Genomic DNA, 288,358 nt, shown 5'->3' with positions numbered 1-288,358 from the left:
CCAACCAGTCCCAAAACACATTACGGACTCGCTCGAGGCCTCAAATCATATCAAGCAACACTAAAACCACGAATCAACCTCCAATCCAAGCTTTATGAACTTTAGAACTTCAAACTTCTACTCTCGATGTTTAAACCTATCAAATCACGTCCGATTGACCCTAAATTTTGCACACAAGTCACATTTGGCATTACGAACCTACTCCAACTTCCGGAATCGGATTCCGAACCCGATATCAAAAAGTCCACTTCCAGTCAAACTTCTCAAAACCTTCAAATTTCTATCTTTAGCCAAACGACTTCAAAATGACCTACGGACCTCCAAATTCACTTCCGATCACGCTCCCAACTCCAGAATCACCATAAGGAGCTACTCCCAGACTCGGAATCCCAAACAGACATCGATAATGCTGAAATGCACTTCAAGCCAAATATGAAATTTCTTCCAAATTTCTAACTTCCACGATATGCGCCAAAATGCTTCCAGGTCATCCAAAATCCGAGCATACGCCTAAGTCTGAAATCATCACACAAACCTGCTGGAACCTTCAGATCCCGATTCTGAGGTCGTTTACTCAAAAATTCAATCTTAGTCAATTCTTCTAACTTAAAGCTTCCGAAATGAGAATTCTCTTTCCAATTCAACCCCGAACTTCCCGAAATTCAATTCCGACCATGCACACAAGTCATAATACCTGAAGTGAAGTTGCTCATGGCCTCAAACCACTGAACGGCGCACTAGAACTCAAAATTACCGGTCGGGTCGTTACAAAGGGCGTGATCGGAATGAGTTTTGAAGGTTCGGAGTAGATTTAGGCTTGAATTGGCGAAATTTAGATTTTTGGCGATTTCTGGTTGGTAGATGAAATTTTGATATAGGGGTCGGAATGGAATTTCGAAAGTTGCAGTAGTTCTGTTGTGTCATTTAGGACCTGTGTACAAAATTTCAGGTCATTCGGACGTGGTTTGGTCGGATTTTTGATAAAAACGGAATTTAGAAGTTTTTGGAAACTTAGGCTTGAATCCGATGTGTTTTGGTCGATTTGATGTTTTTGAGGTGTTTTGAAGATTGATACAAGTTTGAATAAGGTTTGGGATATGTTGGTGCCTTTGGTTGAGGTCTCGGGGGCCTCGGGTGAGTTTCGAAGGGTTGAACGGATCATTTTGAGTTGAAGAAAATTGCAGATTTTGGTTTTAGCTGTTGCAGGTATTTTACTCTTCGCGTTCGCAAGTGGACCCTCGCGTTCGCGAAGAGTCAGCTGAGGAAGGTGGAATTTAAGTCTTTGCATTCGCGAGGAAGGCTACGCGTTTGCGAAGGGCTAAGGGTTTGTGCATCACGTTCGCGGGGGAGGAGTCGCGTTCGCATAGAGCAAAAAGGGCAGCTGAGCTTCAGGGGGAATTTGTTCATCGCATTCACGATAGGGGGAACGTGATCGCGAAGGTCTATCTGAGTGAAGCATCACGTTTGCGATGGGGTTATCGCTATCTCGTAAGAGGAATGTTGGTCAAGATTATTTTGTGCATTGCGAACACGAGGTTTTGACCGCGTTTGCGAAGAAGGATTTCAAGCCTGGGCAAACGGTTTAAAAAGTTGTCTTGTCCGCGAATGTGGGGTTTATTTCTTCCATTGTTGGTAGTTTTTGGAGATTTTTTAAGGGGATTTAATAGGTATTCAAGGGTAATTACTTGGAGGTAAGAATTTGAACTTCAAACTCGATTCTAATGTGAAATCTACCTAATAAATCATAGAATCTAAGCCTAAAATTGAGGAATTAGGACTTGAGATTAAGAGACTTTAAAATGTGAATTTGAGGGGTCATTTGGACTCCGATTTCAGTGTTCTTGGTATGTATAGACACGTGGGAGTATAAGGATTCCGTTGATGTGATTTTTATCGAGTTTTGAGACGTGGGCCCGGGGGTCGAGTTTGGCCAATTTCGGGATTTTTGGTATAATTTGATTATTTTCGTTTGGGCTTCGTTCCCTTAGCATATTTTGACGCAGTGATTCTTATTTTGGATAGATTCGACATGAGTAGAGACTGATTTGAGGGGCAAAGGCATCACGAAGTAGTATTTTCACCGGTTTGAGGTAAGTAACCATTGTAAATCTGGAACTGAGGGTACAAACCCCGGTATTTGACTTGTTTTGATAAATGCGGTGAGGCACATGCAAGGTGACGAGCGTGTGGGCGTGCACCGGTAGGGATTGTGACTTGGTCCGTCTTGTAGCAACTATTAAGCCGCGTATTTGATTTGGAACCTTATGATATCCCGTAATTTAGCTATTTATACTATATTATGGGTTGTATGCCATGTTTGGGACCTTGTGCCGACCTGTTGAGACCCTTAGGGGTATTTTTACTGTTTTTCCTCACTCTACTTGTTGAAAGCATATCCTCAGTCATGTTTTACCTGTTTAAATGTTTAAAACTGGTTTTATCACCCTACATCTAATTGTGAGGACTGTTTGGGATGAGTTCCCTAATTCCTATTGTTGTGCCCAAGAGGCTGTGAGGTTAATGACTGAGAGAGGTTGAGAACCTAATATTGAGGATATATATATATATATATATATTATGGATTAGGCTGCACGCCGTAGTGATACTGATATGGATTCAGCTGCACGCCGCAGTGATATATATATTGGATCGGGCTGCACGCCGCAACAATATATGTATTGGATTGGGTTGCGCGCCGCAGCAATATGACGTTTGGGCTGTAGGAGCCCTTTCAGAGTCTGTACACCCCTAGTGAGCGTAGTCGACTATAAATTACGGATCGGACTGCACGCCATAGCGATTACTATGATTTCTATTATTTTGAGATATTAATGAGCCTGAGTGCTGAGAGTGAGTACTGAGTGATGAGAATGAGTCACGAGTGACTGAGACGCTGCCCGAGAGGCTATATTCTGAGTGATACCTTGCCCGAGGGACCCAGTTATGATATTTTCAATTATTTCACTCTTCTTTTAAAAACAAATCTTTGTTGGAAAAATTGCTAAGTATATGATATCAAGTGTTTAAACTGATGTTAAAAAATTTATGACGAAACTGGTTTTAAACTGTGAAATGGATTTGCTATCCTGTTGTTTATTCAGTTATATGATTTTTAACTGCTCGTCACTGGTTTCAGACCTTATTTACTTTAGTTACTTACTGAGTTGGCATACTCACTTACTCCCTACACCTTGTGTGCAGATCCAGGTACCCGAGTGGCAGAGTGAGGGTCCTCAGCTGATCCAGAGGTTGCTGGAGATTTCAAGGTAGTTGCATAGCGTCTGCAGCCCTATTCTCTCCTTCTTATCTTGTTCTTTTCCGCATTTTTCTAGACTTTTGTTGTATCAGACATTCAATTATGTAGTAGAGGCTCTAGACTCATGACACCAGATATTTGGGGCTGTGTAGTTCATGTTTATTTGACTTTCGCTTATATTTTGTTGTTTTTAAACACTTATTATGGAAATTTGGTATTCAAACTAGTGTTAGAAAATGGTTTTATAAAAGGAATTTGTTGTAGTTAATGGTTTGGGTTGGCTTGCCTTGTAATATGATAGGCCCCATCACGATCGGGTATTTGGGGTTGTGACAAGTTGGTATCAGAGCCTAGGTTACATAGGTCTCGCGAGTCATGAGCTGATTTAGTAGAGTCTTGCGGATCGGTACAGAGACATCTGTATTTATCCTCAAGAAGCTGCAGAACCTTTAGCAAAATCTTCATATTCTTGAAATTCTTGTCGTGCGAATCTGTTGATCCGAATACTAAACTTTTGTCATTCCATTCTCTCACAGATGGTGAGGATACGTGCTATCGGGCAGGGTGGACGACTACCAGTACCACTAGTTGGGCCCACCAGCAGTCGAGGTTGTGGTAGGGGCAGAGCAGCTTGGGGAACACCTACAGATCCACCAGCTACCCCAGTTCAAGATCGAGTCCCAGTTGTGGATGCTACAGTAGCACCAGCTCAGGCACCAGCTGTGCCCATTGTGATTCTAGGCCTTCAGGAGGCTTTAGCTCAGATCTTATTAGTGTGTACCGGTTTGGCTCAGGCGGTTTCAGTTACTACGGCCGCAGCTACTTCTCAGGCTGGGGGAGGCACCCAGACTCCCATTGCTCGCACACCTGAGAAGGTTGTTCAGTGACTCCAGACACCGGGGGTACCTCCAGCCCAGCCGGTTGCACCAGCTTAGGCATTTGTGGTACCAGTTATGTCGAACGACGAGTAGCATCGACTAGAGAGGTTTGGAAGACTCAAGCTTCCGACTTTTAACGGTGTAGAGGGTGAGGATTCCCAGGGGTTCTTGGATAAGTGCCAAAATATGCTTCGTATAACGGGTATTCTAGAGACTAGTGGTGTGGCTTTTACCACCTTTTAGTTTTTTGGGGCTGCCTTCACTTGGTGGGAGGCGTATGAGAGGTGTAGACCTATTGGTGCAGCGCCCCTTACCTGGCAGCAGTTCTTTGTTCTCTTTCTGGAGAAGTATGTGCCACAGTCTTGCCAAGAGGAGCTGTGCAGGCAATTCGAGTAGTTGCATTAAGGAGAGATGACTGTGACACAGTATGAGATGCAGTTCTCTGAGTTAGCTCATCATGCGGTCTGGTTAGTTCCGATAGATAAAGAGAGGATTATGAGGTTTCTTGATGGTCTCACATATCAGCTTTGGGTTCTCATTACTAGGGAGAGGGTGACATGTGCTACTTTCGAGGAGGTTGTTGACATCGCCCGTGAGATTGAGTCGGTTCGCCACTAGGAGCGAGAGGAGAGGGAGGCCAAAAGGCCTCGGGGATCTGGTAGCTTTAGTAGTGCTCCTTCGAGGGGTCAGTTCCATCAGGGCAGAGGCCGTCCATTTAGGCATACTCATTCATCTCACCCAGGTTATCGTGCGTCATCATCGGGTCATGGTTCTCACATTTCTTATCAGGTTCACTCATAACCCAGTGCCCTCCCAGCCCAGAGTTCGTCCCCAGCTCCATCAGTGCAGGGTTCTTCCATGCTAGGTTCTTCTACTGGCCATTTCGGTGCTAGGGGTTCCCTTCAGTCTCCATCTCCAGCACCGGGAAGTTGTTATGAGTGTGGAGAGTTTGGGCATATGAGGAGGCAGTGTCCTCGTCTTCATGATGGACAGTCTCAGCAGAGGGGTCAGCCCTCGACTTCTGCTCCAGTTACTTCACCACCCGCCCAGCCAGCTAGAGGTGGAGGTCAGTCAGCTAGGGGTCGCCCTAGAGGGGGAGGTCGATCAGGTGGTGGTCAGGCTCGTTTCTATGCCCTCAGGTAGACAAGATACTGCTGCTTCAGATGTCGTGATTTCAGGTGTTGTTTCAGTCTACCATAGAGATGTCTTTGTATTATTTGATCCCAGTTCCACCTTTTCTTATGTGTCATCATACTTTACACGTTATCTGGATACACCCCGTGAGTTTCTTGTTTCACATGTTCATGTATCTACTCCAGTGGGCGATACTGTTGTTGTAGACCATGTGTACTAGTCGTGTGTGGTGACTATTAGAGGTCTGGAGACCTGAGTGGATCTTTTATTATTGTGTATAGTGGATTTCGATATCATTTTGGGCATGGACTGGTTATCTCCGTGTCGTGCTATTCTGGACTGTCATGCCAAGACAGTCACATTGGCTATACCGGGTGTGCCACAGATTGAGTGGCGAGGTTTGACTGATTATGTTCCCAGTAGAGCAATCTCATTCTTGAAGGCCCAGCGTTTGGTTGGTAAGGGATGTCTTTTGTATCTAGCCTTTGTGAGGGATGTTGGAGCTGAGACTCCCAGTATTGATTTTGTTCCAAATGTGAGGGATTTTCCCGATGTGTTTCCTGCATACCTGCCGGGCATTCTACCAGGCACGGATATTGATTTTGGTATTGACCTGGTGTCGGGCACTCAGCCTATTTCTATTCCACCGCATTGTATGGCACTAATGGAGTTGAAGGAGAAGTTTCAGTAACTCCTTGATAAAGGGTTCATTCGGCCTAGTGTATCACCTTGGGGTGCGCCGGTTCTATTTGTGAAGAAGAAGGATGGCACTATGAGAATGTGCATTGATTATAGGCAATTGAACAAGGTAACAATTAAGAACAAGTATCATTTGCCTCGCATTGATGATTTATTCGACTAACTTCAAGGAGCGAGAATGTTTTCCAAGATTGATCTTTGTTCAGGTTATCACTAGTTGAAGATTAGGGACTCGGATATTCTTAAGACAGCTTTCAGGACCCGATATGGTCATTATGAGTTCTTGGTGATGTCTTTTGGACTGACCAATTCCCCAGCAACGTTCATGCATTTGATGAACAACGTGTTCCGGCCTTATCTCGATTCGTTTGTCATAGTCTTCATTGATGATATTTTGGTGTATTCGCGAGTCAGGAGGAGCACGCAGAGCATTTAAGAGTTGTGTTGTAGAGATTGAGGGAGGAGAAGCTTTATGCAAAATTCTGTAAGTATGAGTTTTGGCTCAGTTTAGTGGCTTTCTTGGGGCACGTTATGTCCAGCAAGGGTATTCAGGTTGACCCGAAGAAGATAAAGGCGGTTCAGAGTTGGCCCAGATCGTCTTCAGCCACAAATATTCACAACTTTCTTAGTTTGGCGGGTTATTATCGCCGATTTGTTCAGGGATTCTCATCTATCGCATCGCCTTTGACCAAGTTGACTTAGAATGGTGCTTCATTTGTATGGTCAGACGAGTGTGAGGAGAGCTTTCAAAAGCTCAAGACAGTTTTGACCACAGCTCTAGTGTTAGTCTTGCCATCAGCTTCAGGTTCATATATCGTGTATTGTGATGCTTCGAGAGTGGGTATTGGCTGTGTTTTGATGCATGAAGGTAGAGTTATTGCTTATGCTTCTCGTCAGTTGAAGACCCATGAGAATAACTACCCCGTTTATGATTTGGAGTTGGCTGCCATAGTTCACACGTTGAAGATTTGGAGGCATTACTTGTATGATGTGTCTTGTAAGGTATTTACTGATCATCGTAGCCTCCGGCACTTGTTCAAGTAGAAGGATCTCAATTTGAGGCAACGGAGGTGGTTGGAGTTGCTTAAGGATTATGATATCACTATATTTTACCATCCGGGGAAGGCCAACGTAGTGGCCGAAGCTTTGAGCTGAAAGGTGGTGAGTATGGGGAGTTTGGCATATGTTCCAGTTGGGGAGAGACCTCTTGCGGCTGATGTTCAGGCCTTGGTCAATCGGTTCGTGAGTTTATATGTTTAGGAGCCTAGTCGGGTATTAGCTTACGTGGTTTCTCGGTCTTCCTTATATGATCGCATCAGAGAGCGCCAGTATGATATACCGTGTATTGTGATGCTTCGAGAGTTGGTATTGGGTGTGTATTGATGTAGAAGGGTAGAGTTATTGTTTATGCTTCTCGTCAGTTGAAGCCCCATGAGAAGAACTACCCTGTTCATGATTTGGAGTTGGCTGCCATTGTGCACGCATTGAAGATTTGGAGGCATTACTTGTATAGTATGTCTTGTGAGGTGTTTACTGATTATCATAGCCTCCAGCACTTGTTCAAGCAGAAGGATCTCAATTTGAGGCAGCGGAGGTGGTTGGAGTTGCTAAAGGATTATGATATTACTATCTTGTACCATCCGAGGAAGGCCAATGTGGTGGCCGATGCTTTGAGCCGAAAGGCAGTGAGTATGGGGAATTTGGCATATATTCCAGTTAGGGATAGACCTCCTGCAGTTGATGTTTAGGCCTTGGCCAATCGGTTCGTGAGGTTAGATATTTCGGAGCCCAGTCGGGTATAAGCTTGTATGGTTTCTCGGTCTTCCTTATATGATCGCATCAGAGAGCGCTAGTATCATGATCCTCATATGCTTGTCCTTACGGACAGAGTTCAGCATGATGATGCCAGAGATGTAACCATTGGTGATGATGGGGTGTTGAGGATGCAGGGCCGGATATGTGTGCTCAATATGGATGGGCTTCGGGAGTTGATTTTGGAGGAGGCCCATAGCTCGCGGTATTCCATTCATCCAGGTGTCGCGAAGATGTATCATGATCTGACACAGCATTATTGGTGGAGGAGAATGAAGAAAGACATTGTGGGATTTGTAGCTCGGTTTCTCAATTATCAGCAGGTGAAATATGAGCATTAGAGACCGGGTGGCTTGCTTCAGCGGATGGATATTCCAGAGTGGAAGTGGGAGCAGATCACCATGGACTTTGTAGTTGGGCTCCCAAGGACTTTGAAGAAGTTCGATGCTATTTGGGTGATTGTGGATCCACTGACCAAGTCTGTGCACTTCATTCCTGTGTACTACCTATTCTTCAGAGCGGTTGGTAGAGATCTATATCCGGGAGATTGTTCGTTTGCATGGTGACCCAGTTTCCATCATTTCAGATAGGGTCACTCAGTTTACTTCATAGTTTTGGAGGTCTGTGCAGCAAGAGTTGGGTACTCAGGTTGAGTTGAGCACAGCTTTTCAACCTCATACGGACGGGCAGTCCAAGCGCACTATCCAGATATTGGAGGACATGTTGTGTGCTTGTGTCATTGATTTCGGAGGGTCATGGGATCCGTTTCTACCGCTTGTAGAGTTTTCTTATAACAACAGCTACCAGTTGAGTATTCAGATGGCTCCATATGAGGCTTTGTATGGGAGGCGGTGTAAATCTCCAGTTGGTTGGCTTGAGTCGGGTGAGGCTAGGCTATTGGGGACGGACTTGGTGCAGGATGCTTTAGAAAAGGTGAAGGTGATTCAGGAGAGGCTTCGTACAGCGCAGTCGAGACAAAAGAGTTATGCTAACAGGAAGGTTCGGGATATGTCCTACATGGTTGGTGAGAAGGTTTTGTTGAAGGTTTCACCCATGAAGGGTGTTATGAGATTTGGGAAGAAGGGGAAGTTGAGTCCTCGGTTTGTTGGGCATTTTGAGGTGCTTCGGAGGATTGGGGAGGTGGCTTATGAGCTTGCTTTGCCACCCAGCTTGTCGAATGTGCATATGGTATTTCATGTTTCTATGCTTCGGAAGTATATTGGGGATCCGTCTCATGTTTTGGATTTCAGCACGGTTCATTTGGATGATGATTTGACTTATGATGTGGACTAGTAGCTATTTTGGGTCGTCAGGTTCGAAAGTTGAGGTCAAAGGATATAGCTTCAGTGAAAGTGCAGTGGAGAGGTCAGCCAGTGGAAGAGACTACCTGGGAGACCGAGCGGGAGATGTGGAGCAGATATCCTTACCTGTTTGAGGCTTCAGGTATGTTTCTTGACTCGTTCGAGGACGAACATTTGTTTAAGTTGGGGAGGATATGACAACCAGGCCAGTCGTCTTATGAATTACCACTATGTTTCCCCCATTTCTGCTTCTTTATGCTTTGTTTATCCATGTTATGTGGTATCGGGTCGGTCGTATCGAGTTCGGAAAGGATTTGGTAATGGTTTGAGACATTTAGTCTCTTTAGAGTGAGTTTAAGTTGGAAAAGTCAACTAGATGTTGACTTGTGTGTTAGAGGTATCGGATGTGAGTTCCAATGGTTCGGTTAGCTTCGGGAGGTGATTTGGAACTTAGGGGCGTGATAGGAATGAGTTTTGGAGGTTCAGAGTAGATTTAGGCTTAAATTGGCGAAATTTGGATTTTTGGCGATTTCCGGTTGGTAGGTGAGATTTTGATATAGGGGTCGGAATGGAATTCTGAGAGTTGCAGTAGTTCCATTGTGTCATTTGGGACGTGTGTGCAAAATTTCAGGTCATTCGGACGTGGTTTGGTCGGGTTTTTGATCAAAAGCAGAATTTAGAAGTTTTTGGAAACTTAGGCTTGAATCTGATATGTTTTGGTCGATTTGATGTTCTTGAGGTGTTTTGATGATTGGTACAAGTTTGAATAAGGTTTTGGGATATGTTGGTGCCTTTGGTTGAGGTCCTGAGGGCCTCGGGTGCATTTCGAAGGGTTGAACGGATCATTTTGAGTTGAAGAAAATTGCAGATTTTGGTTTCAGCTGTTGCAGGTATTTTACTCTTCGCATTCGCGAGTGGACCCTCGCATTCGTGAAGAGTTAGTTGAGGAAGGGGGAATTTAAGCCTTCACCTTCGTGAGGATGGCTACGCGTTCGTGAAGGGCTAAGGGTTTGTGCATCGCGTTCGTGAAGGGAGGAGTCGCGTTCGCATAGAGCAAAAAGGGCAGCTGAGCTTCAGGGGGAATTTGTTCATCGTGTTCGCGATAGGGGGAACGCGATCGCGAAGGTCTATCTAAGTGAAGCATTGCATTAGCGATGGGGTTGTTGCAATCATGTAAGAGGAATGTTGGTCAGTGTTATTTTGTGCTTCGCAAACGCGAGGCTTTGACCGCGTTCGCGAAGAAGAATTTCAGGCCTGGGCAAAAGGTTTAAAAGGTCGTCTTGTCCGCGAATGTATGGTTATTTCTTCCATTGTTGATCGTTTTTGGAGCTTTTTGAAGGGGATTGAAGAGGGATTCAAGGGGAATCACTTGGAGGTAAGAATTTTGGACTTAAAACTCGATTCTAATGTGAAATCTACCTAATAAATCATAAAATCTAAGCCTAAAATTGAGGAATTAGGGCTTGAGATTAAGAGACTTTAAAATGTGACTTTGAGGGGTCATTTGGATTCCGATTTCAGTGTTCTTGGTATGTATAGACTCGTGGGAGGATAAGAATTCCGTTGATGTGATTTTTATCAAGTTTCGAGATGTAGGACCGGGGGTCGGGTTTGGCCAATTTCGGAATTTTTGGTATAATTTGATTATTTTTGTTTGGGCTTCGTTCCCTTAGCATATTTTGACATCGTGATTCTAATTTTGGATAGATTTGATGCGAGTAGAGGCCAATTCGAGGGGCAAAGGCATTGCGAAGTAGTATTTTCACCGGTTTGAGGTAAGTAACCACTGTAAATCTGGAATTGAGGGTACAAACCCCGGTGTTTGACTTATTTTGATAAATACGGTGAGGCACATGTAAGGTGATGAGCGTGTGGGCGTGCACCGGTAGGGATTGTGACTTGGTCCATCCCGTAGCGACTATTAAGCCGCGTATTTGATTTGGAACCTTATGATATTCCGTACTTTAGCTATTTGTACTATATTATGGGTTGTATGCCATGTTTAGGGCCTTGTGTCGACCTGTTGAGACCCTTAGGGGCATTTTTACTGTTTTTCCTCACTCTACTTGTTGAAAGCATATCCTCAGTCATGTTTTACCTGTTTAAATATTTAAAACTGGTTTTATCACCCTACTTCTAATTGTGAGGACTGTTTGGGCTGAGTTCCCTAATTTCTATTATTGTGCCCGAGAGGCTGTGAGGTTAATGACTGAGAGAGATTGAGAACCTAATATTGAGGATATTATATGTATATATTATGAATCGGGCTGCACGCAGCAGCGATACTTATATGGATCAGGTTGCATACTGCAACGATATATATTGGATCGGGCTGCAGACCGCAGCGATATATGTATTGGATCGGGCTGCGCGCTGCAATGATATGATGTTTGGGTTGTAGGAGCCCCTCCATAGTCTGTACACCCCCAGTGAGCATAATCGACTATAAATTACGGATTGGGATGCACGTCGCAGCTGTCACTATAATTTATATTATTATGAGATATTAATAAGCTTGAGTGCTGAAGGTGAGTACTGAGTGACGAGAGTGAGCCACGAGTGACTTAGAGGCTGTCGGGGAGGCTATATTCTGAGTGATACCTTGCCTGAGGGGTCCAGTTATGATATTTTCACTTATTTCACTCTTATTTTAGAAACAAGCCTCTATTTGAAAAATTGCTAATTATATGATTTCAAGTGTTTAAACTGAAGTTGAAAATTTTACGACGAAACTGGTTTTAAACTATGAAATGGATTTGCTATCCTGTTGTTTATTCAGTTATATGATTTTTAACTACTCGTCACTGCTTTCAAACCTTATTTATTTTAGTTACTTACTGAGTTGGCGTACTCACGTTACTCCCTGCACTTTGTGTGCAGATCTAGGTGCCCGAGTGGCAGAGTGAGGGTCCTCAGCTAATCCAGAGGTTGCCGGAGATTTCAAGGTAGCTGCATGGCGTCCGCAGCCCTGTTCTCTCCTTCTTATCTTATTCTTTTCTGCATTACTTTTGGTGTATCAGGCGGTCAGTTATGTAGTAGAGGCTCTAGACTCGTGACACCGGATATTTGGGGCTGTGTAGTTCATGTTTATTTGACTTCCGCTTATATTTTGTTGTTTTTAAACACTTATTATGGAAATTTGGTATTTAAAGCAGTGTTAGAAAATGGTTTTATAAAAGGAATTTGTTGCAGTTAATGGTTTGGGTTGGCTTGCCTAGTAATGTGATAGGCACCATCACGACCGGGTACTTGGGGTCGTGACACTTTTGCTCGAGGGGCCGATTATGGTTTTCATCTCTTTTATTATAAATGGTATTAAACCCCTACTGAAACTGTTTGAAAGCATTTTCTAATGATTTTTACCAAAAGCTGGATTTTAAATGAGATGATTGACTCGTATTCTGATTTAAAAGCTTGTTGTGCTTATTGAGTTTATCATAAATGTGGATTCATTGTTTCCTACTGATCAGTCTTTATTTACTCTTATTACTTACTGGGTTGGAGTACTCACATTACTCCCTGCACCTCGTGTGCAGATTCAGGTATTTCGGAATCCGGTAGCGGGTGTTGATTGCTCAGAGGCGGAGTCGTCGGAGTTAGCAAGGTGACTGCACGACATTCGCAGCACTGCTTTCCTTCCTCTCATTTTCATTACAATATTTAGTACATTATTTAGACTCTTGTTGTATTCGGACCTTGGTAAATGCTCATGACTAGTGACACCCTAATGCCGGGCATGTGTGATTATTCCGCACTTTTCTTTTAAATTTCATTATGAGAATTATTGTTTATAAATGGTTAATTCGAGAGTCGTGTCGGCTGGCCTAGTTTCACAATAGGCGCCATCACGATCGGGTCGGTTTTGGGTCGTGATAGCTAAGCAATAGATGTCAGTGCGGTCACTATACGCCAACTAAGGTACCCTCTGTACGCTAGATGAGATTGCCAGTGTCATACGGGAAAACCAATGTCGGGGGGAGAGACACCACTACAAAAAATTGTTTGCTTGCTATAAAGTTTGATTGCTTGATTCCCCTTCCTCTATAATTGACAGAAAATAGCCCTAGTTATAGATATTGGCATCAAATAGCCAATAAATGTATATCACAATAATAATATGTATATCACAACTTTTTTTCTTCTTTGTCTATACCAACATGTATTATTAAAAATTTATTTTCATTCTTTGTATATAAATAATATTATTCTTTGTATATCAATAATATAAAATGTAACGACCCGACCAGTCGTTTTGAGCTCTAGTGCATTGCACATCAGTTTGAGGCCATGAACAGCTTCACTCCAGGCATTATTACTTGTACACATGGTCGGGATTGAATTCCGGGAGGTTCAGGGTTAATTTGGAAAGAGAATTCTCATTTCGGAAGCCTTAAGTTGGAAGAATTGACTAAGATTGGATTTTTGAGTAAACGACCTCAGAATTAGGATTTGAAGTTTACAATAGGTTTGTATGATGATTTCGGACTTGGGCATATATCCGGATGAGGTTTTGGAAGATCCGGGAACGTTTCGGCACCTATTGTGGAAGTTGGCATTTTTGAAATAATTTTATAAGTTTGGGTTGAAGTGCATTTCACTGTTATCGATGTCCGCTTGGGATTTCGGGTCTGGGAATAGCTCCGTATGGTGATTCTTGTGTTGGGAGCTCGATCGGAAGTGAATTCGGAGGTCCGTGGGTCATTTTGGAGTCATTTGGCTAAAGAAAGAAATTTGAAGGTTTTTGACGAGTTTGACCGGAAGTGGACTTTTTGATATCGGGGTCGGATTCTGATTCCGAAAGTTGGAGTAGGTTTGTAATGTCGAATATGACTTGTGTGCAAAATTTGAGGTCAATCGGACGTGATTTGATAGGTTTCGGCATCGAATATAGAAGTTTGAAATTCTAAAGTTTATTAAGCTTGGATTGGAGTATGATTCTTGGTTTTAGCGTTGTTTGATGTGATTTGAGGTCTCGAACAGGTCCGTGTTATGTTATGGGACTTGTTCGTATGTTCGGATGGGGCCCCAGGGGCCTCAGGTGTGTATAAGTGTAAAGAAATGGGTTTGGATCATTTCATCCATGGGAGCCGACCTAGGAGCGATTTTGGAGCTCCATCTTCATCATCTATGTCAACGTAAGTGATTCCCACCTATTGCAAGTTAATTACTTGGTTTATATCTAGATTTTAACATGGAAAATCATGTAAATTAGTAAAATTTTTGGGATTTTGAAGAAAACCTAGGAAATTTGTATTCTTGGATTTTGACCATGAATTTGGGCATGTAATTGAGAACAAATTGTATATTCGAGTTTGCGAGGTTATGGGTAAAGTTTATCTTCGAAAATTTTCGGAATCTGGGCACGTGGGCCTGAGGGCAATTTTTTTAACTTTTCTAGCGGAGTTGATAATTTATATAAATTTAATTTTTTGCCCGTTATTTGGCTAGTTTTGGAGCATTGGGGCATCGACTTGAGTCGTCGGAAGGGCTTGGAGGCCAGTTTTGGAACTTCAGAGCGAGGTAAATCTCCTTTCTAACCTTGTATGAGGGAATTATCCCCATAGGTAAAATAATTAAATATGTGCTAATAGTTGTGGGGGCTATGCACGCTCAAGGTGACGAGAGTCCGTGCATAGCTACTATCATGCTTATGTCCGGGTAGTTTTAGGCTTACATCATTCCTTGTTGATCTTGTTGTTAATTTATGTTATTGTTTGCCTTGAGAAGAAACAAGATTAGGGTTGCGTAATAATTGTGTTGAAAGGAATTTGAATTGAGGAATTTAAGATTTTTTTCGGGTTTTCATGAAACTTCGTATTTTCGAAAGAATTGAGAAAAATTATAATGACTTAAGGAATATTTGTGTAACCGCATCACATGTGCATTTTGCGAGCGGGGAAAATCTCTTTAAAAGGTTCCTGTTGAATTGTTTTTATTTTGAAGGAATCAAGAAAAGGATTTTGATTTATTAACAAATTATATTTGACCGCGTCGCACGTATGATTGGCGGGCTGGGTGTTTCCTTCTACTATTCTTATAGGATCGGGTCGTTCACCTCGGCAGGATTTATGTACTACACTCTCATGAGAGTGTGTCGTTCGCCTCAGCATGTTAATAGATGCATCTATGGTTCACGTCGTTCGACCCTCAGCAGTGCACAGTTTGCTTTTATGTTGGATCAGGCCGTATACCTCGGGCATTTCCTATATATATATATATATATATATATATATATACATACATCATTCTTATGGAATTCATGCGTAATATTTGGCTAGAAGCCGGTGTATCTTAGGTTTATTTTCCCCTGATTTAATTTATGACAACCTCTTGATAATATCCACTATATCTTTATATATATGCTACAGTTACGGAAGGAACTTGCTAGTTGAGAGCTTGAGCAAAAATTATAAAGAAGGGAATTGTACCACGTATTTAATACATGTTTATGCCATATATTTACTTTGTTTCATATTTATTTACTTCTCTAATGTATTTGATATTATTGGACCACTAGAAGTCGACCTCTCGTCACTACTTTTCGAGGTTAGACGGGATACTTACTGGGTACACATTGTTTTTGTACTCATACTATACTTGATGTGCATTTTTGTTGCACAGGCACATGTATGTCTAGTGGCCTCGTTAGGCGCAGCGGCATGGTTGATACGGAGACTTAGGTGAGCTGCATCTCTCGGGACAACCCGCAGCCAAAGTGTTTCCTTCAGAGTATTGTATTTTCCTTTCTGTCAAATTTGTATTCCGGATAGTTATTATTACATTTTAAATTCCTAGAAATTGCTCATGCACTTGTGATACCGGGTTCTGGGATGACTATGGGATTTTTCAGTATTTATTTTGTTAAAGACATCATTATTGACTCAGTGAAGTTTATTATATATTGTTTAATGTAAGGAAAAGAAATGATTTTAAAAATACTTAAATTGAGAATTTAATTAACTTCTTGGTGTTGGCTTGTCTGACAGTGGTGTCCGGCGCCATCACGATCTTAAATGGATTTTGGTTCATGACAATATGGTATCAGAGCACTAGGTTCCCTTAGGTCTCATGAGTCATGAGCGAGTCTAGTAGAGTCTTGCGGATCGGTACGGAGACGTCTGTACTTATCTTCGAGAGGCTACAAGTCTATTAGGAGCACTTCACTTCCTGATTCCTCATCGTGCGGTTTGATTCCCTTGAGCCTTATTCCTTCATTTCCTTCTCATTCAATCTTATGTGACGTGTAGCGATGGTTCTAAATCGGGAATCGAGGAATTGTAATGGTACCACAGATATGGTGTGTGATGTTTCCTCTTGCGTATTTGACTGGGCAGCGAAGGATGAGGAAGGGCATGTGGGATGTCTTGTGGTGATTAAACTCCCAAAAGGCCAAGTGTGGGAAATAGGAGTCAAGTAGTTGCTTAAGGAGTGAGTTTGACCAAAGTGGGAGAGTGGCAGAGTAGCATATGGGTTCAATGGCAGGAGGCAAGATTTGATATAGGGGTCGGTATGGAATTCTGAGAGTTGCAATAGTTCCGTTGTGTCATTTGGGATGTGTGTGCAAAACTTCAGGTCATTCAGAGGTGGTTTGGTTGGATTTTTTATCAAAAGCGTAAATAAGAAGATTTTGGAATTCTTAAGCTTGAATCCGATGCGAATTTGGTGTTTCGATGTTGTTTTGAGCGTTCCAAAGGTTGGAACAAGTTCGAATGAGGTTATGGGATATGTTGGCATGTTTGGTTGAGGTACCGGGGGCCTCGGGTGAGTTTCGGGTGGTCAATCGGACCATTTCATGATGTTTAAAATTGCAGAAAACTGCTGTGTGTTGCGGAAGATTTAGACCTTCGCGTTCGCGAGTGGGTCCTCGCGTTCACGAAGGGTCAGTTGATGAAGGCTGGGATTTAAGCATTTGTGTTCGCGAGGAAGGCTACGCATTCGCGAAGGGCTGGATGTTTGTGCTTTGCATTCTCGAGAAGGGGAGCGCGTTCGCGTAGAGGAAATTGGTCACCTGGGTTAGAGGTCGAGTTATTCATCGCGTTCGCGAGAAAGGGAGTGCGTTCGCGAAGAGTAAGTCTAGGAACCATCGTGTTCGCGATTGGCATGGTGCGTTCGCGTAGAGGATTTTTGGTCAAAGTCATTTTTGTTTCGCGAACGCGAGGCGTTGGCCGCGTTTGCGAAGAAGGATTTTAGGCCTGGGTAGAAGGTTTAAAAGGTCGTCTTGTTCGCAATTTTGGGGTTTATTTCTTCCATTGTTCGTCGTTTTTGGAGCTTTTTGAAGGGGAGTGAAGAGGGATTCAAGGGAAATCACTTGGAGGTAAGATTCTTGGACTAAAAACTTGATTCTAATGTGAATTCCACCTAAATAATCATGGAAATTAAGCCAAAAATTGAAGAACTAGGGCTTGGAAATTTAGACCTTTGATTGAGGATTTGAAAGACCATTTGAGGTCGGATTTCAGAACTTTTGATATGTATGATATCGTGGGGAGATAAGGAATCTATTGATGTAAGAATTATCGGATTTTGAGACATGGGCCCAGGGGTCGGGTTTTGGTAATTTCGAGATTTGTGTCGTATTTTGATTATTTTTGCATTGGCTTCATTCCCTTAAAATATTTTGACGTCCTTGTTCTGATTTTGGATAGATTCGATGTGAGTGGAGGCCGATTCGAGGGGTAAAGGCGTCGCGAGCTAGAGATTTGACCGGCTCGAGGTGAGTAATGATTGTAAATGATGTTCTAAGGGTATGAAACCCCCAACGTGCACATCGTTGTGCTATATTGAGGTGATGCACACGCTTGATAACGAGTGTGGGGTCGTGCACTGTTTGGGATTGTGACTTAGTCCATCCCGAATGACTATTTTACCGCGTATTTGACTAAAATCCATATTGTGAAGAGATCTTTCAGAAGCTCAAGACAGCCTTGACCACAGCTCTAGTGTTAGTTTTGTCATCAGCTTTAAGTTCATATATCGTGTATTCTGATGCTTTGAGAGTTGGTATTGGGTGTGTATTGATGTAGGAGGGTAGAGTTATTATTTATGCTTCTCGTCAGTTGAAGCCCCATGAGAAGAACTACCCTGTTCATGATTTGGAGTTGGCTGTCATTGTGCACGCATTGAAGATTTGGAGGCATTATTTGTATAGTATGTCTTGTGAGGTGTTTACTGATTATCATAGCCTCCAGCACTTGTTCAAGCAGAAGGATCTCAATTTGAGGCAGCGGAGGTGGTTGGAGTTGCTAAAGGATTATGATATTACTATCTTGTACCATCCGAGGAAGGCCAATGTGGTGGCTGATGCTTTGAGCCGAAAGGCAGTGAGTATGGGAGTTTGGCATATATTCCAGTTGGGGATAGACCTCCTGCAGTTGATGTTTAGGCCTTGGCCAATCGGTTCGTGAGGTTAGATATTTCGGAGCCCAGTCGGGTATTGGCTTGTATGGTTTCTCGGTCTTCCTTATATGATCGCATCAGAGAGCGCTAGTATCATGATCCTCATTTGCTTGTCCTTACGGACAGAGTTCAGCATGATGATGCCAGAGATGTAACCATTGGTGATGATGGGGTGTTGAGGATGCAGGGCCGGATATGTGTGCTCAATATGGATGGGCTTCGGGAGTTGATTTTGGAGGAGGCCCATAGCTCGCGGTATTCCATTCATCCAGGTGTCGCGAAGATGTATCAGGATCTGACACAACATTATTGGTGGAGGAGAATGAAGAAAGACATTGTGGGATTTGTAGCTCGGTTTCTCAATTATCAGCAGGTGAAATATGAGCATTAGAGACCGGGTGGCTTGCTTCAGCGGATGGATATTCCAGAGTGGAAGTGGGAGCAGATCACCATGGACTTTGTAGTTGGGCTCCCAAGGACTTTGAAGAAGTTCGATGCTATTTGGGTGATTGTGGATCCACTGACCAAGTCCGTGCACTTCATTCCTGTGTGTACTACCTATTCTTCAGAGCGGTTGGCAGAGATCTATATCCGGGAGATTGTTCGTTTGCATGGTGACCTAGTTTCCATCATTTCAAATAGGGTCACTCAGTTTACTTCACAGTTTTGGAGGTCTGTGCAGCGAGAGTTGGGTACTCAGGTTGAGTTGAGCACAGCTTTTCAACCTCATACGGACGGGCAGTCCAAGCGCACTATCCAGATATTGGAGGACATGTTGCGTGCTTGTGTCATTGATTTCGGAGGGCCATGGGATCCGTTTCTACCATTTGTAGAGTTTGCTTATAACAACAGCTACCAGTTGAGTATTCAGATGGCTCCATATGAGGCTTTGTATGGGAGGCGATGTAGATCTCCAGTTGGTTGGCTTGAGTCGGGTGAGGCTAGGCTATTGGGGACGGACTTGGTGCAGGATGCTTTAGAAAAGGTGAAGGTGATTCGGGAGAGGCTTCGTACAGCGCAGTTGAGACAAAAGAGTTATGCTAACAGGAAGGTTCGGGATGTGTCCTACATGGTTGTTGAGAAGGTTTTGTTGAAGGTTTCACCCATGAAGTGTGTTATGAGGTTTGGGAAAAAGGGTAAATTGAGTCCTCGGTTCATTGGGCCTTTTGAGGTGCTTCAGAGGATTGGGGAGGTGGCTTATGATCTTGTTTTGCCACCCAGCTTGTCAAGTGTGCATCCGGTATTTCATGTTTCTATGCTCCGGAAGTATATTGGGGATCCGTCTCATGTTCTGGATTTCATCACGGTTCAGTTGGATGGTGATTTGACTTATGATGTGGAGCTAGCAGCTATTTTGGAGTGTCAGGTTCGAAAGTTGAGATCAAAGGATATAGCATCAGTGAAAGTGCAGTGGAGAGGTCGGCCCCTGGAGGAGGCTACTTGGTAGACCGAGCGGGAGATGCAGAGCAGATATCCTCACCTGCTTGAGGCTTCAGGTATGTTTCTTAACTCGTTTGAGGATGAACATTTGTTTAAGAGGGGGAGGATGTGACTATCCGGCTAGTCGTCTCATGAATTACCGCTCTGTTTCCCCCATTTTTGCTTCTTATTGCTTTGTTTATCAGTTCTATGCATGATAGGGTTGGTTGGCTCGGGTTCGGAAATGTTTTGAGAAGGTTTGAGACACTTAGTCTCTTTTGAGGAAACATAAGTTGGAAAAGTCAACCGGATATTGACTTATGTGTTAGAGGGCTCGGATATGCGTTTTGATGGTTTGGATAGCTTTGAGAGGTGATTTGGGACTTAGGAACGTGATCAGAATGAGCTTTGGAGGTCCGGAGTAGATTTAGGCATGAATTGGCGAAATTGGATTTTTGGCATTTTCCGGTTGATAGGTGAGGTTTTGATTCAAGGGTCAGAATGGAATTCTGGAAGTTACAGTAGCTCCGTTGTGTCATTTGGGATGTGTGTGCAAAATTTCAGGTCATTCGGACGTGGTTTGGTATGCTTTTTGATCAAAAGCATAATTCGGAAGATTTTGGAAACTTAGGCTTGAATCCGAAGTGTTTTGGTTGATTCGATGTTGTTTGAGGTGTTTTGAAGATTGGTGTAAGTTTGGATGGTGCTATATGATGTGTTTGTGCTTTTGGTTGAGGTCCCGGGGGCCTCGGGGTGATTTCGGATGGTTGGCAGAAAGATTTGGAGTTGGTTGTGACAGTTGAAGTTTCCCGTTGCTGTCATAACAGAGCCGCAGGTGCGGTCTCGCAGAAGCGAGATTTGAATCGCAAAAGCGGACAGGGCCTAGGAAGGCATAAACCGCAGAAGCGGTTGAAGAACCGCACCTAAGATGGCGCAGGTGCGGGTTGGGCATCGCAGATGCGAAAGTGGAGGATTTAAGTGATGACCGCAGAAGCGGTCCATTGACCGCAAAAGTGGTACCACAGAAGTGGTAGAAGGGGCCGCAGATGCGAAATGTCTAGGCCAGAAGGTATAAATTATTTCCTTCGCGATTTTTGAGCTATTCCACCATTTCTAAGTCGGCTTTGGAGCTTTTGGGCGATTTGAAGAAGGAATTCAAGAGGATTTCATTGAGATAAGGAATTCGGACCTAAAACTCATTCCTATGGTATTATTTCATGGATTAGATATGTAATTAATGGAATTTAAGGGTTAAAAATTGGGGAAACTAGGGCTTGGTATTGGAGACCCAGACTAGAGGATTTGAGGGACCGTTTATGGTCGGATTTTGGTACTTTTGATATGTATGAACTCGTAGGGAGATAAGTAATCTGTTGATAAAAAATTTATCGAATTTCGAGGCATAGGACCGGGGGTCGAGTTTTTGTAATTTCGGAATTTATGATGAAATTTGATTATTTTCGCATGGGCTTCGTTCTCTTAGCATATTTTGACGTCGTGATTCTGATTTGGGATAGATTCGACGTGAGTGGAAGCCAATTCGAGGGGCAAAGGCGTCGCGGGCTAGAGTTCGGACCGGATTGAGGTGAGTAATGATTGTAAATGTTGTCCTGAGGGTATAAAACCCTGGATTGCACATCGTTGTGCTATATTGAGGTGACGCACACGCTAGATGATGAGCGTGGGGTCGTGCACTGTTGGAGATTGTGACTTAGTCCATCCCAAATGATTGTTTTACCACGCATTTGATGGAAAACTGTTTGTTATCATCATGTTTTGGGTTGAATGCCATATTTGGACCTCGTGCCAACTATTTGAACCCTTAGGGGATTTTTACTGATATTTGTTTACTGTTTTGACTTTATACTTGAACTCAGTCATGGTATATTCTACTATTTTCATAACTTAGCCATGTTTACTCTGCTTTAACATTTAAATGATATTCTGGGCTGAGCACCATGTTTTACTGTTGCCCGAGTGCCTTGTGAGATTCTGATTGAGTAAGACTGAGGGCCTATGTTGTGAGGAAACATTGATTATGATTATGAGGCCGATGGCCTGAGATTTGTACGCCACGAGGTGGCTCATTGATATGAGGCCGAGAGCCTATGTGATTATGCCACGAGATGGCTTGATATTGCGCTCGGGCCGTAAGGGGACCCTCTAGGAGTCTACACACTCCCAGTGAGTGCGGGTACCTATTGTGATATGAGATATAGCCCGAGGGGCTGGTATTGTTCCATGTGTTGCCCGAGGGGCTGATTCTGTTGGTTTGTGCCCGAAGGGTGGTTCTTTATGTGTTTACCTTTCCTAGTTGCCTGCCATTTACTTGCTTAAATTGTTAAAAAGGTATTACTAGATGTTTAAACTGAACTTAAGAGACTTTACTTATTTTCACTGTTTTATTGCTTTTACTGGCTTATACTGCTTCTTTATAACCTGTTGATGTGCCTTTACGTGATTTCTTATTACTCAGTATGCATTTATTATTATTACTCACTGAGTTGGAGTACTCACTTTACTCCCTGCACCCCATGTGCAGAATTAGGCACAACAGGTCCTACTTGCGAGGGTTGAGAGAGCTTGCAGCAGATTCCGGAGATTCACTAGGTAGCTGCCCGGCGATTCGCAACCCAGTTCTTCTCCCTCTATCTTATTTTCTTCTGTTAGCTGTGTAATAGTTATGTCGACTCTTTTCAGACTTGTAGTTTTTATGACAGATGTTCATGACTGGTGACACCCCGATGTCGTGCTATGTCTATTTCGCAGCTGTGTTATTCCGCTTTATTTAGGGATCATTATTATGACTAAGACTTAATTTGTATTATTTAATTGCTTAAAAATGAATTGAGAAAGTGTCGGCTAGCCTTGTCTTCACTAGAGCCGCCATCACGACCAGGTTCGGGTTTAGGGTCGTGACACGCGCTATGGTATCAATACCTGGATCTGCACGGTCAACTCACGTGCTACGTAGACAACTCACGCGCTGTGGTATCAATACCTTATCATATCAAATATCTCACAATAGGCCCTCGACCTCACTCAGTCATGAACTTCTCTAGCCTCACCATCATAAATAAATAAGGGGACGCAGCCCACATCAAATATCACAACATATCAGCAAAATAACAGAAATTGAGGTAAACATGTACAATAATTCTATGATTGAGTACAAATCTCTAACGTGAAGGCAGAGAAGTTCACCAACAATAAATGCATAAACACAGATAATGGTTATTAGGCCTCACAGCCTCACGGGACAGACCAAGTCTTAATCCCTCGAGGTATACACCCGCACGCCCATCACCTAGCGTGGGTATCATCTCCAAACAATCGCATGATATCAAATTCTCCGGGTTTATATCCTCAAGCTCAGAGTTAAAACTGTTACTTATCTTAACCACGTAAAAATTCTACTCTGGGATGCCCTCGTCTCTGGACTCGGTCTCCAAAAGCTTTGAATCCCAATCTATATGGTGAAAATCGCCTCTAAAATTGTCCAAATCCGAAATCCCCAACTCAAAATATGACTGAATGAACAAACCCTTGTTTTATATATTTTCTGCCAGTTATTCTGCATCGTTTCTCATGCCAAACGATCATGAAATTTGCTTTTATACCCCCAATAAATTCCTTGTGAAATTTTAGTCAAGTTAGCCTTTTGAATCACTCAATTTGACCTTATAATTAAGAAGATATATTAGTTTCAATATTTGCAAATAGTGCAGATTTTTAAATATGCCGTTAGTGGCAATTTCGTAATTAATCTGACAAAATCTGGTAACCTAATTCTTAGTAAAATGATCCTAAAATCCTCATACGATGTTCAAATTCAACGATTCTTTTTGTTACGGGTCCATAATTACGATAAAAATCTAATGCTTCAATCAAAAAAGAAACTGGAGCTCATTTGTTCAATATGATATCATTTATGCTTGAAGAAATGACGTCAAAACATAAGAAAAAAGAGCGCAACATAACCCAAACCTATCCGAAACTCACACGAGGCACTCGGGGCCTCAATCAATATTTCCAACAATTCATATATCACTACCCAAACTTAGTCGAACCTTCGAAACACCCAAAACAGAACCAAAACACCAAATCAACCTCAGATTCAAGACTAAGAACTTCTAAATTTCCAAAACTCGCCAACGACTTCGAAACCTATCAAACCAGGTCCGAATGACCTCAAGTTTTGCACACATATCACAAATGATACTACGAATCTATTCCAACTTTCAGAATTCCATTCTGATACCGACACCTAATTTTTCGTTGCCAACCAAAATCGCTGAATTTTTAACTTTCGCCAATTCAAGCCAAATTTACCACGGACCTCCAAATTATATTCCAAACACACTCCTAAGTCTTAAATCATCCAACGAAGCAAACTGGATCATAAAATCCCAAATTTGAATTCGTTTACTCATAAGTCAACTTCCGCTTGATTTTTCTAACTTAGCTTTTTAACTAAGAGACTAGGTGTTCATTTCACTCCAAAAATACTCCGAATCCAAACCTACCAACTCGATACAACTCAACACAGCTGAACAACACATAAATAAGCATAGATAGGGAAATGGGACTATAACTCTCAGAACGAACGATCGGATCGTTACATTTGTTATAGGATGCCAATTTTTCACTAACAACGTACTCATATAATCGGCATGGTATAACAACATACCATATAATTGGCAGAAAATAGCCCTAGTTATAGATATTGGCATCAAATAGCCAATAAATGTATATCACAATAATAATATGTATATCACAATTTTTTTCTTCGTTGTCTATATCAACATGTATAATAAAATTTTGTTTTCATTCTTTGTATATAAATAATATAAAATTATATATATTTATTGTTGCCTTTACATCAATGAATATTACCATAAAAATATTGTATTATTTGTATATCACAGTGTATAGCACATCGGACATGTGTATACCAAGATAGATATCATAAGTTTATTTTTCTTCTCTGTGTATATCAAAAAATAATTTTCTTTGTATATCAAAATATTATTTAATCCCACAATTATATTTATTAGTTTTATATTTTAGAAATTGCTTAAACATTACATATCAAAAATTTATTTTTCTTTTTTGATCAATAATTAATAATTATATTATTTGTATATCACAGTGTATAACATAATAATAATGTGTATATCAAAGAAAATTATTAAAATTTTATTTTCCTTCTTTGTATAACACATTTCAGATTGAAAACTCAAGTTCAAGACGACTCCACATGTGTATCCCCTATTGTAACCCATGTATGTCTCTATGTACATCAGTGATATATCATGTATATTATGTGTATCTGTGTATATCCATGAAAATTTGTGTTATATATATAATATACAATGTGATATACACGGGCGTCCATAAAGAAATTATGTTGTATACATGATATACACAGACGTCCTTAAAAACTTGTGTGTGATATACACTGATGTACACGATATACAACGTGATATGGTCTAATTATTTTACCTAAAACCAGTCTAAATCACTTCTAATCTTGCTCAAATTTTGTATATATCATTGTTTAAGTATTTTCAACCAATTTGAATCACACTCACTCATTCAATCCAACCAAAAAAAAGGAAGAGAAAAGAAAACAAAGTTGAAATATATTTTTTCTCTCTTAGTTTTTGCTAATCTTGCTCAAATTTTATATATAGCCTCGTTTAGGTATTTTCAACCAATTTCAATCACACCCACTCATTCAATCCAACCAAAAAAAAGAGAGAGAAGAAAAACAAAATTAAAATATATTTTTTCTCTCTTAGTTTTTGCTTCTCATTTCTGTGATATGAGATCAACCTTACCTTTTCATCCCACTGATTTTTTTTTTGCATAATTTGCAAGAATTTTTGCTAAACTATGAGAGCAAAAGAGACGAAATAAAAGAAGAAATACAAGGAGAGAAAGGGGTAGGGACGCCAAAATAAGCGTGTAGTTTTTTTTGAGAGAGAATATAAAAGAGAGTAGTTTTTTTAAGATTTGGCTATATACTGCCAATTGTTTGGGGCTATCTTTGCCAAACCTAATATAAGGCTAAAAAAAATTCAATTTCTGTTATGTGTTGTTATAGTATGTTTAATGTCATCGGTGGCTTTCCAGCCATGCCCCATGACCCTTTGGGAGCGCCTCATGGCGTCCTAGCAAGCCTCCCAACGCCTAGAGTCACGGACGGCCCCGTGGTCTTGGCTGTGCCAAGTGAACATACCTTGCCAGCGCCCAGCCATAGGCAGATGCCAATAGCATCGCGCGCACAGACAATGCCGCGCGCGTAGATCGTGATGCCAAAGACAATGTTGCTGACAACGAACCTGTTTCTGCTTTGTAGAAAACTAAGTCCTTTTCATTGTAAATTTAGAGTAGTTTTATTTCATGTACTTCCATTATGTTTCTCTAGCTTAGTTAGGTCTAGTCTTGTAACTTTTGTTTATTTATTTTAAAGCATTATTAGGGGGGATCAAGCATTCAAAACTTTCTAGCAAGCAAACAATTCTCTGTACTGGTGTCTCCCCCCCCGCCTGACACTGCGTTGCCTTTCTGTAATAGCTTTCATTAGTGCAATCAAGCTTTCTTTCATTCTCAATTCTCATTTATGTTCTTTTAATTGCTCTTGACAATGGTTTTCCCGTACGGCACTTACAATCTCGTCTAGTGTACGGAGGGGACCTCAATTGGCGGACAGTAACTGCACTGACATTAGTTGCTTAACCTTACGTCGCCCTTCCAAAGAATCTCAAGAAAGCACCGCGTAACAGTTGGTATTAGAGCTTAGGCTCTACATCGGACGGGGGTTGCCATTACCACCATTTCTGACCACGGTGAATTATGGGGACCGCATTGTGGCCCTCGAAGAAGTGGTTGATGTATTACGACCCATTGTGGATACGGTGCCTGGAATAAGAACAAGCCTAGTACAAAGGTTGGACGACCTGGACCGCAGAATGCTCCAGGCCGAAGTTGACATATAAAACATCAGTCGCGACTCTGAAGGAGACTGGCAAACGGCAACCACAGAGGCAGTCGAAATTTTTGGCAAATTTGAGAGCCTCTAATAGGAGAGTACCGAAGATTTAGCCCACAGGGTACAAGAGGAAGACAAGGTGACTGCCATGCAACAAACTATTGACAACTTGACAATGCTGCTTTACAAGGCCTGCTTCGAGGAGACGGAAACCAAATTGGGGGTGCTGTGAACCTTGCCCCCGCAACACAAAAATTGAAAATTCCTAAGCCAAAGCCATACAGTAGAGCTTGGAATGCCAAAGAAGTGGAAAACTTCATCTGCAACATTGAACAATACTTCGATGCCATGGGGGGCCTAGAAGAAGATAAGAAGGTAGCAACTACTGCCATGTATCTTCAGGGTGATACTAAACTATGGTGGCGGGTGAAATACGAAACCATTAGGGTCGGTGAAGATGCTCTCGAGACATAGGCATAACTGAAGGTTGTCATACGCCTACAGTTCTTCTCCAAAAATGTTGAATACAATACAAGGAGAAAGCTATGGGAGCTCCGCCACACCAAATCAGTGCGGGACTATGTGCGGGAATTCTCCATGCTCATGCTAAACATATGCGACATGGAGGACAAAGACAAGCTATTTACTTTCTTAGAAGGGTTGAAACCTTATGCACATATGGAGCTGCAAAGACAAATGGTGGATACCCTTGTAACGACCTGACTGGTCGTTTTGCTTTTTAGAACCATGTTCCTTTAAATAAAACTTCCTGTACTTGCTTTTACTGAATTATGACTTATGGGAATAGTTGGTTCGGGATTTGGAATAGTTTGGGTTGAAATCAAAACACTTGGTTCCTTAAGGTTGGCTTAAAAGGCCAAGTTTGACTTTGATCAACGTTTTGAGTAAACGACCTCAGAATCCGGATTTGAAGGTTCCAACAAGTTTTTATGATAATTTCGGATTTGGGCGTATGTCCGGATCGGGTTTTGCATGACCCGGGATCGTCTTGGCGCCTAATAGTGAAAGTTGATTCTTTAAGGATTTTGAAGTTCTTAAATATATGGTTTGAAGGGGGGTTTTGTGTTATCGAGGTCCGAACAGAGTTTCGAGACCGGAAATAGTTTTGTATTGTCATTTAAGACTTGCAATTTGGTGTCAATCTGAATAGTATAAGTCTGTATCGTCGCATGGGATGTAAATTGAAGAACTTGAAGTTCATAAATTTGGATCAATTGGTTTTAGGGGTAATTCTTAGATTTAACGTTGTTTCAGGCATTCCGAGGGTTAAAGCGAGTCTGTTTTATGAGTTCTAAAATATAAAAATAATAAATATAATTATGAAAGTAAATAAAATTTTGGTATACAAAGAAAATTAATTGTTAATATACACAAAAAAGAAAAATAAATTTATGATATCTATTTTGGTATACACATGTCCGATGTCCTATACACTGGGATATACAAATAATATAATATTTTTATTATGATATACATTGATATAAAGGCAGCAATAACTATATATATAATTTTATATTATTGATATACAAAGAATAATATTATTTATATACAAAGAATGTAAATAAAATTTTAATATACATGTTGATATAGACAGAAGAAAAAAAAGGTTGTGATATATAAATTATTATTGTGATATATATTTATTGGCTATTTGATGCCAATATGTATAACTAGAGATATTTTATACCAATTATATGGGTACGTTGTTATACCATGCCAAACCCCTTATTTATTTAGAGCTTAAAACAAAGTTTGCTGCTCGGCAAAACTATAAACAGTTGCCTAGCCACAATTGCACATTAGAACTTGTAGCCCAAAATAAATAAATTATGTTAACCAACATATCTGTGCCGCCCCTCCCTCCCTAGTCGCCAAAGTCTAAAATTTGACGATGGATCACCACATCTCTAGTATTCATTTATTGATTCTCCTTCTTGCATTAAGCAATTTCTTCTATCGGATTATTGTGTCTGTTGGAAAGTTTTAATTGTACTTTTTTGTGAAATTGAAGAAATCATGAGTTTCGCAAAGAAAGAGTATGAGTTTCTGAAGGAGATCGGAATTGGCCCTAAAACTCTAGGTTGTTATGTCTGGCACCTAGAAAGCTACTGGCTCCATCATCTCCACTGTTAATCCCGCCAACAATTAGGTTCTTAATTTTTAACGATTTTAAGGTTTTTTTAATATTTAAATTGTACTGGTTAATTTAAAGTTATTTTTGTGGATACAGACTATTGATGAAGTTGTAGAAGCTTCAGTCCAAGATTACGAGGAAGGCATGCAAGCTTGCTCTGAATCGGAAAAGGTAATTTGGTTCAAAATTCACTTGCTAAAGTAACGTTTGTGATCTTGATGAGGAAGGTTTTAGGCCTCATTTGTTTTATTTAAGATTAAGACGTCTGAATCTAAATATACATCTGAATATCAAGATGTGTATTAAGATTAAGTGTAACGACCCGGCCGGTCGTTTCATGAGTTACCACTCTGTTTTTTCCATTTCTGCTTATTATTATCTTTTCCAGCCGTATTATGTGATATTGGGTTGGTTGAATCGGGTTCGGAGAGATTTTGGAAAGGAATGAGACACTTAGTCTCTTTTGAGTAAGCTTAGTTGGAAAAGTCAACCGGATGTTGACTTATGTGAAAAAGGGTTCGAGTGAGAATTCCGATGGTTCGGATAGCTTCGGGAGGTAATTTGGGACTTAGGAGCGTGATCGGAATGTATTTTGGAGGTCCGGAGTAGATTTAGGCTTGAATTGGTGAAATTGAAATTTTGGCATTTTTTGGTAGATAGGTGAAATTTTGATATAGGGGTCGGAATGGAATTCTGAAAGTTGGAGTAAGTCCGTTGTGTCATTTGTGACATGTGTGCAAAATTTCAGGTCATTCGGACGAGGTTTAATAGAATTTTTGATCGAAAGTAGAATTTGGAAGTTTTGGAATTCTTAGGCTTGAAACTGATGATGATTTGGTGTTTTGATGTTGTTTTGAGCATTCCAAGGGTTGGAACAAGTTTAAATGATATTAAGGGATATGTTGGCATGTTTAGTTGAGGTCCCGAGGGCCTCGGGTGAGTTTTGGGTGGTTAAACCGATCAAATCTTGTTGAGGGAAGTTGCAAATTTCTGGTGTTGATGTTGCAGACATTTGGCCTTCGCATTCGCGAGAGGGCTTTTGCGTGTTCGCGAAGGGATGTGGTGTGAGGCAGGAAATTTGGCCTTCGCGTTCGCGATGTTGGTCCCGTATTTGCGAAGGGTTAGGTTCTGTGTTCATCGCGAACGCGATGAGGTTCCCGCGTTCGCGTAGAGTAATGGGAGCAGCTGGGGTCCAGGTTCATTTGTGCTTCGCGTTCGCAAGCTAGAGGTCGCGCTCGCGATGGGTTGAGGAGCTGAAGCTTCGCGTTCGCGTTCAGGATTTCGCATTTGCAAAGAAGTATTAAGTGATCAACGGATTTTGTTCTTCGCGAACACGAGGCGTTGACCGCGTTTGCGATGAATGAATTTTAAATCACTGGGCAGAATGTTTAAAAGGTCATTTTCGCGATTTTTGGCCAAAGTTCACCATTTTTAAGTCGGTTTTGGAGCTTCTTGAGGGAGATTGAAGAGGGAATCAAAGAGAACTTCTTGGAGGTAAGATTTATGGACTTAATACTCAATCCTATTGTGATTTCTACCTAATTAAACATGAAATTTGGGGGATTTAAAGCCTAAAATTGGGGAGTTAGGACTTGGAAATTGGAGACCTTAATCTAGGAATTTGAGGGGCCATTTGTGGTCGGATTTTGGTATTCTTGGTATGTATGAACTCGTGGGAGGATAAGTATTCCAGTGATGTGGCTTATATTAAATTTCGAGACGTGGGCTCGGGGGTCGGGTTGGACCAATTTCGGGATTTTTGATATAATTTGATTATTTTCGCATGGGCTTCGTTCTCTTAGCATGTATTGATGTTGTAATTCTGATTTTGGATAGATTCGACGCAAGTTGAGGCCGAGTCGAGAGGCAAGGGCATCGCGAAGTAGTATTTCATCCAGTTTGAGGTAAGTAACCATTGTAAATCTGGACCTGAGGGTATGAAACCCTGGTATTTCGTATTGCTTTGATAAATGAGATGACGCACATGTTAGGTGACGAGCGTGTGGGCATGCACCGGTAGGAATTGTGACTTGGTCTGTCACGTAGCGACTATTAAGCCGTGTATTTGATTTCAAATCTTATGATATCCCGTATTTTAGAGATTGATACTATATTTTGTGTTGTACACCATGTTTGGGGCCTTGTGCCGACCTGTTTAAACCCTTAGGGATATTTTTACTACTTTTCTCACTCTATTTGTTTTGAAAGCATATCCTCTATCATGTTTTATCTGTTTATTGTTTAAATCCGGTTTCATCACTCTACTTCTTAATATATGAAAATTGTTTGGGCTGAGTTCCCTGATTTCCATTGACATGCCCGAGTGGCTTTGAGGTTAATGACTGAGAGAGGTTAGGACCTAATGGCGAGGATTATATATTTATTACGGATCGGGCTGCATGCCGCAGCGATATACATATGGATCGGGCTGCACGCCGCAGCGATATATATATTGGATCGGGTTGCGCGCCGCAGCGATATGAGGTTTGGGTTGTAGGAGCCCCTCCGAAGTCTGTACACCCCCAGTAAGCGTAGTCGACTATAAACTATGGATCGGGCTACACGCCGCAGCAGTTATTATGATTATTGCTATTATGAGATATTATTGAGCCGGAGTGCTGAGTGTGAGTACTGTTTGACGAGAGCTGAGCAACGAATGACTGAGAGGCTTGTCCGAGAGGCTATACTTATGAGTGATACCTTGCCCGAGGGGTCCGTTTGTGACATTCTGTTGTTTTCACTCTTCTTTTTATACTGAGCCTCTGTTGAAAAATATTGAATAAATGATTTCAATGTATTTTAATTGAAACTGAAGTTTTTACAAGATAACTGACTATGGCACTGTTGGTTTTGACTTGATATTTCTGTTGAAAACTCTTATATGGTTTTAAATTGCTCATCGCTGCACTCAGAGCTTATTTACTTTAGTTACTTACTGAGTTGGCGTACTCACGTTACTCCCTGCACCTTATGTGCAAATCCAGATGCCCGAGAAACAGAGTGAGAGCTTCCAACACTCTCAGAGCTTTACTGGAGACTGCAAGGTAGCAGCACAACGGTCGCAGCCCTGCTTTCCTCCTTCCTATCTTAGTATTCTGCTATTTCAGACTTATGATGTATTATTTAGTCAGTTTGAGTTGTATTTAGAGGCTCTTGACTAGTGACACCGGATTATTGGGCTGTGTTGGTATTCTGTACTAGTTTTTCTGCATATTTTGTTTTACTCATCTATTTCATATGACGAATTTGAGACTTATTCGATACTAGAAAATGATTTTTATAAAAGATTTCATTGTGGTAAATATTTGGTTGGCTTGCCTAGTACTGTGATAGGCGACATCACGACCGGGGGCATTTGGGGTCGTGACAAGTTGGTATCAGATCTAGTTACATAGGTCTCGCGAGTCATGAGCCGGTTTAGTAGAGTCCCGCGGATCGGTACGGAGACGTCTGTATTTATCCTCGAGAGACTGTAAAACCTTTAGGAAAACTTCACATTCTTGAATTCCTGTTGTGCGAATCTGTTGATTCTAGTACTAAATTTCTGTTATTCTACTCTCTCACAGATGGTGAGGCCACGTGCTACCGGTTAGGACGGACGACCACTAGTACCACCAGTTGGGGCCACTAGAGGCCGACTACGCGGTTGAGGCCATAGTAGGGGCAGGGGTATAGCCCGTACAACAGCTAAGGTAGCACCTGCAGATCCACCAGCCGCCCCAACTCAGGATCAGGTCCCAGTTACGGATGCTCTAGCAGCACCAGCTTAGTCACCGGCTGTGCCTATTGTGATTCCAGGCCTTTAGGAGGCTTTAGCTTAGATTCTATCAGTATGCACTGGCCTAGCTAAGGCAGTCTCAGTTACTACGGCCGCAACTACTTCTCAGGCCGGGGGAGGTAATCAGACTCCCGTTGCTCGCACACCTGAGCAGGTTGTGTAGGGACTTCAGACACCGGGGGTACCTCCAGCCCAGTTGGTTGCACTAGCTCAGGAGTATGTGGTACCAGTTAGTCCTGACGACGAGCAGCGTCGATTGGAGAGGTTTGGTAGACTTCATCCTCCGACTTTCAGTAGTATAGAGGGCGGGGATACCCAGGGTTTCTTGGACAAGTGTCAGAGGATTCTTCGTACAACGGATATTCTGGAGACCAGTGGTGTAACATTTACTACTTTTCAGTTTTCTGGAGCTGCCTTTGCTTGGTGGGAGGCTTATGAGAGGCATAGGCATGTTGATACAGCGCCCCTTACCTGGCAGCAGTTCTTCGTTCTCTTTTTGGAGAAGTATGTACCACAGTCTCGCAGGGAGGAGCTGCGCAGGCAGGGATTTAGGTGGCGTTGTTGTTCTATGCTTGGCTTGTGCCCTTCCTCCATGAGAATTTTATGCATGCAAAAAGCTGGACTAATACCTCTTATGTCGGACATTGTCCACCCAATTGCTCTTTTATGCTCACATAGTACTCTTACTAATTTCTCCTCCTGCAATTCAGACAAGTCAGCAGAAATAATAACAGGTAACGTTTCAGAACTACCCAAATAAGCATAATGAAGGTGAGAAGGTAAAGGCTTTAATTCCAATTTGGGAGCTTCTTCAACTGAGGGCTTCAGAGGAGGACCATCTGGCCTGTTCAAAGGTTCAAAGGGATTAAAACCTTTTATATATTCACATGTTGCATTCAAAGTATGTTTCATCTCCTCAACCTCATCATTAATCTCCAAACTTTCGAACAACACAATTGCTTTTTCTAAAGAATCCTGCAACTATACACTTGGGGTGATAAGTTGTTCATCAATCTCCATGACAGATATCATAGACAATTCTTCATACTGCCGAGGAAGTTGAATTGCTTTATATACATTAAAAACAGCTTCCTCGTTGTCAACTCTCATGATCATTTTTCCTTCTCTTACTTTAATTATAGCATCACCTGTAGCCAAGAGAGGTCTTCCCAATATAATAGGAACTTTTTCATCGGCCTGAAAATCCAAGATAATGAAATCGGCCGGGAAAATAAATTTCCCAATTTTCAGTAGCACATCTTCTATCACCCCTTCCGGGTAAGCTATGGACCTGTCTGCTAGTTGCAACATCACTGTGGTGGGTTTTGGAGCTCCCAAACCCAATTGTTTGTACAAAGACAATGGCATCAAATTTATGTTTGCTCCCAAATCACAAAGTGCATGGCCTACATCAACATTGCCTATTCTCACATGGATAGTAAAGCTGCCAGGGTCCTTAAGCTTTTGAGGAAGCTTATTTTGGACCCTTGAAGTGCACTCTTCAGTAAGTGCAACTGTTTCAAATTCAGTTAGTCTCCTCTTGTTAGCCACAATGTCTTTTATGTATTTGGCATATTTTGGAATATCACGAATCGCATCTACCAACGGAATATTCAATTGAATCTGACTCAACATAGAGAGAAATTTGTTGAACATGCGATCGTCATTCTTTTTCTGCAATCTTTGTGGAAAAGGTGGTGGTGGCCTTGGAACATTCACAGGTGCTGAAATTGTATCATCTTTCCTTACTTCCTGTGTTGCTTTGGGAATCAATTCACCCTCAGGTACAGGCTTGTCTTTTCTTTTCTTTGGAACTTCTTCTAATTCCCTTCCAGTTCTAAGTGTAATTGCACTAACTTGCGGATTTTTCTCTGTATCACTTGGAAGAGCACCTGCAGGCCTAGTATTTTGATTTGCAGCTAGTTGTCCCAATTGTCTTTCAAGATTTCTAAAGTCCGTTCTGAGTTGTTGATTGTCTTGCAACAATTTTTTTAACAAATCATTTGTACTTTCTTCTTCTTGTTGTGGCGGCCTTTGAGGTTGATTAAAATTTCCTTGGGGTCTATATTGATTCTGAATTGATTGATTTCCACCCCAAGAGAAATTAGGATGATTCCTCCAATTTGCATTGTAAGTGTTCCCATATTGTGCATGTTGGTTCATCGGCCCTCTGCTTTGTTGCCCCACATAATAAATAGATTCAGGATTCGTTGGGCACATGTCACTTGTGTGATTATCGCCACACATTTCACAACAAACTGACATTTGTTGAACCTGCTGCATTGGTTATGATGGTCCCATTGTCATTCTGGTCATTTGATTTGCCAATTTTGCTAAATCTGCTCTCATGGCGGAAATGTCATCCAGTTCAAGTAACCCTGCTTTCTGTTTCATTTCTCTCCTTGGTTCTCCTTCACCTTGCCAATTATGATCATTAGCAGTAAAGTTATTCAGCAGAAGTTGTATTTCACTGTATGGTTTTGCCATGCAACTACCTCCACAAGCTGAATCAAGATTCATTTTGGAAGTTTCGTCTAATCCATCAACAAAAGTATGGCCCAATACTTCATCAGTTTGACAATGATGAGGACAATCCCGAAGTAGTTTCTTGTATCTTTCCCAAGCTTGGCGAAGAGTTTCACCATCCCGTTGTTGAAACCCAAGAATCTGACTCCGCAAAAACTTTGTCTTTTTGGTGGGGAAAAACTTGATTAGGAATTTCTTTGCTAAATCATCCCAATTGTGGATTGAATTAGCTGGCTCTTTTTGCAACCATTCTCTAGCATCCCCCAATAATGAAAAGGGAAATAAGGTCAGCCTGACATAATCCTTGGAAACATTTGGATAATTGTAAGTATCCGTTATTTCCAAAAAAAATTGAATGTGCCTTTGTGGGTCTTCATGAGATAGACCAACATATTGCCCAGTGGACTGTATCAGCTGCACCATGTACTGTTTAAGCTCAAAGTGACCGGTGATTTCAGGCTTCACAATGGCCTGAGTCATATTAGCAAGGTTTGGCCTTGCTGCTTCTATCACCGCACGTTCTTGATTACCTGCCATCATTGTTGGCTGTGGTTGAACTTGAATGTCCAATTCTCTTTCTATTCTGTTTTTAGCTTCCCACTCCTTCCTTGTTCTATGAATTGTTCGTTCAATTTCAGGATCAAAAGGGAAGAGGTTGTTTGTTCTTCTACTCCTCCGCATTCAAGAGAAGAGCCTACACAACACAAACAAAGTAGATGGAAAATTTAGGTTTTTATTAACAGCTAATAAAATCTTAAAACAGTCAAGTAGCTAATCTCAATTCCCCGGCAATGGTGCCAAAAACTTGTTGCGACCAAAACACTCACGCAAGTGTACGCGATCGATAAGTAATATAGTAGTAAGTAAAGTATCGTTCCCACGAGGAATTGTGATCAACTTATCGACTTATGTAGACTCAAACAATTATCAATTCAAGCTAAATTATCACAAAATATATAAAGAACCAATTTACAATTTACCTAGTAATTAAACAATAATTCAATACAAAATTTCTACACCAATTACACAACATTTTGATAACAATTTGGGTAAAGATATTTCAGGGTCATGGACTTGCTAGAGATCATGCTACTATTTTAGCTTAAGATTGATTTATTGAATTATCCGGGTTATTGATTATAAGGCTAATAATATTCATAAGAATCTTTCGAGTTCTTATGCATCTATTCAAGTTAAACTAATACTTATATGTCTATGGTATTAATATTAGCAAGAATGCATTTACAACTCCTATTTTTCAACCAAACAAGGCAATTAAGTATATGTCTATCTTAATTGCGAATCTTTCACCCGATGCCCAGGATCCGGATCTTGCTCTATTTGATTCTATATGCAATCAAGAATTTCCTTTTTCAAGTTTAACTCAAGATTCGTAAATAATATTTCACTGTTAGATATGCAGTGAAATAATTAGAAGCAGAATCAAATATACAACCCATAACAATAAATTCAATATCTTCAATCTAAGCTTCAAATAACATAATTATCTAACATCCATGACCCAAGAATACTAGAGTTTTTAGCTACTCATAATCATACAAAAATCAACAATAAAAGTTTTAAACATAATATTAACAAACAAATAGAAGAAAGTTTAGAAGAACTCTTTGAATCCTTGCTTCAAGATTGTAATCCCCTTCTTTTCTTCACTTCAAGATTGAGTCTTCTCTTCACTTTCTCTCTCTAAAATTATTTCTTCCTCTAAAAACTGATCTACCTAATAATGGAGCTCTTGCTTTATGTAAGTTGAGTGGGATTAAGAAGGAATTCCAATTTTACCCCTAAATAAAGTCTCTCCGGATAGGACACGCGCGAACTATCGCGCGAAGTTTGAAAGTTTGCGCGATAGTTCGCGCGCTTCTCTTGGATTCCAGGCAGAAACACTCGCGAACTATTGTGCGAAGTTTAGAACTTCGCACAGTAGTTTGCGCGCTTCAGTAGCTCGATTTTGTCCATTTTTCCGTCTCGTCCTTGCACACCCTCGACTCCTAGGGGTTGTTCTTGCTCATAAATCATTCCAATCCCCTCTTGAAAGCATCATTTAGGCTCATCGTCCTGCAATATATACAGATCACAATTAGAGCCTATTTTTCATCAATTAACCATAATATGCCATCGGAATATAATCAAGCGGAAGCATAAACAATAGCTAAATCACCTAGATTTCGCCTATTATCAAGGGTTATTTTATTTCTGAAGGCCCAGCGAGTGGTTGGAAAGGGTTGTATTTCATACTTAGCCTTTGTGAGGGATGTCGGTGCAGAGTCTCCTAGTATTTATTTTGTTCCTGTTGTGAGGGATTTTCCCGATGTTTTTCCTGCAGACCTGTCGGGTATGCCACCGGACAGGGATATTGATTTTGGTATTGATCTGGTGCCAGGCACTCAACCCATTTCTATTCCATCGTATCGTATGGCAGCAGCGGAGTTGAAAGAGTTAAAGGAGCAGCTTCAGAAACTCCTTGATAAGGGGTTTATTCGGCCTAGTGTGTCGTCGTGGGGTGCGCTTGTTCTATTTGTGAAGAAGAAAGATGGCACGATGAGAATGTACATTGATTACAAGCAGTTGAACAAAGTTATAATCAAGAACAAGTACTCATTGCCTCGCAGTGATGATTTAGTTGACCAACTTCAGGGAGCGAGGGTGTTCTCCAAGATTGATCTCCGTTCAGGGTATCACCAATTGAATATCAGGTACTCAGATATTCTTAAGACAGCTTTCAGGATCCGATACGGTCATTATGAGTTCCTTGTGATGTCTTTTGGGCTGACCAATGCCCCAACAACGTTCATGCATTTGATGAACATCGTGTTTCGGCCTTATCTCGATTCGTTCGTGATTTTTTAATTGATGATATTCTGGTATACTCATATAGCCAGGAGGAGCACACAGAGCATTTGAGAGTTGTGTTGTAGAGGTTAAGGGAGGAGAATCTTTATACAAAGTTCTCCAAGTTGATTTTTGGCTCAGTTCAATGGCTTTCTTGGGGCACATGGTGTCCAGTGAGGGTATTCAGGTTGATCCGAAGAAGATAGAGGCGGTTCAGAGTTGGCCCAAAGCATCCTCAGCTACAGAGATTCTCAGTTTTCTTAGGTTGGTGGGTTATTACCATCGATTCGTTTAGGGATTTTCATTTATTGCATCATCCTTGACCAAATTAACTCTGAAGGGTGCTTTATTCAGGTGGTCGGATGAGTGTGAGGTGAGCTTCCAAAAACTCAAGACTGCCTTGACCACAGCTCTAGTATTGGTTTTGCCATCAGCTTCAGGTTCATATACAGTGTATTGTGATACTTCGAGAGTGGGCATTGGGTGTGTGTTGATGCAGAAGGGTAGAGTTATTGTTTATGCTTCTCGTCAGTTGAAGCCCCATGAGAAGAACTACCTCGTTCATGATCTAGAGTTGGCTGCCATTGTTCACACGTTGAAGATTTGGAGGCTTTATTTGTATGGTGTGTTTTGTGAGGTGTTTACTGATCATCGTAGCCTCCAGCACTTGTTCAAACAGAAGGATCTCAAAGAGATGGTTGGAGCTGCTACAGGATTATGATATTACTATCTTGTACCATTCAGGAAAGGCCAATATGGTGGTCGATGCCTTGAGTAGGAAAGCAGTGAGTATGGGGAGTTTGGCGTATATTCCTGATGGGAGAGACCTCTTGTAGTTGATATTCAGGCCTTGGCCAATCGATTCGTGAGGTTGGATATTCCGGAGCCCAGTCGGGTATTGGCTTGTGTTATTTCTCGGTCTTCCTTATTTGATCGCATCAGAGAGTGCCAATATGAAGATCCTCATTTGCTTGTCCTAAAGAACAGAGTTCAGCATGATGATGCTAGAAATATGACTATTGATGATGACGGGGTATTAAGGATGCAGGGCCGGATATGTGTGCCCAATGTAGATGGGCTTCGGGAGTTGATTCTAAAGGAGGCTCATAGCTCGCGGTATTCCATTCATTCGGGTGCCGCAAAGATGTATCAGGATCTGAGACAGCATTATTGGTGGAGGATGATGAAGAAGGATATTGTGGGATATGTAGCTAGGTGTCTCAATTGTCAACAGGTGAAATGTGAGCATCAAAGACTGGGTGGCTTGCTTCAGCGGATGGATATCCCATAGTAGAAGTGGGAGCGGATCACCATGGACTTTGTAGTTGGGCTCCTATGGACTTTGAAGAAGTTTGATGCTATTTAGGTGATTGTGGATCGGCTGACCAAGTTCGCCCACTTCATTCCTGTGTGTACTACCTATTCTTCAGAGCAGTTGCCAGAGATCTATATCCGAGAGATTGTTCGTTTGCATGGCGTCCCGGTTTCTATCATTTCAGATAGAGATACTCAGTTTACTTTGCAGTTTTGGAGAGTCGTGCAGAGAGAGTTGGGTACTCAGGTTGAGTTGAGCACAGGTTTTCACCCTCAGACGGACGGGCAGTCCGAGCACACTATTCATATATTGGAGGACATGTTGCGCTCTTGTGTCATTGATTTTGGAGGGTCATGGGATCAGTTTCTACTGCTTATGGAGTTTGCTTATAAAAACAGTTATCAGTCGAGTATTCAGATGGCTCCATATGAGGCTTAGTATGGGAGACGGTGTAGATCTCCAGTTGGTTGGTTTGATCCGGGTGAGGCTAGGCTTTTGGGTACAGACTTGGTGCAGGATGTTGATACCCAAGTTTTCCCTAGGTAATTTTATACCCAAAATATTTCCAAATAGCATATACATGCATATGTAAGCACACCCAACAGTTTTGGTATTTTTAATGATTTTTAAACCTACCTACTACCTATTTTTACACCACAAAAATGCAATAATTATTCCCAAAATTATCATTTTGGTGAATATTCACGTTTACGCCAAAATATAATTAAGGTAATTTTTGCATATTTTACAAATATATTTGGCATTTTTAAAGCTAAATTGTATGTAATTACAATTATAGCATATTTTATGATTTACAACATTTTATAATTATAAAATTACTTCCAGCGTTTTTAATTTAATATTTGTATATTATTTATTAATTTAGTACCTTCAATTGGTTTCAGAAAAACCTTTTACTATTTTTTATAAAATAAAATGGGAAAAATGGCTATTTAAAATTTAGTCCCAATTACATTTCAATTACAGCCCAATTTGAATCCCAATTCAACCCTATCCCAACCCCCAAATCAATTTTAACCCAATTACCTGATCCAATTGCCCAAACCCGCCCGTTTCTTTTTTAAAAAAATCTGAGTCGTTGATCATTTTTTATCAACGGCCCAGATCTCTTCTTTCCTTTTTAATTCCAAACGACCCCTAAACCCTGCCCCATTCTTTCAGAAGATCCGCCTCTAACTTCTCTCTTCTCTCAAACGCTCTCGATCTCTCTCAAAACCCTAATCGCTCTCTGCCACCTCCAACCCCAAATCCACCGGAATCCATGGTTGTTCTGACCATGGATGACCTATACTCACCCCCTACTACTCTCACGTGCTTGATACCTGAAGTTTCAAGGCCAGACTTCAAGGGTCTTTGCCCAGACCTTCGTCGATTCGAGGTTTTCAGCCATCTCTGGCCTTGCTCCGGCATGTCTTAGCCTCCTAAGCCTGATTCTGACCTTATCGACTCCAGATATGACCTTGTTTCTTCCAAGCCTTTCTCATTTCTAGGTTCTCAGAAACCCTAGCCTATTCGAGGTTCTTTTTCTTTTATTTGTTTGGATCTGTGCTTGATCTTTGCCGTATTTGATGTTTTATGTGTTTTCCCCAAAATTCCTTTTCCAAATCTTTTGATTTCAAACTAGGGTTTCTGAGTCTGTTTGTAATGTTTTGTTCGATTCATCTGCTTATCATCTCTAAGTTCGACTGGTGTTGAAAACCTATTTTTTGGAGATTTATTTGAGTTTCTAAGTCTATCTGTTTGATTTACTTTGTTTACACCAGATTAGTATTGAAAACCCTAATTTTTTGGGGTTTTATTTGAGATTCTGAGACTGTTTATTTGTTTCACTTGCTTATCGCCTCTAAACTCTACTGATTTAGAAAACTCTAGTTCTTTGGGGTCTGTTCGAGTTCTTGAGTTTGTTTGTGCAACTCGCCTGTTTGAAATCGCTCCGTCTAATTCCTTTACTTCAGCATCTCGTTTTCTTTATATGATTCCTTTGTTCTAAGTTCTTGCTATTTGTCAAACTCAACTATGTTTTCAGAAAGGTTTTCACCTAACTTTTGCATGCTTCTGATCTTTTCTCTATTACTAAGCCAATGAAATTTGACCTACGTGACTATCACGCTATTACTGTATGTTGTTTCTTCTTGCCATAGCTTGGCATCACATGTCTATTACTTGTGCACTTCATTTATATACTGAGTCCCTTCTGTGATTGATTTTCAAAACTTTTCCTTATGAAATTCTGATTTTTTACTCGCCCGTTAAGGGTTAATTGATTCTCTCTCTTTGTTTGGCCTTACCAGATCATTTCCAAAAATTAAGTACACTCTTGTATTTAGACTTAATCCCTTACTATATGGTTTTACTACTCCTTTTATGGTAACAATTATTCTGCTTACAAATTGATCTTCTTTCCTTATATTAATCCTGTTAGTGTCCGTTTGAGCAGTAATCCCTTGATTAAAGGGGAATACCTGTGTTAATTGATTCTGACTGTGTTTATTTCCATGTTTGTGTTGAAACCTTATTTGTTACCTTATTCTCTACTCGTTTTCAAAACTATAAATACATGTACCTCTTCTCTTTCAAAAAACAAGTTCGAACACACAGCATAAGTCACCACTTCTTCTCTCAAATACACTTAGGTTTTCTAAAAAAGCATTCGAGTTTTCTCTGAACTCATAAGCTCTCTTCTCTGTTGTGTTTTGGCTGCAGGTATCCTGCATTTCTTTGTGCTTACTTTTCTGCAACTGGTATGTCTCTTCTCGTTTAAATTCTGCCCCCTCTCTTATGTATTTATGCTTCAATCTTTTCTTTATTTTACTGCTTTTTGCAAGCTTGTTATTCCTGCTCCTATATGAATCCCCATCCCTGAACCCTTTGTCTGCTGAGTTATGGTTCAGAAAACATGACAACCCTTGACATTGTTGTTCATGTATATGGACTGGACTCCCTGAGTCCTAAACTCTTTCAATTCCCATTCCTTTTCCCCCTTATATGTATTCTGAGATTGAGACCTTGGTCTGGCAGTGTCCTAATCACTGCCCAGACCATAGTCTGACCTTCAATAGGTCTGTGCTCTTATTTGTTGGCTGAACAGGCTTGGTCAGGGGTGTGCTAGCCTACCTTGTGGCTAGGCATGACCACCAGCCTGCCATGGCATTCCCCAACCCCCTCTCTTGCACTTATACTCATTCTTAGAACCTAAGTTCTGCCCCTCTCTTGTGAGCCTTGCTTTGGGATCCATGAGCTCCCTCTGAACTTGGACACCTGAGGGCTGGCTCTTCCACACTACACTATAACTCTTTCTAATTAATATCTTGGGTGTAAGCACAGCCTGGAGTTCCTGAAACTCCTTGGATCTCTGAAACACCCTAGATAAGAGAAGGCTTTGGAAATCTGGATCTCGGAAGTGGTTCAATCTCATATTGTTAGATACTAAGTCTGAATTAGGCTGCTCGGATGTAGCTATAATTTCTGATGTATTTTTATTTCTGTCTTATTTTTTACTAGTCTATAATAATTTGTATAAACTCATGGGATTTTAATGAAAAGGAGAGGGGGTTACTTTTCATGCACAAAAGGGTAGAAATCATGTCTATAGGTTTAATTTCTACACTGCGCAATTTTACACGTATAGACCATGCCTATAGGATTTAACTTCTAAACTTTTTGCAACTATGCATATAGATATCGTGCTCATAAGGGTTTACATTTCTGCACATAATAATACCATTAGGCAAACTGTAGGCTTAATTATAAAGTTGCATATAGATATCATGTTTATAAGACTCCTGCTAAAAAGTGTTAAAATCAGTTAACGTATAGAAAGCATGCCTATAGGAACTTCGAGTCGGAACTGTCTCATTTGTTCAAAACAGCACCAACCGTTTAAATTAATATATACTTTGGTAAAACGGGCAGTCTTCTGTGATTTTCTGAACCTCGTAAGTTAACAAACATTTTCTAAACCAAACTGGCATTTTCTGAAACTCACTTTTTCTGATAAGGTTCGTGAAACTCTTTTTTTTCAACTAGTCTGCATGTCTTCTGAAGCTCCTTTCTTTTCTTTTAAATCTTTTTCAAAACAGTACATTCTTTTTCTGAAACTCGTTTCACTCTGATAAAAAACTGGTAACTCTTCATAACCAGTTCGCTTTTCGAAATCGTTAGTTCTATCCAACACGTAGCCAAAAGTAGACTAGTCCTTAAGAACTGCATTCGAGCGAGCCTAATGCAGACTTCCTGTCTAAAAGTATGTGTTGAACCAGTCCGCTTATCGTTTTTAATTTTAAAGACCAAACCAGTACATGCAAGACATGCTAAACTCTATGGCTTATCTGACTTAAGGAGGTTTACTTGAGCCTTACTTGCTTATCTGCTTCCCCTTTTACTTGCATTATGTGTTTTGATTGACGCCTAGTGTTTTGTCCTTTGAAAGCTCTCAAAAGGCCCCAAATCCCTTTTCCTTTAGGATTAGTAGTCCTAAATGCCTCCGGGACTGATAGGATTGGGACGGGTACTAGCATGCAATAAGTAACGAAACTTTCCGCGCTTTAATACCTTAACGGGGTGGGATGGGTAGAATATGGATATGATGATCGGTGCGCTAATATCACGTGTGACCCCTCTTCTGAGGACTGATTTCTGGATATTGCATTGATGTGATCCATATTATTTGTAAACCTAGGGCCCCTCTCCCCTTTACTTGTTAATTTTTAAGTTTTCTTTTAAATTAATTTTCCAAACTCTCTACTCCTTCAACTCTTAAACTTGTTTGAAAAACTATGTGAAAAATCCTTTTCTTTTCTACTTGTCTGCTTAAAGTCACAATTGTAGCATAGCCGGAAACCACACCAGTGGATCTTGAGGGGTGTCTAACACCTTCCCCTCGAGATAATTTCTAGCCCTTACCCAACCTCTGGTTCTTCATCTCAATTCTTTCTTAAAGTGTCCTAATGCACTATAATCATTAGGTGGCGACTCTTAAAAATTCCAAAACCCAATTCTCGAAAGGGAATAGAGTTGTCCTCCCAATGTCGTATACCCGATTTTGACTCTTAGAAAAAGGGGGCGTCGACAGCATGGCGACTCTGCTGGGGATTCTTTAGGATTTTACCACTGCATGCTGCTTGTGACTCTATTATCTCATCAATTGCTTTATTTACTGTGTTTTATTCTTTCACTATGAAACTGACTTGGCTCTTCATGTCTTTTCTTTCCTTTAACTGCTTTCCTTTACTGCTTTATTTCAATACTGTTGTGATTACTGCAATTATTGTAATCATTTATCTTATGAACGTGGAAATACATGTCAATTTGTTTCATTCTTGTAAACTGCATCTTCAACATCATATTCCACTCGTGCCAAACAAATACCATAGCAACGCTTATAATGAGTGGTTGCGCTCTTCCAATATTATCACCCTTTAAATTCGACAAAGGCGTATTTTCGGTAAAACCAGTCGATCAGCGGTGCAGTCGACGGTTCCGTGCCTTTTCCTCTTGAGTTGTCCGCTCAAGGGTACCTGTCTAATACCCCAATAGAAACCTTACTTTGTTAAATTGTACATGCATCATGGTCAAACCTAGCCGAGTCAATTATGTTGTCCGCATAATGACTCATTAAGATAGCCTTGTCCAAAGTCCATCGGGTTTCCCTGAAACCCAAACGGACACCTACATGTTCTGTGCATTTATTTGGAGAACTAAATGCTTGCTATGCTAATTATTGGTTTAAATAGTCGAGTCTGGTGGGGTAAGGGCCTAACACTCTGTTTTGCAGAAAATGAGGCACGAAGTCCCCAGATTTGGCATGGTAACCAACATTCATCCAAGGCAGCTAAATTTGTGGAAAGACCTCCACTCCAGTGATCAGACGCTCGTCCGCAAATACTTAGGGAATCTGCCTTCTCTTCTAGAAATCCAGCCTGACAACAAAATCATAGAGGTTGCGACACTGTTCTGGGATAGTGACAGGTCCGTGTTCTGCTTCGGTGAAGGGAATGCAGGCGGACATTTGGCCCGAGCTTATCTGCTACTAGGACTACGCGAGTTGGTGAAACTGTTCGAGGAGATAAAGATGTCGAATCTGGGGAAGGTCCTTCTGGGACCAAGTAGTTAGGAGTCTTTCATTTTGCTTTAATGATGTAATAAGGCCAATGGCCACTAGTGACATTTTACTTTCCGTTATTTAGTGTCGTTTTGGATTCATCTTATTTTTATCAATAAAATGAGGCATTTAGCATTATAAGTTCTCCAAATTAATTTGTCGCTAGGCCTACCTCGGGCACAACGAGGCTCCAAAATTAGGACACGATTTACATTCTTGCACTATGTGTTTAAATATCGCAACATTTTTTCTTATAATTCGCGCTGACTTGTTACCTTTTTGTTTTTACTTTTGTTTTATTTATTCCCCTCCCCAAAAGTTAGTTCGTGCACTCTAGCATCGTCATCATATTCCACAAGATCAAAAGGACCTTCTATACAGGCCGTAAGCCAAGGAGCATGCCTTAATAACTGGACCATCAGAACCACCAGAGCCCGGAAAGCTTCGGGGTAGCAAGGCTAAACAAAAGCACCATCACATTTTTACCTTTTACTAGCTGATTTTATTTCCGCATTTTCTTTTAATTTTGAAAAGAGCTTTGATATTCAAAAATATTATGAATTCAATCGAAGCATTTCAGTTTATTATATATCTCGCTCTTATTATTTTTTCTATCATTCACTTTATTTTACACAGCATTACTATTACTTGCCTTGACGATGAACCAACGATTGTGACTTGCAACGAGACAACGCAACAAACGGATATGGATTCAGAAGAGGATGATATACCAGAAGAGGTCGTCAGAGAGGTTGAGAATTTTGAGAATAGGCCTAAGTCTAACTTGGACGAAACTGAGGTCGTTAATCTGGGAGATACAGAGAATGTCAAAGAAACGCGCATCAGTGTTCACCTGTCACCATCAGAAAATAAAGAGTACACGAAATTCCTAAAGGAATATGAAGACATATTCGCCTAGTCGTATGATGATATGACTGGTCTCAGTACATCCATTGTAGCTCACAAACTGCCAACAGATCCAACATGTACGCCGGTAAAGCAGAAGCTCAGGAAATTCAAACCCGACATGAGTTTGAAAATCAAAGAAGAGGTTACCAAGCAAGTCAAAGCCAAGGTTCTCAGGGTAGTAGAGTATCCGACATGGTTAGACAACATCGTGCCAGTGCCAAAAAAGGATGGGAAAGTTAGAGTTTGTGTTGACTATCGGGATCTTAATCGGGCCAGTCCCAAAGACGACTTCCCCTTGCCTAACATACACATTCTTATCGACAACTGCGCCAAGCATGAGTTGCAATCTTTTGTTGATTGTTTCGATGGGTATCATCAGATATGAATGGATGAGGAAGATGCAGAGAAAACGGCTTTCATCACGCCATGGGGAATGTACTGTTACAAAATGATGCCATTCGGTTTGAAGAATGTTGGTGCCACCTACATGAGAGACATGACTACCATCTTTCGTGGCATGATACACAAGGAGATCGAGGTATATGTGGATGACGTCATCATCAAATCCAAGAAAGCCAGGGATCACATGGAAGACCTAAGAAATTCTTCAACAGACTGAGGAGGTACAATCTGAAACTGAATCCCGCCAAGTGTGCATTCTGGGTTCCTGCTGGAAAATTATTGGGTTTCATCGTGAGTCGTCGAGGAATAGAATTGGATCCATCAAAGGTCAAAGCTATCCAAGAATTGCCTCCGCCAAAGAACAAGAAGGACGTGATGAGTTTCCTGGGGAAACTCAACTATATCAGCCGGTTCATAGTTCAGTCCACTGTCATTTGTGAACCTATCTTCAAAATGTTGAAAAAGGATGCTGCTACCAAGTGGACTGATGATTGTCAGAAAGCCTTCGATAGAATCAAGGAATACCTATCAACACCACCAGTCTTGGTTCCGCCTGAGCCAGGAAGACCCCTATTGCTTTACCTTGCAGTATTGGATGGAGCATTTGGTTGTGTTCTGGGACAACATGATGAAACAGGGAGAAAGGAGCAGTCCATCAACTATCTCAGTAAGAAGTTCACACCGTACGAGGCCCGGTATTCTCTTTTAGAACGCACTTGTTGTGCTCTGACTTAGGTCGCGCAGAAGTTGAGGCATTACTTCTGTGCTTACACTACTTATCTCATATCCAGAATGAACCCTTTTAAGTATATCTTCCAGAAACCCATGCCCACTGGCAAGCTCGCCAAGTGGCAAATCCTGCTAAATGAATTCGACATTGTTTATGTGATCCAGAAAGAAATCAAAGGGAAATCCTTGGCGGATCATCTCACCGAGAATCCCGTGGATGGAGAATACGAGCCCCTAAAAATGTATTTTCCTGATGAAGAAGTATCTTTCATAAGAGAAGATATTGCAGATCCTATGATGGTTGGAGGTTGTTTTTCGACGGAGCTGCGAATTTTAAAGAAGTTGGCATAGGAGCAGTCCTAGTATCAAAAACCGTCCAGCACTACCCGGTATCCGCCAAGCTCAGGTTCCCTTGCACCAATAATATGGCCAAATATGAAGCCTGCATCTTGGGGCTCAAAATGTCCATTGACATGAACGTTCAGGAGTTGCTAGTGATCGGGGACTCAGACTTGCTCATACATCAGGTTCGAGAAGAGTGGGCAACCAAGAACTCTAAGATACTTCCCTACTTGCATCACATACAGGAGTTGAGGAAAAGGTTCACAAAGACAGAATTTCAGCACGTCCCCAGAGTCCAGAACGAGTTTGTTGATGCATTAGCTACTTTATCATCCATGATCCAGCATCCAGATACAAATTTCTTTGATCCCATCCCAGTAGAGATTCATGATCAGCCAGCTTATTGCGCCCACGTTGAGGACGAAGCGGATGGAAAGCCATGGTTCCATGACATCAAGGAGTACTTGACAATAGGGGAATATCCAGAACTTGCCAATGCTACACAGAAGCGCACACTTCGTAGGTTATCCAGCAACTTCTTTCACAATGGAGGAATCCTGTACAAGAGGACTCCCGATTTGGGTTTACTAAGGTGTGTCGAAGCAAAAAAAGCATCCAGGCTATTAGACGAAGTGCATGCAGGGACCTGCGGGCCGCACATAAATGGTTTTGTATTAGCAAAGAAGATACTCCGAGCAGGGTATTTTTGGATGACTATGGAAACAGACTGTATCCAGTATGTTTGCAAATGCCATCGCTGTCAGATACATGCAAATATGATAAAGATGCCTCCAAACGAGCTTACTATAACAAGCTCACCATGGCCATTCGCCGCTTGGGGAATGGATGTTATCGGACCTATCGAGCCTGCCGCATCAAATGGGCACAGGTTCATCTTAGTGGCAATTGATTATTTTACCAAATGGGTCGAAGCAGCATCATACAAGGCGGTTACTAAGAAGGTTGTGGCAGATTTCGTCCGCGGCCGCATTGTTTGTCGGTTCGGAATTTCGGAATCAATCATCACCGATAATGGTTCCAATCTCAACAGTGACTTGATGAAAGCAATGTGTGAAACATTCAAGATCAAACACAAGAACTATACAGCCTACAGGCCTCAGATGAATGGAGCTGTGGAGGAAGCCAACAAGAATATCAAGAAGATACTAAGGAAGATGGTCGAAAGGCACAAACAATGGCATGAGAAATTATCATTCACCTTATTGGGATACCGCACCACAGTCCGCACATCGATCGGAGCAACTCCCTACATACTGGTTTATGGTACAGAGGCGGTCATCCCCGCCGAGGTAGAAATTCCCTCCTTAAGGATCATACAAGAAGTAGAGTTGGATGATGCAGAATGGGTAAAAGGACGCTACGAGCAGTTATCCCTTATAGATGGGAAAAGGATGAATGCAGTTTTCCACGGTCAGTTGTATCAGAACAGAATGTCCAGGGCCTTCAACAAAAAAGTTAAACCAAGGAAGTTTACACCGGGGCAGCTGGTGTTGAAGAAAATATTCCCAAATCAAGATGAAGCCAAGGAAAAGTTCTCTCCCAATTGGCAGGGTCCGTACATGGTTCACCGGGTTCTAACTGGAGGAGCCCTTATTCTTGCAGAAACGGATGGAGAAGTCTGGCCGAAGCCAATCAATTTAGATGTAGTGAAACGATACTATGTGTAACCACTGGGGCAGAATTTTGAGGACCCTCAAAATTCCGGAGCGAAAGAGGTTGCAATGTCTGGAACCACATCGCAGACGTTGGTTCATCTAAATAAAACTATTTTCGATTATATACTTACATTATATTTACTAAATCATGCATAACTATTATCCGGATTGCTGTTGTTTAGCGACGCTACCCCAATGACATGCAACGTCAAGAGCCCGGGGAAGACGAACTAACCTTTTCCCCTTACAGAACTCACGATTTTTCTTTGGATGCAGGCACTCAATTCGCAATATCATTAGATATATTTATGCACTCACACTTTCCCAAGAATTCAACTTCTCAGAACCATTACGTGCCCGCAATTTCTATCCGTACACAATCTCCCCAATAGTCATATTGTCATAATCGGCTATCAGCTAAGAGATCTTACTACTAATCATCCTTTTACATTCTTGCACTGCATAAGGCTACTTTTCTGCCTTCCGAGGTTAAGCTCTACCTCCATCTGCATATCTTTGCACTGCATAAGGCTACCTTTCTGCCTTCCGAGACTAAGCATTGTCTCCATCCTGCATTTCTCATCATTTGCATAAAGCTACCTTTCTGCCTTCCGAGACTAAGCATTGTCTCCATCCTGCATTTCTCTGCATTGCATAAGGCTACCTTTCTGCCTTCCGAGACTAAGCATTGTCTCCATCCTGCATTTCTCTGCATTGCATAAGGCTACCTTTCTGCCTTCCGAGACTAAGCATTGTCTCCATCTTGCATTTCCTTGCATTGCATAAGGCTACCTTATCTGCCTTTCGAGACTAAGCCCTGTCTCCATCTACATTTTGCACAAGGCTACTTTTCTGCCTTCCGAGGTTAAGCTCTACCTCCATCATCATCTGCATAAGGCTATTTTCTGCCTTTCGAGACTCAGCTCTGTCTCCATCTGCATTTTGTATAAGGCTACCTTTCTGCCTTCCGAGGTTAAGCTCTACCTCCATCTGCATTTCCTGCATTGCATAAGGCTACCTTTCTACCTTCCGAGACTAAACTTTGTCTCTATCCTGCATGGCTGAAATATCGCCATTTTATTTTCTTGCATCGACTGAAAGATCGCCACCTTATCTCTCTCGCATGGCTGAAATATCGCCACATTTTGTTTACGTCTTGCATCGGTTAAAATATCGCCAAATCCTATATTTCATGAGCTGAAAGATCGCCACCTTCTGCATTTCATGGGCTGAAAGATCGCCAAATTGTCCAAAGGCGTCATTGTTTAGAGGCACCATTTGCATAGCCCGAGAACGCCATGCCATGGCCTGAGGATCCCATTTTATCTTTTGCATATCATTATTCAAAGGCATCATAGTTAGGAGGCATCATCTACATGGCCTGAGAACATTATTTCATGGCCTGTGAATTTTTATTTACACTCTTCATAGCCCGGGACGTCATGGTCCAAGGACGTCATCCTAACCGTCCAAAGACAGCATTCATGGTCCAATGGGAATTTGCATCACGTTTAAATTTATGCACAATATATGTTCGTATTGCTCATTTGCAGGTAAACCGGCTAGCAACGGCCATCTCATCAGGAGCGATCTCGCTCCGGTTCCCGCAGCCTATCGATTTTCAGAAACCTCTCTCAATCTAAACATCGCGTTCGTCCGTTTCAAATCTCCATCGGCATATTCTGTCAATGGTTCCTGAACTACATATGGCCTGATTCCTATAAGACCAGGGATATGTAGGCAGCTCAAAAACCAGAGTTCGGTCAAAATTCCTTTCAAAACGCCACTTCCGGTCAAAATTAGTCATCTTGTCTTTACCCGACAACTCTTTCATGCTCCTCGGGTAAAGAGGGGCAGCCGTTGATACCCAATTTTTCCCTAGGTAATTTTATACCCAAAATATTTCTAAATAGCATATACGTGCATATGTAAGCACACCCAACAGTTTTGGTATTTTTAATGATTTTTAAACCTACCTACTGCCTATTTTTACACCACAAAAATGCAATAATTATTCCCAAATTTATCATTTTGGTGAATAACTCATTTCATTCTCACGTTTACGCCAAAATATAATTAAGGTAATTTTTGCATATTTTACAAATTTATTTGGCATTTTTAAAGCTAAATTATATGTAATTGCAATTATAGCCTATTTTATGATTTATAACATTTTATAATTATAAAATTACTTCCAGTATTTTTAATTTAATATTTGTATATTATTTATTAATTTAGTACCTTCAATTGGCTTCAGAAAAACCTTTTACTATTTTTTATAAAATAAAATGGGAAAATGGCTATTTAAAATTTAGCCCCAATTACATTTCAATTACAGCCCAATTTGCATCCCAATTCAACCCAATCCCAACCCCCAAATCAATTTTAACCCAATTACCTGATCCAATTGCCCAAACCTGCCCGTTTCTTTTTTAAAAAAAATCTGAGTCGTTGATCATTTTTGATCAATGGCCCAGATCTCTTCTTTCCTTTTTAATTCCAAACGACCCCTAAACCCTACCCCATTCTTTCAGAAGCGCCTCCTCTAACTCCTCTCTTCTCTCAAACGCTCTTGATCTCTCTCGAAACCCTAATCGCTCTCTGCCACCTCCAACCCCAAATCCACCGGAATCTATGGTTGTTCTGACCATGGACGACCTATACTCACCCCCTACTACTCTCACGTGCTTGATACCTGAAGTTTCAAGGCCAGACTTCAAGGGTCTTTGCCCATACCTTCGTCGATTTGAGGTTTTCAGCCATCTCCGGCCTTGCTCCGGCATGTCTTAGCCTCCTGAGCCTAATTCCGACCTTATCGACTCCAGATCTGACCTTGTTTCTTCCAAGCCTTTCTCATTTCTAGGGTTCTCAGAAACCCTAGCCTATTCGAGGTTCTTTTTCGTTTATTTGTTTAGATCTGTGCCGTATTTGATGTTTTATGCGTTTTCCCCAAATTTCCTTTTCCAAATCTTTTGATTTCAAACTAGGGTTTCTGAGTTTATTTGTAATGTTTTGTTCGATTCATCTGCTTATCATCTCTAAGTTCGACTGGTGTTGAAAACCTAATTTTTGGAGATTTGTTTGAGTTTCCGAGTCTATCTGTTTGATTTACTTTGTTTACACCAAATTAGTATTAAAACCCTAATTTTTTGGGGTTTTATTTGAGATTCTGAGACTGTTTATTTGTTTCACTTGCTTATCGCCTCTAAACTCTACTGATTTCGAAAACCCTAGTTCTTTGGGGTCTGTTCGAGTTCTTGAGTTTGTTAGTGCAACTCGCCTGTTTGAAATCGCTCTGTCTAATTCCTTTACTTCAGCATCTCGTTTTCTTTATGTGATTCCTTTGTTCTGAGTTCTTGCTATTTTTCAAACTCGACTATGTTTTCAGAAAGATTTTCACCTAACTTTTGCATGCTTCTAATCTTTTCTCTATTACTGAGCCAATGAAATTTGACCTAGGTGACTATCACGCTATTACTGTATGCTATTTCTTCTTGCCATAGCTTGGCCTCACATGATCGGTGCGCTAATATCACGTGTGACCCCTCTTCTGAGGAGTGATTGTTGGATATTGCATTGATGTGATCCATATTATTTGTAAACCTAGGGCCCCTCTCCCCTTTACTTGTTAATTTTTAAGTTTTCTTTTAAATTAATTTTCCAAACTCTCTACTCCTTCAACTCTTAAACTTTTTTGCAAAACTATGTGAAAAATCCTTTTCTTTTCTACTTGTCTACTTAAAGTCACAATTGTAGCATAGCCGGAAACCACACCAGTGGATCTTGAGGGGTGCCTAACACCTTCCCCTCGAGATAATTTCTAGCCCTTACCCAACCTCTGCTTCTTCATCTCAATTCTTTCTTAAAGTGTCCTAATGCACTATAATCATTAGGTGGCGACTCTTTAAAATTCCAAAACCCAATTCTCGAAAGGGAATAGAGTTGTCCTCCCAATGTCGTATATCTGATTTCGACTCTTAGAAAAAGGGGGCGTTGACACAGGATGTTTTAGACAAGGTAAAGGTGATTCAAGAGAGGCTTCGTATAACACAGTCGAGGCAAAAATTATGCTGATAGGAAGGTCCATGATGTGTCTTACATGGTTGGGGAGAAGGTTCTACTAAAGGTTTCACCCATGAAGGGTGTTATGAGATTTGGGAAGAAGGGTAAATTGAGTCCTCGATTCATTAGGCCTTTTGAGGTGCTTCGGAGGATTGGGGAGGTGGCTTATGAGCTTACTTTTCCACCCAGATTATTGAGTGTGCATCCGGTATTTCATGTTTCTCTGCTCCGGAAGTATATTGGTGATATGTCTCATGTTTTGGATTTTAGCACGGTTCAGTTAGATAATGATTTGACATATGATGTGGAGCCAGTAGCTATTTTGGAGCGTTAGGTTCGAAAGTTGAGGTCAAAGGATATAGCTTCAGTGAAAGTGCAGTGGAGAGGTCGGCCCGTAGAGGAGGCTACCTGGGATACTGAGTAGGAGATGTGAAGCAACTATCCTCACCTATTTGAGGCTTAAGGTATGTTTCTTGACTCGTTCAAGGACGAATGTTTGTTTAAGAGGGGAAGGATGTAACGACTCAGTCGGTCGTTTCATGAATTACCGCTCCATTTCCCCCATTTCTGCTTCTTATTGTCTTGTTCAGCCGTATTATGTGATATCGGGTTCAGAGAGGTTTTGGAAAGGAATGAGACATTTAGTCTCTTTTGAGTAAGCTTAGGTTAAAAAAGTCAACCGAATGTTGACTTGTGTGAAAAAGGGTGCGGATGTGAATTCCGATGGTTCGGATAGCTTAGAGAGGTGATTTGAGACCTAGGAGCATGATCGGAATGTGTTTTGGAGGTCCGGAGTAGATTTAGGCTTGAATTGGCGAAATTGGAATTTTGACGTTTTCCGGTTGATAGGTGAGATTTTGATATAGGGGTCGGAATGGAATTTCAAAAGTTGGAATAGGTACGTTATGTCATTTGTGGCGTGTGTGCAAAATTTCAGGTCATTCGGACGAGGTTTGATAGACTTTTTGATCGAAAGCGGAATTTGGAAGTTTTGGAATTCTTAGGCTTGAATCCGATGATGATTTGGTGTTTTGATGTTGTTTTGAGCGTTCCGAGGGTTGAAACAAGTTTGAATGATGTTATGAAGATATGTTGGCATGTTTGGTTGAGGTCTTGAAGGCCTTAGGTGAGTTTCGGGTGATTAAATGAATCAAATCTTGTTGAGGGAAGTTGCAAATTTCTGTTGTTGGTGTTGCAGACATTTGGCCTTCGTATTCGCGAGAGGGATCTCGCGTTCGTGAAGGGATGTGGTGTGAGGCAAGAAATTTGGCCTTCACATTCGCGATGTTGGTCCCACATTCGCGAAGGGTTAGGTTATGTGTTCATCGCGAACGCGATGAGGTTCCCGCGTTCGCGTAGAGTAATGGGAGCAACTGGGGTCCAGGTTCATTTGTGCTTCGTGTTCGCGAGCTATAGGTCGTGTTTGTGATGGGTTGAGGAGCTGAAGCTTCGTATTCAGGATGTCGCGTTCACGAAGAAGGATTAAGTGGTCAACAAATTTTGTGCTTCGCGAACGCGGTCAACGCAATGAAGGAATTTTAAATCGCTCGCCAGAATGTTTAAAAGGCCATTTTCGCGATTTTTTGCCAAAGTTCACCATTTTTGAGTCGGTTTTGGAGCTTTTGAGGGAGATTGAAGAGGGAATCAAAGAGAACTTCTTGGAGGTAAGATTTATGGACTTAATACTTGATCCTATTGTCATTTCTACCTAATTAAACATGAAATTTGGGGGATTTGAAGCCTAAAATTGGGGAGTTAGGGCTTGGAAATTGGAGATCTTAATCTAGGTATTTGAGGGGTCATTTTTGGTCGGATTTTGGTATTCTTGGTATGTATGAACTCGTGGGAGGATAAGGATTCCATTGAGGTAGCTTTTATCGAATTTCGAGACATGGGCCCGAGGGTCGGGTTGGATTAATTTGGGGATTTTTAATATAATTTGATTATTTTCGCATGGACTTCGTTCCCTTAGCATATATTGATGTTGTAATTCTGATTTTGGATAGATTCGACGCGAGTTGAGGCCGAGTCAAGAGGCAAGGGCATTGCGGAGTAGTATTTCATTCGGTTTGAGGTAAGTAGCCATTGTAAATCTGGACCTGAGGGTATAAAACCCCGGTATTTCGTATTGCTTTGATAAATGAGATGACACACATGCTAGGTGACGAGCATGTGGGTGTGCATCAGTAGGGATTGCGACTTGGTCCGTCCCGTAGCGACTATTATGCCGCGTATTTGATTTGAAATCTTATGATATCCCATATTTTAGAGATTGATACTATATTTTGGGTTGTACACCATGTTTGGGGCCTTGTGCCGACCTGTTTAAACCTTATGGGGTATTTTTACTACTTTCTTCACTCTATTTGTTTTGAAAGCATATCCTTAGTCATGTTTTATCTGTTTATTATTTAAATCCAGTTTCATCACTCTACTTCTTAATATATGAAAACTGTTTGGGCTGAGTTCCCTGATTTCCACTTATATGCCCGAGTGGCTGTGAGGTTAATGACTAAGAGAGGTTAGGACCTAATGGTGAGGATTATATATTTATTACGGATCGGGCTGCAAGTCACAGCGATATATATATATATTGGATTGCACGCCGCATCGATATGATGCTTGGGCTGTAGGAGCCCCTCCGGAGTCTGTACACCCCCAGTGAGCATAGTCGACTATAAACTATGGATCGTGCTGCACGCCACAGCGGTTATTATGATTATTACTATTATGAGATATTATTGAGCCAGAGTGCTGAGTGTGAGTATTGTTTGACGAGAGCTGAGTCACAAGTGACTGAGAGGCTTGCCCGAGAGGCTATACTTATGAGTGATACCTTGCTCGAGGGGCCCATTTATGATATTTTGTTGTTTTCACTCTTCTTTTTATACTGAGCCTCTGTTGAAAAATATTGAATAAATAATTTCAAAGTATTTTAATTGAAACAGAATTTTTTACGAGATAACTGACTATGGCTTGGTTTTGACTTGATATTTCTGTTGAAAACTCTTATATGGTTTTAAATTGCTCGTCACTACACTCAGACCTTATTTACTTTAGTTACTTATTGAGTTGACGTACTCACGTTACTCCCTGCACCTTGTGTGTAGATCCAGGTGCCCGAGCAGCAGAGTGAGAGCTTCCAGCACCCTCATAGCTTTACCGGAGACTGCAAGGTAGTTGCACGGTGTTCGCAGCCCTACTTTCCTCCTTCCTATTTTAGTATTCTGCTATTTCAAACTTATGATGTATTATTCAGTCAGTTTGAGTTGTATTTAGAGGCTTTTGACTAGTGACACCGGATTATTGGTTGTGTTGGTGTTCTGTACTGGTTTTTTCGCATATTTTGTTTTACTCATCTATTTCATATGACGAATTTGAGACTTATTCGATACTAGAAAATTATTTTTATAAAAGATTTCATTTTGGTAAATATTTGGTTGACTTGCCTAGTACTGTGATAGGTGTCATCACGACCGTGGGCATTTGGGGTCGTGACATTAAGACATCTGAATCTGAATACACATCTGAATATATTAAGATTTGTATTAAGATCCGAATAGAAATGATTAAGACTGTTTGATTTTGAACATCTGAATGTATAAAATTTATCTTTATTTAAAAATTAATAAACATAAAATTCAAATAAAATACTAACTAATCTAATATTGTATCAATTAAATATATAGTTTTTTTAAAATATGATAGTTGTTGGTGGTAATGGCTAATAGGTGAATGCTGACTAGAGGCAGTGGTTGGTAGTAGTTTTGGTTGATGGTAGTGGTTCATGCTAGTAGCTAGCAGTGATTGGTAGTGGTGGCGATTATGATTAAGGATGGTGGTGGTGGATGATTATAGTTAATAATGGCGGGTGGTGGTAGTAGTTATTACTGAGGAATGTGGTGAGTGGGTGGTGGTAGGTTATAATGATGGACAGTACCAGTTGTCGTTGTTGATGGTGATGGGAGGATCAGTTGTGGTAGATGAGGTGAATGAGTGTTGATTGTGGGTGAGATGATGGTGGTCGGAGTGGTGGGATAGTAGGTGGTGATGGTCGATAATGGTGACGTCTATGATTGAGGATGATGGTGGCGTGGTGGTGGTAGGGGTGGTAGGGGTGGTGGAGTATGGTGGTGGTGGTGGCATGGTGGTAGATGATAATGGTAGGCGGTGACGGCAGTTAATAATGAATATGTGATAGCATCTTAATGAAATTAAGTATTTGTTATAGATCTTATTCATACAGACCTATTCAAACCCATTAAGTGGTTGTGAAGTAAAAAAATGCACGTAATAATTAATATCTGAATAATTAAGATTCAGACTTTAAAAACGAACGCACTTAATGTTTGAGATCTGAATGATTAAGATTCAGACCTCCATTGAGTACAAACAAATGAGGCCTTATTCTCCTTAGTTTCTACCGTTAGTATATATTTACGTGAATATTTATGTATTTCTTTCAGTGAAAATAAATTTGAATATTGGTGTATTATAAATATATACAAAATAAACTGTCACTATACAAAATATATACAAAATAGACCGTCACGATATAAAAAATATACAAAATAGGCTGTCACTATACAAAATATATATAAAATAGACATTTCGGGCTATTAGATATAATATGTTTGGGCTGGAGGGACATTTCGTATCAATGGGAAAAAATATGGCTATTAAAATTTTGAGGGGCTATCGATGGTTGTTTCCTCCTTTATTTATTGGGTCATAGGACTCGTAGTCAATAATTTTGGGAATTTTTTCCTTCCTATACAATATTTGAAACTTATTTACCAAAATTATCCTAGTTTTGTATATTATCTGCCCTAAACAAAGATTATTTACAAATTATATACAATTCATTATTAGTACCTTAAATTAGAGGATTCAGTTACACCATTTTCCTTTTTTCTCTCCTCTCCTCTCATTTTTTCCTTTTTGCTTATCTATGCTCTTCAGATCTATACGATCTGCTCTTACAAAACCCACTTCCCCACTTCCCTCCATCACTCTATTTTTCTAACTATTTCAGACTTCTTTAAAAATACATAGAGGATTTTTGTGGGATAAAACTGAGAAAGAAATAGTAATTTTTAGTTATAAATTTCAGAGGAAAATGGGACTAGTGTTAGTAGAAGTAGTAGAAATTTGGGGCAACGGCCATGTTTGAAGAGTACTAATTGTCATTGTTTGCTTGAGATTTTACGGGCAGGAAAACTACTATTTATGTTGTGTTCTTCTATTTTGTTTTTCTTTTCTTTTAATAAAATAATTTTGTCTTTTTCCATAACTAATATTAACTAGGTGCTTTTTGCTTTCTTTTCTTTCCTTCATTTTTTAGAGTTTAACATATGTATTTGATGGCCTACAAAAATATTTATAAGTTATTTATTAAGTAACTAGACTCATGATACGTGGGTTTCACGTGTACCTTGTCTGAATAATTAATAAACTTTTGAAAATCATATTAATTTTTGGAAGTCCTCCATCACCCACCAATATAATAAAAAATCTTCAATCAAATATTGAAAAAGTTTAATGCCGAAATATTTATATTTGATACATTTATAACAATATATAAACTAAAAATAAATTTTATATAACTAATTATATAGTATAAAACTTATTTATAACTTATGTACAACTTTCATCATTATTTTTACCTAATCGAATACAACTACAACATCATACAACTTAAATACAATTATCATACAAATTTTATACAATATGTATTTTATATATGATTTGTATATATTTTGTATGTGATGTGTTATTCTTCCTCTCTAAAATTTCAATCAAAATTTCCTCTCTTAATACAATTTTGATACATATCAACAATTTTATGTAAAAAAAATAGTATTTATAACTTTTCATTCAACGATTCATACATTATATAACTATTTTTTTAACTTTCATACAACATTCAAATAAAAGAAATATACAACTACAATAGAATACAACTTAAATACAATTTATATGTAATTATAATTCAAATTTAATACAATTTCGTAAGTATATTGTATGTCATCTGTTCTTCTTCTTCTTCTTCGAGTTTCAATATGAAATTCTACCAAAATCAAGTCTAATCTTCGCAAAACACCCTTGAAATTAAAATATAAAACTTCAAACAATATTATAAATTGTTTGCAACAACACCCAATCCAAACAAATAATAGTTTTTGAAAACCCAAATTCGAATTCAAAGCTTCAAAGCTTTTTAATGGCTGTCAATGGTGGAGAGAGAGAGAGAGAGAGAGAAAGAGAGAGAGAGAGAGCATGAGAGAAAGAACAAGAATGAGAAATAACTAGTTCCTTGTTCAATTCCTAATATAAAGAGATATTCATTTAAAACTAATTTGTATATAATTGATAAATTGTATATGGCCATGTAATTAAGTTAAAACTTGATTAGGAGGTAATAAAGTTTCATATATAGTATAGGAAGGTAAAATCTCATAATTTGTAATGTCATGAGTGTGTGTGTGTGTATATATATATATATATTTTTTTTTTCTTTTTTCCTTTGGATGATAGAAATTCTAATTGTCAAACTTGAGCGCAAAGAGATTTCGAATCTCAATCTTACATTTTCCTAGATTTTGTCGTGGATCTTGGATATCACTCGATCTTAAAATTTAATTCACAAGGTGAGAATGGTCCAAATAAAAAGATATCGGTTTATTCCTTCAACCAGCATAAAAAGTATGACTCCAATATCATATTACGAAAAATAAATTTTAGTACCAACTCAATCTAAGAAACTAACTCATGTGATAAAAGTTGTCTAGTATTATATCAGGAGAGAACAGCACATTCTCTTGACTAATGTTTCCAACAAAGCCAAGGTCGTCACCATATCAAATGCCTAACAACTTCTAATTGATGGATAAATCGTATAATTTATATTCCATAGCCAAGAACCACAAAACTAATTTGAGTAATGTCTTTACATTAAGATAAATATAATTAGACAATTATTTGTCACAACTTGTGTTTTCAGATTGTTGCCGGAGAAAAATCTCCTCCCATGAGTTACAAAAATTCAGAGAAAGGTTAATGTTGGAATGCTTCTTCGGACCAATCGAGGTTATGTCTGAACAAAGATACAATGCTCGAAATTGGGCATTTGTTACTGGACCTATGATGAAGTGGATTGCTCTTGGGGAGTACTTGGGCCCAGACGCACTTGGACTCACTTTTGGGCCCAGACCTTTACTTGGTCTTTATGATTACTACTAGAAGATTCTCTATGTATTTGATTGTAAATAGGGATTTCTTATTTTTGTCTTTATCTCATAATTTGTTATTCTTTTACCAATAGTATAGGGACAATCGTATATGTGGTTATACATAGATTCTTTTCTATTTGTATAAAGAAACGATCTGTACAGAGAATAATCAAGCTGAATACACATAAAATTTCATACATCAATCTTTTTTCTAATTTTCTTTATGGTATCAGAGCATCTTTGAAAGCTTTTACATTTTTTTTTAATTTCTTATTTCAACTTCATCTACAATCATGGTAGAGGCTGTGATTGATCTCGTTACTCCTCAGTCAGCAGATACCTCTAAATCTGCACTCACTCCTTCTCAGCAAATAGATTCATGTCATCTTTATTTCCTATCTCCATCAGATAGTCCCGGAATGAACCTCCTTAATGTAACCTTCGATGGCTCCTGTTATGGTAACTGGCGCAGAGGAGTACTGATCTCTCTCTCTCACAACAAAAAATAAGCTGGAATTTATCACTAGATCATGTCCAAGTCCAGATCTAGATTCACCCTAGCAGGCACAGTGGAAGAGAACCAATGACATAGTGATTGTCTGGTTGCTGAATTCTCTTAGCATAGATATTGCTGAAAGTGTGATCTCCTCTCAAACTGCTAAAGAGTTTTGGAATGAACTCGAGCAGAGATATGGCCAAGCAAATGGAACTAAGCTCTTTCAGCTGAAAAGAGAGCTTAATACTATTAGGTCAATGGACTGCAGATGTAGCATGTTATTTCACCAAGCTTAAGAGAATTTGGGATCAACTGAAATTACTCAATACTTTTATGATCTGCAGTTGTGAGTACAATTGTGGAGCTAACACTCATAATATTAAAATGAATGAAGATCAGAAATTAATATAGTTTTTAATGGGACTCAATAATATGTACACTGGTGTGAGGGGAAATATTTTGATGATGAATCTCTGCCCACTACGGCTCAAGCATACTCTATCATTTTACACGAGGAATCACAAAGAGAGGTACACTCTAACAATGTTCTTACCTCTGATTCTTCTGCTTTTTTTACCACTGGGCAAAGATGGAATCCACCAAGGAATACAACAGAATACAAGACACCAAATTATGGTAACCTTGAAATTAAGAAATCAGATCAGTATTGCAAATACTGCAGAAAATCAGGGCATGTTAAAGAAAACTGCTACAAACTTATTGGCTACCCTTCACACTTTAAGTTTAATAAGCCAAGGAAGGGAAACTTTGGGAATCAACAGGTTAATGCAGCAGCTACTGAGCAGGAAATTACCAATGGAGTGGCAGCCAATTCTGTGTCAACACTTGTCAGCAGTGAGGGATTCACCAAAGAGCAATGTGACCAGCTTATCCAGATGTTCCAGTCGATGCAAAGAGGACCTGGAACCAACAATTCAGAGGTCATTTCCAGTGTAAATCTGGCTGGTATGCATTATGGTTGTCATGTCTATACTTCCTTTTATTCTAAATTAACCCACCTTACTTGGATTATTGATTTCGGTGCTTCACAGTACATGACTTTTGAAAGATCCATGTTACATAATGTTTTAGAGTTAGCATGTCCTGTTTTAGTCAGTCTATCCAACTTATATAAGGTAAAAGTTTTCTATGTGGGAAGCCTCTATCTCACTCCAGATTTTGAGTTGTACAATGTGCTTCTTGTCTATGCATTTAAACACAATCTCTTATCAGTTTCTTAGCTTTGTACATAATTTGATCGCAAGCTAATTTTTTCTAAATCTGATTGTTCCATACATGCCCCTTTTTTGAAGAGGGAACAAGTTCTTGGTGAAGCTGCAACAGGGCTCTATGTGATAAGAGATAACACTGCCCAAATGGATCTCATTTCCCAGAAACCACTGTTTCCAGCCTTTTTTAATTCCAGTCATGAGTCTAGGTCTAGTTTGTCTAATTTTATTTCTTGTTCGAAGTCAGTTTGTCAAAGGGATTCTTCCCTAAGTCTATTGAGTCAAGATTGTACAAAGAAATCTTGTGCTAATATTAATCAAAATATTTCAGCTTATTCTGCTTCTGATTCTACACTTCTTTGGCATAAGAGATTAGGGCATTTACCATTTCATGCTATGAAAAATATCAAAGGTTTACCAATAACACTCAATGATAAAATTGATTTTCCTTATGAGATCTGCCCCATGGCAAGGCAATCTAAGCCATGTTTTCCCAAGAGTTTCACTACTTCAAAGAATTGTTTTGACTTAATTCATATAGATACTTGGGGACCCTATAAAACTCCAACTTATAAAGGAGAAAGATATTTTTTAACTATTATTGATGACTTCTCAAGAAGCACTTGGACTTTCCTACTTTGTACTAAATCAAATACCTTCCCTACTCTAAAATCCTTTATTTCTCTTGTTGAGCGACAGTTTTCCACTAGAGTTAAGGTGACCAGGTCAGACAATACTTTTGAGTTGAGATCAGGAAACCTCACCACTGAATATTTTCATTCCCAAGGGATAATTCACCAAACTTCATGCGTCGCTACACCACAACAAAATGGTGTGGTCGAGCGCAAACATAGACACATATTAGAAACATGTAGGGCTCTATTATTTCAGTCTCATGCACCTAAAAGGTACTGGAGAGAATGCCTACTTACTGCAACCCATTTGATTAACAGATTTTCCTCTAAAGTTTTGCATCACAAATCACCTTATGAGGTTCTATTTGGTTCTAACCTTGACTATGAGCATCTTAAGCCTTTTGGATGTCTTTGCTTTGTATCAACACTTGCTAGAAACAGAGATAAGCTGAGTCCTAGACCTGTTCCAGGAATTCTTTTGGGATATCCATTTGGAAAGAAGGGGTATAAGGTTCTCACTCTACAATCTAATCAAATTGTTATCTCTAGGTACATCAAGTTTATCGAGGACATCTTTCTTTTCTCCTACTCCACTCCAATGTCTAAATTGTTTCCTGCCACTTTTTCTCCTGCAGATGAGTCACACCCACCAACACCTAAGCATACAACTTCATCATCTTTACCAGAACCTCTTAGTCCCTATGTTTATTCTCCAGAACCTCTTAGTCCCTATGTTTATTCTCCTTCTTTTTCTCCTACATCTACTGATATTTCAGGTACATTTCACACATCTCCTGGTACTAGTGAGTCTCTTGCAGTGTTATCACCAGAACAAGAGCCTTTGCTGCGCAGATCTCAAAGGGAACACAATCATCCAGCCTATTTATCTGATTATATATGTTCTACTGCTTATTCAGTTTTTTCTCCTAACCCCTCTTTACTCCCTTTACATTGTTCTTCTTTCTCAGCAATAACCTCAAAGAACCAAACACTAATTAACTCTATTTGCTAAATCAATTAACCTACCCCTTACCAACAAGCCATAATGCATCCTGGCTGGAGAGCTGCAATGGCTTTGAGGCTCTTGTTTCCAATCGAACCTGGGATGTGGTTGAGTTGTCCGCTAGGAGGAAGGCCCTGCCCTACAAATGGGTTTACAAAGTGAAATTAAAGTCAGATGGATCTTTAGAATGATTGAAAGCTAGATTGGTAATATGAGGGGATATTCAAAAGGAAGGGATTGACTATACAAAGACATTTTCTCCCGTAGTAAAAATGACAACTATAAGATATATTCTTTCTGTTGCAATAAAGAAAGGTTGGACATTGTACCAGCTTGATGTCAATAATGCGTTTCTTCACGGCGATCTTGATGAAGAAGTTTATATGTGGTTCCCTCCTGGTATGAGCCCTCCTTATACCTCTCACGTATGTCGACTACGCAAATCCTTGTACGGGCTCAAACAGGCATCTCGCCAATGGTATGCTCGTTTATCTTCAGCTTTGGCTACAAGAGGACTCCTTTGTTCTCTCAACGACTACTCCCTTTTCTTCAAAATCACGAGGAATCTGGTTACTATACTTGCTGTGTACGTTGATGACATTCTTATTACTGGGAATCACAAGCAAGAGATCAGTGAGATCAAATCTTTTTTAGACTCTGAATTTCGAATTAAGTACTTAGGAGAAGCACACTATTTTTTGGGCATGGAGTTGATTATAGAGAATGGAGGTTTGATGATTACCCAACAAAAATTTGCTTTGGAGCTTCTTTCGGAGTTCAATTGCCTTGATTCACGTCCTGTCTCTACACCTTTGAACCTGATTCTCAAACTTTTTGGTACATGTGGAACTCCACTTCCGGATCCTCTTATCTACATATGACTCTTGGGGAAATTGAATTTTTAACCAATACACGCCCTGACCTCTCATTTACCATTCAGACCCTTAGTCAATACATGCAATCTCCATGTTTTGGACATTTGGACGCTGCTTTTCACACTTTAAGATATTTAAGCAGAGATCATGGTCTTGAATTATTTATGAGTCCTGACTCTTCTTATCAGATTTTGGCTTATTGTGATTCCGATTGGGCCGCATGTTCTGATACTCGGCGATCCGTTAATGGTTTTTTCTTAAGTCTAGGCGGATCCCCAATATCCTGGAAATCTAAAAAACAACTTGTTGTTGCTCTTTCTTCGGCAGAGGCAGAGTATAGATCGATGTGTCGCCTTGTTGCAGAGATTACTTGGATTGTTCGCCTTCTCCAAGATCTAACCATTTCACCATCTTTGCCAGTGTCGTTTCACTGTGATAATCAGGCAGCGATTCATATCGCATAAAATCCTGTCTTTCACGAACGAACCAAGCACATAGAGCTTGATTGTCATTTTGTTCATGAAAAGCTTCTTGATGGATTAATTTCATTGTCTTTTGTTCCCTCTTCTTCTCAGCTGGCGGATCTGTTCACTAAGGCACTTGCTGGGCCTCTTCATCGTTCCTTTTTGTACAAGTTGGGTGTCCGATCACCGGTGTCCAACTTGCATGGGGTGTTGCCGGAGAAAAATCTCCTCCCATGAGTTACAAAAGTTCAAAGAAAGGTTAATGTTGGAATGCTTCTTCAGACCAGTCGAGGTTATGTCTGAACAAAGATACAATGCTCTAAATTGGGCATTTGTTACTGGACCTATGATGAAGTGGACTGCTCTTGGTGAGTTGCTCTTGGTGAGTACTTGGGCCCAGACATTTGCTTGGTCTTTATGATTACTACTAGAAGATTCTTATGTATTTGATTGTAAATAGGGATTTTTTATTTTTGTCTTGATCTCATAGTTTGCTATTCTTTTACCAATAGTATAGGGACAGTTGTATAGGTGGTTATACATAAATTCTTTTCTATTTGTATAAAGGAACGATCTGTACAGAGAATAATCAAGCTGAATACATAGAAAATTTCATACATCATTCTTCTTTCTAATTTCCTTCACAGATATTCAGTCCATATACATAAATTGCCCTCTTGGCCACATTGATATAATTTTTTGAGTTGGGATCCGTCGACTTTATATTGGTGTTTGGGTGAGGGGGCAAGCAGGCGGAAGCAAACTATATTGTGGTAAACTTGTAGTTTTCTGACCTTGCAATAAATTTAAGAATGGCCACTCAACTTTTATTTTACATATCAAATTACTAAATTATTCATGCAACAAAAAAAAAAGTCACTCTACTTCATCTAAGTACAATGAAGTCATAAAAAAATTATAATATTCACACAATTTTGTCTAAGTATTACATAAAATATCTCATTTGTTTCCTCTCACTGACTTTATACTATGATATTTAGACAATATTGAGTGACTTTTTTGTTAAAAATATTATTTTGGCGTCTTTCGTGATACTTACATAAAATTAAATAATGTTTAAAATATAAAATAGTTTAAATGGAATATTTATCGATTTCTTATGATATTTCAAATCTTGCATAACAGCCATGTCACTTCCAATGTGTTAAATCGGGTTGTGGATTTCTTTTATTGTTGATAAACTGGACAATTTTATTTAATAAAAGTTAAAGTATACAGTAGTTATGATCCTAGGGATCACTACAATAGGATGATAATCCATGCATTGCATGCTGATTACCAACTTTAACTACATGGCTAAGAGGCATTAATAGAGATAGTTTTAACATAAATATTTCCTACCTTGTCCGACAAAATCCTGGCCATGACATAGGGTGGAGGAATAGGCAAAAGACACCTTTTATAAGAAACAATAAGGTTCGTCGCATGCTTTGCCAAGAGATGAGCTATTTCATTGTCTTGTCAGAAGTTATGCTAAAATCCCACTATGCCCATCCCGAATATTAACCACCCGCATGATTTAACAATAGAGTTGTAAGTTACATTTGGAATCCTAAAATCTAATCCCCATGTGGGTGGTGGAAGTTGGAGATACGTATGCAGCAAAAATTGCCCGAAAGTAAATAAAGGGAGATAATAAGTGGAGCTTTCCTTTACGAATTATTGTGTGGGCCTCTTTTGACGATAAAAAATGATTGTGGGTTCCTCTGCAAATTGCAAAATCTTACTTTTGGACCCTACCCAGATCTTATCCATATTTATTTGTCCTACTACTCCACTACTCTTAAGAAAGAACTTCGGAAGTTTAAACTTAAAAGGGTTCGAATGCAAAAATTTAATGCGAGGAAAATGACATTGTATAGTTTTTTTTAAAGCAATAGTCGAAATATATATATATATATATTTTTTGTATATATATACATTTTATATGTTATATACAAAAATTATTATATTCTATACACTTTTTCAGCTATCAAATATAAATTGGTGCGGGCTAAAAGTAAAAAAATCCGTGCATATTTGATGCTCTTCTGAACCCGCATGTTATGCAATAGATTGAGTAAGCTATACTAAACATTTCATCTATTGTATTATATTTTATCTGACACTATTACTATTTGAAAAGTCAAAGGAGAATTTTTCAATCATTATAATGTTATTTTGAATTATTAATAACGGTAATTTGTAGTGCTTTTATGTAATCTTTCAATAAATAATTTATTTCCAAAAATTGTGAAGAATGCTGTTCCAATTTGCACAAAACAAATTAGGTAAATTGGCCTTGATACTCCAAAATTTGTAACGTGAAAATGGAAGGGAGAGTTTACACGTACTGACTGACGTTTTGCATGAATACTGGCATTTCCAAACTCCAAAATAATTTATGAATAGCTCCAAAAACGACCATATATTGCAATAAAATGTAAAAGAAAATGTTATGAACACGTGAGTTTTTCGAATATAATTTGATACTTCACTGTTGAATTTAAAGTTGGTTGCGGTGTACTAAGAGACAAAAACGTAAAGCGAGAGTTTACACCATGAGTAAGAATATAAAAGGAAGAGAAAGTTCGCTAATTACCGAACAACTTTTATTTTATTGATAATTGAAACAACTCTTTTTTGTAATCAAAGATGGATCTACACCACATGTATATGTGGCAATAGTTATGCACTTATTTTAATACTACAATAAAATAAATAATTTTTTTATACTACATCCACTACAATTACAAATGTAAACATAGTCTATTCGGGCGGATGCAGCAAGCGAGTACCGGGTTCAATTGAATCCAATACTTTCAACGCGAAATATAAATTTATATGTAAAAATCTATTAAAATTACGAAAAATAGTGGATATGAACTCATAACTTTAAATATATACTATGAGTTCAATACTAAAGACATTAAAGATTGAACTCATAGAGTTTAAATCCTAGATCCGCCTCTAAATCTATTCATTATTTAATATAAAATATCTTCGTTAATCCTTATCTTGTATTTACAAAAGTACTAAGTCCAAACACATCTTTGATCATCCAAAATAGCTTTACTAAAAGATGAGGCACGAATGCACGATGAGTCATGACAACGATAGTCTGCGTTCACACGAAAGAAGAGTCAGGTGAAAATGTAAGTGTAGTAATAACTAACGCCCAGTTTGTTCGAATAGCTTATGTAATAGCACATAGTTGGTATTTGTGAACTTGTTTGATTGAACATGGAATTTAAAAAAAAAAAAAATTAGAATTTGTGGTCCTAAATAAGTCAAAAAGGGGTCAAAAATATTTGTGTGACTGTAAAAGTTTCTCATTAAGGGTAGAATTGGAAGTTTAAGCTAAATTATTTTCAAATTTAGAAAATGGTCATTCTTTTTTAAACGGACCAAATAGGAAATAAGTTTACATACATTGGAACGGAGGGAGTAGAAGTTTTGAGAATAACATCATATATGCAAAAATAATGATACTGGTCAATGTACTTTTAAGTATATTTGTATCCCCATATTCAACTTTCGTCTTCCGAAACTAAAGAATGTCCTTTTAAATTTGTATGATATATTTGTATTTTGCAATTATATTAAATAAAGCATAAAGACAAAGATCCTAAATATTGGACTATTTTTTTTCGCAATATATTTTCTTGAACGGACAACTATATGTTGTACTTTCAAAAGGGATATCAATATCGACAACAAGAGTTCTGGTTATGACAGAGCAACCAAAACATTAGAAGAAAACATATACAAAAAAATATCATCTACAAAGAAGTGTTCAGTAAGATACCATCACATCAAATACTTTTAAATTATAATACGTAATTATCTAATATGACTAAATTGTTCATCTGTCGAAGTTCTGATGATGTCCTTTTATTTTGAATTCACATATTATTTTAATATGATAATATTTTTCGGCTTTTAGATAATTTAAATGTTTAAACTATCGCGTTTTATTATTAACGTGCAACGCATGTTCATATATGCGATTGTAATAAGTATATTAAATTTTAATATCTTCAATAATTGATTGGAGAACACTAGGTGCTGCCCATCCCGCTTCCCTGTAGTATAAACCACTGCAATTACAAATGTAAACATAGTATATTCGTTATTTAATGAAATATCGATCTTTACCAAAAGATGAGCCACGATGAGTCATGACAACACTAGTCAGCGTTCACACGAAAGAAGAGTCAAGGTGAAAATGTAAGTGTAGTAATTAAGGCCCCGTTTGTTTATAATTTTTTTTCCTTTCAAATTTTTTTTTAAATGTGTTTGTCTATGAAATTTATAAGTTTTTGAAAAAAATTCGAAAATGAGTTTTTTAAAAACCAAAGAGTAATTTTGATCTCTTTTTCAGAATTTTTTTTTCTACTCACAAAACTATAATATTTTTTCAAGTGAAATGCTTAGCCAAACAGAATTTCAAATTTCAAATATCATTCTTTAATTTAACTCCAAATACTATTTTTTTCAAAAATTATAATTTTATGCCCAAACGCCTACTAAACATTTTACTCCTACATCTTTTATGCCAAAAAAAAAAAAATAGGTACTTTATTATCTTCAATAAATATTTAGACTCACTGTATTCATAATTATTCTCTTACTGTTGGTCAGAAAATAATCTTATTTGATCATTAAGGTACAATTAATAATATGTCTGTTTGCACTTGTGGCACTGATTGGTGCCAGTTTGTGGTGCACGTAATAGTGGGGTATCCATGTTGGCTTTTGCCAATATCTTGATCTTCTTTTATGTTTGTTTGTTTGTTTATATTTTTATATCTAACTTTAGTCTATGTAGTAGTGGGGGTACATGTTTGTCAACATCTCCCTTTTCTGTTTATATAGTATTATTTTTTTATAGAAAAAATCATTAATATGGCAAAAATCTGCACGTTACAATTGTTTACCTCGAATATACGAGTAATAATTAAATTTAATCAGTAGTTTTAAAGATATTTGATTTAGTACAATATCAATTAATAATCAAGAAATATAAAATAGAAATGAAAGAAATAAATGAATCAAACCAATGTTACTCAACAACAGTGACCTCGAGCTTAGCGACTTCGAGGTGAGTTTAGAACAATAAGAATAATTAGGCAAGAAAAGTAAAGTAAGAGCAGTAGAGCTAAGGACAATTCTGATGAACAGTAGGCAAAAAGGTAGAGAGTATATTTTTTGTCAAATGATTAGATGATGTTACAAATGATTGGGGTCCCCTTTATATAATAGGGGAACCCCTAAATAAGGTATATTTCTATTTATAATAAGGAATATTCTTGGTACAGATGTCTAACCGCCAAGTACGAAATCGTACAATCCTATTCCGGGATTTGCGCCACAATCTTGGGGACTTGGCAGGAATCTAGCTCATTCTGTTACAAATCCATAACGATATTATTCCAGGGTCGAGCACACTCGGCCTCGGTATGTATCGTGCTCTGTCTTCGAACTTGAGTCTGGTCCCTCGAGCTCGAAGTCGATCTTGCCCGGACTCAAACTTCGGACGACCTCTCGATTATATAGATCGAAGGCATACGATCTTGACCGTATACAGATAGTCCCCGCGTTTCTTAGAGTAAGATGATAAGAAACAATTTGATCCTCGTTTTCCCAGAGTCTTTAATGATGACATCATTCTGTGATGCAGGCGTTCGAAGTGACTGAAACATCCCGTCGGTCCGCTTCCCCAAAACATTGAATGCATGCCAGTACTGGTTGGCCACTAGCGCCGCCGAACCGTCGTTGCCCTTCTATAAATATGAGCCTATTCCTTTGAGTAAAGAACTTTACTCTTTCATTACATATTTCCCTTCTTCATCTCTTTCTCTAATCACCTGTTTCTACCGCCTCTTTAAGCGTCGAAAAACGCCAGGTTCTTGTAAAAATACCACATTCCGATACAGAATGTATTCTTTAGCTTAAAATCATGGCTAAAACTTCCAAAATGATCCCCAAAAAGATAAAGTATCGTCTTCTTCTACCTCCCAGCCGGCCAAACCGGTGGCGTCACCGACTCTTGAAGAAATCACCCCAGTTCGCCCTCCGTGAATTATCCTGACGGTACCTAATCTCTACGACTAGGTAAGCCTAACAAATGCGGAAAAGAAACAATTTGCGGAAAGGAAATAATATAAAATCGAAATAACAAAATGAAATAGTATTTAAGATGCCGCCTGGCACCTAACAGTACAAGAATCTCAACCTAACACTTCCCAAAAATACAGAACCCCATGAATCACAAGTTAAGAGATACATAAGAAGCTCTAACTTCAGAAATGTCTAACAAAAAGGAAAATACTAAAGGGCTATACTATTACAGAAAGATAAAAAGGGACTCCTCGGTCTGCGGACGCGGCAGATATTCCTCGAAGTCTCTACAGAAGCGCATCGCCTCAAGGATGATAAGACTGAGTGGAAGTACCTGGATTTGCACATGAAAAACTTGCGTAGAAAGGGCATGAGTACATCATAGCGGTATTCAGTAAGTGCCAAGTCTAACCTCGGTCGGGTAGTGACGAGGAAAGTCAGGGCTCGGCTGAGGTTAAATGAAATACAAGGTATAACATTGTAAAAATAAGACATTATAATAAGTGCAACAGTAAGGAGTAATACAGAATAGAAAGAACAACAACAACTACTACAGAGGCAAAGTAAACACATAGAGAAATACAGCTCAACACAGAAATAACAACCGGGGATCTCCCAGGATACCGTCCTGTAGTCCCAAATATAAATATCCCGTGGATCTCCCGAGATACCGTCCCATAGTCCAACTCATAATGTAAGGGGATCTTCCGGAATACCGATCCGTAGTCCCAAATGTAAATACTCAGTGCAGGGGAAATCTACCGGGTGCAATCCCGTAGTTCAAACGTAAAGGTTCAAGGAGATCTCCCGGAATACCGTTCCGTAGTCCCAAAGTAAACATACATGGGGATCTCCCGGGATACCGTCCCATAGTCCCAAAGTAAACACAAAACAACAACAACAACAAGAATACACAGTTCAATTCAAATTTCATACCAAGGTAAAACATGTATTTTTAGCCTAGCATGCTGCACGTAATCCAAATAAGGAAGTTTGAGTAAGTAAAACAATTAAGTCAATTAGACATGTTTCCCTAAGTTAACAACAAGCTTAAATTGCAAGTAGTATAAATAGGAAAAAGAAACACAATTAAAATTACTTAAAGAAAAATCGGATTTGTTAACAATTAGCACAAGTACGCACTAGTCACCTCACACACAAGCCATTTCAAGTATCAATAATACCAAATCCTAAGGGGAGTTCCCCCACACAAGGTTAGGCAAGCCACTTACCTCGAACCGACTCAAAATCAACCCAAAACCATGTTCTTTCCACGAGTACTAGATTCCACATGGCCCAAATCTATTCAATTCAATTGCATAATGTAAATAACACTTCAAGTAAATGATTCTACAAATAAATTCTAAGCTAATACGCGAAATTAGATAAAATGATCAAAATGTCCCTCGGACCCATATCTCAGAATCAGGTAAAATTTACATTTTCAGAATCCTCAACTCTCACGAGTCTAACCATATCAAAATTATCCAAATCCAATGTCAAATCCCCAATCAAAACTCGAATTTTTGGTCTAAGAACTTTCCCCCAATTTTCATACAAATTACGGAATTAAATGATGAATTCATGTTTAGATTAATGGTTATAAGAAAAAAGGAGTTAAGAATCGTTACCCAATCGATATCTCTGAAAATCCCTCAAAACCTCGCTCAAATCCGAGCTCCCAAGCTCTAGTTTTCACAAAAATGGCTAAACCCTCGATTTTGAACTTAAACATTCTGCCCAGGCGCGTTCTTCTTCGCGAACGCGAGACAACGGTCGTGAACGCGATGCACTAAAGTTCTACTGGCCAGTCTCCCTCTTCGCGAATGCGATGCCCAAGCCGCGAACGCAATTATCATTTCTCTTCTCCTACACGAACGCGAGACTGCCTTCGCGAACGCGTAGGCACAAGGTCCCACAGCCTCGCGAACGCGGGAGCTCCTTTGCGAATGCGAAGCCTTAATTCCTCACCAGCCCCAGCTCCTCTCCGCAAACGCGAGACCCCACTCACGAATGCAAAGAAGGAAACCAGAACTGGCTGCTGCAACATTTTTCTGCAATTTCTAAGTTCCAAAAATGACCCATTGAGCATCCGAAACACACCTGAGGCCCTCGGGACCTCAACTCAACCAATCCTAAAACATCATTCAAACTTGTTCCAATCTTTGGAATGCTCCAAACAACATCAAAACACCAATTAAACAACAAATTCAAGCCTAAGAACTCCCAAAACTCTCAAATTACGCTTTCGATCAAAAAGTCTATCAAACCTCGTCCGAATAACCTGAAATTTTGCAAGCATGTCACATTCAACACTACAGAGCTACTCTAACTTCTAGAATCCCATTCCGACCCTGATATCAAAATCTCAATATCGAACCGGAAACTTCAAAAATTCAACTTTCGGCATTTCAAGCCTAAATAAGCTACGGACCTCCAAAACACAATCCGAACACGCCTCTAAGCCCGAAATCACCCAATGGAGCCAACGGAACCAACAGAATTCCATTCTGAGGTCGTCTTCACACTGCTTCGGCTACGGTCCAAATTCTAAAGCTTAAGCTCTCATTTAGGGACTAAGTGTCCCAAAACACTCTGAAACTCAAAACCAAACATTATGGCGAATCAAAATAGCAGAAACAAATACGGGGAAAGCAGTTAATATGAGATCAAGGCATTAATTCTTAAAACGACCGATCGGGTCGTTACAGAAAATCTCCCCGATGTCCTAGGCCGATGTGAGCATGCATCTCGATATCTTAGCTTGATATTGGAGAAGCACCTTAAAGATATGAAGAAGGAATGTGGCTGGGGAGATGAGGTCGTGGTTCAGATTCCGAGCCCCAAAGAAAGCATTACTACCCACATGGAGGGTTTTTAAAGTGTTTACACTTACCCCTTCACACTGGGTCCCCTTGATCCAGTGGTGATCGACTTCTGCAAAACATACAAAGTTACCCTCGGCCAGATTCACCCCTCCTTTTGGCGCATCGTGATCATGATGCGCTACTTTTCCGAAAAGGCCGAGGGGTTTGAATTCACCCTCAACCATCTGATTCCATTGTATCGGCCCTAGCTGTTTCGAGGGCTTGTCAAGCTTAAACGTCGAACAATGTTAAGCTTCAAAGATCGAGGCTGGATGAGCTGGTTCATCAGAGTAAGGACTTCGGATGTCATCCCCAAGGATAAAATATCATTCCCGGAGAGGTGGAACTTTAATCATAAGGGGAGTTCTTCTTCCCAGTATCTGTTCATTCTTAGTTTTCACGCCTCATAATGTCTTTACTCTTTCTGTAGCCACTTTCTGGGCACCTCACGCGGTCCCCGACCTGGAGGGCTGGGTCCAAAAATTAGCTGCCACCTCCTCCTATGATGAGCGTAAATCGCGTGAATTATCGAGGGGCAAGTAAGAGGCCAAACATCATGGTAAATTTTCTTCCCAAGTTTTAGATATTCGTTGGTGGCGTCAACTTATTCACATTTACTTGTGCAGGCATCGGAAATGTCTCCAAAATAAGGCCAGCCCCGCCCGGGATAGGGATAAAGTCTTCGATTCCGAAATCGGGGAAGGACAACAAAAGAAAGAGGGTTTCGAAGCCTGAAAACCCTTAAGACAAGAAAACCCCTGCTCGAAGGCTATGGAAGAGATTTGCTCTTGTGGATGCATATTTAACCCACGATTCCCCAGATGACGAAGAAAATGATAATGAAGAGTTGGCGTTGGTGCCTCGAACCAGGAAACCAATCGAGACTGCCAAGCCTTCCGAACTAGAGACCTCATCCCGTGGTGAATAAACCCCAAAGAAAGATTCGGGCAAGGCCCCCGTGTTCCCGAAGGTTGAGATCGTTCCTCTGCCTTCAACAAATATATCGGAATGGGTGAGTGCAAAAACCCTCGAAATTAATCAGAACGCCCCGAGTGAAGAGCTCGGTGCCATGACAACATGTCACTCCCTTTCTCTACCTTCTTATTCCGATGAGGCAATCGAAGATGCTAATGTTCTGCGTACGCCCGATCCGAGCAAGGTCCTCGAGGAAGATCCCTTTCAGGGTTGCTTTGTTAGGGTCGAGGATACCAACGACCTTAATGATGCATCTACCATCTTCGAAGAGGCTCAACATCTCCTCTCTCACGCAAATACTAACTTTTATTGTTGTAATTTTTCCTTTCTTTCCTTTTCTCTGACTGACATATCTTTATTTCATATATAGGCTATCATCAAGTTTAGATTTGAGTTGAGCCAATATGAGGCCAAGCTCAGGAAAGTTTCGGGCGAAGAGAAGGCCATGAGGCTCCTTTGCAACCAAAAGGAAGATGAGCTTAAGGACCTCCAGGCTAAATTGGCCAAAGCTTGGAAAAATGAGGCCGATCTATATGAGCAGGTAACTATGATTTTAACAGAGTATGGCGTCCTCGGACCTACTTTGGAGGCTAAAACTTCGATATCTCAGCTACATTAAAAGTTGGAGATGATTGGGCAGCTCCGGGGCGAGGTTGATCAAGTTAAGGCTGACTACCATAGATGGGAAAAGAACATGGATCAGCTTGCTGCCGATAAGGAAACCGTTATAGCCCAACTAACCTCGGCTAAAACTCAACTCCGAAGCATTAAAGCAAAGGGTCTGGCCTAGGCCAGGAAAATCGAGGAGTTAGAGGCAGAGCTTGCTAGAGCCCGGACTGAAGCTGCACAAGCTAAGGCTGAAGTTGAGAAGACAAAGGCCACGTCTGATAAGACCATTACCGGCTGTTCAAATGGAGCTGAGGGAGGCCTCCGATCGGGAAAAATGGAGCAATGATTGGGCCAAGTATTAAGCGCGGAGGGAGACTCTCAAAGAAATCCACGCCCGAGGGTTCGACCTTACTAAAGAGATAGCCGAAGCAAAGGTGCGGGAAACCGACGCCAGGTTTCTTGTCTCTTCAGATGATGAAGATGTTGTGAGAGGCTCCGAGCGCGGTGAAGGTGAGGAAGGTGTTCCCGAGGAGGAGGAGGTTCTCGAAGATAGAGTTGCCGAGGGTGCGGTTCTCGAGGAAGCTACTTCCGGGGACATAACCCCAAAATAGATTAGGTTCTCCTTTTCTTTTTTGTGCAAGGGACCCTTGTGGGCGTTGTAAATATACTTTTTGTAAAACATCCTTTGTGAATATAAAGAACCTTTTTGCTCTATCCTCGACTTGTGTTTTCATTTTGTTCTCACTTGTGGAATATTTCAATGGTACATCTCGAATGATTAGTCAGAGTATTGGTTTGGACTTAGAACATAATAAACCCTTAGGTTTTTATTGATCAATATAACACCCCTTAAGGTTTTATTAATCCTCGAGCTAAGCTTAAATTGATTCGATGTAAGCTCGAGATGTCAGGACTCTCGAATCCGAGTTGAGCGAGAACAGGGTCTCGAATTCTATGTGTTATGGCCCTTAGGCTCTTTTAGATCGGACCTTGGGCTCTTTTATATCGACCCTTAGGCTCTTTAAGTTGGCCCATAGGCTCTTTAAGTTGGGCCAATTTGGCCTCTAAAGTGGCTATAATTTTTCTCTCTTTTCGGTTAAAAGACTTAGTAAAAATTTAGTTATGCCTTAGCATGTGTTTTTGTACCCATTGGGTTTTTTGAAGGTTGGACGAAGCGAAACCTTTATTAATAATTTGTTTGTGTAAAGATAATCGACTACCTCTTGAGGTTTTTTCGAAGGCTGATGTTATCGAAGCTTTTAGATTATTCGAGGGCTGAATTTATTGAAGCCCTTAGATTATTCGAGGGATGAATTTATCGAAGCCCTTTATATTTTGCTTTTGTCGAGGGTAGCCTTATTTAACCGATTTTTTCAAAGTGTTTGAAGGCCTTTAATTTATAGTGGAAGTCGAACGTCCCTGAGCCTCATTATTTTGGTCGTAGCCTTTTTATATGACCGTAGTCTTTAATATGGTCGTAGCCTTCGGATATGTCACTTGGACTTGTTTCCCGAACCTTTTGAACTTGTCCGAAAAGTTAGTCCCTGAGTATATTGACCTTAGCCTTTGATTCGAAGGAATGCCCCTTTGAGGTCTTATGAGTCTGAGTTTTTAATAACTCGGATGTGCTGACTGTCGATGATAGTCCCCGAGTATTCAGGGGTGCATTTGCATTTTGGCTCTTGAGCCGCTTCCCGTAAGATTATAAGTATAGAGCTCGTTTAATGGTAAACTTCTTTGAGACGCAAAGTGTTTTTGATATAAACAGAATGCTTCTTCAAATAATTTGATACATGCGTACATATCTTTCCGTCGGGGCTCGACTCCTCTATATGGACACGGTTCATCTGACCGTTTGGGCCATTATAAAGTTTTCCTATCGAGGCCCTTTTAGGCGTGAAGTATTTTCCTTGAAAATATAACCTTCGAGGGTGATGCCCCCTAGTATTCAAGGTTGATTGAAAAGAAGCCTCGGATACTGTTGAGTTCTCCTTAGGTAGCATATAATTGTTGCCTCGTTAAAAGCCTTGCCGGTAAAACCCATTTGGGACAAAATCCCATCTAAGTGAAAAAGAGTGCAACACATGCTTTAAAACCTAAGGCCTTCGTGTAAAAATGGTATTTTCGAGATCGCGTACTTTCGATAGGTTTGATCGAAAATCTGTAATAAGTTAGTTTTAAACTCAAATGAACAAAAGGATAAAGTCATACCTTAGCAGTAGTATCGCTTGAGTAATGATATGTTCCAATTGTTTGGCAGTTGTTCACCTTCCATTGTGCTAAGTTTGTAAGATCCCTTACCAACAACTCTAAGGACTCGGTACGGTCCTTCCCAATTCGAGCCTAGTTTTCCTTCATTCGGGTCTCGAGTGTTGAGGGTGACCTTTCGTAGAACTAAGTCCCCGATTCCAAAATGTTGAAGGTTGGTTCTTCTATTGTAGTATCTTTCGATTCTTTGCTTCTGCGCGGCCATCCGAACAAGCGTTGTTTCCCGCTTTTCATCTAATAACTCAAGGCTAGCATTCATGGCCTCATGATTTGACTCCTCCGATGTTTGTCGAAACCTGGCACTGGGTTCTGCGACCTCGACAGGGATGAGGGCCTCGGAGCCATATACTAGAGAAAATAGGGTGGCCCCCGTGCTAGACTTCGATGTTGTCCGATATGCCCAAAAAGACCTTGGGTAAAACTTCTCTCCATTTTCCCTTTGCATCTTCTAACATGTTCTTCAGGTTTTGAATGATAGTTTTGTTTGTTGACTTGGCCTGTCCATTTCTAGTTGGGTGGTATGGTGTCAATAAGATCCTTTTTATTTTATGTGCTTCGAGGAACTTCGTTACCTTGCTGCCGATGAATTGATTTCCATTATCACATACAATCTCGGCAGGTATCCCGAATCGGTATATGATATGGTCAAGATAAAGTCAATAACTTCTTTTTCTCGGACCTTCTCAAAGGCCTGTACTTCCACCCACTTAGAAAAATAACCAGTCATAAACAAAATAAATTTAGCTTTACCTGGGGCCATTGGTAGAGGGCCGACTATATCCATTCCCCATTTCATGAAAGGCCACGGGGATAGGACCAAATGGAGTTGTTCTCTGGGCTGAGGGATCATTGGTGCAAATCGTTGACACTTATCACATTTTTTGACAAATTCCTTAGTATCCTTTTCCATGCTATCCAAGTAGTAACCTGCTCTGATAATTTTGCGGACCAACGATTCGGCACCGAAATGGTTCCCACAAGTGCCTTCGTGGATTTCTCGTAGAACATAATCGGTGTCTTCTGGACCCAAGCATACCGCCAATGGTCCATCGAATGTTCTTCGGTATAATGTTCCATCTTCATCTAACGCAAACCTAGCAGCCTTGGCTCGTAGGGCCCTCGACTCTTTATGATCCGATTGGAGTTTTCCACTCTTCAAATAGTCGATATGCTTATTCCTCCAGTCCCACGTTAAACTTGTTGAATTTATCTTGGCACGTCCCTCTTCAAACACAGACCTCGATAATTGGACGACAGTCCCCGGAACGATGTCATCTTCCTCGATCGGGGATCCCAGATTAGCAAGTGCATCGGCCTCGCTATTTTGTTCTTGAAGCACATGGTCCATAGTCCACTCCTTGAAGCAGTGCAATGTTACCTGTAGCTTGTCCAAGTACCGTTGCATTCTATCCTCTCGAACCTCGAAACTTTTGTTTACTTGGTTTACCACCAATAGAGAATCGCACTTGGCCTCGATGACTTCTGCTCCTAAGCTTTTAGCTAGATCGAGACCTGCAATCATGGCCTCATACTTGGCCTCATTGTAATTTAATCTTGGAGTTTTGATAGATTGCCTAATGGTATCACCCGTGGGTGGCTTCAAGACAATGTCAAGACCAGAACCCTTCACATATGAGGCACCGTTTGTAAAAAGGATCCATACCCCCGATGTTGTACCCGAGCTTAGCAGGAGTTCTTTCTCCACTTTGGGTATAAGGGTCGGCGTAAAATTGGCCATGAAGTAAGCTAGGATTTTAGACTTGATGGTCGTTCGGGGATGATATTTGATATCATACCTGCTAAGTTCGGCGGTCCATTTGGCCAATCGGCCCGATAGCTCGGGTTTATGCAAAACATTTCGAAGGGGGTAAGTGGTTAGTACACATATATTAAGACATTGAAAATATGGTTTTAACTTTTGAGATGCGCTTATCAATGCAAGTGCTAATTTTTCTAAGTAAGGGTACCTGTTTCAGCATCCCCTAAAGTTCGGCTTACGCAATAAATAGGAAATTGTGTACCTTACTCTTCTCGAACTAGTACCCCACTTACCGCTATCTCGGACACTTCCAAGTATAGGTAAAGTTTTTCATCTACCTTCGGGGTGTGAAGCAAAGGCGGGCTCGATAAGTATCGTTTTAATTCCTTTAAGGCTCGCTGACAATCCGGGGTCCATGCGAAATCCTTTTTCTTTTTGAGCAAGGAAAATAACCGGTGACTCCGATTTGATGACCTTGAAATGAATCGACCCAAAGCAGTTATTCACCCTGTTAGACTTTGCACGACCTTATCGTGATATCCTCGATAGCCTTGATCTTATCAGGGTTGATTTCGATACCCCGATTTGACACCATGAAGATGAGTAACTTACCCGAGCCGACTCCGAAGGCACATTTCTCCGGATTAAGCTTCATGTTGTATTTCCTCAAAATTGTAAATGTTTCTTATAAATGAACTAAATGGTCCTCTGTGCGCAGGGACTTAACCAACATATCATCAATATAGACTTCCATTGTTTTACCTATTTATTCTTCAAACATCTTGTTAACTAGGCGATGGTATGTAGCTCCTGCATTCTTTAGCTCGGAGGGCATTACGTTGTAACAATAAGTTCCAAATTTAGTAATAAACGAAGTCTTTTCCTAGTCCTCCGGGTTCATCTGGATCTGATTGTACCCGGAGTAGGCATCGAGAAAAGTTAGGGTCTCATGGCCAGCCGTGGCATTGATCATGCAATCGATGTTTGGCAAGGGAAAAAATCTTCTGGACATGCTTTGTTCAAGTCCTTATAATCTACACACATTCTAAGTTTGTTTCCTTTTTTAGGAACTACAACTACGTTGGCTAACCACGCGGGGTACTTTACCTCCCGAATAGATCCTATTTGAAGAAGTTTTGTTACCTCGTCTTTTATGAAAGCAAGTTTTACCTCGGATTGAGGCCTCCTTTTTTGCTTCACCGATTTGAACTTGGGACCGGTGCTTAGCCGATGCGTGGTGACTTCCGGTGGAATCCCTAACATAACTAAATGGGACCAAGCAAAGCAATCCATATTATCAATAAAACATTGAATGAGTTTTTTCCTGAGTTCGGGGGTCAATCATGTTCCCAGGTATAACTTTCTCTCGGGCATGTATTCGATCAAAATGACCTACTTCAGCTCCTCTATAGTTGATTTAGTGGAATCGGATTCGGGAACGACGAAGGTTCGAGGGGTAAGGAAATCCTCATCTTCGTCTTGGATTACCTGTTGCTCCAATTCTATCGAGGCTGGAAGCGGTGATTGCTATTTGGCCGCCTGCTTACTTTTGGTGCTTGATTTCTTCGAGGTCAGAGGATCTGGTATCGACACCACTTTCTCAATTGAAAACATCTCTTTTGTAGCATGTTGCTCTCTGTAGACTGTTTTCACTCCTTCCTTTGTTGGGAATTTCGTCATCTGGTGAAGAGTTGAAGGTACTGCCTTCATGTTGTGTATCCATGGTCTCCCGAGGAGTGCGTTATACCTCATGTCACCTTCGATGACATGGAATCTAGTGTTTTGTATGGTCCCAGCTACGTTTACTAGCAATATAGTCTCTCCCTTTGTTGTTTCGCTTGCCATGTTGAAGCCATTTAGGACCCGAGATGCAGGTACAATCTAATCTTGTAGGCCAAGTTGTTCCACGACCCTCGATCTGATTATGTTTCCTGAGCTACCTGGATCCACTAAAATACGTTTAACTTGAATTTTATTTAAAAGGATAGAGATTACCAGGGCATCGTTGTGAGGCTGAGATATGCCTTCTGCTTCCTCGTCACAGAATGATAAGACGTCCTCGGGTACATAGCTCTGAGTCCTTTTTTCTCTGGTGATTGATACTTTGGTGCACTTGAATACAGGTCATTAAGGTACATCGACTCCACCAATGATCATGTGGATTACATGTTGTGGGTCTTCTTGCTCATTTTTACTTGCATCTCTCTCCCTGAAGTGATTCTTAGACTGATCACTTAGGAATTCTCGAAGGTGGCCCTGGTTGAACAACCAAGCCACTTCTTCCTTAGTTGCCCGCAGTCTTCTGTTTTATGACCATGTGTGCCATGATACTTGCACATTAAGTTCGGGTTTCTTTGAGAAGGATTGGTCTGTATAAGCCTGGGCCACTTGGTGTTTTTGATTCTTCCAATAGCTGAGACAACCCCCAACGCATCTATGCTGAAGTTGTATTCTGATAATTGGGGAGCCTCAGCGGGGTCGGTATACTTATCGAACCCGCTCTTATTCATGAGTCCCCGAGAACTTTGGCCTCGATCGTTCCTCCGATCATTCCGAGGAGCGTTACGACCTGGACCATTGTTTCTCCGATCGACGTATATCTGATACCATTATTTGTTGAATCTCGACTCCCGGTCTATGTCCCTCGGGGGCTTGGCTGTGAATCTATTAGGATGAATTGAGCCCAAGGGGGCTCCCAACTGGTCGTCCTCGACCCTGATTTTTGACTGGTAACGATTGTGCACATCTGACCATGTCACAGCTGGATACTAGATCAAGTTATGCTTTAACTGTCGAGATGCATTCGAGCTCCTTTCATTCAAACCCTGCGTAAAGTCCTGTACTGCCCAGTCATCGGAGACTGGTGGTAATTCCACTATTTCCATCTGAAACCTGGACACGACCTCCCTTAGCATCTCGTCGTTCTTTTGTTTTATTTTGAAGACGTCCGATTTTCTCGTGGCCACCTTTATGGCCCCGGCGTGTGCTTTCACTAAGGCATCTGCTAACATAGCAAACCAGTCAATAGAGTTGGGAGCTAAATTGTGATACCAAATCATAGCTCTTTTCGACAACGTTTCTCTAAATTTTTTCAACAAGACTGATTCGATCTCATCGTCATTCAAATCATTTCTTTTGATTCCGCAAGTGTATGAAGTAATATGCTCGTTGGGGTTGGTTGTTCCATTATATTTAGTTATATCGGGCGTGCAAAATTTTTTGGGAATGGGCATCAGAGCCGCGCTCTAAGGGAATGGTTTTTGTATGAACTTTTTGGCGTCTAAACCTTTCAAAACTAGAGGTGCCACCGGTATTTAGTCAAAAGGGGAATTATAAGTTTCCACCTTTTTGTCGTTTTCTTCAATCTGCTTTTCTACGGACTCGATCCTCTTGGTGAGCTCTTCGAGCATTCTCATTGTTGTGGGGTCAGTCCCCGAGCCACTCTCATCTGGCCTTTCTAGCGCTGGTTCAGTACGCCGAGTATTTACTGGTTCGACTACACTCGCAGTCTTATTCTGACTTTGAAGTTGGGTGATAGCGATTTGCTGAGCTTGCAACATCTCAAATATCACTTGGAGGCTGATTCCCTTGTCTCACATTCCTTGTGTTCTTTGGCCACTAGATCGGGCTTCCCTACGTACATTCTCTTCGGGGTCTGTACCTAAATTCGCGTTTAGAACAATGTGTGTACTAACATCAACTGGTTCCATATTTGGCACTTCCCCTGGGTTTATCGGTGGTACACTGACCCCTGCATTGCTGTTTTCTCCAAGACTTTCGTTGTCATGAACATGTGCGTTTTGTGTGCTAGACATGTTTCAACCTGAGAATAAAAAAATCTTGACAGAAAAAGTGTAAAAACAACGTGTGTAATAAGAATCAGTAAAGAAATAATCACTATTATCTTTAGCCCCACGATGAGCGCCAAACTATTTACCTCGAAAATATGAGTAACACTTAAATTTGATTAATGGTTTTAAAGATATGTGATTTAATTCAATACCAATTAATAATCAAGAAATATGAAGTAGAAATGAAAGAAATAAGTGAATCAAACCAATGTTACTCAACAACAGTGACCTCGAGCTTAGCGACCTCGAGGTGAGTTTAGAACAATAAGAACAATTAGGCAAGAAAAGTAAAGAAAGAACAATAGAACTAAGGATAATTCTAATGAACAGTAGGCAAAAAGGTAGAGAGTATATTCTTTGCTCAATGATTAGATGATGTTACAAATGATGGGTCCCCTTTATATAATAGCGGAACTCCTAAATAAGGTATATTTCTATTTACGGTAAGGAATATTCTTGGTACAGTTGTCTAACCGCCTAGTACGGAATCGTACAATCCTATTCCGGAATTTGCGCCACGATCTTGGGGACGTGGCAGGAATCTAGCTCATTCTGTTACAAATCCATAACGGTACTATTCCAGGGTCGCGCACACTCGACCTCAGTGTATATCGTGCTCTGTCTTCAAACTCGGTTCTGATCCCTCGAGCTCGAACTCGATCTTGCCCGGACTCGAACTTCGGACGACCTCTCGAGTATATAGATCGAAGGCATACAATTTCGACCGTATACAACAATGTTAACACATGCCAAAATTTAAAGCTGTGGAATCTGCAAAACGGCATGTGATGACTAAGGAAAGCTTGGTTCTGAAACAGGGAAGGGAAGGCAATATAATGGAAAATGAAGAGGAAATTTTAGAAGTGTAAACAAGAGAAACTGTTAATATCTCCTGTTTGGTTATGGAATAAAGTAAAAGTTGGAGGAAAAGTTAATTTATCACGCCAGGAGTTCAATCTAACAGGAATATAAAAGTAAATTTATTTACACTACAACATAACAAGAAAGTTTTATACAATTAGGTCATTCAAAAGATTTTCACAAATAACAGGGAGAGCTGCAACTGATAAAGTGACCCGATAATATAATTTTTATATATCGTTGGTGAATAAGTATTATTTAAACTCATTTTCTATTATTTTTAGTACGCATGTATTCTTTATTTTTTTAATCGTTTACACGCATTTCGTTAGTTACCAATTTAGTCAGCAGTCAAATATTCATATTTCTTTATTCCATGAAATTTTCTCACTTTATTCCCATCATCGTTTTTAATGCGCGGCTTCAAATTTCAAGTATACTTTTTACTCCATCAAGTCTCATATTAGGTGTCGTGTTTTTCTATTACAAGTCCGTTAAGAAATATTAATTAGGAAACAAATTGGACTATTATACCCTTATTCATGTCTTAAGATATAATCTCTCTTCATTGAATATTTATTCTATTTTATGTGTTATCTTCATTTTTAAGAACAATTATTACTAAGGGTTAAAAAAATAATCAATTTTGTCTTGAACTTCTAAAATGACAAATAATTTGAAATAACTATTTTTAGTAATCACGAATGTTAATATGAGACGGAGGGAGTACAAGAACTTGGCTAAAATAAGAACTGGCATTTTAGTTATTCGCTTGACATTAATTACGAACATAAATACTTCTCTTTCGTCTACGATGAACTAGTTTTCCTCTCCCTTTAATACTCCTTATAGATCATTGTATCATCCAACGCATTAAATTCATAAGCAAAGTCGATATCCCAGTTGTTTGTGGATCATACGGTTAATTATATTTTTTAAGATCCTCTAATTTTTATATATAGACGTAACCACATGGTATTTACAATTTTAAACATTTCAAATGCCTAATGGGCAAACTTTGGTTACGACTTACGACTACGGTTCTATATTGAGCCTGAGGCTGTGACCTCATATATTGATAAGTCATATAGGGTGTAGTTAGATGTTATTTAACTGAAATTGTTGTAGCACTTAATATAATTGTTCAAATATAGAAGGCTAGTTCGTAAATCAACACAAAGTTATTAATCCAGTTCGTCAATCCGCTCCAACACTTGAAATAATGTTTTCATTAGCGATAATATGTGGCGACCGCTTTGATCGCTGCAAAAAGTAATTATATGTCGCATGCTAAATTGGCGACATATATGAAATCTATTTGTGGCACATTGTTTTTTTGCCATAAAAAATAAAATCAAAAATTATTATTAGCTTTTTGTGCAAGATGAGTGATTATTAATATCACTTATTATGAAGAGTTATTGCCAATTATCTTTTAAACCTTGATTATAGAAGTTAAACTCTGAATGACGACACAAGTACAACAACAACAACAACATTCCAAATAGACCCCCGGCATCCTTCCCTCCAAAAACTTCCCACCTTGCTCTTGGGGAGACTCGAACTCACAACCTCTTGGTTGGAAGTGGAGGTTGCTTACCATCAGAGCAACCTCTCTTGTCTAATGATGACACAGGTAATATACGACTTATCTACTCAATTATTGAGTTAGGACGAGTTACGCAGATTCGCAGAATATATAGTTTGTAAAATGCACTACCCAGGAAAGTGCAACTTTTACTGAGAAAAGAGAAACTAAAAAGATACCCCACGAAATTCATATGATGGAATTTATTTAATTTGGAATATTGTAGACGTGTTATGATTTATGAAAGCGTCACTTCAGCTTCTCATATGAAGTTACTGTTCCCAAAATAATGTGTAAACATCAATAGATTAAATAATGTTCGAAAAGGCTTTAGAAAAAGTAGACAGATATGCATATATAGATGTTGCTTCCCACTTTACTAATTCCCAAACCTTACATTTTCTTGCGGCAAATTTCCTATAATAAGAAAAACGTCTTGGTTTTACTGTTTCAAAACCCTTGCCAAGTTGCATAGTGAGTAAAGATCATCGATTTCACGTATAATTTTGCACCAATTACACTGGGATTTTTTTTTCTTTTTTGGTTGTGACTTGTGATGGCAGAAGTAGGAAGCTGATGCTGCCGTTACTTATTCTTCCACTGGTTCTTTAATTTGGAGGTAATTAATTTGTTATGAATTTTTCTTACCAACTATTTGCATCACTCTTATAAAGTTTGCTTTCTTATTTCTTCTTTGAGAGCAGAGGATAATCTAGTATGCAGACATATGCGAATTTAGGATATAAATTTTATGGGTCAATCTTTAAGTTTTTTTAGCATTGAACCTACTGTATGTTCAAATTTATGGGTTCGGACCTATTATTTGTTGCAATTTTAGTAGATTTTTACATATAAATATACTCTCTTTGTGCAAAGTTTCAGTTGAACCCAATGCCCGTGTGCTACATCTGCCTTTGTATATAGAGTTAGTGGGTTAAGTAAATGTGATATATATATATATGAAAGCACATAAAGTGTTACATATTGTGTTGCTTTAAAGGGGATAGAGAAGGTCAGAAGGATATGGGAGTAATATTTGATCAGATGTTGGTATTTTGCTTTAAGAGCATCATTTATGGATAGTTAACTACTCTGAATATGAAGGACGAAAAGAATGTTTCTGATGTTAATGTTCTAGCTTATTCTAACCTTAAAAAAAACGGTCCTTTTGGCTGTTTACTGCTTAATTAATCCACGTCGATTTAAAGAATTACTATTGTTCCCTTTTTTATCTTCAGTCTTTTTTTTTTCCAAACCGAAGGTCTATTGGGGCAGCTTCTACGTACATCTTACCCAGCCCAGTTCCCAAACCCCATTTGTGAGAAATCACTGGGTTTTTTGTTGTTGAATTAAAGAATCACTATATATATTTCTCATCAGTTCCAAAATTTTGTTCCAGTAAAATCCAACTGGTGTAATAGTTCCCAAACTCATTAACATATCACCATAACGAGCTATTATTGGACACTTGTCTTCGATTTGCGTCACTTATAATATAAAAAAAGATTAATTGAAGACAGTTGATTGCAGCAATCTTGATTGGGCCTACAGATATGAGCAATTGAATGACAGGAAACAGGACAGATTTGACACTGGTTCAACTCTTTTAAATGCTATCTTCCCTCTCAATCTTCATATTGAATTAATCCTTTGTTTCTTTGACAGGTCAATAGCTGAGAAACTCTCATGGCATTCTCATTTTCTCTTACAGCCTTTGTTCACCCTCAACTCCGGCATGTTGTTGGAAAAATGTCTCTGTTTGATACAATTTTGTTCTATGTTAGTGTCCTCCACTCCCCTCTCGTGATATTTATTATGCTTTACAAGCTAGAATGTTGTTTCTACTAATGCTCCGGTTTTTGATATGTCAGGTGGTACATCTTTTGGACAAGTTTGATCTATGGCATAGATTACCAGTGTTGCTCGGGTTGGCTTACTTAGGATTAAGAAGACATTTGCACCAGCGATACAACCTGTTACATGTAGGAAAAGTTAATGGCAAGAAATATGATACAGAAGAGTTCTCGTATCGGACTGCTGATGGTACGTGCAATCATCCTGTGGATCATTTAGTGGGCAGTCATGGAACCTTCTTTGGGCGCAACATGCCACCATCAACTTCAACTTACGGGGTAAGCTAAAGCGCAATCAAATATGCCATAGTAATGAAATCATGGCAAATTCACATTTTTCTTTCCTGTCAAAGTTTTTAATCGTTTCAACTTTCGATTACTTCATCAGGTTAGCTACCAGATATTTCAGTTTTCTGTTCAGTAGGTTAGGGGGTGCATTGTATATTAACCTGTTTCATTTCTTTCATAATGTTCCTTTTTGATCGCTAATTAGCATGATCCAATAAATGTGCCTTAGTCGTATCCGTACCTGAAATCTATAGCTTGAGATCTCTCATTCACTCGTGAGAAGATTATTCGATTATGCAGCTGCTGGAACCTCATCCAGCAACAGTGGCAACGAAGCTCTTGGAAAGGAGAAAGTGCACAGATTGCGGGAGCCAATTAAACATGATAGGATGCGCGTGGGTACAATTTATGATCCATGATTGGAATGACCATATGGAGGACACTGAACAGGTACCCACTACTTGCATTAATAAGGGCATGAAAGAATTCATCACTTGTTGCAATAACAGGCAAACGTTGGTGGGATGTCATTTTTGGTTGTCTAATTTGTCAGAGTTGTTTTTTAGTTTGCTTTATGAGGATATCATGCAGTTTGATAGTAAAAATAGCACGGTATAGCCAGTTTTCGGACTGGTCATTCAAAAATAGCCTACCAAGTCAATGAAAAATAGCCACTATTTTGCTGCAACAGAGACCGGTCCAGCATAATATACTGGAGTTCGGTGCACCTGTGTATGAACTTCAGCATATTATGTTAGACCGGTATACTTTACTGGATTATACTGGAGACTGGAGCACCGGTGCTCCAAACTCCAGTATATTATGCTGGACCGGTATACTTGCTGGAGTTCTAGTGTACTTATGCTGGAACTCCATCATGTTATGCTGGAGTTCCAACATACTTATCCTGGAACTCCAGTATAATATGCTGGAGTTCAAGTATACTTATGCTGGAACTCCAGCATAATATACTGGCGTATTTTTTCGGGTTTTGAACAGTGTTTTCGCTCAGATTTATCTTTACATGAAAAATGGCTAAATTTCGATTACTTTTGAAACTGGGCTATTTTTGAACGACCAGTTGTAAATCTGGCTATTTTTGAATTTCTCCCAGTTTGATACTAACGGAAGTTCTTGAAGGTTTTAGAGAAGATATAACTGTTTTCATTTTCCTTTTTTAAGAACTAAAGGAGATTAGAAGGTCATTTAAAGAATTAAAGTATTAGTCATGGTAAAGGTGTGTTTTATGTTTCTCTAACACAAATATTTTGACAGGTCGAGCTTAGAGCTCCTGAAGACGTTGCAGCAGGGTGTCCGTTGAAGTCATTTAAGTTCTTTAAGACCAGAAAAGTTCCTACAGATTCACCTGATCTGAAGTTTGGGCATTTGAATTCAAGGACCCCATGGTGGTGAGTAGAATCAAAAACTTCTAAATCCCCATAGAGAACTTTAAAGGTTCTCTCATATTTTGAACTTTTGTGATTTTATTTATACTTCTATTCACTCCAAAGCTGGCAATAAAACTAAATAGCCTACTGGTGATGGAGAAAGCTAATAATATAAGACATTGGTGGAAAAGAATTACCTGTTAAACCGACAAGATTACTGGACAAGGAAAGAAGAACAAAGATAAATACATCATCAAGTCCATGCTCTTGCATCCCACAATCTAAAACTGTGATAAATTTACAAAAGCATGAATACACCCACAATCAAATGGTGCTAATAGCAGGTTATTCTTTGTTAATGGAGAGAAACGTCAAGAGAGACTATTGCATGTTATATTCAGTCAAGCAAAATAGATCCTATTAAAATCAATAGTAAACTCAACTAAATACTGTATCAAAGTGCTGCTTAGTAGCATGCTAAAAGAGTGAAGTAACAACTACGGTGGAGATGGAGGGGGAAAGGAGGCGGAAATATTATTCCGTGTTGACATATATGCTTGTCAACTCTTGTCCACACTGTCCAATTGGAACTCAATTTGATTTCTTACTTCATTTTAATGCAGATTGGAAGTTAGTCTACTGATGGAGTTTTATTTCATCTGATGAATTATACATGTTCGTACTGTTTTGCTAGGGATGGGAGTGTAATATATGGGAATAATAAGGAGGGCATGATTAGGGTGAGAACATTTAAAGATGGAAAGCTCAGGGTCTCAGGAGATGGACTTCTTGAACATGACGATAATGGCATTCCAATATCTGGAGATGTTCGTAACAATTGGGCAGGCTTCTCTCTGTTGCAGGCCTTGTTTATGAAGGAACATAATGCCATATGTGATGTGCTTAAAGTATGCTTTTCTTTTCAGCTTCTTCAGGATAATTTTGCACCTTAAGAGAACTGAGTTTGATTAAAAGCCTGATTTTTGTTTCAGGAGCATTACCCTGAATTTGATGATGAAAAGCTGTATCGACATGCAAGATTGACAACTTCAGCAGTCATTGCTAAAATCCATACCCTTGATTTGTCAATTGAACTTGCTAAGACTGATACTGTAGTTGCGGGAACGAGGATCAACTGGTAAACCCACTGCTAAATACTGCTGCTATTACCGTGGTTGAATTAACAAACAGCTTCCCAGTATTCACTTAGTTGTCTTGATCTTCTAAAATGTCGTGCATCTTGCTTTGCATTGCGAATGACTATAACATTAACTATTAATGTTAATTAACAGAGTCTACTTTGATTCAGGTATGGACTTTTGGGGAAGAAAATCAAGGATTTGTTAGGACCTAAGTTTGGACCAATTTTGAGTGGATTAGTTGGTCTTAAAAGGCCCAGAGATCACGGGACTCCCTACTCATTGACTGAAGAATTTGTTAGCGTCTACAGAATGCACTCACTTTTACCTGACAAAATTGTTCTAAGGGACTTGAAGTCGACTACTTCAGAAGACAAATCCTTGCCTATTCAAGAAGAGTATGTTCTCCAATTACACATTTTGCATTATAAACAAGCTGTTGACTTGCTATATGACAACTTTTTTAGATAAAATCTGGGAATTGATTTCAGGACATGAATAAGAATCTGATCCATATATATGAATTATAACACAACAAAGGCCAGATTTGTTGGAATCTAGAAGTAAAATAGTCAGGAGATGTGCTAATAAAAAGGAAAAGAACTTGTTAGGACATATGTATTTCTAACTGTCTAGTTTGATCAGGATTCCTATGACGGAAATGATTGGGAAAGAAGGAGAAAAAAGCTTGTCCAAAATTGGTATAGAGAAGATGCTGGTATCAATGGGTCATCAGTCATGTGGAGCTGCCACAATGTGGAATTATCCGACGTGGATGAGGAATCTTGTTCCTCATGATATTGATGGAGAAGAAAGAGCAGATTTAGTTGACATGGCCGCATTAGAAAGTATGTTACCATTCTTCCCTATTGACACAAAACATTGTTCTCATATTTCATAGAAACTACATACTGACTTTCTATTTTAATACTCTAGTTTATAGAGATAGAGAAAGGGGAATTCCACGGTACAATGAGTTTAGAAGGAATTTGCTGATGATACCAATTAGCAAGTGGGAGGATTTAACTGATGATGAAGAAGTAATTGAGGCTTTGCGAGAAGTATACGGTGATGATGTTGAGAAGCTAGATCTCCAAGTTGGTCTACACGCGGAGAAGAAAATTAAAGGCTTTGCCATTAGTGAAACTGCTTTCAACATATTTCTGCTCATTGCTTCAAGGTAAGTCAATATGTTGCAGTAGTATGTGCAAAATATAGAATTAGTCTTTGTGCTGATATGCGTGACAATCTTTTTTATTTTCTTCAGGAGGCTAGAAGCTGATCGATTCTTTACAACTAATTTCAACGCGCGAACCTACACAGAGAAAGGCTTCGAATGGGTTAACAAGACAGAGACATTGAAAGATGTTATAGATCGACACTTCCCTGAAATGACAGAGAAATACATGAGATGCACAAGTGCATTCGCAGTGTGGAATTCAGACCCAAATCCTAGACGTTATTTGCCTATCTATCTGAGACCAGCAACCTAGTATGTTTTATAGGATGTGCAATTTGTAACCTCGGTAAGAGATGAATATGTAATACGGTATAGACCACGTTAAGTTTGAAAGTATAATATGTAAGATCGCGTAAATCTGTAGCGTATGTAAATGGATTAGTATGTGTGAGTGTGAAACGCTTGACTATGCAAGTGTTGTAACTTTTTGCTGTACAGTGACTCAATAGGAGAATAAAAATAATTTCCTTATCTTCTTCAGGTCGAAAATAGATTTATATAGGTAAGGCTTAATATATATCTCCATTTTGTTTGCGACAGAATATTAAATCTTTCAGTAGCGACTATAGATTTAGTATCATGATAAGAAGTACACAAATGAGAAAATGTATGCACACCGAAGTTCACAAGTCACATTGCCAAACTCAAGAAAATGGTGACACAAAATCAGAAATAGTTCCACTAAAGTGGTATTGACAGTGTAAGACATACCTGAAGGCGCAAGGAGAGCCACAAACTCGCTGTTACTTCTGAATGCTGATTAAATTCGAGTAGAAAGAGTAATAGAAATTGATCAGCAGCAAATGTGGCTCCAGAAACGGAGTCCGGACTTCAAACTGGAGGAAGATTTACCAATTGTTCCTATATGGGTTTTCTGCCTAGTTTGCCATTTCACCTGCACACCTGGCATTACCTGCGTCAAATTACAAGTGAAGTTGGTACACCATTGGAGATGGATGTGACCACTAAAGGGAAAACTCGACCAAGTTTGGCCGAGGGGCGAGTTGAAGTGGACCTGCTCAAACCATTGCTTAATAGCGTTTGGGTAGGAGATGAAGACGACTCCCCCTTTGAAGGGATTTGTGCAGAAACCATTGCTTAATAGCGTTTGGGCTCAGGAAGTGATCGAGGAGAGTATGCTGGATAAAAGTACATGAAGTTCACTGAAAAATTTTAATGCAGTTGAGGAGGACAAAAGGTTCGAACGGAACCTGGAAAATGATTTAAGCAATACAAATGGGAAAAATGTACATCACATATGCTCAAAGGTTAACAGAGGATCAAAAACTAATTCTACAACATGGAGTAGCAATCAAAGGGAGGATACATCAACCATGGAATCATCCAGTTTGGGTTCAAAGATTAAAAGACAAGAAAGAATTCAGCTTGTCGTTGAAACAAATAGAGGCCAGCCACAAACTCATTTATCCGAGCAGGTGGATGAAGACTCTGGGGATGAGACTGCCCACAGTCTCATAGATGATTTTTCACCTGCTTTGAATAAGGAGAATGAACTTGAAGATCTAGCACAAACATATTTGAAGGAGGTAATAGACAAAGGAGGTCTGTCCACGGAAGAAGTGGACAGAGAAAAAGTGAAAGAAAAGAAAGAAATCAGTCTAACCCTGAGATGAAGGGGAGGACACAAAATAATTAATCTAATCCTTCTAATGATCAAGGCAATTTTTTGGAACATTAGAGGGGTTAGATCAAAAAAAGCAATTTACAGATTGAAAAACTTGGTTGGTATAAATGGTGTGCAGTTTGTAGCTGTCTTTGAGACATTTATCAGCAAGGATAAAATCGAAGGTTACAAGAGGTTTCTGGGTTTCCAACATTGTTTTGCAAATGAGTTAGGGCATATTTGGTGCTTCTGGAGTAATAATTTGCAGGGAAATGTTATTTCTAGTGATGATCAACAAATCACTATCAACTTTCAGGACAATGCCAGTGATAAGGATATTACTATCTTTGCAGTATATGCTAAGTGTACTGCTATAGAAAGCAAGGAACTTTGGGAGAGCTCTCTGAGTTAGAAGCTCAAGTGGATGCTCCTTGGTGTATTGGGGGGATTTTAATGTAATACTAGATCCTATAGTGAAACTGGGAGGTACACCACACAGGGCGCATAGGAGCTTTGACTTTGCTGCTTGTATGGATGTTTGTGGGATGGTGGATACAAGGTATGTAGGCTCTAACTTCACCTGGTGTAACAATCGAAGACCTAGTAAAAGAATTTGAAAAAGGCTGGACAGGATCATGTTTAATGACTGTTGGAATGATAAATTTCAGAACACTTGTTAGATATCTCAGCAGGAATGCTTCAGATCATAGACCATTGTTGTTGAGATGTTTCTCAGATCAACAGAATGGTGTTGGGAATAAACCCCCATAGAAATAATATTTACGGTAATAAAAGCAGAATAATAATGTAGCACCAAGATACGGTAATTAACAAGATTAAAAGAGTAACAACGACACCAAGATTTTTACGTGGAAAACTCTTTTAATAAGGGAAAAAACCACGGCCCCGAGAGGAGCAACTCATATCACTATAGTAAGGAATTTTATACTTTGTAGGTCCGAGTAAAATACTCCAAAGACCACTACAACACTCAAAAGAAATAACCCTCTTTTGATATTCTCACCTCACTACAATATTGTTCACTCTCTATTTTCCTCACAGACTATTTTCTTATACCCTGTCTGTGAAACCTCACTCTTTCTTTCTCTCTTTGTTGGTGTGAAGAAATGAGAGTTGAAGCTCTCCTTTTATAGTCAAAGCTTCACTCTCTAAAGGCTACAATATTGACAATTTACACATACTTTTCACAATTCAACAAAGTTGGCTACCAAACCAAAGAAATTCAACAAGGTTGGCTACCAAACCAAACTAATTCAACAAGGTTGGCTACCTAACCAAACCAAGTCAACAAGGTTGGCTACCAAACCAAAGAAACTTTTATTAGGCACATGCTTAATACTTCTTCAATGAGATGGACATCATCAATCTCCCCCTCCAGTCTCTTTCATCTAGAGGAGGTAACACTGTCTTCTAGTTTGAGTGCATGCCGACAAGTTCTTTGCATAGCTCGAACTTGTTCCTTGGTACCACCTTGGTCAGCATATCTGCGAGATTCTCACTTGTAGAAATCTTCAAGACTTTTAGAGATTCATCATCTACCATTTCTCGAATCCAATGATATCTCACATCAATGTGTTTGGTCCTTGCATGGTACATAGAGTTCTTGCTAAGGTCTATTGCACTTTGACTGTCACAATAGACGACATACTCCTTCTGATGCAATCCAAGCTCTTGAAGGAACCGTTTGAGCCATACCATCTCCTTGCCAGTTTCTGTAGCGGCAATGTACTCTGCTTCAGTTGTTGAAAGTGCAACACACTTCTGCAACTTAGACTGCCATGATATAGCTCCCCCTGAAAATGTAAACAAATATCCAGTAGTGGATTTTCTGTTGTCAATGTCACCTGCCATATCAGCATCTGTATAGCCCTTCAAGATTGGATCAGATCCTCCAAAGCACAAACAATCTCCTGTGGTACCTCTCAGGTACCTGAGTATCCACTTGACTGCTTCTCAATGTTCCTTTCCAGGATTTTCAAGAAACCTGCTGACAACACCAACTGTGTGAGCAATATCAGGTCTAGTACATACCATTGCATACATCAAGCTTCCGACTGCTGAAGAATAAGGAACTTTAGCCATGTTCCCTTTCTCTTCCACTGTTGTAGGACACATCTTTTTACTCAACTTTAGATGACCAGCAAGAGGTGTGCTGACTGGCTTAGCATTCTTCATGTTGAAGCGTTCTAGTACACGTTCAATGTACTTCTCCTGAGATAGCCACAACTTTCTACTTGTTCTCTCTCGAACTATCTTCATCCCTAGAATTTGTTGTGCTGGGCCCAAGTCCTTCATATCAAATGACTTGGACAGATCTCCTTTCAACTTTGCTATCAACCCCTTGTCTTTTCCTACAATTAACATGTCATCCACATACAACAACAATATAATAAAGTTATTCTCAGAAAATCTTTTGAAGTATACACATGGATCAGAATAGGTCTTTAGGTATGTTTGACTTTTCATGAATGAGTCAAACTTCATGTACCACTGCCTTGGTGCCTGCTTCAATCCATAAAGACTCTTATTCAATTTGCACACCATGTGTTTCTTTCCAGCTACTTCAAATCCTTCTGGTTGCTCCATATAAATCTCCTCTTCCAAATCTCCATGAAGAAATGCAGTTTTCACATCCAACTGCTCCACTTCAAGATCTAGGCTAGCTGCTAAGCTCAAAATTGTTCGAATAGAAGTCATTTTAACAACGGGGGAGAAAATTTCGTCAAAATCAATACCTTTCTTCTGTTCGAAGCCTTTAACCACCAATCGAGCTTTGTATCTGACCAGCTTGCCATCTCCATCTTTCTTGAGTTTAAAGACCCATTTGCATTTGAGTGGTCTTTTACCCTTTGGAAGTTCAACCAGCTTGTATGTGCCATTTTTCTGGAGAGATTCCATCTCTTCTTGCATAGCTTTCATCCACTGGTTCTTTTCTGGATGGGACAACACCTCCTTAAGACTTTCTGGCTCCCCCTCATCACTGATGAGGACATACTCTGTGGAAGGGTACCTGCGTGACTCTACCCTTGGCCTCTCTGATCTCCTCAGAGGTTGAGGTTGTTCTTCTCCCTGAGTGGGGTGCTCCACTTCCTCGACACCTTCATCAAGTTGCTCCCCCTGCTCAATAACCTCACCAGGTTGCTCCCCCTGCTCGGCAACCTCGTCGGTCGTACTTTCTGCACTTGTGGGATTGTTAGAAGTAGAAGGAATAGTAACAAAGTTAGGAATTATACCATTCTTCGCCTTTTCTGACATATCAGCAGCAGTTCCAACTTCACTTTCTCGGAAGACTACATCTCTGCTTCTGATGACCTTCTTCTTTACAGGATCCCACAGTCTGTACCCGAACTCTTCATCTCCATATCCGATAAATATGCAGGGAACAGATTTATCATCCAGCTTTGTTCTCTGCTCTTTTGGTACATGTGCAAAAGCTCTGCAACCGAACACCTTCAGATGCGAGTAGGACACCTCCTTGTTGGTCCAAACTCTCTCTGGGATTTCAAACGCCAACGGAACTGATGGACTCCTATTGATCAGGTAACAGGCTGTCTGAACTGCTTCACCCCAGAATGACTTAGGCAGTTTAGCCATTCTGAGCATGCTTCTCACCTTCTCCACAATGGTGCGGTTCATCCTCTCGGCTACGCCATTGTGCTGTGGGGTTCCAGGAACTGTCTTTTCATGTCTGATCCCATGACTTGAACAATACTCTTCAAATTCCCTTGAAGTGTACTCACCTCCATTGTCACTTCGGAGACGCTTTAGCTTTCGACCCGTCTCCCTTTCTACTAGAGCATGAAACTTCTGGAAAACTTGAAACACCTGATCTTTGGTTTTCAAAATATAAACCCATAATTTTCGTGAAGCATCATCAATAAAAGTAACAAAATATTTGTTACCGCCCATTGATTCAATTTCCATTGGGCCGCAAACATCAGAATATACTAAATCAAGTATATTCAATTTTCTTTCAGACGATGTCTGAAATGAGACTCTATGCTGCTTACCAAATAAACAGTAGTCACAAGGTTTTACCGTTGTACCTTTGGCATAAGAAATGAGTGATTTCTTGGCAAGAATCTGCAATCCCTTCTCGCTCATATGACCCATTCTTTTGTGCCACAAATCTACAGAAATCTCATCTTGTGCCGCGTTCAATTCACCTTGGCATATTTCTGCATTTGTCCTGTACAACGTGCCACGAGCAACTCCCTTTGCAATCACCAATGATCCCTTAGTGAGTCTCCACTTTTGATTTGCAAAATAACTCTCGTATCCATCTCGGTCTAAAGCAATTCCCGAGATCAAGTTCATCCGCAAATCAGGTACATGCCGCACATCCTTTAGAACCAATGTGCATCCGACATTTGTCTTGATACAAATGTCACCAATCCCCGCAATCTTTGAGTAACTTGTGTTACCCATTTTCACTGTGCCGAAATCACCTGCTACATATCTGCAAAAAAGATCTCTTACCGGTGTGGCATGGTGAGATGCCGCTGTGTCAACCACCCATTCCGACTCTGGACCTGACAGGTGCATGCATTCCTCTTCCTCATTTATAAAGAGGACAACATTATCATTATTTTGCACCATGGCGGCTGTGTTGTCGTCATTCTTCTGGCCACTGGTTTCACCTTTGCCCTTCCTTGGATTTGGGCAATCTCTTTTGAAGTGACCTGGTTGATTACAGTTGTAGCAATTTCTGACTCTTGATTTGGATCGGTTCTTTGACTTCCCACGAGCTCCGGATCTACCATAGTTGTTCGAACTCCTTTGATAACTCCTGTCTCTACCTTCTGTGATGAGAGCATGTCCTTGATTTTCAGGCTTCTTTCTCATCTTCTCATTGAGTAAAAGAGCCGATGTGACATCTTTCAACTCAATAGTAGTCTTACCGTGCAGGATGGTTGTTGTCAAATTATCGTACGAAGATGACAACGAGTTCAATAGCAAGATGGCTTTATCTTCTTCCTCGATTTTCACTCCGAGGTTGGCAAGTTGTGTGATTAGTCCGTTAAACACATTTAAATGTGACAAAAAATTCATACCTTCACCCATGTGTAGGGCATATAACTGCTTCTTCAGGTACAATTTATTTGTCAGCATTTTGGACATGTATAGGCTTTCCAACCTTGTCCAAATTCCACGTGCAATGTCTTCATCAATGATGTTATTTACCACACCATCTGATAAGTTCAACCTGATTGCACTAGCAGCTCTTTCATCCAAGTCATCCCAATCCTCAGCTTTCATGGTATCAGGCCTTTTGGCATCAACATCTAGTACCTTGTGTAATCCTTGTTGGATGAGCAGATCCCTCATCCTTCTTTGCCATGTTGAGAAACCGTTATCTCCGTTGAATTTTGCTACCTCGTACTTTACTCCATACATTTTTATTTTTCACCGAATATAGTACTACCGATAGTGAATAGTATTTCAGTGAACGAGTAGAACCTGTGCTCTGATACTAGTTGTTGGGAATAAACCCCCACAGAAATAATATTCATGGTAATAAAAGTAGAATAATAATGTAGCACCAAGATACGGTAATTAACAAGAATAAAAGAGTAACAACAACACCAAGATTTTTACGTGGAAAACTCTTTTAATAAGGGAAAAAACCACGGCCCCGAGAGGAGCAACTCATATCACTATAGTAAGGAATTTTATACTTTGTAGGTCCGAGTAAAATACTCCAAAGACCACTACAACACTCAAAAGAAATAACCCTCTTTTGATATTCTCACCTCACTACAATATCGCTCACTCTCTATTTTCCTCACAGACTATTTTCTTATACCCTGTCTGTGAAACCTCACTCTTTCTTTCTCTCTTTGTTGGTGTGAAGAAATGAGAGTTGAAGCTCTCCTTTTATAGCCAAAGCTTCACTCTCTAAAGCCTACAATATTTGACAATTTACACACACTTTTCACAATTCAACAAAGTTGGCTACCAAACCAAAGAAATTCAACAAGGTTGGCTACCAAACCAAACTAATTCAACAAGGTTGACTACCTAACCAAACCAAGTCAATAAGGTTGGCTACCAAACCAAAAAAACTTTTATTAGGCACATGCTTAATACTTCTTCAATGAGATGGACGTCATCAGATGGCACAAAATATTTTAGGTTCCTCAATTTTTGGGTGGAGCAGCCAGGATTTTATAATCTGGTAAGAGAAACCTGGGACATAGAAATCTCTGGTAACTCTATGTGGAGGTTGCAACAAAAGCTTAAAATACTGGGAAGAAGACTAAGCAGGTGGTCTAAGGAAGGTATTGGTGATGTATATCATAAAGTCCATGAATGGGAAGCTTCTATGCAAAATTTGGAAGAGCTTGATTCCATTGAAAATAATGAGAACTCCAGGGAAGGGCTAAACAAAGCACATGATGAATATGTAAAATGAATGGCCATGAAGGAAGACCTACTAAAAGAGAAATCTCGAGTCAGGAGACTGCAATAGTAGATACTTTCACAATACTATCAAAGATTAGAGAAGAATGATGCATATATATAAAATCAAGAATAGAAGAGGGAGGTGGATACAGAGAGAAGACAAGATATCAAAAGCTGCAATCAGACACTTTGAAAAACAATTTAACCTTCCATCTATTGAGGTCGATGACGACACAATCAGTTGTATTCCCAGACTGATATCGGAAGAAGACAAATACAATGCTATCAAGGATGCCTGATTAGGAGGAAGTAAAGGAAGTTGTGTATGATTTGAGCTCTACAAGCTCAGCGGGACCAGACAGATTTAATGGTATATTTTATCATAAATGTTGGGATATCATCAAAGGAGATGTAGTACAATTTATGCAGAGCTTTTTTAAGGGTAATAAGTTAACTAAATTGTACTCCCACACATGTCTTGCTTTGATTCCTAAAGTTGAATCTCCCTCATTCTTTTCAGAGTTTAGACCTATTAGTCTTAGTAACTTTTCTGCGAAAATCATCTCCAAAGTTTTAGTTAGGCGATTAAATCCTTTACTCCCTAATCTAATATCTGAAAATCAAAGTAATTTTGTCAAGGGTAGATTGATTACGGACAATGTACTCTTAGCACACAAAATAGTGTGGGGGTTGAATCAACATAATAGGGGGAAAACCTAATGATAAAGCTTGATATGGCCAAAGCATATGACAAAATATCATGGAATTTTCTTATTTCTGTGCTAAGGAGATTTGGATTTTCTGATTGGTGGTTAGATGTAGTATGGAGATTGTTTTTAGAGGTGTGGTATTCTATCATAATTAATGGGTCAAGAAAAGAATTTTTCACTTCTTCACATGGACTAAAATAGGGGGATCCACTATCCCCGTCTCTTTTCACACTTGGTGCAGAGGTATTATCAAGGCTGTTGAATAGGTTACATGATAACCCAAAATTTGTCCCCTTCTCAATGAACACTAGGGGACCAAATGTGAGCAATCTTGCATATGCTGATGATATAGTAATTTTTCTTGCTGGGAAGAAGAAAACAGTGAAGCTGATAATGAAGCAAGTAAAGCTATATGAAAAAAGCTCCGGACAAAAGGTCAATGAGGACAAGAGTTTTTTCTGCACCGCTCCAAAGGCCTTAATCTCCAGAATCAACAACATAATAGACATAACTGGTTTCAGACACAAGTTATTTCTTTTCACATATTTGGGTGTCCTTTATTTGTAGGAAGGAAGAAATTGAAATACTTTGATGACCTAGCAACCAAAATTGTTAAAAGACTATCGGGTTGGCAAAGTAAATAATTATCATATGGGGGCAAAGTGATTCTCATTCAGCATGTGCAGCATGAAATTCCAACTTATACATTGGCGGTAATGGACCCGCCCAAAGGAACTTTCCAGCTAATTGAAAGACACTTGGCTAGATTTTTTTGGGGAAAGACAAACTCCACCGGAGTTCATGGGCAAATTTGTGCTGGCCCAAGGAGGAAAGGGGGGTTGGAGTTAGAAGACTTGAAGAGATTAGTGATTCTTTTGCTTGTAAAAGATGGTGGAGCTTCAGAACACAGAAATCTCTATGGGCTACATTTCTTAAAGCAAAATATTGTTGCAGTGGCTAAGGCTAATAATGGGAAGCAGTCTCATACATGGAGGAAGATATGCTACAAATTAGAGAAACAAAAGAAAAAAACATCATATAGAGGATACAAGGTGGCGATAGTAACTTTTGGTGGGACAATCAGATTGGTAGAGGTGCATTAGCTAAACTATGCCCTAATCAGTCTAGATCAACCAAACTTATAGTAAGAGATTTTATACAAGAGGGACAGTGGAATCACGCAAAACTAGCAGAGGTTTTACCAACACAGTTGATGCAACACATTGAGAAGGTAACGATAGGAAATAAAACAAAGCTTGATTATGCTATATGGGACCCTGGCGCTGATGGTAACTTCACTACCAAATCTGCCTGGCAGAGTGTCTCACAATAGAGGCAGAAAGATCAACTAAACATTTCTTTAAAATATGGGGCCCTGGCGCTGATGGTAACTTCGCATAACAAACTTCCCTTTAAAATTTCTTTTCTGTCATGGAGGTTAGTTAAAAAAATTGCCTTTTGATGATGTGCTTAGGAGATTTGGTAAAAATATGGTGTCTAGATGTGTTTGTTGTAACAATCATAAAGTAGAGACTATGCATCACGTATTTGTGGAGAGTGAAACTGCCAAAAAATTATAGCACTCTTTTGGTGCACCACTGGGAATAGTAGGTGGTCAGATTGTTAGGAGTATTTTAGAAGCATGGTGGAGAACTAAACCAAGAAATGGAGTTCATAAAATGGTTGTGCACATTACACCTATTGTGATTTTTCGGAAGATATGGAAACATAGATGTTGTTATAAATATGGAGACCAAAGAGAGATGTGGTACCGGCAAATGCAACGGCAATATGTATACTGGAATATCAGTAAGATATTAGGATTAAGCTTCCCATCTTGTGTGTTGGAAAACACTTGGAATGAAATTTGTGAAAAAGTTGAAAGGTTGAAGCCAATCCTCAAATAGACTATTATCCAATGGCTTAAACCTCCTTTGCAAAAGGTTAAGATAAATAATGATGGGAGTTACTCTCAGGATAAAGCAGGAGTCGGGGGAATTATCATAGATACTAGTGGAAACATGACCATGGCGTTCTCAATTCCAGTTGAATGCAACAGCGATAATCAGACAGAAGCTTATTCAGTCAAGTTTGGGTTGGAATGGTGTATGCAACATGGATATTGGAATTGCATTCTTGAATTGGATTCACTACCCATTGCTAATATGTGAGTGGATGGAAAAACTAACCACCTTAAGTTGAAGAAAGTAATTGAAGATACTTTTCAGATACATTCCATGGCGAAGAACCACAAAACTAATTTGAGTAATGTCTTTATATTAAGGTAAATTTAATTAGACAAGTACTTGTCGCAGCTTGTGTTTCAAATATTCAGTCCATATACATAAATTGCCCTACTTTATATTGGTGTTTGGGTGAGAGGGGCAAGCAGGTCGAAGCAAAATATATTGTGGCAATTAAATTTGTAGTTTTCTGACCTTGCGTTATGCGTTAAGAATACATTTAAAATCGTAACAAAAAATCACACAACTTTATCTAAGTATTATATAAAATATCTCATTTGTTTCCTCTCATTGATTTTACATGATACTCAGACAATGTTGAGTGACTTTTCTGTTAAAAATATTATTTGGCGACTTTCGTAATACTTACATGAAATTACATAATTTTTAAATTATATAAAATAGTTTAGATAGAATATTTTATCGCTTTCGCAATATTTCTGATATATTAAATCTTGCATAACGGACATGTCACTTCCAATTGGATTCTTAGAATCTCGCATGTTATGTTACGGATGTGTTTAAGAGGGTGTTTGGATTGGTGTTTAAGCTGATCAAATTAGCTTTTAAGCTCTTTTTAGCTTTTGTCAGTGTTTGGCAAAGCTATAAATTGCTTGAAATAAGTTAAAAACTGCTTAAAATAAGCCAAAAGCAATAAGAGGATAAGCTTATAAGCTGGTCAAACTGGCTTATAAGTACTTTTTGGCTTATCTACGCATTTGGTAAAATTAAAAGTGCTTATAAGTTAAGTGCTTATAAGCCAAAAATAAGCCAAAAAGCCATAAGTTGGTCTCCCCCAACTTATCAAATTTCACCTTATAAGCACTTTAGGTTTGACCAAAATATTTACTATTCTATTCGTAAAATAATTCTTTTTAAACAAAACTCTTCGTATACCTAGTTTTTCAACTGCTTATTACTAATTTCAACACTTTTATCCAAACACATAACTGCTTATTTTTTAAATTAGCTTCAGCACTTAAAAGTACTTTTCAGCACCTAATGCTTATCAGCTACTTAAATCAGCTAAGCCAAACGGGTCTGCAGATTCTACTCCAGCAAGAGGAGCTGCCCTAAGAAAGCCAGGGGTATGGAGATGACATGTTCAAACTGTGGTGGATATGGACACAGCAAGAGGAGCTGCCCTAAGAAAGCAACGCCTGCAGATTCTACTCCAGCAAATGCTTCATATATACAAAGATGTGGAGGAAGAGGAAGAGGCGGAGCAAGAGAAACAGGAACTGTTGGCAGAGCTTCAATTCCAACTACTTCTGCCCCTGTTGTTGCTGGTAGAGGAAAAGGAACTGCTGCTAGTAGAGGAAGAGGAACTGGTAGTGGTAGGGGAAGTTCTGGGTTTGGACTATTTCAATCAAGCAGTGGGTTCACAAGTTTTTCTGTAAGTAGTTCAAAGTTAATTTTATATCTTGTTTGCTTTAACAATTTTACTGAATATTTCTGTTTTTGGCAGTCTGGTGGAGGTAAGCCAAGAGTGGTCTCTCATGGTGGTGAAAAGAGGTCATCGACAGATATTCTAGAGTGTGCATACAAGCCAAGAAGTGGTGTAAAATGGAATGGTAGACCAGCTATTACTAGAAGACAACTTGAAAGAACTGCTGCAACTCGTTCCAGAACTGCCGCATCTCAATCCAATTTAAGTCAAGCAAGTTCATCATCCCAGCCATCCAAGAACAACCACTGAATTCTGTTATTGTCACTGTTAATTTATTTTGGAACTGTTGTAATTTCTCTTTGGAACTGTAATTTATTTTGGAACTGCTATTTAGGTTTGTTGTTAGTGTTGTTATTTTGTTAAGGCAGCCTATTGTTATTTTGGTATGCTGTAAAACTGGGCAGCGTATATTTTTGTTAAGGCAGGTTGCTGCTATTAGGTGACTGTAATGAACACCTTTACTCTATGATGAAATATATTTTTGGTGTTGTTTGATAATTTTTGGGCAGATGTGTCTTTAGTGTTGTATGAATGCTGTTATTTTGGTATGTTGTTAAGCATTTGTGTTGTCATTTTTGTATGCTGTTATTTCTGGAAAATTTTAGCATTTGAGCTGTATATTAGCCACTATTTGACAGTGTTTCAGTGTTTTATCAGTCACAATTTGAGGTGTGTTTTAACTGCACTATCAGCTCACACAGCAACAAAGTCAAACGAAACAACATTAACAATTGCCAAAAAAAATCATTCAACTCACACAGCAACAAACTCAAACAAAACAACATTACCAATTGCCAAAAGATTTCATTCATTTCTAACAAAGGGATACAAAATCTACCAAAAAACTTCATTCATTTTCTTACATTATATAACAATCTTTAGAACTATCTAACACAGTCAACTTCAACACAATTACAATTAAAATCAGCACATACAATCTCCTCCAATTTTTTTGGTTTCTATTTTCTTTCAACAATGCATCAAATGCCCTCTTCTTCTTCAGCAGCCCCAAAATCACCATTTTCAAGTGCTCTGAAGTTGGGGGGTCAAACCACATAAAGAAATTATATGTCGATCGACTGTCCCTCTGAAAAATTGAAGAGAAAAAATTATTACGGAATATAAAATCGATTAGAAAAGTACAATTGATATTTACTTCATAAAATGGACATACGTAAAAGCGACGACCCGAATTATCAACACTCCATGACTGCATCACCACAGCTTCTTCACCACAATAGCAAAATTTTCTCAGATTATGCATTTTCCCAAACCTTAAAATTGAGCCCTAGAAATTTAACTCTTATGTCAAAAAAGAGAAGGAAGAAATAGAAGAAGATTGTAATATTGGCTTCGAGCTTCAAGAAGAGGAATAAATTTTGGCTTCAAGAAGATAAAATTTTCTTCAATTTAGAGCTTTCAAGGGGGACGAAGATGATGAAAATCGGGTCCTAGTATAGATAGAAATGGGTTAAGGCCCTTTAATATTTTAAAAAGGGTCGTTGGAATGTGTTTTTGACCGTTTATTAAAGACAGAAATTGTCTTGAAATACTGTCCACGCGCTTGGTCCAGTTTGTATTACACACGCTTAGACCTGGTCAAAGGAGGTGTGTACTAGGCACACTTTAGAAAGGTTGCGTGTGTAAGGTTATTATGGTCCACAGAAAGTGTGTAAGCGTGATTTGGGCCATAGGTCGGGTGGCAACTTATGTAATCTTCCTATAAAATAGTTTAGACAAAATATTTTACCGCTTTCGCTATATTTATGATATTTTAAATCTTGCATAACGGACATGTCACTTCCAATTGGATTCTTAGAATCTCGCATGTTATGTTACGTGATGTGTTTAAGAGGGTGTTTGGATTGGCGTTTAAGCTGATCAAATTAGCTTTTAAGCTCTTTTTAGCTTTTGTCAGTGTTTGGCAAAGCTATAAAATGCTTGAAATAAGTTAAAAACTGCTTAAAATTAGCCAAAAGCAATAAGAGGGTGGCTAAGCTTATAAGCTAGTCAAACTGGCTTATAAGCACTTTTTGGCTTATCTACGCGTTTGGTAAAATTAAAAGTGCTTATAAGTTAAGTGCTTATAAGCCAAAAATAAGTCAAAAGTCATAAGTTGATCTCCCCCAACTTATCAAATTTCACCTTATCAGCACTTTAGGTTTGACCAAAATATTTACTATTCTATCCATAAAATAATTCTTTTTAAACAAAACTCTTCGTATACCCAGTTTTTCAGCTGCTTATTATTAATTTCAGCACTTTTATTCAAACACGTAACTGCTTATTTTTTAAATCAGTTTCAGCACTTAAAAGTACTTTTCAACACCTAATGCTTATCAGCTACTTAAATCAGCCAAGCCAAACGGGCTCTAAGTTGTGCAACCCCAACTTATTGCTTTTTGACTTAAAAAATATTTCTTCAAAAAACCTATTTTTTTAAGTCAATCCAAATAGGCTCTAAATCGGGCGGTGGAAGTTGGAGTCTTGGAGATTCGTATGCAGCAGAAATTGCCGGAGAGTAAATAAAGGGAGATAACAAGTGAAACTTTCCCCAGACGAAATATTATGAGGGCCTCTTTTGACAACTAAAAAAAGATTATGGGTTCCTCTACAAGTTGTAAAATCTTACTTTTGGACCCTGCCGAGAATTATCCAGAAAATAATATATTATAGCCGCTTTTATATATATATAAATTTTATATATCTTTTCGACTATCAAATATAAATAATTCTGGCTCAAACTAAAAGTGATAATTGCCTTATTTATTAGTCCTACTCCATAACTCTTAGGAAAGAACTTTGAAAGTTACAACTTAAAAGGGTTTGAATGCCAAATACTTTATATATATATATATATATATACAAAAAATATATAAATTTTATACATTTTTTCGACTATCGAATATATAATTTCTGGCTCAATCTAAAAGTGATAATTGCCTTATTTATTAGTCCTATTCCATAACTCTTAGGAAAGAACTCTGAAAGTTAGAACTTAAAAGGGTTCGAATGCCAAAATTTAATGCGTGCATATTTGATTCTCTTCTAAACCCACATGTTATGCAATAGATCGAGCGAGCTATACTAAATTTCATCTATTGTATTATATTTCATGTGAAACTATCACTATTTAAAAAGTCAAAGAGATGTTTTTCAATCTTAATGTTATTTTGAATTATTAACGATCGTAATTTGTAGTGCTTTTATGTAATCTTTCAATATATAATTTATTTCCAAAAATTTAGAAAAAATTCTGTTCTAATCTGCACAAAAAATTAAGTAATTTGACCTTGATACTACAAGTTCTACACGTGAAAGTGGAAGGGAGAGTTTACAAGTACTGATGACTGATGTTTTGCATGAATACTGACACTTCAAATTCCAAAATAATTTATGAATAGCTCCAAAACGACCATATATTGCAATAAAATGTAAAAGAAACTGAATTATAGACACGTGAATTTTTTTTAAAAATAATTTGTGGTACCAATTTTGATTTTGGCCTTAGTTGTATATCAAATATGATTTGATACTTTACTGTTGAATTCAAAGTTAGTTGTGATGTACTGAGAGACAAAAACATAAAGCGAGAGTTTACACAATGAGATAAGAATTAAGAATGTAACGATCCGACCGGTTATTTTAATAATTAATATTCTGTTCGACGGCATAAGGTCTCGAGCATCTCCGTATTATGTGTTATGACTAGCGTGTGTATTCGAGTTCGATTTTCGTTTGAGTCGGAGTCAATTTGGAAGAAGGATTCTTGTTTTAGAAGCTTAAGCGATAAGAGTTGATCGGAATTTTGATTTTTGTGTAAACGATTCTGGAATGGGCTTTTGATGGTTCCAACAGCTTTGTATGGTGATTTTGGACTTAGGCATGTGTCGGATTTGGATTTGAAAGTCCGTAGGTTAATTTAAAGCATTTCGGCAAAATTTGAATAGTAGAAGTTTTGGGGGATTGAGAGGTTTGACCAAAAGTTGACTTTGATGATATCGGGGTCGGAATGCGATTCTGAGAGTTGGAATAGCTCTGTTACATCATTTGGAACTTGCATGTAAATTTGACGTTATTCCGGGTTGATTTTGATAGGTTTCGGTGCAAGTTTTAGAAGTTGAAAAATTTGAAAGTTCATTCTTTCGCTTCATGGTGCGATTCGTAGTTTCGACATTGTTTGATGTGATTTAAGGCCTCGAGCAGGTTCGTGTTGTGTTATAGAACTGGTTGGGATATTCAGACAGGATTCCGAGGGCCTAGGTGAGTTTCGGACGAGCTTCGGACCAATTCCTCATGTTTTGGAGAGCTGGTTCTGTCATCTGGTGCGCCTTTATCGCGTTCGCAACGAAGCAATCGCGTCCGCATAGTGTTATTGGAAGGCAGGCAGCATTTGCCCTTCGTGAAGATTAGCTCGCATTCGTGAAGGTTGAAGATCTTTGTCTTCGCGTTCGCACTCAGTGGTCCGCGATCGCGTGTGGAATAGGGCATTAGGCAACTTCTTATCGCGTTCGCGAGTGCACAGACACATTCGCATAAGGCCTCGGGATTTGGCCATCGCATTCTCGAGCTCGATGTCGCATTCGCTAGCACATTTTGGGGCAGCCTTCATTTTCTTCTTCGCGATCGCGAGAGATATTCCGCGATCACGATGCATTAATCACTGGGCAGAATATAAAGTATTATATTCTGAGGGTTAGACATTTTTATCATTTTTGGAGTTCTAAAGCTCGATTTTGAGCGATTTTCGTGGGGTTATCAAGCGAATCATTAGGGTAAGGGTTCTTCACCTATAATTTATTATATTCCATCATTCTATCTTTATTTTCATCTTATAATTAGTGTTTTGAGTTGAGGAAAAAAGGGAATTTTTGAAGAAAATTTTCAAAATGTAAAATGATGATTTTATGGACGAATTGGTATCAGAATTTAATAATTTGGTATGGTTAAACTCGTATCGGAATGGGTGTTCGGGTTCTGTAAAATTTGTCGGGTTTTCTGAGGTGTGGGCTCGGAGGTCAACTTTTGGGTTGATTTTTAGTTTTTGATAAAGATTGAAACTTTATTATCCGAAATAGTTTCTTATGAGTTTTATTTATGCTTTGAAATTATTTTGGCTATATTCAAGCCGTCCGGAGGTTGTTTCACTCGAGAAGTTCATTTTAGAAAAACGGTCTATCTTCTTTGAGGTAAGTATCTTGCCTAACTTCGTGTGGGGGAACTACCCCTTAGAATTTGAGTCTTTTATGCTAATAGTGTCATGTGAAGCCCGTGTACGCGAGGTGAGGAGTACGTGTTCGGGCTTATTTGTGGAAAGTTGACCTTTTAGGGCTCCTAGGCTCTTATGTTCATTAGATATGAAGTTGTTTTGTTAAGTTCCCCATTTACTGGTTTCACCTCGACGTGTCTTAATTGGAATTAATTGCTTCTTGTTCCTCTCTTATTGCCTATTTTGACTCTTGTAAGCCTTAACTGAAGTTATAACCTATTCGACGGCCATGCTATTTTCCTAATTGCTTACCCTTAATTGAATTTATTGTATTGCTTCGTAATTGCTCAACCCTAAATGAAGTTTAACTATCCCTTGTCGTAGTTGTCTTACCATTATTTGGAATCATTTGCTACATATAATTTCTCCCTTGTTGAATCGTTCCTTTAAGAATCATGAAGTATATTTTTAAAAATATCTTAATTATTTTTTTAATATTTAGATATTAATTTTTAATCAACTTGAGATACGAATTAAGAGATGCCATCAAGTATAAAATTAATTATGGAAAGAATTACTCCAGCAAATATAAAACCAATTGTAACAACTTTATTAACATTAGTGTATTACTATATGTTATAGTCTTTCATAAAAGCATTAAAATAAAATAAAATCATTAGAGAAGCATTAGTCTATTACTAAATCATTAGAAGCATAAAAATAAAATAAATATAGTAGAGAGGGAAAAATCAAACTTGAAGAGGGAGATAAAAGTACTAATTAATAAGAGAGGAGAAAATTTTATCATAACTTATTCACTCATTCGAACAACTTTAACTAAATCCAAAAAAGCATATAGTTTAGAACACTTTATTAAAAATAATCATACACTATATTGTATATATAATACTTAATACTTGGAAATAATATTTCTACTCCAAGAATATTGTCTATAAATATATATTGGGTCAGATACAAAACACAACATATCATATTATCTTCATAAAATATATATATATATACAAAAATTATATAATTAACCTACATAAATTTTTAATTTTTGCAAGTTCAGAAGATACCCAATAACTCTGCACTTAACTATTTCGACAATGTAACATTTAATTTTCAATTTAAACAAATATTGTATTTATCTTGACGTCAATAGCACATAATTCATTCTTATTCTCAATTTTTTTTAGTAGACGCAAAAGTTACGTGCACTAAAGCTAGTTAATACTTAATAGTGTGGCTGTTTGCACTTGTGCCACTGATTGGTGCCAGTTTGTGGATTGGGGTGCATGTAATAGTGGGGTATCCATGTTGGCTTTTGCCAATATCTTGATTTTTTTTTTGTCCGTTTGTTTATGTTTTTATATCTAACTTTAAAGATATCTCCTGTTTGGTTATGGAATAAAGTAAAAGTTGGAGGAAAATGATACAATCTATCCCATCACGCGAGGAGTTTAATCTAACAGGAATAATCCCAACGGTATCACCCTTACAGTAATAATTATCTACAAGTTTAATTTATATATACCATAATATACAAATTTTATACTATTAGGTCATTCAAAAAAAAATTACAAACTTTTTATAAAAGGGAAAATTTCACATAAGAACAACTAGGCTCTCTACTTTTTAACTTTATAGCTCATATTTCAATTTACAATCAATTAACCCAAAAATAATAGGCTAATACCCAACATTCAACTCCAACGGATTCTCAAAATTACTATTTAATTTTTAAAAAAGATTGCTCAAGTTTTTAAGTTAATTTTTGAATCAGTAACTGTGACTCAAATATTAGTTCAACAAACCAAATCTATTTGGGTGGTGAAAATTAGATTTTTAACAAGCTAAAATATGTGGGTTTAACTTTCGAATTTGATTTTGTAAGAAATTTAGAGTGAGTGTTATTTAGACTTGTTAGAAATAGTATAAGGGGGTTGTATATAAAAATTAAAGTCATTTAATGGAGATTTGGACTGGTTTTGAACAAGAATTGTAACTGAAAATCGTGGAAGAAGTTTGTCTATAGACGCTTGTATAAAGGTGTATAAAAGTGTATAATAGTGTATAAGATGTATTTATACACTCATATACACTATTATACAAGATTATACAAAATTATACAAAAAACTGACTTCGTCTTCTACCTTGCGTTTTCTCTGAAATTTAACTTAAATCTTGCTCAAATCTATTCCAAATCACTTCAAATTTAAAATTTGAGCTCCTTTTGATATTTTCAATCAATTGGAACAACGCCAAATCCAAACAACTAACAAACTAAAAAAATCCTATTTTCGAAAGCAAAGCTTTGAATGGCCTTCAATGGTGGATTTCTACTCTTCAATTTTTTGAAATTGCAAACAGGGGGAGAAGCAGAAATTACACGGCCCCTTGAAGTATATGTAGAAGATGTAAGAAGAAGAGAGAGTGAAAGCAAAGGTTGTGAAATTTAACTCTATAACTTTTAGAAGCAATGATTATAAGAACATATATTTTGAATTTGCTAATACTTTCATGTACAATATGGACTAGATAGGATAATACTTAAAAACATGGTCATTTTTAATTATGGCGTGAAGTCATATGTATTTTCTTGTAATTCTTTCTTTATAAAAGTGTGTGATTATAAGGCAAGCTGCCAGCTGCAATAAAGTGACCTGATAATGTATTTTTCTATATCGTTGGAGGAATATTATTTAAAATCATTATGTACTATTTTTAGTACGCATGTATTCTTTATTTTTTAATCGTTTACACGCACTTCGTTAGTTACCAATTTTAGTCAGCTGTCAAATATTCTTATTTCTTTATTCCATGAATTTTTATTACTTTCCCTGTCATCGTTTTTAATGTGCGGCTTCAAATGTATACTTTTTACTACAAGAACTTGGCTAAAATAAGAACTGACATTTTGTTATTTAGAAGAACGCCATTATTGGCCAGCTATATTTAGTTATTCGTTTGACATTAATTACGAACATAAATACCTCTCTTCTGCTTAAGATGAACTAATTTTCCTCTCCCTTTAATACTCCTTCTAGATCATTGTATCATCCAACGTATTAAATTCATAAGCAAAGTCGATATCCCATGTTGTTTAAGAATCATATGATTGATTAGTTAAGTTCCTGTAATTTTTATGGACGTAACAATATGGTATTTGCAATGGTAAAACTTATTCGAACTAGATGTTCACGTAAAATCATACTGATTTACTATGATTAAATTATAAATTAAGGGGAGAGTGTGTATTTTTAAATTAAGTTAATTTGGAATATTGTGAACGTGTTATGAAAACGTCACATCAGCTTCTTAGAATCTCATACGAAGTTACTGTTCCCAAAATAATGTGTGAACATCAATAGAATAAATAATGTTCGAAAAGGCTTTAGAAAAAGTAGACAGATACTATATAGATGTTGCTTCCAACTTTACCAATTCCCAAACCTTACATTTTCTTGCGTCAAATTTCCTAGAATAAGAAAAACGTCTTGGTTTTACTATTCCAAAACCCTTGCCTGGTGAGTAAAGATCATTGATTTCACGTATAATTTTACATAAATTTAGCCTAGAAAGTTTCTTTTTGGGTTGTGACTTGTGATGGCACTATGGCAGAAGTAAGAAGCTGATGCTGGCTTTACTTATTCTTCAACTGCTTCGTTAGTTTGGAGGTAATTAATTTGCTATGAAATTCTTTACCAATTATGAGTTCAGACCTACTATTTGTTGCAATTTTTGTGAATTTTTACATATAAATATACTCTCTTCGTGCAAAATACTAGGTTCAGTTCAACCCGGTGCCTGTGTGTTCGGTAAATGTGATCTTAGTATACATGTATAATATTTTTTTGTATGTATACATAGTTCTGAGTCAAGGCGCCTTTAAAGGGGATGGATAAGGTCAGAAGGATATGGGAGTAATATTTGATCAGATGTTGATATTTTTCTTTAAGAGCATCATTTATGGATTGTTAACTACTCTAAATATGAAAGACGAAAAGAATGTTTCTGTTGTTAATGTTCTAAGTAGCTTATTCTAACCTTCAAAAAGGGTCCTTTTGGCTGTTTACTGCTAATTAATCCTCGTCGAATTAAAGAATTACTATTGTTCCCTTTTTTATCTTCAGTCTTTTTTTTCTCTAGCCGATGGTCTATCGGAAAAAGCTTGTCTCCCCTTCCAGGGTAGGGGTAAGGCTGCGTACATCTTACCCTCCCCAGACCTCACTTGTGGGAATCACTGGGTTTTTTGTTGTTGTTGTTGAATTAAAGAATTACTAGTATATATATTTCTCATCAATCCAAAATTTTGTTCTGGTAAAACCTAACTGATGTAATAGTTCCCAAGCTCATTAAGATATCACCATAACGAGATATTGGACACTTGTCTTCGATTTGCGTCACTTGTAATATAAAAAGATTAATTGAAGACAGTTGATTGCAGCAATCTTGATTGGGCCTACAGATATGAGTAATTGAAGACAGGAAACAGGTCAGGTTTGACACTGATTCAGCTCTTTTAAATGCTATCTTCCCTCTCAGTCTTCATAACCAAATCTCTTGAATCAATCCTTTGTTTCATTGACAGGTCAACAGCTGAGAAACTCTCATGGCATTCTCATTTTCTCTTGCAGCCTTTGTTCACCCTCAACTCCGGCATGTTGTTGCAAAGATGTCTCTGTTCGACACAATTTTGTTCTCTGTTAGTGTTCTCCGTTCCCCTCTTTTATACGAGCACAGCTGTGATATTATGCTTTACAAACTAGAATAGTGTTTTTACTAATGCTCCTGTTTTTGATATGTCAGGTGGTACATCTTTTGGACAAGTTTGATCTATGGCATAGATTACCAGTGTTACTCGGATTGGCTTACCTAGGACTAAGAAGACACTTGCACCAGCGATACAACCTCTTACATGTTGGAGAAGTTAATGGCAAGAAATATGATACAGAAGAGTTTTCGTATCGGACTGCTGATGGTACGTGCAATCATCCTGCGGATCATTTAGTGGGCAGTCATGGAACCTTCTTTGGTCGCAACATGCCACCATCTACTTCAAATTATGGGGTAATCGCGCTAACAATTCAAACAATCATGCAAATTCACAGCATTTTGCTATGTCAAAGCTTTCTTTGATTCTTTCAGCTGTGCTAAGTTTATTGAACCTGTTTCAATTCTTTCATTCTGATCATTTTTAATAGCTAATTAGCATGATCCAATAAATGTGCCATAGTCATATCACTATCTGAAATCTATAGCTTGAGATCTCTCATTCATTTATGAGTTATTGACAATATCATTTGATTATGCAGCTGCTGGAACCTCATCCAGTAACAGTGGCCACGAAGCTCTTGGAAAGGAGAAAGTGCACAGATTGTGGGAGCCAATTCAACATGATAGCGTGCGCGTGGGTACAATTTATGATCCATGATTGGAATGACCATATGGAGGACACTGAACAGGTACCTACTTTTTGCATCAATAAAGGCATGAAAGAATTCATCACTTGTTGCAATAACTGGCAAAAGTTGGTGGGAGACCATTTTCTGTTGTCTAACTTGTCAGAGTCGGTATTTAATTTGCTCTATGAGGATATTATGCTGTTTGATTGTTAAAGAAAGTTCTTGAAGGTTTTAGGGAAGATATCAATGTTTTTGTTTTCCATTTTAAGGGGGAGGAGATTAAAAGGTCATGGTAAAGGTGTGTTTTATGTTTCTCTAACACAATTTTTTTGACAGGTAGAGCTTAGGGCTCCTGAAGATGTTGTAGCAGGGTGTCCGTTGAAGTCATTTAAGTTCTTTAAGACCAAAAAACTTCCCACAAATTCATCTGATCTGAAGTTTGGGCATTTGAATTCAAGGACCCCATGGTGGTGAGTAGACTCAAAAACTTCTAAATCCCCACAGAGAAACCTTAAAAGGTTCTCTCATATTTTGAACTTTTGTGACTTTATTTGTGCTTCTATTCACTCCAAAGCCAGCAATAAAACTAAATACCCTACTGGTGATGGAGATGGACTCAGCTAATAATATAAGACACTGGTGGAAAAGAATTACCTGTTAAACCGACAAGATTCTGGACAAGGAAAGAAGAACAAAGATAAATACATCATCAAGTCCATGCTCTTGCATCCCAAAATCTAAAACTGTCATAAATTTATAAAAGCATGAATACACCCACAATCGAATGGTGCTAATAGCAGGTTATTCTTTGTTAGTGGAGAGAAACTTCAAGAGAGACTATTGCATGTTATATTCAGTCGAGCAAAATAGGTTCTATTAAAATCAGTAGTAAACTCAACTAAATACTGTATCAAAGTGCTGCTTAGTAGCTTCCTAAAAGAGTGAAGTAACAACTACGATGGAGATGGAGGGGAAAAGGAGGTGGAAATATTATTCCGTTTTGACATATATGCCGGTCACCTCTTGTCCACACTGTCCAGTTGGAACTCAATTTGATGCTTAGTTCATTTTAATGCAGATTAGAAGTTAGTCTAATGATGGAGTTTTATTTCATCTGATGAATGATATATGTTCCTACTGTTTTGCTAGGGATGGGAGTGTAATATATGGGAATAATAAGGAGGGCATGATTAGGGTGAGAACATTTAAGGATGGAAAGCTCAGGGTCTCAGGAGATGGACTTCTTGAACATGACGATAATGGCATTCCAATATCTGGAGATGTTCGTAACAATTGGGCAGGCTTCTCTCTGTTGCAGGCCTTGTTTATGAAGGAACATAATGCCATATGCGATATGCTTAAAGTATGTTTTCCTTTTCAGCTTCATCAGGATAACTGTGCACCTTAAAAGAACTGAATTTGCTTAAAAGCCTGATTTTTGTCTCAGGAACATTACCCTGAATTTGACGATGAAAAGCTGTACCGACATGCAAGATTGATAACTTCAGCAGTCATTGCTAAAATCCATACCCTTGATTGGACAATTGAACTTGTTAAGACTGATACTATAGTGGCGGGAATGAGGATCAACTGGTAAGCTCATTGCTAGGTACTTGATAAATTCTATGTTGGCGAGATCCTCCAAAAATGTTATCGTATCTGTGTCGGTTCCCCAAAAAGTAATTTATTTTTGGAAGATCTGACATGGGCGCAGCGACATCTTTTGCAAACATAGTAGCATAAAATAGTACTCCTATGTTGTTGCCATGTGAAGGGGAGCCTTGGCGTAACTGGTAAAGTTGTTGTCATGTGGCCAGTAGGTCACTGGTTCGAGCCGTGGAAACAGCCTTTTGCAGAAATGCAGGATAGGGTTGCGTACAATAGACCCTTGTGGTCCGGCCCTTCCCGGACCCCGTGCATAGCGGGAGCTTAGTGCACTGGGTTGCCCTTTATAGTAGTATAAAATAGTAATCCTATATGGTGTAGTTGGGTAAAGTAGTAAAATAGCTAGTGCCTGAAACTGTCTGCTATAACTGTGGTTGAATTAACAATGCAGCTCCCAGTTTTCAATTAGTTCTCATGATCATCAAATGTCATGCATCATGCTTCGCATTGCGAATACCGAATGACTATAATATTAACTACTAATGTTAACTAGCAGAGTCTACTTTGATTCAGGTATGGCTTTTTGGGGAAGAAAATCAAAGATTTGTTAGGACCTAAGTTTGGACCAATTCTGAGTGGATTAGTTGGACTTAAAAGGCCCAGAGATCACGGGACTCCCTACTCATTGACTGAAGAGTTTGTTAGCGTCTATAGAATGCACTCACTTTTACCTGAAAAAATTGTTCTGAGGGACTTGAAGTCGACTACTTCAGAAGACAAATCGTTGCCTATTCAAGAAGAGTATGTTATCCAATTACTCACACTTTGCATTATAAACTCTAGAAATTGATTTCAGGATCTGATCCACACATTTGATTTATAACACAAAAAGGCCAGATTTATTGAAATCAGAAATGAGAAAGTTAGAAACTGTATGTGCTTTCTAACTGTCTAGTTTGATCAGGATTCCTATGACAGAAATGATCGGGAAAGAAGGAGAAAAAAGCTTGTCCAAAATTGGTATAGAGCAGATGCTGGTATCAATGGGTCATCAGTCATGTGGAGCTGCTACATTGTGGAATTATCCGACGTGGATGAGGAATCTTGTTCCTCATGATATTGATGGAGAAGAAAGACCAGATTTAGTTGACATGGCTGCATTGGAAAGTATGTTTATTCGTTGTTCCCTATTGACATAAAACATTGTCCTCTTATATCATAGAAACTACAGACTGACTTACTATTTTAATAGTTTATAGAGATAGAGAGAGGGGAGTTCCACGGTACAACGAGTTCAGAAGGAATTTGCTGATGATACCAATTAGCAAGTGGGAAGATTTAACTGATGATGAAGAAGTAATTGAGGCTTTGCGAGAAGTATATGGTGATGATGTTGAGAAGCTAGATCTCCAAGTTGGTCTACACGCGGAGAAGAAAATTAAAGGCTTTGCCATTAGTGAGACTGCTTTCAACATATTTCTGCTCATTGCTTCAAGGTAAGTCAATATGTTGCAGTAGTATGTGCAAAATATAGAATTGGTCTTCGTGTTAATAAGCGTGAGTGCGTGACAATCTTTTTATTTTCTTCAGGAGGCTAGAAGCTGATAGATTCTTTACAACTAATTTCAATGCGCGAACCTACACAGAGAAAGGCTTCGAATGGGTTAACAAGACAGAGACATTGAAAGATGTTATAGATCGACACTTCCCTGAAATGACAGAGAAATACATGAGATGCACAAGTGCATTCTCAGTGTGGAATTCGGATCCTGATCCTAGACATTATTTACCTCTTTACCTTAGACCAGCAACCTGATATGTTTTATAGGATGTGCACTTTGTAACCTTTGTATGAGATGAATATGTAATATGGTGTACGTAAAGTTTGAAAGTATAATATGTAAGATCACGTAAATCTATAGGTAAGGCTTAACATACTATGCAAGTGTGTGAACTTTTTGCTGTCCTATGACTCCATGGGAGAATAAATAATTTCATAATCTTCTTCAGCTCGAAAATTAATTTATATAGGTAAGGCTTAAACATATATCTCCATTTTATTTGCGACAGAAGATTGAAGCAGTCACATATTGTATGAATTAAATGGGGAATACGATCTTGTCAGCTAAATATCCTCCCTAGTATGAAATAGCCCTTAAGGATTTCGCTAGCGTTTGGACATAGATTTAGTTGAAACTTTAAAAAAAAAAAAAAATTGAAGTAGTTTTGAAAAATAATTTTTGGAAGTTGAAATTATGTTTGGACATGCATTTTATTTGAAAAAAAATTGAAGTTTTGTGAGTGGGAGAACAAGTTTCACCCAAAATCTACCTTAAACTAGATTTTGGGAACTTGAAAAATAATTTCAGAATTTTTTTCAAAAATAGATCATTAATCTATGAACAAACAATGTTTTCAAAAAAGATTTGAAAAAATGTTGTCAAAATGTATGGCCAAATGGAATCTGTTCATTTTGGGAGACTATTTTGCGGAATGATGAGTTCTCTTTTGAGATGTGTAATGATGGATTGTCATTATTGCCATTGTTAATGATAATTTGTTCAAGGTGTTTTCTTCGTGTGGAATTACACTTCCGCTTGAATGAATCTAAGTAATCACTTATTACAAGTATAGCCTAAATACTCTTACGCTAAAGACGTAGTAATCTTGCATTTTGTAAAGCCACTTAAACTTGCATCAGTTTGTAAAGCCGATACATGAACTTGCACTTTCTCCATTTGAACACTCCAACTTGATGCAACAAAAATTAATAAACACATTTGGCCGTTGACTATGCCTATGTGGAAGCGGCGCAGCTGACATGACTAAATTGTGTGCATATCACGCTACAAAGGTGCGTGGACAGTAATTACTTTTGTTAAAAAGGAAAAAAAAGAAAAGAAAAAAAAGACCTTTCTCCTTCTTTTCTATTTTCCCCTCATGCTGTCTGACGAAGCATGTGTTCAAGATCAGTAAACAATATTTGGCAAATGTCTCCTTGAAGAGCAATGTCAAGGTGCACCCACTTGCTATTCTATTAAGATAGTCACAAAGAATAATGAGGTTGGTGATGATTAGGAGGAGGAAGAGGCCATTTTGAAGGTATTTTAACTTCCAGTCCGTAATTAGATCTTCAAGATTATTTCAGTCTGGATCCATCCTAAACCAAAGAGCATCGGGATCCCCTTTTGGAAATTAATTAGGAAATGACAACAGTCTTCCCTACCAAATCCAGAATGACCACCTGAGCTGCTGCTATTAGTACTGACGACGTCGACGGACGGAAAACCTAACGGGTAGGCCTGAGATCGGTCGGGTTTGAAGAGGCCATAATTCATGTCCGAGCTAGGACCAGGCTTGAGGTTCTCGTTAAACAAGGCAAACACGTATATGTTCAAATTGGAGTTAGGCCTCGTAGGCGTTCCCTTCTTCTGACCAATAAGCTTCATTAGAAATTGAAAAGCTGTTAGAAATTAGAAATTGAAAAATTGTTAAAGCTTATTTCAGATCAGGTGTTTGATAAGTCGGTGTCGATGGGGCGACTCATCACTGACTACCAATTAGATGGTCGCGATAATGGTGATGAAGCTCTTGATTATGATGTTGGTGTAGCAGTTGAGTTTGAGGAGAATGAAGATGAAGAAGAAGATGAAGGCAGTGAGCTTGATGATGAAGAGGAGGATGATGTTGGAAAAGAGATGAAAAGTAAAGGGCCCACAAATTGGGACCTTGAATATACAGGTGTCAACAAATGTGAATGAATAGATGATGTGGCTATATAAAATATTAAATTAAATCCATGTCAGCAGCAATTGAACAACACGCATCATCAAAAGTGTTTATTAGTAGCCATTTTTTCAAGTAAAGGTGTTCAAATGGGAAACTCAAGAGTTTATATATCGGCTTTACAAACTGATGCAAGTTTAAGTGGCAAGGAAGCCATTTCGTCATTTTCATTTGATGGCAAATTACACGGGCGATTTGCAGTCGTACCCTATTTTTATGCCACCTTTTAACCTATACCTATTTTTAAAAACTATTGATTTTGTAACCAACTAACAAAAAATCCGTAATAATATGACCATTATACCCCTTCCAAAACATATAAAAGATGCATCAAGCATACCCAGAATCAAATTCCAGATCTTCTTCGTATCTCCTCCATCAATCCGTCTCTCCTGAGATCGCCTCTCGCAAACCAGATTTGAACCAGATTCAAATTCAAAATTCAAAATTACAAAATACATTGTAAGTATTCAAATTCATCTTCAGAATTCAAAATAGTTTTTGAATTACATGTTTTCTGATTGATTGATTGAAATTGTTTGACGAACTTCACTGATATGCTGAATTTGCATTCTAAATCTAGTTGACGATGAATTCTAACATTCTAATCCGACAAATATGCTGAAACAAGCTGAAGTTATTTAGTTCATATCTAAAAAATTCAGCAAAACGAGCAGGCAAATAACACAACGAAGAAAAAATTATATTAAAACATTATATGAGTGTTTGAATATTTACAACACCTATGCGCAAAAAACTTCGGCATAGGTGCCGAAGTTTTTTAGTTAATATTTAAAAACTTCAACAGGAGGAGCTGAAGTTTTTCTATTACACTGGGTAAAAAAAACACCAATTAAAATTTCATATTGCACAAAAAACTTCGGCATAGGTGCTGAAGTTTTTTAGTTAATATTTACAAACTTCAGTAGGAGAAGCTGAAGTTTTCCTATTACACTCTGTAAAAAAATAAAACATCAATTAAAATTTCATATTGCACAAAAAACTTCGGCATATGTGCTGAAATTTTTTAGTTAATATTTACAAACTTCAGCAGGAGGAGCTGAAGTTTTCCTCCTACACTGGGTAAAAAATAAAATCTAAATTAAAATTTCATATTGCACAAAAAACTTCAGCACAGGTGCTGAAGTTCTTTAGTTAATCTGTAAAAACTTCGGCTGATGGAGCTGAAGTTTTTCTCCCACACTATGTATTTTATTATCATTTTTTGGAAAAACTTCATACCAAAAAATACTTATGTTTTCAGGAATATGTAAAATATTTTTCATATAATTTTTTGTATGCTGAAGTGTTTTTAGTTCGTCTGCTAAAAATGCTTAATATTTTGTCGTGCAATATATAATTTTCGGATAAATTTTTGTTAATTGTTCTGTTATTTTCTAAGTTTAAAAGAATTTTTAGTTCATGCTTGAAGTTTTCATCAAGCACTGTGTATTTTATTATGATTTTTTGAAAAAACTTCATACCAAAAAATGCTTAATATTCGGATTAGTTTTTTTAATTCCTGCTGAACTTATATAGTTCACTTCCTCTGCTATTTTTCGACTTTGAATAGAATTAATATTAAAAAAACGCAGAAAAAACTTAAAACAAAAACTGAATATTTCATTAAACATCAAAAAAGATAAATTAAACTACATAAATAACAAAATAAATATAAATAACAAAAAGAAAAACTAATCGTCCATATCATCATCATCATCGTCGTCACTACCAGATGGACGAGCATCTTCATCATAAAGATTATCAAATCTTGCATACATCACAAGCGCATCAAGCTTGTTGTTAATTTCTTCCAGCTCCCTGTCGTACTTGTGAATGAGCTCATCCAGTTTCAGTTCAAAAGCCTCTATAATGTCTTGCTTGATTTCTTCCACTATTTGCCTGATGACAACATCCATTTTTTCCTTTTTTGTATTTATTGTGTCTGCTAGAATATATGTGTTTGAGTGAATAAACTCACAAGGAATAGCGTGCTTATATAGGGGGAAAACTTCTGCATGGTATATGAAAAGGCAAAGAGGAATTTTAAACGTTGTCTAATGAAAAGCGTGCATGAATGTGATAGGAATGTAATTATTACACTAACACATACCCCCAACGCAATATAATTACTACTTTAATTGTGTAGGTTACTCCTGTATACTATGCAATTAATGCTGAAACATGCTCAAGTTTGTTGAATTCATTTGCTAAAACTTCAGCCCAATGTGCTGAAGTTCTTTAGTTCATTTCTAAAATCTTCAGCACCTAATGAGCTGAAGTTGTTTTTCCTGAATTCATGAATCTCTGTCATACAGCTTTTTCAAAAAAACTTCAACTGATATGCTGAAGTTATTAAGCTTATTTCTAAAAACTTCTGCACTTAATAAGCTGAAGTTTTTTGTGCAGCATTCATTAATTATGTCATACATCTTTTTCCAAAAAAATTCAGCAGAAGATGCCTAAGTGATTTAGTTCACTTGTAAAAATTTCAGCACAAACAACCTAAAAATTCTTCTATTCACTTTCCTAATACTTGTCACTAACATGAATCTGCAGGATGAGTTCAATTTGCGTTGTTATAACTTTCAATGGGAGTTGGACTCCTGATTTTAAATACTTGGATCATGATACAAAACTTATTCTACTTAATAAGCACATGTCATTCAATACTTTCCTGAAGAAAATTAGTGAAGTTGCAAATATTGATTCAACCAGATATGCACTAAAAGTATAGTTTGATATCAAACTAAATACAAGCAAAGGAATTCTTGTAACTTCAGATGAAGAAATCAGTACTTGTATACATTTGCTTACAATTGATTCACCCTACAATAATTGTCATTTCATCATCGAAAAAATACATCATTCAGAATCTGCAGCATTCAAACAATCGCTTGCATATGCGATAGATTTAGAACCTTTTGTTGATTATCAACATGAAGTAGGACAGTCAATAATGAAAGTAGACAACGAGCAACAACCTTCTAACATTACAACTGCTTCAGAATATATAATGCTGCAACAATTACCCCCTCCTCCAATAAATTCATACAAGCTTGTCGATGACCGAGAAGAAGAAGGACAACTAATAATGCAAATTGACAACCAGCACACAATCCAACAAAGCTTTTTGTTACCTTCTGCAATGATAAGCAACAACGAAGATGAAGTAAACGTGGAGCTTATACCGATAACATCAGATAGAATTGAAGAAATTGCTGAAAGATCTTGTGCTTCTCAGAACACAAGAAAAAGAGTGAGGAGAAAGCTGAAAGAATCTCCACCATGTAAAATACGTAGGCACGATGCGTTGCCTGAGGAAGTAAGAGTTGGATCAACTTTTGAAAGCAAACAAAACATGACTAAATTTTTCTGCAGCTTGGATATAAACCAGAAAGTTGAATTCACTATTGTTAGATCATGTTTAAAGAGATACGAGCTGAAATGCATCGTGGACAAATGTGGTTGGAATGTACGTGCTACCAGAATAAAAAATTTCACACTATTTAGGGTGATAAAATATCATAACATCCATGAATGCTCGGTTGATGCAAGAAAATCAGATCAGAAGCATGCTACATCAAATTTTATAAGTGAACAAATTATAGAACATGTTCGAGACAAAAAGATAGAGGTTACACCAGCCTTTGTAGAAAATGAAATGAAAAAGAAATTTGGAATTGACATTGGTTATCACAAGGCATGGCGTGCTATTCAAAAAGTTGTTGCTTGCATAAGGGGAACACCTGAAAAGAACTACCAGATTCTTCCTTCATACCTACACATGATGGTGGGCAAAAACCCAGGAACGTACACAAGCATAAAAATAGATGCGCAGAATAGGTAAGCAAAACAATACTAACCATCAGCCTGAAGTTTCAAATGTTCCTATTTGAAAAACTTCACATCTTATGATTTATTTTTTTTATGTTTCACTGTACAGATTTGCTTACATGTTCTTTGCTCCTGCGGCATCAATAGCTGGTTGGTCCTACTGTAGACCCGTTATTGCAGTAGATGCAATATTTTTAAAGTCAAAATATCGTGGTGTTCTATTTGTTGTTGTATCAAAGGATGCAAACAATCAATCTCAAAATTTATTGTGTGCCCCAAAATCCAAGCATTTGAGACAATGTGGGATCAACCGGGCATAAATTCTAACATGTACAAGCGCACAATCGTATGTTACATTGCCCATGGAATCATACACATATATAATTTTATCTTTAAAGTCCAAAATTCCAAAAAAGTAGTGCGTAGATGTCTGACTCATCCTTGGCTTAAGTCGAAATGGAAAAATACTTTTCTAGCAGATGCCCATGAGATACCACAGGAAAGATCGAGACCTTTTACGTAGTTGGCCACCTTTTCATTCGTTGATTCTTCCTCAAACCAACTAAAGTCCATAAGTGGCTGAATAACCGCTTCTTCTTCTTCTTCTTCAGCCCGTTGTTTGGATATCCTCTTTCTCTTTGATTTGCTCTTTTTTTATCCTGCATTCTCTCTTGCTTCCTTTTGTTAATTATCTTCGTCTTTTCTTCTGAAGGATGAATACCATCCAGCTTAGTCATATACTGATCGAAAAGTAAATCTGTTACTACTCATCTTGATTTTGGATAACGTGGAAGGTGATAGCAATATTTTTTGCGCAAGTAATATATGCCCACATCAATATGCTGCAAATGAACAACAACAAATGATAACATGTGAAAATACCACTATGAAGTTTAGAAAAAATGCATTACAAAACTACAAACAACATGACAAAAACTTAAGCATATTCAGTTTGAAGTGTTAGGCTGGAGTTTTAGCAAATAAGCTAAAAAACTTCAACACTTTCTATGAATAAAGCTGAAGTTTTCCAAATTACAGTGCAAAAACTTTACTATAAAAAATAAGCTGAAGTTTTGGGAAATACGGTTGAAAACCAATTCAAAAAACAAACTTAATAACTTACTTCATCCGCGAGATCAGAGTCAGGATCCATAAGCTCGGTAAAGAATGATTTCGCAATATCAAATCCAGCTAATCTGAATTGATTGGAATCATATTCACTGGCATCCATCTCCAACCACTCTGCAAATCTTTCGATCAATCCACTATCTTGATTAACATAATGGAAGAGACACCTTCTTGTATACTTTCCTACTTTCCAATCTTGCCCCCCCCCCCCTTTTTTTTATAAACTACATAAGGAGCTCTCAACCAAATACTCTTCATACAAATCTTTTTCCCTTTTTTATCTGGTTTTCCTTTTGCTTGCTCTTCCTGCTATTCCGTCACAACTAACTGATGTTGTTCAGCAGTAGGGGGAAAAACTACAACCATCGTGGCAGATGCTTGACCAACTCCCTGCTGTTCATGACGTTCTCGTGTCTCTTCACGAACAACAACAGCAGTAGAATTACCTTCTGAATCAGTCCCTTGTGTACTACCAAGTGAAAATGAACATAAATTGAAGTTGGGGATATCACTGGTGTCACACATAGGAGAACTGGAAATCTTCTTTCTCTTAGGTTTTGGAAGAAGTCCGATGCATCAGATGAGATCTGCAAAAGCAAGGAAAATATAAACATAAATAAAACTGATAGAAAATAAACATTAGGCAAAAAAACAGCTTGTAACTGAATTGCAGAAAATAACTACCATGTCTAAATGTTGTGACATAGATGGTGTTTGTATTCCAACTGATCCTGTATCTTCATGCAAAAAAAACTAAATAATATTGACTAAATTTTATAAATAATACCAACATACTTCACACCTGTCTGTGAGGCAACAGGTGTGAATATATGTATTTCTCCTTTTTCATATATCTGCATAAGCTCACCAAATTCTTTTTGAGCTGCCTCGAGTCTTTCTGAAAAATCATTCAAAAACACAAAAAAGAAAATAAAGTATGTAAAATTTTAAACTGTAAAAAATATACTTCAATCAAATATAATAAATTCATGATCTATAGAATACCTTGACGTTTATCTTCCGCTGTGGTCCCCAGGCTGCATGCCTTTGTCAATATCAGTATTTACAGCTTCATTCATTTGTGAACCAACGTTGAGGAGCATTGGAGTATTCTCTGGAAGGTTTTTCTCAACTCTACCTTCATTCAATTCAGCATCATCAGAGAGTTTTTGAGTTGTGTCAATTGAAGCACGACTGGTTTCAACTTCCACTGCATATTCATAAAGAGGGTGAATAGATCAACTAGTTTTTCTATATATATAACGTAGAAAAAATTTATACCTGTAGTGAAAATTTCACTACAGGATATTATAAAAAAAATAGTTAAAACTTCAACTCTAAGAAGGCTGAAGTTAGACAGTCACAAACAAAAACTTCGACAGTTACAAAAAAAACACTTCAGCTCTAGGTTCGACAGTTACAAAAGTTCACCAGTTACAAAACAAAACATTCAGCAAAAAAATATGTTGTAGTTTTTACAAAAAACACAAACACATGAAACAAAACTTCAGCTCCAATCTAAGGTATCATTGAAATATTATAAACTTCATACTTTGTACTTGTAGTAACAATTTCCTGTATATCACCACCTAGAAGTTCTTTGCAAATAGCTAGTAATCCTGCATATCGATCGTCTTTCCCAATAGTGCTAGACACATCACTCGCTTTCAGTTCTAAAGTACAAACATGTGCTTGATCTCTATCGCCAAACAAATTGCCTTTTCCAATATCACTTTCCAAAGGACAACTCGGTGCATGTTTTTCGGTGCCAACAACTTGATCATCTAAACCTTTCTCAGTTGTTAACTCTTCATCATTTCCATCTTTACTCTGTCTACAAACACTGGATTGTTCGTCTACACCTTGTTGTTGAACATGTTCATCGACTTCAACATCCGCTTCCTTATGTGTAGCATTATCATCTGCGACTTTACACAATGCATCATGAGCATTATGTTCTTCAGTCTCAACAGCTTGATTATCTACACCTTGCTTGCTTCCAATATTCTCAGTTGATAACTGTGCTTCATCATTTCCGTCTCTGCTCAATCTATCAGCACTGGGACGTTCCTCTTCAAATTGTTCTTGAACATGTTGATCGCCTACAAAAGTCGTTTCCTCACGTATAGCATTTACATCTGCGACTTTATCTAATGCATCATCAACAACATTAATATCTGATGGATGTTCGTAACAGTCGTTCCCCCTATCATATTCTCGATGGTTACTCAAATCAAAATTGTCATCATCCATTCCATTTGATTTGTTGACAATCTTAAACAACTATTCAAACTTCTCATCGAAATATTCCTAGAAAAAAATTACTAACAATGATTAATCTGAATAACATCAGCAGAAATAAAAAGACTTCTCTATAAATTAGTTTACCTTCACTTTTACAAAAACTGCATCCACAAAAGCAGATCGCTCCTCCTTTTTAAACTTATTAAAAACTTCTTTCACGATTGTGCTTCTTTCTTTTTCTACATGCCTTTGAACCTCCATCGTTAATCTCTAGAATAGACACACAACAAAAATTCAGATATAGAACAAAACTTCAACTCAAAAACATGTTGTACTTTTACAAAACACAAAACCAAAAAACTTCATATCAAAACTTACAGAACATATTGTGTCGGGTAATTCATTATCATCAAAGTCACTTGTAGAATGGTAAGAACGGCTTTGGGTACGAGATGATTCGCCAATAAAAGGAGTTCGATTCGCTTCTTTTGATCGACTCTGACTACGTGGTGATTCACCAATAACATGAGTTTGATTCGATTATTTTGATCGACTCATAGTACGTGGTGATTCACCAATTGAAGGACCCGCGTTAAGTACCTTTGAACGAATCCGGCTGCATGGTAATTGGCCAATTAAAGGCATTAAATTCAATTCCTCTTATGTAGGAATTATATCCAATACCCTAAAGCTGCGATATTTCTATTTAATACAAAAAAGTATATTATGAGAAGAAAAAAACTAATACGTCAACATATTAACACAAAGACAAAAAAAAGGTAACTTGCTTCATGACTACTAAATATCTCAAAAAGTTCGGGAAATTTAGGCTCTCCCACACATACATAACGTAACATCCCGGGAACCTGAGGGGTATCAAGGTACTCATCCTCTCTTATATACTTCTCCCGAATATCTGGGAAGCGCTCATAGAACCAAGCACATAACGGATAAGGAAATCCACTAAGTTTATACTCAGTTGCATGGAATTTGTTTTGCTTGTCCAATGCATGTTTCAGTGAGTAAATGAGCTTATCATAAGCCACATTACCCCAAGGATATTCAGCACAAACCTTATCATCTTCAACAATAGATGCATACTCCTCCATCATAAATGACTCGGTCTTTTTCCCAAACAAAATAGACTCTACAACAAGAATTTTCATAAGCTTCACAGCATCACGATCGCTCTCGCATACGTGTATGTGATTCACATCATTCTTTGGAATTTCATTATGAGTCATAAAATCTCGAATATCCTTCAAAGTCACACCCTTAGACTTACCAAAATAGCGCTTCAGAATATTTCCCTCTCGATTAATTGGTTTTTCAACATTATATGATGTGATCCGCAAACCACACATAATGTGAAAGTCTTCTAGGGTGAAGGAAACATCATGGCCAAAAATCTTGAAACTAATCGAGTCTCGATCATTCGTGAATATTCGAGAAAGACATAGACAATGAACCAACTTCATACTGCATTTGAAATTCTCCATAGCCATAATGTATCGAAATGTACCATTATGAAGCTTATCCCTTTGTGTAGGAATCAAGAAAGTTGCAATTAATTTCTTCAAATCGTGATTCCCCTTCCAGTAACCCTTAGAGTTAAACCAACCTCGAAACTCAAAATATCTTTGACCTGGTCTTGTAGGTGGAGGAGCAGGGACATAAGGATCTGGGGGTATTACATGTAGTCTAGGTGCTTTAGGTGCATTAGATGCTTTGCATACTTTAGATGCATTAGGATCTTTAGGTGCTTTATGTGCCATCTGTTCAAAAAAAGTAAAACATACAAAAAATAACATTAGGACATTATCAAAAAGATCAGTTAAAACTTCAATATCCAAGAAGGCTGAAGTTCGATAGTTACAAAACAAAACTTCAGCTCTAAAGCTGAAGTTTGCTAGTTACAAAAACAAAAACTTCAGCTCTAAAGCTGAAGTTTGACAGTTACAAAAACAAAAGCTTCAGATCTAGAGCTGAAGTTCACCAGTAACAAAACACAAAAACTTCAGCTCACCAGTTACAAAACACAAAACATTCAACTCCATGCTGTAGTTTTTACAAAAAACAAAAAAACAAATTCAAATCCAAAAATAATGCCAAAACATGAAAAGAAAATTTCAGCTCCTATCTAAAGGTACCATCACTTTAATAGTATCATCTATTTAACTCTCAATTTTTTTTTAAAATTTGGACGTCTAATCACTGAAGAATTTATAGAATTTTCATCAACAACATAAAAACTCGTTCCAAAAACCTAAAAACACAATCGTAAAAGTAAAACTATTGCACTTATCAAACTAAACACTAAGAAACTATTTAATCATAAATACATGACTATCAAACTAAAACCAGAAAAAAACACAGAAAATCGTAAAATAAAACCCAGAAAATTAATGCAATGTATTTGTGATTAAATCGTAATGTGGGAACAACGACGAATAGCAGTTGAAAAATCAAAACAACGATGAAAACCCTTTGATTTCACAAAAGAACAAATCAAAAAACGCGAATAACGGGAGAGAGAGACAGAGACTGTAAAGGACTAGCGTATACTTGGAGAGAAAGTAGTCTTTTAATGAAGAAGGCCGAAATAGTCTTTTTAAAAGGCTTTTAACAAAAAAATGGGTACGGGTACAAACAGAAAGACAAAGCGGCTACAAGTTAAAAAGGGGCGCCGTGCAATTTTCTGCAAATTACACACATTGCCTCCTGATTGCGAAAGTAGCCACAATTGACCTCCAAAGTTCGTGTTAACTATCTTAGATCGTATCGCATATGAATTTTACCATATCTTAAAGAAGTCTGTCATTGTCGAGATAAATAAAGAAGTTTATAATTAAATAAAATAGAAACCACTTGGGCTTTGGAATTTGACGGGCTAGGCTGGGCCGTCCCACTGTTTCGATGAGCCTTAAAATGGTTAGCCTAACTCAGCCCTCGCGGGTCATAGGCCCTCACGGGCAAGCCCACAATATATTTTTTTTTATATTTTTTAAAATTTAAATTTTAAAATAAAATATAATAAATTACAATAAAAACACAAAAAGAAGGACAATATTTCATTCATTAAGAGTCTACTCAAAACAAACTACTCAAAAATATTTTCAAGGTACTCAGGGCATATCCAATACCAACAAATTATCTTCATCAAGTGCATTTGAATCCTATTATGAAATAAAGATATCTTAACATCTTTATTTTTATCTAAATATATAATTATATGTAATGTTAATTAGTTAAACATTAAGAAATAACTAAAAATTTGAAATCACAAAATATTTATATTCGTATAAAAAATGCTACCGATTTGAGATTACATTACTCTTCTTGTTATTTTTAGTTCCTTGTATTTTTTATAATTTTAATTAAATAGGGGTATTATTACTTTTAGTCCGCGCCAAAAATTATTTACATCTGATAACCGAAAAAGTGTATAAAATTTGTATATAACATACAATATATATATATATATATATATATACACACACACACACAGAGAGAGAAATATACAAATTTTATACATCTTTTCGGCTATTATTTTTACAACGGCTATACAATGTCATTTTTTCTAATTAAATACGTCGGCCCAACCCAACCTTGGTCAAGTTTCATGGGCCACTAACTTACTTGGGTCGGGCTTAAAGCCTTATTTTTAAGGGAACATCTATGTCCATTTATAAGTAACTCATTACAAAAATTGGCCAATTCACAAAATATTATTAATATTAGCCAAATATTACTAATATTACCCAATTAGCTATTTGTAGCAAAAAAGTCAATTATTTGCTTTCTTTTGGGCTGGTACTATTAGAATAGACTGGCTTAAGGAGCTTGAATCTTAGAGTCAGGATGATTTGGTGAAGTTTTGATGTGGTATGAATTGAAAATTCGAAGTAAAAACTGAACATGAAAAAATGATGTGTATCATACTGTTTATCATTTGTGAATCACATATGTATTATATTTGCATCAATTGTGTATTACATGTATATCCATGTATACTTGTGTGCGAGATACATGCGTGATACATGTGTCGCAGAAAAATTTTTTGAACACGATTTAATTACGAATTTTGATACAAAACCAGTTCAAATCACCTCCGATCTTCCTTAAATTTTGTGTATTGACTTATCTATATATTTTCAATGAATTTCAACTATACACAATGAAAAAGTTTCTTTTTGCTTAGATTTTTGGTATATTGTATATATATATATATATATATATATATATATATATATATATATATATATATATATATATATATTAATATTTCATCACCTTATTTGCTACCTCATCCATGAAATTTCTTTCCGTCTTGCATCTAATGTTGCTAATCACGCTTAAAAATATGGAAGGTGATTTTTGCATGTGATTATTTGAAAGAAAGACCTTATTTATTTGATTTTTTAATTTTTATATGTACTTGGCTAGTTTTGATAAGGTCATGACTAATGGCTAGAGATTGACAAGTTAAGACTTATTTGAGATATTTGTGTAAGTTTCCCTATTTTTAAATGAGTTCCAAAAATCTTAGCCTATTCCTATTAAATTATGGGCTGGCTTACGCCTGCCAAGCCAATATTGACGGATTTGGTAAGATACACTTAAGGGTGGCAAACGGTCAAGGGCCCGGTCCTAAATGGACCTCGCGGGCCGGGCCTAAACGGTTCGCTTCTAAGTGGGCCCGGGCTTCGTGGGTCGGCTTAAATGGTCTCGGGCTTCATGGGCGTTTGGGTGTAACCAGACCGGGACCACGAATTAATATCCTGGGCTATCTGGGCCGGGGCCGGGCCTAAATGGGCCTTGACTATCTTTTATAAAAAAAATTATCTAAGGCAATTTCTTGTAAATTATATAGCTTATATATTATATATACTATATCTATATTTATAATATACATATATACTATATAAATTGTATATATATATATATATATATATATATGTGTGTGGGCCTGGTTTGATTTTAATTTTTTTTATCTAAGGCAATTTCTTGTAAATTATATAGCCTATATATATTATATATACTATATCTATATCTATAATATACATATATACTTTACATATTGCTTATATGTGTGAGTGTGTGTATATACATTGCTTAAGTGGGCCTAAGTGGGCCTATTTATTTGTTTAAATTTTTTATCTAAGACATTTTCTTGTAAATTATATAGCTTATATATATATATATATATATATATATATATATATATATATATATATATATATATATATATATATATATATATATATATATATATATGGGGGGGGGGGGGGGGGGGGGGGGGCTAAGTGGGTCTGCCTTTATATAAGATTGTATACATAGTAGTATAGTATTATAGATATACTAAGTGTATAATATATAAGCTATATTCGAATTTCGATATAACATTAGCTATATTAAGATGTATATATATATATATATTAAGATGAAGTCGGTATCAAAGTTGCAAATTAAAGTTTACATTTAATACTTCAAATTAAAGTTCAATGCCTTCAACATAATACTTCAAATTAATCTAACAAACTAAAACATTAAGCATAATACATCTAATAATTTTAAAATAACACAAATTGTCTCAAATCAACTTAAATCTTAAATACGAATGTCTGGAGAACGCGCAAGACAACTCTTTATATGCCTCCTTAAATAGCGTGTGCCCTACAACTTTGGACGATGAGTGTAGACTCGACCACAGTTCTTGCACTTTATTAAGTAAACTTATTCATTTTCTTCTATCACATTAAAGTGTTCCAAAACAAATGGGCGCAATATAGAATCACCGGGCATGATTTAACTTGAATTAAGAATTTGAGTTTGAGAAATGAGAGATGAGTGAAGACTTGAATACTTCAATTTGAGTTTGAGAAATGAGAGAGATTGGTGATTTTGTGAAAAAAATGAAAGAATGAGGGGTATTTATAATTGAAAATAGGGAAAACATGTAATTATAAAAAGTTTGAGGTTAAAACAAAGTAGGGGGGGCGAGGGTAAAACGGCTATTTTTGCAGGGCAATGACTATTTTTTAAATGTTGCAACGGCTAAAAAAAAATTTTGGATTTTTTTTTAAAAAAAGTAGCCGTTGGGCCCGTTTAGGTCCGGTCCGACCCACTTGGACCTCAAGCCCCCCAGGTCCGGGCTTAAACGACTAGACCCGTTTAGGCCCACTACCATATGGGCTCGCGGGCCCGGGCCTAACCGGTCCACTTGCCACCCTTAGATACACCGGTGATTAATAGGAAAAAGTTAGTTATTCACAAAAAGAAAAAGAAAAAGAAAAAGAGAAATTCAAGCATTTGCACGCGCCAACTGGGAGCGTGGTGTATGCATCAGCAACAGACGCAAGTTCGCGGGGAAATTTTTCTTGAGACCCAAAATTTGAAATTTATCTTCGCGGTAAAAACGTTAAAATGCCGAAGCTCCAAGTCATACCTCGCAATACTAGGTAAAAAAGTAGAGAAAACATACGAATAATTACCCGCCACGTGTACATGACTTTGAATTTTCGCACGTGGCGTTTTTCCAATGGATGGTACTTTAGTTCCGTCACAGTGCCGTTGCTTGACGCTTTTACTGCTAGGTATATACACTTCCCATTCAACACTTGCTCTTCTTCCCGCCATTTTCTCTCACTTCCTCCAATTCCTAATTTTCACCTACAGATCCAAAACCCAGAAGCTCAAGCAAGAAATCCAGGAGAAAACACCTAGAAGAAAAAAAAGAGAGAGAAAGAAATGGGTATCAAAGATCTCCTCCGGTTCATGAAGCCCTATGTTGAATCGGTCCACATTAAAAAATACGCAGGCAAAAGGGTAACATTCCCTTTCCTCTCCCTTCAATTCAATATACAGATTCATTCACATTTATCGCATTTCTGTGTTTTAATTTTAAAAAAATAAATCATATTTTGTTGGTTATAGGTGGGAATTGATGCGTATTCTTGGCTTCACAAAGGAGGTATTTAATTTGGTTTGGCATATATTAGCTCAAGATTCAATTGTTATTGCATATTTTGTGGTTTTAAATGTATAGAATCAATAAAAGCTGTACTTTCAGCATATTCATGTAGTATGGAGCTGTGTCTTAATTTGGAGGGCGACAAGAAATTGCAGTACTTGAATTACTTCATGCACCGAATTAACCTGCTTCGACATTATAAGATTACTCCTGTAGTTGTTTTTGATGGTGGGAACTTACCCTGCAAGTCTCGAACTGAAGATGAAAGGCACAGGCAAGTACCGCGAGCTTAATTGTTGTTACTTAATTAAGTAGTATTACAGTCTTTATTATACCAGTTTTGTGGATTGTGAATCTGTTAATTTCAACAGGAGAAGGAAAACAAATAGAGATCAGGCAATGTTGAAGCTAAAGGAAGGAAATGTTGCTGGCGCTGTCGAGCTCTTCCAGGTACTATCTAGTCTCTAAATAGTCATGGTAAATGTGGTTTCTTTAATAACCCTCACAAATTGGAATAATTAGTTCATATGATTTGAATAAGTGCCTTTCTTACGTGCTACTGTTATTGTTTTTCATTTATTTTTTGGTACTTTTGATTCTGTTATTATTTTTATGCTTTCTGCTGTTGGTACTTATATATTGTCTTTTTCGTCTGCTTGGGCCGAGCGTCTATTAGAAATAGCCTCTCTACCCCTTGGGTTAGTAGTAGGGTCTGCGTACACTCTACCCTCCCTAGACCCCACTTGTGGGATTTTACTGGGTTGTTGTTGTTGTTGTTTGATTTAAATAAGCCTAAAGGGTTGTGGTATTTGACAATACTTAACTATGCTAATTTGTTTATCTTTAGATGTTTAATGCACTATCCATTCAGATAGCAAAATAAAATATTCATTTCTAATGCTTCATGTGTAGAGGGCAGTGAGTGTCACTCCATCAATGGCACATCAACTCATTCAGGTACACAATATTCATCTCTTTTGTCTTGTCTACTTTCAGTCATAAAAGACATTTTCATTCAGAAGTTTGTTTTTTCTTATTTTTTGATTTGACATTTGCATCGACATACAAGTTCCTGGAATCTTTCCAGTAGTTTGGCATTATTTTAATGTTATATATCTGCCAATTCATAATTTCAAGTAATCCAGCAGTAATTATGATTTACTACAAGTGCAGATTCTGAAGTCGGAGAATATAGAGTTTGTTGTAGCACCATATGAAGCTGATGCACAATTAGCCTACTTGTCTAGCCTAGAAGAAGAAAAGAGTGGAATTGTAGCCGTGATTTCTGAAGATAGTGACTTACTGGCATATGGCTGTCCTGCTGTAAGAAATTCTCAAATACTTTGATATGGCCTGATGGGGGTTACTGCTCTCCTAACAGCTTATTTCTCTTAACTTAAAACCTAAAGAACCTATGTTGATATTACGTGCTTGCGAGCAGGTTTTCTTTAAGATGGATTCCCATGGCAATGGTCAAGAAGTGGAACTAGACCGTGTTTTCAGTTCTGCTACTCTCGTTCCTTCATTCAGACATTTCAACCAAGATTTGTTTACAGGTTACTTTCAATTTCTAGCTTTTAACTCAATTGCATTGATTTTATGTGTTTGTGATGGACTTGCTTTTTTCATGTAGGCAACAGAAGCAAAATAGCTGCTGAAAGTTTTGATTGTCTTTCTTCTTTGTAACTTCTACAATATTTAGGTCATTTACCATTTGCAGGCATGTGCGTCTTAGCTGGCTGTGATTTTCTTCCGTCTGTCCCTGGTATAGGAATTGCAAAAGCTTATAATCTGGTCTCCAAGTATCGGAACTTAGATCGAGTAAGCTTATTCTCTATTTGTTCAAAGCAAGGAAGTTTATCTTCTTGCAAATGTAATTGGTGATTAATTGCTGTTATGATACCATCATAATATACTTGGTTTGTTTGTCATTGCTTACATCAGCTTTGCACCAGTCTGATACCTGATCTTTTACCTGATACTAGCATGTATGGACACCAATTGAAGAGATAAATCATTTCCTAGTTAAGAGGTGAAATCACAAGAGCCTTCTAGAGCAAGACATTGAGGAACAGCATAATTACTTGCACTAGATCTTGTTCAACAATTTAATGGAGTCAACAGGAAGCTGTAATTACTATTGATTTTGGATTTTGCATAGATGTTTATTTGCTGTTTTTTCCTCTTCCTTTCTTCTTTTGGGCGTGACTTTGGGGGGGGGGGGGGTTAGGGATGACGCGGGAGCCAGGGATTTGGCAGGGGCGTAGCTTCCCTTTGGGGTGTTAGCTGATGTATAATATGGTTTTGTTAGTTAAATGGGCAAATGTGTACCGTTCCTTATTGTTCTTAGCTTAAGATGTCCTGAAAAAATTTATACCGTTAGAGCTTCATAACTAAAAATTATTGCCAATGTTTAACAGGTTCTTTCCATCTTGAAGTTTGAGAAGGGAGATCAAGTGCCTGAAGATTACACAAAATCATTTAAAGAAGCAGTTGCAGTCTTCCATCATGCTAGAATGTGAGTCTAACAACTGACAGAACAACAATAACAACAACAACCCAGTATAATCCCACTCCCTGGGGTAGAGAGGCTGTTTCCAAATAGACCCTCGGCATTTTTCCCTCCAAGAACTCCCCACCTTGCTCTTGGGGTGACTCGAACTCACAACCTCTTGGTTGGAAGCGGAGGTTGCTTACCATCAGAGCTGAAAATGTTGGTTTATGTTTAGTTAACAATGGCATGCTGAAAATGTTGGTTTATGTTTAGTCAACAATGGCATGCCAATTGGAAGAGTTGGTGGAAAGAGTTGGTGTGGATGCTAGGAGGAAGCTTCCTCCTTTGATGTCACCCATGACATCAAGAGGAGGTAGTTTGATGTCAGCAATGACATCAAGAGGAGGTCTTTACCTCTATAAATAGATGCACTCCTTCACTTGTAGAAATCATCCCAAAATAATACAATACATTGTAGTGAGTAGAGAGTTAAGAGAGAAATTCTCTTAAGTGTAATTGGGAAATCTCCCCTTCCTTTGTTAATATTAAAAGGACAATTGTTCTCTGGTGGACGTAGGATTATTTTGATCCGAACCACGTTAAATCTTGTGTTCTTTCTTTTACGTTTCCGCTAACAATTGGTATCAGAGCGACAGGATCCTTTAACGATCCAAGGAGGAAGAACAAGCAAATATGAGTTCCATGAAGTTTGAAATTGATAGATTCAATGGACGCAACAACTTCAATATCTGGAAGATCCAGATGATGGCGTTACTGCGGAGGGAAGGTTCAATCCATGCTATTGACGGAAAGTATCCTACGGATATATCAGCTCCCGACAAGGAGAAGATTGAAGGGGATGCATTGAGTGCAATCCAACTATCCCTTGCACCTAACGTGCTTTGTGAAGTGAGTACGGGTACCGAAGAGACGGCCAAACAGTTGTGGGAAAAGCTAGAAGGGCTATACCAAGACCGATCAGTGACAACAAGAATGTTGTTACAACGGCGTCTTCACACATTTAAGATTGGGTCAGGTACTTCGTTACAAGATCATTTAGATGCGTTCAATAAACTTGTCATGGACTTACAGATTGCAGGAATTAAAAAGGAGGAGGAGACGCTTGCATGTGCTTTGCTATTTTCATTGACTTCAGGATATCGTGATATTGAGAATTCAATGATGTATAGCAAGGAGCCTATCAAGCTTGAGCAAGTGCGGCAGGCACTTAACTCTAGTGATGTGCGGAGGCACATTGAAGGAGATAGAGATGACCAGGCAAGTGGCCTCTTTGTAAGAGGCCGGACTAGCCAACAGGGAAAGACCAAATCAAAGCACAGATCAAAGTCTCGTGTGAACAAGAAGAATACAGAGTGTTGGGGTTGTGGCAAGAAGGGGCACTTTGAACGAGATTGCCCAATGTCAAAGTCCAAGGAAAAGGCGAGTGCATCTACAGTTGAACAGGTACATAATTTTGATAATGATTATGTACTAACAACATCGTGTAATAATAATAGTAGTTATGAAAACAAATGGGTGTTAGACTCTGCTTGTACTCTGCATATGACGTTCCGAAAAGACTGGTTTAGCAGCTACGAGAAAAGTGGAGGAACCGTAGTAATGGGCAATAATGCAACTTGTGCAATAGTTGGCATTGGCTCAGTTCGGGTTCGCTGCCATGATGGAATCGTGAGGACTATTACACAAGTCCGTCATGTTCCTGATCTGAAGAAGAATTTGATCTCCTTGGGTACTCTGGATGAACAAGGCTACAGGTACATGAGCGAAGCAGGAACTATGAAGGTGACTAAAGGTTCTTTAGTCATGCTGAAAGGCAAGCTGGAGAATGGCCTTTACACATTGGCCGGAAGCACCATTGTTGGCTCTGCAAATGCATCTACAGTGCAGTTATCTAATGATGACAAGGCAAGACTATGGCACATGAGACTGGGTCATATGAGCGCACGTGGACTGGAGATGTTGAGCAATCGTAAACTTTTGGAAGGTGAGAAGATCAGCACGCTTGACTTCTGTGAGCACTGCGTTCTAGGGAAGCAGAAGAAGGTCAGCTTCAGCACTGGCAAACACAAGACAAGAGGAGTGCTAGACTACATCCATTCAGATTTATGGGGTCCTTCTAAACTTCCATCGAAGGGCGGAAAGAGGTATCTTCTCATTTTTATTGATGATTTCTCACGAAAGGTTTGGGTGTATTTTTTGAAGGCAAAAAGTGATGCTTTTGAAGCATTTAAAGAGTGGAAGATTTTGATTGAAAATCAAATGGAGCGGAAAATCAAGTATCTTCGCACAGACAATGGCTTGGAGTTTTGCAATGAAGAGTTTAATGAATTCTGCAAGGTTCATGGGATCTCAAGACATAGGACTGTCAGGCATACCCCACAGCAGAATGGAGTTGCCGAGAGAATGAACAGAACTCTTCTTGAAAAGGCTCGTTGTATGCTCTTACAAGCCAAAATGTCCAAAGTATTTTGGGCTGAAGCAGTTCACACTGCTGCTCATATTGTCAATCGATCTCCAGCATCGACAATTGACTTTAAGACTCCGAATGAGGTATGGTCAGGTGAACCCTCTAACTATTCATACTTACGAGTATTTGGGTGTCCAGCTTATTATCACGTTAATGAAGGAAAGCTTGAACCAAGGGCTAAGAAGGCCATATTCGTAGGGTATGTGGATGGAGTAAAAGGGTACAAACTTTGGTGTTTGTCTTTACTCAAATTTATAGTTAGTAGAGATGTCACCTTCGATGAATCCTCTATACTTGATCCCCGTAAAGTTTCCGTGGAGTTTTCAGGAAACAAGAACAACGAGCAGGTGGAGCTTCCGGTGGAGCTTGCCAAGGAAAAGGATCAAGAGACTCAGGTTAAAGATGAGTCAGAAGATGTAGGCGTTGAAGAACTTGCTGTCAATGAACCATACACAATTGCGAAGGGGAGGGAGAAGAGGCAGACACGAGAACCGGAACGCCTTATAAATCAAGCAAACTTGATTGCATATGCGTTCGTAGCTGCACAAGAAGAGATTAAAGATCTGGAGCCCTCCTCGTATATTGAAGCAACTTCTTGCAAGGATGCCGCACAATGGCGGTTAGCCATGACTGAAGAGATGGAGTCTCTTCACAAGAATCAGACATGGGTCTTAGTGAAAAGACAAAAGGGGAAGAGGACAGTTGGATGCAAGTGGGTCTACCGAAAGAAAGAGGGAATTTCTGAAGTGGAAGATGTTAGGTTCAAGGCGAGATTGGTTGCAAAAGGTTTCAGCCAAAAGGAGGGAATTGACTACAATGAGATTTTCTCTCCGGTCGTGAAGCATAGCTCAATTCGCGTGCTACTAGCATTGGTTGCACAATTTGACTTGGAGCTTCAACAGCTTGATGTCAAAACTGCTTTCTTACACGGTGATCTAGAAGAGACAATCTATATGGATCAACCTGAAGGTTTCCTAGCTGAGGGAAAAGAAGATCACGTATGCCAACTAAAGAAGTCTTTGTATGGTTTGAAGCAATCCCCTAGACAGTGGTACAAGAGGTTTGATGCATTCATGACTACACATGAATTCTCAAGGAGTGCATTTGATAGTTGTGTGTATCACAAGAAGATGTCTGGTAACTCAATGATTTATTTACTGTTGTATGTTGATGATATGCTTATTGCTGCTAACAACATTACAGAGATAAATGCTTTGAAGAAACTATTGAGTAAGGAATTTGACATGAAGGATTTAGGAGCTGCAAAGAAAATCCTTGGTATGGAGATTTCAAGAGAAGACGATGTTGTACATCTTTCTCAGAAGAGGTATATTGAAAGGGTTCTCGAGAGATTCAATATGCAAACGTGCAAGCCTGTAAGTACACCATTAGCTCCTCATTTTAAACTTTCAGAGTCACAAATGCCTCAGTCCGAGGATGAGGTGGAGCATATGTCAAAGATTCCTTATGCCAGTGCAGTTGGTAGTATTATGTATGCTATGGTATGCACACGTCCAGATATTGCTCAATCTGTAAGTGTGGTAAGTAGATACATGTCCAACCCAGGAAAGAGGCATTGGGAAGCTGTCAAGTGGATATTGAGATATTTCAAAGGAGCTTCTGGTGTTGGTCTTACCTTTCGAAAAAGTGGTACAGGTATTTCAATTCTCGGTTATGTGGATTCTGACTATGCAGGAGATCTTGACAGAAGAAGGTCCACAACTGGATACATCTTTACCCTCGTTGGCAGTGCCGTCAGTTGGAAGTCGACTTTGCAGTCGATTGTCGCTTTGTCTACGACAGAAGCAGAATACATGGCAGCAGCGGAGGCGGTAAAGGAAGCTATCTGGTTGAAAAGTTTAGTAGCGGAATTGAGTTTGGTTCAGCTGGAATCAACTCTTAGATGTGATAGTCAGAGTGCTATTCATCTAATGAAAAATCAGAGATTTCATGAGCGCACTAAACACATTGATGTCAGATTTCATTTTATTCGAGATGTTATTGATGAGGGAACTATCAAGGTCGTGAAGGTTATCACAGATGATAATGCTGCAGACATGTTGACCAAGATAGTCCCGCTCGCTAAGTTTGCACACTGCAAGGACTTGGCGGGGGTGTGCATCAACTGATGCAACTCCGAAGAGAACAGTTGCTAGGTGGAGGTGGTATGTTCAACAATGGTTTGATTCTTCTTGTTTCTTACAACGGGGTTGCCCAGTAAGCTTAGAAGTTTTGGCCAGAGTTGTTCACACGCTCGAAACGCAAACCAAGGTGGAGATTGAAAATGTTGGTTTATGTTTAGTTAACAATGGCATGCCAATTGGAAGAGTTGGTGGAAAGAGTTGGTGTGGATGCTAGGAGGAAGCTTCCTCCTTTGATGTCACCCATGACATCAAGAGGAGGTAGTTTGATGTCAGCAATGACATCAAGAGGAGGTCTTTACCTCTATAAATAGATGCACTCCTTCACTTGTAGAAATCATCCCAAAATAATACAATACATTGTAGTGAGTAGAGAGTTAAGAGAGAAATTCTCTTAAGTGTAATTGGGAAATCTCCCCTTCCTTTGTTAATATTAAAAGGGCAATTGTTCTCTGGTGGACGTAGGATTATTTTGATCCGAACCACGTTAAATCTTGTGTTCTTTCTTTTACGTTTCCGCTAACAATTGGTATCAGAGCGACAGGATTCTTTAACGATCCAAGGAGAAAGAACAAGCAAATATGAGTTCCATGAAGTTTGAAATTGATAGATTCAATGGACGCAACAACTTCAATATCTGGAAGATCCAGATGATGGCGTTTCTGGATGAAGAACTTGACTTCTTAGGACCGTATCCTTTAGTTTCTTTGTGGTTTTTATCCTTCTGGAGTTATATGACAAACTTTGTCCTCCTCTTACTTGGAGCTTGCCTTCTGTTATGAATGAAGCTTCAGCATTCTCTGACCTTTTGCAAAATAGTGCTTTAAATTGCTATATCTGATGCTTTTGCAATGATAGGTATGGCAAAACTATTTATCCTTGACAGTCAATAGAGAAATTCTTCCATCATTGGCAACTGCAATTGCTCAAGGTAGCATAGATCCTTGTACAATGGAGGCCTTCGATTTCTTTCCAAACATGGTAAATCATGTGTCTACTGCAAACATCAAGAAAATTTGCGGTCCATTCTCTCGACAACAGGCATCTGCTCAAGCTTCAAAAGACTGCAGTTTTCTTGCTATTTCTTCTAGTAAAACCAGAAAAGAAACAACAGGCAAGCATGACATATAGATTGTCACTAATATTACAATCGTTTTCTAGTGCATTTAAATGGAACTAAGGGGTACATAATGTGCTGGCAAAATGATAATGATGCTCCAAATTTTTATTAGAGACAGTTTTTGTTGGCACTTTCAGTGGTGGAGACGAAGCAAACCTCGGATGAACAGAAGCAGTGTCCATTTATGGATGACAGGGAGTGCATAGAGGAAGCAGTAGCTCTTCAAAACTTGCTATGCCCTTCAATATCAACTAGGAAAACGGTCGGAAAAGAGAAAAAGAGTCAGCAGAAAGAAGTGTTGAAAGTTCCAGATAATAATCCTTTTAGGAAAAGAAAAGTGGAGGAAATTGAGCCAGATGAATTGGAAAGTGTTACTGAACAAATCTCAGAAGTGACTGAGGTTGAAAGCCTGGAAGTTGTATGTACTACTCCAGAATCACAAAGAAGTGTGGAATCTAAGCCGATTAAAAGAATTGAATTAAGAAAAGTTACCAACGAAAGGAAGGTTAAAAGGAGTAATTGCCAAAGTTCAGAAAACAAGAAAAACTCTATACTGAATTTCTTTTCTCGAGTGTAATTTATTGAATTTGTTTCAGCCTTGATTGATTTACTTTGATCAGTCACTTCTCTTTTTAATCTATTATCTTGCAGATTTCTTAATTTTATCATCAATTATACACAACAATTCCTCTGCCAACATTCCACTGGTAAGCAATCTAATTATGCAAGTTTGATTCTTAGTGCTTATTAAGTAGAAGGTTCGAACTAGATACAGAGTTTAAAATACTTGTTCTGACTTGTGCATATAATTATATAAGTAGAAGTCAAGAGTTAGGAATTGCAGTACTAAAGCTGTATCATTCATTCTTTTATTCCCTTGCAAACATCATAGCTATATTGTAGAAAGAGCATTCTTGTATTAAACTAACACAACTTGAAATCCTAGTGCCTAATAAAGGCCCCAACTTATGAGTTTCAAGCCCTCTAAAATCTAAACAGACATTCTAAAGACTGAACTACTTCTAATGAGAAAAAAAAAACATAGACAAGGCACAACCGCCTTAATGCTTGTGGCGCCTAAGTAATTTCTTGAACCATAATGCTGACAACTTTGGGTATCGTTTGAGGGTATTGAAATCAATGTAGACAATGCCAAATCTGGAAGTATAACCCGATCTCCATTCAAAGTTGTCGACCAATGACCACACGAAATAGCCTATGACATTAGCTCCTTCATCTACAGTCTTCTTTAGTTCTTGCAAATAGCTCTTATAGTAAGCAATCCTTTTGGTGTCATATAATGCTTTAGGAAGGGTAATGTTGCCCGCATAATCCCGACTTCATGGCTTAACCATCCATTGTACCTATCTTGAAGTGCTTGTGGTAAATCATAGTGATTAAGGTTAGCATATGGGGTAATACCTGTTAAAAATTTGTTTAAATTTCAGTATAGTACTTAACTATGTATTTTCACAACAACAATCTCTATGATTGTTACCTCTTTCGAGCATGTAGTCGATCAACCTGTTATAATAAGCAACTCCTTTCCAGTTTACTTTACCAGTTCCATCTACATTAAAAATTTTAGACACAAGATTAAATTATCAGTTATTATTGCAAATGGCTAGAATAGACTATAACATAGGAAAAGGAATAGTGAAATTACTTGGAAAAATTCTGGACCATGAAATTGAGAAGCGATAAGCTTCAAAATTCAGATTCGCCAACAGATCAATATCCTCCTGTATCGATTAAAGTGGCATGAAGATTAATAGCAGAATTAAAGGATCACCTTATACATTAAAAACTATGTTGAAATATTCAGCGGATAACAATTTGGTACACTTACAATTACATATTGTAATTAGTTATGGCAAATAATTTCGCGTATATGCTTGAAAGAGAATTCAAAAATTTCACGTTGCTGGAAAATTTCAAACAACATAGTTTAATGTTTCATAATATGGGATTGTAATAATAAAGACAGAACTGTCTTTTCAAACAAAACAATCCGTCGATAAGAAATAATCTCACTATAATTAATCCAAATATTTAATACAAACCAAACAATCGATAAATAATCTCAACATTACTAATACATCTTATTTAGTATCATTCTTATATGCCCTATGAAACGACCCCAATATGTTGCAGCATATATGAACTTCGTACGCTCACCTTATAACGATGATATTGGTCAACAGCGACTTCTCCATTGGCATTGTTTGGTTCAACTCCTGTTTTTGTTATTCCATCAAAATTTATTAGTGAAAGCAAAACACCAACAAAATCAAAACCACATAATTAAAACTTGTATGATCCAAGATTAATGAATTAATACCAGGTCGTTTAATGAATGTGTCCTAAATACTAGGTCCACGGCCATCAGTACTAGCAGCACCTTCAACTTGGTTCGCAGAAGTTGCTGTTCCGAATATAAATCCCTTCGGAAAACTCTCTCTGCTTAAACCTCCGGTGTCAAAACTCAACTTTTCCGGCGAAATATCATTAATATCAGACTCAACTGTAATTACAGTACTCAGTGCTGCAATTAGCAGCATAATTAGCCATGGAGAACTAATTGCTTTAATCATTGTGAACTCAATGGAGAGGTTGTTTGAGTAGAATGTGAAGGTACGTGGTGGCAAGACAAATCTATTTATAGAAGAAAAATATAATAGAGTTGGGTCCCATTCTTATCCTATTGTAGTACTTAGTATTCTTTTAGAAGAATAAACATAGTACTTAGTATTCTTTTAGAAGATTAATTAATCAATCTTATTACACTATTTTTTTTATCGGGATAAAGTTTGTAGTGACTAAATATTAACCTGTTCCATGTTTGTCTTTTATAAGTACTTAGTATTCTTTTAGAAGATTAATTACTATCTTACTTATTCAAATATTTTTTTCTCGAGATAAAGTTGGTAAGGGACTAAATATTGACCTAAATTAGGCGATTTTGTTTAGCTTTTTAACTGGATAGAATCAATAAAAGCTGTAATTTTCAGCATATTCACGTAGTATGGAGCTGTGCCTTAATTTGGAGGGCGACAAGAAATTGCAGTACTTGAATTACTTCATGCATCGAATTAATCTGCTTCGACATTATAAGATTACTCCTGTAGTTGTTTTTGATGGTGGGAGCTTACCCTGTAAGTCTGGAACTGAAGATGTAAGGCACATGCATGTAATCGCCAACTTAATTCTTGTTACTTAATTAAGTAGTAGTAATACATTTTTTTTTTGTTATACCAGTTTTGTGGATTGTGAATCTGTTATTTCAATAGGAGAAGGAAAACAAACAGAGATCAGGCAATGCTGAAGTTAAAGGAAGGAAACGTTGCTGGCGCCTGTTTGGCCAAAAGATATTGAAACATTTTTGATTAAATCAATTAAAAAAGTTGAAGAGGTAAATTTCAGCCAAGTATAATAAAATCTAGCTTGAAGGATGCTAAGAATGAGCAAGATGAATAATATTTCTCTGTATTTCAGAGAAGGACGACAAATTATAAATATGATCGCTTTGAATGTAGAGAGATTTTGCAACAGATATTCTCAGCTTCAAGTAAAAGTCGTATATAGATTTTAGAATTGTGATCCAAAAAACCTCCCCCTTTTACAAAGCGTTCGGTCCCCTTTTATAGGGGACAATTTCCCTTCTTACTCTCAAAAGAAAAAAAGTACAACTTAAAGAATACTCTAGAGGCATATTCCCATTGTTTCCTATCATGCTAACACGACTACAAATGTCGTACGTTCGCTAGCCACTGTCGATCGTCGTTCATCATGACGATCCTTAAGAAGCGGCATCGTAGGGACCTCGCTCTCTGCTACACTTGGTTTCGGTCATGGTCGTACAAATTTCGACCCATAGAGTTAGCCCCTCCGCTTGTTGAGGTCGCAGTTTGAGGCGTCCTTGATAAGCGGACGTTGTCCATGCATACGAAGAAATTTGATTTGCAAACCATGTCGGTTTCGGCTGATGACGGAAGAACGAAGCATTTCGCCATACCTTGGGCGGTGTGTGCTATCTTTAGAGTGATGTCACTTCCACGTGCGTCATCATGGCACGTCTTCCCGAGGGGCAACATGATGGCCTGTCGCTTCGGTTTCGCTGCCACGAGAAGTCTTTTCGCTTCGATTCTGGGGCCACCCAACCCTATAAATAGGGGAAAGGTTTGTTTTTTCAAAAAAGTTTGGCCATTTCTCTTCCGATCATTTCCTTTCACATTTCTAGCTTTGCTTCTGCGTTTTTTTTCATATCCTCTCTCTCGTTCATTGTTCTTGGTCTTTCTTGTTACATTAGCACATCTCCCTTCACAGACATGCCTAGAACACACCGATCGCGTGAGGTGGGTTTCTGACGCCACCCCGCTATCCATGGCGTCCCCTACCGGTGGCGAGGACTTGGCGATAGAGGAAGGGGATAGCCTTCCCACCGTGGATGAGCTACTGCCGAGACACCCTTTGTCTCGAATTGACTTTCTCAAAGATCCTCCTCCTACTCCCATCCCAGTATTCTCTGAAATTGAGCAAGTCCATATCAATGCCCTTCGTGCAAAATATAACATTCCTGCTCATATTGAAATGGTTCCAGCGGGAAGAGACTTCGTAGAAGTCCATGGACCATGGTACTGTGCTTTTTATGAGTACCCCTTTGTGATTGGTCATTCCTTCCCCCTTATCTCATTAACGGAAGAGTTCTGTCGATTTTATTAGGTTTGCCCGACGCAACTTTCCCCGTACACGCTCAAAATACTCATGTTGTTGACGAAGTATGCAGAGTTGGCAGGGTGTGAAGTTACCGTTCACCATCTCCTGCATTTATTTTCACCCAGTTTTCACAGGGGTACTATGGTGCATTTGAGGCACCGTGGGACAAAAGGGATGGTGGTCGGAACTGATGATCGGGCGAGCCGCAAATTTTGGCATAAATACTTCTTTGTCAGAACTGACCACATCGTATCCGACCCTGCTAGATTTCCTGAGCGGTGGAATGAGAATCGTAAGTGCCACCGCTTGTTTACTCTTTCTTTTTTCTTCATTCACCTTAGTGTTTATTTGTGGTTTTCTTTTGCAGCTATGAGGCGTCCACCCTATCCTATTGCAGCTAGGGGTATCAATGGTTCGGTTCGGCCGGTTATTTTATAAAATTTGCACCATACCAATTTTTCGGTTATTCTCTTATGTATAACCAAAATTAGACTTTTCGAAACCGTCCTAATCATGTCGGTTTCTCTTCGGTATCGGTACGGTTCGGTTAATTTTTGGTATTTTTTTAATATCATGTAAAATTCACCAGTAGAAGTAGAATTGCAATAACATACGTTCTTTTATAGGACTTAGTAAAACTCTCTAGATATTTTTACTGTTTAAAGGGTGATGAATTAAAAACAAAAGATGGCTAAAGTATAGATCTATCAACTATTCTACAACAGCATAAAAGAAATCAAACAAAGGCAAAGAAAATATTAATCACATGCGTTGAAAGATATACTAAGCTGAGACTCAAGAATAAAGTTTATAGAAGTTTAAATATTCAAAAAGATAAATCTAAATTATATGAAAGGAAACATATTCAATACATTGTAGTTTTCTACTCATAATCACTAGAATACTTTGTGTCTTCCTAATAAAGATACTTGAAATAACTTAGTTTAAGTAGAAGTAGTATAATAGGTTTTAGAAATTAGTATTTTGAGTTTAATTACTTGTTGACTTGTAATAGTTTTTATAATTTCAAGGCTCAAAGAAAATGTAATGCATCATTACTTTTTAAACTTACTAAATAAATATATTTTCTACATGTAAAATTTATTCGGTACGATTCGGTATTTTTTCGGTTTATTTTTATAAAATAAAAACCTACCCTAATTATCGGTGCGGTTATAGATTTATATAAAAACTTACGGTTTCTTAAAAAGAAACCTAAAAATTAGTTCGGTGCAGTACGATTCGGTCGGTTTAGTCGGTTTTCGAATATCCATTGACACCCTTAATTGCAGCCATAAAGGGATGGGGTAACCCGTCTGCTTCCCATGCAGTGGAGACTCGAGACTGACTTGCTTTCGTGAAACACTTTGGGCCGAAAGTTTCATCTGGTGAGTGCCTTCCTCTGTATAATTCTTCGTCCATATATCATTATCTATTGATACGATTCTTTATGACGGCAGGTCGTGGAGCTTCTAGGCGGGCCCCCCAGTCCCTGCATTTCGTAGGGCCGTCGCCTCTGCAGGGATGCAATTCACTTTGGGTGAGTCCGCCCAAGAGGATCATGCCCAGTCGTTACAGGCGAGGGGCTCCTCTTGAGACCTGGTTGTGAGGGAGGAGACCCTTCTTTACCAGTTCAACACCCCGTGGATGAGTCCTCTAATGGGGACGAGTCTTCGTTGAGAAAGAAGATGAGGGTGGAGCTTGGGAAGAGCGTGGTTGTTGAGACCGGCAAGAGCAGGACGAGTGCATTGGAGATGGTACCGGTACCCAAGTTTATGGCCGACGCCATCTTGGCGGGGAGATATCCCCAAACAGAAGGGGTTTATCAAGGATGGGGGTCTACGCATTCCGCAGAGGGCGACGTATCATCTACTATTAGCGGGGGTTTGCGCGCCGAGGGCGACGGTTCGGGTTCAGATGTTGACCCAAAGGATGTTCGCGAGTTTGTGCAGCGTCATACTCACGTAGAGGTCAGAATGGAGGGTTCTGATCGACATATAGTCGTTCCTGGGAATTACGACTTATTGTCGGATTGTGATCAGGTGGCATATGTTTTTGCCCCTTTGCGTGCTGCCTCTAAGAGCGAGGCACTTAAAGCGATGAGTGATGCAGAGTTGTCTCGGAGCGTTTTTGGCATGGATCTACGGGTAAATGTCTTTCTTTTTATTTCGTCTTTGGATCCATGTTACTATTTTTGGCCCATTTGTTCTAATTTTTACTTCTCGTGCTAGACCCTCATCATGGAGATCGAGCGTGAGCGTCGGGAAAAGAGGAGGACGACCCTCTATGGAAAGATGTTTTCCAAGTACCAAGAATATCGCACCAAGCATCGTACGATGGTCGACATCTACAATCAGGATCGTGATTTCCAACTGCTCCGTGAAGGGCTCAAGCAGAGGGAGGGTCAACTGGCACGTAAGGTAGATGACTTGAAGGAACAAGATGAGGACCTTATGAGGGCCGTTTCCCGTAGTAGTGAGCTTAAGGCAGCCCTTAGAGCCAGGGAAGATAAGCTTGAGCTAAGTAGGGGAGTAGTATCTGAAAATGCCGATCTTCAAGCAAAGGTAGCCAGTTTGACTGCTGAACTGGACCTGAAGATGACTGAGGTCGACGAGCTTAAGGGTGAATTGAGTGCGAATGCTGATAGATTGGCCCATGCTGAGAGGGGGAGGGCGGCGGCCGTTTTTGAGGTGGCAGTTTCAGAGGACACTCTCCGTGTTTGTAAGTTAGAGCGGACTAAGGAGATGGAGGCATCTCCGCTTAGGACGACGGAACTTGAGGGGCATATTCAAGGGTTGGAGGCGGAACTATCCGTACTGAACAAGCAAGTGGATTCTTTGAAAGCGAAGGACGTACGACGATAGTCGAAACCTTCTACATCTTACACCCTAGCTGATCCTGTCGTGCCTCGACATTTATATGAGTTGTGGGTTCACGCCGAGGCTCAACTCGATGTGTACAAAGCTCTTCATGTTTATGGGAGGGCGTCTGAAGCGGAACTTCGGGATGTACGTGCTAGGGCTCGTGCGGCTCGTGAGGCATACGGGTACGATCCTCTTACGCCTGATGGAAATGATATTAATTCTGATGATGCGAACAAACTTACCTCCAACTCTTGGTACGAAGACGTGTATGCCACCAGAAATGATGTGTAGTATTTGTTTTGTGCTTTTTGCTTCGCGATTTTTGTAAGGGTGTTTTTGAACCCTTTGTAAGGATCAATATTTGTAACATATTTGCTATAAATGAAGGTCGTTTTGGGCGTGCACCTCTGAGTCGTTTTATTTCTTTGATTTGTTTGACGACGGCTTTTGCCTTAATCATGTCGCTCTGGAGCTTTGTTGAAATGCTAAACTTATTGCATTTAGTAGAACTATGTTTGTTAGCAATGGCCTTGGTCGTAGGGATATTACTTTCGAGCTGGCGCCGAAGTAATATCCCGTCGTGGTTCGAATGATGTCGAACCCATTTGTTTGTCGATGGCCTTAGCCATTGGGATGTTACTTTAGAGCTAGCACCGAAAGTAATATCCCGTCGTGGTTCGAATGAGTCGAACCCATTCTTTTGTCGATGGCCTTAGCCGTTGGGATGTTACTTTCGAGCTGGTACCGAAGTAATATCCCGCCGTGGTTCGAATGATGTCGAACCCATTCTTTTGTCGATGGACTTAGCCATTGGGATGTTACTTTCGAGCTGGCGCCGAAGTAATATCCTGTCGTGGTTCGAATGATGTCGAACCCATTCTTTTGTCGATGGCCTTAGCCATTGGGATGTTACTTTTGAGCTGGTACCGACGTAATATCCATGGTTCGAATGATGTCGAACCCATTCTTTTGTTGATGGCCTTAGCCATTAGGATGTTACTTTCGAGTGTGCACCGAAGTAATCTCCCGCCGTGGTTCGAATGATGTCGAACCCATTCTTTTGTCGATGGCCTTGGCCATTGAGATGTTACTTTCGAGCTGGTGCCGAAGTAATATCCCGTCGTGGTTTGAATGATGTCGAACCCATTCCTTCTCGATGGCCTTAGCCATTGGGATGTTACTTTTGAGCGGGCACCGAAGTAATATCCCGTCGTGGTTCGAATGATGTCAAACCCATTCTTCTGTCGATGGCCTTAGCCATTGGAGGCGCGTGTTGATTTCGTGTACATAATGGAGTGATTTTATTCATATGTTGGGGATACATGTCAACTTTGCTCGTACAATGGCGGTACATGTCGGTTTTGTACATATAATGGAGATTCCTTATATCTAGTCCCTTCATTGTTCGGCCTGGAGATGTAATCTGCAGGCGGGGCAATGAACAATACCTCACAGCTTGAGGGGCCCTCCTCGTCGCATTATTAAAAACCTCCCCGAGAAAATCCGATTGGGACAAAACCCAGGTGAGGGAAAAAGAGTACGACTTGGGCGGCGTCTCTTTTCAGAAGTGGAAGTATTTTAGGTGGGCGACATTCCAATTATTTTGTGGTAGTTTTCCTTCCATTGTCTCTAGTTGAAATGCTCCTTTGCTTGCTGCTACTGTGATTTTATATGGCCCGTCCTAGTTTGTTCCTAATTTCCCTTCATTCGGGTCTTTCTCTGCTTGCGTTTTGGCTTTTAGTACGTAGTCCCCGACTTTGAGTGGTCGTATTTTGGCCTTTTTGTTATAATATATTTCTGCTTGTTGTTTTGGGCCACCATTCTTACGTGTGCCATAACCCTTCGTTCTTCGACCTCATCTAGGTCTTGTAACCTGCTCTTGTCGTTGCTTGATCTATTCTCATTTGAGTATCTCAGGCTGGGTTCCCCGACCTCAACGGGTATGACTGCATTGGTGCCGTAGACTAGTGCATATGGCGTTTTGCCTATGTTGGTCTTCGACGTTGTGCGGTAGGCCCATAGCACCTCCGGTAGCAGTTCCAGCCATAACCCTTTGGAATCTTCAAGCTTTTTCTTTAGTATGTTTAATATTGTTTTATTGGAAGATTCTGCTTGACCATTGTCGGTGGGATGATATGGCGTGGAGAGTATCCGCTTGATGTTCCATTTCTCGAAGAATTCAGTCGTCTTCTTTCCGATGAACTGGGGTCCATTGTCGCAACTGATTCTTTAGGGATGCCGAAGCGGCATATGATGTTTTTCCAGATGAACGTGATGACTTCTTGTTCGCGTATTTGAGCGAATGCACCTGCCTCCACCCATTTGGAAAAGTAGTCAGTTAAAACCAAAAGGAAACGTGTCTTACCTCGCCCTGCTGGGAGGGGCCCGACGATGTCCATCCCCCATTTTATAAATGGCCATGGAGAGGTCATGGAATATAGGAGTTCTCCCGTTTAGTGTATCATTGGGGCATATTTCTGGCATTGCTCACATTTCTTAACGTACTCTGCAACCTCCTTCTTCATAGTGGGCCAGTAGTATCTTGTACGAATAAGACACCCGACGAGGGTCCGATTACTCATATGGGCGCCGCAGTGGCCTTCGTGTACCTCTTCAAGCACACGCCTTGTTTGATTTGGTCCAAGGCATTTGGCTAAGGGGCCGCCGAACGTCCTTTTGTAAAGGTCATGGTTAATAAGGCTGTACCTGGCCGCTTGTATTCAGAGCTTTTTGGCTTCTTTTTTATCTTGTGGGAGTGTTCCTTCCTGTAGATATGATATGATGTGATTACGCCAGTCCCAAGTTACATTTATAGAATGTACCTCGACTTGGTCTATTGATGAGTGGATGAGGGTGACCACGTTCTCCTTGGTGATGTTTTTAGTTGCTCCCGCCAGTTTGGCGAGACCACCTGCTTCAATGTTTTGCGCTCGGGGAATTTGGTCGAATCGACATTCGTCGAATTCTGGCAGCAGTTTGTGGATTTCGGTTTGGTATTTCTGCAACCTTTGTTCTTTAATCTGGAAAGTCCCAGTGACTTGATTCACAATGAGCTGCGAGTCACAGTTATGATCCGCCGAGCACCATACTTGAGAGCCAATTTTAATCCTGCAATTACGGCCTCATACTCAGCCTCATTGTTAGTCATTTTGGGGCATCGTACAGATTGACGAATCACTTCGCCCGTCGAGACTTCGAGTACGAGTCCCAATCTTGATCCCGAGGCGTTGGACGCGCCATCGGTGTAGAAGACCTAGAGGTCAGGTTGGTCATGTGAAGCGCAAAGTGCTTCTTGTTGGACTTCGAGCAATATTTTTGCACTGAAGTCGGCGACGAAGTCGGCGAGTACTTGCGACTTTATCGCAGTTCACGGTTGGTATGTTATATCATGCTCGCTTAATTCTATGGCCCACTTGGCCAACCTTCCTGATAGTTCGGGTTTGTGTAGGATATTCCTGAGGTGAAAGGTTGTTCTTACCTTTATGGGGTGACATTGGAAATACCGTCTAAGCTTTCGTGAAGCTATTACTAATGCTAGGGCCAGTTTCTCGAGGTGGGGGTACCTCGTTTCGGCGTCAATTAAGGTTTTGCTGATATAGTAAATTGGAGATTGCGTACCTTTGTCTTTTCGGACTAGAACTGCACTTATCGCAACTTCAGACACAACCAAGTAGACTAGGAGGCATTCTCCTGGATCTGCTTAGTGAGTAAGGGTGGTGAAGACAAGTATGCCTTTAGTTTCCTTAGGGCGTCGACACATTCCGAATTCCATTGAAGTCCATTGTCTTTCCTTAATACATTAAAGAATTTGTGGCATCTATCCGATGACCGTGAGATGAACCTTGATAAGGCGGCTATCTGTCCTGTCAGCTTCTGCACCTGCTTTTTGCTGGTCAACGTTTCGGGTATTCCTTCAATTGCCTTAATCTGTTTTGGGTTGACCTCAATGCCTCTTTGGGATACCAGGAAACCGAGAAACTTACCCGAACTTACGTCGAAGGTGCATTTTTCGGGGTTCAGCCTCATGCCGTACCGTCTTAGTATATCGAAGGCCTCCTTCAGATGATCGATATGGTCTTCTTTCCTTTTCGACTTAACCAGCATATCGTCGATGTATACTTCCATTGTTCTACCGAGTTGGTTTTTGAACATTTTGGTGACCAATCTCTGATATGTCGCCCCCGCATTCTTTAGCCTGAACAACATCACTTTATAGCAGTGTATTCCCTGGTGAGTGATGAAAGTGGTTTTCTCCTGGTCTTCTTCTTCCATGAGGATCTGATTGTAACCTGAATAGGCATCTAAGAAGCTTAGCAACTCGTGCCCTGCTGTTGCGTCGATGAGCTGGTCGATGTGTGGCAATGGAAAAGAATCTTTCGGACATGCCTTGTTTAGATCTGTGAAATCTACACACATCCGCCACTTTCCATTCTTCTTTTTCACCATGACCACATTGGCGACGCATTGAGGATATTTTGATTCCTGGACCGAACCATTCGCGAGCATCTAACGGCTTCGTTGATAGCAGCGTTGAACTTCCTTCTCATTTGTTGCACCAGCGGATATAGGGGATCGACATTTAGCTTGTAGGTGGCGATATCTTTTGGGATGCCTGGCATATCTGCGTGGGAAAAGGAAAACAGATCAGCATGTTCAGTCAAGATCTTGTGAAACTTAACTGGTTTCGAAAGGTTGTTCCCGATATAAGCCTCTTTTGTGCGGTCCTTGCCGTCCAGCAAGGCGGGATCAAGATTTTCTATCGTTTATTCGGATGCTTCCACGATGTCGGGTTCCTTGATAACGTCTGTCCGCACGTCAAGTATGACTCCCGACATTACTGATTGCCATGCTTCCGCACTCGGGCCTTTGAGTTGGTGGGTGTATGCGCAATCTTGTTGTGGCGCCTACTATCGCTTTTAGTCTGACATCTCCTTTCCCTGCCATTGTTAGTTTACACAAAGCTAGGAAGAGGTGGTTATCCTTTGAAGAGTCTAGATGAGACTAAGATCTTAGCTAAAGAAATCCCCACAGATGACGCCAAATTGTTTGACCAAAAGATATTGAAACCTTTTTGATTAAATCTATTAAGAAAGTTGAAGGGGTAAATCTTAGCCAAGTATAATAAGATCTAGCTTGAAGGAGGCTAAGAATGAGCAAAATGAATAATATTTCTCTGTATTTCAGAGAAGGACGACAAATTGTAAATATGATCGCTTTAAATGTAGAGGGATTTTGCAACAGATATTCTCAGCTTCAGGTAAAAGTCGTATATAGATTTTAGAATTGTGATCCAAAAAACCTCCCCCTTTTATAGAGTGTTCGGTTCCCTTTTATAGGGGACAATTTCCCTTCTTACTCTCAAAAGAAAAAAGTACAACTTAAAGAATACTCTAGAGACATATTCCCATTATTTCCTATCATGCTAACACGACTACAAACGTCGTACGTTCTCTAGCCACTGTTGATCGTCGTTCATCATGACGATCCTTAAGAAGCAACATCGTAGGGAGCTCGCTCTCTGCTACACTTGGTTTCGGTCGTGGTCGTACAAATTTCGACCCATACAATGCCGTTGAGCTCTTTCAGGTACTATTTGTTCGCTTGTAGTCATAGTTGTTAGTTATAAGTTTCCATGATGAAAAATAATATATTACAGTTGATGTAGGATCACAAAGAATGAAGGAAATAAAGAAGCAGCACTGGTCAGAAATAGATCAAGGAACATGACTGTATGGGTCCAAATTTGGCAACATCGATAACTGTTAAGTAAGGCATGGAACGAGGCTACTATAACACGATGTTTGATGGTCGTTGTGGCAAAGGACGACGACCAAGAGCGGTCAGCCTAAATGAGACATTAATGATAGTTTAAACTTGGAGGGAGACAGTTAGAATATGCTTTTTGAATATTCTTTATGTTGTACTTTTTAGGGTTTCTTGAGAGAGTGTCTCCTATTAAGAGGAAGAGTTAGTAAAGAAGATGGGATCCTGGGAAAAAAGACAAGAGAACACTCTGTAAAAGATTTATCTGAAAGAATATACTAGAGTGGCCTTATTCATTGATTGCATAACAAAAAGCATACATTGTTGTTCTATACTAACAAGATCCCAAATCGTCTGATACCTTTTTTCTTTCTGCACTATTGTCAGGGGAAGAAACTCTCCGAAAGATCACAATAACTGGGTAGTAACTTCTTTTGATTACGTTAGCCACATTTATTCAGATCCATTGCACATTAATGTCACTACATTTATGAGTATCTAATCAGTCAAATATATTAATTACTGTCTTTCATCTTGTCTACTTCAGTTATTATCCTTAACTAAGATTTACTCCTATTCATCCTTAACTAAGATTTACCCCTCTTCTCATCATTAATTGGTTTAGTCAAAAGGTTTAACACATTTTGGTCAAACAATTTGGCGCCGTCTGTGGGGATTTCTTTAGTTGAAATTTTAGTTTTATATAGATCGTAAAATGAGATAGCCATCTTTTCCTAGCTTTGCATAAAATAACAATGGTAGGAAAAAGGAGATGCAAGGTTAAAAGTGATAGTGAGTGTCACAACCAACATCCTGGACACCATCAACGAAGACGGTAGGGAAAACAATGAAAACGTGACACCAACCGGTTGTGAGCACGTGATTTTTGCCTTACGAAAAAACTACTCCAAAATAAAATCAAAAGATAAAATAAATTTCTTTTACTGTGTAATTTTTGGATTTGCGTGATGCTAAATACTTGTGTTAAATCCGTAAGTGTTTACTTTGTCATAATAAAATGAAAAAATAAAATAAAATACATGTTGCATGCATATAGGATTTAATTATGCATTTAAAAGATAATTTAAATAAAATCACAAAAAATATGCAATAGTTCTATTTTAAATATTCCATTGTGTGATTGATGTCTTGTCTATGTGTTAAATAATTGTTATAGAATAATTAATATATTTTGTGAATTTAAAATTTGTTTTACAATTAAAATTAGAATTTTAAATTAGAAAAAATGAAAAAATATATATATGTATATACAAAATCGGACCTGGATTAAAATCCAGGCCCAAAACATTTTAACCCCACAGCCCAATCCTTTAGCCCAGGTCCGGACCAAGCCAGACGAACCAAAACGACAGCGTTTGGTCGTGGCTTCTCAGAAACCGTTGGATCAAATCCAACTAACGGCTGAGATACACTACCCTTACCCGTAACCCGTAACCCGACCTTTTGACCCAATACAGGCCGACCCTGAACTTAGACCAAACGACGACGTTTGGTTAAGTGGATTGATCCTGGCCCTTCATCTTACTTGATCGGACGGATAGCATCAATCCACCCCACCCCTATATAAGTCCCAAGCCCTACCCCGGCCCCTAACTGAACACCCCCCTCCTCTCACTGTTCATCATCTTCCTCAGACCCTCCCACCTAACCCTAGCCGCCCTAAGACCCCAAAGCCTGAAACCCAGCGGCATCAACGCCGCCGGTCACCAAAATAACACCCTAGGACCTCCTGAACATCCTCTACACGAATATGACCTTAGTTTCCTTTGAATCAGGCCCCAACTCTTCGAATCTTAAATCGAAGGTTGGCCTGAAAACCTGATCTTCTCCGATGGCTTCCAAAATAACACCACAACTTCCCCTAGATACCTTCATCATGGATCTGTTAGTTGCATGGTTCGAATCATACTGGAACTACTCGAATCTTCATTTGAAGATTCGAGTACAACCTGACCTTATCCCAACCTACTTCAAACCCACACCAGTTACCCCCTGACCTCCCTCGTGCCTAGAACATCTTTGGTTTCCCTCGAATCTAACCAGAAATGAGTAAATCCCAAATCGAACTTTCAAGAACCCTAAAATACCAAACTTTTGGATTCTGTCCAGATTGAATAAAGATTGAGGTTTTAATCGACCTTAGTCGAAGTATTTTCAGTGGAAAATACTTCGACTAAGGTCTGTTTGATTTCAAACAAAATCCAAATCCAAGTCGAGTTGAGTTCAGTTGAATTTAAAGGTTCAGAGGTACTTTTCTATTTCTGTTTGCATATTCTGTATGTATTTTTGTTTAATAACTTGTTAATTTTTTTTATATTTTTTGTTTTGATTAATTCTGTCATTTTTGTCTCATGCCCGTCTATATGATCAAAATATGAAACTGTTTCTATTGGTTGTGATTGTTCATAATGTAAGTAATCGACTCGATTAAGTTCGTCGATTAGTTATATTATGAATTTTCATTTATGATAATGCTAATAAAAACAGTCTGCTTTTATTATTCTAGACTGATTATGGACAAATGTTGTAAATAGTTTACTGATTAATACTCGTCAATTAAATCATGTTTGTTTATGAGTCAGTGAATTCAAATGTATGCTGTATATGTTGTTTTCTGAACAGGGCATTGTCAGTATATTGACAATGTTCCTATGTATGTTTGATCTTAGTTCAATGATGAAATTCAGTTTGACTTGCTACGTTGAATTCAGTATAATTTGTTGTGATATTAGGTTTAATTTCAATTTCACAAATGTTGGTTAGATACCATTGTGTTAGAAAAGTGCATTCTTAGTCAAGATTCAGTCCAGAACTTGATAGGATTGGTTATAGCTGTTTAATTCAGAAGGATAATCGATTCTGAACAATCTTTAAAATCTGTTTTTTTATCAGATTCTGATTTCCTTGAGGAATGTAATTACAGAAGGATTTCAGTTCTATTTTAGAATGAAACAGTAGGGTAATGTGATAGTGTGCTTTCAATAATATGATAGTGTCTATAATTTAAGTAATAAAGGAGAACAAGGGATAATGGGGCTGCTGAAAAACAGGATAAATAGCACTTAGTTTTAAAATATTCAAAAGTAGTTTTAATGGAAAAACTTTCTGATTTTTAAAGGAGAAGAGGGTCCATCCAGCACTAAATTGTATAGGACCAGCCCTGTATAAATACAGGGAGCTGGACAGACTTTAGAGGCAGATTTTAGGAGATTGAAAGAGGAAAATCAAGCAGAAACAGAAATCTGAAAAGGAAGATAGAAAGAAAGGAAAACAGAAACATTAAAACAGAATTCTACATCGGAAGTTAGTATTGAAGTTGATTCTGTGTTTAAAAATTGAATTTTTTTAGTCGGTTTTGTTCCAAGTCTCAGAATCAGAAATATCATTCTCTTCGTTAAATCTGTCCGGATTTGTTCAATATCGTTGTTCAGTTAAAAATCTGAAACTTCCTAAAAGTACTGTCACTGTGCATCTGGGTTCTTCGGGTCTTATTATTGCTCAAACCTGTGGAAAGACTGCTATTCCATTGATTTTGTTACTGCTGCTACTGCTGAAATTTACTCCTTCTACCTTCATTTTCAGGTACATATCCTTTTAAATTCTATGTTGGAAAGAGATTCAACATGACAAATAAACAAAGTTTGAATTGTAATACTGTCTTCTATTCATTTGAGTTCTTTAGTTAAAAATTTCAGCTTTGGTTTCATGCTGATAGTGAGTTCGAATCGATGGCTACAAGTTAATTGTATTATTTTTTTGAAACTCATATAAAACTTTGTAATAATGTTATCCATGTTAAATTTCATTAGTTTAGTTATCTATGAGTTGTGTAAATAGGAAGCATGGCAGAAAGTTGGCTTTACTTACATTTTTTGCGGTATTGTTAGATAGGTATAACATAATATGGAAATATCAAGGAAAATATGCTATCAGTTTATTTTGTTAGTTAATTAATTGTTGTTTAAAGCTAGATGATGATTGGTTGCAATTAGCTATCTTTTGGCATAACATTGGTTGTGTTCATAATCTATAGTTGAAAGACGAGTTAGTATAATCCGTTATGTTTATGATGTCAAATATGGTAAGTAATATTGTATGCAATATCATTTTATTAAGTCAGTTAGACTTGTTCTCTTTCTTAATAATAAAAGGGTTTAGGAACTTATACGATGCGAAAGTTAATGGTTGTAATAATTCACATAGATCTAGAATCAAATGGGTTTGATTACATATATAACTCAATCATAGGCATAATTAATTAAGTTAATTTCGTCTATTGGATCAAAACAAGTATATAAGAGTAAGATACAATTGCAAAACTTTATATCAATGGTAATTAGAATAGAACTTGCACTAATTAATAATAATAAAGTTCTTGAAAATATTCTTTCCTTTATAATTTATTTTCAGTTTTAAATACAATTCATTCTTTGGCATATATATGTTTTATAATTGTCAAAAATAGCATTAATCATATTTTTATCCTTTCACTGAGAGTTTGAATAGTCTTGGGATGAACATAATTAATATTCGGAAATTATAGTCAACGGGCAATATTTAAAATTTGTGAATTTCTTTTAAAAGAATTTAAAGACACCCCTTGAATATGAATTTCTCAGTATTTTCATATAAAATGTGTAGATACAACAAACAATTTGTGGAAAAATCTCTAATATCATTGCAAATATTTTGCGCAATTAGGGATACGTTCGCGTACTCAGATTATATTTTTAAAAGCAAAATTCGGATTATGCGTACGCGCAATTTCGAGCGAATATTTAATAAAAGGATTTTTTTTTTTTAAAAAAGGCGTTAAATTAATTTCATAAAAACCCGCGATGTGCGGTTCAATATTTAAGAAAAACAAATATTCTTGATTCAACACAATCTCAAAAAATGATTGCTTAATAAATATATTATCAAAAGTTATTATGTACACGTACGCGTGACACAAGTCCGCATTTTTATAACACGAATATACGTACGCGTAATTCGATTCAAGGAAGGGTCCTTAATCACAATAAGTAAAAGCGGTAGAAAAATCACGTAACAAAACATATTTAATAAAATCAAGATAATTAAGCCAATAATAAAAACAGTTAAGCGACCGTGCTAGAACCACGGAATTCGGAAATGCCTAACACCTTCTTCCGGATTAATAGAATTCCTTACTCAGGATTTCTGGTTCGCAGAATAATAAACAGAGTCATATTCTCCTCGATTCAGGGATTAAAATTGGTGACTTGGGACGCCTTAAAATTCCCAGGTGGCGACTCTGAAATTATTAAAATCCCGTTTCGACTGTCCTTTAATTGGAGAAAACTCACCACACGCCCCGCGGGCGCGGTTAAAAAGGAGGTGCGACACCGGTATGCCTAGGAGAGACGCTTCACCTCCTCCCCGCGAAAGCGTAACTGCTTCGCGTGAAAAGGAAGCCTCCACGTCTACAATAGGAGAGGCACCACTGGCGGTAAAAAGGCCATTGGAAGAATGGCTAACAAACACTCTGAACAACATACTTGACAAACCCGCTCAAAGGGAAAATAGAGACATTGCACACGTAGATATCACAACCACTGGCGAACAAGACGCCCCCGAGTAGGTAACATTCATACCACTGTTGACGCAGGTAATGACGCACTCGCAGCCATTCTCAAGAAAATGGAGGAAATGGAAAATGAGAATAAGACACTCCATGACCAGATGAAGGAGCATCAGGAAAGGGTCGATAAAATACCAGGCGCCCAAAAGTTGTTACCGAAACGAGACGTTGGTCGATTCATTGAGCAACCGTACAACGATGAAGCAACCCCCCACGTTATACCTAAAACCTTCAAAATGCCACCATACCTGAAAATATATGACGGTTCTACATACCCAGAAGATCATATCATCCACTACGTCATAGCTGTAAAAGGCAAAGATCCTTCGAAAAAACAAGTACCATTAGTGCTACTAAAAAAATTCGGCAAAACCCTAACAGGGGGAGCCGTAACCCGATACTCACAACTACCGGCACGGTCAATAACAACGTTCGAGGAAATGGAGGACAAGTTCGTCACCGCTCATGTAGGAGCTAAAAAAGCAAAAGCTAGGATAAACGACATATTCGCTGTTAGGAAGACGTCCGACATGGACTCAATAACTTCCTAGCTCGGTTTAACATGGTGAGAATGAGCCTACCGAATGTATCAGAGGGGATAACAGTAGCGGCCTTCCAGAACGGGTTGAGCAGGAATGGGTCGAGGGCAACCAGGAAGCTATTAAGCAGGCTCATGAAATACCCTCCCACTACTTGGGATGAAATCCACAATGCCTATTGCGCCGAGGTAAGGGCCGACGAAGACGACCTCAATGGCCCGATCCAATGGCTGACGTCAGTTCAAGTAGAAACAAGGAAGGATCATCGTAATGACGGTCGAAGGGATCAGTTGGGTCCCCGTCTCGGCCGAGATAGACATCAACCCTACGTCACAACATCCATCCCTCCTCCCCTGCAGAACACGGACGGTCCTCCTCGGAATACCGCGACACAACGAAATGAAAGAGGTATGCCTCGACTCTTATCTGCTCACAATTTTTGTGTTTCCCCCTCAGAAATAGTGTACGCACTGGAGAAACTTGGCACGAAGGTACAATGGCAGCAAAAAATGAAGTCCGATCCAAGTACTCGGAAGTCGAACATCCTCTGCGAATTCCACCATGAATGAGGTCACAAAATCGAGGACTGTATAGGTATGCGGTAGGAGGTAGTGAGAATGTTAAATCAGGGACACCTGAGAGAATTGATGAGCGACCGAGGACGAGCCAACTTTGCCCGCGGACGCGAGCAACCCCAGGGACCTCCAAAACTGCCCTCTCCCGCTTGTACCATACAAATGATAATATCATCTTCGACAAGTCAGATACCGATGGTTTGTCTTTCCTCACTACGATGTCATTACTTTACGTATTATAGATATTAATGTGAAAAGAATAATGGTGGAAAACAAAAGCGGCAGGTGTATTATCCATCCTCGAGTCCTCGCGCAGATGAGGCTCAGAGATAAAATAGCAACACGCTTCATAACACTAACATGTTTTAATAATATAGTCGAGCGAACTTCTGGAGAAATAGTGCTACCTGTCCTAGCCGGAGGAGTCACCCTTGAAACAACGTTTCACGTCAAGGACCAAGACACAACCTACAACGCCATCATAGGGCGGCCATGGATACACGTCATGCGAGCCGTCCTGTCAAGTCTCTATCAAGTAATCAAGTTTCCTACTCCATGGGGGATATTCAGCATCCGGAGCGAGCACCACACCGCACCGCACAAGAATGCTATCGCATCGCCCAGGATTGCGCACACACCCAACAACTAAAGGGAGCGAACGTGGAGGCATAACAATTAACGACGTTGGGAACCAAACTCAAGGCGCAAACAGATATTATCAAAGATACTGATATCGTAGAGGCCGCTGAGTCGACCATAGAAGATCTTGACCCTGTCTGACTAGATAGCAACGACAACACAAAAAAGGCCTATATCGGACACAATCTCCCAAAACTAGGTATATTTCATAAATTCTTAACTAACAATGCCGACATGTTTGCCTTCTCCCATTCAGATATGCCGGGCATTCCGAAAGATATCGCTACACGTAAGCTGAACGTCAACCTGCTATATCCGTTGGTGTGACAGATGATGAGAAGGTTCAATGCTACAATAAATGAGGTCATCAACATTGAAGTTGATAAGCTACTCGTCAATGGTTCTATCCGAGAATCAAAATATCCCCAATGAGTCGCGAATGTGGTCATGGTAAAAAAGAAAAACGGAAAATTGTAGATGTGCGTCGATTTCACGGACCTAAACAAGGCCTGCCCGAAAGACTCTTTTTCACTGCCCCATATCGACCAACACATAGATGCAATAGCAGGGCACGAACTGCTGAGCCTTTTGGATGCCTATTCAGGTTACAACCAAATCCTCATGGAGGAGGAAGACCAGGAGAAAACCACGTTCATTACTCATCAGGGAACATGCTGCTACAGAGTCATGTTATTCGGATTAAAGAATGCGAGGGCGACATACCAAAGGTTGGGCACCAAAATGTTTAAAGACCAACTCGGCAAAACGTTGGAGGTTTACATCGATGACCTGTTGGTCAAATCCAACAGGAAAGAGGACCACATTGACCGCCTTACAGAGGCCTTTGGCATATTAAGACGATATGGAATGAAGCTAAATACCGAGAAGTGCGCCTTTGGCATAACCTCAGGCAAATTCCTTAGTTTCTTGGTATCACAAAGAGGCATTGAGGTCAATCCAGACCATATCAAGGCCATCGGAGGAATACCCGAAATACTAACCAGCAAAAAACAGGTACAAAAACTGACGGGCTGGATAACAGCCCTGTCAAGGTTCATCTCACGGTGATCCGACAGATGCCATAAATTTTTTAACGTGCTAAAGAAAGACAATGGGATCCAGTGGAATTCAGATTGCATCGAGGCCCTGAGAAAACTAAAAACGTACTTGTCCTCTCCACCACTACTCGCTAAGGCAGATCCCGGCAAATGCCTCTTGATCTACCTGGCCGTCTCAGAAGTCGCGGTAAGCGCAGTTCTGGTCCGCAGAACACAAGTACGCAATCCCTGATTTATTATATTAGAAAACCTTGATTGATGCCAAAACGAGGTATCCCCACCTCGAAAAACTGGCTTTGGCATTGGTCATAGCTTCACGAAAGCTTAGACCGTATATCCAATGTCACCCCATATCAAGGGTGACGATTTTCCCCCTTAGAAGCATCCTACATAGACCCAAGTTGTCGGGAAGATTGGCCAAATGGTCTACAGAATTGAGCGAGCATGATATAACCTATCAGCCGCGAACATCGATAAAGTCGTAGGTACTCGCTAACTTCGTCGCCGACTTCAGTGCCGAAATATTTCCCGAGGTCAAGCAGGAAGTCTTCTCACTCCCCATGGGCAACCCGACCTATGGTTCCTCTGCACCGACGATGCATCTAATGCGTCGGGATCTGGACTGGGACTCGTACTTGAAGTCCCAACAGGCAAAAGTAATTCGTCAGTCCATATGGTGTCCTGATATGACTAACAACGAGGCCGAGTATGAGGCCGTACTTGCAGGATTGAAATTGGCCCTCAAATATGGTGCACGATGAGTCGTCCTCAGGTGCGACTCACAACTCGTCGTAAACCAAGTTAGTAGGACTTTCCAAATCAAGGAACAAAGGCTACAAAAATACTGTGCAGAAATCCATAAGCTACTGCCAGAATTCGATGAATGCCGACTCGATCAAATACCCTGGGCGCAAAACATTGAAGCAGATGGCCTCGCTAAACTAGCATCAGCAACCAAAAATACAACCAAGGAAAATGTGGTCACCCTCCTCCATTCGTCAATAGACTAAGTAGAGTTACATTCTATAAATCTAACTTAGGATTGGTGCAACCGCATCATGACATATTTGCAGGAAGGAACACTTCTGCAAGACAAAAAGGAAGCCAAAAAGCTTCGAATACAGGCGGCCAGGTATAGCCTCATAAACCACGATCTTTACAAAAGGACGTTCGGCGGCCCTTTTGCTAAATGCCTAGGACCAAATCAAATAAGGCGTGTGCTCAAAGAAGTACACGAAGGTCACTACGGTGCCCATACAAGCAACCGAGCCCTCGTCAGATGCCTCATACGGGCAGGATACTACTGGCCCATTATGAAAAGGGAAGCAACGGATTACGTCAAGAAATATGAGCAATGCCAAAAGTACGCACAAATGATACACCATGCGGGCAAACTCTTGCACTCCGTCACTTCACCATGGTCGTTTATCAAATGGGGAATGGACATTGTCGGACCCCTCCCAAAAGGTCGAACACGCTTCCTTTTAGTTTTAACTAACTACTTTTCCAAATGGGTGGAAACAGGTGCATTCACCTAAATACACGAACAAGAAGTCATCACATTTATATGGAAAAATATCATATGCCGCTTCGGCATCCCCAAAGAAATCAGCTGCGACAATGGGCCTCAGTTCATCGAAAAAAAAACGACCGAGTTCTTCGAAAAATGGCGCATCAAGCGAATACTCTCCATGCCATACCATCCTGCTAGCAACGGTTAGGCATAATCCTCCAACAAAACAATATTGAATATACTAAAGAAAAAGCTTGAGGACGCCAAAGAGCTATGATTGGAAATGCTACCAGAAGTATTATGGGCCTACCGCACCACGCCAAAAACCAGCACAGACGAAACACCATATTCATTAATCTACGAAACTGACGCCATCATACCTGTTGAGGTCGGAGAACCCAGCCTGAGATACTCTAATGAGAGTGGACCAAACAACGACAAAAACAGAATACAAGACCTGGACGAAGTAGAAGAATGGAAAGATATGGCTCATGTAAGGACGGTAGCTAAAAAACAACAAGCAGAAAGGTACTACAACAAGAAGGCCAAAATAAGACCACTCAAAGTCAGGGACCACATCCTCAAGGCCAAAACACAAGCAACCAAAAATCCAAAAGAAGGAAAACTGGGAACCAATTGGGATGGGCCATATAAAATCATAGCGGGAGCAAGCAAAGGGGCATTCCAACTAGAAACAATGGAGGGAAAACTACTATTCCCTCCATTTCATATTAAATGAGGTACTTTCCTTTTTAGTATGTTCCAAAATAAATGACACATTTCTAAATTTGGAAATAATTCAACTTTAAACTCTTTCATTTTACCCATTTACCCTTAATGATAAGCTTTTATAGCCACACAAATGTCATGGACCCACAAAATTTTTACCCCTTAAGCTTTTAAGACCACAAGTTCCAAAAGTCTTCTTCTTTTGCCTTAAACTTCGTGCCGAGTCAAACTACCTCATCTAATATGAAACGGAGGGAGTACAAAACAACTGGAATGTCGCCCATCTCAAATACTTTCACTTCTAAAAAATGACGCCACCCAAGTCGTACTCTTTTTCCCTCATTCGGGTTTTGTCCTAATTGGGTTTTCTCGGGGAGGTTTTTAACGAGGCAACAAGGGGAACGTCTTGAAGTTCAAAGTATAATTCATCGCCCCGCCTACCGATAATATCTCCAGACCGAACAATGAAGGGGCTAGATACAAGGAAACTTCTCCAATGTGTATGAAACTGACATGTACAATACTTCAATAAATGAAATAAAGCAACATTTTACTCAACATTTATCTCTCCATCGATCTCCGTTCGTAATCAAGAGTTCGACCTCGATCGAACCACAACGGGTTAACATTTTGACAAGCTCGAAATAACACCCCTACGGCCAAGGGCCATCTCCAAGATAAAGAGTTCGACCTCGATCGAACCACGACGGGTTAACATTTTGACAAGCTCGAAATAACACCCCTACGGCCAAGGGCCATCGCCACGATAAAGAGTTCGACCTCGATCAAACCACAATGGGTTAACATTTTGAGAAGCTCGAAATAACACCCCTAAGGTCAAGGGGCATCGCCAAGATAAAGAGTTCGACCTCTATCAAACCATGACGGGTTAACATTTCGACATTTCGAAATAACACCCTTACGGCAAAGGCCGTCACCAAAGATAATATCTCGACCTTGTTCGAAACACAACAGGTTAATATTTCGACATTAACTCGAAATAACACCCCTACGGCAAAGGCCACCACCAAAGAAAGGGTTCGACCTTGCTCGAAACACAACGGGTTAACATTTCGACATTAACTCTAAATAACACCCTTATAACAAAGGCCATCGCCAAATAAAGAGTTCGACCTTGCTGAAAATCATTTAATAATCGATGTCACACAGATTACTTGACATTCGACGTCGCCCAAATCACTAAACTTGTTCGAGTTATTAAATGACGCGATTACCTACGGCAAAATACCACACAAGGATGGGTAGCCCAGACCCCCTCCCCCTCGTAACAAAAGAAAAGAGAGACACAACAAAAAAGTAACTGTTCAATTACAACTGATATATTACAAGAATGTTTTATAAAGGGCTCAAGGACGCCCTCATAAAAATAGCAAAACAAAAACAAATACAACCAAGTCCTATGCCACATCATCCCTCGTGGCATACTCCTCATTGTACCAAGAATCGGAGGCGAGCTTGTCCTCTGCCAGGTGTGCTGGGGTCATAACCGCACGCCTCACGAGCGGCAAATTCTTTAATATGCACCTCTCGAAGTTCCGCCTCAAACACCTTCCTATTGGCACGAAGAGACTTATACACGTCAAGTTGAGCTTCGGCATGAACCCACATCTCATATAAATCTCATGGCACGACAGGGTCAGCCGAAGTATGAGATGTAGAGGGTTGCAACCACCGTCGCACATCCTCTGCTTTCACAGTGGTAACTTGTTTGTTTAACACGGATAACTCCACCTCCAGATCTCGGATACGTCCCTCAGACCTCGCTACCTTAAGCGCAGACATCTCCGCCTCCTTGTCTCGTTCTGATCTACAAGCATGAAGGGCATCTTCCAAAGCAGCTACCTCCGAGATGGCAGCCGCCCTATCCCTTTTAGCATGAGCCAATCCATCAGCCTTAGCGGTCAGCTCGCCCCTAAGGTCGACAGCCTCCGCCGCCCTCTTATCAATCTCAACAGTTAAGGCGGCCATCTGCGCTTGAAGGTCGACGTTCTAGGCCATCACCTCCTTACTCATCTCGAGTTCTTCTTAATTGGCCTTAAGAGCCGCCTCAAGTTCGCTGCATTAGGAAATCGCCTGTATCAGGTCTTCATCCCGCTCTTTCAGCTCTTCGATTTTTTGCGCCAACCGTTTCTCCTTCTGCTTGAGCTCGTCACGGAACAATTGAAAATCATTATCCTGAGTGAAGAGATTGGCCAATGCACGATGTTTGGTATGGTATTCATTATATTTGGAGGCTACCCTCCCAAAAACGGCCGTCTTCCACCTATCTCGCCGATCGCGCTCAATCTCCATAAGGAGGGTCTGGTATGCAAAGCAAATTTAAAACAAGGAAGGGGTTAAGTATACAAACGAACCCAAAAATGAAAAAAAAGAGAAAAGCACCTACCGGCAGGTCCATGCCGGAAATGCTTCGCGATAACTATGCATCACTCATTGCCTTAAGTACCGTGCTCTCAGAAGCAGCGCACAAATGGGCAAACACTGATGCTGCCTGCTCGCAATTCGCAAACAAGTGATAATCCACATGAATGACTATGTGTCGATCGGGACCTTCCGTCCTTACTTCTACGTGAGTATGACGCTCCAAATAAGCTCGTACATCTTCTAGGTCGACATCCGACCCAAACCGTTATCCTCAACATGCTTAACTCTGCCTCCTCCAATGACAGACGATATGCCACCCTCGACGGATCGTACAGATCCCCCGCCTTGATATATTCCTTTGGTCCTGGGGGACTTCCTTGCCAAAATGGCATCCGCCATAAAAATGACACCTGTGCCTGATCCAAGCAAAGATGCCGCCCTCGAAGCATTAGTTCTATTTTTTCCAGTATCGGTGGCGATGACCTTCCCTAGCTCTGCCCTCCTCTCTTCCTCGATGGTGATTCATCACCATTAGAGGGATTATCCGTGAGGTGATAGACGGGTCAAGAAGAGATCTCCTTCCGTGCAATGACGTCATGAGAAGAGTCTCTAGTCGGTAAGGATTGAGCACGACCTCCTCGGACAGACTCAGCTAGGGCAAACTACATCCCTACTGATGCGATGGCCTGGCGAAATGCCGAGACTAGGTCCTTCTTCGTGGAAGCCCTACGACCTATCATCACGAAAAGGTCGTATCAATAAACGACAACAAACAGCCAAACAATAAACGACAACAAACAGCCAAAGGTTAAAGCAAAAGAAACACTTACCGGATGGATTTTTCGGCCCAAAGCGTTTGAGGAAAGTGGGCCAATCTCGAGTCCCCACTACATAAGGAAGTACGCGAGATACCCAGTCCTCGATACCTACAATGGGAAGAGGTTCACGTCTCACAACTACATAGGAAAGCCACGAATAATTACAAATTAGAAAGAACGAAAGTAAACAACGAGTACTAACACCTACGGTTATGATTCCACCATTCTGGGAATCCAGCGGTGTCCGACACTAGGTGCTCGATTCTAATGAAGAAGTACTTGTGCCAAAATTTGCGGCTCACACGATCGTCTGTTTCGACCACCAACCCCCTGGTCCTACAATGCTGCAAGTGTATCATGTTGCCCCTATGAAAACTCGGGGAAAATAAGTGTAAAAGGTGATGAAGACCAACTTCACACCCCGCCAACTCCGCATACTTCATCAATACTAGAAATTTTTATACGTATATGGAGATATCTGCGTCGGGAAGACCTCGTAGAACCGATAGAATTCCTCCACCAGCGGAAGAAGAGAGAGGGTGTGACCGATCACAAAGAGATATACGTAGAACGCACAATATCCCGGTCTATGGACCTCCAAAAAGTCCCTCCCATCCGGAATCATTTCAACGTGGGGAGGAATGTTGTACGTAGACCGGAGGCCATTTATGTAAGCCCGCTCAGTCTTAGAGACCACCGAAACAGGGGAAGCTACAGGTTCTTTATGAAAGTCATTCTAGAACATAAGGTTTCTTGGGAGTATCTCCTCTACGGTAGGAAAACTGTCCTCTTCCTCAACTGCCATTTCCTCGCCACCAGAAGGAGGTGCCATGGATAACGAAGTGGCGTCGGAAATTTCTTCGTGTACCAGAAGTCGCAAGTGCGGTAGGTCATGAGGTGCAGGTGCGGTCCCAAGACTTTAAGTGGAAATCGCAGAAGCGGTTGGTTAGATTGCAGAAGCGGTACCACAGAAGCGGTAAAAGGGCTGTAGGTGCGGAATCCCTGGGCAAAAAAGTATATAAGTTCCCCTTCACAAAATTTGGGCTATTTTTCACCATTTTTATTTGGGATTGAAGCTTTTTGGGAGATTTTGAAGAGGGAATTCAAGGGAACTTCGTGGAGGTAAGATTCTTGGAACTAAAACTCATTCTATGGTGATATTTTACTGATTAGACATGGAATTTATGGAAGATAGTGGTTAAAATTGGGGGTTTAGGGTTTGAAATTGGAGACTTTGATTTGATGATTGAGGGGTCATTTGTGGTCGGATTTTGATGTATTTGGTATGTATGAACTCGTGAGAGAGTAAGGATTATAGTTTTGTGATTTTTATCGAAATCTGAGGCATGGGCCCGAGGTTCGAGTTTGGCTAATTTCGGGATTCTTGATGTAAATTGATTATTTTCGCATTGGCTTCGTTGCCTTAGCATATATTGATGTTATAATTCTGATATTTGATAGATTCGATGCAAGTTGAGGTTGAGTCGAGAGGCAAGGGCGTCGCGTAGTAGTATTTCATCCTGTTTGAGGTAAGTAACCATTGTAAATCTTAACTTGAGGGTATGAAACCCCGAAATTTCGTACTGTTTTGATAAATGAGGTGCCACACATGCTAGGTGAAAAGCGTGTGGGCGTGCACCCGTAGGGATTGTGAGTTGGTCCGTCCCGTGGCGACTTTATAGTTGCATATTTTGATATACCCTATATGATATCCACGTGTTTTAGAAATTGGTTTGTTAATTTTGGCTGAATGCCATGTTTGGGGCCTTTGTGCCGACCTGTTTAGACCCTTAGGGGTATTTTTACTACTTTCCTCACTTTATTTGATTTGAAAGCATATTCTCAGTCATGTTTTACATGTTTATTGTTTAAATCCGGTTTTATCACTCTATTTCTTAATATATGAAAACTGTTGGGATGAGTTTCCCTGATTTTCACTGATATGCCCGAGTGGCCGTGAGGTTAATACTGAGAGAGGTTGAAGACCTAATGGTGAGGATTATATATATATGTAATGGATTGGACTGCACGTCACAACGATATTATATATTGATCGGGCTGCACGCCGCAGCGATAGACATATGGATCGGGCTGCACGCCGCAACAATAAATATTGGATCGGGCTGCATGCCGCAACAATATGACTCTTGGGCTGTAGGAGCCCCTCCGAAGTCTGCACACCCCTAGTGAGTGTAGTCAACTATAAACTATGGATCGGGCTGCACGCCGCAACGATTATTATTATTATTATGAGATATCTATGGAACCGGAGTGCTGAGTGTTAGTACTGATTGACGAGAGTTGAGTCACGAGTAACTGAGAGGCTTGCTCGTGAGGCTATACTTATGAGTGATACCTTGACCGAGGGGCTTGTTTATGACATTTTTACTGCTTTCACTCTTCTTTTATACTGAGCCTCTGTTGAAAGATGTTGAATAAATGTTTTTCAAAGGATTTTTAATTGAAACTGGTGTTTTTTTATGAGATAACTGGCTATTGAACTGCAAATTTTGACTTGATATTTCTGTGGAGATTTCTTATATGATTTTAAATGCTCGTCACTGCACTCAGACTTTATTTACTTAGTTACTTACTAGGTTGGCATACTCACGTTACTCCCTGCACCTTGTGTGCAGATCCATGTGCCCGAGCATTAGAGCGAGAGCTTCCAACACTCTCATAGTCGTACCTAGAGATCGCAAGCTAGCTACACGTCGTTTGCAGCCCTGCCTTCATCCTTCCTATCTTAGTATTTTGTTATTTCAGACTATTTTGTATTATTCAGACATTGTTTTGGTTTTATTTAGAGGCTCATGACTAGTGACACCGAATTCAGGCTGTGTTAGTATATTTTGTACTAGTTTTCACATATTTTTGTTGATTTATATATTACATACGAAGAATTTGAGACTTAATCAATTTTAGGAATTGATTTTATAAAAATAATTCGATGTGGTAAATGTTGGATTGGCTTGCCTAGTACAGTGATAGGCGCCATCACAACCGAGGTATTTGGGGTCGTGGCAATAAGGCTGTAATGGGAATTTTGGGGGTGCCTACTGGTGACATATCCTCCATTGAGGGGACTTGTTCTCCAAACATCAGAAATGCCATCTTGAAGGATAATGTAGTGCAACAAGGGGAACGAGTACACAAGAAGGCCTTCCTTTCGGTGTATCAACTGATGATTGAAATGGTGAACAAAGTTCTGCTCCCACGCGTAGAAAGACATTCCATTATGTCAAGAGTAGATTTGTTTCTCATGGAAGAACCTGATGCCTACACTACTATAAACATGCGTGGTCTCATGTTAGAGCATATGAAGAAAATGGCAGATTTTAAGGATGGTAATCTTGGGTTGCCTTACGGGTTCCTACTCACTAAAGTATTTGAATTCTTTAAAGTCCCTTTAGGAAAGGCTAAAGTGGGTACTTGCAAGAAAACCTTCTCCAAGTCCACCTTAGAAGAGTGTGAGTGCATCGAAAAGAAAGGGGGGTTGGCAGCACTTCCACTATCTCTCAACTGATTGAAGCTCAGAACACTGCCACCGAAGAGATAAGGAAGCTGAAGGCAAGGAATGCCATTCTCGAAGTTCATCTCACTCAGGCTTAGGGCACCTAGTTTCAGCAGTTCACAAAGCATAGAGGTTGCCCGTCTAACCAAGAAAAATGTTGATCTCAGGAAATAGGTCGAGGACCTGAAGGAGAGGTTTCTTACCGAGCAGGTGTCAGCAAATGCTCGAATGGACATCCTCCTTAGAACCCTTGCCTCTTCCTCTACATCCAATGCTCCCCTTCCAGTGCTCCTTAAAGTCGTTCCCTTCAAAGTATCAAGTTCAAAGTGTCTATTCTCTGTTTTGGTTTCCTGTGTTTAGATATGTTTTAATGGCTGGTACCTTTTTGTTGTTTTATTTTGTGGGTGATTATGTAACAATTGGAACTTGATACGCTCAAATTACCCTTTAATAAATAGTGTAAGGCGGTCGGTGTCAAATATAATAACCCAACAAGGTTGGGGTCGAATCCCACAAGGAATAGGTGTGAAAAGGCTACTCGATTAGTGTGTTGCTCGACTAAAGTTGTAGTTCTATCCAGTTAACGGTAACAAGAGTATGAATTAATTGTAACAAGAGTATGAGTTGAGTTTGATTTAAACTAACAGCTAGTTGAAATATTGAAAATGTAAATAATTTGATTAAAGAAACCAAGGTTGTATCCCCTTTAATGAAGTGTAATGCTATCGGTGTTAATATGATATATTTCTAATGAAATGTCCTTTTGATATGCAAATGATGTCTAAATGTCTACCCAATATTTTTCAATAGTTGGGTAGTATTTCCTCTTTATGATTTTTTCCACATATAAAAGAGTTGCAATTAAGAACAATCAATATATGCCAAATAAAACCCACTTATTCCTAAGCGATTCTATTAAACAAGGTTTAAAGCCTTGAGTCTTTGATATTTACTTCTACCAAATTCTAACTCACTTTTCCAAGTAAAGCAAGAATTTAATGACACTTGTTAATGTTTGCAACCACCAACATAAATGAAGAATGAGAAGTAAATAAATATCAACCAACCATTATATATATATTCAATGTTAAACACCCATTAACATAACACCCATTTAGAGTCCACAACCTTAGTATTTAAAGTTAGCTACACATGCTAAAATACAAAATGAAGACACTATTTAATGTCATAAAGCTTACAGAGTGAAAGATTCTTGACCCAAAAGCTTCCAAAAGAGAGGAATATTAATGCCTTGTATTGTAGCTTCAAAGTCAGACCAGATGCTTCTCACAAAACCCCAATAAATCAATTTATAGAGGGCCAAAATTCGGGACAGAGAACGGACAAAAATACCCTTTCCGATCAAATATGCGGCCGCATTTCTGTTGCATAACAAACATGCGGTCCACATTCTCGTCAAGCCTATCGCACTTCAGAACCCTAGTTTACAGGCCTCCATCACATTCATGGTTTGTGGTTCGCATTGTGGTAATGCGACCGCATTTTGTGTCGCATTTGCTTCCTTCAGCAGCCTTCATGTTTAGTCTGTGGTCCATTATGCGGCTTGCAGACACGTTATGCGATCCCAGACTGGATCGTATTTTTGACGTTGAACTTTGCTCAGAAGACTGTTTTGGTTTGCGATCTCAGTGTGACATCTGCGGCTCACATATGGGTTTTGCGATAGCATAGTGTCAATTGCGATGCCTTTTTGCTCTTTTCTTATCTTTTTGTGGCTTTTTGGACTCCTTTTCATGCTCTGAGGTCTTTAAGCCTTACACACTGCAAAAACACTAAAATAACATAAGTACACAAAGAAATTGTATTTAAAACAAGCTAAAATCTAAGCAATTAGTATCAAATGTGCCGAAATTCTCCGGCACATCAACACCCCCAACTTAAACTCTTGCTTGTCCTCAAGTAACTAAGACAACACTATCCTATTCTAGACTCCATCTACAAGATATGAAACAGTAGTGACCATGTACGGTGTTTGTTGTTAGTATTTCAAGCATGCATCTTTGGGTGTTTTACCCTTCCTGAACCATCAATATATACAAGGAAAACTAATCAACTTGTTAACTTTGAGCCTCAAACAATGTGACAAAATGCTACCCTCAGCCGAGTGCAACAGTTCATGTGCCCTCACTAGAAAGAAAGTCCCAAAATCACAATATTTACGATGACAAGAAAAAGGGATGAATTCACAAATACACTCACTCTCAGAAAGAGTTTCAAGTATTACAACATACCATACCATAGGCTTGCCCTTATTTTAATTCATCGCTTTATTCTAAGAACGTTCGGTTGGAGATCCCATAAGGACTTCTTAAGCTTGTAATGTAGGTTTAGGGAAGGGTCGGATAAGCATTTGGGTACAAGTGACTATACCCTCCTCGAACACTAATCACATTTTTCTTTCTTGTGCTCTTTGCTTCTTTTCAAACCACAAAGCCTTTATTCGTATCAACTTTTCCACCATTTAGCCACCTCAACTACCTCTTTTATTCTCTTCAAGGCTCCTTATGTACAAACACTTACACTCTTATACTCTTCTCTTTTTTTTTTGTTTTTTTTACTTTGCTTTAGGAGCTTGAGTAGTTCCAAATTTTGAGGTACACTTTTCTACACTCATTGCACCACCTTGCCAATTTCCGGTTAGGCTTTTAGCCTCATTCTTAATGCTCAAGGAGGGACGGGTTCAAAAGAAGGAATTATTTCACAAAACAAAGGGAAGGTTTGTAATGAGGTAGCCAAAGAAAAGGTTAAAAACTCAAATGGGGTGACTAGTGATACTATCTGTACAATGGGTGGCTTGAAAGGCTAACTGGTTTCCCAAAAATCACAAAGACTGCCTAAGGTCATTTCTCCAACCAAATGTAATTATTATACGCATCGAAAACCAACCGGGCAAGTTCTAGATGGCAGAAGCAAACACAAGAATTATTTACACGGAGAACTCTCACACGTGGCACACGAACTGTTTGGCTCACATAGTTTGAAGCCCTCGAGTCAACACTTAGCAACGCAAAGCTTTAATCATATATACATCTATAACTCTAGGTAGACGTAGAGTCACAGAGCGATCCTCAAGTTCACAGTGTTGATATCTCCCTTTTATATATGGAAGGGCATATGCTATATACAGACACATGTCACACCTCCTTTTTCTTACACCCAAAGGTATTAGGGAGTTTTTTCCAACTTAAACTGACAATCGAAACGTGATTTATTATTAAAAGATTCAGAGTCGCCACTTGGGAGATTTATGGTATCCCAAGACATCGGTTCAAATCCCGAATTGAGGAAAGGATTGACTCTGTATTACAGTCCGCGAACCAGAAATCCGGGTAAGGAATTCTGTTAACCCGGGAGAAGGTATTAGCCATTCCCGAGTTTCGTGGTTCTAGCACGGTCGCTCAACTGTTATAATTGGCCTATTTACTTGATTTTAAAACATGTTTTAACCTATGGTTCAATTTTAACTTTATAACCGCTTTTATTTAGTTATTTTTAGGAAAGATTCAAACTAATCTAAAATGCGTCTTGAACCACGTCACATAAATGCACCCGCGGTCTACGACACATTTTATCTAACGTTGTTGAGATTTGGATTTGGGTCACATAAATGCACACCCGAGTTTAAGGAAATTAATTTAAATAGTGCGCCTAAAGCAACTACGCCCTTTCAAGTTTGCGAGGGCCATGGAAAATTCAACTAAATGGCACGCCTCGATTTCTTAGGATTAAAATTAATTAAGTGAGGGCCATGCGTTTTGAGATTTTATTTGGCACGGCACACCTCAAATTATTTTATGAAAAGAATTGTATTTAGCTAAGGCAGACTTTAACACTCCTACTTATATCTAAAAAAACTAAGTATCACAACCACGTCACGGGAACCGTACCCGTAGTTGTAATCATTTATTAATCGCTTACAAGCTTTTATTGAAATACATAAATATTGGAACCATGAACAACTAAACGGCTAATTAACAACCGATTAAGCAATAAACCAACATTTGAAACCTTCAAGGGAATTCAACAGTAGCATTACTGTATTTTTAGCAAAGTTTAACACTACACTAATAATTATCTAATCAAACAAACACACAGAACATTTACTACGCAAAAAATGGATGCCTCCACTTAGTTGAACTAATAACAGAACATAATTAAAAGAAATATTTAGTACGTCTTTTAGCCTGCATCTGAATTCAACAACTTCTATACTAGAAATATTATACTCCAATTAACGAGGGACTATATGTAATGGTTTTGCCTAGAAAGTTGAAATACTGCTTACCACAAAAGTAATATACTCCAATTTTAGTTTTATTTAGCTCTAGTGAAAGCTCAATCTTAAAACAATTGACACCACAATAATGTACTGAGTTTCTAGCTTCAGCTAAATCAACATCCTTAATTTTAATTCTAATAAACATACTCACTAGCTTCACATCAACTTCTTCTCCAGTTTGTACATTGACTCCTTTCGTGAATACAAGAACTAAATTCTCAATATACAACTACCGAGTTCAGCAACGGGAATCGGGGTCCAGGACCTTAAACAGACTTTGAATAGAACTCAAATCGACTTGAAACATCGGCTCAACCGAACTCCATTTTTAAACACCCGGAATGTGAAAGATCTGTATTTTTTTCTGAATTTGAAGCAGAGATTAAGCCATAAAGAAAAAAAAATTCTTTGACTTGTATTTTCTAAAAGATAGAACCGAAATTTAAGAAATGAAAAGAATCCTAATCCCTTTTTCTCAAGTCTGCCTCTCCGTTCTTTTTATGCAAGTTTGCCGCTGATCCTTTTTTGGTGGTAGGCGGCTACTGCTTTTTGTCAGCTGATTCCCTCTTTTTCTCTTTTTTCAGTGTCTTTTTAGCTTTAGGGTCTTATAGGTCTAGAGTCTAGGTTTACATTTTGTGTATTTGCTCTTTGGTCCTTAGGGTCGTTTTATTTATTTATTTTGTTCCAAAGAAAAGTCTAGAAAGGTCCCTAGGATTAGCTTAATGGGTATTGGGTATTGGGCTTAATGGGCTGATCCGAATTGGGTTAAAAAAATGGGCTCTAAGACTCCTAAAATTGTGGCCTAACACATTAGTTAACCGCATTTAATAAAAGATAAAAATACTATACAATGCAAAAACTAATTTTAATTAATTAAACTAAACTATATTAAAACATGAAACTATTATATATTTTTTGGTATTTTGCAAGATTATATAAAGATAAAAATAAGGTACTATTTTTTGTATTTATTTATTTAAATTTATGAAAGATACGTAAACTAAAATATTTTTTGTAATTTTTATTTTTTGTGACGAAATAAAGTAAAAGAATCAAAATTAGTTGAAATAAAGATATCACGCCTAAATTAAATATTTACGTGCTAAAATATAAAAAATCTTGGGGAGGGTCAAAAATCACATGTCTACAGCTGCCCCTCTTTGACTAGAAACGCGAAGAGTTTTTAGAAAAAGAACGACTAGACAAGTTTTTTTGACCCGACCCTTATTTGGAGAGACTAAAACTAAGAGGAAAAGGGAATGTGACCGAGCCCTGGTATCTGAGCTGCCTACATATCCTTGGCTATAAAGGAATCAGGTCAGTATAGTTCAGGAATGTTTGGTAGCTGGGACTACCATGAAGTTGTGATTTCACTGTTGTTGTTACTGCTGCTACTGCTTACTGCATCCCCTTATTACACCATGATAAAATGAAAAGAAGCTAGATTATACTATGATCTATGCATTACAAAATCCTATCTATAACTTCAAACTTGCTCTGGTGGTTCTTGTTGCCTTGTTAACTTGTATTCTCCCGGTGGAATCCCTTTGTTGCCGCCTTGAATTGTAATCTGAGATGTTTTCCATTTCTACAGGTGGATGCCTGACTGCCAACTGCACTTTGAGATGTTTTTTCTTCTCTCTAGATGGACGCTTAACTGCTAACTTGAAATGTATTCCCTGCTCTCCAGGAGGGCTCCTGACTGCATTTCTGCTCTCCAGGCGGGCTCCTAACTGCTAACTTGAAATGTATTCCCTGCTCTCCAGGCGGGCTCCTGACTACTAAACTTGAAACATATTCCCTTCTCTCCAGGCGGGCTCCTGACTACTAAACTTGAAATGTATTTCCTGCTCTCCAGGTGGGCTCCTGACTGCTAACTTGAAATGTATTCCCTGCTCTTCAGGCGGGCTCCTAACTACTAAACTTGAAACATATTCCCCGCTCTCTAGTGGGGCTTTTGATTTCAATCAAAATGACAAAACAGAGGAAATTTTTCTGCTGCTAGACTTGAACTGCTTCTCCCTATTCTCCAAGCGGGTACCTGATTTCAACAAAAAATAGACAAAACAAAGAAATTTTTTTTGCCCCAGTTTGGCAACTGGGCACATATGTGAGTGTTAAACTGAATCATATTACCAAATATTACCAAGAATTTGAAATCTAGGTCACATTATTCAGGGGGATCCTGACAACTCTTAACTAAACGGCAATTTTAAATCTAAGTTATATCTTCTACAAGTGTAACTTCTGCTAAATCTTGCTATCTAAGAGGATCTTTAAACTACTCCCATTATTGCTAAATCTTGGGATACATTTATTCTAGATTATGCTATTTCTGAACTTTGAACTAGGTCCCATTTTCCAGGAGGGTCCTGAAAATCAAAAATCAAACCTGTTTGGTGTTTGCCTTTCTCCATGGAGGGTTTCTCTGAAACAGCCGACATTTCCTGCCCCTGTTTAATTAGAGAAAAATTTGTCCGTTTAAAAATGTGGTGGTTAGTTGATGGCATTCTTTGCTGGAGGTCTTTCCGCTGCATTATTTTGTTTTGACTGGCTTCCCCGGACTGACCCTAAACTGTTTGACTTTCCGACTGACTTTCAACACCCCCATGACTTTGGATGACCCGAATGTTCTATACCCGAACCGTTGTTTCACATTTCTGACCTCTTTAACTGAGCCTCTGCATTTCCCATGAAATTACTAAATTATTTTGCCGATGGAACTTTGCTGGCACTTCACCCCACTTTACATCATGCTATCTTTGGTATGCTCTGGCCGCACTGTGCTTCGCAATCTTGAAGCTGGTAGTGAACATTGAAATTCCTTCTTATTTTCTTAAACATAACTGACATTGGGAACATCTTAGAGAAATAAACTCGAAAGAAATGAAATGCAATGACTTTCAGAGTTAAGGATAAGAAAATCCAAAACTGGAAGACTATCTGAAGAGGAAAAAGAAAAAGGACTTATCTGGATGGAGCAGCTGGCACCAATGATCATGACATGCATTTTGGATTAATCGGCCCAATCTGTCCAACCAATCAATTTCCAGTTGTCATATTTTGTTGTCCCGGAATTTCCATAACCTGATTTCTTCGTCCAAATCCCGACCTTGTTCATCCTACGGTGCCTTGAAAAGTTTTCACCAGCAGACCTCTCTCATTCGTTCATCTGTCAACTCACTTTTGCCTTAAGGTGCCCGTGAGGGTTTTCACCAATAAGACTCTCTCATTTTTTTGATTTCTCTCAGCTCCCGTCGCCTTACGGTGCCCGTGAGGGTTTTCACCAATAAGACTCTCTCATTTTTACCATTTCTTTTCCCTCTTTGGACCAGAATGTTGCCCCTGATATGAATCACCGCTACTTGCTCGCCTTGGCATTTCTTGAAGACTGATCGGAAGGTCTTTCTTTGGACCATAATGTGGGCTTTTGGATGGGGTTAGAAAGAAAGGGTATAAAAAGTCTCAAAACAACTCATCATGGGTTCAAAATTACAACTTTCGGAACCAGATTTCTTACAACAACCACAACTTCTGCCCCAGTTTCTTGCTTGGGAACTTTTGGATTTTTGTTTTGATGAGACCGAACCATGAGGCTGCCTACGTATCCTTAAAAAGAATTAGGTCGAACGTAGTTCATGTCATAGAAATTACTTTGTTGTTGTGATTTTTCTTTTTCTCTTTCTTTACTCTCTCTTTTGCTTTCTTTTTCCCTTTTGTTGTTTTTCTTCCTCTCTTTTTCCTTTTCATTCTTTTCTTTCTCTTTTCATTCTTTCTTTCTCTTTTCATTCTTTCTTTCTCTTTTCTTTTCTTTCTATTTTTCTCTCCTTCCTTTACTTATCTTTTACGCTTGTGTTTCTGATATTTGTTATTGATTCCGATAGAGGGGTATGAAAGAGAATAAATAAGGCTCAAAAGGGGTGACAAGAGATAAAATATTTAGATAGCAGAACAAAATGTCTTCGTCATTTCAATATTCAAGACATGCCAAATACAAATAAGTACAATCAAAGAAAGAAATGATACATAGTATCTCTTGATTGCATCGGAATTGATAGCCATTTCTACACATTTTCCTTCTACATCTGTCAAATACAATGCACCATTACACTCTAGTTACAACGAATGGCCCCTGCCAATTTGGGGCGAATTTTCCTTTTGCTTCAACCTGATGAGGAAGAATGCGTTTCAATACTAACTGACCCACTTCAAACTTCCGTGGACGCACCTTCTTATTGTATGCTCTTGCCATTCTCTGTTGATACAACTGGACATGATACACTGCTGCCAGTCTCTTCTCATCGATCAAACTCAATTGTTCCAAGCGGGTTTTGATCCACTCCTTATCATCGATCTCAGCCTCCGCAACAATTCGAAGTGATGGAATTTCCACTTCTGCGGGTATCGCTGCTTCTGTTCCATACACCAAAAAATAGGGAGTTGCCCCCACTGAAGTACGAACAGTAGTGCGATAACCCAGCAATGCAAACGGCAACTTTTCATGCCACTGCCTAGAACCCTCCACCATTTTTCGAAGTATTTTCTTTATGTTCTTGTTAGCTGCCTCGACTGCTCCATTCGCCTTAGAACGATATGGGGTGGAATTGGGATGCGCAATCTTAAATTGTTAACACACCTCTTTCATCAGGTGACTATTGAGATTAGCACCGTTATCTGTGATGATTACCTTCGGTATCCCGAACCGGCAAATGATATTTGAGTGCACAAAATCAACCACCGCCTTCTTGGTTACAGACTTGAATGTTTTAGCCTCAACCCACTTGGTGAAATAATCAATGGCCACCAGAATGAATCTGTGCCCATTGGATGCTGCTGGCTCAATTGGTCCAATGACATCCATGCCCCAAGCAACAAAGGTCCACAGTGCAGACATCGTGTGTAATTCAGATGGTGGAGAATGAATCAAATCTCCATGCACTTGGCACTGATGACATTTACGCATGAAACTGATACAATCTCGCTCCATAGTGAGCCAATAATAACCTGCCCGGAGAATCTTCTTTGCCAGCACATACCCTCTCATGTGCGGTCCACAAACTCCAGAATGTACTTCGTTCATGATAGCCGCAGCCTGTCTGGTATCTACACATCTTAATAACCCGAGATCTGGAGTTCTTTTGTACAAAACTCCTCCACTGAAGAAAAATTCACTTGCCAAGTGACGAATTATTCTCTTTTGATCACCTGTGGCTTGTACCGAATATACTCCCCTTCGGATGTATTCCTTGATATAGTGAAACCAAGGCTCCCCATCGAGCTCTTCTTCCACCATATTATAATAAGCATGCTGATCGCGGATCTGAATATGCAACGGGTCAACATAAGCCTTATTCGGATGATGTAACATCGATGCCAGAGTAGCCAAAGCATCAGCGACCTCATTATGAATCCTCGAAATATGCCTGAACTCTATTGCTTGAAACCGTTGGCAAAGATCATGCAAACATTGCCGGTACGGTATGAGTTTTAAATCTCATATTTCCCATTCTCCCTGAATCTGATGCACCAGAAGGTACGAGTCACCCAAGACCAAGACTTCCTGGACACCCATATCCACAGCCATCCTAAAACCCAGAATGCATGCCTCGTACTCAGCCATGTTGTTAGTACAGTAGAACCAAAGCTGAGCCGTAACATGGTAGTGATGCCCTATTTCAGAAACAAGTACCGCTCCTATATCAACGCCTTTCATGTTAGCAGCCCCATCAAAGAAAAGTTTCCATCTTGGCTTTTCAACCTGTTCCAACTCATCAAAGTGCATTACCTCTTCATCAGGGAAATAAGTCTTCAAAGGTTCGTATTCTTCATCTACAGGATTCTCAGCCAAATGGTTGGTCAATGCTTGTGATTTCATTGCAGTTCTAGTCACATAGATGATGTCAAATTATGTGAGCAAGATTTGCCACTTTGCGGGCCTCCTTGTGGGCATAGGCTTATGAAAGATATACTTTAACGGATCCAAACGAGAGATGAGGTAAGTAGTGTAAGATGACAAATAGTGCTTCAACTTCTCTGTCAACCAAGTGAGGACGCAACACGTCCTCTCAAGATGAGTGTACTTAACCTCGTAAGTTGTGAACTTCTTGATGAGATAATAAATGGCCTGCTCCTTCCTGCCGGTAATGTCATGCTGGCCCAACACACAACCAAATGAATTGTCCAGAACCATCAAATACAGAATCAAAGGTCTCACTGGTTCTGGCGGGACCAACACATGTGGGTTTGACAAGTACCCCTTTATCTTATCAAATGCTTCCTGACATTCATCTGTCCATTTGACTGCAATATCTTTCTTTAACAGTTTGAAGATAGGCTCACAAGTTGTTGTGAGCTGAGCAATAAACCGGCTGATGTAATTCAATCTTTCCAACAGACTCATCACCTCAGTCTTGTTCTTTGGAGGTGGCAATTCCTGGATGGCTTTGATTTTTGACGGGTCTAATTCAATACCTCGTCGGCTGACTATGAATCCCAACAACTTTCCATACGGAACACCGAACGCGCATTTTGCAGGATTGAGCTTGAGATTGTACCTGCGAAGCCTTTGGAAGAACTTTCTTAGATCTCTGACACGGTCAAACTGCTTTCTAGACTTTACAATCACATCATCTACATAAACCTCGATCTCCCTATGTATCATGTCGTGGAATATGGTCGTCATTGCCCTCATGTAGGTTGCCCCAGCATTTTTCAAACCAAATGGCATGACTCGATAGCAGTACGTTCCCCTGGCGTGATGAATGCTGTCTTTTCTGCGTCTTTTTCATCCATTAAGATCTGGTGGTAGCCCGCATAACAATCCGCAAAATAACCAATATCATATTTGGCACAATTATCGATCAATATATGGATGTTCGGCAGTGGGAAGTTATCCTTGGGACTCGCCTTGTTGAGGTCTCGATAATCAACACACACCCTGGTCTTGCCATCCTTCTTCGGCACAGGCACTACATTGGCTAACCAAGTGGGATACCGAGTGACCCGAATGACCTTGGCCTCAAACTGTTTGGTGACCTCTTCCTTAATTTTCACACTCATATCAATTTTGAATTTCCTCAACTTCTGCTTGACAGGGGGAATGCCGGATCAGTGGGCAATTTGTGAACCACTAAGCCAGTGCTTAGACCTGGCATGTCGTCATAGGACCATGCAAAAACATCTTTATACTCGAACAGTGTTTTAATTATCTCCTCGCTGAGTTGTGGTTCAAGATGGACACTTATTTTAGTTTTCTGGACATTATCTTGGTCCCCTAAATTGATTGCTTCTGTATCACTCAGGTTAGGCTTGAGTTTTTCTTTAAAATGACTTAATTCTTTACTAGTCTCTTCAAAGGCTTCATCCTCGTCATATTCCGATTCAACATCACACTCTATTTATTGAATTACTATTTCAGAATTAGATTGGCTTTTAAGACTGGGCCAGAGATTCCACATGCATGTCATATCATTGAAGCCAGCATAAAAAGAACTGTACAAGGAAGAAAAGAAAAACAAAAATAAAACTATCAGGAAGGGAGCAAAATGGAAATTGCATTTTATTGAAATTAGAGATAACAGGGCTTATACATCCAAACAGACGGAACATAGAATCTGAACTACAACCCTGGGATAATCCAGATAAACTGAAAGAAAATCAAATCAAACTACCAAAACTCCTTCCTGGTGGGGAGAGGAGTAGCTTTCCAATTGTTAATCTTTACACTGGGCCCAACATATTGCACATCCGCATTGCTAGAACCCTCTCCAGCTTCCACCGTGTTCACTTCGTTGAATATCCGCTCGAACTTTGCCATCAAATCTCCATCCATATCAACCACCGAACTGGGAACAGTCATCATTGGGCGCTTTCTAGTACCAGGCCTAACAAATGATTTGGAAAGACATGGGACTGGCTTTGGAAAGGCCCATGCTCTCTGTTTCATTTTTCTGGCTCTTCTCACGTCTGCGACTGTGGGCTTGAACCCCAGACCAAATGTATCCAAGTTTTTAGGAAGAGAAACCAGCTATACGATACCTTGCATAGATGCACCCAAACCCTTGCCCGGTACAAAATCATTTTTCAACATTTCAACGGCTACCATGACTGATACAACAGCTACCCTTGGAGTCGGCACACATTTCCCTTTAGGAATTTTCTCTACCGATACCATGTCAAAAACCTGATAAACCCACGGTCCCTTGTCGTCTTCAAACTCTATGAACGGAACAATGGCATCACTGGGAACACACAAATTATCTTCGCCATGCACAACAATTTCCTGTCTATCCCATTCAAACTTAACCATTTGATGCAGAGTGGACGGGACCGCTTTGGCAGCATGAATCCAGGGTCGACCTAACAACAGATTGTAAGAAACAACCACATCGAGCACCTGGAATTCCATAGTAAATTCAACTGGCCCTATTATAAGCTCGAGCACTATGTCCCCGACTGAATCTTTCCCTCCACCGTCGAATCCCCGAACGCAGATACTGTTCTTGTGAATTCTTCCATCATCCACCTTCAACTTGTTCAGAGTGGAAAGAGGGCAAATATTTGCACTGGAACCATTTTCAACCAGTACCCGAGTAACCACAGAATCTTCACATTTCACCGTCAGATAGAGGGCTCTATTGTGCTCAGTACCCTCTACGGGCAACTCATCATAAAAAAAAGTAACTCTATTTACCTCAAATATCTTGTTAGCTATCTTTTCCAAGTGGTTTACTGAGATTTTGTCAGGAACGTGGGCTTCGTTTAAGATTTTTATCAAAGCCCGACGGTGCTCGTCTGAATGGATCAATAATGATAAGAGCGAGATCTGAGCCGGTGTCTTCCTTAACTGCTCCACAATGGAATAATCCTGTACTTTCATCTTTCTTAGAAATTCTTCTGCTTCTTCCTCGGTCACAACTTTCTTCATCAACACTAGGTTATCTTTTGAGGTCTTAGCTTTTCTCAACTCTTCGGGGGCAAAGTATCTCCCCGATCGAGTCAAACCATGGGTCTCACACACTTCTTCTTTAACCTCTTTCCCCTTGTAATTCACTGTCACTCGTTCATAATTCCATGGGACTACCTTACTGTTGACTATGGGTAATTGAGTTACCGGTTTGATAATGACAGGATTTGTGCGGGCACCTTCACAATTACTACAGGCTTGTTCGTCACTCCTGGCACAACCACTTTTGCTCTTTCATGTTTTCCTGCAACGTCACTTGGGGACCCCTTCTTGACCTCCACAGATGGTTCATTATTTGCCCCGTTCAACTTGATCACAGACTTCTCACTTGTTGACTTTTCAAACGGCTTGGCTTCACTAGCCCGAATCATCATGATGGTTTACGAAGGCTTCTTAGGCTCCCCTCCCTTATGCACTATCTCAATCATATTTGTCTTATGATGGGCCGACAACGGGTTGTGGTTGATGTTGGGTGCCTCCGGGGCTTGGACCTCAATCCGATTAGTATCAATGAGCTCTTGAATAGCTGTTTTCAATTTCCAGCATTTCTCTATGTCATGACCCAGGGTCCCTGAACAATACTCACAACTCACCGAGCGGTCAAGATTTTTGGGAGAGGGATTTGGCAGTTTAGACTCGATCGGATTCAACATACCCAACTGTCTCAATCTGTGGAATAGGCTAGTATATGATTCTCCCAAAGGAGTGAAAGTCTTCTATTTCTGCAACCTCTCATTCTTAAAGGCTTGATTGGGCCGAATACCTGTTCTAGGGGGATTTCTGTAGGCTTTTGGGGGTGGATAGGTATTTTGGGGATCTGGGTATGGATTTTGTGGAGCTGGCACACGCCATTGTGCGTGAGCAGGGGGTTGGGTATAGGTTTGTGCGTGATGGACGGAAAAATAGGGATCGGGCGGTGGGTAGTAGTGTTGTGGTGGGCTATATGGAATATGGGGGTAAGTTTGATGATAGGGTCGAGGATAGTTGTAGTAATGTGAAGGGCCCCTGGACCCGACCCAAGCTCCCCACTCGATTGTCGCAACATCCTCTTTTTCCTTCTTCCCGAGTATACCTCCAATACCATTTTGAATGGCCTGGGTGGTCGCTTTGATTGCTGAATAACTCATGATCTTGTTGGATTTGAGGTCCTCCTCAACCATGCCTCCCATTTTTACAACCTCATTAAAGGACTTACCCACTGCTGACACCAAGTGACCAAAATAAGTGGGTTCCAAAGCCTGCAAGAAATAATCAACCATCTCACTTTCTTTCATTGGAGGATCAACTCTCGCTGCTTGTTCCCTCCAACAGAATCCATATTCTCTGAAACTCTCACCGGGATTTTTCTCAATCTTTGTTAATGACATACGATTTGGGATAATTTCAAGATTATACTGAAAATGGCAGGCAAAGGCTTGGGCCAAATCGTCCCATGTGTACCACCTGCTGTGATCTTGTCTGGTATACCATTCTAATGCAGATCTACTCAAACTTTGGCTGAAATATGCCATCAGCAATTCATCTCTTTCGCCTACTCCTCTCATCTTGCTACAAAATCCTCTTAGGTATGCTACTGGGTCACCATGCCTGTCGTACAGATCAAACTTGGGCATTTAAAACCCTGCTGGTAACTGAACATCTGGGAACAGACATAAATCCTTATAGGCCACACTTACTTGACCTCCCAATCCCCTCATATCTCTGAATGATTGTTCTAAGCTTTTGACCTTTCTGATCATCTCCTCATGTTCGGCATTTTTGGGTTGCTTCTCGATTTCTGCCGGGAGATAAAGATGAGGGGTGTAAGAATATGGTTCTGGAACTTTGAAGGTGGGTTAAGGGGGATAATACTGGTTGTCGTGAGTCTGGAACAGAGGTTCACTGGAAGATCGGTGCAACATAGCAGGTGGAGGTGCCACAAAGACAGGTGTGGTTGGTGGGGGAGGGTGCGGGACTTGTCTGGGTGGAGGAGCTTGTGATGTATGAGAAGTGGTGTCGTGGAATTGTTGGTAGAGGGGAAAGGCTGGAGATGAGTTCACAGTGGGAGGTTCCTGAGGTTGAGCCAATGGTGGGATATAAGCAGGGTTGGCGGGATAAACCGGCAGTGGATGCCCCTTTGCCTAGGCTTGGTACATTTTAGCCATTTGTTGCTTTAACTTATACATCTCTTCCCTCATCGCATTAACATCCAATTCTTCCACCTCGTTTGACGGGTCGACAATACTTGTTTTCGGTTCTTGGTTAGCCATGTTCAGCTTGTCTTTTGATCGAGTGTTGTACGAGTGAGTTCCCAGAATGTCAATCAACTAACCACCTACATGAACTCAATACATCAACAACCACCTTGTTAGTGGTTAGGGCTTTAACAAATTAGTAACCACACATTTGGGGAATGAATGCACCTAAGCAGTTAACCATTTCTATCATGCATTTGATCGGCTGCTTGCGTTATCCCGGGTTTTCCATTTGCAACTTTTTTTTTTTCATTCCGCCCTTTGTTTTTCTTTATTTTTATCCTCTCATTTTCCTCTTGTTTTGCCATTGTTTCTTTCTCTTATTATTTTTTTTCTCTTCCTCTCTTGTTTTTTCCTCTCTTTTTCTTTTCCTTTGGTTATGGTCGAATCCTATAGAGATTGCCTACGTATCATGACCCCGCATGAATTAGACCGAGCGTAGTTCTGGGAGATAAGTGTGAAAGTAAATAATAAAACATTTTTTGGGATTTTCAATTTTCATAAAAGCAAATGCTTTGATTACAAAGATACAGACTCCAAAAGTAAACTATCATACTCCAATCAAAAGAAAGTACAGACTCGAAAACAATTGACAGACTCCAGCAGAAACAAAATACAAACTCAACACAACTGACAGACTCTAACGGAACAGGAAATACAGACTCAAATGAAAAATCATGAATACATCAATGCTCCTGGTGCCCGCAGGACATCATTCGGTCTCGCCGCGGGCCTATATGCAAGATCCCTTTAAAGTCGGTCCAAGTCGCTCATTATCTGTTTAACAAATGTCATCACTGATGCGAAGAAGGTGGTGCGAGTCATATCCTCACAGACTTGGCACTTCACAACAATGTAATCAACGATGTTTCTAATTCTCTCTCTTATGACACCCTTTTCTTGTAACAAACGCCCGATCTGCTAGGCCCTGGCTTCCAAAGTTTGCTCGACCACATGATTCTGCTCCTGAAGTTGTTGCAAATCTATTTCTAATTGTGCCAATGCTGTATAACAATGTTCTCTTTCAACCTTGAAATCTTTCGCCTATTTGATCATTTTGTTTTCCGTGGTGATGACCCTTTCCTTCAATCCCGCGACCTCATTGTCGTACTTTTATTTCAACTGCTTAACCAGGCGTGCTCGTTCATCTGTGTTTTTAGCCAATTGCTTTCGAGCCTTGGCTAGTTCACTTTCTGCTTTGCTCACATCAAAACTATAGTCACTCACTTTCTGCCTCAGGTTATTTATGAGTTTTTCATCTTTGGCACTTCGGGCGGGGTTTTCTGCCGCTATTTTCATTTTTTGAATTTGGGATCGAAGATCCTCATTTTCTTTGGATAGCTTTTTCTTTTCACCTTCGTCCGCCGCTGCTTGCAAGCTATTCTCGAATTGAAGTTCTTTGACTTGTTTTTCCAACTTTCCTATTGTGGCCCTGTACTCATTCTCCTTGGCCAACCAAGCCCACTGTTCTTGTGACGCCTCGACGAATTCCTAAAGATGGGGTCTTTTGGCCGGCCTCCCAAACTCAATTTCTCTTCTGTACCAAGCAAGGTACCCTGGTGAAACCTCACCTTTGGATCGATCACGTACACATGTATTGGCTGTTAAGTATTGACACTCGCTTCAAATTTGGCGGACTGCTGCTTCATGAAACTGGCCATTAGGTCCGATCTCGACTACTTGGACACTAAGATCTTCATCTCTCTGAACTATTTGGCATCTCCCCAGCCGCCTCAAAACCCGATATGGGGCATAAGGCTAGATACTCCTGAGTCCCATCAAGAGGAAATGAGGCCCGGCGGCTGGCATGTGTATGACCTCATCCACAGACAGCCATCTAAATGTCCACTCTATTTGGTTTGCAGTGATGGAATGGAGGTGCGCTACCCATTCTATGACCCCCTCCGGCAGGTTGATCCCGTTAACCCTTGTGTGAAATTCTTCTACGCATGTTTTCTCTGTCGACCCATAGCTCATAAATTGAGGACGATGGCATAAGTGTTCGATCATCCACATCTGCAACAACACGTTGCACCCCTCGAAAAAGTCTCCTCAGGCTTTGCAGGCTGTGAGAGAGCGGAAGATTTTAGCTACTATCATGGGTGCGAGGGGCTGTTGGCCTGAGTATGCAAAGTGCTGATAACTCCGGCTACTCATATGTCAATATTCCCATCTTTTCTAGGAAACACCAAAAGTCGAAAAAAGACCACCATAAATGCAAAACACCTGTGTTCTTCCCACTTAAGGCGGTTTCCTTCGCTGCAAATTTTATTTTCCGGCTTGTTGAACCCTCCTACATGACCATATCTGTTGTATATAAACTGCAAAGTACAAAAACCAGCTACCAAGTCTGGGTTGTGGACCCCCCTGCTTATTTTCAAAAAGTCTAAGAACCTGTGTACGGCTACGGCCCTTGGAGCAATCAGGTACTGGTGTCTCAGGGGAACTTTGGGATTCCCAATATATTCGGCTATTTCTTCCAATGTTGGGGTAAGTTCAAAATCTGAGAAATGAAATACGTTGTGGGTCGGGCCCCAAAATGTAACCAACGCCTTTATGATGTCTCCCCTAGGATTAATCTTCAGCAATCCAGTGAGGCCTCCCAAGTATAGATTGACCGTGTCTTGTCTCGATTTATCCAGATCATCCCCCCACATATGCAACTCCAAAGGGATCTTGTTCACGATTGTTATTGGCAAATTCTGACTTGTGCTCATTCTGCACAATTATTAGGGTGGTTAAGCAAAAATCATGATTCAATTGACTCAAAAACAAATTGACACTTTTTTTTTTAAAATTAAATAAAGTCCGATTTTACAAATACGACCTTTCAGCACCTTGGAGACGAGGATTTTAAGGTTGTGTTGGCTAACCAGTGAAAACCTTGAAAAATGGCCACAGACGGTTGTTCTTACAAAAGAAGCCTTCCGGCGCCCTTTTAGGGACATTCGGCTATTTGACAAGAATGGCATCACCCTAATTATTTTCAAATAAAAGTAAAATTTTTATTTCTTTTGGGCGATTTTTGCAAAAAGAAGTTGGACCCGATGAGGGTTGCCTACGCATCTCACACCCTATGAGAATCAAACTGGCGTAGTTCGGGCAATTTTTTTTTTTTTAAAAAAAGAAAACCAACTTTTTTTTCTTTTCCAAAAACACAAAGATTTTCCTTTTTCTTCTTTTTTTCTTTTCTTTAAAAACCACAAAATTCCCTTTTTTTCCTCTTTTTTTTTCTCAAAATTTTGGTAGAGTTTCGGTATGTTTTGGGACATTGATTTTTCAAAATAGACACTTATCCCTCTCAACCATCTCATTAACCCTTAATTTGTCCTTATAAGCCGGTCAACATGCAAATCCGAAGCAAATGAATGCACAAATAGCAAGTAAGATGCATCATAATGGTCTTTACATTTCGGGTACACCTGTCCTAGACAGACCCAACCCCTGTGTTGAGTCTCCAAAGTCAAAATGCACATGATGCAAACAAACGTTCCTACTAGGTATCCGGCATGAGGCTGAGTTATTCTAGGTTCATAACATGGGTATATGTTTTAGACTGTGTACCCGAGCGGACAACTCAAGCCAAGGAGGGGGCTACGTACCGGGAACCAAAAGGCCATCCGGCTTAGTAACTTGTCCGTGCCTCTTTCTTATTTCAAGGTATGACATTAACAGAATAGGGAGTCTCGACCAGCGAGCACATCCTCAAAGATGAGAAGAGAAGGGTTTCGTAGCAGTTTATATACAATTCAGATAATATTAAAGCGGTAAAAAACATCACTTAGCACATTAGGCCTAAACATGTAACAAAATCAGATAAAGCCAAATATAACAATTTATCTAAGCTCGAATTCTGAACCCTGAACCAGAGATTCTGGGTTCGATCCCCAGCAGAGTCGCCAGAGCTGTCACACCTCCTTTTTTTTACACCCGAAGGTATAAGGGAGTTTTTTCCAACTTAAAGTGACAATCGAAACGAGATTTATTATTAAAAGATTCAGAGTCGTCACTTGGGAGATTTATAGTGTCCCAAGACACCGGTTCAAATCCCGAATCGAGGAAAGGATTGACTCTGTATTACAATCCGCGAACTAGAAATTCGGGTAAGGAATTCTGTTAACCCGGGAGAAGGTATTAGGCATTCTCGAGTTCTGTGGTTCTAGCACGGTCGCTCAACTGTTATAATTGGCCTATTTACTTGATTTTAAAACATGTTTTAACCTATGGTTCAGTTTTAACTTTATAACCGCTTTTATTTAGTTATTTTTAGGAAAGATTCAACGTCATCTAAAAGCGTCTTGAACCACGTCACATAGATGCACCTGCGGTCCATGGCACATTTTATCTAACGTTGTTGAGATTTGGATTTGGGTCACATAAATGCACACTCGAGTTTAAGGAAATTAATTTAAATAGCGCCTAAAGCAACTACGCCCTTTCAAGTTTGCGAGGGCCATGAAAAATTCAATTAAATGGCATGCCTCAATTTCTAAGGATTAAAATTAATTAAGTGAGGACCATGCATTTTGAGATTTTATTTGGCACGGCGCACCTCAAATTATTTTATGAAAAGAATTGTATTTAGCTAAGGCAGACTTTAATACTCCTACTTATATCTAAAAAACTAAGTATCACAACCACGTCACGGGAACCGTACCCGTAGTTGTAATCATTTATTAATCGCTTACAAACTTTTATTAAAATACATAAATATTGGAACCATGAACAACTAAACGGCTAATTAACAACCGATTAAGCAATAAACCAACATTTGAAACCTTCAAGGGAATTCAACAGTAACATTACTGTATTTTAGCAAAGTTTAACACTACACTAATAATTATCTAATCAAACAAACACACAGAACATTTACTATGCAAAAAATGAATGCCTCCACTTAGTTGAACTAATAACAGAACATAATTAAAAGAAATATTTAGTACGTCTTTTAGCCTGCATCTGAATTCAACAACTTCTGTACTGGAAATATTATACTCTAATTAACGAGGTGCTATATGTAATAGTTTTGCCTAGAAAGTTGAAATACTGCTTACCACAAAAGTATTATACTCCAATTTTAGTTTTATTTAGCTCTAGTGAAAGCCCAATCTTAAAACAATTGACACCACAACTATGTACTGAGTTTCTAGCTTCAGCTAAATCAACATCCTTTATTTTAATTCTAATAAACATACTCACCAGCTTCACAACAACTTCTTCTCCAGTTTGTACATTGACTCCTTTCGTGAATACAAGAACTAAATGCTCAATATACAACTACCGAGTTCAGCAACGGGAACCGGGGTCCAGAACCTCAAACAAACTTTGAATAGAACTCGAATCGACTTGAAACATCGGCTCAACCGAACTCCATTTTTAAACACCCGAAATGTGAAAGATCTGTATTTTTTTTTGAATTTGAAGCAGAGATTAAGCCATAAAGAAAAAAAAATTCTTTGAATTGTATTTTCTAAAAGATAGAACCGAAATTTAACAAATGAGAAGAATCCTAATCCCTTTTTCTCAAGTCTGCCTCTCCGTTCTCATGCAAGGTTGTCGCTGATCCTTTTTTGGTGGTAGGCGGCTACTGCTTTTTGTCAGCTAATTCCCTCTTTTTCTCTTTTGTTCAGTGTCTTTTTAGCTTTAGGGTCTTATAGGTCTAGAGTCTAGGTTTATATTTTGTGTATTTGCTCTTGGGTCCTTAGGGTCTTTTTATTTATTTTTTTGTTCCAAAGAAAAGTCTAGAAAGGTCCCTAGAATTAGCTTAATGGGTATTGGGTATTGGGCTTAATGGGCTGATCCGAATTGGGTTAAAAAAATGGGCTCTAAGACTCCTAAAATTGTGGTCTAACACCTTAGTTAACCCCATTTAATAAAAGATAAAAATACTATACAATGCAAAAACTAATTTTAATTAATTAAACTAAACTATATTAAAACATGAAACTATTATATATTTTTTTGTATTTTGTAAGATTATATAAAGATAAAAATAAGGTACTATTTTTTGTATTTATTTATTTAAATTTATGAAAGATACATAAACTAAAATATTTTTTGTAATTTTTATTTTTTGTGATGAAATAAAGTAAAAGAGTCAAACTTAGTTGAAATAAAGATATCAAGCCTAAATTAAATATTTACGTTCTAAAATATGAAAAATCTTGGGGAGGGTCAAAAATCACATGTCTACAACACACATGCTTGCAACTAAACAAGTACACCAAACCGATCAACATGCTTCATTATACTATCCTGGTTCTACTATTATACCCTTGAAAAAGAACCTGGAGAAGAAAAACCGAGGGGAATCCATTGCTAATTACTAAAGATGGACATTATCTAAATATTGTTTTTTTAAGTATGCACAACTTAAGTACGGAAATCACAAAGCACTAACATATACAAAACACAAAATATACATGAGTACATAACATATACAGAACACAAAATATACATGAGTACATAAGTTTGTTTATAACACACAAATATACATATGTACAACAGTTGCCGATGTCACAAAAGCATATACAATGCTACCACCGCCCCCAATTAAACGCATGCATTGTCCCCAATACATAAGAACATAGTGTAGAGTCAAAGGGGATCCCTGAGGCACACTAAGCGCTATGGGAGTCGGCAACTAGCTGAGTGATGGCGGGGTCACCCTCTGATGCTGAAGCTGGGACCGATGAGAGTTCGGCCTGAGGAGTGACCTCCACTGATGGAGGAGGGATCTCTGGCTGGTCCAGAACTAGAGTTGGGACATAGGAGCTACTAGCGTCGGCCGCTGATGGCTGGGTGGCCGATGGATCTGCAGGGGCAGCCAAATCTGCTAGCAAATGTTCTATCGCCATCTGAATGTCTGCTTGCTCCTCATCCTCAACTGTAGGAGCAGCAATCTGCTTACCCTTGTCCGGAGGACCATCATCCTCCGAGGACCATGAACTCTCCTTATCCTCACCCTCGTCTGCCTCCTCACCCTCGGACTTAGTAGAGCGTCCGGAAACCTCCTCATTAGGAACATCACTACGTACAAGAGGAACTGGAGGCTGGGAAGCCCCAGTAGTCGGAGGGGCAATATCAGTCATCAGCGTGGAGAAGTCGAGGCCCAAATCTGGTGCTCCTATGTCTGCTCCCTACTCACCTTCCTTGGGCAGGACGGTTGACATGTCGAACTCCAAAGTCTACAACTTATGAAGCTCGGTCTTCATAGTGGCAACCTCCTCCCGGAGCTTAGGCAGGTCACCAAACTCACCTCGCTCGATCTTCTCAACCCTCAATTCAAGTTGCTGCAGGCGATCCCCATACATTGTTTGTTGTTGTTGGAGGGCTGTCACTGAGGATTGTATCAGAGTCAGGGCTTGTTTGATGAGGGTGGGCAATATCTTCAAAAGCTGGTCTACCTTGGCATTGGCATGCTGAGCAATGAGACCAAGCCTCGAGATGGCTGGCAGTGCAGCAGAAGGCTGAGCAGTGGTGGATTGAGATATAGGCTCTGAAGTAGAAGTGGATGCCACTGTAACCTGAGGAGTTACAGGAGTCTGGGAGTCGGAAGGCTCTACATCAATTGGAGCCTGAACCTGAACCTCTGGTGGGGAAACAACATCACTAATACGTGTGATGTCAATGTCCCTCGTCTCCTTCCCTGTCATGTCAGAGTGTGGCATGATAGGAACCTTCATAGCTTTACAGAGGGTTGTGATCAAACAAGGAAACAAAAGCGAAGTGGCATGCTGCTTTGCCCTGATCCCTATTTCTTGGAAGGTTATGCACAAAGCACATGAGGTGCACCAATGCACATGCTGTGCACGAGTGCACATGCCCTCCAATTCAGCATTTAAACCAAACATCCTTTTTACATTACTGATCCAAATCAACAGCTATAAGTAAACAAAACTGGTTCTTAATTGATTCAACAAATGCTTAGCAGAAGTAAGTCGATTTGTTATTGTTCGGACAGTTGAAACTAATTGACGACACATGTCGACTCGACTATATTAGCATTAACATACACAATCGTAGCCAAAAATCAGACATTTAAACAGTATCGATACATGGTTCGAATTATACTGACTAAGCAGAAATGCACTCGAGGAGTCAACTAGTCAGTCCAAACTCGAAAATCAGCTACTTGCACAAACAAATACATAATGCCTTATCAGAATAGGAGGGGGGATTTAGACAAACAACAGAGGTTTCAGGCAAAGTGGTTGAAGCACAGTTGATAGAAGTCAAGGACATAAACAGAAAACGAACAGACCCTTACAACAATCAAACGAACCAAAACAACTAAGAAAAGAAAGAAACTCACCTTAAACCGCAAAAGATCAAAACCTTAACTCGGACTCGGTCAGGCCTTTCTTAAGGCTGAACGGACTTTAAACGAAGTGTTTCTCAGATGAGAAACACTTTGATTAAAGTCCATTAGACCTTAATCTCTTCGGTTGAACCAGTGAAGGAGGAACACAAAATTTCCAAAACTCAGATCTGGGATTCATGCTTCCCTGATCAGATTCGGACCAAACCAAGTATGGTTTGGTCACGAGGGGGTCTGGGGAGTGTCTGGTATGAATTTAAAGCAGATCGGTGTAGATTAGGTTCCGACTCGAATCTTCAAATGAAGATTCGAGAAGGTGGGATAGGATTCGAAGTGTGTGGTTGACAGATTTGGGTTCAGGATGGCATGAGGGTTCTATGGTGTTCAGGTGGAGGTCACCGACGTTCATGCCGCCGGGTTTCTGGTGAAGGTGTGCAGGGGCGGCTAGGGTTTGAGGGGAAGGGTTTGTGGAGACGAAGGCTGGGGTTCGGATGGGGGGGGGGGGCAGGGTAGGATTATGGGCTTATATAGTTAGTGGGTAGGTGGATCTCAACCGTTAGATCAATCAAGATCTACGGTCTGGATCTGATGGCTTAAGTGGAACGGTGTCGTTTCGAGGGTAAAGGGTTTGGGTTGGTTCGGGTGTAAACGGGTCGGGGCCATTAGTGGGTTATGGAAATGTGATCTTGGCCGTTGATCAATCTGAGATCAACGGCCCATATCACATTGGATTGAAACGGCGTCGTTTGGACACCCTGGGTATCAGGTGGTCTGGACCGGGCAGGCCTGGGTTTTGGGCTGAGTTTGTTGGGCCAATTTTAACAAATTGGCCCAAGTCCGGAAGGGGTCTTTTCTTTTATTATTTTTATTTATTATTTTTATTATTATTTTTATTTCTTTTCCTAATTTATTTTAAAAACAAAACTAAGCAAAAAAAATCAAAAATAAAAATTAAATACACACTCACTACAATTATTTGCACACACACTAAAAATATTTCAAAGCAAGTAAAATCAAATAAAACAAAATCACGGACAAAGATGCCCGTTTTATGTCTTTCTATTTAAACAACCACGTTACGGTTCAGATTATGCATGACACGCATTTTGTATTTTGTTTTAAATAAATAAATAAATAAGAAAAAAATAAAAATGGGCAAAAGTCACAAATAAATCAACAAAGTACCGCACAGAAAATCCGAAAATTGTACAGCAGGGCCAATTATTATTATTTTTATTTCTTTTGGAGCGATTGTCGTGCGAAGCAAAAATCACGTGCTCACAGCTGCCCCTCTTTGTTCGGAAACACGAAGAGTTTTCGTGCAAAGATAAAGTGAGCGTGTACGAGCGATTTTTGCCTATGGACCACTCCGTATGAAGCATGTTTTTGAAAGATCTGACCGAATCTTGCTTCAAAGATTTCCTACATATCCTGGGCTAAACAGGAATCAGGTCAATGTAGTTCGAGAAGTTTTGGTAGCTGGGACTACCATGGGATTGCAATGCCTGCTGCTACTGCTGTTGCTGTTGTCACTGCTGCGTCGCTGACCGCCTTATTACAACCAAACGAAAATTGGAAACTGAGCTAACTACTTATATGTATGTCAACTGCTAGTTACAAGATTCCTATCTGTGATTCTTTTACGACTCGATCTTGAGTCTTAGCTGATTCTGCTTGTAGACTCCGATCTGAATCTTGATGCTTGCGAGTTGCGGCGACCTGTTTAATCTCTGGGATACTGAGTGAGACGCGATTGGCAGGGTTCAGGACCTTAATCAAATGTTGGAGTCAATCCGCCTTCCATTTACTCCGATATCTTGGGACATTTTTTTTTCTTTTTTTTTCTTTGATTCCGAACTGGGACTCATCTCGTGGGTCATTTCGGTCCATGTGGCTCGAGGTCAGACCTGCGGGAGAAAACAAACGAACGAAATTTTCTGCCCCAGTTTCACTAGGAAAATTTCGTTAATTATTCGCCAGGAAGTTCATAAAATTGATGAAAGAGGATATGCATGCTCAGTTCAGGGTTGGAGCCCTAATACCGACTAGCTGGGGAAAGGTTCAGTTTAGGGTTTAAAACCCTAACGCCGAACAAAGGAAGAATTCAGTTTAGGGTTTAAAACCCTAATGCTGACTGGAAGGAAAAGTTCAGTTTAGGGTTTAAAACCCTAATGCTAACTAAAAGGAAAATTCAGTTTAGGGTTTAAAACCCTAATGCTGATTGCATGGAAAAGCTCAGTTTAGGGTTTAAAACCCTAATGCTGGCTGAAAGGAAAAGTTCAGTTTAGGGTTTAAAACCCTAATGCTGACTAAAAGGAAAATTCAGTTTAGGGTTTAAAACCCTAATGCTGATTGCATGAAAAAGCTCAGTTTAGGGTTTAAAACCCTAATGCTGGCTGAAAGGAAAATTCAGTTTAGGGTTTAAAACCCTAATGCTGATTGCATGAAAAAGCTCAGTTTAGGGTTTAAAACCCTAATGCTGGCTGAAAGGAAAATTCAGTTTAGGGTTTAAAACCCTAATGCTGATTGCATGGAAAAGCTCAGTTTAGGGTTTAAAACCCTAATGCTGGCTGAAAGGAAAAAGTTCAGTTTAGGATTTAAAACCCTAATGCTGACTAAAAGGAAAATTCAGTTTAGGGTTTAAAACCCTAATGCTGATTGCATGGAAAAGCTCAGTTTAGGGTTTAAAACCCTAATGCTGGCTGAAAGGAAAAGTTCAATTTAGGGTTTAAAACCCTAATACTGACTAAAAGGAAAATTCAGTTTAGGGTTTAAAACCCTAATGCTGATTGCATGAAAAAGCTCAGTTTAGGGTTTAAAACCCTAATGCTGGCTGAAAGGAAAATTCAATTTAGGGTTTAAAACCCTAATGCTGATTGCATGAAAAAGCTCAGTTTAGGGTTTAAAACCCTAATGCTGGCTGAAAGGAAAATTCAGTTTAGGGTTTAAAACCCTAATGCTGATTGCATGAAAAAGCTCAGTTTAGGGTTTAAAACCCTAATGCTGGCTGAAAGGAAAAAGTTCAGTTTAGGGTTTAAAACCCTAATGCTGGCTGAAAGGAAAATTCAGTTTAGGGTTTAAAACCCTAATGCTGATTGCATGAAAAAGCTCAGTTTAGGGTTTAAAACCCTAATGCTGGCTGAATGGGAAAAGTTCAGTTTAGGGTTTAAAACCCTAATGCTGACTAAAAGGAAAATTCAGTTTAGGGTTTAAAACCCTAATGCTGACTGGCTGGGGATAAAGCTCGAGGATACTACACGATCTATTTTTTGAGTTTTCCTGTTTTAATAGAAGATAAAAGGGAGTTTCGTGGAAGCTTACCTTTCGAGTGAATTCATCATTGCCGAAGTACTTCCTGTACCTGCGTACCTTCTTCTTTGGGCGACACCTGCTTCTTGCACGGTTGTCCTGGATCGGACCTGTTTCAACCTTTTAGACAAAGAATCATTTGTTAGTTCGGAAATGACGGTCGGTTTGGTGACCTTGATCGTTCCCAGTTGCTTTCTTGCATCTTTATTTCTGTTGCGAAGTCCCGCCATTGATTTGATTCGAATGGCGAAACCTTTAGACCGCTCAGGCTTGTATTTCCAGATTCTGTGATGACTTGCTTTGTAAGGCTCTTTTTTTCTTTTTGTCCCGTTTCGATTGAAGGTTCTCAACGGGGATTTTATTGGAGGTGTTCTGTGGGAATTTGTACAAAAGGAAGCTCTGTGGGAGGAATATTTACAAAGTGGATTCTCGTGCGGATTCTGTACAATGGGGTATGCTGGGTTTTTGTTTCAAAACGGGTTTCCCATGGTTTGTTGGGGTCAGCTTGTTGGGGAATATTTACAAAAGGACTCGCTGGGGATGTGTTGATGAAATTCCAACGGGGAGATTTGTACAAAAGGAGAGACTCTGTGGGGATTTGTATATGGGGAGATTCTGTGGGGATTTGTCCGAAGGTGGACTTGCTGGGGAAGATTTCAAGATTTCTCTCTTTTTCCTTTACTCCGGAACACCATCAAACGTCATGATTCATCATGCTTGGGTAATCATATCAACGAGATGAGGTGCTTTCCTTCATGAGACGGGATTCCGTGCAAACAAACCATGCCACCTACTCTTTCCGGTGTGTCCTGAACTCGGGGTTAAAATGCAAAAGGGATTCGAAAAGAAACAAAGCAGGGGAAAACAAATCAGAAAAGGAATACCCTTTTCGGGACGAGAAAGACTTATCTGAGGAAGATAACGCTGGCTTTAAATGACATGACATGCTCTTTGGACTGGACGTCCGACCTTCCATGAACTTGCGTTTTCCTGAACCAGAACAGATCTGTGATTCCAAAACCGGTGGAACTTTGCCGAGACCTTCTTGGGGTGGCGTCATTCCTTTTCGGCCAACAGCGCCCTTTGCGGGTTTTCACTGGCTGACCTCTCTCATTTCTCTTCCTGTCATCGCTTGATAGCACTCTTTGCGAGTTTTTACTAAACAAGCTCTCTCATTTTGGTTTCTCTACTCCCGTCGCCTCGTGGTGCCCGAAGGTTTTCACCGACGAGACTCTCTCATTTTATCTCTCTCAATTCAGAGTGTGCCGGTCTCCATTTGTGACGCTTATTGGTTTCCCACTATCTTTGGTAATTGATCTGAAGGCTTGTGCTTGGTAAAGAGAGGTAGATGATACTAACTTCTAAACTGCTCGACGTGCCCCGGTTTCAATTTCAGGGTGAATGGGATTTTATTGTTGGTGTGACTGAACCTCAGGGAGAGGCTGCCTACGTATCCTTTCGGAATCAAGTCAAACGTAGTTCAGGCCTCAAACAATGTTTTGTTTTGTTTTCTTTTTTTTTTTTCTTTTTTTCTTTTTTTTTCTTTTTGTAGAGAGGATTGGGTAGTGTTTGGGAGTAGTGGGGGATAAAACCTTCGCCCTTTTCAAATGTGTCAGGACTACTGGAGTATGACCTAGACGTAGTATCTCTTGACTGCATCTGCATTTACTGCTGTGTCGGGGTCATTTCTTTCGATATCACCCAAATACAGTGCTCCTCTCGGCAATATCTTCCTTACGATGTATGGGCCTTTCCAATTTGGGGCAAACTTTCCTTTTTCTTCTTCATGATGCGACAGAATACGCCTTAGTACCAGCTGACCTACTTCGAAATTCCAGGGTCGGACTTTCTTGTTGTAAGCACAGGCCATATTTTGTTGGTACAACTGTCCGTGACAAACTGCGGCCATTCGCTTTTCATCAATCAACGTCAATTGCTCCAGTCGAGCCTTAACCCACTCGCTGTCTTCGACTTCTGCTTCGACAATGATTCGAAGCGAAGGAATTTCTACTTCTGCCGGTATTACAGCCTCGGTCCCATAAACCAAAAGATAGGGAGTCGCTCCCACCGATGTGCGTACCGTAGTGTGGTACCCCAATAATGCAAAAGGTAACTGCTCATGCCACTGTCGGGAACTTTGGATTGTTTTCCTCAAAATCTTCTTGATGTTTTTATTTGCAGCTTCCACAGCACCATTGGCTTTCGGCCGATAAGGAGTAGAATTCCTATGCGTTATCTTGAACTGCTCGCATACATCTCCCATCAAGTGACTGTTCAAGTTTGCTGCATTATCTGTAATGATAGTCGCAGGAATACCGAAACGACAGATAAGATTTGAGTGCACAAAATCTACTACAGCTTTCTTAGTGACCGACTTGAGAGTGACAGCTTCTACCCATTTTGTGAAGTAATCGATGGCAACCAGTATAAACCTGTGTCCATTCGAGGCCTTTGGTTCAATTGGTCCAATGACGTCCATGCCCCAGGCGACAAATGGCCAAGGCGCAGACATGGGATGCAGTTCCGTGGGAGGTGCATGAATCAAATCACCGTGCACCTGACACTGATGACATTTCCGAACGAAGCTGAAGCAATCCTTTTCCATGGTCATCCAGTAATAACCTGCTCTAAGGATTTTCTTCGCTAAGACATACCCGTTCATGTGAGGTCCGCACACACCTGCGTGTACTTCGTGCATGATCTTTCTCGCTTCCTCGATATCGACACATCTTAGGAGATTGAGGTCCGGGGTCCTCTTATACAACAATTCGCCGCTCAGAAAGAAACCACTTGCATGTCGCCTAATGGTCCTTTTTTGATCTCCAGTAGCGTGCTCGGGGTATTCTTGTGTCTTCAGGAATTTCTTGATGTCATGGTACCAAGGCTGCGTATTTGATCCCGCCTCGATTACACTGCAGTAACCGTGTCTTTCCTTGATTTGGATTTCCAAAGGATCGACGTGGGCGTTGCCCGGGTAGGGTAACATTGAAGCCAAAGTAGTAAGTGCATCTGCCAGTTCATTGTGACACCTCAGAATATACCTGAACTCTATTGAGGTAAAGCGCTTGCTGAGGTCCTCCACATGTTGTCGGTATGGGATAAGTTTGACATCCCGAGTTTCCCACTCGCCTTGAGCTTGCCGGATGATCAGGTCAGAATCTCCCATAATCAGTAAGTTTTCGACATCCTGATCGATTGCCATATGCATGCCCATAATGCAGGCTTCATACTCAGCTGTATTGTTTGTGCAAAAGAAACGCAGTCTAGCTGTGGCGGGATAATGCTGACCGGAAGGCGAGATCAAAATTGCCCCAATCCCTACACCCTTGGCGTTCACGGCTCCGTCAAAGAACATCTTCCAAACATGTGCTTCCTCCGAGATCACTTCTATGGTGTTTACCTCTTCATCTGGAAAGTAGGTATCCAATGGCTGGTATTCCTCATCAACCGGATTTTCGGCCAAATGATCTGCTAACGCCTGGGCTTTCATGGCCGTGCGGGTGACATAAACTATGTCGAATTCCGTAAGCAAGATTTGCCATTTAGCCAGTCTCCCAGTAGGCATTGGTTTCTGAAATATATACTTCAAAGGATCCAACCTGCTTATGAGGAATGTAGTGTGGGCTTGGAGATAATGTCTCAGCTTTTGTGCAACCCATGTGAGAGCGCAGCATGTCCTTTCCAGCAGAGTGTATTTGGCCTCGTAGCCGGTGAATTTCTTGCTCAAGTAGTAGATTGCTTGCTCCTTCTTTCCGGTTACGTCGTGTTGCCCGAGGACGCAGCCGAAAGAGTTCTCCAAGACTGTCAGATACAAGAAAAGTGGCCTCCCTGGTTCTGGAGGGACCAAGACTGGGGGATTCGAAAGGTATTCTTTGACTTTATCAAAGGCTTCTTGACACTCAGGTGTCCATTTGATCGCCGCATCTTTCCTTAACAGCTTGAATATGGGCTCACACGTGCTTGTAAGCTGGGCAATAAACCGACTGATGTAGTTCAACCTGCCCAAAAGACTCATCACGTCTTTCTTTGTTTTTGGGGGAGGCAGATCTCTGATGGATTTTATCTTAGTTGGATCTAGCTCGATACCTCTCCTGCTTACGATGAAACCCAAAAGTTTGCCCGACGGAACTCCGAAAGCATATTTGGCTGGGTTCAGCTTCAAGTCATACTTCCTTAGCCTCTCGAAGAACTTCCTCAAGTCTTAGATGTGATTATCCTGCGTCCTGGACTTGACTATCACATCGTCTACGTACACCTCTATTTCCCTGATGCATCATGTCATGGAAAATGGCAGTCATGGCCCTCATGTAAGTAGCCCCCGCATTCTTCAAACCAAATGGCATGACCCGGTAGCAGTAGGTGCCCCAAGGCGTGGTGAAGGCAGTTTTCTCGGCATCCTCTTCATCCATCAGTACCTGATGATACCCAGCGTAACAATCTACAAAAGACTGTATCTCGTGTTTGGCACAATTATCAACGAGGATGTGGATGTTGGGCAGCGGGAAATTATCTTTAGGACTTGCTCTGTTCAGGTCTCGGTAATCTACACATACCCGAGTTTTCCCGTCCTTTTTTGGTACTGGAACCACATTTGCCAACCATGTTGTATATTGGACTACCCGAATCACTCCCGTTTTCAGTTGTTTGGTGATCTCCTCTTTAATCTTGTCACTGACCTCAGTTTTGAACTTTCGTTGCTTCTGTTGAACTGGAGGACAATCAGGATGAATCGGCAATTTATGAACCACTAGATCAACACCTAGTCCCGGCATGTCATCATATGACCAAGCAAACACGTCTTTGAATTTAAGAAGAAGTCGAATTATCGCCTCTCGTGTTTAGTTGTCCGTGTGAACGCTTATCTTGGTCTCCCGAATTTCTTCCGGGGTTCCTAAATTTACCGGTTCAGTATCATTCAGATTTGGCTTAGGTTTATTCTCGAAATATTCCAACTCTCGGTTTATTTCCCTAAAAGCCTCTTCCGCATCATATTCTAGTTCTGGGTTCATTAATTCGCAGTTAAGTAACTCATTGTGATCTGGGCGTGAAGTCCGCAAGCATGTCATATTTAAAGCCGCATTATTAGGACTGAAAAGGAAGATAAAGGAAAACTAATAAAAATCAGAACAAAAGAAAGAATAGGAAAGCAATGATGATTTTTTTATATATATTTTCTTTGGAAAGTTGGAAGACAACAATGTTTACGACTAGGAATTCAAAGCAACAATTGAAAAGAAGAAAATGTTCAAGTTATGTCCTGGGATAACTTGTGACACAGGAAAGGTGGCAGGACATGTCTACCCGGACTTCCGTCTAGTCGGGAATGGCGTGGCCTCCCAGTTTTGGAGTTGGGCGCTCGGCCCCATGTACAGCATCTCAGCAGTGCTCGTTCCTTCACCTGGTTGAACCATGTGGATCTCGTAGAGCATTTCCCTCATTGCCCCACATATCTCCTCGATTTCCTCAGCTGTGAAGACCTCATCATCTTCTTCAACGTACCTTGGCCTGATGAAAGTTGCATATAAATCCGGCAGTGGTTGAGGTAACTTCCAACCCTCATTTTTCCTTTTCTTTGCCCACTCTTCGTCTGCTGGAGTAGGTTTGAAACCTAGTCCAAAAGGTTTCTTGATGACTGGCAAAGTAATGGGTTCTGTTATTCCCTGAAGGGTTCGTCCAAGTCCCTTTCCTGGCCTAAATCCATGCCGGATCATCTCTTTGGCCACCATGACCGAGGCGCTAGACAAGAAAGGCTGGGGGCAGGGTATTCCCTCTTCGTGCTGCTCTGCCAGTACAACCTCGAAAGCTTGATAGACCGTATGTTCGCTTCCTTCTCTTGGTTCAAGGTACGGGATGGATGGGTCCCGATAAATGGCATGCTCATCTTCCCCATGGACCACGATCTCTCGGTCTTCGTACTCGAACTTCACCATCTGGTGAAGAGTGGAAGGCACGGCTCCTGCCGCATGGATCCAAGGTCTGCCAAGGAGGAAATTGTAGGATGTGTCCATGTCGATCACCTGGAAGGTTACTCGAAATTCGACTGGTCCTATGACCAACAACAGGTCTATTTCTCCCATGGTATCTCTCTTGATGCCGTCGAAAGCTCTTACGCAGACATTGTTGGGTCGGATTCTTCCTGTCCCAATTTCCATTCTCTGTAGCGTGGAGAGAGGGCAAATGTCAACACCTGATCCCCCATCCAACATTACTCGCTTGACATAGTAGTCCTCGCATTTAACTGTTAAATGCAAGGCCTTGTTGTGTGCTGCTCCTTCCGGGGGTAAATCATTCTTGCTGAAAGAGATTTGGTTGACGGCGAAGAATCTTTCTGTCATCCGCTCTAGTTGCTCCACCGAGGTTTCAACTGGTACATATGCTTCATTCAGGGTTTTCAGCAGGATCTTTTGATGCTCGGTTGACCTCATTAATAATGACAGCATGGATACTTGCTCAGGGTGCTTGCGCAGCTGATCTATCACTTCGTAATCCGGCATCTTCATTTGTTGGAAGAACACTTCCGCTTCTTCAACACTCACGGGCTTCTTTGGAGGGAAGCGCCTTTGCGTGGCGTTGTTCAGTTCTTGGGTATTTGAGTACCCTCTAACGAAAGTATTTTCTGGAAGTTCTTCCATGACCTCCTTACCTTTGTACATTACCAAAGTCTTTTGATAATTCCACGGCACTGTGGACGGGTTGGTCACTGGCTTTTGTGGCACGCGTCTGATAACCACTGGCTCATTCAGCCGAGGTGGTTGAATCGTCCCCCGGACCACATAGGCCCCTTTTGGCACGTACATGGGTTTTGTCTTTTTGATCCCGGAGTTCTGTGTCTTCTCAGCTTGACCTCGTGGTATGTAAAGAACTCCACCTTTTGCTGGTACCATTTTCTTCTCCACCTTCTTCTCAAGCACTTTCTTTATAGCTTTGGCCTCTTCCCCCTTTTCTGGTTTCTGGTCTATTTCAGGCCTCTTTTCCGTGTCGACAATGGCAATTATGGCTTTCAAAGCAGGGTCGAACTCTTTGTCTTCACAAATCATTCCGATCAGCGGCCCATTATTGTGAGCGGGTAATGGATTGTTAGTTACATTCGGGATCTCCTCGTCCCTCATGAGGTACTGTCTGGCATCTTCCGAACTGTCTCAAAACTCGGCCGGGTGCATAAGGTTGAATGCTCTTAAGCCCCATCAGCAAGAAATGAGTTTTGGCCGCCGACATATATAAGATCTCATCAACAGGCAACCATCCCAACGTCCATTGTATTTGGCTGGAAGTAAGGCTTGCAAGAACGAGGTCCATGCCAGGACTCCTTTGGGCCAAATGATCTCTCTGGTTCTCGTGTAAGATTCTTCTATGCGGGTCTTTTCCGGGGAACCATGGCTTAACATCTCGGAATGATGGCAGAGGTGCTCGGTCATCCATATCTGTAGGAACAAGTTACAACCTTCGAAGAAATTTCCCCCAGCTTTACAAGCTGTGAGAGCTCGAAAGATGTCAGATACCACCATTGGCGCGAGAGTACTGTCACCTTGCGTGAGTAAAGTGCTGACGACCCCAGATATCTTCAAATCAATGTTTCCATCTTCCCTCGGAAATACCAGAAGACCCAGGAACATTATCATGAACGCCACCCGTCTGTGCTCGTCCCACTTCTGACGAACTCCTTTGCTGCACAGTTTGTTGATTGGATTATTGAATCCCCCCTCGTGACCGTACCTATCATATATGAAGCATGGAGTATAGAATCCGGCTGCTAGATCCGGGTTGTGGACTGTTCTAGGTATTTTCAATGAATCCAAGAACCGATGTACCGTGACGATTCTCGGGGCGACCAAGTATTTTTCCCTCAAAGGAAGTTCAGTATTCCCGATGTATCCGACCATTTCTTCCAAAGTCGGAGTGAGCTCAAAATCAGAGAAATGAAAAACATTGTGCGCCGGGTCCCAATAGGTAACCAAAGCTCTTATGATATCTCCCCGAGGCTGGATTTCCAACAGACCCACAAGACCTTTCAGATATTTCTTAACCTCATTTTGTCCTTCAACACCTAGATCATTCCACCATAGCCGTAACTTGGCAGGGATTTTGGTCATTATTGAAAAATGTTCATTTTGCATCGTGCTCATCCTGCACATTTATTAAGGTGATTTTAACAAAAATGACTTGACCCAAAATATTTTACAGAAAGGATCAAGTTTTGAACACGGCCTTTAAACACCTCGGGGACGAAGATTTTAAGGTTGTGTGGGTCTACTGGACAAGATGCTAAACAAGACCCAAAGGTGGCTATTTATGCAAAATTAGCCTTCCGGCGTTCCTTTCGGGAACATTCGGCTATTTATGACAAAACCAGCGTCACCCGATTTATTTACGACTCTTTTTGAAACGCATTTTTTTTTCTTTTAATTTTGGCTATTTTAGCGAAAATGGGGGTTGAACCCGACGAGGGTTGCTTACGTATCTCACACCCGGTGAGAATCAAACCGGCGTAGTTCGGGCATATCATGAATAGAGAAAATCAAATAAACCTAGAAATCAAGAATACGTATTTTTTTTGTTATTTTTTTTTTTGAAAAGAGATAAAGATTAAAGAAAATATTTATCACTAATTTTTTGGAAATATTTGGACTATTAGCCTGAATTTATAAAAAAGGGGTACTACAAAAGAAACAACGTTTTTTTTTTGAATTAGGAATTTCCGTTTTTTTTTTTAAATAAATACCCTTTTTTGATTTTGGAAATGATGAAAAGAAATTTTTTGTATATTTCTTTTTTAATAATTCAAACTAAGAAAACAAATTTTGCTTTTATTCTTTTTTTCTTTTTTTTTTTAGAAAAATTCCGGCGAGGTTTTGACACTACTTGGACATTGGTTTTATTTTTCCAAAATAAGAAATTATCTCCCTACGCTGATATTTTCCTCTTTTTTTTAGAAACCGGTCAGCATGCGGAACTGAAGCAAATAAATGCGCAAAACAAAAGGATGCAGCAGGGTGGTCTTTTCATTTCAGGTTGTCTGTCCTAGACGGACCCAACCCCTGTGTTGAGTCCCCTAAGTCAAATGCAACATGATGCAAATAAGCGTTCCTACTAGGGATCCGGCATGAAGTCAAGTTATTCTAGGTTCGTAACCTGGGTATTTGTTCTAGACTGTGTACCCGAGCGGACAACTCGAGTCGAGGAGGGGGCTACGTACCGGGGACCCGCGAGATCGTCCGGCTTTGTAACTTGTCCGACCTCTTTCTTATTTCAGGTATTGACACTAACAGAATAGGGAGTCTCGACCAGCGAGCTTCTCCCCGGAGGTAAGAAGAGAAGGGTTTCGGCACAGTTTATATACAGTTCAGATAATATCAAAGCGGTAAAAGACAACATTTAGCACGTTATGCAAAAACATGTAATAAAGATCAGATAATAAAGCCAAATATAACAATTATTCTAAGCTCGAATTCTTGAACCCTGAACCAGTGGTTCTGGGTTACATCCCCAGCAGAGTCGCCAGAGCTGTCACACCTCCTTTTTGCGCGCCCGCCCCGAAGGGTAGAATGCGCGGGTGGAGTTTTTCCAATTTAAGTGACAATATTCGAAATGGGATTATTTATTTAATTCAGAGTCGCCACTTGGGAAAGGTTTGACTTTTGGTGTCCCAAGTCACCGGTTTATCTTGAATCCCAAATCGAGGAAATTTTCGACTTTTCCAAATGAAGTCTGCGAACCAGAAATTCTAAGTAAGGAATTCTGTTGACCCGAGGGAAGGTGTTAGGCACCCTCGAATCCCGTGGTTCTAGCACGGTCGCTTAAATTGTTATAATGGCTAAATATCTGATTTAAATACATGTTATGACTTACGTGCTTTTATTAAGTTTAAACCGCTTTTATCATTATCACTTATTTTTATAGAATTGCAACGTCGTGAAAATGCATCTCGAACCACGTCACAATCAATGCGCCCGTGATCGTCAACACATTTTGACTTCGTTGAGATTTGGATTTGGGTCACATCAATGTGCACCCGAATTTAAGAATATGATTTAATTAAGCCGCGCCTAAAGAGTCTAACGCGTTATTATTTTTGAGAAGGCCATGAGATTCACTAAACGGCCTAGCCTGAATTCTAAATATTATGATTAGTTGTTGATTGAGGGCCCCGCAATTTGCATTTTTATTTGGCGAGGCTCGTCTCATTATTTTAGAAGGGTATCCTAAAGCGACTACATTTCTGTTACGTTTGTCCCTAAAACTAAAAGAAAAGGAACATGCTAATTTAACTATATGCTTTTGCCTAATCCGGATTCTTATCAATTTCTGATTAATTATTTACAAAGTAGAGAAAACACTACACTTCAATGGAAAATTGCTTTAGTTTGACAGAAGAAATCCGCTTATTCTAATGAAATACGACACTTAATCCGAACCAACATCTTTAGGTCAAAATTAGATTAACTTGCTTAAACAGGGTTAATAGAATTCCTTATTGAAGAATACTACCGATAACATTCAAAACTAATCCTATAAAGGCCTAAAGAAATCGAAAACCGGGCAGTTCAAAACCACATTATATTTGGCTAGGTTTAATAGCCATTTGCCCTTACTTATTCAATACATGCTGAAAGAGTGAATTTAATTTTAACAATCACATTAAATAATTTCACATTCCAAGAGTTCTATTTACATTCTGTATGCCACTAAACGAATCGAACACCACAGTTCAAATCAACATAGTACAAGCTTAATAATGTATTCTCTATCAGCTATAAACTACAATTTACATAAACTTAACAACATTTATGAAAAGGCAGTCAGTAAACGGGTGATTATAACTCTTTCAAATCTTTCTATTCATGCTTTTTCAATGTTACATTCAGCTACACCAATGTGAGACTTGAGATGTGTACCTGGAAACAACTGAAAATGCCAAAGAGAAGAGGAAGAAGATAGGGAAATCAGCAACAGCAGGAAACAGAATAACAACAGCAGCAGGACAGGATAGCAGCAGACAAAGCAATACAGCAAGAACAGGCTCGAGTGCAGAAATGCAACTATGGCCGATAGAAAGAAGTAGCCAAATGACAGCAACACCCAGTGGAGTAGAATCAGAACTCCAGGCAGACCAAACCAATAGTAAACCAATGAAAACACTCGACTAGTAGGCACAACTGGAGCTTCAAAGAATCAGAATTGATTGAACAAGTTGAACAACTGAAATCCAAATAACAATAGGAGGAAACAGTTTCTGATTGTTGATTGTATACTTTCTATCTCTTAACCTCTCTCTATCTGTGTTTTCCTAAAATCAGTTCTATCTTTTCTCTTCTATCCTCACAGTGTATGTCCTCTCCTTAATACCAGGTGGTATCCTTTTCTCTTTTACTCTCTTCTCTGTGTGTGTGTTTTTCTTTTTCAGCTCTCAAGGTCCAGTGTGTATCCCCCCTCTCCTCTGTATATCTATCTCCCTTTATATCTCTCAATGTGCCCCCTTTATAAGCCTTCACATTACTCCTTTTAACAGCCTGTTTAGAATATCACAGTACCCCTCCCATGTGCCCTTTTTCATTTTCAGATTCCAATTAGTTATTTAAGTATTAACCCCCATCAAACATTCTCTGGCAGACTTAACTTTTAAAAGGTTTAATACTTTTAAACTAAAGCAAGGTATGGGCAGTAGAATCCATCTGACAGCATATGCTGTCAAATTATTTAAAACTTAACAAAGACCTTTATGCAGGCCACAGGTTGTGCACAAAGCACATGAGGTGCACCAATGCACATGCTGTGCACGAGTGCACATGCCCTCCAATTCAGCATTTAAACCAAACATCCTTTTTACATTACTGATCCAAATCAACAGCTATAAGTAAACAAAACTGGTTCTTAATTGATTCAACAAATCCTTAGCAGAAGTAAGTCGATTTGTTATTGTTCGGACAGTTAAAACTAATTCACGACACATGTCGACTCGACTATATTAGCATTAACATACACAATCGTAGCCAAAAATCAGACATTTAAACAGTATCGATACATGGTTCTAATTATACTGACTAAGCAGAAATGCACTCGAGGAGTCAACTAGTCAGTCCAAACTCGAAAATCAGCTACTTGCACAAACAAATACATAATGCCTTATCAGAATAAGAGGGGGGATTTAGACAAACAACAGAGGTTTCAGGCAAAGTGGTTGAAGCACAGTTGATAGAAGTCAAGGACATAAACAGAAAACGAACAGACCCTTACAACAATCAAACGAACCAAAACAACTAAGAAAAGAAAGAAACTCACCTTAAACCGCAAAAGATCAAAACCTTAACTCGGACTCGGTCAGGCCTTTCTTAAGGCTGAACGGACTTTAAACGAAGTGTTTCTCAGATGAGAAACACTTTGATTAAAGTCCATTAGACCTTAATCTCTTCGGTTGAACCAGTGACGGAGGAACACAAAATTTCCAAAACTCAGATCTGGGATTCATGCTTCCCTGATCAGATTCGGACCAAACCAAGTATGGTTTGGTCACGAGGGGTCTGGGGAGTGTCTGGTATGAATTTAAAGCAGATCGGTGTAGATTAGGTTCCGACTCGAATCTTCAAATGAAGATTCGAGAAGGTGGGATAGGATTCGAAGTGTGTGGTTGGCAGATTTGGGTTCAGGATGGCATGGGGGTTCAATGGTGTTCAGGTGGAGGTCACCGACGTTCATGCCGCCGGGTTTCTGGTGAAGGTGTGCAGGGGCGGCTAGGGTTTGAGGGGAAGGGTTTGTGGAAACGAAGGCTGGGGTTCGGATAGGGGGGGCAGGGTAGGATTATGGGCTTATATAGTTAGTGGGTAGGTGGATCTCAACCGTTAGATCAATCAAGATCTACGGTCTGGATCTGATGGCTTAAGTGGAACGGTGTCGTTTCGAGGGTAAAGGGTTTGGGTTGGTTCGGGTGTAAACGGGTCGGGGCCATTAGTGGGTTATGGAAATGTGATCTTGGCCGTTGATCAATCTGAGATCAACGGCCCAGATCACATTGGATTGAAACGGCGTCGTTTGGACACCCTGGGTATCAGGTGGTCTGGACCGGGCAGGCCTGGGTTTTGGGCTGAGTTTGTTGGGCCAATTTTAACAAATTGGCCCAAGTCCGGAAGGGGTCTTTTCTTTTATTATTTTTATTTATTTTTTTTATTATTATTTTTTTTTCTTTTCCTTATTTATTTTAAAAACAAAACTAAGCAAAAAAAATCAAAAATAAAAATTAAATACACACTCACTACAATTATTTGCACACACACTAAAAATATTTCAAAGCAAGTAAAGTCAAACAAAACAAAATCACGGACAAAGATGCCCGTTTTATGTCTTTCTATTTAAACAACCACGTTACGGTTCAGATTATGCATGACACGCATTTTGTATTTTGTTTTAAATAAATAAATAAATAAGAAAAAAAATAAAAATGGGCAAAAGTCACAAATAAATCAACAAAGTGCCGCACAGAAAATCCGAAAATTGTACAGCAGGGCCAATTATTATTATTTTTATTTCTTTTGGAGCGATTGTCGTGCGAAGCAAAAATCACGTGCTCACAGTACTCAGGGTATAATCAAATCTTAGTTGCCCCGGAGGACCAAGAGAAGACCACTTTTACTTGTCCGTATGGAACCTTCGCTTTCTCTCAGATGCCGTTCGGATTATGCAATGCTCCGACAACATTCCAAAGATGCATGATGGCTATTTTCATCGACATGGTGGAAGATATATTGGAGGTCTTCATGGATGATTTCAGTGTGGTTGATGATTCCTTTGAAGAATGTTTGAGAAATTTGGATAGAGTATTGGCCCGATGTGAAGACACAAACCTCGTACTCAATTGAGAAAAATGTCATTTCATGGTTGAAGAGGGTATAGTGTTGGGTCACAAAATTTCAAAGCATGGAATTGAAGTTGACAAAGCCAAGATAGAGGTGATTTCAAGGCTTCCTCCCCCCATTTCTGTCAAAGGGGTGAGGAGTTTTCTTGAGCACGCTGGTTTTTACCGGAGGTTTATAAAAGATTTTTCAAAAGTGGTAAACCCCTTGTGCAAGTTGCTAGAAAAAGATGCAAAGTTTGTGTTTGATGAGGGATGTATGCAAGCATTCGAGCTTCTCAAGCTTAAGTTGACCACTACCCCTATCATTACCGCACCAAATTGGAGCTTGCCTTTTGAGCTCATGTGTGACGCAAGTGACATTGTGGTTGGAGCTATTTTAGGTCAAAGGATTAACAAGATGTTTTATCCGGTGTACTGTGCAAGCAAGACCATGAATGAGGCTCAAAGGAACTATACAATCACCGAGAAAGAGTTGTTGGCTAAAGTATTTACAATGGGAAAGTTTCGGCCGTATCTTATGGGGGCCAAGGTCATAGTGCATACCGATCATGCCGCCCTTAGGTACTTGATGACAAAGAAAGACCCCAAGGAAAGATTGATGCGATGGGTGTTACTACTTCAAGAGTTTGATCTAGAAATTATGGACCGGAAAGGTAGTGAGAACCAAGTAGCGGACCACTTGTCTCGTTTGGAGGGGGAGGGGAGGCCTTGTGATGGCCTTCAGATCAATGATTCATTTCCCGATGAACAACTCTTTACGGTGTCAATGAATGAGATGCCATGGTTTGATGATGTTGCCAATTACCTTGCGACTGGAGTAATCCCGTGTGAGCTATCTTCTAACCAAAGGAAGAAGCTCAAGTGGGATAGTTTGGATTTCTATTGGGATGAGCCATACTTGTTCAAGATTTGCACGGATGGTGTGATTCATAGATGTGTCCCGGAGGAAGAACAATTGAGTATCTTAGAGACTTGCCATTCTTCACCCTATGGTGGCCATCATGGTGGGGTGAGGACCGCCTCGAAAGTCCTTAGTTGTGGATTCTATTGGCCCACCTTGTTCAAAGATGCGGGTGATTTTGTGAAAAGGTGTGACGATTGCCAAAGAGCGGGCGGAATTTCAAAAAGGGATGAGATGCTCTCAATACCATTCTTGAAGTGGATATCTTTGATGTTTGGGGCATCGATTTCATGGGTCCATTTGTTAGCTCTTGTGGGAATACTTACATTCTTGTGACGGTTGACTATGTCTCAAAATGGGTTGAAGTCGTAGCTTTGCCTAACAATGAAGCCCGGAGTGTTGTTGCATTTTTTAAAAAGAGCATCTTCACAAGGTTTGGCACTCCTCGTGCGATTATTAGTGATGGGGGGTCTCACTTTAGCAATAAAGCTTTCGACACATTGCTTTCCAAGTACGGTGTCAATCATAAGGTTTCCACCCCTTATCATCCTCAAGCTAGTGGTCAAGTGGAAGTCTCCAACAGATAAATCAAAAGCATCTTGTCAAAGACGGTCAATGCAAATAGGACCGATTGGTCGAAGAAGTTGGATGGCGCTATATGAGCTTATCAGACGGCTTACAAAACTCCAATTGGGATGTCTCTGTATCGGTTGGTGTTTGGGAAAGCATGCCATTTTTCGGTTGAGTTAGAGCACAAGCCCATGTGGGCTTTGAGGAAGTTGAACCTTGAATGGGATGTTGCAGCTAATCTTCGTGTTGAACTACTCAATGAACTCGATGAATTTAGATTCCATGCTTACTTCAGTTCGTCCTTGTATAAGGACAAGATGTAGTACCTTCATGACAAATATGCTTGTGGAAAGGAGTTCAACGCAGGTGATTTGGTTCTCTTGTTCAACTCCCGGTTACGTCTGTTTCCGGGAAATCTCAAATCCAAATGGAGTGGACCGTTTGAAGTTGTGTTTGTGACCCCTTTGGTGCTCTTGATTTGAAAAACAAAAATGGTGAAGTCTTCAGAGTTAATGGGAATCGGGTCAAGCATTATCTTGGAAAGTTTGATGATAGCCACGTGGTGGCGCTCCTTCATCTCAAGTGATGTAGTGGTAACATGCGTCGTGTCGCGACATTAAATCAGGCGCTTCTTGGGAGGCAACCCATGTCTTTTTCTTCTTGTTTTATTTGATTTTCTTTGTAGTATAGGATTGATTTTTGGGCTCACTGGTTGTGAGATGTTACAGGGTTGTGTTGATGCAGTACAAGGCAAGATGGAAAAATTAAACAAGTCTCTGAAGTTGCCAGTGCAGCCGCACTACATTTTATGCGGTCCGCACTGGTGTGACCAATGTGAGGACTCTCTAAAGTTTGCCATCGCGGCCGTATGGCATTTTGTGCGGTCCGCAGTGGAACTCTGCGGCCGCGGTTCATTTTTTGCGGACCGCATAGGCCTGCCTTATCAGGTTTGATTTGAATAGCCCAGTGCGGACCGCGGTCCATTTTGTGCAGCCGCACTGGTAGGTGATAATGGGCCCCTGGGGTTTTTCTATAAATAGACCCCAGGGACCCCCTTTTACACTTTTCGCAAAATCGGACCTCAGAGCTCATATTCACTGTTCATAATTCTCCTTTGATCGTAGTAGCTTGTTTGCATTGTGTTGATTCATTCCATCTCTATATCTGGTAACATTTCACTCAACTTTTCTTAATTTAATTTTGTGACTTTGTTTAATTTTCATTTTGTCTTGATTTCTATTCCTCTTCTTTCCATAATTAGTTCAATTTTTAGGTTAGTTTAGTTTAAATGATGATTCTTTTGGACTTAGTGAGTAAAATGTGTTGGGTAATTGAGTAGGGACCCTAATTAGGTAAAAGGTTGAACTAAAAAGCAAAAACTAGAAAACCTAACTCAGTGCCATATCTGGGCACCCTCCGCGGACCGCGTCGTATTTATGCGGACCGCGGTGCCCTAGTGCGGTCCGCAATGCAAGTTTGTGCGGACCGCGGTGATAAACTTCTACAAGATGAATTTTGCCCAGTGCGGCCGCACTGCATTTTTTGCGGTCCGCACTGGCCCAGTGCGGCCGCGGTACCCTTTTGTGCGGTCCGCATTGGTCAGATTCAGAGGGTGGGTATTCTGAGCCCCACCCCTATGCAGACCGCGTTTGTTTTTGTGCGGTCCGCGGTGGTCCCAGTGCGGCCGCGCTCCATTTTGTGCGGTCCGCACTGGACAGTTTCTGCAACCATTTCTGCAATTATCTGCTTATGTTCTGCAATTCATTATGCACATATGTTTCAGTGCTTCTATTTATACTAACAAGTTAGATACTTGTGTTTGCAGACAATGGTTTAACAACGAGGGAAAGGCTCAAAACAACCCGGCCGAGGTGATTCCTCCCGGGGAGGGAAGTAGAGATTGGTTAAACTCACTCCCCAGGCTCGTCAAAACATAAAGAAGATGAGAAAGGAAATTAAGGCAGCTGATAGAGCCTGTGATCTGTCGGGGAGTGAGTATCTGCCCTCCCAAGATATCTCGTCAGACTCAGCACCAACACATTTCTACTCAAGTTTCATATTGACAGATGACACTCCTCCACCATCACCCACTGCCCAAGCACCAGAGCATGTTTCTACTGAGTCGTCTGAGGGATCAGCAGCCGGCAGTGGTGAATACTCCACCTCCCCCACAACTTTATTATCTGGGTAAGATACAGACGGAGGTGAGGAGGAAGTGCAAGGGAATGAGGAGGTAGCTGAGGGCGGTGAGCCTCAGGTTGGGGGAATTGCCCGAACTAGAAAACCCAAAGTTTGGGAGGATAGGTTCGTGAGCCAGGTGGCGTACCACAAATTTAAGGAGTGGTGGCCAGTGAGAAAATGGATACTGGAGCGGAGTTTCATTGACAGAGATCTTTTACCCCACAACCTTAATGTGCATAGACAGTTCAGAACGAGAGTGGGTTGGGAGAACCTTGAAAAAGCTTGAGGACGCCAAAGAGCTATGGATGGAAATGCTACCCGAAGTATTATGGGCCTACCGCACCACGCCAAAAACCAGCACAGGCAAAACGCCATATTCTTTAGTCTACGGAACTGATGCCATCATACTTGTTGAGGTCGGAGAACCCAGCCTGAGATACTCCAATGAGAGTGGACCAAACAACGAAAAAAATAGAATACAAGACCTGAACGAAGTAGAAGAATGGAAAGATAAGGCTCATGTAAGGACGGTAGCCAAAAAACAACAAGCGGAAAGGTACTACAACAAGAAGGCCAAAATAAGACCACTCAAAGTCAGGGACCACATCCTCAAGGCCAAAACACAAGCAACCAAAAATCCAAAAGAAGGAAAACTGGGAACCAATTGGGACGGGCCATATAAAACACAGCGGTAGCAAGCAAATGGGCATTCCAACTAGAAACAATGGAGGGAAAACTACTACTCCCTCCGTTTCATATTAAATGAGGTACTTTCCTTTTTAGTCTGTTCCAAAATAAATGACACATTTCTAAATTTGGAAATAATTCAACTTTAAACTCTTTCATTTTACCCATTTACCCTTAATGATAAGCTTTTATAGCCACACAAATGTCATGGACCCACAAACTTTTTACCTCTTAAGCTTTTAAGAACACAAGTTTCAAAAGTCTTCTTATTTTTCCTTAAACTCCTTGCCGAGTCAAACTACATCATCTAATATGAAACGGAGGGAGTACAAAACAACTGGAATGTCGCCCATCTCAAATACTTTCACTTCTAAAAAACGTCGCCACCCAAGTCGTACTCTTTTTCGCTCACTCGGGTTTTGTCCTAATTGGGTTTTCTCGGGAAGGATTTTAACGAGGTAACGAGGGGAATGTCTCAAAGTTCAAAGTATAATTCATCACCCCGCCTGCCGATGATATCTCCAGGCCGAACGATGAAGGGACTAGATACAAGGAAACTTCTCTAATGTGTATGAAACTGACATGTACAATACTTCAATAAATGAAATAAAGCAACATTTTACTCAACATTTCTCTCTCCATCGATCTCCGTTCGTAATCAAGAGTTCGACCTCGATCAAACCACGACGGCTTAACATTTTGACAAGCTCAAAATTACACCCCTACGGCCAAGGTCCATCATCAAGATAAAGAGTTCGACCTCGATCGAACCACGACGGGTTAACATTTCGACAAGCTCGAAATAACACCCCTACGACCAAGATAAAGAGTTCGACCTTGATCGAACCACGATGGGTTAACATTTTGACAAGCTCGAAATAATACCCCTAAGGTTAAGGGCCATCACCAAGATAAAGAGTTCGACCTCGATCGAACCATGACGGGTTAACATTTCGACATTCACTCGAAATAACACCCTTATGCAAAGGCCATCGCCAAAGACAATATCTCGACCTCGATCGAAACACAACAGGTTAATATTTCGACATTAACTCAAAATAACACCCCTATGGCAAAGGCCACCACCAAAAGAAAGGGTTCAACCTTGCTCGAAACGCAATGGGTTAACATTTCGACATTAACTCTAAATAACACCCTTATAGCAAAGGCCATCGCCAAATAAAGAGTTCGACCTTGCTGAAAATCATTTAATAATCGACGTCACATAGATTACTTGACAATCGACGTCGCCCGAATCACTAAACTTGTTCGAGTTATTAAATGCTGTGATCACCTACGGTAAAATATCACACAAGGATGGGTTGCCCATGCCCCCCCCCCCCCGCAAAATACCAACAGGGTCAGCCGAAGTATGAGATGTAGAGGGTTGCAACTTCCGTTGCACATCCTCCGCTTTCACAGCAGTAACTTGTTCGTTTAACACGGACAACTCCACCTCCAGATCTCGGATACGTCCCTCAGACCTCGCTACCTTAAGCGTAGATGTCTCCGCCTCCTTGTCTCGCTCTGATCTACAAACACTAAGGGCATCTTCCAAAGCAGCTACCTCCGAGATGGCAGCCGCCCTATCCCTTTTAGCATGATCCAATCCATAAGCCTTAGCGGTCAGCTCGACCCTAAGGTCGACAGCCTCTGCCGCCCTCTTGTCAATCTCAGCAGTTAAGGCGGCCATCCGTGCTTGAGGTCAATGTTCTTGGCCATCACCCCCTTACTCATCTCGAGTTCTTCTTCATTGGCCTTAAGAGCCACCTCAAGTTTGCTGCATCGGGAAATCGCCTACATCAGGTCTTCATCCCACTCTTTTAGCTCTTTGACTTTTTGCGCCAACCGTTTCTCTTTCTACTTGAGCCCGTCACGGAATAGTTGAAAATCATTGTCCTGAGTGAAGAGATCGTCCAATGCATGATGTTTGGTACGATATTCCTTATATTTGGAGGTTACCCTCCCAAAAATGGCCGTCTTCCGCCTATCCCACCGATCGCGCTAAATCTCCATAAGGAGGGTCTGGTATGCAAAGCAAATTCAAAACAAGGAAGGGGTTAAGTATACAAACGAACCCAAAAATGAAAAGAAAAGAGAAAAACACCTACCCGCAAGGCCATGCTGGAAATGCTTCGTGATAACTCTGCATCACTCGTCGCCTTAAGTACCGTGCTCTCGGAAGCAATGCACAAATGGACAAACACTGATGTTGCCTGCTCGCAATTCTCCAACAAGTCATAATCCACATGAATGACTATGTTTCGATCAGGACCTTCCGTCCTTACTTCTATGTGAGTATGATGCTAGAAATAAGCTCATACATCTTCTAGGTCGACATCCGACCCGAACCGTCGTCCTCGACATGCTCAACTCTACCTCCTCCAACGACAGACGATGTGCCACCCTCGGCGGATCATACAAATCCCCCGCCTTGATATATTCCTTTGGTCCTGGGGGACCTCCCTTCCAAAATGGCGTCCACCATAAAAATGACACCTGTGTCTGATTCAAGCAAAGACGCCGCCCTCGAAGCATCAATTCTGTTCTTTCCAGCATCAGTGGCGACGACCTTCCCTAGCTCTGCCCTCCTCCTCTTCCTTGATGGTGATTCATCACCGTTAGAGGGCTTATCCATGAGGTGATAGACGGGTCAAGAGAAGATCTCCTCCCGTGTAATGACATCACAAGAAGAGTCTCTAGTTAGTAAGGATTGAGCACGGCCTCCTCGGACAGGCTCAACCAGGGCAAACTGCATCCTTGCTAATGCGATAGCCTAGCGAAATGCCGGGACTAGGGCCTTCTTCGTAGAAGCCCTATGACCTATCATCATAAAGAGGTCGTATCAATAATTGACAACAAACAGCCAAAGGTTAAAACAAAAGGAACACTTACCGGATGGAACTTTCAGCCCAAAGCATTTGAGGAAAGCGGGCCAATCTCGAGTCCCACTACATAAGGAAGTACGCGAGCTACCCAGTTCTCGATACCAACAACTGGAAGAGGTTCACGTCTTACAACTACATAGGAAAGCCATAAATAAGTACAAATTAGAAAGAACGAAAGTAAACAACGAGTACCAACACCTACGGTTATGATTCCACCATTCTGGGAATCCAGCGGGGTCCGACATCAAGTGCTCGATTCTAATGAAGAAGTACTTGTGCCAAAATTTGCGTCTCATCCGATCGTCTGTTTCGACCACCAACCCCTTGGTCCCACAATGCCGCAAGTGTATCATGGTGCATATATAAAAAACTCGGGGAAAATAAGTGTAAAAGGTGATGAAGACCAACTTCACACCCCGCCAACTCCGCATACTTCGTCAATACTAGAAATTTTTTATATGTATACGGAGATAGCTGCGCCGGGCAAACCTCATAGAACCGACAGAATTTCTCCACCAGCGGAAGAAAAGGGAGGGTGTAACCGATCACAAAGAGATATACATAGAAAGCATAATATCCCGGTCTATGCACCTCCAAGAAGTCCCTCTCATCCGGAACCATTTCAACGTGGGGAGGAATGTTGTACGTAGATCGGAGGCCATTTATGTAAGCCCGCTCAGTCTTAGAGACCAGCGAAATAGGGGAAGCGACAGGTTCTTTATGAAAGTCATTCTAGGACATAAGGTTTCTTGGGAGTATCTCCTCTACGGTAGGAAAACTGTCCTCTTCCTCAACTGCCATATCCTCGCCACCAGAAGGAGGTGCCATGGATAACGAAGTGGCGCGGAAATTTCTTCGTGTACCAGAAGTCGCAGGTGCGGTAGGTCATGAGGTGCAAGTGCGGTCCCAAGATTTTAAGTGGAAATCACAGATGTGGTTGGTTAGACCGCAGAAGCGGTAAAAGGGCCGTAGGTGCGGAATCCCTTGGCCAAAAAGTATATAAGTTCCCCTTTGCAAAATTTGGGTTGTTTTTCACCATTTTTATCCGGGATTGAAGCTTTTTGGGAGATTTTGAAGAGGGAATTCAAGGGAACTTCGCGGAGGTAAGATTCTTGGAACTAAAACTCATTCTATGGTGATATTTTACTGATTAAACATGGAATTTATGGAAAATAGTGGTTAAAATTGGGGGTTTAGGGTTTGCAATTGGAGACTTTGATTTGATGATTGAGGGGGTCATTTGTGGTCGGATTTTGATGTATTTGGTATGTATGAACTCGTGAGAGAGTAAGGATTATAGTTTTGTGATTTTTATCGGAATCTGAGGCATGAGCCCGAGGTTCGGGTTTGGCCAATTTCGGGATTCTTGATTAAATTGATTATTTTCGCATGGGCTTCGTTACCTTAGCATATATTGATGTTATAATTATGATTTTGGATAGATTCGACACGGGTTGAGGTTGAGTTGAGAGGCAAGGGCATCGCATAATAGTATTTCATCGGGTTTGAGGTAATTAACCATTGTAAATCTTGACTTGAGGGTATGAAACCCCAAAATTTTGTACTGTTTTGATAAATGAGGTGACACACATGCTAGGTGACAGGCGTGTGGGTGTGCACCCGTAGGAATTGTGAGTTGTTCCGTCCTGTAACGACTTTATAGTTGCATATTTTGATATACCCTATATGATATCCACGTGTTTTAGAAATTGGTTTGTTAATTTGGGTTGAATGCCATGTTTGGGGCCTTTGTGCCGACCTGTTTAGACCCTTAGGGGTATTTTTACTACTTTCCTCACTTTATTTGATTTGAAAGCATATCCTCAGTCATGTTTTACATGTTTATTGTTTAAATACGATTTTATCACTCTATTTCTTAATATATGAAAACTATTGGGTTGAGTTTCCCTAATTTTCACTGATATGCCCGAGTGGCCGTGAGGTTAATGACTGAGAGAGGTTGAGAACCTAATGGTGAGGATTATATATATATGTTATGGATCGGACTGCACACCGCAATGATATTATATATTGATCGGGCTGCACGCCGCAGTGATAGACATATGGATCGGGCTGCACGCCACAACAATATGATGCTTAGGCTGTAGGAGCCCCTCCGGAGTCTGCACACCCCCATCGAGCGTAGTCGACTATAAACTATGGATCGGGCTGCATGCCGCAATGGTTATTCTTATTATTATGAGATATCTATGGAGCTGGAGTGCTGAGTGTGAGTACTGATTGACGAGAGTTGAATCACGAGTGACTGAGAGGCTTGCTCGTGAGGCTATACTTATGAGTGATACCTTGCCCGAGGGGCTTGTTTATGACATTTTTATTGCTTTCACTCTTCTTTTATACTGAGCCTCTGTTGAAAGATGTTGAATAAATGTTTTTCAAAGGATATTTAATTGAAATTGGCATTTTTTTTATGAGATAGCTGGCTATTGAACTGCAGATTTTGACTTGATATTTCTGTGGAGATTTCTTATATGATTTTAAATTCTCGTCACTGCACTCAGACTTTATTTACTTTAGTTACTTACTAGGTTGGCGTACTCACGTTACTCCTTGCACCTTGTGTGCAAATCCAGGTGTCCGAGCATCATAGTGAGAGCTTCCTACACTCTCATAGTCGTACTCAGAGATCGCAAGGTAGTTGTACGTCGTTCGCAGCCCTGCCTTCCTCCTTCCTATCTTAGTATTTTGTTATTTCAGACTATTTTGTATTATTCAGACATTGTTTTGGTTGTACTTAGAGGCTCATGACTAGTGACACCGGATTCAGGCTGTGTTAGTATATTTTATACTGGTTTCCGCATATTTCTATTGATTTATATATTACATATGAAAAATTTGAGACTTAATCGATTTTAGAAAATGATTTTATAAAAAATAATTCGATGTGGTAAATGTTGGATTGGCTTTCCTAGTACAGTGATAGGCGCCATCACGACCGGGGTATTTGGGGTCGTGACAATAAGCTGTAATGGGTATTTTGGGGGTGCCTACTGGTGACATATCCTCCATTGAGGGGACTTGTTCTCCAAACATCAAAAATGCCATCTTGAAGGATAATGTAGTGCAATAAGGGGAACGAGTACACAAGAAGGCCTTCCTTCCAGTGTATCAACTGATGATTGAAATGGTGAACAAAGTTCTGCTCCCACGCATAGAAAGACATTCCATTATGTCAAGAGCAGATTTGTTTCTCATGGAAGAACCGAATGCCTACACTACTATAAACCTTCGTGGTCTCATGATAGAGCATATGAAGAAAATGGCAGATTTTAAGGATGGTAATCTTGGGTTGCCTTACGGGTTCCTACTCACTAAAGTATTTGACTTCTTTAAGGTCCCTTTGGGAAAGGCTAAAGTGGGTACTCGCAAGAAAACCTTCTCCAATTCCACCTTAGAAGAGTGTGAGTGCATCGAAAAGAAAGGGGGAGGGGTTGGCAGCACTTCCACTATCTCTCAACTGATTGAAGCTCAGAACATTGCCACCGAAGAGATAAGGAAGCTGAAGGCAAGGAATGCCATTCTCGAAGTTCATCTCACTCAGGCTTAGGGCACCTAGTTTCAGCAGTTCACAAAGCATAGAGGTTTCCCGTCTAACCAAGAAAAATGTTGATCTTAGGGAATAGGTCGAGGACCTGAAGGAGAGGTTTCTTACCGAGCAAGTGTCAGCAAATGCTCGAATGGACATCCTCCTTAGAACCCTTGCCTCTTCCTCTGCCTCCAATGCTCCCGTTCCAGTGCTCCTTAAAGTCGTTCCCTTCAAAGTGTCTATTCTCTATTTTGGTTTCCTATGTTTAGATATGTTTTATTGGCTGGTACCTTTTTTTTTGTGGGTGATTATGTAACAATTGGAACTGCTCCCTATTTATTTCCAAAATTAATGAATATCCCATCCTTTGCTATGTATGCCTTGCTCTTCTGCTCTGTTTTTAGTCATGTTTGTGTCCACACATATGGCATGAGTTCACCAAGCTAGACTTATTTTTGCTTATTGCTTGCTATTGATCTTTTTATGATTCCAAAAGGGGGAAAATTAATTGACGTGGAAAAAGAGGGGGAACAGGTTCAGGGGGAATACGGGAAATACATATGACATTCTGGTTCTCAAGGGAAGTTTTAATTATAATGTTGTCATCATCAAAAAGGGTAAAATTGATAGGTTATTCATCCTGTTATGTTTTGATGATCTAACAAACTTAAAGTTAAGAACCAGATAAGGAACCTCTTACACATACTCAAGTACTTAAGAACAACAAGTCTCAAGCTGGGGACATGGTTCAACATTTCAGAATCAAAGAAACAACAGAGGGAACATATGGACATTAGTTCCCTTGCTTACTATTGATAACTAGGGATTTTAACGTGTTTCATGCTCTTTCTTGCTTGCGCTTTGATTGTAAATTATTACAAAATAGTCCCAAAAGGCTCATAAGTTGTGCTTGATTGCAGGTTTGATAAAAAAAGTGACAAAATGTCAAAGATCGGCTCAAAAGGAGTGAAACCTGCACAAGTACCAAAGACAAGGCAAACTCAGGACAAACAGGCCTAGTGCAGCCGCACTACACTTTGTGCGGTCCGTACTAGGGAGATTCAGAGAACTGGCAAATCAAGTGTTAAAATAGTGCGACCGCAGTGGAAATTCTACGGTCCGCACTGAAGACTCCGCGATCGCACTACCATTATTTGCGGTCTGCAGAGGCGAAGATCAAAGAGATAAAAATTGCCAAGTCTTAAGCTGCGCGGTCCGCGGTCATGTTTGTGTAGACCGCATTAGAAGACTCTGCGGCCGCGGTCCATTTTGCGCGGTTCGCGGAGCTTGAGTTCAGAGAGATGAAATTGAAGAGTCAAGAGCCTAGTTCGGCCACAGTTCATTTTGTGCAGTCCGCACTGACCCCACATGGGCATTTTTGTCCAGTTTTTCCAACTTAGTATAAATAGAACCTTTTTACATTTTTAGGGTATCAACTATTTTCAGAACAGAGCTGCGCTCGTGAGAAGACCATCTGTAGCCATTTTGGGCATTTTTACTTAGTTTTTATCATTGAATCTTTGTATCTACATTAGCAATTAATTAATATATCTTTATCTTCATCTATTTATCTGTTTTTCTCTTCAAGCATGAGTAGCTAAACCCATTAGCTAGGGTTGTGGCTCAACCCTAGTATGGGTAATTGATGGGTGTTGTGATTTAAGGTTAGATTGATTATGGGTGTTTGTTATTTGGGGTCAATTTTATGGTTTAATCTATGAATTGGTTGCAAACACTGGTTTGTGCTAAGTTGACATGACTCTTCTTGAGAAAGAGAGCCTAAGTCTCCAAAATTGATCTAACAAGGAATTGGGATGGACTCAAGATAATTGATAGTCCCAATTAAAGGGTTAAACCTCGAGTGAGTAATTACTCAACTTGAACCCTAGTTGCTTGAGCAAAATTGCCTACCCATTTGGTCTTGAGAGAGTCAATTGGGCAAAATCACTCTCTCTACCGAGAGGTATGAGAGTGGGTAAAATCGTGCAGCGGTTCAATCATGCCTTAGAAGCAATTACCCATCAATTGGCCACCTAGGAGGATGCCACTACCCTAGTGCTCTTTTTTTATCCATTAGATACAACTTTTAGTAATTCTCGTTTAGCATAATCTAATTGCACTTATAATTAGTAGTTGATAATAGTAGTTTGTTAAAGAAAAACCAAAAATGGTTGGAAGTGATATTTGGAACAACTACACAATCCCAATCTAAATAGATACTCGACTCCATTCCTAGCTCCCTGTGGAAATCGATCCCGACCCACAAATCGGGTAAAAGCTATTGCGCCTCTCTTCCTACTTTTTAGTAGTGCAGAGTAGATAGTGATCAACTGTACCAGTCAACCCCACTGCTGTAAAGTCATTGCAACTGTTTCTCTGCACACGCAACAATGCAAACAATACAATAATCACTTTATGAGGAATGCCCTTGTACGAAACATGCTTGCATCATCTAAGTGATGTCACTTATGTAATATTAACATGAAGCAAAGGAAAAACATCACACTTGCACATCCTAGAATTCATTAAGTATTCTCTCAAGTGTGTGACAATTTGGAAAGTGACTTTCAAGGGCATCAAGAACAAAGAACAACATAATGAAGGACCAGTTTCCTGTATTGAGACATTATATGTCCTTAGTTGTGTTCCACCTTTGTTAAAGTGATTTACTTGTAGTTCCTACTTAGCGTAGTTAGAAGCATTGTGTAGGAAACCTTTTGTAAAATCATAAACCTTGAGTTTGTGTCTTGACTAGAGTTAGTCGAGTTGTAAGCTTTGTAATAGAGTTATTACAAAGGGGCTTGTAATAGAGTTGTTACAAGTTAGTGAGGGATTAAGAGGTTAATTCCTAGGTTACAATAGGTTGTAATATGAAGTTTGCTTAGTAGTACAAATTAAATCTTACGAGGGTAGGTCATGGTTTTTAATCTTGAGAGCTGGGAGTTTTCTACGTAAAACTCTATTGTGTCATTTACTTACTGTTGTGTGTGTGCATTCTGTGGAAATAATAGAGAACCTTGTTCTCTATATAGTTTGGTGGACCTGTAGTTTCTATTAGCTGTATAGGGCAGTGAGTGTCACTCTATTGATGGCGCATAAACTCATTCAGGTACATAATAGTCATCTCTTTTGTCTTGTACACTTTCAGTCATTAAAGACAATTCATTCAGAAGTTCATTTTTTCTTAAGTTTTGATTTGACATCTGTATTGACATACAAGTTCCTTGAATTTTCCAGCAGTTTGGCGCGGATTTCAATTTTATGTATCTTCCAATTCGAGATTTCAAGTAATCTAGCTATAATTACGCTTTTCTACACATGTTAACAGTAGTAATGGAGGTGAAATCATACAAATCTGATCTGGGGTTTGAGAGTGAGAGAAGAGAGCTTTTGATATTATATCTGAACTGAAAGAATAAAATGATCCGTCTCTTTGCAAATGAGGAGCCCAAACACTATATATACATGACCTGAATTCCCCTTCTAACCCAACTCAGATAATAATTACAAAGAAAGGAAAATGGGCCTAGCTCAATACAAATAATAACAAAACAAAATATGGTCCTAACACTAATTAGGAGTGGGTGATATATTTCTAACACCCCCCCCCCTCAAGTTGGAGGGTGACAAAACTCCCAACTTGGAAAGAAAACCATGATGAGCAGCACCACCCAAAGCCTTAGTGAAAGTATCAGCCAACTGAGTTGAAGAAGAGGTATGCAGCAGATGAATAAGACCTTCAGCAAGCTTGGCTCGCACCAAATAGCAGTCAAGTTCAATATGCTTTGTTCGTTCATGAAAAACTGGGTTCTTAGAAATGTGGACAGCAGCTTGAGAATCACAAAACAAAGGAATAGGTGAAGAAGAATGCAAATCCAAATCAGAGAGCAAACGAGACAACCATGCCAACTTAGTCACAGCTTTGCTCATGGCCTTGTATTTAGCTTCAGTAGAAGACATGGAAACAACAGGCTGCTTCTTAGACTTCTAAACCACAAGACTGCCACCCAAAAACACACAATAGCCACTCATAGACCTCCTAGTGTCAAGACAAGCAGCCCAATCACTATCACAGTAAGTAGTTATAGACAAATCAGAGGAATTGTTAAAGAAAATCCCACAATCAGAGGTACCCTTTAGGTATCTCAGCACATGGAAAGCAGCTTGCATATGGGGAAGACAAGGGGGTTGCATGAACTGACTAAGGTGTTGAATAGCAAAACAAATATCAGGCCGAGTGTGAGTAAGAAAATTCAACTTCTCAATAAGAGATCTGTACACATCAGGCTTGGGTAAGGGATCACCTTTATGAGCTTTAAGCTTGGCAGACAACTCAAGAGGACAAAGAACAGGAAAAACATATGAGCAATGAAAATTAGCCAATAGATCAAGAATAAACTTCCTCTGATGAAGGAAAACCCCAAAGTCTGAATAATGAACCTCAATACCCATAAAATAGTTAAGGCACCCCAAATCCTTAATCTTGAACTGAGCATGGAGAAAGGACTTAACAACAAAAATTTCAGAAGAATCAACCCCAGTGATCACAGTGTCATCCACATAAATAACCAATATCACAAGAGAAACACCATAACCCTTAAAGAAGAGGGAGTAATAATTGAGAGAAGAAGAATAGTCGCGAGATGTGAGGGCCTAAAAAAACTTAGCATACCACTGCCTTGAAGCTTGTCTCAAGCCATAAAGAGATTTCTGAAGCTTTCATACCAATTGGTCAAAACCAAATGATGAGGGAACATAATAACCAGGAAGAAGCTTTATGAAAACTTCCTCATCCAAGTCCCCATGCAAGAAAGAATTGTTGACATCAAGTTGCAAGAGGGTCTAATTGTAACACTCCTCAAATTTATAAAAGTTTCAAGATACGCTAATTATAGAACTAAATTATTATTATTACTATTATTTTTATCTTGCCTATAGTGAAATATATATATATATATATATATATATATACGCTTAAATAATTGGATATACAATTAGGTAAATATTAATAATTTTAATATTATTAATTATTAAAATTGGATATCATTAATTACTAGTTAAAAAAAGGAAAAAGGGACTAAAGCCCATAAAATAGGTTGTTGGGAAACAAAAGGCTTAAAGCCTTAAGCAAAACAGAACCAAGTTCTGTTTAGTCACGCTAGAGGCAAAAAGGCTTAAAGCCTTTGGAAAAGAATGAGAGGTCAAGGGCTGGAAAAGAAGGCAACGTGTAGACATTCAAAACAACGACAAAAAAAATAGACTTAGAAGGAGCAAGAACAAAGCAGCGTATAGGTCATTGAGAGCTATTCCGCAGGACCTTCTTTAGGCTATGACTGAGGTAATTCTTTTTACAGAATTGTAAGCTATAATATCATTATATACTAGAATCTAACACCCTAATAGGGTAAATTCATATAAAAGTTTTACAAAACCTCAAGAACAGCCATCAAATACGAGTTACGTTTTTTGTGTTAAAAGATAAATTCTTCATTTTTATTGGATTGCTATGACGGGTTAAGGTTGTTAGAGGCTGTAAAGGATCGTTAGAATAAGATCTCACCCCAAAACTTAGAAACTTAGAAGTTGAACCTAAAGTTCTTAGAGTTGACAAAAGATTAATGCTTTTTGGGAAATTGGATACTTATTGTGACTTATTATTATAGTATTTGATCGTTGAGTTGATTACAAGAATTGGAACTTACATTGTTACTTGAAAGGAGAAATTGAGATGAGTTGATATAACCATTTACTAAAGTGGTTTAACTTACAAAAGCATGCACACAAGGTGTTTGATGAATTGCATAAAAGAGTTAATATATACTTAAGTGGAGTAGTAAGTACCTATTAACTTAGAATTATTTTCTAGCTAAAGTTTAGATGATTATTTTGATACATGTGTATAAATTTCAGATTTTTATGTTATTCTTATATGCCATTTTCATGTTGATAATTCATGAAGGATCAAGAATTCTTATAAATACTTTTGAATGTTTATTTCATTCTTATGTCATGCCTTACATTTAAAGATACCAGTATGAGTATGTATAAAAGATTTAGACTTGAAAAGTCACAAGAACAAGTTTTAGAAAGAAAAGATTTTTGGGAGTATCCTTTATTCTGAGAAGGGGTCATCGTCTAGGCCTAGGGTCCTGACCAAAGCATTGACTTTCTAAGACTACTTGTGTCAAAGTACGGAGCACACGAGCCGAGGGTCTCATTGCTGAGAATTTACTTAGCCATGCTAGGGTATGAGACATGAGCACTGAGAACCATAAAGCGAGTGGCACCTCGTGGATTGGGCATATTCGATCAGGTTGGGATCGAACCCGTGCCAATCACACAGTGACTGAAACAGAATTAAGTCAGGATAGTTGGAACTCCCAAAGTATAAAGTGAAGTATTTTTTGTTTACAATAAAGAAAAAGAAAAGAATTTCTTTTAGAACATTCATAAACTGCTATTATGCAATTATTTAGAATTACTCTTATAAGCTTTATGTTTTACATGCATTTAGAACCTTTACTCGTAATGTATATGATATTAAAGTTTCGTCCCCTGTTGTTGAGACTCACTGAGTACAATGGATGGTACTGACATTCTCTTTTGGGAACCTACGTTGGTCTGCAGTACAACATAGGAACCGGTTTTGTAGGAAAATAGGCTACGAGTTAGGACTTCATTCTCTTCCAGTGCTATTGGTGAGCTTCGCTTTTGTTCGTGGAGTGTTTCTTAGAGTCATTTTTATTTAGCTATTTCTTTGTTTACTTAGAGAACTGGCTAGAAAATCTCATGTCTTGAGCAGTGCATCAATTTATCAGTAGAGGCTTCATAGACATAGTCGTTGGGTTAAGATTCAAATATTGTTGATAATTACTTAGCAGTAATTCAGTAGTTACTACGAATTAAATTTTGGAGTTGATTATTTAAATGTTTAAATTAATCAAAAGTATTTGGTAAGAGTATTGCCTTGTTGCAAATAAAGGTTGGAGTTATAATAGATTTGATAAGTAGAGATGGTTCGCTCAGTCATGTTTAGTGATTGAGTGGAGGTCCCGGCTTGTTCAGAAAATGAGTCGTGACAAACTTGGTATCAGAGCCTCGGGTTTATGGAATCCTAGGGGTCTATGAAGCCGTGTTAGTAGAGTCTTATTTATGGGTATGAAGCGCGCCATACTTATAAACAGGAGGCTACAAGCATTTAGGAAAAATCTCATTTTTTTCATACTTTAGATCGTGCAGTAGATCCTACCTCTAAGAAACTATCTGATGTATTCGTTCCTTTAAAACTCGCAGAAATGGCTCATACTCGCAACTCTGACACCGACACTCAGGATGCTGCTCAAGAAACTATTGCTATTATTGTAGCTCAAGGCAGAACTAAAAAGGCTTCAACTCAGAAAAGGAAGGGTAAATCCACAAAGGGGGTTCAAGTACCCTGGGTTGAACATGAAGAAGGGGTGGAGCATAATGATCCAGTACCGCCCCCAACAGCAGCTCCGACTCAGACAACTATATCTCCAGAGGTGGGTCAGATGTTTAATGCAGTCAACAGTGCTATGGAGATATTTAAAGCCTTCATGGCCAACCAGAATGAGAGAAGAGATGAGTTTTCACCTCAATCAAATAGACAAAACAATTCTGAGTCCTCAAGAGTGAATGAATTTTTAAAGTTGAGTCCTCCAGTGTTCCATGGTTCTATAGTTGTGGAAGATCCAATATTGTGGTGGAGGGTGTCAAGAAAGCCCTCCGAGCGATGAAGACATTGGATGATGAAGCTGTGGAGCTGGCTGCTTACCAGCTAAGAGATATGGTTGGCGCTTGGTTTGAGATATGGGAAAAGGAAAGAGATGAAGATGATGGTCCGCCTACTTGGGAAGAATTTGAAAAGGCCTTTATGGCTAACTTTATCCCGGAAGAGGATAGGGAAGCTAAGGCTACAGAGATCTAACAGCTCAAGCAAGGGAACAAAAGTGTGCAAGAGTACTACATGGAATTCATAAGGTTGGATAAGCATGCTCCTCACATGGTTAAGACAGAAAAAGCAATAGTCACATGTTTGTTGGCGGTTTAGCTTACCACATTAAGGATATGATATTAGCTGCAACAGTAGAGATGACAGTCTTCTCCTTTGTTGTGGGATTTACCAAGCACTTAGAAAAAGACAGACATCAAAGGAGAGAAGAAAAAGAGCATAACAAGAAAGCCCGGACAACGGGCAGGTTTAATGGTACATCCAGTGGAGGTGGAAGGGATTCCTCTAATAAGGATTCATTAGTACCAGCTCAGTCCAGTCATCAGTTAGGTGGTGGGTCTTCCTTTAGATGTACTCAGAGTTATGGAAACCACTCTCGCAAGAATTAGAATTTTAGGACATCATCCTCACATAGCCAGAGTCATGCTGAGCAACATTCACACCAACAAGGTCTTTGTGGAACATGTAAGCGGCAACATTCAGGTTAGTGCAAGCTCGAGTTTCATGGTTGCTACCATTGTGGAGACATTGGTCATATAAAGGCCAACTACCCAAAGTTGTGATGTAATTTTAGTGGTGGATCAACTCGTCCTTCTAGTTCCTCAGCTACTGCAGTTGCACCACCTCAGGCTCGTGGTTATCATAATTAGACCGAGCATGGAGTAGGCAGAGGTGCAGACCGAGTTACTCAGGGAGGGGGACAACCCCGTTTGTTTGCTACACTTGATCGTTAGAGTGCAGAGACATTTGCAGAAGTTATTAAAGGTATACTTTTAGTCTGCTCACATAATGCTTATGCCATAATGGATCCAGGTTCAACGTTTTCATATGTGACTCCATACTTTGCAATTAACCTTGGACTAGAACCTGAACAACTTAGTGAATCATTCCTAGTATCTACTCCAGTTGGCGAGTCAGTGAACGTCACCAAAGTCTATAGAGGTTGTATAGTTTCAGTCCAAGGTTGCAACACCAACGCCGATCTCATAGAGTTAGAAATGGTGGATTTTGATGTGATCATGGCTATGGATTGGTTGTCTTCCTGCTATACCATATTAGATTGTCATGCCAAGATAGTCAGGTTATAATTTCCAAATAAAGAAGTCTTAGAGTGGAAGGGTAGTTCAACATAGATTGTAGGTAAGTTTATTTCTTACCTTAAGGCACAACGAATGATCGGTAAGGGGTGTCTCGCCTATTTGGCTCACATCATTAATCTAGAATCAGAACCACCAGCTCTTCAGTTAGTGCCAGTTGTTAGAGAATTTCCAGAAGTTTTCCCAAATGACGTTCCCGGAATTCCTCCCGAAAGAATCATAGACTTTGGCATTAATCTTATGCCAGGCACTCAGCCCATATCTATACCTCCTTATAGGATGGCTCCAGCAGAACTTGATGAGTTGAGAGAACAACTAAAAGACCTTCTTGACAAGGGCTTCATCAGATAGAGTGTTTCACCGTGGGGTGCCCAGATCCTGTTTGTCAAGAAGAAATATGGGTCTCTCAGAATGTGTGTCGACTATCGGCAGTTGAATAAAGTTACTATCAAGAACAAGTACCTAGTGCCAAGAATTAATGATTTATTTAATCAACTTCAGGGTGCATAGTACTTTTCAAAAATAGACTTGAGGTCAAGGTACCATCAGTTGAGAATCAGAGAAGAGGATATATCAAAAACAGCCTTTAGAACTCGCTACGCGCACTATGAATTTCTAGTGATGTCCTTCGGGTTGACAAACGCTCCAGCTGCATTCATGGACCTCATGCATAGAGTTTTCAAGCCATTCCTGGATACATTTATTATTATGTTTATAGACGATGTTTTGGTGTACTCTAAGAGCAAGGAAGATCATGCAGAACACCTCAAAATAGCCTTATAGACCTTGAAGGAGAATGAGCTTTATGCCAAGTTTCCAAAATGTGAGTTCTGGTTGCAGTTAGTGGCATTCTTAGGCCACGTGATATCTAGCGAATGAATAAAAGTAGACCCTCAGAAGACAGAAGCAGTCAAGAACTGGCCTAGGCCGACAACACCAACAGAAATTAGGAGTTTCTTGGGGTTAGCTATCTACTATAGAAGTTTTGTAGAGGGGTTTTCCTCACTTACAGCTCCATTAACTAAGTTGACCCAGAAAACAGTTAAGTTCCAGTGGTCAGACGCTTGTGAGCAGAGTTTTCAAGAGTTAAAGAAGAGGTTGACCACTGCACCTATATTAACCTTGCCGACAGGTTTGGGTGTGTTCACAGTGTATTGTGATGCCTCCAGAGTTGGTCTCGGTTGTGTTCTTATGCAAAATGGAAAAGTTATTGCTTATGCTTCCAGGCAGTTAAAGAATCATGAAACGAACTACCCCACACACGACTTGGAGCTTGTAACAGTGGTGTTTGCACTAAAAAAATGGCGTCACTACCTTTATGGCGAGCATTCTGAAGTGTTTACAGATCACAAAATCCTCCAGTACATTTTCAAGCAAAAAGAATTAAATTTGAGACAGAGAAGGTGGCTCGAGCTATTGAAAGATTATGACATCAATATCATTTATCACCCGGGCAAAGCAAATGTGTTAGCAGATGCACTTAGTAGGAAGTCAATGGGTGTCTTGGCCCATTTTACAGTACAAAGGCGATCTTTGGGTCGAGAAATTCAAAAACTGGCAAATGATGGAATTAGATTGGATGAGACCGAAGAAGGAGGTATAACTGCTTATGCCTTAGCGCAATCCTCCCTTGTTGCGCATGTTAAGGCTAAGCAAGACGAAGATCCGTACTTAGTGAAATTAAAAGAAGGAGTCAAAAACAAAGAAATCACTACTTTTACTCTAGGAAGTGACAGAGTTTTGAAGTTGAATGATCGGTTATGTGTGCATGATGTAGATGGTCTTAGGAAGACCATAATGGAGGAAGCTCACAGTTCGAGGTACTCTATCCACCCAGGTGCTACCAAAATGTATCTAGATTTGAAAGAGTTGTATTGGTGGAAAGGCATGAAGAAACAAGTAGCAGATCATGTGGCTAAATGTTTAAATTGCCAGCAAGTCAAAGCCGAGCATCAGAGGCCTGGTAGCCTAGCTCAAGATATAGAGATACCACAATGGAAGTGGTAGATGATTAATACGGATTTTGTAGTAGGTCTACCTCGCACGTACCGTAAACATGATTCAATTTGGGTTATTGTAGACCGACTGACAAAGTTCGCACATTTCCTACCAGTAAAGACGATAGATTCCGTAGAGCAGTATGCGTAGTTGTACATCAAAGAAATAGTCCGATTGCATGGTACTCCAGTTTCAATCATATCTGACAGAGGCCCTCAGTTCATGGTGCATTTTTGGCAGGCATTTCAGAAAAGATTAAGTACCAAGGTTAATTTAAGCACCGATTTTTACCCACAAACCGATGGCCAGGCAGAAAGGACCATTCAAACTCTCGAAGATATGCTGCGTGCGTGTGTTATAGATTTTGGAGGTAATTGGGATGATCACTTGCCATTTATAGAATTTGCTTACAATAGTAGCTATCAGGCCATCATCGGTATAACTCCTTATGAAGCGTTGTATGGGCAGAGATGTAGGTCTCTAGTGGGTTGGTTTGAACTAACAGAGGTGTCATTGATTGGTCCAGAGTTTGTTTGTGAGGCCTTGGATAAAGTTCAGCTAATTAGAGAAGGACTTAAAGCGGCTCAGAGTCGTCAAAAATCTTATTCTGACAAGAGGCATCGTGAGTTAGAGTTCATGGTTGGTGATAAGGTGTTTTTGAAAGTTTCACCAATGAAAGGAGTTATGAGGTTTGGTAAGAAAGGGAAACTTAGCCCTAGATTTATCGGACCTTATGAAATTCTAGAAAAGAAAGGACACGTGGCTTATAAGCTAGTGCTATCCATTGAGTTGTCCTCTGTTCATCCTGTCTTTCATGTGTCTATGCTTAGAGAGTACATTTATGATGAGTCGCATATAATACCTGTCAATACCATAGAAATTAAAGAAGGCTTGACTTATGAAGAGGTACCTATAGAAATTCTTGATATGCAAATAAGAAAGTTGTGAACAAAAGATTTAGCATCGGTAAAAGTTTTTTGGAGTAATCATGATTCAAAAGAGGCTACGTGGGAGGTCGAGGAAGATATGAGAAAGAAATATCCATATTTATTTGAGGAAAAAGGTATGTGAACCTAAGTTTGCTTTGACATTTATATTTCATTTATTAAATACAAATTAGCAAGTATTTCTGTCATTCCTAGATTATACTTAGTTGTTATAGTAATTTAGTTTATGCCGTAGTATATTTAATTCATTAAAGTAATTTATTTGTGCTAAAGTTGTTGTGCTTTAGATTCTTGTTAGTTATTGTGGTACTTCCTTGCCAGAGTGTGAGTAATTAATTTATGAGCTGTGTATGGTACCTATAAATGGCCTGTTATGGTATATTTGGTTGTTGTTGGTGTAGTTGTGGTATTTGTGACAGGGATATTTTTTGGATAGTCCAATTTACAAGGGAAACTCTGCCGAAATTTTTGAAAATTTAGGGAGTTAGCCAAAATTTTGAGTCCCTAAGGAATGATTGTTAACTTAAGAATAAGGCCCTAGAAACATTCGAGGACGAATGTTTTTAAGGAGGGAAGATTGCAACACTCCTCAACTTTATAAAAGTTTCAAGATACGCTAGTTATAGAACTAAATTATTGTTATTACTATTATTTTTATCTTGCCTATAGTGAAATATATATATACATATATATATATATATGTGTGTGTGTGTGTGTGTGTGTGTGTGTGTGTGTATACACTTAAATAATCGGATATACAATTAGGGAAATATTAATAATTTTAATATTATTAATTATTAAAAGTGGATATCATTAAATACTAGTTAAAAAAAAGAAAAAGGGCCTAAAGCCCATAAAATGGGCTGTTAGGGGTCATCGTCCAGGCCTAGGGTCCTGACCAAAGCGTTGACTTCCTGAAACTACTTGTGCCAAAGTAGGGAGCACACGAGCCGAGGGTCTCGTTGCTGAGAATTTACTTAGCCATGCTAGGGTATGAGACATGAGCGCTGAGAATCATAAAGCGAGTGGCACCTCGTGGATTGGGTATATTCGATCAGGTTGGGATCGAACCCGTGCCGATCACACGGTGACTGAAACAGAATTAAGTCAGGATAGTTGGAACTCCCAAAGTATAAAGTGAAGTATATTTTGTTTACAATAAAGAAAAAGAAAAGAATTTCTTTTAGAATATTCATAAACTGCTATTATGCAATTATTTAGAATTACTCTTATAAGCTTTATGTTTTACATGCATTTAGAACCTTTACTCGTAATATATATGATATTAAAGTTTCGCCCCCTGTTGGTGAGACTCACTGAGTACAATGGATGGTACTGACGTTCTCTTTTGGGAACCTACGTTGGTCTGCGGTACAAAATAGGAACCGGTTTTGCAGGCAAATAGGCTACGAGTTAGGACTTCCTTCTCTTCCAGTGCTATTGGTGAGCTTCGCTTTTGTTCGTGGGGTGTTCCTTAGAGTCATTTTTATTTAGCTATTTCTTTGTTTACTTAGAGAACTGGCTAGAAAATCTCATGTCTTGAGCAGTGCATCAGTTTATCAGTAGAGGCTTCATAGACATAGTCGTTGGGTTAAGATTTAAATATTTTTGATAATTACTTAGCAGTAATTCAGTAGTTACTACGAATTAAATTTTGGAGTTGATTATTTAAATGTTTAAATTAATCAAAAGTATTTGGTTAGAGTATTGCCTTGTTGCATATAAAGTTTGGAGTTATAATAGATTTGATAAGCAGAGATGGTTCGTTCGGTCATGTTTAGTGATCTAGTGTCGGTCCCGGCTTGTTCAGAAAATGGGTCATAACACTAATGTCTTTTGACAACAAGAGCAACCAAAGTTTTAATGGTGGGCATTTTGACAATAGGAGAGAAAGTCTCTTGGAAATCAACACCCTCTACCTGAGTGTCCCCCTAACCACCAATCTAGCTTTAAACCTCTCAACACTGCCATCAGCCTTATATTTAACCTTATAAACCCACTTACACCCAAAAGGTTTCTTACTAGGAGGCAAAGGCATGACAGACCATGTGCCATTGGCTTCCAAAGCCTCAAATTCCTGCCTCATAGCCTCCTACCATTCAGGAACAAGGGCAGCTTGGGAATATGACTGGGGTTCAAAAATAGAAAGAGCACCAGCAACTGAGAAGGAAGCAGCAGGCTTAGAACAAGGAGGGAAGAGCAAACATAGTTTTGGAGGTAGCTGGGAGGATTGTGGGGTTTGGAGGATTTCCTGACAGGTGGAGGAGAAGTGGAGGGAGTAGGAGCAAAAGAAGGCAAAGCAGCAAAAGAAGGAGATGAGGAAGAAGGAGAGACATCACAAGGAAGAGGGGAAGATGATGGAAGAGCCTCATCACTTGTCTCATTAGAGGTAGAGAAATAAGGAGTAGCAGAAGGAAAGATATCAACGGGAGAGGATCGGGAAGGAAAGACAGGAGAAGGAGGGGAAGAAGGTAGAGGAATGGAGGAAGGTTGAGCAAAAGGAAATATGGTCTCATGGAAAATAACATCTCTGGACACACATGAATATTTGGAAGAAAGATTATACAACTTATATCCCTTTTTAGCAAAGGGATGGCCTATGAAAACATAGGGAACAAACCTAGCTCCAAACTTGTCTCTATGGATCTTAGGAACATTGGCATAACATAGACAGCCAAAGGATCTCAGATGGTATAGGAAGGGGGCTTCCCAAAGAGGAGTTCAAAGGGGCTTTTGTGATGGAGAAGAGAAGAAGGGAACCTGTTGATAGGATAAGTGGTAGTGAGAATGCAATCACCCCAGAAAGAAGTAGGCAAGCTGGATTGGAAAAGCAAAACTTTTGCAGTTTCAAGCAAGTGTCTATGTTTTCTTTCAACTACACCATTTTGTTGAGGAGTATGTGGACAAGAAGTTTGGTGGATGATGCCTTTTTCAGCAAAGAATTTGGAACCAGAGGTAGAAGAACCTAACTCTAAAGCATTGTCACTCCTAATAGTTTGAACCTTGGAAGGAAAATGGGTATCTACCATGGCTATGAAACCCTTAAGAAGGTCAAAAGCACTGCTTTTGGAACCAAAAAGGTGGGTCCAGGTAGCCCTAGTATAGTCATCAACTATAGTGAGAAAGTACCTGGCACCACCTGATATAGGGGAATGGTAGGGACCCCAAGTATCAACATGGATTAGTTGAAAGTACCTGGCACCACCTAATAGCAGCATTGGCAGATGTTTTTCGAGGTGCAACATTCTTTGTGAATTTGAAATTAGGTGGAAAACCATGGAGCTTGTAGCACTTTTCAATGCTATGTCGAGATCTTTTATAGTATTTGCAAATAAGAGACTTTGAAGACTCAAAATTCACTCGAGGTGCATAAGCAAGTTTAGAAGTACCAGTATTAAAGGAGGCAGACTCTGAAGTAAAGTGAGAGGTAGAGGACATTTGTCTCTGTTTCTTATAACTTAGGAGGATGTTGTACACAATATCAATAGAGGGGATGGGCTTTAGCATAATGATGTTGTTGCGCACCTGAACATATACATCATTCAGCCCCATCAAAAACTGGTAAATACGTTGTTCCTCCTCTACCTTGACACCACCACCACAGGTACACTTACTCGTAGAAATAGAAGCCAACTCATCCCAAAGTTTCTTTATTTTGTTGAAGTAAGAGGTAATGTCAAGAGCACCTTGACAAATGTGATATAATTCCTTCTTTATCTCAAAGACTCTAGCACCATCAGCCTGCCCATACCTAGTCTCTAATTCCCTCCAAATATCCTTGGCATATTCAGAATACACGACTGTGCAATGAATTTGCTTAGTGACAGAGTTAGAAAGCCATGCAAAAATTAAATCATTGCATCTCTGCCACTATCGCATGAGAGGAGATCCCTCAGGAGGTTTCTCTACAGTCCCATGGATGAAATCCAGCTTACTTCTAACAGAAAGAACAACTAACACGGATCATCGCCAACTTCCACAACAAGTCCCATCAAAGGGCTCAGACTAAATAACTACCCAACAAATCAGAAGGGTGAACATACAAGGGACGGCAAAGATGAGTATAATCATCAAGATGAAAAGGATGACGGGTAGATGTAGCACTTGTAGTGTCAAAAATAGATGGAGGTGAAGATGTAGTAGATATCTCCATTGAAACCAAAAATACTAAAAAAAATAGTAATCCTAATGAAGAATCACAAAACAATAGGAGAAAATGAAAGAGAATACCAACTCTTCTCGCAACCGGAGAAGGTATGACCTTGAAATCAAAAGAAAAATCACCAGCAAACCCTAATATATGCTGTTTGGACCTTGATGCGCAGCATTGAAGCAGTAACCAGGGGGGAAGTGATAATCATCGTGTTGTGCAGAAGAAAAAGACCACAATAAAGCTCGATCAATAAAAACTCCGTCAATTTTGTCAGTTTCATCGGAAATTGTAACAGTGATGATATCCGACAAGGGTAACCTCGGAAGGAAGAAGAACACCGGATCTATGAGATTCCGGGCTCTGATACCATGTTAACAGTAGTAATTGAGGTGAAATCATACAAATCTGATCTAGGGTTTGAGAGTGAGAGAAGAGAGCTTTTGATATTATATCTGAACTGAAAGAATCAAATGATCCGACTCTTTACAAATGATGAGGAATACAAACTATATATATATATATATATATACATGACCTGACTTCCCCTTCTAACCCAACTCAGATAATAATTACAAAGAAATGAAAATGGGCCTAGACCAATACAAATAATAACAAAACAAAATATGGGCCTAACACTAATCAGGAGTGGGTGGTATACTTCTAACAACACATGCAGATTCTGAAGTCAGAGAATATAGAATTTGTTATGTCACCATATGAAGTTGATGCACAATTAGCCTACTTGTCTAGCCTAGAAGAAGAAAAGAGTGGAATTGTGCCAGTAATTTCTGAGGATAGCGACTTACTAGCATATGACTGTCCCGCTGTAAGAAATTATCAAATACCTTGATATGGCCTAATGGAGGTTGCTGCTCTCCTAATAGCTCAATTCCCTTAATTAAAAGCTAAGTGACCTCTGTTAATTTTATGTACTTTTGAGTAGGTTTTCTTTAAGATGGATTCCTTTGGCAATGGTTAAGAAGTGGTACTAGATCGTGTTTTTAGTTCTGCTACTCACCTTCCTTCCTTTAGATATTTGAACAAAGATTTATTTGTAGGTTACTTGAAATTTCTAGCTTTAACTCATTTGCATTGATAACCAAACCTAAAGCATTTAAAATCAAGCATAGACTACTCTTGCAGCTAATAATGGTGATGGAATTGTTTTTTTGTGTAGTCAACAGAAGCAAAATAGCTGCTGAAATTGAAATTCTTTCTGAATAGCATTTGATTGTCTTAATTCTTTGTAACTTTTACAATAGTTACATTATTCATCATTTGCACGCATGTGTGTATTAGCTAGCTGTGATTTTATTCCGTTTGTCCCTAGTATAGGAATCACAAAAGCTTATAATCTGGTCTCTAAGTATCGTAGCTTAGATCGAGTAAGCATATTCTCTATTTGTTCAAAACAAGGAAGTTTACCTTCTTGTATCTGTAATTGGTGATTAATTGCTATGATAACTTCATCATAATATACTTGGTTTGTTTAGCATTGCTTATATCAGCTTTGCACCAGTCTGATACCTAATCTTTACCTGATACTAGATATATGGACAAGAGGTGAATGTAAGAATAGTAGAAGAAAAGTATTATTTGGAGACCTTATGCTAGCCCAAGATCGTTAACTAAGATTCGAAGATTCAACTAAAGAAGAGGAAGCTTGAAAAGAGAAGAGTTTTTAGATACGAGAACTTGTTTAGGAAAGAAAGACTTTCTTGATTTTTGTCTTTGTTACAAATGCCTAAGGTTACTCCTATTTATACTTGTCTAGGAATGATTCTAGATACAAAAATAATCTAGACAATTTTATCATCTTCTACTAGTATCTTCCTTAAATATCCAAGACTCTAGAATATCTAGGTATTTCTTAAGTATCACAAATATCAAAGATATTACTCCATAACTTTCTATAACTTTCTTCTAATTATAATTTTTACTCTTCCAAAAAATTAACTTTATTTTTTTACACTCACCCTTAAAGTGATTTTTTGGAAGCTATCCCAAGCTTGTCGCTGAAGATCTCAATCGATGCTTTACGCCATGTCTTGGTGAAGATCTCAGCACTATTTTTTCTGGCTCGTCTTGCTTCCCTAAATATTTAAGGTTCCTTAATTGGTCCTGCAAAGAACATGAGTATGTGCTGACGAAATTTTCATCTTTGAAACGAGCTTGTTTAACAATAGTTCTTTTTGGCCTTCCTGAAACATTTGAATCATCTCTTTGCCGAGTTTCATGTCGTTGAGTTCTTGGGCTCCCCCTTTCTTTTAGCTCATCAACAACTGCATTATCTAAAGAAGTACTTGTGATTGGCAGATCTGATGCTTCAAGGTTCAAGGGTTTAGAACCTGTGCCTTCTTGCGCAAATCCATCATACAAAGAGACTTCACCGTATATGACATCCCTTGAAACAATGAAGAGATGGGGTTTAGGATCCATACACTTCCAACCCTTTTTTTCTTTCATCATATCCGACAAAGATGCATTGTCTTGCCTTGGCATCCAACTTGCTCCGTTGAGAATCCATAATATGAACATAATAAATAGAGCCAAAAATCCTGAGGTGTTTAATGCTAGGATTTTCTCCAAACAATAATTCATAGAGAGACTTCATATTGTTTAGAGAAAGAGGCATCTTGTTAATCACATACCCTGCACATTTCATACTTTCAGCCCACAAGGCTCTAGGTAAATTCTTGGCATGAAGCCAACTCTTACATATCTCAGTTAAGTGTCGGATCTTCCTTTCAGCCACTTCATTTTATTATGGTGTATCAGTGTATGTGAGTTCTATTTTAACGCCATGCTAACGGCAAAAGGAAAGAAATTCATTTGAAGTGAACTCACTGCCATTATCAGTTCGCAGCTGCATTATTCTGGAATCGAGATTGCCTTCAACTGTTTCTTTGAACTCCACAAACCTATTGAAAGCTTCTGATTTATGCTTCACAAAATAAATCCAAGTGAATCTAGTAAAATCATCAATAAAAATTAGCATATAAGAATAGCTTGAGAATGAAGAAGTTCTCGTTGGCCCCATCAAGTCACTGTGAATAAGTTCTAGTGGGACATTGCACCTTGACAAGGATCTATCAAATGGAAGACAGTGTGCCTTTCCATATTGACATCCTTCACAAACCTCCCCTCCACCAAAATTTCTTAAGTTAGGCAATCCTTCTACTAGATTCAATTTTATCATGGCTTTTAATTTATCCATGCTAAGATGTCCAAGTCTAGCATGCCAAAGATATGTGTTATCATTGCTATTCATCTTCTCAATATATGAATTAGAGACAAATAAAATATATAAATTGTTAACTCTCTTACCTGAGTGAATGATATCTGCCTTGAGTACCTTGATATTTTGGAGGAACTTCACATCACATGGGCCAAATAGCAAATAGTTTCGAGCATCTACAACATTTGCAATTAAAAATAGATTTTTCTTCATTCCTGGAACATGAAAGACTCTATTGAGGGTGATAGTGTCTTTTTGCTTCTCCTTGATCACAACAGTGCCTTCCTTCTCCATATTATGGACTGTATTATCTGCTATATCCAATGACATCATGTCTGTTGTATTCGCAAAAGGTGGAGAATTTGGATTGATCTCCAGTGAGATTGTGCGCACATCATAAATTCGCGATCCAGTCTCTTTCAAAATTTATGGAAGCCATGGCATTTTTGCTCGAGTCTCCGCTGCGAAGTACTTTCCCCAACCTCCTCCTCCTACTCATCCTCCTTCTTTTTCTTCTTCTTCTCCTTCTTCTTCTTCTTCTTCTTCTTCTTCTTCTTCTTCTTCTTCTTCTTCTTCTTCAGCGGCTTTCTTGGTTTGACCCATATTGTTCTCTTTGGCTCGACAATATCTTTTATGTGTCCAACTTTGCCACAACGGTAATATTTTAAAGGCTTCTTACCATTGCTGGAAGACTCCCCCTTCTTTCCTGGTGAGCTTGAACCATTTGAGGATCGAGAGTACAGTTTATCTCTTGCATTCCCTTTAAAGTTCCTCTTATCAGCGGCAAGAGCATTTTCTTCCCCCTTCTTTGACAGATACACCAGTCATCTGTTTGGCTAGTAGCTCCTGTGATGACAACAAATTATCAAACTCTTCCAAAGATGGTTATTGAACCCATCCTTGAATCGATGTAATAAAGGGAATATATTCTAGCTTTAAACCACGAATAATAATTCTTCTTATTCGTGCTTCAGAGATAGCCTCGTCCGGATTCAATAGAGTAATTTCGGAACACAGATTTTTAATCTTCAAAAAATACTCAATGATAGAGAGATTACCTTGAGTGGTGTTAGCTAACTCATTCTCCAAAATCTATAGCCGAGCTTCATCCTTCTTGTTGAACAGCCGATCGAAGGTCCTCCATTTTTCATGAGCTGATTTACACCTTATAATATGATCAAATAAATTAGGAGAGATAGACCTCTTTAGGATAAATTCCGCCTTAGCATTAATCTGCTTCCACTTCTTACGCGCATTGCTATTTTCCGATGCGTTAGCAGGAGGACTTGTGTTACTCCCATTGACAATTTTCCCACAAATCCTCACCAACAAGGTATGACTCCATACAAGTCTTTCATACCTTGTAGTTGGACTGGTTTAATAATTTCATCCCCAGTCCATTAGCACGACCCCCCAAATCCATTTAGAGAAACCAGTTGAATCAACCACTAACCCGACCTTGCAAATATATCTAGAAGCCAACTATGACTCTGATACCATGTAAAAAATAGCAGAAGAAAAGTATTATTTGGAGACCTTCTGCTAACCCAAGATCGTTAACTAAGATTGGAAGATTCAACTAAAGAAAAAGAAGCTTGAAAAGAGAAGAGAGTTTTTAGATATGAGAACTTGTTTAGGAAAGAAAGACTTTCTTGATTTTTGGCTTCGTTACAAATGCATAAGACTACTCCTATTTATACTTGTCCAGTGATGATTTTATATACAAAAATAATCTCGACAATTCTATCATCTTCTACTAATATCTTCCTTAAATATCCAAGACTCTAGAATATCTACGTATTTCTTAAGTACCACAAATATCAAAGATATTACGCCATAACTTTTACTCTTCCAAAAAATCAACTTTGTTTTTTCACAGTGAATTTACAAGAGCCTTTTACAGCAAGACATTGAGGAACAACATTTAATGGAATAATTACTTGCACTAGATCTTGTTCAACAATTTAATGGAGTCAACAGGAAGCCGTAATTACTGTTGATTTTAGATTTTGCATAGATGTTTATTTGCTCTTTTTTCCTCTTCCTTTCTCCTTTTGGGCGTGACTCTTGGGGGGGGGGGGGGGGGTTGAACGGGCAAATGCTGAATTTGTACTGTCCCTGATTGTTCTTAACTTAAGATGTCCTGAAAAGATTTATACAGTTAGAGCTTCATAGATAAAAATCATTTTCCAATGTTTAACAGGTTCTTTCCATGTTAAAGTTTGAGAAGGGAGATCAAGTCCCTGAAGATTACACAAAATCATTTAAAGAAGCTATTGCAGTTTTCCACCATGCTAGAATGTGAGTCTAACAATTAACATGACAACTTTTCTATATAGTTCTGCATTTGTTCTGTCAGCTGACACGTGAATGATAAACTTTTCTTCTATGTTTAATTAGATATGATATTAGTTTGAAGCAGACCAAGCACTTGAAACCTGTCCCAGAACAGCTGTTGCAGTTTCTGGACGAAGAACTTGACTTCTTAGGACCGTATCCTTTAGTTTCTTTGTGGTTTTCATCCTATTGGAGTTATATGACAAAATTTGTCCTCCTCTTACTTGGGGCTTGCCTTCTCTTATGAATGAAGCTTCAGCATTCTCTGACCTTTTGCAAAATAGTGCTTTAAATTGCTATATCTGATGCTTTTGCAATGAAAGGTATGGCAAAACTATTTATCCTTGACAGTCAATAGAGAAATTCTTCCATCATTGGCAACTGCAATTGCTCAAGGTAAATCATGTGTCCACTGCAAACATCAAGAAAATTTGCGGTCCATTCTCTCGACAACAGGCATCTGCTCAAGCTTCAAAATTTAGGCAGTTTTCTTGCTATTTCTTCTAGTAAAACTAGAAAAGAAACAACAGGCAAGCATGACATATAGATTGTCACTAATATTACAATCGTTTTCTAGTGCATTTAAATGGAACTAAGGGGTACATAATGTGCTGGCAAAATGATAATGATGCTCCAAATTTTTATTAGAGACAGTTTTTGTTGGCACTTTCAGTGGTGGAGACGAAGCAAGCCTCGGATGAACAGAACCAGTGTCCATTTATGGACGACAAGGAGTGCATAGAGGAAGCAGTAGCTCTTCAAAACATGCTATGCCCTTCAATATCAACTAGGAAAATGGTGGGAAAAGAGACAAAGAGTCTGCAGAAAGAAGTAAAGTTCCAGATAATAATCCTTTTTAGGAAAAGAAAAGTGGAGGAAATTGAGCCAGATGAAATGGAAAGTGTTACTGAACAAATCTCAGAAGTGACTGAGGTTGAAAGCCTGAAAGTTGTATGTACTACTCCAGAATCACAAAAAAGTGTGGAATCTAAGCCGATTAAAAGAATTGAATTAAGAAAAGTTACCAATGAAAGGAAGGTTAAGAGGAGTAATTGTCAAAGTTCAGAAAACAAGAAAAACTCTATACTGAATTTCTTTTCTCGCGTGTAATTTATTGAATTTGTTTCAGCCTTGATTAATTTACTTTGATCAGTCACTTTTCCTTTTTAGTCTATTATCTTGCAGATTTCTTAATTTTATCATCAATTAGACACAACAATTCCTCTGCCAACATTCCACTGGTAAGCAATCTGTAAACTGTGATAAATTTTTTAAGTTTTTTTTAAAGGTCGAGACTGGTCAATCTTCCATTATCTAGACCATAACCCTAATCTAATTATGTAAGTTTGATTCTTAGTGCTTATTAATTAGAAGGTTCCAAGTAGATACAGAGTTTAAAATACTTGTTCTGACTTGTGCATATAATTATATAAGTAGAAGTCAAGAATTAGGAATTGCAGTACTAAAGCTGTATCATTCATACTTTTATTTCCTTGCAAACATCATAGCTATATTGTAGAAAGAACATTCTTGTATTAAACTAACACAACTTGAAATCCTAGTGCCTAATAAAGGCCCCAACTTATGAGTTTCAAGTCCTCTAAAATCTAAACAGACATTCTAAAAACTGAACTACTTTTAATGAGAGTAAAAAAAGACAGACAAGGGCAGAGCCGCCTTAATGCTTGTGGCGCCTAAGTAATTTCTTGAACCATAATGCTGACAACTTTGGGTATCGTTTGAGGGTATTGAAATCAACATAGACAATGCCAAATCTGGAAGTATAACCCAATCTCCATTCAAAGTTGTCGACCAATGACCACGCGAAATAGCCTATGACATTAGCTCCTTCATCTACAGTCTTCTTTAGTTCTTTCAAATAGCTCTTGTAGTAAGCAATCCTTTTGGTGTCATATAATGCTTTAGGAAGGGTAATGTTGCCCGCATAATCCATACCTGTAAATCATATACTATTAGTTCAGACATTCTTTTTGTCAAATGCAGCTTTGAAAAGTTTCACTAATTAAACAAACCATACCATTTTCTGCCAGAATCATGGTAGGATTTCCATAACGTTCTTTAACATAGTTGACAGCCTTATGTAGACCCCATGGAACGATATATAGCCAATCTGAGTGTGCCTACAATCATATTCAATAAAGATAGTGTTAGCTAATAATTAGGATATTAGTACATTTTTAGGTTAAAAACAATGTTAACTTCATCATATACTCACCCTGGGACCAATTGGTACTCCCTTGCGATCATCTACATAAGAGCAAGTGAAAGAATTAGAATCAGTAGAACCTCTTACATACTAAAACAAGTAGTTTCATTTATAACTTAAGAATTAGTAAAAGAGTAGTTTCTTACAAGCAAATCCAACATTCCAGTCCTGTTGATATCCCAAGGGTTGTGGTGTCGTGTAATGAGGATCATACATGTAGTAGGCAGTGTACTGGTTTATGCCCAATAAATCAATTGATCCCTTGACCATCTTAACCTCTTCTTTCGTGAACTTGGGTAATCGCTTCCCCACAATATTTTGCATGGTTTTTGGGTACTCACCATATACAAGAGGATGCAAAAACCTGTCGAACAACCCCAAAGTATGATTATAGTTAGTCAGAACCCACTCTCTCAACTCAGAAACGACAATATCTAAATTCTGGATCTACCGGTAAGAATCACCCATTAATTTAGCAATTCCAACATGACTACATTACTATGTGTGAAAGCTCTTACCATCCCAAATGAAAGTCTCTTGCTCTTTGAGCAGCATAGTTATCGGCTTTTCCTCTTGTCAAAGGTTCATACCACACAAAATCCAAGAGAATGCCAAATTTTCCCTTCTGTTTCTCCTGTTATTGCATTTAGAAAATAAGGTCAAAAGGCGATCTTTGATTTCCAAAGTAGGAAAAAGAGAAAGAGAAAATCGTACCTGATATTTTTCGCGGTATCTCTGAGCTGCAGTAGCATGACATAAGATGAGATTATGGGCAACAATATAAGGCTCAGTTGCAGAATCTCCTTCAGTACAGTTTCCAAATGGTTTAGAACATCTTCCGGGTGCAAAGAATCCAGTATCATACCCTAAAGCAGCAACAACTCTTGGCTCATTAAACGAAAACCAGTTCTTCACTCTGTCTCCAAATGTCTTAAAACAAAACTCCGCATAATCAGCATAATCTTTCCTGCAATATTCCAACAATAAAAACCATAACTCAAATAAAGAAGCAAATAGTTGGTAGTAGCATGAGTTTAAGTGATGATATACTTACACGACTTCACGGCTTAACCATCCATTGTACCTATCTTGAAGTGCTTGTGGTAAATCATAGTGATTAAGATTAGCATATGGGGTAATACCTGTTAAAAATTTGTTTAAATTTCAGTATAGTAAAAACTATGTATTTTCACAACAACAATCTCTATGATTGTTACCTCTTTCGAGCATGTAGTCGATCAACCTGTTATAATAAGCAACTCCTTTCCAGTTTACTTTACCAGTCCCATCTACATTACAAATTTCAGACGCAAAGATTAAAATTTAACTTATTATTGCAAATGGCTAGTGAATAGACTATAAAATAAAAAAGGAATAGGGAAATTACTTGGGAAAATTCTGGACCATGAAATAGAGAAGCGATAAGCTTCAAAATTCAGATTCGCCAACAGATCAATATCCTCCTGTACCCATTAAAGTGGCATCAAATAACATGACTTTTTGAAGTCATTACTGGAAAAATTCAAACAGCTTAATGTCCTGTACTTGAACTTCAGTCTTTATATTATATTCAGTAATTCCAATTTTATGAAGAGTTTAACTTATACGTAAAGGAATTTTTACATTATAGGTCAGACATTCACAATATGGGATTGTAATAATAAAGACGGAACTGACCTTTCAAAACCTTTAATACATACCAAATAGTAGATACTTAATAATCATAATAACTAATCTCAACATAAATAATTCCGACATTACTACCGACCCCTATATGTTGCAGCATATATTAACTTAGTACACTCACCTTATAACGATGATATTGGTCAACAGCAACTTCTCCATTGGCATTGTTTGGTTCAACTCCTGTTTTTATTATTCCATCAAAATTTATTAGTAAAAGCAAAACACCAACAAAATCAAAATCACATAATTAAAACTTGTATAATCCAAGATTAATGTATTAATACCAGGTCGTTTAATGAAAGTATCCCAAATACTAGGTCCACGGCCATCAGTACTAGCAGCACCTTCAACTTGGTACGCAGAAGTTGCTGTTCCGAATATAAATCCCTTCGGAAAACTCTCTCTGCTTAAACCTCCGGTGTCAAAACTCAACTTTTCCGGCGAAATATCATTAATGTCAGACTTAACTGTAATTACAGTACTTAGTACTGCAATTAGCAGCATAATTAGCCATGGAGAACTAATTGCTTTAATCATTGTGAAGTACTCAATGGAGAGGTTTGAGTAGAATGTGAAGGTACGTGGTGGCAAGACAAATCTATTTATAGAAGAAAAATATAATAGAGTTGGGTCCCATGCTTATCCTATTGTAGCAGTACTAATTAGTATTCTTTTAGAAGAATAATTATCGTACTTAGTATTCTTTTAGAAGATTAATTAATCAATCTTATTACACTATCTTTTCTATCGGGATAAAGTTGGTACGTGACGAAATATTAACCTGTTCCATGTTTATCTTATAAGTAGTACTTAGTATTCTTTTAGAAGATTAATTACTATCTTACTTATTCAAATATTTTTTTTTCTCGAGATAAAGTTGGTAAGGGACTAAATATTGACCTAAATTAGGCGATTTTGCTTAGGAGTTTTAATTCATAAATTTTCTCCTTTTTGATAAAAAAATTAATGATTTAAGTACATCCGTCAAGATTTTAACATAATATTTCGTTCTTTCTAGGTTGTTAAATAGTTTATTAAAATAATCGATCTTATCTACATGATTATCTTATTTTACTTTATGAAAATTAGAGGAATTAATCTTAAAGAGTTTGATTAGCCAAAGGTTTATTTTGTCCTAGGCAAAAACAAAGACAAGGAGAAAATTTATTAAAAAAGAAAAAGTAACCGTATAAGTGGAGTAATATTAATGTTCTTACAGAGTTACAGTCGGAGAGAAATATCTCTTTCTTTGTCCTTTACCAAGTCTAATAGAAATTACCACCTTTTAATTAATATTTAATTTAATATATGGGTGAAAATTATTTTTGCCCTCCCATTTTACGATAAGGTTCCTTCCAACTTTAAATTATGAATATTCTCCACTTTCCACTTCAACATTCTACTATTGACCAGCAATTCTATAACAACGAAATATGTTTTGCTCTTTAATTAGAGAAATTTGAAGTTCGTCTACTAATTGGACATAAATTCATCATATTTCATATTTTAATCGGAGATGAAAACAAGACAACTTTTAACCAATTTGAGTTTGAGACAATAGCAAACATCGTAATTGGTTGACGAAATATAAACTTTAGCAGAAAACTACGTAGAGCATAACGGACGGGGTTAGCATGGCTTGCCGCGATTTAGGGGTTGAATTCTTGTTACATCACCTTTTAACCACCTATGCACGGATCCAAGATTTTGGGAAGATGAGTGCACTATTATAAATATATAATAATTTCAGGATATAAATTTTACGAGTTTAACTTTTAATTTTTTCCAGATATATCTATACTCCTCAATGTGTCAGATTAAAAAATTAATACACCAAACAAAGAAAGAATTAATATGCAAGAAGTGACACTAGGTATGTCCATCTCTTGTGGCCACTGGTAGGGGTGTACATGGACCGGACTGGTTCGGATTTTATCAAAACCAAACCAACCAATTATAACGGTTTGGATTGGTTCGGTTTTGTCGGATTTTTTGGGTTTTTCGGGGTTTTTTATTACATAAATATTATTCCAATCTTGCTTTATTAAAGTCATAGATAAAGTTTTGATAATTGAATATATGTTTACTAAAAATTAAAAAAAAAAACATATGATCTATTAACGTATTTTTGTGGGAGAACTTTTTTTAGTAACACATAATAGTTTATTCTCTTAGTCGTGTAACAATAATTTTTGGTTGATGTACAGTTTCAAGGTTAACCGAATTTAATAGTTTAACATAAAGATCAATATGACACCTAAATAATGATATGTTCTATATAATTTTAGATTATCTAACTGCCACTTCAAATTGGAAAAAGATATAAGAAATTTTGACTTATGAATATGAAAAACAAAGAGATGATTAACGCATTTCAATACTTAATAAGAAAATGATAGAATCCGTTATTTAAAGTAAATAAAAATGAATACACTTTATAGTTCTATTAGATATTATATCCTGTGAGAGGATCTCAGATATTGTTAGTTATCTTTTAAACAAAATTCTATATAAAGTCTTAAAAGTATATATAAAAAATTATATATTTATATGTCGGTTTGGTTCAAATTTTTTTGTTCAATACCAAACCAAACCTAGTAAAGATTGTTTAATCGATTTGGTTTGACTTTTCGGTTTGGTGTGGCTTTTCAGTTCGGTTTGACTCCTACTTATGGGTATGCCAAATTCTAGTAAAAGAAGGGGAAAAATGATAAGATAGACATACGATTTAACTCATAACCTCACTTAGAAAGATGCACCCAAATTTTAATAATCATCACATTATATGATACTTTTGAGTTTGGATGTTTATATATACATTTAAGTATTTTTGAAAAAAATTAACATTACTATATATATTCTAGGAAGCGGAGCATGGATTCACGTGACATGAGAATAAATTCGTGGCAAATACAAAAATGGTGTTAGTTCCTCTGCTAAGATTGGGTAACGCCACACCCTCACCTTTGTGGTTTTTCATTTTTCTAAAGAAGCTTGGTATAGCAAAAGAAATTGTAGAAACGACACCTTTATAATTTTTCAAGAAAAAGCCCTCAAGAAAAGTATGACAAATTTCCATCTGATAAACACCTTGGTGGTTCACAAATTATTACTCAAGAAACTTACCAAATTTCAATGGTTATATGGAATTTGCTCCTCCCATTTCTCTCTATATTTTAGTTTGTAGGACCAGTGTTCCACCTCAGCCGTGACTCGTGCTTTGTGAGTAATATAATTAAGGTACGAAGTATCAAGTTGAGAAGGCAAAAACAAGGTGATAAACAACAAAAAAGGTAGAAAGAGGGACTCTTTTGTTGACCAAAAATGAAACAAATTGCTTCAATGATTGGTAACAAACAAGGAAGAGAAATTTGTATTGATAAGAAGGGGATAAAAGAAGTGGTGGTAATCCTAGGTCCCGGATTTTATTGGTCCAGTTAGGGGTGACAAAAGGGGTGGTAGGATATGGACAGGTCGAAAACGGGCGATGCAACAACGAATAAATTATTCGACCTGACCTATATTTAATATGAATAGAAAATAGGTTATTCAGCGTATAATATGGATATCTATGTTATTCATGGCTTCTTGAATATGATTATTTTTGGGAAACTTCCGAGTCTTCCAAACTTGAGGGATTCCCAATAGTTATTACTATTTTTAAGTGGATAATATGGTTTTTAGCCATATTTGACCCGTTTTTAAAAATTTCATTATCAAACCTATTTTTTAATTAATAATATGGATGAATAACTATTTTTAGTCCATTTTGCCACCACTAAATCCAGTTCTTATTTATCTTGCACCTAACAGACTCTATTTAGATATGTTCTATGGAATTTCTTGATGAAGTTCTAGATTTTGAGGCTGTTTGTTTATTTTATGATTTGTCTTCTTCTACACTTGTTAACTTTATAAGCTCAAGTTTGGTTTTATTTTATATTTTCTACCATACCATGTAACCGGGGAAATTTTACCCTCTTCTAAGACTAGCTAAGAGTAATATAAGATGAGGCCAGTAACTATTTTAGCTTAAGAGTGATAAGTGACGACTATATATCATTTAGCATGTGGTGTTGAATAGCTCAAACAGTCAAAACAAATCTAATAGGAAGAATTTGATTAGTTAGTCCCTTGGCTAAAATAGACATGGTTTTCACTGAGGATGGTCTTAAAATTTGAAGTGGGAGATTGGATACTATTCCCATTTGGTCTATTCCATAAAGGACTCTCTGGGCCCATTTCTACGCACGCCTGCTGAAAAAGAGGTCTTTGTTACTCTCAGTCGTATTCTCTCATGCTATCTTCAGACCCCAGGGGGGGCTGTTTGTTAAGCAGTCACGTGAACTAGAACTAGATTTTTAGCCTAATGTTAAAAACACTGATCTTACCTTCTTGGGCGACTAAATTTGATGTCTGACAGTTTTTAGGTCTTCCAAAACCAACGTTCACTTCGACGACAACAACATACCGAGTATTTATTAGCCGAGAGCTTTGAGCTAAGAGGAAGAAGGAGAAGAAGAATCTAGAAGAGAGGAAATGAGAGAAGAGCAATCTTCATTTCTAAAAGAGAAGTTGTGGACTAACTGTACAAACAACCACCACTTACAACAAACTCAAACTAACTTTCTTAACTAACTCACTAACTATGGTTTAGCATTACACTTAATAAATAAATTAAGGTTAACCATGCTGATTAACACTCTCCTCAAGCCGATGGTTGATACAAATATTCTTCAACCCCAGCTTGTTCAACAAATGCACATGTTGAGCTCTTTCCAAGCCTTTTGTAAGTATATCTGCTAGTTGATTCGCAGTGTTGACATACTCAGTTTTCACCATACCTTGACTTAATTTTTCCCTCACAAAGTGGCAGTCTATATCAATATGTTTTGTCCTTTCATAGAAGATTGGATTTGCTGCAATTTGGATTGCAGCTTTACTTTCACATACCAAGGTTATAGGAAGTTTAACCTTGACACCAAGTTCACTAAATAGTCCTACCAGCCAGGTAACTTCTGATGCACATGAAGTCATGCTTCTAAACTCAGTTTCAGTAGAGTTCTTAGACACAATGCTCTGCTTCTTCGACTTCGAGGATATAAGTGCACTTCCAAACTTTACCAAGTACCCTGTAACTGACCTTCTAGTTTGTATACATGCCCCCAGTCTGAATCACAAAAGGCACTTAGTTGATCTGAAGATTCTGCAGACAAGAAGAGGCTTAAGCCAGGAGCTTATTTTATGTACCTTACAACCCTCAGTGCTGCTTCCATGTGAGACCTCTTAAGACAATACATATACTGAATGAGTACTTGAACCACAAAAGCAATGTGAGGTCTTGTCATGGTAAGATACAACAGCTTTCCAATTAGTCTTTGATAAGCACCAGGATTGTCAAGATTTTCATTTGTTTGGACATTGTCATTTTTTAAGTGATTATCATACTCTACTGAGGTTAGCTTCTGATTCAGTTCTAGTGGTGTTCCAGAAGGCTTTGCACCACTCAAATCAGACTCAGAAATTAACTCTAATACATATTTTCTTTGGCACATAAGAATCCCTCTTTTGGACCTTGCAAACTCAATTCCTAAGAAGAATTTGAGCTCACCTCATTCATCTTGAATTTCTTCATAAGATCTGATCTAGTACTGCATAATAGTTGTTGATTGTTCCCAGTGATGAGGAGGTTAGCAACATAGACCAATATGACAACTATATCATCTCCATCTTTCTTTGTGAACAAAGAATAATCATAATGACTATGCTGAAAGCCCATGTTGAGCAGAGATTATGTCAACTTCATATTCCACTGCCTTGGTGCCTTCTTTAGTCTATAGAGTGAATTATGTAGTTTGTAGACCTTCTTCCTAGACTCCCCCTGTCTGGCAAACCCCTCAGGCAATTCCATGTAAACTTCCTCAGTGGGATCTCCATTCAGAAAGGCATTGTGGACATCCATTTGAAAGATCACCCACTGGCTTGAAGAAGCTAAAGCAATAATAGATCTAACAATTACAATTTTGGCCACATGAGAGAAAGTTTCTCCATAATCCAATCCTTCCTTCTGGCTATAGCCTTTAGCTACTAGCCTAGCTTTAAACCTTTCCACTTCACCAGAGGCTTTGTATTTGATTCTGTAAACCCACCTGCACCCAATGGGAGTCTTTCCTGGTGGCAAGTCAACAACACTCCAAGTGTGATTGTCTTCAAGTGCTTCAATTTCCAACTTCATTGCTGCTATCCATTGAGGATCAGAAGCAGGTTCTTTGAAGGAAGTTGGTTCTATAAGAGTTGAATAAGCTACAAGGACCTGTTTGTATGATGGGGCAATAAAAAAATAATCCACATAAGAGGATATAGGGTAGGCACAGTTGGATCCTTTGGAAGTAGTGACATAGTCTTGCAGCCAAAGAGGAGGCTTGCTTGGTCTAGAGGATCTTCTTTGTTCAGTAGGAAGCTTAGCAGCTTGTGGAGAAGGTACAGGTGCAGTTTGAGTGACATTAGGCAAGGGATCATCAGTAGAAGGAAACATAGAAGCAGCTTCTTCTGAACTTGTTGTGGAATGAGGGACTCTCTGAGATATATTTGTAGGCATCTGATCTGAATTGAAGTCAATAGACAACTCTGTTGTTGGTGGTGCAGAAGAAGAGGAAGGAATATTGCTTAGAGCAGGAGAGAACAAGTCTAGGATAGGAAATATAGGACTTCCAGTGGTTGTGACATGCTTGAAAGGAAAAATATTCTCCTGAAATACAACATTCATGTTGACAATGAATGTTTTTGAGTGCAAAGTATACAGCAAATAACCTTTCTGAGTGGAAGAATATCCTAGAAATACAACAGGTATTGCTCTGGGTGAGAACTTATCCTGTACTTGGGGACAAGTTGCATAGCACAAGCAGCCAAAGACTTTGAGATGATTCAATGAAGAAGGATGTAAATATAACATCTCAAACGATGATTTTTATCCAACAACGTTTGAAGGAAGTCTATTGAGCAAATATACTACAGTAGTAACACATTCCCCACAAAATTTCAAAGGTACAACAACTTGAAATCTGAGGGATCTAGCCACTTCCATGATGATTCTGTGCTTTTGTTCTGCTACCCCATTCTGTTGGGGTGTATAGACACATGTACTTTGATGAAAGATACCAAGATTAGATAGTAGAGTCTTAAATTCAGTACTAAAAAACTCACTTCCATTATCAGTTCTTAGAAACTTTACAGTAGCAGAAAACACATTTTTTACTTGACTAAGAAAACTTCTTAGAACTACTATAGCTTCTGACTTAGATTGTAGGGGAAAAAATCCAAGTATACCTCGTGTAATCATCAACCAGGGTAACAAAATATCTCTTACCATCATGTGTGGATACTCTGTAGGTGTCACAACCTTAAAACGGATCCAGCCGTGATGGCGCCTATCCTGAAATTAGGCCAGCCGACACAAACCCCAAAAACCAGCCAAACAATTATAATAAGTCATTTAAAGTTATTATAAGCTAGAATCCCTAAATGTAAGGTAGAATAGAACGGTGCGGAAATAAAACACAGCCCGACATCGGGGTGTCACCAATCATGAGCAACTACGACTCGACTAGAAATATGAAAAGGCAACATAGTCTGAATCAAGCTAATACAAACCAGAATAAAAATAGGAAGGAGAAGCACTAGACTGCGGACGCCAAACAACTACCTAGTCAACTCCAAAAGCCTGCTGGAAGACAATCAACACTCGCTAGCGTGACCCGAGACTCCTGAATCTGCACACAGATTGCAGGGAGCAATGTGAGTACGCCAACTCAGTAAGTAATAAAAATAAAGAAGCTGAGAAATAAGAAAATACGTAAACCATAGCATAATACTACAATAAAACAGTATAAATCCAGAACAATGCAGTAAAATAGTAAAACTCGTGAAAACGTCTCAGTTCAGTAAAAACCTTTTTAAAACATCTTTCAATAGTTCAAACGAGTGATGAAAATAGTGAAAAAGGGATAGTAACATAAATCAGCCCCTCGGGCAAAACAAGTACCATAATCGCCCCTCGGGCAAAATACCAACAGAACCAGCCCCTCGGGCTATCTCACAATCACTCGTATCAGCCCCTCAGGCAATAACATGAAACAATAACAGCCCCTCGGGTAATATCATATCTCACACTGGGTACCCGCTCTCACTGGGGGTGTATAGACTCCGGAGGTGCACCTCCAGCTCAAGCGCTATAACAAGTCATCTCGTGGCATAATCAAACTGGCCCTCGACCTCAAAACAAGCCACCTCGTGGCGTAACAAATCAGGTCATTGGCCTCATAATCATGAATCAGTACAACACTGCTGCAGCGCGCAGCCCGATCCCAAATATCCTCACAACACAGGCCCTCGACCTCACTTAGTCAGAAATCTCTCAAGCCACTCGGGCAACAGTAAAACATGATGTTCAGCCCAAAATATCATTTAAAATATCAAAACGGAGTAAATATGGGTGAGTTATGAAAACAGTAGAATACAACATGACTGAGTACAAATATGAAGTCAAAACAGTGATGAATAGTAGTAAAAATCCCGTAATGGTCCAAAACAGTTGGCACAAGGCCTAAATAAGGCATTCAGCCTAAAACATGATGATACTTTCCAAAACACAATGATATCAAACAGTTTTCAATCAAATACACGACTTAACAGTCATACGGGACGGACTAAGTCACAACCCCCAACGGTGCACGACTCCACGCTCGTCATCTAGCGTGTGTGTCACCACAAGGTAATACAACGATGTGAAATTCGGGGTTTCATACCCTCAGGACAGTATTTACAATCATTACACTGAACCAACCCTTCGCGAATGTTGGACCAACATCGCGAACGCGAAGGCCAAACTTCCTGCCTCATACCACATCCCTTCGCGAACACGAAGGCCAAAAGTTTGCAACACCAACAGTAGACTTTCTGCAATTTCCCACATAAAGATTTGGTCCGTTCAACCACCCAAGGCCCTCGGGACCTCAACCAAATATGCCAACATATCCCATAACATCATTCAAACTTGTTCCAACCTTCGGACCGCTCAAAATAACATCAAAACACCAAATCATCATCGGATTCTAACCTAAGAATTCAAAAACGTCCAAATTTCGCTTTCGATCAAAAAGTCTATCAAATCTCGTTCGAATGACCTGAAATTTGCACACATGTTACAAATGACATAAGTTTGGGATGAGTGACCTTTTTCTGGACCTCAAAGATTAACTTAAACTTGAAACTACCTCAATAGCAAATATACGTAAAATAATACTAGAATTCATGGAATCTTATGCAAGAAAAATGAGGAACAAAATAATGACTTAGGGTGTTACTCACATAATGGAGTGAAAAATGAGCACAATAAGGCCAACATAACGGAAAAGACGTCACAACTTACAAATACGACCAAAACACTGCAAATCCCTATAAAAGCTTGAGCAATAAGATCACACTTGCATCATCATAACACCAAAAATTGAAAATGTAACCGAAAACCTATAATTGGAATGACAAATTATATAAAATCAATGCATACATACAAATGTAAGAAGCAAAAACAGAAACACGACGCAACTTTAACGAGAATGGCGGCCAATAGTCTTGTGATGCTCAAAGACAAAAATCCCAACTCGACAGCCTGCTATGGTCTCACTACCCAGACAAAGCCTTCCGTGGTTGAAACAAATCCAACTTGAACTATTTGATTTTTTTTTACATCATTAAGAAAATAAGAGTACCTTCTTGTATATAGGGAAGTGTGATGATTCTTCGGGAAAACACTCAACTTGGTGTTTCCCTATTTACCATGATTACAAGTAATGGCACCATTCATAGGGCTGTCCTAAGTTGAGGCCAACCAACATTTCAAAGCTCAAACTGCATTCCGGCCGACTCATAATAACTTAATGTGCAAATATGAACTCCTCAATTGCTTATCAAGCAATCTCAATTATTGTGGAGTAATTCCCCATACACGAACACAAGCATCCTCGCCAGAACTCACTATACTGTGTTCATCAGTAAAAGCTAGTCCATATACTCCACCCAAATGAGCTCCTTTAATCGTGATTCGATTCGAAGCTGGCTTGCTGATGTCATATATGATAACGCACGTGTCCAGAGATCCAGTAGCTACCATAGTGTTATCAGGTGACCAGGCCAGGCAATTTATTCGGGCAGTATGGTATAACATATTCTTAAGCTTCACCTTTAAAACAGAAACTCTTTATTAGTTACGGAATGTATGATATAGCTAATGTTGACTATGAAAATGATAATTATTACCTCACGAGATGCACGGTCCCAGACAACTGCTTCTCGGTTCACATCTGCTGATGCAAACATGGAAACATCTGGAGAGTACCGAATGACAGTAATAGCTCCCCTGTGTTTTTCAAGGACAGCTTCTTCGTTGAGAGTATCGCCTGTGATGGAATACAAGCGCAGTTTACCATCCTGACCACCCACTATAGCTTCAGTTCCATCAGGTGAAATAGCAGATGCTGTCACAGTAAATCCAAGGCCTATGGTTGACAGCACTTTTGTACCACGGAGAAGAATGACTCCAGTATCAAAAGAAACTAGAGTCACTTCAGGAGAACTAAGGGCAAGGCTCAAGTCCTTAGGTTGGTTGCCGACATCTATAGAATTTGCATCTCCACATTGATCTCCAAGCAGAGACACTCTCCAGATCTAAGTCCCATCAAGAAGCAAAAAATTGCATTATAGCCTGTTGCCAAGAACTCCACTTTTGTTTGATTTAACAAAATTGTATGAGCATCATTGTTTTTAGCCCAAGGAAATAAGAAAACATAGAAAAGCAGGGAAAGACTATAAAAATCCATAGTATTACGCTCTAATCACACATAAAACAGGTAAAGATCTTAGAAATCCCACAATATAAGTATCTACTCAACTATAACTGGGAATATCAACAACAACAACAACCCAATAAAATCCCACAAGTGGGGTCTGGGGAGGGTAGTGTGTACGCAAACCTTACCCCTACTCCTGGTGGGGGTAGAATGGTTGTTTCCGGATAGACCCTCGGCTCAAGAAAATGAAAAGGGACAATATAACTGGGAATATCATCTAATCAAATTACTGGTAAAAGTGATGCAATTAATGTAAACGGCAAAATAGTCCTTCTGTTAGATCTTTCAACAATTAAGGCTACATAAATCAGTATGGTACATACGCATGGAGAAATAACTACTCCCATCATGTAAATGGATAAATAATTTATGCTTAGGTAGTTAGATGAGTGATTGTAATCTCTAATCTTTTTTCTTTCTCAGAAGCATCAAGGGAATCTCCTCAGTTTAAATTCTAAAGCTGGCTTTACAAGATTAGAGTTAAGCAAGTACTTTCCTTTTAAAAATTTTTAAATAAAATCAGATGGAATCATAGCATCAATAAAGCACTAGCCAGATCTGTGAGAGGGCTTCTTCTATTCACAAAAAATAAACTTCACAAATAACCTACTTATATATATACAGAAGAAAAGAAAAAGGAGATCTTACAACTCACCTTATTGTCAAATCCACATGACACAATTTCTCCTTCCACAACTGCAAAGCATTTGATTTGAGAATTCACCTTTCTCTCTAACTTTCCGCTATATCCGATACCTTGAATCCATTTAACAATCAAACCATCATAACTGCTAGACAACATAATTTTTGGGTCACTTTTGAGGACAGCTAAGGAATTAACATTTTTCATGTGTCCAGAAAATGACACGGGGGATTTTTCCAGATCACTTGCTGAGAATATGGAAATAGTTCCACCAAGAGAAACAGTAACAAGGTGATCATTTTGCCAAAGACAGCCAACTAGCATGTCCTCAACTCCACCTGAACCAGGAGAAGTCAGTGTCTTTTTCACTTTCCCTTTTCCATCATCAGATATGTCCCATACTTTTGCTGATTTGTCAGCAGAAACAGTGAGTACCTGAAATATATAAACCATCAGACCATGTATGTATACTCAATTACTCATTACAAGAAGCATTAATAGCTAAGCTGCTCGGACACGTGAGGGGGTGTCCGACACGGGTGCGGATCCTTCGAGATGTAAATTCTACGATTTGGGGATACGGATCCTAGTACGGATATGAATGCGGAGATCCGGCCAAAAATAATTCAAAAAAATAAAAATATCTCTAAATTATGAGAAATTTTGTGGAACGTATAGCTTGTAAAGCGTGGATTTCTTTATTATTCTCAAGTTGTAGATAAGTAAGTAATTGATTTCCTAGATAAGGTATGCAATTTTCTTTAAATTTGCCCTCTTTTTGGTTATGATTTTGGTAATCAATTGTACCTCATCTCGAATTTTTCCGTCCGTTGTGATCAAAGTACCCAAAATTGTTTGACCAAATCGAGTATGGATCCCATACCCACACCCATACTAGTGTCGTGTCGACACAGGTGCGGCACCTAAACTGCCGTGTTGGAGCAACTTAGATTAATAGTGCAAAAAAGACAGATGCACCGTGATAGTAGACTGACAAGCTACAGTTTTTAATTTTCATCCAAGCTGGTTCCTTTAGCAATTACGATGAAAAAGATTCCGTAGAGTTAGCCAAAAAGGAGAACAGTATAATGAATTTTCAAAATGAGAAAGCCAGCCATAAAAATAGTGTAATATAACATACTCCTCGCCAATAACTACAATGAATATTGGCATATTCAAGTGGCTCAGCACTCTCAAGGGAATAAATTACTAAACATTGAAATACAGGTCAACAGGGAAATTAAATGAAAGTGAACTAGCACGGAAGAACAAAAGATCACCTGTTTACTATCAGGACTCCAACTAACAGCATATATGCTTCCTTGATGACCATCCTCAGATGACAGCTCTCCAATTATATCTCCTGTTTTAGCATCATAGATAATGCCCTTCTTGTCAGAGCTTACACTGATTAATTTGCTTCCATCTGGAGAGAACCTCAAACAATTAACAAAATTTGAATGCTCCCTGCAGGTCCATGGAACAATGACACTTCAATCACAACTATTACCAACATGTTAGCTATGACGGCAATCATACTTATGTTAGACGGGTTGTTCTAAGAACATATCAAGTGGCTGAATTTGGACTGCAACTATCACTGTTGTTTTATTTCCTTTAGATTGGTCTTACTTCTACAAGGCAGTAGACAGGGGACGAAAGCCACATCGCAACATGTACTGTAAAAGGTGGATGAGAAAGGGCATATATGGTACAAGCATGATGCAAGCTACAAAACTACAGGAATGGCTTTCTCATGTAGACCAAGTTGGTAGACCCATGATAGTCCTCATTATAGCATGGAAAAGTGATTTATTTTCAGAAAAAGACAGGTCCTATTGTCTTTTTGACATTGTCAGTCTTCTCTCCTGGTTACTACCTTACTGTCTATCAATGAACTCGTTTCTCTCTGCTTGTTTCAATAAAATTTTGGAAAAAACGATAACCATGTATTGATATTAAAAAAGAAAAGTAGACTCTTATTCTGATTTAACATAACAGTAAAGCTAAGGAACCTGTGAGACAGCTTGAATTTAAATGGGGGTCCTTCATAAAAGTTCACCAAAAAGTCTTCCCCGCACGTGGCTATGCGAAATGGTCTTGTAGGCTTAAATGCACAACTTAAAACTCTCCTTGAATGGCCATCAAATTCACCCACATTTGTTCCCGAGTCCCACCTGCCAAGATAGTTCATCAAACAAGGATATTGGATATGCACAGATAGCAATATTTAGGACATATAAAGCACATAAGGGCACTTTAAAATGTGCTAAAATGTGTTCTAGACTAGAATGCAAAGAAAAGGCACATATACAAAATCCTTCACCACTAAATTCACTAAGAAAAGTATTTCCATCGCACGCGGTTCTTTTTCTTTTTCCAATTCACACGATGCCCTAGCTACCCGCCTCAAACTACAGACGTGGTTATAATGCTACAGAGAAAGAATAGGCTAACATAATGACTTAGACTCCCCTTTAATCCGTACGGCGTTGTTTGACCTTCTCAGTTAAATGGCAAAATTATAATCATCAAAAGGTCAAATTAACATACAATAATTACATGTGTTTTGTTATGCTTGATGTGAAATGTTTTGTGTTTTGTCACATCTTCCAGTTATTGTCTTTAAGTATCTGTGATACGCTCAAATAATAGCCCTTTCAAACTTCGGTCTCTTAGTTCTCCATGCTAGTCAACAACGTCACACATTATGTTAAGGAGACAACATTTAAACATGACATTTCCCAAAATGCAGCTAAAAATGTTAGAAGGAAAATTTTAAGGTTGCCTTAACAAAATTAATATAAGAGCTTCAGGGTCGAATGTCAGGCCATTAGCAATATCATCACAACTTTTAGCAAAGTGCTTTCCTTTTGGAGCAGTACTTTCAGCGAAATTTATCACTCGATTGAACAACTGTGTCCTGATAGCTTTTTAATATTTAACAAACTTGAAATGAAATGATTTTATCTTTATTTCCCACGAGTAAATTCACCAAGTTTTCAGAAAGCATTAGGTAATTGATAAGTGTTCCTAAATAAAAGTAATGTAATGATATGTGGACAATTCAGAACACAGTACTAATCCATTCGGAAGCAGTAAAATATTTATTTAAAAAAAATAGAAGGGAAACTAACATGAAGGCGCGAACAAGGGATTTGCCCTTTCCATCACCAGAAGCAACAATGCGCAATCCATCAGGAGACCATTGAAGGTCATCGATCCGACCCGATAGTACCCGAAACTCTTTCTTAAGAACGAAGTCATTGTGGGTCCCCCAGATCCGAACAGTACCAGATACGTCAGCGGATGCGATCCACTCACCGTTGGGAGAATAACGAGCGACGGTAGCCTGATAAGCATGCTCCCCGTAAACGGCTACTTGGAGCGGGCGATCGAGGTACCGGATAATCACGGATCGGCCATTACAATAAAGGATGGAGTTCGATTTCGGGTCACCCGAAATGAGAATACCGCGACCTCGCTCTGTGGAAGGTATGCAAGCGTAGGTTTCTTTGAGGTCGGCCATGGCGGGTAAGGAAGGTGGGATTTGTGTTATGGAAAGGTGAAAATGATGGAAGGGAAGGGGAAACTGATTTGAAAACTGTACAACTGCTTTTAGCTCTCTCCACCTTTTTCGATTATCTGACCGTGCCAGCACGTTCTTTACTCTAGCTTTCCAACGTTGGGGTGGGAATCAAAGACGGCTCCGCTCGTCATTCACTACAATTGCCACATGTTCCCTTATTATTAGATAGCTCCTTTTCTTTTTTAACTAGGGCGGGGGTATGGTGGAAATGATGAATGGATAAACAATGCTAAAAGAGGTAGGCCCTCAATAAGACAGTCAAAGGAAACTTTGTAATTTAACCTTCTACTATTGTATAGGGTAGACTCACTAACACTGGCTAATTCGAATTTGTATTGTATAGGGTACTAAATGATCTACCCAAATTTTTTTCATTCTTAAAGGCTCCAATTAAAGTCTCTGATTTAAGGGTAATATCCATATAGTAATATCAAAGAAACTCTTAATACATAATCCTTCCAGTCCACAATAAGTGATCAATTTGCATTGGGCGCACCCATTAAGGAGATACTAAATTCTAGACGAAAATAGTTAGTATAACTAAACTACCCTTCACTAAATATTGTACCATAGTTATAATAGCACTTACTTTTCTTCTCAAATGTGAGGAGGAAATAACTTTTTAAGGATACGTACATGTTTGCAATTAATTTTCAACATATGAAAAATAAACTGCAACCACAAATATTGATAAACATTGTGGATTACAACACTGTTTGTTCCCTTGATTCTTCTCTCCTGATTATCTCCGTGATTCGAGGGCTGAAGCCGCGTATTTCTCGAATGTAGGATGATGCAGACCTCCTAGGGATGTATTTGATCTCAAGCTTCTTGAACTATTTGATTGTCAAGAAGTATCCAGCCATATTTTGATCTATTTGTGAGTATCCCAAGAGTTTATGGGATTTTGATACCCCTCTTCAAGGGAATATGTATCCCTCTATATAGGTGTAAGTTAGGATTTAAGGTAGAGTAACCTCCAAGAAACCCTAATAGACTCCTAGGATTTCAAGAGTCCTATAGTATCTTTATTTCGGATTTGGCTTGATCCCTTAAAATTTTGATGTCTACAAATGCCCCCTAATTTAAGGTTTGTTGGGGTGTAGACTTGCCGAAACTTTAAGATCAGACTTGAAGTACTCTATCATCGCGACAAATGGCTTTGAAACTTGCAGTTTTCGATTTACAGGAGGAAGAGATGAAGGGCAGAACTAGTCCCATCGGGCGTGCCAATTTGTTTGCAACTAATTTTCAACATATGAAAAATAAACTTCAACCGCAAAAGAATAAAGTGATTTTATTGATAAACATTGCGGGTTACAACTCCGTTTGTTCCTTTGGTTCTTCTCTCCTGATTATCTCCGTGATTCGAGGGCTGAAGCCATGTATTTCTCGAATGTAGGATGATGCAGACCTCTTGGGGATGCATTTGATCTCCAGTTTCTTGAACTATTTGATTGTCAAGAAGTATCCAGCCATATTTTGATCTTTTTGTGAGTATCCCAATAGTTTATAGGATTTTGAGACCCCTCTTCAAAGGAATATGTATCCCTTTATATTGGTGTGAGTTAAGGTTTACGGTAGAGTAACCTCCAAGAAACCCTAATGGACTCTTAGGATTTCAAGAGTCATGTAGTATCTTTAATTTAGGATTTGGCTTGATCCCTTAAAATTTCGATGTCTATAGTACATTAGGGTAATTTTAAAAAAATAAATTGAATTTTTTTCTTGATTATATAAATGAACACTTATTTTGGACCAAAATAAAAAAGTAAATTGGTCACTTATTGTGGACCGGAAGAAGTATATATATTGCTCTTATATAAGCAACAGAAGAAAACATTAAGGCAATAGAAAAGTGAACGTAATTGAACGAACATCATATCTAAGTCTAAATGCAATTTGATAAATAAATTTGAAATATGAGTCAGACTATATTATAAGCATGAAGACTTTTAGGTGAAATTAATTTACTATAATATCCTTCAAAAATTGAATGATCAAATTATCCTCAACCTAAAATTAAAAGTTACCTTCCATAAAATAATATTTTGTACTTAATGCCCTGGTAAAAAAAATAAAGAAAATCTCACTTTATATCCATCAATTCCAAACTATTTACCCTTTGATGTCGAGACCCAAATTATTTACTACTCCTACCCATGTGCTCCAAATTATTTACCCGGTTTCCACAAGTACAGTGAAATAAAAAAAAAACAAGAAATAGCAAAGAAAAAGGTAGCCATGAATGCGAAAGAAAGGAACAAAATAACCCCAGCTAGTATATACAAAGCTATGTAAAACTAGTTTACTAAAATAGTATTGACCAAATGCTGTGAACATTGGAACTTCCTAAATCCTAGCAGACTTCCAGTTACCTCCGTAAGCCCAAAACCAATGAAATGAAAAGGAAAAATGATATTATTGTATATCTGCGGTAAAAATAATAGTCGAAAATAATATAAATTTTGTATAATTATTGTATAGCTGCGGTATATATATACATTTTGTATATTATATACAAAAATTATATAAATTTTATATATTTTTTCGGCTACCAGATATAAATAAATTCTGGCACGGGCTAAAAGTGACCCCAAATGAAAAGATGTCTTAACATCCCATACAATATGATCTGAAACTAAAATGGGATTTTTACCTAGCTATACTATAATAGAAACCTATTTACTACATTTATTTTGGTTTAATGTTAATTACTTTATATACCTATATTTACTAGTTTTATACAAAATCATAAAAAGGAGGAAATGAAACATACCTTAAATATAGCGTATCAGTTACATATAATCCCCCTACATTTAAGATTCTTCTCTCTTTCTTTAACAATTACCCATATTTGTACTTATCCATCGTAAAAATTCTCCTACTGATACCCAAAATTTTTCTAACCCAAAAATCTCGCTTACTCACTCTTCTTCCAAAGCTTTTGATATCCGATTTCTCTCTTTCAATCATCCACTATTATAATCCCAAAATTGTATATTCTTTCCTCTTCCAAAGCTTTTTTTTATCCGATTTCTCTCTTGTTTTCTTGTTTTCTAAAATCTTTATTGTATGTCACTTGTATATGATACATCAATACCCAAAAATAATACTTGATACAATACTGATACAATTATAGTACGATTATATTAGATTTTTAGTATAGAGTTGTGATTGAAACTTGAAGAAGATGAAGATCATAATTGTATCACATTTTTCGGGAATATATCACGATTGTATTATAATTGTATATGCATCATAATTGTTGAACGGATTGTATTATAAATGTATGATAATTGTATATTCATTGTATATTGTTGCGAGCAGTTGTGATTCGTGAAGAATTTTACGATTTGTATAAAAAATATATGTTAATTATATATTAATTTATTAGTATTATATCGGGTATTATTTTGGGTATTAATGTACCATATACAAGTTAGATACAATTGTGATACAAATATGATATAATTATATTTTAGGCATTGATGTATCTGATATAATTCAAATACAATTATGATACAATTATCATACAATTCCTGAATATTTCTTTATTTTCAGTGTTGTCCAATCTCCCAGCGAAAGAACGATACAATTAATGATTTTTAATAATATAAAGTTGTTGGCAATGGTGAGAAGAGAAAAGATGGAGATTCTGGCGTAAATTAAGGGATTTTGATGTAAAAAGGAAGGAGAGAGAAAAGGAGAGAGGAAAAAAGGAAATGATGTAATTGAATCTCTTAATTGAAGAAACTAATAATGGGGTGTGAACCTTTTAAGGAGCAATTTACATAATTTGTAAGAAAAATCTAAATACTTATTAAAAACTACAACACATAAAGAAGATAGGTAATTAAATTTCTAATATAGAATAATTTGGTAAAAATCCGAACTAAAATCCCATTCAGCGAAAATTTTGAGACAACTAGCCAGTAGAAGTAAGCCCACATATTGCCTTAGTCATTTAGGTGCAATCTAAAGGGAAACTTACACAAATGTCGCAAATAAGTCTCAACTTACTAACCTCTAGCCATAAATTATAGACTTACCAAACTAGCCAAGCACATATAAAAATTGAAAAACCAAATAAATAAGGTTCTTTCTCTCAAAGAATCACATGCAAAAATCTCCTTCCATATTTTAAGCGTGATTAGCAACATTAGATGCAAGACGAAAATCAAATTTCACGAATGAGGTAGCAAATAAGGTGATGAAACACAAAAAAAATATTACAAAAATCTAAGCAAAAAAGGAACCTTTTTAATGAGTATAGTTAAAATTCATTGAAAACATATAGATAAGTCAATATACAAAATTTGAGGAAGATTGGAGGTGATTTGGACTGGTTTTGTATCAAAATTCGTAATCAAATCGAGTTTAAAAAATTCTTTTGTGACACATGTATCAAACATGTATCACGCATGTATCACACACAGAGGTATACATGGATATACATGTGATACACAATTGATACATATATGATACATATGTGATACACATATCATTTTTTTTCATGTTGAGTTTTTACTTCGAATTTTCAATTCAAACCACCTCAAAACTTCACCAAATCATTCCAAAACTAAGATTCAAGCTCCTTAAGATGTACTCAATCTATTCTAATAACACCCACTCAAAAGAAAGCAAAAATTTGACCTTTTTTTTATTATAAATAGCTAGTTGGCTAATATTAGTAATATTTGGCTAATATTAGTATTATTTTATGAATTGGCTAATATTTGTAATGAGCTGCTTATAAATGGACATAGCTGGTAGTTTCCCCAATCTAAAATGTAGAATTAAGAGTAAGAAATTTTCTCAAAACTTAATTATCTAAATGAAAATTAAGACGCGACATGAGCTGATAGTGAAAAGGCTAAAAAGTTAAGGTGCAATTCTGGGGGATTTGCATCTATACCTGCTTTTTGGGTCACGTTTTAACTTATACCCGCTTTGAAAAAAAAATTGCAAGCGTATCCACTTTTCGCGTAAACGTTAGGCATACAGGCCTGAAGTAGCAAAGGCAAGCACGCAAACTTCACCATTCTAGTAGACGGGCCTGAAGTTGTTTGTAATTGCTGAACTTAAGCATTCTACTAGCTGAAGTTTTGTTCTCTATTTGCTGAACTTCAGCATGTTTTAGCTGAAGTTTTTGCCTGAAGTAGCAAAGGCAATCACGCAAACTTCAGCATTCTAGTAGACGGGCTTGAAGTAGCAAAAATTGTTGAACCAAGTGTTGCTTGAAGTTTTTATTTGTAATTGATGAACTTAAGCATTCTACTAGCTAAAGTTTTGTTCTCTATTTGCTGAACTTTAACATGTTTTAACTGAAGTTTTGTTCTATATTTACTGAACTTCAACATGTTTTAGCTGAAGCTTTGTTATGTTTGTGATGAACTTCAGGGCTGAAATTTGTTTTGTATTGAAGATTGAATTTCTCATCTTTCTACTGGTACAGTTCATAAAAATACTTCTGATCTTTCTGGTTGGGTACAAAGCATGTTATATGAGCTCAACAACACTTCAGTTCCCTCTAATTTCAACATGATTGGTATTATTGGAGAAAAAGATTTATGTGTATCCCCATGTGGTGGTGCATCTTCTAGTAGTATTGTTACCAATGAGCAAAACAGAATTATTTCCGATGACGATTTGAGATGCAACAACAAGGCCAGTTGTACTTGTAGATTTACAAGAAACTAGTGTTCTCCTTGTGCACACATTAATGGCATGTGCTGAAGCAATAAATCTTCAATCAATAATACTTACACATGGTCTCATGTGTTTGAGAGTGAAAAGAAGAAGAAGAAGAAGAAGAAGAAGAAGAAGAAGAAGATAAAGGAGGAAGAAAGGAGCGCACATGTAGCAGGAAGAAGAAGGCGCCCGAAGTTGTAAAAATTAGGGTATAAGTTAAATAATTTTAAAAATATAGGTATAGGTTAGATGGGGGTAAAAATAGGGTGCCCCGTGCAATTTTTACTGCAATTCTTAAGATTAGCGAGTCTAGAGATCATATCCGTAAAACTTTCTTACAGTCTAGCGAGTTTTATATAATTAGAATAAAGCACGATGCTTAGCTGTCCCAATGTGTAAAGTCAATTAGTTATGTGGTCAATTACAATTTTTTTTTACGTTTATGTCAAATCTTCTAATATATTTATTAATTAGACATCTGAAATGTTGAATCATTTCCTATTAATTGTTCATCAGCGATGATGTAGAGCCAAGGACGGAACTAGCCTTTGAATTACAGGTTTAGTCGAACGAGTTTTAGCCCAAATGTTATATTTGTCTTAAGAAATTAATGAATATGTATAAATTATAAATCTAAAACCTAATTACCTAAAAAGAATAGAATTTCAAACTCATAAACTTTGTTGATTATGGTTAAAGCTAACAGGCTGATGTAACTAGAGTCAAGTTAGTAGTGAGTAAGTGGTTAATCTTATTTAGTCAGCTAAGCTAGTTAGTTAGAAGTTTGTTAGAAGGTTCTAAAAGTTAGTTAACACTGTAGGTTATATATATGTATATATATATTGAGTGTACACTGATTGTATGAGCTTTTGCATTTTTTTTACAGAATCACATTCTCTCTTCTCAAGCTCGTCTCTGTTCTAGCTCAAGTGCCATTTCCATGGCAGTCAACATGGTATCAGAGCTTTGAGACTCGATCTACGCTCAATCACTAACTCAATTTCACTCTCCATTTCTAGTGTTGCTTCGATTCTGCAGAAGACCTGTAGAATTGCCTTATAGTGACGCATCGTGAAATTAGGATTTGCAAGTGTTGAATCTAGGTCTGAAACTTTGCTCAACAATGGCGATTGGAGATGATGTGAATGTCACCACCACTGATACAAGTGATGGCACAACTTTTACTGTCAATATTCTCATAATTGATCACAATCATCCTCTTTTCCTTCAACCAATGGATACTCCAAGTAGTACTATGATTTCTCTTCAATTAACTAGATCAGATAACTAGGCTTTGTGGAGAAGGCCTATAAGTATTGGTTTGCTAGGCAAGAGTAAACTAGGTTTTGTGGACTGACGATTTCCAAAATCTAAATTTGCACCTAAATTGTATGATCAATGGGAGAAAGTCAATGCTATAGTTCTCTAATGGATTATGAATGCACCAGGCCTATTAAGCAGTGTAGTGTATGCATCTGATGCTCACAAAGTGTGGGAGGATCTAAAAGAGAGATTTGATAAAGTACCAGGCCTTAAGGGAGATAGAGAGATATAAAGCTAGATTGGTAGCTAAAGGCTACAATCAAAAAGAGGGACCGAATTATACAGAAACCTTCTCACCAGTGACAAAGATGGTGACAGTCAGATTAATAGTGGCCCTGGAAGCATCCAACCACTAGTTTATCTACCAAATGGATGTTCATAATGCTTTCCTGAATGGTGATCTATTAGAAGATGTCTATATGCAGCTTCCTCAAGGGTTTTCCAGACAGGGGGAGAATCTAAAGGTCTATAAACTATATAAGTCCTTGTATGGACTTAAACAAGCACCAAGACAATGGAACAAAAAACTGACAGAAGCTCTAGTTTAGATAAGGGTTTCAACAAAGTCATTATGACTACTTTTTTTCACTAAGAAGGCAGGCTGTCATATCACTATGATACTAGTATATGTTGATGACTTATTGATGACAGGCAGTAGTCAACAACTGCTAACTCAGACAAGGAAAGACTTACAAACCAAGTTCAAAATGAAAGACTTGGGAGAATTGAGATTCTTTCTTGGCATTGAGTTTGCAAGGTCCAGATAAGGAATTATTATGTCTCAAAGGAAGTATGCCTTAGAACTTATTGCTGAATAAGGGTTATGGGGAGCAAAACCTGCAGGTATTCCTCTATAGTTCAACCAAAACCTCACTTCTGAGGAATATGACAAGTCTATTCAGAAGGGCACTCAAGAGGATCTCCTCAAGGATCCAGGGCCTTATCAGAGACTTGTGGGAAGACTACTCTATCTTACTATGACTCGACCTAACTTAGGATTTGTTGTTTAAGTACTAAGTCAGTTTCTGCACAGACCAAAGGTCTCATACATGGAAGCTGCCTTTAGAGTGGTGAGATATATTAAAGAGGAACCAGGTCTGGGCTTGTTCATGCCTGCTCAGAACACCAATCAATTACTGGCTTATTGTGACCCAGATTAGGGGGTTTGTGTACAAACTAGGAACTCAGTAACATGGTACTTAGTTGTAACAACCCGGCATGTCATTTTTAGAGTTAGAGCCCCGATCCCCTATTAACTACTTCCCCCGTATCTATTTTTGCTATTGTGACTTGCCGGGAGGTTTCATTTTGGTATTTGGAGTGTTTTGGGACACTTGTCCCTAAATGGAAGCTTAAGTCTTAGAATTTGGACTGTGGTCGGAACTGTGTGAAGATGACTCCAAAATGGAGTTCCATCGATTTCGTTAGCTCTGTTTGTATTTTGGGCTTAGGGGCGTGTCCGGATTGTGTTTTGGAGGTTCGTAGCTCCATTTAGGCTTGAAACGATGAAAGTTAATTTTTTTTAAAGATTTGGATAGGTAGTGGAATTTTTGATATTGGAGTTGGATCCAAATTTCGGAAGTTGGAGTAGGTCCGTAGTGTTGATTATAACTTATGTGCAAAATTTAGGGTCAATAGGACATGGTTTGATAGGTTTCGGCATCGATTGTAGAATTTTGAAGTTTCAAATTCTTTAAGTTTGAATTAGAGGATGATTCATGATTTTAGCGTTGTTTGATATGATTTGAGGGATTGATTAATTTCGTATGGTGTTTTAGGATTGGTTGGCATGTTTGGTTGAGGTCTCAGTGGACCTAAGGCATGTTTCAGATGCTTAACGGATCAATTTTGGACTTTGAGAGTTGGCAGATTTTCTGGTGTTTTATGTAGACCATTCCTTTATCGCGTTCGCGAAAAGGACTTTGTGACATGTGAGATTTTGTGCTTCGTGTTCTCGAAGGAGGTCCCACATTCGCGAAGCACTAGGAAGGTTAGCCTATGCGTTCACGATGTTGATCCCGCGTTCGCATAGAAGGAATGGCTAGCTGAGTCCCCAGGCCCTTATGCCTACGCATTCGCGACGTTGGTCCCGCATTCGCGAAGAGGTGAGCTGAGGAGCCTTCGCGTCCGTGATAAGGTAATTGCGTTCGCGATGAATAATTTCTGGGCTAAGGCAAGTTGTGCTTTGCTAACGCGAGGGGCCTTCCGCATTTGCGAAGAAGGAATCGTTGGGCAATACTTAAACATTTCAAAAACGAAGGTTAGCCATTTTTATCAAAACTTGAGCTTGAGAGCTCAGATTTGGATGAGATTTTGAGGGATTTTCAGAGATATCAATTGGGTAATGATTATTAACTTGATTTTTGTTATATCCCACTAATCTATCAATAATTTTATCATTTAATTTCGGATTTGGGGTGAAATATGGAAAAATTAAGAAGAGTTCTTATACCGAATTTTGGGGTTTTGATTGAGATTGTGGTATGCAATTTGAGTATACTTAGTATGGTTAGACTTGTTATTGAATGTTTTTTTTGTATTTTGTGACTTTTACCCGATTCCGAGACGTGGGCTCGAGGAGGCATTTTGGACGATTTTCGAATTTCTTGCCTTAACTTCAATTTCATTAGTTTGTTTAGTTTCTTGTAGTTATATTTTATGTAATTGGTTTTGGATAGATTTGGGCCATTCGGAGCCGGATATTCGTGGAAAGAGCATTGTGACAGATTGATTTGAGCTTGGTTCGAGGTAAGGTCCTTGTGTGGGGGAAATTCCCTTAGGATTTGGTACTGTTTTGAGATGTGAGCGCGCTATTTATTGTAAAACTCCATTTTACACTAAGCCATACCCTGTTTCTCCTTATTTGAACTACACTAGCATATGTAACCATCATGTTTAGTTTAGAATAACATGCCTACATATTTTACTGCCTATCTGAACTTTGTGCAGCATGTTTAGTGAAATTACATGCTTTCCTTGACTTGAACTTAGTCTAAACTATAGGTTTTCTTGTTGTAATTGTTATTTTTGTTGGTTGAGCTGCATATTTACTTTGGGACTACGAAATGGTATTTCGAGAGATCCCCCCTGTACTTCATATTTACTTTGGGACTGCGAAATGGTATTCCGGGAGATTCCCCTGTTTTGAATATTTACTTTGGGACTACAGAACAGTATTCTGAGAGATTCCCCTACACATTTGCATTTGGGACTACGAGACGGTATCTCGAGAGATCCCCTGTTGTTATCTCTATGTTCTGAGCTGTCATCTTTCTATGATTCCATTCTTGTTAGATTTCCGTATTTATTTTTACTGCGATATATCATTCTGTCTTATTTCATTATGTTTATACCAGTAGGGCCCTGACCTGATCTCGTCACTACTCGACTGAGGTTAGGCTTGGCACTTACTAGGTACCATTGTGGCGTACTCAAGCCCTTCCCTGTACATATTTTTTGTGTGCAGATCCAGGTACCGCTTATCAGTCGCATTATTAGTGAAGCGAGCAGCTGTAGAGACTTCAAGGTATATTTGCCGCGTCCGCAGACCTCGGAAGCCATATTCACTCTTCCCCATGTCAAACACTTCTTGTATTTTTTTCTTCTTTTGTTAGAATCTGGAGTATAGCAGTATTGTTTCTTTCTATAGCTTGTGACTTACGGTATTTCGGGTTTTGGGAGAGCTTATGTAAAATTCGAGAGTGGTTATTGTATATGCCAAGTGGCATCTCATTTCCTTGTTTAAATTAACCTGTTAGTTGATAGCTTTTATGTTTTCTTTCCTTTTTCCGCAAATATTAGGCTTACCTAGTGATAGAGACTAGGTGTCGTCACGACGGTTCACGGAGGGAGAAATTGGGTCATGGCAAGTTGGTGTCAGAGCTCTAGCTTCATAGGAGTCATGAGTCACAAGCCGATTTATTAGAGTCTCGTGGATCGGTACTGTCACGACCCATTTCCATAATAGGTCATGATGGCGCCCAACACCATTGCTGGGCAAGTCAACGCGGAAAATACTAAATAAACTTTCATTTACCTTTACCCCAAAAAAATAGTTGAAATAATTCTTTAAGTTGAACTAAAAATCAAAAATGATTAATAAAGTCATAACAATCATACAACCCCAAAATGATACAGTCTACTAATGTGTGTGCCAAGACCTGGTGTCACAACCTGTGGGCAACTAGTAGAATATACAAAAAATCACACTATCCTACTGTCCGAAACAGAATAGACAGAAAAAAAATACATAAGAAAGATTTCTTCATGCTGCTGAACGGCATGGGAGGGAAGCAGCTCACCGTAGAAGTCTCGAGTCCGCTCAGGGATGCGCACCAGACTGATAGTCAGATATACCTGCCTCAGATCCTGTACAATTAAGTATAGAAGTGTAATATGAGTACATAAATAATATGTACCTAGTAAGTATCCCGTCTAATCTCGAAGAAGTAGAGACGAGAGGTTGACTCAATACCTACTAGGGTCAACTAATATGAGAAAGAATCTGTAATAAGCATGTATAGCACAATTTATTAGAATTGTATGGCAAGGATTAACAATTCTTTTTCCAAATAATATCATGGGTATCCATTTACTTTTCAAGGCATATATGAAGTTAAGTCCACAGAGAAATACTAAGTAAAGCATGCGCAAGCAATACCGAGGGACGTACGGCCCAATCCAACATAAAAGTAAATTGTGCACTGCCGAGGGTGGAACGGCTTGAACCATAGATGCATCTATTACCCCGCTCACGAATTACACGTGCGATGCGGTCAAATATAAATAAGCTCATCAACAAGCAGACAATAATATATATATATATCTGAGGAGTAGTTATTCACAGAAATATCCAAATTTTCTTTAAAAGACCAAACAGGATAAAATTCCCCCCAGTAGTCTCATTTACCTTAATCAACATAATTTATACGAATCCAAATTTAACATCAAGTTACAAGAATATCACGTAGAGCATGCTTTTGGGTCCTAGACAACCCGAACTTAACATAATAGTTGCTACGCACAGACTCTAATCACCTAGTGCGTACGTAGACCCAGCATATAATAGCAATTAATTTAATTATTACACCTACGGGGACAATTCCCTCTTACAAGGTTAGAAAGGAGACTCACCTCGCTCCAAAGTGCACTTCCAATACCAAGAACGAGTCCAAGCCCTCAATTCGGAGCCGAACGATCCCGAACTAGTTAAATGAGGTAAGAATTAGTCAATGTAGGCTCACAAGATCGAATTCTAGCTATTTAAGCAATTTTCCAACCTTTAACACAAGTTTCCTAAAATCCGACCCTGGGCCCACGTGCCCGGATTCTGAAATTTTTCGAAGCAAGTTGTTCTCTATAACCTAAGGATCGATATATATGATTTCTAATTTGTTCCATAGCAAATTCCGTGGTTAAATCTAACTTTTACTAAAACCCTAGGTTTTTGCTCTAACCCCATGATTTCACCTTGATACTAGTGTTTAATCTACCTAAGACATGATTATTAAACAAGGAATAGGTAGTGTAGACATGTGATTTTGACCTTCCCCAAGATTTTTCATATTTTAGCACGTAAATATTTAATTTAGGCCTAATATAGCTATTTCAACTAATTTTTACTCTTTTACTTTATTTTATTACAAGAAAACGAAAATTACAAAAAAATAGCTTCAATAATGTTTTGTAATCATTTTTAATCTTGAAAATACCAAAAATAGTTTTGTTTTAACAATCAATCTTATTTTAATGGTTATTTTATTTAAGTAGGATTAGTTAATAAATAAGATTGTATTTTAGTCTCGTTCGCGGGGAAAGAATAAAACTTGGGCTCGAGCAACCCATTTTTAGGCCTAATTTTTGGACCTAGCATATAATTCCCAAGCCCATTAAGTCCAATACCCAATACCCATTAAGCTAACCCTAGGGACCCTTCTAGACTCTTCTTTGGAACAAAAAAAATAAATAAAAAGACCTTAAGGACCAAAGAGCAACTAGCACAAAAATACATATTTATACCTAGACCTATACAATAGGGGTAACACCTAATCAGTTGAGGAGCTGAAAATAGAACGCAAAAAAAGACCTAGACAAAAGAAGAAACAATTTCTTCTTCAAAAACGCAAGACCTAGGAGCTGAGAGCTACAAGGATCCGCCGCTAACACCTAAAACACCCCCCTCCCTTGAAGCTTCTTCTTCTTCGAACCCACCCACCTCGGCCGTTACCCCTCCTGTTAAACAAACTAGCGACTAAACAACCTAAACCAGCCGTTGTTCGCTGGAAGCTAGAAGCGGCGTCGCCTTCACCCCAACCCACCGAAACCCAGCTCCACCCTTTAAAATCTCGACGCTGAAAAGACATCGGATATCCCTTTACACTTCGTCACTTCTCATCTGCTTTTAAGACCAACTTCATACCAAAGATTTATAACTGCGTTTCTACCATTTCACACTTGAAAGCAAGAAAAAGAAAATCAAAGAGCTTCATTTGATCAAATAAAAACAGAGTGATAGGTTCTGTTCATGTCGTTCAACATTTTAGCTTTTTTTTGTTTGAGTTTTCGATTCCGAAAGCATGGATTCCAATGGAGTTTAATTGAGTTAGTCTTGGGTTCGAGATTTCTGATGCCGATTTGAGTTTCCGTCGCCGGTTCGGAGTTCCGATCAGTAGTTCGTGTCATTTGTTCCTTTTGGTGCAGCTCTTTTGTATACATATCAAGTTCAGTATTAAAGGTCCAGACTCCTTTCTCTTACTTCCGTACTGTTATTAGCTCACGTTATTACTCTTTTTCATTACTATACTGGTTCTATGGACTATACCATGATAAATCAAAACTGTGTTAAAATTATAAATTATAAATATCTCCTGGTTGCGTTGTTCTCTTTGTATTGTAAGTTGCTAGATCCAAATGGGTTCATATTTTGCTGCTTGGTGCTGTTTGCTATTAATGAGTGTATAATATTGAATTTTAGTTACTTTAAGTTTGTGTAGTCAATGTGGGGTGGTATTAAAGTTGCATAGAACAGTAGCTTCATGTTAATAAAGTTGGCTCTTTTAGATAATTTACCAATGATGAACGTAATGGTAGTGGATTTTTTTCTTAATCTAATGTATTTGTTTAAATGGAGTTTTCTCTTCTAGAATTGTTTTTATACTGAATCTCGTAGTTTACTTTAGATGCGTTATTTAAATAATTATCACGGCTAGTAAAATTCGGGGGTGCATTTCATGTGACCCGGTTCTAATTTCCAACAAGGTTAACTAGAGCGTGTCGTGAACCACGAGTGCATTTCATGTGGCGTGGCTTGCGATATGTTTTAAATAACCTTGAATTAATTCTTTAAATAAGTAAAAGCGATTTTTCAAAAGTTAAAAATGCACATAGGTTTAAAGATGTGATTAATCAGATAATTAGGCCAATAATAACAGTTGAGCGACCGTGCTAGAATCACGGAGCCCGGGAATGCCTAACACCTTCTCCTGGGTTAACAGAATTTCTTACCCGAATTTCTGTGTTCGCGTACTATAAAACAGAGTCAATCTTTCCTCGATTTAGGATTTAAAATCGATGATTTGGGATACCATAAATTATCCCAAGTGGCGACTCTGAATTCTAAATAAAACCATCCTGTTTCGATTGTCACTTAAATTGGAAAAAACTCCTTTATATACCCTTACAGGTGTAGGAAAAAGGAGGTGTGACAGCTCTGGCGACTCTGCTGGGGATAAGAACCCAAAACTTCTGGTTCGGGGTTCAAGAATTCGAGCCTAGAATAATTGTTATATTTGGCTTTATTTACTATCTGGTTTTATTTACATGTTTGGGCATAATGTGTTAAATGTTTCTTTTTACCGCTTTGATATTGTTGAACTGTATATAAATTGTTGTGAAACCCTCCTCTCTCTGAGTCTTCTAAATCATCTAGGAAGTGTGCACTTCTTGTGACTTCTCTTCTATTAGAGTCATTCCAATTTTAGAACGAGGTTCGGACAAGTTGCAAAGCTAGTGAAGCTTCTGTATTCACGGTACGCTGCCCCCTCAGTTCGAGCTGTCCGCTCGGGTAAGCCAGGTCTAGAACAAATAAACCCAGGTTTTTACACCTAGAATGACATAGCCTCATGCCGGATCCCTAGTAGGAACGCTTGTTTGCGTCACGTGCATTTGACTTTAGGGACTCAACACAGGGGTTGGGTCCGTCTAGGACAGGTGCACCAAAATAACAGACCATCTTGATGCATCCTACGTGCTACATGTTGCATTTCTTCAAGGGTAAAAGGGTCATTTGGCGGACCAATGATAGTTGAGGGCAAATGAAAAAGAAAAAAAAGAAGAAAAAAAAGGGTGAAGTGTGAAAAAAATAACAAGTAGGGCCCAATTATGTTTTCTTTCATATTTTTATTAAGAAAAGACAAAAAAAATGAAAAATTCAAAAAAAAGATGTTGCACTTTTTCATCATTTTCCGAAAAAAAAGAGAAAAAAATCCAAAAAGAGTTTACATGTTTCATCATTTTTCAAAACAAAAAATAAACAAAAATATTTTTTCTCTGAATTAGTTGTTATTTTTATTTCTCGCCCGTATCCAATCGGCCCGAACTACGCGAACCCGATTCTCGTCTCTTGGGGCGGGATACGTAGGCAACCTTCATAGGGTCCGGTCTTCCTAGTGAATCTTAGGTTCTTGGCTTTGCGGGGTCTTGGCCAAATTTTGCACTTCTAGCCACCTTTTGGCCACATTAAGCCATTTTGCAAAAATAGCTTCAATCATGTCTTGCATGTGTCCAATAAGGAATTTTATTGACTCACATACTGGTCTAAATATTTAACTTTATTTGGTCTTAATTTTCTTATACAGGTGTGGGTTTACTTACCGGAGTTTGAGCATGACAGAGCTCCAGGACCATCTAGTCAGGATCGCTCATTCAGGAGTGGATTAAAAGAAGATTTTCTTTATTTTTCTGTTTTGAGTCTGTTTTTCTTTTTATGTCATCTTTTACATTCTAATTTTGTACAGTAATGTCGAGTCTTTTTTATGGTATTTCTTATTTTGTAGTTGAAAAAATGTGTAATAAATCAAAAATCAAAAAAAGAAGAAGATATTTTTGCATTTTTATATTTCCATTAGACTCCTAGAAATAAAAAGAAAAAAGAAATTTTGAGGTGGTTTTCCTTTAGGAAATTAATATCTAGAACTCAAAATAAAAATTGCTTTTATACTTCCTTTTAGTACATTAAGACTAAAAATTCAAAAAAAAGAGAATTTTCTTTTAGTACCTCTTTAAAAAGTTTTCTTTAAGGTATTAATTCCAAAAATCCGAAAAGATTTTCTTTTGAGGTTCTTCTTTGGGAAATTAACGAAAAATGAAAAAAAAATCTTTTATTTTCACTAGAACTTTAGGATATTGTACAAAGAAGAAAAAAAACATATTTTGTCTTGTGTTTATTTTCAGAGTTTCTTCCTTAGGTAATCAAAAACTGAAATCCAAAAATATTTTTATCTTTTTCATTTCTTAGTTCAAAATCTTTCTTTCAGGATATCAAACGAAAATTCAAAATATTTTTCTTTGGTTTATTCTTTAGATTTCCTTCCAAAAAAAAAAGAATAAAAAAATAATTTTCTATTCTAAGGTTTTTTCCTTAATAATTTCCCATAGAGTGTTTGTTTCAAAAAGAAAAGAAAAAAAAACATGCCCGTTAAACTTGAGTTTAGAATAGGTTATAGAACATTAAGTCTAGAAAATTCAAAAAAAAAGATTTGCTTCTCCTATTTCTCTTTTCTCATCAGAGTAGTCATTAAGGTAAAAAAGAAAAGAAAAAGAAAAGTAAAAGAAAGAGAGAACGTTAGTTTGTTTCCTTTATCCCCGATTTTCCTGAACTACGCAAAGATCTGATTCATGCGGCGTCATGATACGTAGGCAACCTACATAGAGTTCGATCGAATCATTTTTTTATTTATTAAAAGAAAAAAAAGAAAAAAAGAGGTGAAATTATGGGACGTAAGAAATGAGAGGAAAGAAAACAGTGATAATTAGAAAAAAAGAGGAAGGAAAATGAGCAAGCAAGTGCTACAAAAGCAAAGAAAAGAGAGGATTGAAATGAACAAATTGGGATGATGCCAATTGACCTTCGTACCCTCGAAGTCATTTTAAAACCAATAATTGTGACTAGGTGCATTTCACATAATGTGAGATTATATTATGTTAAGTGCCCTAACGCTAACGCGATGACTTCATTTTATTATCTTCATACCAGACAAGTGGTTGGTTTGTGGTTCTTGAAGTAGTAACTCCTCTCTACAACATAAAGTCAAAAGGTAATGGCGGACAACAACAAAATTGGGTTGGTTGATACCAGTGCCCAAAAGCAGTTGGTTGAACGGGACACTGGTTTGGCTGATGAGGTAAGGATATTAAGTCAACACATGTCGGACATGTATCAGGCCTGGATGACTGGGAAGGTACCAGCCCCGCCACCACCTAGCTTCCTAGACGCTGCCCTTACACAAACTCCGGTCATAGTGCCAGATGATCCCCCATACTCTCCAGATCCACTCGCTTATCACAGCTTTCCCAACCACCCTAGTAGCTCCATCACTCATCCTCCAATTACCTTTCCCAGAAATTGCCCTCATGTCTTATCCACTATCCCCAATAATAAACACCCACTCAAAGCTCATGATGCCCAATATTATCCTCTAGAGGTTGCCCACAAGATTCCTGACTCATACAAGCAGAACCCTCGGAGTGAGCCTCATGCTGAAAATGAAAAGATCATAGGAAAAGAAGGGCGAGATGAGATGTCCAGGAAGCTGAAAAGCATAGAACAGTCCTTAAAGAACATGCAAGGGATGGGAGACCAGGTTGACATGTCTTACAAAGAATTGTGTATGTTCCCTGACGTTCGCTTGCCCGCGGGGTTTAAAGTGCCAAAGTTTAGCTTGTATGATGGATGTGGAGACCCGATAGCCTATTTGAGGGTTTATTGCAGTAAAATGAGAAGTATTGGTGATAAAGATGATTTGTTGATGGCGTATTTTAGTAAGAGCTTGACTGGGGCAGCTTTGGAATGGCATAATCGTCAAGATATCGGTAAGTGGTCTACATTGGGTGACATGACTCAAGATTTTGTTCGACACTTTCAATACAAATTAGGCATTACCCAGACCGCTCCTCTATATCTAAAATGGAAAAAAAGCCGGAGGAAAGCTTTAGGGAGTTTGGGCTCAGATGGAGGGAGCAAGCTCCTTGAGTCACCCCCCGATTGGTGAAGAAGAAATGGTTGAGCTTTTCCTACAAGCTCAGGGGCCCACCTACTTCAGTCATTTGATTCTGACCTTGGGTAAACCTTTCAATGATGTGGGAAAAATAGGGGAGATGGTAGAAGAGGGAATCAAGTCATGCAAAATCATGAGTTATTCGGCATTAAAAGATACTACGGAAGACATTCAGAACATCCCAGTAAGTTCGGGTTGCAGAAAGAGAAATAGAAAAGATGATCCGCTGGGCATTCCTGCTCAACGCTTTCAGCCTCAACATCGACCCCATGGATATCCTTGTGTACCAGATGATCCTCCCCAATGTTACTTCTCTCCACAAAAACCCCAAAGTCGTACATCACTTTCCCAATACCCTATCCACAATGCACCACCATATGCTCCACACCCACGAGGCCTGTGATGGCCCGTACCACTTCCCCAAATGTCTTACCCGCCCCCTCAAGCATATCAGCCACGTGCCCGCAAAAGGTTCCAACCGAGGCCAGAATACAAACTGAAAAGACAACAGAAAAAGAAAAGGCTTTCACTCCTATTGGAGAATCATATGCCAGTTTGTTCCAAAGGTTGACGCAATTGGACATGTTGAAGCCGATTCAGATAAAAATGTAAACCCTCTGCCAAAGAAGTTTGATTTTTCTCAAAGGTACGCATACTTCTCCGATGCCCTGGGTCACAGTACAGAAAAGTGTTGGCACCTGAAAAATGCAATTCAGAAGCTTATTGATGCAGGTGACATTGTCGTGCAAAATCCAGATGCAGTAGACACTAGCCAAAGTCCATCGCTTGTTCATAATGAGACGCATATGGTGGGTATGATTTGTTTTGAAAAGGAATATGAGAACTCTTCTGAGATCCTCGGAGGTCCACATGCTGCGAAGCTTTCAGCGCTATCAGAGTTTGATCTTAAGAACGAGCCGGCAAAAGGGACCCAAACGCAATTTGCTAAAGTCAATGTGATGGAGACTTGTGAAGGTCCTAGTAATGTTGATGCGAAACTCAGTGGATAAGATGCCGTGATTGGTAATTGGAAAGACACTCCATTCTTGGTTGTCCCGGGGAGGAGTTGTGGTGGTTTATTTTATTTTCATTTCTGTTGTCCAGGTTATTTTCAGGGTTGTAATTCGGATATTGTCTTGTGACTCAAACCCTTCTATCCTTTTATTCTGCCTAGTTTTATTTAGTCATAGTAGCTCGTTTAGTGTTGTCTGGTTTTGTTCCAGGGTTGTACCCCAGTTTATTTTGCTTGTCTTGTTATCCAAACCCTTTTCACCGTCCATCTAATGCAATTTCCTGTTTTCTGTTATTTCTGGCCATTTTTTTCTTTAGTTCTCTTCTCTTTTTATAGTTTTTCTTCTCATGCTGGATCTAATGACATGACATACATGCATAATACTAGGCCTGGTTTTAAAGTTAGTTTAATCATGAAGCAAAAACAACAACAACAACAACAACCCAGTAAAATCCCACTGTGGGGTCTGGGGAGGGTAATGTGTACGCAGATCTTACCCCTGCCCCGATCGGGACAAAGAGGCTATTTCCGATAGACCCTCGGCTCGATAAGACGAAAATAGAGTTAAAAAAAACAAGAGGAGAGAATTTATTAGTAAATCCAGTAGAAATCGAAATAGTAACAGAAACATAAAAATCGAAAGATGAATGACATGCAATAACAGTAATCATAATCTAAGGCCCGGGTCTAAGACAAACAACAAGAATAGTGTGAGACCAATATAAACTGCAAGTCATCTAAGACCAACCCTAATCCAACCCCGTCTCACCCCCGGAATGAAGTAAGTAAAGCTTTACTACCCCTATCCTACAACCCTAATGCTTGACCTCCAGGCCTTCCTATCAAGGGTCATGTCCTCAGAATATTTAATCATGAAGCAATGAAACAATTTTAAAGATGATAGGGATATTTGAGGCAAATAAGTACAGAATTGGACATTTTAAGATCATTTGAAGCCCAAACCATGTGAAACTGGGGCAGATAATTTGGGAGGTTAATAGGGTGACAACAATTCATTAAAGGAGAGTGCATCCCAGACAGTTTGAAGCAAGCAACTTTGAGTTCAAGTGCATCTCAAGTTACAAGATAAAGTCAAGAAAGTTGTCTCCGAATTGACGGGGGATATCCATTGTGAAGAGGGAATCACCCAACAAGGGTTCTGTACTTGACAAGGCACTAAAAAAAGTGGAAAGCATATCACTAATATCAATGTCAAAGCTGTAAAAGAAACATTGTGCGTACTATTCCTTTTTCATTTCAAGTTGCATGTGTTGTACTTGGCATTTTCAGGGATTGGGTGATCCTCTTTCAGCTACCCAAACATTTATACCATTTGATACCCTTTTTGAGCCTGTACTGATTTCTTTGACCTTCCCTCTTTTGGAATCAAGTTAGAGTCGCACGAAAAAAGAAAAAAAGTTCATGTTCCCGTAGATTTATTTTAGAAGTTCATTCCAAAAGGAAGATTCAGATAAAAAAAAGAGAAAAATAGAGATAAAAAAAGAGGAAAAAAGGAAAAAGAAAATAAAAAGAAAGAAAAGGAAAATAGTAACAAAAAATAGTCTCGTGAACTACGTTTGACCTGATTCTTGTCACCACAAGATACACAGGCAGCCTCACCGTTCGGTCGCACCAAATAAAATATTTCATAATATCACAAAGTCGAGAGTGGGAAATTCCATAAAAAAAAGGAAGAGGGAAAAATAGATCAAATTCCCTTGTTTTAGAAATTAGGGCAAAAGTTTTAGAATGAATTTCAAAAGTTGTAAATAAATTAACCCGTTGTCTTAGTTATTTTGAGCCTTTATGATACCCTTTCTTTCTAACCCTGTCCAAAAGCCACATTACGGTCCAATAAAGGCCTCCCGGATAATCTTTGAGAGTACCAAGCTAGACATGCCAGGGGCATATGATGTTTTACTATGAGTAATGCCTTGTCATCTGCGGAATCAGAGGGAATAATAGAAAAGAACAAAATGAGAGAGTCTTATTGGTGAAAACCTTCACAAGCACCATAAGGCGATGGTGAGTTGAGAGAAATAACAAAAGGAGAGAGGCTTGATGGTGAAAACCCTTCAGGCACTACAAGTCGAATAAGGATCGTGAATCAGATTGGATAATCAGAACATTGAAGCCCAGTTTCACGGTTTAGGGGTATAACAAGAGTTGAACATTAGACTTGCTTGACAGATTAGGCCACTTAATCCAAATGTGCATGTCATGGTCATTAGAGTTGGTATCCACATCTGATAAGTTTCTACTTTGTAGTTTTCTTGTTAGGAATCATATCTTTCCATTGTCCTTTACTCTGTTCCTTTTGTCTTGTTTACTTCCTTTTCCCGAGTCTGTTTGGTCAGAACAAGTGAGAAATGACTTCAAAATTTGCCACCAGCTTTCC

The 288,358-nt window shown here is 39.1% G+C and overlaps 5 protein-coding genes, 1 long non-coding RNA gene and 2 pseudogenes across 10 annotated transcripts; 4 read left to right on the top strand and 4 right to left on the bottom strand.

Moving 5' to 3' along the window:
* Nucleotides 1-61,099: 61,099 nt before the first annotated feature.
* LOC138886962 (uncharacterized) lies at nt 61,100-62,417 on the bottom strand. Its single transcript, XR_011405935.1, has 2 exons — nt 62,039-62,417; nt 61,100-61,712 (listed from the first exon to the last, which is right to left on the bottom strand). It is a non-coding gene; the product is annotated as an uncharacterized lncRNA (long non-coding RNA).
* Nucleotides 62,418-86,887: 24,470 nt separating this feature from the next.
* Nucleotides 86,888-92,971, top strand: LOC104225473 (alpha-dioxygenase 2-like). Its single transcript, XM_009777274.2, has 11 exons — nt 86,888-87,211; nt 88,258-88,371; nt 88,464-88,724; nt 89,034-89,183; nt 90,009-90,142; nt 90,816-91,029; nt 91,114-91,259; nt 91,431-91,658; nt 91,906-92,108; nt 92,197-92,440; nt 92,528-92,971. Exons 2-11 carry the CDS (start codon nt 88,279-88,281, stop codon nt 92,751-92,753), a joined length of 1,899 nt encoding a protein of 632 aa, XP_009775576.1. The 5' UTR covers nt 86,888-87,211; nt 88,258-88,278; the 3' UTR covers nt 92,754-92,971.
* Nucleotides 92,972-113,573: 20,602 nt separating this feature from the next.
* On the top strand, nt 113,574-119,112 carry LOC104240825 (alpha-dioxygenase 2-like). Its single transcript, XM_009795712.2, has 13 exons — nt 113,574-113,692; nt 113,787-113,842; nt 114,613-114,660; nt 114,757-114,870; nt 114,975-115,235; nt 115,481-115,630; nt 115,907-116,040; nt 116,720-116,933; nt 117,018-117,163; nt 117,749-117,976; nt 118,140-118,342; nt 118,428-118,671; nt 118,766-119,112. Exons 4-13 carry the CDS (start codon nt 114,778-114,780, stop codon nt 118,989-118,991), a joined length of 1,899 nt encoding a protein of 632 aa, XP_009794014.1. The 5' UTR covers nt 113,574-113,692; nt 113,787-113,842; nt 114,613-114,660; nt 114,757-114,777; the 3' UTR covers nt 118,992-119,112.
* Nucleotides 119,113-134,799: 15,687 nt separating this feature from the next.
* Nucleotides 134,800-146,723, top strand: LOC104249726 (exonuclease 1). Of its 5 annotated transcripts, none has more exons than XM_070171413.1 (11): nt 134,800-134,998; nt 135,107-135,143; nt 135,243-135,417; nt 135,515-135,593; nt 136,056-136,100; nt 136,317-136,466; nt 136,585-136,699; nt 136,864-136,964; nt 143,125-143,380; nt 143,524-144,093; nt 146,645-146,723. In XM_070171413.1, the coding sequence occupies exons 1-10, from the start codon at nt 134,921-134,923 to the stop codon at nt 143,961-143,963; spliced, it is 1,476 nt and encodes a 491-aa protein (XP_070027514.1). In that variant the 5' UTR covers nt 134,800-134,920; the 3' UTR covers nt 143,964-144,093; nt 146,645-146,723. The 5 variants fall into 5 exon arrangements, with proteins under 5 accessions (XP_070027514.1, XP_070027513.1, XP_070027517.1 ...); XM_070171412.1 differs by having other exon boundaries at nt 135,231-135,417; XM_070171414.1 differs by having other exon boundaries at nt 134,971-134,998; nt 135,256-135,417.
* Nucleotides 144,234-145,984, bottom strand: LOC104249725 (beta-glucosidase 44-like; annotated as a pseudogene).
* On the top strand, nt 145,991-248,719 carry LOC138888604 (exonuclease 1-like; annotated as a pseudogene).
* A 344-nt stretch (nt 248,720-249,063) lies between these two features.
* On the bottom strand, nt 249,064-252,089 carry LOC104210683 (beta-glucosidase 44-like). Its single transcript, XM_009759630.2, has 11 exons — nt 251,807-252,089; nt 251,644-251,702; nt 251,224-251,299; nt 251,054-251,125; nt 250,891-250,978; nt 250,551-250,803; nt 250,355-250,470; nt 249,983-250,200; nt 249,846-249,877; nt 249,648-249,750; nt 249,064-249,565 (listed from the first exon to the last, which is right to left on the bottom strand). The coding sequence occupies exons 1-11, from the start codon at nt 252,057-252,059 to the stop codon at nt 249,288-249,290; spliced, it is 1,548 nt and encodes a 515-aa protein (XP_009757932.1). The 5' UTR covers nt 252,060-252,089; the 3' UTR covers nt 249,064-249,287.
* Nucleotides 252,090-260,853: 8,764 nt separating this feature from the next.
* On the bottom strand, nt 260,854-266,754 carry LOC104210682 (actin-interacting protein 1-2). Its single transcript, XM_009759629.2, has 6 exons — nt 266,207-266,754; nt 265,085-265,246; nt 264,350-264,536; nt 263,082-263,504; nt 261,837-262,244; nt 260,854-261,759 (listed from the first exon to the last, which is right to left on the bottom strand). Exons 1-6 carry the CDS (start codon nt 266,596-266,598, stop codon nt 261,502-261,504), a joined length of 1,830 nt encoding a protein of 609 aa, XP_009757931.1. The 5' UTR covers nt 266,599-266,754; the 3' UTR covers nt 260,854-261,501.
* Between the last annotated feature and the right edge of the window lie 21,604 nt (nt 266,755-288,358).

This window comes from Nicotiana sylvestris, chromosome 3 (genome assembly GCF_000393655.2).
Source record: "Nicotiana sylvestris chromosome 3, ASM39365v2, whole genome shotgun sequence".
NCBI lineage: Eukaryota > Viridiplantae > Streptophyta > Magnoliopsida > Solanales > Solanaceae > Nicotiana > Nicotiana sylvestris.
This window is presented reverse-complemented; position numbering and strand designations above follow the sequence as displayed.

What these genes read in the sequence shown, in the direction of transcription:
- LOC104225473 (XM_009777274.2), top strand. Translation starts at nt 88,279, where the DNA reads ATGGCATTCTCATTTTCTCTTACAGCCTTTGTTCACCCTCAACTCCGG. An exon ending in TCCTTGCCTATTCAAGAAGA is followed by an intron (nt 91,659 to 91,905) that starts GTATGTTCTCCA and finishes TAGTTTGATCAG; the next exon opens with GATTCCTATGACGGAAATGA. An exon ending in TGACATGGCCGCATTAGAAA is followed by an intron (nt 92,109 to 92,196) that starts GTATGTTACCAT and finishes TTAATACTCTAG; the next exon opens with TTTATAGAGATAGAGAAAGG.
- LOC104240825 (XM_009795712.2), top strand. Translation starts at nt 114,778, where the DNA reads ATGGCATTCTCATTTTCTCTTGCAGCCTTTGTTCACCCTCAACTCCGG. An exon ending in AATTCAAGGACCCCATGGTG is followed by an intron (nt 116,041 to 116,719) that starts GTGAGTAGACTC and finishes CTGTTTTGCTAG; the next exon opens with GGATGGGAGTGTAATATATG. An exon ending in CCATATGCGATATGCTTAAA is followed by an intron (nt 116,934 to 117,017) that starts GTATGTTTTCCT and finishes TTTTTGTCTCAG; the next exon opens with GAACATTACCCTGAATTTGA.
- LOC104249726 (XM_070171412.1), top strand. Translation starts at nt 134,921, where the DNA reads ATGGGTATCAAAGATCTCCTCCGGTTCATGAAGCCCTATGTTGAATCG. An exon ending in AAAAATACGCAGGCAAAAGG is followed by an intron (nt 134,999 to 135,106) that starts GTAACATTCCCT and finishes TGTTGGTTATAG; the next exon opens with GTGGGAATTGATGCGTATTC. An exon ending in TTCTTGGCTTCACAAAGGAG is followed by an intron (nt 135,144 to 135,230) that starts GTATTTAATTTG and finishes AATCAATAAAAG; the next exon opens with CTGTACTTTCAGCATATTCA.
- LOC104210683 (XM_009759630.2), bottom strand. Translation starts at nt 252,059, where the DNA reads ATGATTAAAGCAATTAGTTCTCCATGGCTAATTATGCTGCTAATTGCA. An exon ending in GATACCGCGAAAAATATCAG is followed by an intron (nt 250,471 to 250,550) that starts GTACGATTTTCT and finishes ATGCAATAACAG; the next exon opens with GAGAAACAGAAGGGAAAATT. An exon ending in AGAGACTTTCATTTGGGATG is followed by an intron (nt 250,201 to 250,354) that starts GTAAGAGCTTTC and finishes GTTGTTCGACAG; the next exon opens with GTTTTTGCATCCTCTTGTAT.
- LOC104210682 (XM_009759629.2), bottom strand. Translation starts at nt 266,598, where the DNA reads ATGGCCGACCTCAAAGAAACCTACGCTTGCATACCTTCCACAGAGCGA. An exon ending in GGAGTCCTGATAGTAAACAG is followed by an intron (nt 263,505 to 264,349) that starts GTGATCTTTTGT and finishes TATATATTTCAG; the next exon opens with GTACTCACTGTTTCTGCTGA. An exon ending in CATGTGGATTTGACAATAAG is followed by an intron (nt 262,245 to 263,081) that starts GTGAGTTGTAAG and finishes GATGGGACTTAG; the next exon opens with ATCTGGAGAGTGTCTCTGCT.